Below are 288,358 nucleotides of genomic sequence, written 5' to 3' on the forward strand. Positions count from 1 at the left end.
GTCAAACAGGAACCAGCAGGACCAGGACTGGACCCCAGGTTTGGCTGACATCACTATCTCCCTTATTGCAAGGAGGCAGAGGCCCCTTGAAGATGTCCTTTTGCACAAGCTCCAAAGTATCTACTAAATGTGGGTCATTATGGCTGAAAATGCATTTTTCCCCTTGTCCTTGCAGCTGCTCTGTAAGTTTGGGCTGTAGCCTGATGTTCATCTGCCCCAGCCCTAGCCAACTGCTGGCTAACAGATCACAGGGTTGTGACCCTTGGAATTAGAAGCCATTCTACACACAGTGTCTCTTCTAGATGCTTTTTCTCATCAAGCATTAAACCACAAACAGGCCAAGTGACAAAGCACTCAGTTCCTTCACACGGTCATTCCTTCCCCCTCTTGCTTCACCTGATGCAGAAGAATTTGTCAGTCAAACTTGAGCATTACAAGAATATGCAACAGAAAGAATTAGAGAACTCAGTAATCCAAAAGCTGCTAAATGAGGGGTTTCTGCATTTTGGGGGGTAATGTAAAGCAGTTCCAAGAAAAGTGAAGTCACAGATTCTGCAGCTTAATTTCAGCTCTTAGAAAAGAACCAGTGTCGAAGGGAAAGCGGCTCTGCCCCAGCACACAGACTCCATGGTCTGGCGGGGGGTGTTTGCTGATAAACCAGCTTGGATTTGGCACCAGAAACCAAATTTCTGAGATGTGTTATTGCTCAGGCCACTGTGTCAGCCCAACCAGCATTTTTCAATGGACACTACTTACCAGAAGTTGGGGGAGGACAAATGGGGCAGGATATGGTGCAGGTGGTTTTTGGCAGCTTGGGTCTGCTTTCTGGCATACAAGCAGGTTTCGCCACAGTAGGGCAGACTTCAGGTTAAGATCTTGGGAGTCTACCACACATCCAGCTCAGGGGCTACTACCAGGTGCCCTATAATAATTTTGTAAATAAAGTTTGCCTTTTATTATTATTATTTTTGAGACAGAATCTGGCTTAATCTTCCAGGCTGGGGTACGGTCGCACGATCTCAGCTCACTGAAACTTCCACCTCCTGAGTTCAAGAAATTCTCATGCCTCAGCCTCCAGAGTAGCTGAGATTACAGATGTGTGCCACCATGCCTGGTAAACTTTTTTCTATTTTTAGTAGAGACAGGAGTCTCACTATGTTGCCCAGGCTGGTCTCAAACTCCTGGCCTCCAGTGATCAGTCCGCCTCGACCTCCCAAAGTGTTGAGATGACAGATATGAGCCACTGCACCCAGCCATTGTGACTAAATTTTAACCTAAGAATTCTGTAACAGAGATCTCATTGTCTGCACCAAAACATAATTTCAATGTAATCAAAAGAAACTCATCGAGTGACCCAGCCAGGGAGAGTGCCTAAGGAGAAATGATGATGAAATGGAATGCAGTGCCCCGGATGGGACATTGGAACAGGAAAGGACATTAGGAATAACCCCAAGAAATCTGAATGAAATAGAGACTTGGGTTAATAAAAGCATCTCAATATTTGTTCATGAATTTCAACAAATGCACTGTACTAATGTAAGATGTTAATAATAGGGAAGCTGAGTACAGGTACATGAGAACTCTCTGTATGATCTCTGCAATTTCTGTCCCTCTCTCTCTGTCTCTCTCTGTCTCCCTGTCTCTCTCTCTCTCGCTCTCGCTCTTGCTCTCTCTCTCTCTGTGTGTGTGTGTGTGTATAGACAAGCAAGAATGTACTGATACTCCCAGCAATAATGATTTGGTACCTACCAAGTGTCACATACCGTGTAAAATTAATCTACACATATCTTCATTTATTCCTCACACTAGTGCTATGAGCTGGACATAATCTGCATTTTACAGATAAAGAAACTGAAGAACAGAGATGCTAGGTACCTTGCTCATAGTCACATGGCAAGGTTAGTGGCAGATAAAGGGTTCAAATTCAGGTTGACAGGACAGCTCAGCAATATTGCCTCAAATATTCCAAACTGTGAACGTAAAAGAGTTTAAAACAAGCTTCATGAGAGCCATGAAAACAAGGCACACTTTCCAATGTACCCCACATTAAAAAGAAAAGAGTTTAAAAGCAGAGCACAGGCCAGGCACAGTGGCTCATGCCTGTAATCCCAGCACTTTGGGAGGCCAAGGCAGCCGGATCACGAGGTCAGGAGATTGAGACCATCCTGGCCAACATGGTGAAAGTCTGTGTCTACTAAAAATACTTTTTGAAAAAATTAGCTGGGTGTGGTGGTATGTGCTTGTAGTCCCAGCTACTTGGGATGTTGAGGCAGGAGAATCGCTTGAACCCGGGAGGCAGAGGTTGCAGTTAGACAAGATCATGCCACTGCACTCCAGCCTGGCAACAGAGTAAGCTTCTGTCTCAAAAAAACAAGCAAACAAAATGCACAGCACACCTAAGACACAACACTCAATGCTGGAGAGGATGTCCTTAAGTCTACCAATTTCACCATACATTCTGTGCAATCAAGAAATTTACTTGGATGGGGGGGGGGCGGTGGGCTCCCGTGTGTAATTCCAGCACTTTGGGAGGCCAACACTGGTGGATTACCTGAGGTCAGGGGTCTGAGAACAGCCTGGTCAACATGGTGAAATCTCATTTTTATCAAAAATACAAAACTTAGCCTGGCGTAGTGTCACACCTATGAGTGAGAACATGCAGTGTTTCATTTTCTGTTCTTGTGTCACTTTGCTGAGATGATGGTTTCCAGATTCATCCATGTTTCTAAAAAGGACACGAACTCATCATTTTTTATGGCTGCATAGTATTCCATGGTGTATATGTGCCACATTTTCCCTGTCCAATCTATCATCAATGGCCATTTGGGTTGGTTTCAAGTCTTTGACAGTGCCACAATGAACATTCGTGTGCATTTGTCCTTACAGTAGAATGATTTATAATCCTTGGGATATATACCCAGTAATGAGATTGCTGGGTCAAATGGAATTTCTATTTCTAGATCCTTGAGGAATCACCACACTGTCTTCCACAATAGTTGAACTAATTTACACTCTCAACAACAGTGTAAAAATGTTCCTATTTCTCCACATCCTCTCCAGCATCTGTTGTCTCTGGATTTTTTAATGATTGCCATTCTAACTGGCATGAGATGGCATCTCAATGTAGTTTTGATTTGCATTTCTCTAATGATCAGTGATGATGAGCATTTTTTCATATGTTTGTTGGCCTCATATATGTCTTCTTCTGCAAAGTGTCTGTTCATATCCTTCACCCACTTTTGAATGGGCTTGTTTGTTTGTTTTTTGAGACGAAGTTTTGCTCGTTACCCAGGCTGGAGTGCAATGGCACCATATTGGCTCACCGCAACCTCCGCCTCCTGGGTTCAAGCAATTCTCCTGCCTTAGCGTCCCGAATAGCTGGGGCTACAGGTGTGCACCACTGTACCCAGCTAATTTTTTTTTGTACTTTTAGTAGAGACGGGGTTTCACCATGTTGACCAGGATGGTCTCGATCTCTTGACCTCATGATCCACCCACCTCGGCCTCCCAAAGTGCTGGGATTATAGGCGTGAGCCACTGTGCCCGGCCTTGTTTGTTTTTTTCTTGTAAATCTGTTTTAGTTCTTTGTAGATTTTGGATATTAGCCCTTTGTCAGATGGGTAGATTGCAAAAATTTTTTCCAATTCTATTGGTTGCCAATTCACTCTTTTTTATTCTAGCTTCTTTCTAGCCTTCTTCTAACTTGCCTTACACTTGAATCCTGCCCTTCTTTCTCTGAGGCTCAAATGAACAGGGGTCAGAGAAGCACTATAGTAAACCATCAGTCATTCTTTAAACTTGAAGCAGAGGCCAGGCATGGTGGCTCATGCCTGTAATCCCAGCACTTTGGGAGGCTGAAGTGGGTGGATTACAAGGTCAAGAGATTGATACTATCCTGGCCAACACGGTGAAAACCTATCTCTACTAAAAGTATAAAAATTAGCTGGGTGTGGTGTTGCATGCCTGTAGTCCCAGCTACTTGGGAAGCTGAGGCAGAATAATTGCTTGAACCCAGAAGGCGGAGTTTGCAGTGAGCCAAGACTGTGCCACTGCTCCAGCCTGGCAATAGAGCGAGACTCCATCCCCCCCACCAAAAAGACAAAAACAAAAACAAAAACAAAACAAAAACCAAAATCAACCAAACAAAAAAACTTTAATCAGTCTCGGTCCTTCCCTAGAGAGCCTAAAAATAGTCTATTATTATTTTCTTTCTACATAAAACATGTAAATAATTTTTTAAAAAGGAAATACAGCCAAGAAAAAGAATAAAAATGAAGTATGTGGAATCTACTACTTAGAAAACCACAACTGTACTTTAGAATATTTATTTCCAGTGTGTTGCTATGCATATAAAAAAACTTTTAAACAAAAATTAAAAATATTGAATCATAATGTACATAGTTTTGTAACCTCTTGCCTTTTTACTTAATCATTATTTAAATTTTCTCATGTCATTCAAAATTCTATGACTTTCTTTTCATTTCAAATTTACAAACATTTCTTAGAGCCACAACACTCAGCCCTATGATGATTAGATAACAGGGACCAGAGAGAACCAGACAAGGACAGCTCTGTTCACAAACATGAAACAAGTAAGTGCAAGTCAAGTGATTGTAAGAAAGGGCTTAGTAAGGGAGTCGTAGAAACAAACACTCAGGATATTAACTTTGACCAGAAGTTGGGAAGGTCTCCTAAGGAAGTGACTTTACCCAGTGATAAGAAGGCAGGTATTTCAGTGTATAGATGCATCTATAGACATCTGCTTCTAGGTGAGGTCTCCTCACCTAGATAGGTCTACTAGGTGTTCTGTGATAAAGATGAAATGTATAGAAAAACAGTAAATGCACTTCTCCGGTCTGGACACTGCTTCAGAACTGCCTGCATGATACACTGCAGGTACATTGCCCCTGGATTCAAACTCCAGTTCTAAAGAGACACTGGGGAAAATCTCTTTACCTCTCTAAGCTCCTTTCCTCACCTGTAAAATGAAACCAATCATCCCACTTCATGAATATAAGGATCAAATTTAAAAATGCATGCAGAAGGCCAGGCGCAGTGGCTCATATCTGTAATCCCAACACTTTGGGATGCTGAGGCGGAGGACTGCTTGAGCCCAGGAGTTTGAGACTAGCCTGGGTAACACAGTGAAAACCTATCTCTGTGAAAATAATAATAATAATAATAATAATAATAATAATAATTTTAGCCCAGATGTGGTGGCAGCATGTGCCTGTAGTCCCAGCATGTAGGAGGCTGAGACAGGAGGATGGACTGAACCTGAGAGGTTGAGGCTTCAGTAAACCATGATCACACCACTGTACTCCAGCCTGGGTGACACAGCGAGACCCTATCTCAATAAATAAAAATAAGAAATAAATAATGGGGGGGGTAGAAAATACATGTGATGACTGGCTTAAACTTAGCATTATTATTACTAATGTTAGTCATCCATTTAGCTGAAAATAGTGGCAAAAGAGAGGAGTAGAAACCTGGCATCTCATACAACTTCTCTATATTCCTAAGTGACCAGTGATTTCTATCACCAAGATGGCTTCCAGATTGTTTGGAGCAGCTCTGGAACATGGGTTCCTCTGCCACCATCTACATAGGCCACAGGGCATCTACCCAGCCAGGCTGCAGACCACTCCACTGCCTGAAAGGCTTCCCAGCTTTCTGCTCTGCTCTGGATAACCAGTGCTTCAGACTACTGCCTCTCCTCTCTACAAAGTTTGAACTCAGTCTTTTCAATAAATACCCTGATTAGAGACATTTCTATTCCACCCCAGCCAGACACCTCAGGATAAAAGCAGCAAATATTCTTGACATCAAGGAAGCCTCAGAATTTCTTCCCCAAACCAAGTCCTTTGAGCTATACCTCCTCTTTGCTCCCTCTCTCTTCTGCCTGCTGAAGAGAAACCCATAATCTCTCTTCCTCATTTTTGTTTTGTTTCGGGGACTTTATTTTTTTATTTTATTTTTTTGGAGAACTTTATTTTCTCTGACTAAATTTAGAAGTCAGATGCCCCTGAGATTTTTTTCTTTCCTGTGTACCACATTTTCACCTCTAATTTTGTATTTAGAGAGAAAGAATAGAATAAGAAAAACAGAAATAAGTAATACCCAATTCAGGATAACGTTCTGGGCCCCAAATTATATAGGGTGTCCCCAATCAAATATTTGAGTCAACAGATCTCTCTCTACAAAAAAGAATATACTCTGCTACTGTAATTCTTAGAGTAAATATGTTCTTGCTTCTATATGGAGACTTGGGAAAGCAGAAAAGTAGTTTTTAAAGAATATATTTTCTTGAGCAGTGAGAAACGTGGGATTTAGAGTGTGAAGTCTCGTCTTCTGATCACTGGTGGTGTGAGCATTTCTGAGAGTGGAATCCTAATTTCAGAGTCTCTGAGCCTTCCTTTCCTTATCTAATAATGGATCAAATAATACCTACCAATATCACAGAAGTGATGTGAGGATCACACGGTATTAAAGTGATATGCAAATGTTGAAAGCTTGTAAAGTTAATTGTTCCTTTTTTCAAATGTTACTGCTCTTTCTTAGGTATAATATGTTAATTAGCCCACGAAGAAAATGTCATGAATTTCCCTCCAAGTCACTTCACAAATATTTAGGTAATAAAAATATTTCTTTTTTTATTACCTAAATATTTGTGAAGTGAGTTGGAGGGAAAATAAGATTTTTTTTTCCCATGGTCAATTATTCTTCATTTTAACACTCATGATTTTATTTCATACAGGTAGCTAAGAATGGGGTATATTTGACACTTTGATTTCATCAATTAAAGAGAATTGTTCTTTAATTTTTTAAAGCCTTTTAAGCTCTATATAACATTAGCCATTAGCACTTCCTGATGTATCTTTACCGATTCAAGGCTGGGCACAGGAAGCAGATGGCAGGTACATTTGCTGAGAGTTGCAATCTGGTCTCAGCAAAAGTGGTATCACAAGGACATAATTCACTTACACTGACCTGCAGGTGCTTTTGTGACAACACTGTAGTGTAGCAGAAAGAGCATGGGCTTTGGAATCACGCTGACCGAGATTCAAGTCTGAGATGAGTTCTCACTTCAGTTTTCTTTAAGTTGTAGGTAACTCCCACTTCGCAGCGTGATTTGAGGACTAAATAAGGAAAATAATAGTAAGTTCTATAGCAATCCTGGAACATAGACATTGAAAGTATGTCCTTTCTTCTTCTGCGGTCCTTCCTTTAAGCACCCCTTCCCCTCTTTCACCCTCAAGGCTGATGCTCTCATACCTCCAGCTGAGTTTCCAGCCATCTTGCTCCAGCACCTTGAAGGTCAAGTTGACAGCAAACTCAACTCACATGCTGCAAGTCTTCCATTTGGGAGGGTCCTGCCCTATAAGACTACTTCCTAGACACGATGCTAATTACTTGGTCATATGGTACATAAAAACGTTAACTCAAATCTGTGTCTTGATGAATGCCTGTTCATTCACTGTGTGCCTATTTATCACAGAATGGCAATGACATCTTTTCCCAGAAGGAAATTTTTCTGATTTACATATATGTGGCTGATGCATGAAGTGGATTTTATAAATCACTATGTCACTGCTACCAAAAAATGTCCTCTAGCATTATTAAAAAGAGCCTGTGACAAGGGCCCTATCGAATTGAATGGAAAGGCCATAAAACCATCAGTTCATTTGACATAAAACTGATATATTATGTGATAATGCTTCAAGTAGAACCCAAGACCCCATTTATCACACAGGCTGCTCCACAGCAAGGTTCTGAGCTGTGTGTTAATGAAACCTTCATGCTCGACTCACACTGCAGATTGTAGTCTCCAGTCAGCACTGGGGACCCACACACCAGCATATGTTCCCATTGAAAATACATTTCATTTACTCATGAACTTTCTTGGGAGAAAGTTACATCAGGACGAAGGTTGTACACCCTTTTGGGTATAGTGTTCTCACGTGTAAAAGGTCAGACTAAATCCATGGTTTTTCCTAAGAGAAGTGCATAAGGCTTTTCTAACTGGCCTATAAAGGAGGTGCGGATGCTGGGGCCCCATCTCAGGGGAAGATCTAGGAATCCTCAGCTTTAAAAAGATCCCCAGGTGATTATGATGCTCCTTATGGGTTAGCTTTTCCACCCAAAGTGTCTTTCCAGGATCAACGGCATCAGCATCAGCCGGGAGCTTATTAAAATGCAGAATCTCAGACTTCAGCCCAGACTCACTGAATCAGAATCTGAGTTTTAACAAGATCTCCAATGAGTTAACGCACGTTAAGACTTGAGCAGCATTAGAACAGTGTTTCACAGCCTACTAGGCCCTATTTTAACATCTCCTGGGAAGCTTTTGAACATCACAATATCTAATTGTGTCCATCAACTCAATTAAATCAAGATCTCTGAACGTGGAACCCAAGCATCAGGTTTTCTGGGTTGCTGTGTGGCTTTTTAATCTCCTCAGGTGATTCTAATGTGTAGCCAAGCTTGAGACACACTCGCTTAGAACCTTATTTACAGTTTACACCTGAGGCTTCAGCTGGAGTTCTGACAGCATGATAATGGGAGTTCGTACAATCGGTGGCTTAAGGGGAGCACTTTGAACAGAAGCACAGAGTCAATCATTCCTACTGTGTTCCTTCCTCATGCCTGATATTCTGCTTCAGTCTTTCATATGTATCTTGAAGACAATCCTTTCAGGTAGGAATTGTTAAATACTTCTAAAATGAGAAAACAGGCTCAGGGAGGTGGAGTGACTTACCCAAGATTATGTAGCTTGCAAGTGGTGTTCATCAAGTCCAAAGCCAATGTTCTATTACATTACACTCCCCTCTATATGAACAACTGCCCCTCTCAATTTGTGCCTCCCTGGAGTTAATATATTTTATTAAGTGGGAGCAGAATTTCAGCAATGATAGAAATAGGGTGATTGCCATTTCTAGGGTCAGTCTATGAACACTGATAGAACAGAATGTGGTGAAGACCCAAATTTAAGGCTTCTTTAGGGGATAAGATGAGTAGCAAACTAGAGGGGCCCAGATCCCACCAGCTGGATGGTAGTTCTGGATGGGAATTTGTACTAGTATCTGCTCCATTTGAGTAATACTACCTTAGGATGAAATAATCATGCTATGTGAAATTCAGTGCTCACTTTTCTTAGCAACTTGAGGTATAATTGACATACAGTAAACCGCACATATTTAAAGTGTATAATTTGATAAGTGTTGACATATCTATACACTCATGAAATCATCACAACTAAGATAATGAACACATCTGTCATCTCCACCCCAATTTTTCTTTGTGCTTTTTTGTAATAATGCTGTCCTGTACTTCCCTGTACCCTACCTGTTCCCAGGGAACCATCAGTTTGCTTTCTGTCAATACAGATAAGTTTGCTTTTTCTAGAATTTTATACAAATGAAGTCATACAATATATACTTTTCTAAGGCTGGCTTCTTTCAATCAACACAGTTATCTTGAAATTTATCCAAATTGTTTTATGTATCAAATGTTCATTTTTACCATTTTTGCACTCACGATATTTAGGTTATTTCCAGTTTAGGGGTCATACAAATAATGCTTTCATGAATATTCATATGCAAGACTTTTATGAACTTCATTTCTCTGGGATAAATACCTAAGAGAGTAATGTCTGGGTAGTATGTAAGGTATATGTTAAACTTTATAAGAAAACTCAATTATTTTCAACAGTGGCATTTTATATTTCCAAAAGCAGTATAAGAGAGTTCCTTATGCTCCACAATATACATCAACAATTGTTATGTTCAGTCTTTTTAATTTTAGACATTCCAATAAATGTATAGTGGTATCTCATTGTGGTTTTTAAGTTGCATTTTCCTGATAATGCTGAAGATCCTTTCATGTACTTACTTGGAATCTTTGGTAAAGTGTCCTAGGTTTTTGTTCATTTTTCATTGAGTTGTTTCCCTTTTATTACATGAAAGTTCTCTAGACAAACTGGATAAATATAATTTGACTTTCGAATATTTTCTCTCGGTCTATGGTTTTTCTTTTAATTATCTTAACATTGCCTTTAGAGGAGAACAAGTTCTTACTCTGAATGAAGTCCAATATGTAAATATCTCCTTTTGTGGATTGTACTTTGGATATTGTCTCTAAAAACACTTTGCCTAACCCAAGTTCACAATAATCTTCTGCTATGTTTACTTCTAAAATTATGATAGTTTTTTTATTTTTTGAATTTTAAAACATGTGGGAGTTTTATTTTTATTTTTATCATCTTAACTATTTTTAAACGTGTAGCTCAACAATGTTAAGTATATTCATGTTGTTGTATAATGTAGTTTTTTAAAAATGGAATTTAATTTATCAATGAACATAGCCTTTCCAAAGCACTGTCTTCACATTTATTCTACCTTATTGTTTTCTCTCCAGAACATGTATCGATTTGAGGGCACTAGGTTTTCAGACATTCCTCAATTTATAGATCATCAGTATACAACAATACAGGCCATCACTAAGAAATCGGGTGTAGTTCTGAATCCTATTTCTAAGGTAAGCGCACATATACATTTTTCTATGTTTGTTTTAAAAGAATTCTTGGTGAGTTAACATTTCCAACAGTAAATAAAGTTCTTAGATTATTTGCTGGTAGTTCAGAAAAAAAGAAAGTTTTGTTTTTGTTTTTCTGGCTTTTGTTACAAATACAATTGAAACATGAAATTTCTTTTATTAGGATGGGCTGCTTTCTTATTCAGTATTTGCTGGTATAGAAATGGCCTGTTTTTTTTTTTTTTTTCTTTCTAGTTTTGCTTCAAAGACTTGAGGCTTTTCTTCACTTTATAAGGCTCAGACTTTGAAAGGTTCAGGTTATAAAAGATTCTAAGTTGTAGAAGGCAAAGAAAATGTCCAGCAATTAGGAATAAATTAGGGTTTTAGTTTGGGATGTTACATTTGCAATGTATTACAAGATATTGGAACTAACTTGACTACTCTTCACAGAAGCAGTAAATCAGAACTTGTCTACGTGGAGCCAGGTAGTTGGATAAGAGATTGTCTTAGTTCATTTTTACCTCTAAGGTCTTTTACAGAAAACACTACTTTCATGTGCTTTAAGAAATTTGTTCAATAGGAAATGGGTATGTGGAAGATTTGTTTTTAAAGGTAAAATCTTTGGGACTTAAACCAAAGTGGAACAACGGAGCTGACTTAGTTTCTGAGCACTTTTGATGTTTCAGGTGTTGGGCTGGTATTGGCAAGAGCTCTTTCCTTTAAGGGCTGTATAATATAAAGAACAGTGCAGAAATAGGAAAGCCATACAACTTGGTAGATTAATATTTGTTGATATTACTTTTATACACTTAAATATTGCTTTTAATTTGAAGTAAGTGCCAGTTCCAAGAATGCTAGTTCATGGTCCAGATTTAGCGATTTGGAAATTTAAAAAACAATTATCTTATTTTCCATTGTTAGTCTGGGAAATAATGTCTATATATGTACTTTTATTATATTATGAAATCTTCACTGAGAGGATGACCTTTAATATTTCTCTCACAGAAGATTCTGACAGTTGTTTGTTAAACATTCTAATTCTCTGGCTAAGGAACAGGCTCTTGAACAGTTTATATATATATATATATATATATATATATATATATATATATATACACACACACACACACATATATGTATTTGCTTTAGAAAAAATGTGACAACCTATTTCAGAATGAAGAATAATTTTTACAGTTTTTGGTAATTAAGGGTAGAAAATGAATAGAAAAACATTAACAAAGAACAAGCCAATTTCATAATTCTACAGTATGAGTTTGTGGAAAAAGCATGTGATGAGGCATCAGGACCCTCAAGTACTGGGACTGGCCTAGCCACTAGCTGGCCATATGATATTGGGCAAAACATACCTGTAAAATAAGATAATGAATTACATGTCACTAAGGACCCAATGAACTTTGGCATTCTATTATTCTAAAACAATCCTGGCATTTTATAAGTCTATATGACTGTCTTCTTGGATATTTTCCTTCCCCTTTTCCTAACCTTTCTCAGAAGAAAAAGTTTAAGCCCAATTAAACAGAAAGATACATTTGAAGTAGAGATTTCAGAATATGCTTACAATGAAATATGCAGTTAAAACAGTTGTTCAATTAAGAAACATTTATTCTTTTCTAAATAAAAGTAAAATTGGAGTTGTAAATATGAACTAAGAAATGTTGGTTTTATAAGGTAACTAGCTATACAACCATGATCTTGAAGTGTGATATGGCTTGCTCTGTGTATCTACCCAAATGTCATCTTGTAGCTACCATAATTCCGTGTTGTGGGAGGGACCTGGTGGGAAATAACTGAATCATGGTGGGTCTTTCCCATGTTGTTCTTGTGATAGTAAGTGAGTCTCACAAGATCTGATGGTTTCGTTTTTTTGGTCTTTTTTTTTTTTACTTTTTTGGACAGAATCTTCCTCTGTCACCCAGGCTGGAGTGCAGCAGCACAATCTTGGCTCACTGCAACCTCTGCCTCCTCCCAGGTTCAAGCAATTCTCCTGCCTCAGCCTCCCAACTAGCTGGGACTACAGGTGTGTGCCACCATGCCCAACTAATTTTTGTATTGTTAATAGAGATGGGGTTTCACCATATTAGTCAGGCTAGTCTTGAACTCCTGAACTCATGATCCACCTGCCTTGGCCTCCCAAAGTGCTGGGATTATAGGGAAGAGCCACCACACCTAGCCTGATCTGACGGTTTTAAAAATGGGAGCTTCCCTGCACAAGCACTCTTTCCTTGTCTGCTGCCATCCATGTAAGATGTGACTTGCTCCTTTTTGCCTTCCACCATGATTGTGAGGCCTTCCCAGTCATGTGAACTGTTAAGTCCATCAAACCTCTTTTGTAAATTGCCCAGTCTCAGGTACATTTTTATTAGCAGCATGAAAACGGACTAATACAAGGTGCTAGACAAGGTGGGGCTCTATAAATTCTAAATTCTGCAATTCTAAGACATTCTTGGTATTTTAAATCTCTAGATGACTGCTATCATTTTCTGATATTTTTCCCTTACATGTTCTGGTCTATTCTTATTACAGAAGAATATGTTTAACATACAATTACAGAAGCAGAGGTTTCAAACAGAGATTTAAAGTACCTTCAAAATATATTTGGACTGAAATATACAGGTAAAATTGTTTTTGAGTCAGGAAATATTTATTCTTCCCCATAAATTAAATGAAACTGTGAATACAAACCAAAGAACATTGATCTCACAAGGTAACTGAATTCTTTTAATTCTGAAACCAGAGATATGTACAACACTTACAGAATTCACACAACACTATTTTCAAAATAGACTTTTTACCCCTAAAAATGAAAATTCTTAGTGACAAGCTTTAGATATGCAACTTATCCCAGTGCGTATTAACTTTGTCACAAAAAGCAACCACAAATAGTTTTCCCTTTTCTGACATAAGAAAGTGAAATTATAGACTTTTAAAGCAGAAAAAAAATTTCTCCAAAATGCAAATGATTAAAGTACAAGGAACAAATGAACAGAAGAGCTCAATTATTCAACTGAGTGAATCATTCAGTTTGCATATTAACTCCTTTTCTTACCACTTCCTGATTTCCGATTCTGATAAAATTTATCCTGTATCTACTAGGCAAGACACTGGGAACACAAAGAAGTTTTAGACAAGGTCTACTGGTGTGCTGGTAAAGGTTTAACAACTAGCTCTTGAGGGAAAGGTAGGTCTTCACTTACAGCGTTTTCCAATTCCTACGGTATAAATACTCCCAACTGTGGCAGATTTCAAGCCACCAACAATTTCACAACTGTCTCACAAAACTCCTCAAACTAATGATTCCTGCTCATAAGCCATTATAAGCCAGCTCTGACACACCACTGTATGCTCTCTACCTTCAAGTAGCTCATAATCTCTTCGTGTGTACCTATTTAAGAGGATATAAAAGAATACAGATATTGAGATAAAACTTAAGTCAATTATATTTTTAAGAAGGTTTTAAAAGTTAGAAGGGGCTGGGCACAGTGACTCATGTCTGTAATCCCAGCACTTGGGGAGGCTGAGGCAGGCGGATCACCTGAGGTCAGAAATTCAAGACCAGCTGAACAATATGATGAAGCCCTGTCTCTACTAAAAATACAGGGCATGATGGCATGTGCCTGTGATCCCAGCTACTTGGGAGGCTGAGATGAGAGAACTGCTTGAACCTGGGAGGTGGAGGTTGCAGTGAGCCAAGATCCTGCCATTGCACTCCAGCCTGGGCAATAAGAGCAAAACTCTTGTCTCAAAAAAAAAAAAAAAAAGTTAGAAGGAATGAGAATTTCTGTGTGATTTTCCTACTTCTTTACTATTTCCCTTTTCTTCTTGCTTAAATTTATTTCAGGAAATTATAGTGTAGAATACTTGAGGAGTGAGTAACGGATGAGTAAAATAAGAATTTTAAAAAGACAAGAAAAAACATCAAAACATCCTAAGAAATATACTAACAGTTAGCATGTTTCCATTACAAGAAAAAACCTACTAAGATAAGAGCAAATATAGTGTAACTATTAAAATTCCATCTGCTTCAAGCCCCTTCAGTTCAGCTCACAAGTCCTGAAGATTTGTCCTGACTTCTTTGGCTGCTGTTTTGATAAGATTAGCCAGCTTCTTTAACACTGTATTGAAGAGCACACAGCTTTACACCACTTACACAAGCAGCTCATAATAAAAGGCAGACCTAAATTTTGGAGTCTGAAAACTGAGCTTCCCCTGCATAGGCACCCCCCACCTTATATCAGATCTTGGGCAACTGCCGGCTAGGATGACCAGGGAATTCTTCCGGTAGCAAAACGTGGAGTCTGCAGGTTGGACATGTCCCCTGTTGCATCAACCATGGTCTAATGCACTAAGGAGCAAAGAGATTTATGTCAGTCTCTCAAATTTAGCCTAGCAAAAGCAGTTGTCACTTCTTCTGGTGGATCTTTAAAGCCTTATCCTATGGATTGTCAAGCCAATTACTGCAAACATGGCCCTTCCTATGGTTTGCTGAGCAAAATAGGTGGTAAATGCACAATACCTTTTAGCCAGTTTATTCTATTAGAAATTATTTCTCCAACCTCCATTTTCAAGATGACTAGCAATTCCTCCTGACAAGGAAATTAGAGAAACTTGCTATATTCTTTCTCTGGTTTATTACATACTGTTCTCATTTATAATCCAGAAAAAGTCATAACTAATCTATAAAAGTCACTAGTACCTGGTATGAAATGCTTATGGTGTTTGTAGTTAAAATCCCTAAATGACAAATATACTTCTCAGATTGTTTTCTTTGGTGATAATGACAATAATTTTTGACCATGAACTATCTGTTAAGTCATTTGCTTGAATACTGACTCTCCAAAAACAAATCATTTTTACCCATATAAATAATGGAGGAGCAGGTCAGATGAGAGAGGATTAATATTAAGTACTATATATAATAGGCCCACTAACTATAGTCATAAAAAATAATACAAATGAATTATGTGCTTTCTACTCATGGGCAATGGCAGAGTAAATTAAGTTTTGTTGAACATGTATTTTCTAAATTATAGGACCTTATAAACTTCAAAGAGGAAAGTCAACGGCTAAGTATCTTTCCTGGAGAACTTTTGGGATTAGGCATTTTGTGGATTTCTCTTCATATCAAAGCAAATGCAAAATATAATTCTGTACCAGGTACCACATATCATATCTTTGAAATGATGTCTTAAAAACATGGGTTGACTGAACTGGCTATTACTCACTTCCCTGAAAAGCCTTTCTTTTGTATGATTATCTTTTCCTGTGTCAAATTACATATCTGCAGCAGAGGACTTGGATCATAAATTATACATCAATAGTAACTGCGTGGCAGTAACACCAGAAGTTAATCTATATAAATGCCAAGAATCAACAAAAGACATGCCAACCTCACATTTTTCTAACATTAAACCTCAAGCCTGAGCATCTTTCAAAAGCAAATATAGGAGCCTGAACAGACTGCTAAGTCTTATGCTTTATGATAGGGGACTGTCATTAATTATGGGCAAAGGACACTATATGGTATTTATAACATGTCAATTTCATGGTACTGTTGCTAGTTCTGCCACTAAACTACCACGCCAATTCACATTTGTACCAGTTCTATTCAAAGGAACTGCCTACTGTGTACTATTTGAATATCCACATTGTCCCCTTATTCTGTAGGGTGGATGGAGATCTGAGAAAGCACAGTGCAATCCACGGCTATGTATGGGAAAGGCATGTTTCTGTGTGGCACCCAAAACATCAGAGTTATACTCAGTGGAACTCCTGAGACAACAATAAATAGTGATGCATGTATATGATAGTAAGTAAGGCATATAAATATCACTTAGCTGATCAATGGGAAAATTTTAAGGGTTACCTGAGCATGGAATTTGTGAGCACAAGGCAAAACTGAAAGGTTTTCTGGAGACAGATTCTCATGACAGATCACACAAGGCTCTTCTTCCTCCTCTTCCTCATCCTAGGGAAAATATAGAATATGTTAAATTTAGCTCATTTTTTTCTCCCAAATCTAAATGTGTACAGAATCAACAATTTCAGTCTCACTGGCTTATTGGCTCCTTCCCATGTGGCAGAATTTTGTGAAGTGAGGGGCCGCCAGGCTGGTTTTGGGGGCTGGGCAGCATTAGGCTGTGATGGAGAATGACTAGGTGAAACACAATTACCATTTGACACTGATTTTCCTTGACTCTGAAAATAAGAATATAATGTTTATTTTTTCAGAATTATCCTAAAATAGTAAGAACTGACACATTAGCACAGAATGGGGCATAGTGAGAACTAGCAAAAGGCTAAACAATCAGAATCATGAGAAATCTTGAACAAAATTATGGCAATACTTATAAACTTAGAGCTAGGTAAAAACAAAAATAATTATATTTTAATTAAAATAAATCTTTCAAGAAAATTAGAAAATATCTCCCTCTTTAGACTCATTCAAAGTAACTAGAGCAAATTTCAAAGACGTCAGTTTTATTCTAGAATGATTAGGTGATAGGTATTTCAAAAAGACTTCTGATATCATTTGTTAAGCTGAACTTGTTATTTACTGCTAATAGATGATTTAATATGATTACAAGATGCTGATTTTCTGAACAGATTATGGAGATATTTAAAACAGCTAACTACCAGAGATAAGGGCAGAGAGATACAGGGTTTTTGGGTTGTTTTTGCATTTTACCTGAGATTTTTTGGGGTCAATAAACTGGGAAATCTTGCAAACAATTTCATCAAATGTCAGTCCAGACAAGGACTTCCCATGAGCATCCTTCAATTTTCGTAAGAAATCTGTAAGTTCCTTTCTGGAAGAGATCAAGGGAAGGAAAGAGCAGTAATGATTTTCCTTAGTACCTTGAGGATGTGCCCACTAAAAGAGATATAAAATCCTAGCATATGATTCATACGTAGCATACAGAAAGGACTCTTTAGGTCTTTGATCCAAAAAGTGATCACAGGTCCATCTGCATTTATCTTAAACCAAAATGAAAACTCCTAATTGTGTTCATTAATGATACCTAACATTTTCATGAGTGATAAAGTTGAATACTACCTTTCTTTCCAAAAAGAGATTTTGTTTTTGAGAACTCACAAGGTGAAAATTAAGTTTATCCACCTATTTATGCACTGGGCTCTTTATACCATCTCTTTATACCATCTCTCTCAAGTGGTCTCTTCCTCAGGATAACATATTCATTTTTAACTATGTTGCTATTGGGTTCTCTCTTCTTTATCAGTGTTAATAGCTGTACTTTTGTAAAACTCAGAAAACAAAGATTAAACAGAACAGGAGGCCAGGCACAGTGGCTCATGCCTGTAATCCCAGCATTTTGGGAGGCTGAGGCAGGTAGATCACCTGAGGTTGGGAGTTCAATACTAGCCTGACCAACATAAATAAACCTTGTCTCTATTAAAAATACAAAAAAATTAGCTGGGCATGGTGGCGCATGTAATCCCAGCTACTTGGGAAGCTGAGGCAGGGGAATCGCTTGAACCCAGGAGGCAGAGGTTGTAGTGAGCTGAGATCATGCCACTGCACTCCAGGATGGGCAACAAGAGCAAAACTGTTTCAAAAAACAACAACAAAACAACAACAACAACAAACAGAACAAGAAAGCAAAAGTTAAAAATCACATTAATTATATAATGAAAGAACCCACAATTATATTATTTTAATTGATATGTTCCTTTTCAATTGACCCAAAGCCTGCATCAAAATTTTTGATGGGACAAAGTAGAATAAAATATTTTTCTTTCCCAAATGAAGTGTCATGTCATCAGCCTTATGCAACTACCTTTGATTTATAACATATTCTTTTTAAACATTTTTATAACAACTATACTAGAGTTCTATTTTTAGTATCTATTCACTATTATGAAATTTATAAAACTATAATAATGAAGTATGCCAGTATGTGTATTAAATGTATTCAAATAAAAATACTTGTGAAAACTAGAATTATTTCCTTAGATGTAAGTTGAGATAAAATAAACTTCATTTGTGTAGGGGTAGAATTATATATCTTTCTACTAAAGATAGACTGTGAAAAACACAGTGAAGTCATGATTTCTTGCATTTTTACTATGTTCTCTAACAAACTGTAAGGATCCTCAAAACAAAGAACATTAGGAAACTAAATCCTGAAGATGTTTGGGCTTATATAGCATACAATCAACTTAAAATTCACTTTGGAGATAGGTTAAGATAATTATGGCAGTTAATACCATTAAAATTGGGTAAGTTTATATCTAGTTGTACTTTCAGTAAATGAGCAAACCTAAATTTAAAGTTATTCTCTCATGATTTGAGACTAGTAACTTTTTAATGAAGAAGTTCGGCATTGAACACTGCCCATTCTTGGTAAATTTCTTTTTTCCCTACCAAGGTCAATGTATGGAAACAACTGTATATTTTTTGTTTTTTTAAAGTTTCTCTAAAACACCTCATTGCCACAATTAAGGCTATGAAAGTTGGATATGAGAATATGATCTGAACCCACCAGTAAATAAAAACTAAGGTACCTGGTCTGTTGTGGAAAGGCAGTTTTCAGCCTGTCTGTAATTCTCTCCCAATTCATCATGGAGGGATCACTCCCCAGACCTGCACTGGGGGGCACAGCGTCTCCTACAGGCACTGGCAGAGTCCAGGCTATGCCAGTCATCTGTAAGGGGCAGAGAGTTATAGCCCATCAGGTTTAATTATTAAGAAGTGACATTCCTGTATTTCAGAAAATGGGTAGAATGAAGTAGTACTGGCATACACATTCTCTTTTTAGAGTTTTTCTCTTAACAAATATTTCTAATTGTTCATAACTGTTTTCAACTTAATTTAAAAATAGGACAAAGAAAATGGGTAGAATGAAGAATACTGGCATACACATTCCCTTTTAGGGTTTTCCTTTTAACTAATACAAACAATATTTCTAATTGTTTATAATATTTAAACTTATTTTTAAAATAGATATGCTTCAGTAATTACACACAGGTACAGAAAAACACGAAGGCTGTTTACTGCTATTTTTTTTAACAGTGAAAATTGAAAACAACCTGAGGTCTATAAATATAGGAATGAGTAAATAAATTATGGCACATCTAATCAAGTTAATAGATTTATATGTCTGGGCATAAGAGATGTCCATGAATTATGATTTTTTAAAAAGTCTGTGGCATATGATTTATGATACGACTTCCTTTTACATTAAAATTTTTTAAATGCAAATGTATACACATAGAAAGGTCTGTAAATTACAGTGTGTAAGAAGTGATTATTTTTTACGAATTCAACTGCACAGTAACTTTGTTTCCTAATGTGCTTACATTTCTATATTATTTGCATTTTGTGATTAGCATACATATCTTTATGACAAGAAGGTAAAGTTAAAATTTCAAACCACCAAATAAAGACAGGAATACCACTAGAATTGCTCTCCTAATGTCTCATCAATGTAGACGACGATGGTGTAGAAGCTGTAGTGACACTTAGCTATGAAACTACCAGTTTTCCCCACATTTTATTGTAGTTCCTTCTTAAGATTCTAATTAAATAATATAATAAGTGAATATTTTTGGAGTGTCCATCTGATTACTAAGATAATTATGAACGATGCACCTTCTATGTAAGGCTCTAATGAGTTATTTTCAAATATTAGGTTATTATTTGTTAAAAACTAGCAACTAGTAGCAGTCATTGGAATAATTTGTACAAAGCCTAGTTAAGTGAGAAGCAGAATATTGCTTCTCAGAAATCTGGATTTGTTTCAATGTCAAGCTTTACCCCAGGAATCAGAAAGTAGTCTTATTAGGAGGTTAACATATTTTAATGTTTTCAATAAAAATTTATCTGAGTTCCTTATAGAATGGTGAGAAACCAAACTGCAAGAGTTAATACTATAATATCATCATAATAAAAAGATGTGTTACTTATTTAACATGTTAAAGACTATATACATATTTGTTTCTAGACAGGTAGTCTCGACAATAATAAGCAGAGTCCATCTGACTATATATTTCAAAAGGAAACTGTTAACAATATATGGGGACCAGAAAAGAAAAGAAACAATTAAGTGCACCTAAATATACTTATAAGAAATTCAAGATTAAAGAATTTTCATTAATTATATCTAACATCGTTCTTTTGGAAAACTTTTCTTTAATAAAAGCAGCTTACCTTTGCCAAGATTACAACTGATAATTCTGGTAATTTTAAATGTATTTGTTCCTTCTTCAAGTTTAGATAAAGTTTATCTGGCTATTTGTAGCTGGGAAGATTTATAACTTTACAGTATATGTTCCAAGAGGATGCTATTCATATCATCTGTTTATATATACAGTTGATACACTGTCATACTATGTGTGTGTATGTGTATGGAAATAAAATTTTCTTTAGCTTTGTGCTATAACTTAATTTGTTGTGACTTGGCTTCTTTGCTTTTCAATCTTCCCAACAACCATGCCCAAAAATTCTATTAAAAATATCAATTTGGCCGGGCACAGTGGCTCAAGCCTGTAATCCCAGCACTTCGGGAGGCCGAGGCGGGTGGATCACGAGGTCGAGAGATCGAGACCATCCTGGTCAACATGGTGAAACCCCGTCTCTACTAAAAATACAAAAAAACTAGCTGGGCGTGGTGGTGCGTGCCTGTAATCCCAGCTACTCAGGAGGCTGAGGCAGGAGAATTGCCTGAGCCCAGGAGGCGGAGGTTGCGGTGAGCCGAGATCGCGCCATTGCACTCCAGCCTGGGTAACAAGAGCGAAACTCCGTTTCAAAAAAAAAAAAAAAAAAAAAAAATCAATTTACCCTGCATTGTTGCCTGTTCAGAAGCAATGCTATAATTTTAAGGACTCTCTAGTATAAAAACACATTTATTTTTGTATCCCAAAATTAAGCTATTATCAGTTAAATAATATATGTAACACCATGAGCACCATGCTTTACAGGAAGTATTCTATTCAGTTATCACCACCACCGCCACCACCGCAGCCGCCACCATTATCATATTGGATAAAGGAACAAAGGGCTACTCATTCAGGAAGCCCACTATAGTGATAAAAACACTAATTAACATCTATTCCACCAAGAAAGCTTTTACCAGGGGGGCTCTAGGTTGGCCAGTTGCAGAGATGACTCCTGGGCAAACTGCAGGCATTTGGGGAACAGTAAGTATGGGTCTAAAGAAAGATTCTTTCACAAGGGGTCTTCCTAAGAACTGCTGCATCTAAAACAGAAAACATAAACAATAATAACAAACAAAAAAATCCACATATATTTATGTATTTATATATGCAACCATCTAAATTCATACAGCAATAATGAGGGGGAACACTCATTAACTCAAGATGGAAAGCACGTTAGAAACAATGCATGGCAGGAAATTAAATATATGAATATCCAAAAAACAAAGGGCAATGAGATATACTGAAAACAGCATTAAGCAATAGAGAAAAGAAATAGATTCTAGCCATATTTCTCTCTATCTAGCTGAATAACCTTGGAAATCAATTTTCTAATCTATAAAGTGAGAGGGTCTGATAAGGTAATGTTTAAGGTTCCTTCCCAACTGTAATCACATAAGACTATGCAAAGGAGATTCTCAAGAAGTGTTATCCATGTTGGTGGACAATAATGATAATGAGAAATTTCACAAAACAACCCAAAGTTATCCACAGACAATATTTCTTTCTTCATTTATTGGAGGTAATACTTGATGAAATTCTGACTTAATGTTTAGCTCCAAGTAGAGCTGGAAGAGGAAGTAAGATGGGCCTGGGAGATAAACTCTGCTATAGTGACTTGCAGATATGCTTGTTGGTATTATCATACTTCCCAGGGGGTTGTGGAAATCTAGACTTTCTTAGCAGCTATCTGTGGAAAAGATACCTTGTTGGCTGGAATAGAGTAAGGGGTAGATTTATTGAATATGTACTATATTCCAGGCCCAGTACTGGCATAAAGCATAAAACAGGAGTTCAATAACAATTTGTTATTGAAGTTAAAAAATGAGCAACAGCAACATAGCTCTAAGTAATGGTCCTAAAACTAGCACTTGAAAAATTAATGGAGAACTTTACAATGGATAGGCTGGATTGGCATTTGATTCTTAATGTCTGAAAAGAAAGAACATTATATGCCTGCTAGGTAAGAAAAGGAGATTTTTGAAACAACTGGGGAAATATAAATTCTAACTGGGTATTTAAAACTATAATTTTCTTAGGTAAGACAATGGTGTTATGATTACATCCAGTAGGAGTTCCTCATCTTTTAAGATATATCCTTAAGTATAAATAGATAAATTGTATGATATCTGAGGTTTGCTTTAAAGTATTCCAGTGGAGAGAAAAAAGAGAATGACATAAAACAAGGCTGAAAATACGTTGATAATGTTGAAGCTGGCTCCGGGGTTTGAAGAGGTTCATTATACTATTTTTTTACATATGTATCAATTTTTTTTTTTTTGAGATGGAATCTTGCTCTGTAACCAGGCTGGAGTGCAGTGGCACAATCTCAGCTCACTGCAACCTCCACCTCCCGGGTTCAAGTGATTCTCCTGCCTCAGGCCCCCAAGTAGCTGGGACTACAGGCGTGTGCCACCATGCCCAGCTAATTTTTGTATTTTTTAGTAGATCTGGGGTTTGACTATGTTGGCCAGGATGGTCTCGATCTCTTGACCTCGTGATCCGCCCACCTTGGCCTCCCAAAGATGTATCAATTTTTTTTACATGTGAAGTCTTAAAAAAATGAATTAATGGTGGGTACTGAGTCAACAGTCCTGCTCTGTTTGAGAGCCACTATTACCTAACACTTTATTTTATCTTCAATTGACATATAATTGTACATATTTGTGGGGTACAATGTGATGTTCTAATACATGTATATACTGCGTAATAATCAAAGGGTAATTGGCATATCCATTATCTCATTTGTCATTTCTTTGTGGTTGTAATATTCAAAATACTATCTTCTGGCCATTTTGAGATATACAATGCCTTACTGTTAACTATAATCATCTTACTAATAAAACATCAGAACTTATCCTTCCTTTCTAATTGTATTCATTGACCAACCAACCTCTCACTATGCTCCCTTTCCTTCTACCCTCCGTAGTCTCTGACAACCACTGTTTTATTCATTAATTCTATGAAACCAACTCTTTTAGATTCCACATGTGTGTGATCAGGCAGTATTTGTCTTTCTGTATCTGGCTTATTTAACATAATACCCTCCAGGTTCATCCATATTGTCACAAATGACAGGATAGCCTTCTTTTTTATGACTAAATAATATTTCACTGTTCATATATACATTTTCTTTATCCATTCAACCTTTATGGACACTTAAATTGATGCTGTATCTTAGCAATTGTAAATAATGCTGCAATGAACATGGGAGTGCAAATGTCTCTTCAGGATACTTGACTTCATTTCCTTTCCCACTATAGCCAGTAGGATGGTTGAAACATATGGTAGTTCTATTTTTATTTTTTTTAGGAACTTTGACACTGTTTTCCATAATAGCTGTGCTAATTTACATTACTACTAACAGTGTGTAAGGGTTATCTTTTCTCCACATCCTGGCCAACATTTGATATCTTTTGTCTTTTTGATAATAGCTATTCTAACTAAAGCAAGGTGATATCTTGTAATTTTGATTTGCATTTCCCTGAATTCTTCTTATCTATCAATATGACATATCTTTCCATTTCTTTGTGTCCTCAATTTCTTTCATCAATGTTTCCTTAATTGTACTTTAGGTTCTGGGGTACATGTGTAGACCATGCAGGATTGTTACATAGGTACACACATGGCAATGTGGTTTGCTGCCTCCATGCCCCCATCACCTACATCTGGCATTTCTCCCCACATTATCCCTCCCCAACCTCATCAACTCCCCAGTGTCCCTCCCTTGCCCCCCCAACAGACCCCAGTGTGTGATGCTCCCCTCCCTGTGTCCATGTGTTCTCATTCCTCAACACCCGCCTATGAATGAGAACATGCAGTGTTTTTCTGTTCTTGTGTCAGTTTGCTGAGAATGATGGTTTCCAGATTCATCCATGTCCCTACAAAAGACACGAACTCATCATTTTTATGGCTGCATAATATTCCACAGTGTATATGTGCCAAATTTTCCTTGTCCAGTCTATCGCTGATGGGCATCTGGGTTGGCTCCAGGTCTTTGCTATTGTAAACAGTGCTGCTATGAACATACGTGTGTATGTGTATTTATAATAGAGTGATTTATAATCCTTTCGGTATATACCCAGTAATGGGATTGCTGGGTCATATGGAATTTCTATTTCTAGGTCCTTGAGGAAGTGAAACACTGTCTTCTACAATAGTTGAACTAGTTTACACTCCCACCAACAGTGTAAAAGTGTTCCTATTTCTTTTCATACTCTCCAGCATCTGTTGTCTCCAGATTTTTTAATGATCACTATTCTAACTAGCGTGAGATGATATCTCAATGCAGTTTTGATTTGCATTTCTCTAGTGACCAGTGATGATGAGCATTTTTTCATATGTTTGTTGGCTTCATATATGTCTTCTTTTGAAAGGTCTGTTCATATCCTTTGCCCACTTTTTGATGGGCTTGTTTGCTTTTCCCTTGTCAATCTGTTTTAGTCCTTTGTAGATTCTGGATATTAACTCTTAAATGGGTAGACTGCAAAAATTTTTTCCCATTCTGTTGGTTGCCAGTTCACAAATGATTGTTTATTTTGCTGTACAGAAGCTCTGGAGTTTAATTAGGTCCCCTTTGTCTATTTTGGCTTTTGTTGACAATGCTTTTGGTGTTTTAGTCATGAAATCCTTCCCTATGCCTATGTCCTGAATGGTTTTGCCTAGGTTTTCTCCTAGGGTTTTTATGGTATTAGGTCTTATGTTTAAGTCTTTAATCCATCTGGACTTAATTTTAGTGTAAGGTGTTAGGAAGGGGTCCAGTTTCTGCTTTCTGCACACTGCTAGCCAGTTTTCCCAACACCATTTATTAAACACGTAATCCTTTCCCCATTGCTTGTTTTTGTCAGGTTTGTCAAGGATCAGATGGTTGCAGATGTGTGGCATTGCCTCCAAGGCCTCTGTTCTGTTCCATTGGTCTGTATCTCTGTTTTGGTACCAGTACCATGCTGTTTTCAACAATGTTTTATAGTTTTCAGTGATCTTTCTCCTCTTTTGATTAAATTTATTTCTAGGTATCTTTGTTTTTTATAGCTATTGTAAATGGGATTTTCTTGATTTCTTTTTCAGATTGTTCACTATTAGTATACAGAAATGTTTTGATCCTTGCATGTTGATTTTGTATCCTAAATTTTTACCAAAATCGTTTGTTAGTTCTAGGTGTTTTTAAGTGGAGTTTGGGATTTTCTATATATAAGATCATTTGTCTACAAAAAGGGACAGTCTGACTCCCTTCCTTCTAATTTGGATGTCTTTTATTCCTTTCTCTTGCCTAACTGCTCTGGCTAGGACTTCTAGTACTATTTTTAATAGAAATAGTGAAAGTGTCTTGTCTTGTTTTAGATCTCAGAAGAAATACTTTTAAACCTCTTTCCATTTAGTATAATGGTAGCTGTGGGTTTCTCATATATGGCCTTTGTTGTGTTGAGGTATGTACCTCCTATACCTAGTTTTTTGAGAGTTTTTATCATAAAGTATGTTGAATTTTATCAAATGCTTTTTCTGCATCTATTGAAATGGTCATGTGGTTTTTGTCCTTCTTTCTATTGATATGATATATCCTACTTACTGATTTGTGTATTTTAAATAACCGTTCCATGATCTTTTTAATGGTACACTTCTTTGAGGACTGTGATCCCATCACTTTGGGAGGCTGACGCGGGCAGATCTTAAGGTCAGGAGATCAAGACCATCCTGGCTAACACGGTGAAATCCCATCTCTACTAAAAATATAAAAAATTAGCTGCCGTGGTGGCATGTGCCTGTAGTCCCAGCTACGCGAGAGGCTGAGGCAGGACAATCACTTGAACCCAGGAGGCAGAGGTTGTAGTGAGCAGAGATTGTGCCACTACACTTCAGCCTGGGTGACAGAGTGAGACTCCTTCTCTAAACAAACAAACAATGAAACACATGGAATTACTGGGTAAAACTGGGAACAATCCACACTTTCAAAGAATTCTTTAGTTAGACTACTATGTAAGTCTGGTAACCACTCCTTATAACACTAGAATCCCAGAGATAGATGGAACAGAGTGATCAGATCATCCAGTACCATTTCCTAATTCATTGATGGGAAAGCAAAAGTCGAGAACAGCTGATTTTCCCAAGATCAGCACAGCTCTTCACAAAGTTAGGATCTGAACCCAGACATCATTAGTGTACTTCAGTTGTATATACCATCTCAATTTATAGCAAATAGCACTGTAACGTTTCTAGCTGCTGTTCTCCCAAACTCTCTCCTCTGATGCTCAGTTGTCAACAATGCTTGTACATTAACACAACTGTTAGCTTAATCAAGCACAGTAGTGACCCTAATTAGAAAGCAAAAAAGATACATGTGAACCCCTCAAAATGTTAGCAAAGGATGCCTATGAATTACCACACAGCCTAACTGCTAGTGGGATTTTATACTTAATTAAACTAAATCTGGGTAAGACACATCACATGTCAGATCTAGAAAAAAGATCTAGAGGGTATGGAGGTCAAGGTTTGAGTATGTTTGTCAGCTATAGAGTATCACTTGTATCAGACAGCCAAGGCTTACACTGGTCTGGTTCCAGGAAACACCAAAGAACAACTCTGTATCTAGCTTCATAGTCTCTGGAGCCATTTTATAGTTAGAGGCATGGAAGAGTTCCATGGAACAACCATGGAACTACAATCTAAGGGCAGTATTTTGAATATGGGCAAAGAGAACAGTGTTTTAGATATCCTACAAAAAAAAAAAATACATGTTACTGCAGGGAATCTTTGGAATTTCTATGGAACACATTCCTTATCAGAGTAGTTGGGTATGATGATGATCCAAGCCTAGAATAATAATGTTCATAATCCAGTGTTCCTAAAGAAAGTGAATTGACCAAAAATATAAAAGGCAATACTATCATTCCAAACTAAAGCCCATGATGTATATCACATAATTCTTTTAGCTATAGATCCTGCTTCTGAAACAGTGTAACTCCATACAAATGATATAACTTTTTTTTAGGGAAACAATGTATTTATTCCATGCATTCTGTTCTGGCAAGGCAGATCTACTGTTGAGATCCACAGCCTAGAGAATCTGACACAGGTAGATACAGAGAACAGTTATAATTTTTCACTGTTTACATGCAAACTGGCATATGCACTACGCTACAGAATTCCCATCGAAGACACCAATTAACAAAATGAATTAATTACTCACTATATGTCACTCAAACAGAACAAAGATGAAGTAATCAGGAGAGAAGTCAGAGTTATCCAGTAAAAAGTAATCGGAGGTGTGTTTACATGAATAAAGATATCTTTCAATAAGAAAAAGTAGATTAGCAAAGCTAAATCCCGCATTTCTTTTTTTATTTTTATTTTTTATTGCATTTGTACTCTGGGGTATATGTGCACATCATGCATCCTGCAGGATTGTTCCATAGGTACATACATGCCATGGTGGTTTGCTATCTCCATCCCTCACCCCCCCGTTGCCTACATGAGGCATTTCTCCTGGTGTTCTCCCTCCCCCTCCTCTCCAACCACTCCACGCTGTCCCCCCGCTCCTCTCTCCTCCACCCTCTCACCTAGCCCTGTGAGTGTTGTTCCCTCCCCTGTGCCCAATTGTCCTCATTGTTCATCATCCGCCTATGAGTGAAAACATGTGGTGTTTGGTTTTCTGTTCTTGCGTCAGTTTGCTGAGAATGATGGTTGCTGGTTCATCAATGTCTCAAAAAGGACAGGAACTCATCGTTTTTTATGGCTGCATAGTATTCCATGGTATATAATTTTTAAGTTCTTTGTTATACTCAACCGTGAAGAGAAATAGCATTTTCAGATTTCTATTATAAGCAGGATTGGTGATACCAAAGTCATCTGACCCCAAATATCTTACACATTTCCTCTCTTCCTACCCCCAGATCCCTAAGGATAAAAAAAATTATCATCTAATGACACCCTTATAAAATGTCTTTTGGAAAGCTGTGTGAATTTACTGGGTTTGGGTACTATGTTTCCCAGAAATACAGCACAGGGATTAGTTTATCTGATCAAGATCCACTGGCCCCTAATAACAAGGAGAGAAGGGGCAAAAGTGGAAGCTGTCCTTGCTGTTGAAGGTAGAATAGAATATAAACCTTCACAAAAAGAAAGTCTAAAGCAGAAATGCAGAGGTGAGGTCCAGTCATCCAGTGTATTACACTGAGATTTCAGTCATCTAGTGCAGTGGTCTCCCCAACCTTTTTGACACCAGGGACTGGCTTCCTGGAAGACAATTTTTTCATGAACCTGGGAGCAGAGATGGTTTCAGAAGAATTAAGGCCCATTACATTTATTGTGCACTTTATTTCTATTATTATTACATTGTAACATATAATAAAATAATTATACAACTCACTATAACATAGAATTAGTGGTAGCCCCAAGCTTGTTTTTCTGCAACTAGGTGGTCCTATCTGAAGGTGATGGGAGACATGACAGATCATCAGGTATTAGATTCTCACAAGGAGCACACAATCTAGATCCTTCACAAGCACAGTTCACAATACAGTTTGCACTCCTGTGAGAATCTAGTGCCACAGCTGATCTGACAGGAGGCAAAGCTCAGGTGGTAATATGAGCAATGGGGAGCAGCTGTATATAGATAAAGTTTCACTTGCTCACCCACCGCTCACCTCCTGCTGTGCACTCCCCCATGGCCCAGGGGTTGGGGACCTCTGATCTAGTTGGAAATATGAGGGCACTGGGAATTCTGAGTATTCATCATTTAGCTCCCACAAGGTAGGTGAAACAGAATGAATGAGAAAATAATACTCTATGTATATATAAAATGCTTCACAAAAATCCAGTGATACAACCTATTGTATAGGCCTCAGCCATCTAATTATATCATCTGGTGACTAGAAGGTATGGTCATAATTACAACTGCTACTCACAATATGTGACTATTCCATTTTGAACACACGTTAAACATGCTGTATATTCAGTATTTCACAGCCCTTACCATTTTGTCAAAATGAAAAGGGCAATTACTCAAAATGTTCTATTTCTTACCAGTATCTCAGGACTGGGTGGTGGAGGAGGAAGCTGGACTGGAGGCAAGGTACTCAAGGCAAATCCTTGCTTTACTTTGTTTATTTGTTCATTGTACTGTGTCTGGTAGGAGAAGAGTAAAAATACTTCAGAGTGCAACCAACTTTAAAGAAACAGAATATGGGAATACTTGATGTAGTTTTGAATAATACAACATAGAAGATGGGTTCTCAACTTGTCAGAAATAATATAAAAACAGGTTCTGACTGAAAAGGAAAATTCTACAGACCATCCCCACATGTAAACAGTTGTATTTTTAGGAGTGGTTATTGGTTAATAAGAAACAGAGACACAGATAATTCAGAGATCCTTGTGATAATTCCTTAGTGTTTCCATAATTTTCAGCTCTAAAATAGGAAACACTGATATTAAGCACAAAAAGAGATTAAAGATTCAAGAAGCTATAAATATTATACTGGCAAAAAACAGGAAAAAAACGTATTTGTAACAAAGAGTTAAACTACTTGCAAATGTTCATTTTAAAAACTGAAGGAAAAATTATAGAGATTACTTATTAAATTCTACACTGTGTTTATCTCAACAACTCTAACTCTAGCTTGCTCCAGGTCCATATATATTTTATTCTCTTGGATTTTGCCAAAAATGAGACTCCAACCTGGAAGTTTAACAACACACTTTCAACATTTTTTGGCATTGTCCCCACTTTTGCTTACCATATTATTTTGTAAAGAGATGGAAAAGAAAGTCTTATAAAACAAAACGTTTAGAAACTTCTGCACAGAGGACATGTGCTCTGAAGGGCAGGTCTTGTGAGGCCAAAATTTTGAATAAATCCAACAGAAATGCTAAGCATCACTAAAGATTGAGTAAGAAAGGGCCGGGCACGGTGGCTCAAGCCTGTAATCCCAGCATTTTGGGAGGCCGAGGCGGGTGGATCACAGGGTCAAGAGATCGAGACCATCCTGGTCAACATGGTGAAACCCCATCTCTACTAAAAACACAAAAAAGCAGCTGGGCATGGTGGCACATGCCTGTAATCCGAGCTATTCAGGAGGCTGAGGCAGGAGAATTGCCTGAACCCAGGAGGCGGAGGTTGCGGTGAGCCGAGATCGTGCCATTGCACTCCAGCCTGGGTAACAAGAGCGAAACTCCGTCTCAACAACAACAACAACAACAACAACAACAACAAAAAAGATCGAGTAAGAAAGAGTTTAGAAACAGTGAAAACCCCCAAAGGAGCAGGACAAATATACAGTCCACTTGGCATTTCACAATTTAATGACAATGCTTTTTTTTTTTTCTGATAGTGTTGTGAAATCACAAAACAATCAACATTATATATCCACCTTTATATATATATGTGTGTGTGTGTGTGTGTGTGTGTGTGTTCTAAAACAAAATTAATTAACATTCAGTGGATTATCTTTTGTAGCATTGTTCTACCAGTACTTAGGAATTTACTCTTTTGCATTGTAGAATAATTACATAAAAAGTTAGAGTGAAAACTAATACAGACCTACTTGATTTTCCTTTTAATTCTGTAAACACATTATTACTCAGAATACACGAAAACATTCAGTTTTTAATTCCAATTTCTGTTTTAGAGACAGTTCACTCTGCTGTCCAAGCTGTAGTACAGTGAGATGATCATAGTGCACCATAACCTGAGCATCTGGCTCAAGTGATCCTCTCACCTCAGCTCCCAAAATTCTGGGATTATATGCATGAGCCACTGTGCCCACCCAAAACATTTATGTTTGACTGGGGCATTATTAGGTTTGAAATTCAAGGAAAGCTAGGTGTGAGGGCACAATTTTTTAGTTTATTATTTTCTTGACTAAGGATACAAAAGACTACATGTGTGACTCAAGAATGTTACCTACAACCAACCACATAGAAGTAATATCAAACTGAAGGCATAAACTTTTATAACTAAAATGGAAAAATATATTCTTCCTTAAATTTTTCTACTAATATGTTTTCTAGCTTTACACTACCTATAACATTAAGCCAATTTACTCTAAATATATTTCAGGACTTACCCTGAGGAATGCAATCTTGTTTCTAACATCTGCCACTATGGCATTCCAACTGTCTACCGCAGCTTTTAATTGAAGTGATTCTAGGTTGCTGTTGTAGAAAACGAGACACAAAAGAAAGCTCTTTCTTTTTATAACACTTCAGTTTTCCAAATATTTCTATCATGCTTTCTAGCATATATGTCAACAAAAAACAAAATTACCCCCATCACAACAACAATTACCTCAAATGCACATAAAGATGTATGGACAGGTCTGTTACTAAAACTAAATACAAAAACCAGTAATAAAAAAATTAACTTTTCAAGAGCAAATATAATTTATGCTTCCAGAACAAGTTTTCTTCTATCTTGATGATGTATTTTTAGTACATATTATAAAACCTTTATAAGGTATCTTTCCAGTGAAGCAGGAAAACCTTAGTCATCTAATACAGCACTGTTCTCAAAAATGTTAACTCATGTTGGAAGCAAGTTTTGGACTATCTTCATATTAACTATGAAATCCAAAAGCAATGGTTGGCCTACATGGCTCCTTTCAAATTAGAAAAAGATACTGTCTATGGAAGGATAAATTAGAAATACCTTCTCTATCAGGATGAATGAGGTTGCTGCCTTTATACAGTATATAAATTGCACAAACAATAGTTTTATCAACACATGCGTATCAAATGAGTTAACAAAAGTAGAAACAACTTTGAAGTTGTTAGGGTCTATTATCTCTAGAAAACAAATTTCATATGGCCTTTTAAAAGGTTCTATCCATTATAACATCCCACGCCAGTACAACCCAGCCCAACAATTTTATAAGAGTTGAACAAGTTATCACTAGGATCATCTCATATAAAGAAGCTTCATAATATCCTAATGTACAGAGCACTCTCTCTCCTTCTAACAAGCAAAGATAGACTGACCATTTACAACAGTACTTTTCTGACTTGAACGCACAACAGTGTATCCTGATAATCTTGCTCATCAGACTCTGATTCTTTAGAATTAAAGAACAATGCTGATTATTAAAATGATAATCATTTAAAAATAATGATGCCTGGGTCCCAGAGATTCTAATTTAATTAATTCTTTAAGTTTGAAGGTATATCCCATAAGATTATAAATTTAAAGAGAATTTCACGCAATCTGTTCAATATTTGAAAATTACTCTATAATTACTATAAAAGCATAGCAGAAAACTACCTTTAACATATGATTTATGTGTTAATATTGATGTTTCCCTCAACATATTCCCTAGGTATTCAAAATCAGGCATTACAAAGGAAAACCATTAGAAAAAAAGTCTTCCAATTAGAATCCACCTTGTTTCATAAGTATCTGGTGTTTATATATGTCTCTGACTGAGAGACTTTTGATCTACTTCACTACGGAGGAAGGGAAAAATCTTTCAGCAGCTATTATTGTACATAGTACTCAGTGGACTTCTCAGTGCTTCAGCAGAAGCAGCCAAGTTACAAGCATCAAAGTAACCAAATGACTTTTGAGGTTTAAAAACAAAAACAACAAGAACTTCTGGTAAAAGGAATTTCACAGGGAAAAAAAATGAAAAAACAAACAAACAAACAAACAAACAAAAAAACAAACCCACAAAACCCCTAAGAGCTTCTTTAAGAACTCTGATGTCACATATGTAAAATACATCACAGATTACATTCAACTGTGGAGACAATTGCTAACATCTCTAAGATTAAGATGCATTAAGGAAGAGGGAAAGGTTACCTTGCTGCCATGTGAGTCACCCTGGCAAGTTGATTGAGACATTCCTTTTCAGTCTGCTCTAGATGAAGCAAACCAAAATCCCTACGACACTGTAAGAAATACACCTACAGGTTTTTGAGAGAAAGATAAAGAAGTTGAAGGTGTGCTTGTAAAAGAACGTTCTTTTCTCAATCATCTCAAGTAAATTTAAAGCTATTTCTCACTTTCTTCCAATAGCATCTGGGTTCCTTGACCATTCACGATACATTACAAAAGCTTTTAAATCAATGCCACCTCTGCAATTCTTTTTTTTTTTTTTTTGAGACGGAGTTTCACTCTTGTTACCCAGGCTGGAGCGCAATGGCGCAATCTCGGCTCACCGCAACCTCCGCCTCCTGGGTTCAGGCAATTCTCCTGCCTCAGCCTCCTGAGTAGCTGGGATTACAGGCACGTGCCACCATGCCCAGCTAATTTTTTGTATTTTTAGTAGAGACGGGGTTTCACCATGTTGACCAGAATGGTCTCGATCTTTTGACCTCATGATCCACCCGCCTCGGCCTCCCAAAGTGCTGGGATTACAGGCTTGAGCCACCGCGCCCGGCCTCACCTCTGCAATTCTAATTTCCTTATTTAATGGTTAATAGGTTGGTAAACATTCTAGAATGTATCTTTTCAACTTGGTACTCATACTGGAATCATCTCAGAAACTTTCAAAAATAGTGCCTTGGTCCCAGATATTCTAATTTGATTGATACTAGGTATAGCTTGGGCATTGGCATTTTTTAAAACTCTCTGGTAATTCTAACATGCATTAAAGTTTGAGAACACTCCTCCTATCTATTTTTTTCTCACTGATGAAGAGGTAAGAAAATAATCAGACCATACAGAAAGATATGGGTTTGGAGATTACATGGTCCAGTGTCTCTCCCATAGCAGGAAACCAGAAAAGTGTCACTACTTGCACAGTCATTTAGCTTCTGTTTTTCACTACTAATCACTCAGTATTCACTAAAATACACTGTTGGGCAGCATTAAGTATTAGAAAGTTCTTCCTTTTTAAAATTAACAATACAAGCACAGAGAAATTTACTGATTAAAAACAATAAAAAAACACTGTATACACTTGAGCTTTTAAAGTAATCTGAACTTTTTCCTTTGTTAAAGCTAGTATCTCAACAATATTCTTCATGAATTCTTGGTTCAGATATTACTTCTTGGTTGCTGACTTTCAGGATCCCAAGTTCTCTGCTGGAGAACAGAGTTTAACCCATGACAGAGGTGGAAGGTTTGTAATGTTTTTAATGTCAGGAAGCTCTCTAAAAATGTGAGTCTTATTGTATATCAAGTTTGGTTATGTACAAATGAAAATTACATACACATATACAATCATATTTATTTGGAGAGACCCTAGCTGTGGTATTCTAAGCTAACTTAGAAAAATTCGGGTAAATTTATGGTAGTCTGAAAAGCAAGTTGGTTTTTTACATTCAGGTGTATGATGTGTCTGTATTTTTTGTAAGATCTATATAGGAAGTGGCAGACAAATAAGATATTGTGGCAGTAGTAAAATGTTATTATTAGAAGTTTGGCTTAGTGACTTGGCTTCATGAGAATTTCCCAAGATGTCTGTATTTGCTATACACACTTCAACAGACTGATTTCTTCGAGTCACTGGGGGAGAACAACACAGGATCATCAAAACTGAAATATTCATACATGATAAGCCAATGAGTCAAAAAAGCACAAGACTTTGAGCTGTATTTTCCTGGCTGATCCTAAGATGTTTTATTTCTGTTTATACAAAAAATAGTCTTTTAAAAATTCTTTAGTATATGGTATACAAGTAAAACTTTCCCCCAACATTCCAATACCCCTGCCCTCGTTTTTTTGTTTTGTTTTGTTTTTACCTCGGCTGTTAAAGCTCTGCTAGTTTCTGTATTCAGTTTGCTCACATATGTTTTCATTGTGCTTTCCAGATTATGCTTTTCCATTTCCCACTGAGATCTGAAATATATGATCATTAAAGACTCAGCAATATTACATCAAGCACAGCCTTTTTCATCTTATTCAGGAGGAAAAAAGTTATACAATCAGTAGGAAGTTATTTCTTGGAAAAGTGTATAGCACATAGAAACAAGAGAAGATATTGTTCTGCTGTTATCCTTTACTATCAATAATATAGAAGTTTTAAAGCTATCAGGGTATAGGTTATGATTCAAAACTTGGCTCTGAAATCAAGTTGTCTGAGGATGAATCTCAGCTCCACAGCTTACCAAATGTTAAAACCCCTCAGCAAGTACAATGAACTGAATGTTTGTGTCCCCCCAAAATGCATATGTTGAAATCTTAACCCCCAAGGTGACAGTATTAGGAGGTGGTGCCTTTGGTAGATGATCAGTCATGAGGGTGCAACTCTAATGAATGGAATTAATGCCCTTTAAAAGAGGCCTGAGAGAGCTCCCTTGGCTGCCTTCTGCTATGTGAAGTCACAGCAAAAGACGACTGTCTATGAGGAAAGAGGTCCTCACCAGACACCAAATAGGCTGCCACTTCGATCTTGGACTTCCGAGCTTTCAGAACTGTGAGAGATACAACTCTATTTTTATAAGTTACCCACTCAGTGGTATCTTGATATACCAGTTCAACCTAAGACAGCAAGCTACTTAATTTCTCTATACCTCAGCTTAGAGGAAGAAATAGTACTACCTACCTTAAAGAGCTATTGTGAAAATTAATTCTGATAATACAAGGCACTTCGTGTTTAGCACATAATAAGCCCTAAATAAATGTTAGCTAGTATCATGATTAATATGTTCTACATGAAATTTTTATAAGCTTTTTTGTATCCCAACAACAGCAACCACATAGGTTTTTATTATTCCTGTCATTAAGTGAAGTCACTGCATTAAAATATTTTGATTGGTTATTTCAGTGTTCATAGTCAATGTTTTTGACAGAAAGCACACCCTATAGTTTGAAAGGGAAGGAGGGAGATGATGGTAAAGACATTGTTTACCGTCATCCCAAGGACATTAGGGAAGTGGTTACCTTTAAGGTTTCTTTTTTTATTCTCATCTCAGTTTCTTACACTTGACTCCAAGAATTCTATATACAAATCAAATTCTAAATGTAATGAAAACAATTAATTGAAAATATAGCATTATAATAGAGACAGTCACAAAGGCCATCCTCAATGTTTTATTATTAGAAACACTTGGAGCTGGGCGCAGTGGCTCAAGCCTGTAATCCCAGCACTTTGGGAGGCTGAGGCGGGTGGATCACGAGGTCAGGAGATCGAGACCATCCTGGTCAACACGGTGAAACCCCGTCTCTACTAAAAATACAAAAAATTAGCTGGGCATGGTGGCGCGTGCCTGTAATCCCAGCTACTCAGGAGGCTGAGGCAGGAGAATTGCCTGAACCCAGGAGGCGGAGGTTGCGGTGAGCCGAGATTGCGCCATTGCACTCCAGCCTGGGTAACAAGAACGAAACTCCGTCTAAAAAAAAAAAAAAAGAAACACTTGGATACTTGAGGACCTAACAAACATTGATGAGAAACTTGGTAACAATATCATCACTCTCCCTTCCATAATTTGTACACCTTTCAAAGAGTGTCTGCTCTTAAGATGACTGCTAGCGGCTTCTTAGAACTGTATTTATTTATTTTTTAATAGTCCTCACAATGTGCCAGGTGCTGTTTTTGGTGATTAACACAGATTTTTTTTTTTCTTTTTTATTATACTTTAAGTTCTGTGGTACATGTGCAGATCATGCAGGATTGTTACATAGGTTTAATTATATCATTAAATATCATGTGAAATTTGCCTATAGGAAAAAATAAAAAATTGGACTTTATCAAATTAAGTTTTTTAAATGACATCAAGAAAATGAAAAAGCAACCCACAGGATGAGAGAAATATTTGGAAATCATGTATCTGACAAGGGACTTGTATCTGATCAGGGACAAGAACTCTTAAAACTCAACAATAAAAAGACAATCTAATTTTTTAAATAGGCAAAGGACTTGAATAGACATTTCTCTAAGAAGATATATAATTGGCCAATAAGCACATGAAAAGATGCTCAACATAATTAATCAGTGGGAAAATGTAAATCAAAATCACAGTGATATACTACTTCACGCATAATATAACGGGTAAAATAAAGATGCAATTTTAACAAGTGTACCAAATGTTGATCAGAATGTGGAGAAACTGAAACTCTCATACACTGTTAGTGGGATTATAAAATGGTACAGCTACTTGGAAAACAGTTTGGCAATTCCTCAAAAAGTTACACTTAAAGTTTACTCAACACCCAGCAATTCTACTCCTTGCTACAAACCAAGAAATACAAAAACATGTTCACAAATCTGTATATAAGTAACAATAACAGTATTCATGATGACCAAAAAAATGGAAACAAGCCAAATGTCCATCAACTGATGAAAAATAAAATAAGGTATATCCAAGGAATGAAATATTATTTATCCATAAAAAGGAATGAGTAATGATACATCCTACAACATGGATGAATTTTGAAAATATGTTAAGTAAAAAATGTTATAAGAGGCTACATATTACATAATTGCATTTATATAAAATGTCCAGAATAGGCAAATCCATAGAAGTAGATTAGTGGTTGCCAGAAGTGGGAGGACGGGAGAATAGAAAATGATATCTAATGAGTTCCTTTTTTGAGGTGATTAAAATGTTCTGGAAATAGATGGTGGTGATGACTGTAATCCTCTGTGAATACACTAAAAACAAATCAATACATTATATATTTTAACAGAGATAACTTTATGCTATATGAAATAGATTTCAAAAAGGTGTTATTAAAAAAATTACCCACAGGCAAAATAGATGAATAAGAATGAAACTTGGCTAATTTCATAAAGCAGTCACACCTAATAGTACTGATTTGGGTAACTCTTAAGCTCTAGTCTCTGGAAGTAGTTTGCTGTGGGACTATAACACTGCTGATACAGATTCTTCTGGCAGTTTTCTAGAGTCAGAGCTAAAGTGACCATATCTTCCTATTTGCCTAAGATACTCCGAGTTTACGCCTTTTGTCTCAATGTATTATTAATACTGTTCAATAGCAGCCTCAAAAGTACCCCAGTTGGAATGATAAATTACATTCATATGCCAGCCAGAAAGCGTTGAGTGAAATACACAGAGAGAGTGCACCCAAAGAAAAAGCTAAGTTTGTTACCTTTTCATGGAAAGTTGTTCTTTAAGGTTCTTGATTTCATTATCTTTAGTATGGATTTGACGCTGTAATCTAAGCAAGCAAACAAAGTCAAAAAATGTTAGAAAATATTTCTCATTAACACAATCAGAACAGCTCTAGCTACAGCTGTGCAGGAGCCCAAGTATGTCCATTTGGGGCCACAAATCTTGAGCCTGAATACAACTGAACTCCTATACCTGATCCTTTTGAAATATATATTGTTTCTGATGTCTGATTTACTTCCTAAAGAAAAGGGAACTAAGTTCTAATTCAGTAAATTAGACAGCAAATCTTGTATCCTCAGCTCAATGACGTGGAAAAATGTCTTTAGCTCTTCATGCTTCAGCTTACTTATTAGAAAACAGAGATGGTATCTTCTGATTTTCTAAGACTGTTGTGAGATTGAGAACTTTAAGTTCCTTAAAGTGGTATTATATCAAGTCACACAAATTAGAAAGACTGATCTGAAGGAAATCAGACCTTAAATACTGAAGCGACAAGGGTGTGTACAAATACTAATTTTAATTAAAACTATGACTTAGCACCCGGGGGTCACTCATATGATCTTATCATGGAAAGAATGGGTAAAAATTTTGTATAAATCAAAATCTATATAGCCTGTTATCGGCTTCAAAATTAGTATGTAAGAAACTAAGAGAAATATGTTTTTGCTTGACATATATTCACATGCCATTAAAAAAAATTTTTTTTAAATTGCATTTTAGGTTTTGGGGTACATGTGAAGAACATGCAAGATTGTTGCATAGGTACACACATGGCAGTGTGATTTGCTGCCTTCCTCCCCCTCACCTATATCTGTCATTTCTCCCCATGCTATCTCTCCCCACCTCCCCACCCCCGTCCCTCCCCCATTTCCCCCCAACGGACCCCAGTGTGTAGTGCTCCCCTCCCAGTGTCCATGTGTTCTCTTTGTTCAACACCCGCCTATGAGTGAGAACATGCGGTGTTTGATTTTCTCTTCTTGTGTCAGTTTGCTGAGAATGATGGTTTCCAGGTTCATCCACATCCCTACAAAGGACATGAACTCATCTATGATAGACTGGATAGGGAAAATGTGGTACATATACACCATGGAATATTACGATGGGCATTTGGGTTGGTTCCAGGTCTCTGCTATTGTAAACAGTGCTGCAATGAACATTCGTGTGCATCACATGCCATTTTTGATGTTCCTCCCTTATGCCACTGTATTTCTTTTCACAACCAAGCTTTTACATAAACCTAGTAATTAACTTAAATATTAAGAGATTTATAATAAAAGCACATTGCCCTTTAAGTCTCTAATCTGTTTAAACTCTTGGAATACATAGAAGAGTTTGGTTAATATAAAGTATTGGAATAATAAGTCCTTGAAATGACAACTTTAATGTTGGATGGATTGCTCACTACTTAGATGTCAGAGACTAGCCATTCACCTTTACTGTAAACTTCTCAGAAGACTTAGAGATTTACAGTTAATGTTCTGTTGGTCTGAGAATGCAGTGAAAAGAAACCAGGTCTCTTTCTGTACAAAAGAGGTCATGTTCTCAAGTGAAATATTAAGAAATATAAGCTTCATTACTGTGACACATAGGAATATGTTGACAGAGTTGAAAAAGCAGTAATTTGTAAGACTGACATCTTGTTCTCCTTTGTATACTTCCATTACTTCAATATTCTATCTAGCTCTAGTTTGCAGTGGGCAATAAGAGTAGACATAACTAGTGGGGAATTCAGAACACCTAGATTCTTAAATAATAGAGGATAAGGTAGGCATAGTTCTTATTATCCAGCTCAGATAAGAGCCAGCTACATATGTTCAGGTAGTTTTTTTCTCATGTTTAATATGACAGGATGAAATTATTATATTTTCTTTTCTAAAAAATCTATAAAGTTCTCAAGTTAACTCCGGATATCGAGTTTTATTACAGACTTTATTGACAGCAGTTTCTTGATATTTATTAAGTGCTTACTGTAGTTTATGCAAAGTAAGTCACTTGCATAAAATTTTCTTTTTAACACTTTATCATCAACAAATGTTTGCCAAACATTTACTGCACACATCAAACTGAATTAGAAAAAAAACAAAAAAACAAAACATGATTTTTTGCTTTCTAATCTCCATATTCTAGGATGAAAGAAGCCAGCATTTACAATTAAGGAATATTTATATTTTATCACTTACTCTTGGGCAATGATTGGATGAATTAAACAAAGAAAACATTGAAAAGCTTATATGAGAACACAGATGAGTCATTATGTCCATTCTGCCTTGATGCCCTGTCTTTTCTTCCATCTCATCCCACCTAACCTTCAATGCCGAGGTTCAGTACTATGTCTTTAATAAAGTTCTTCACTGAAGGAAGTTCCTTATCACAACAATCAAAAGTATTCTATCTACTCTACAAAATTTCCATTAAGTATATCCTTGCTTGACAGTTTTTTATTACGTACTTTTAAAAATAGTCAAACTTTTTATTTAGAGAGAATTGTAAATTCATATGCAGGTATAAGACATAATATACAAAGATCCCATGTATCCTTTTCCCAGTTTCTCCTAATGGTAACATCTTGCAAAATTATAGTATAATACCATAACCAGAATATTGATGGTGATACAGTCAAGATACTGCACAGTTCTATCATCACAGGGATCCTTCATTTTGCCCTTTTAAAGCCACGCCCACTTCCCTTCCACTCCCATTCCCTTCTTATAACATTGGAACCACTAATCTATTTTCCGTTTTTATAATTTTGTCATTTCATGAATGTTCAAGAAATGGAAACATATAGTATATAAGCTTTTGGAACTTTTTTCCATTCAGCATAATTCTCTGATGTCTGCAATGTTTGTAGTATTTGCAGTGATATCACTATTTTATTCTGGATGGTAGTAATTTATGTCTTTTCTCTTATGTTGTCAGTCTTGCTAGAGGTCTGTCAATTTTATTGACCTTTTCAAAGATACAGTCTTTTGTTTCACAGATGTTCTCTACTATTTTTCTTTTTCCAACTCATTCTTTCTTAGTTTCTTGTTTTTGAGATGGGGCCTCACTATGTTGCCCATGCTGAACTGTAACTCCTGGGTTCAAGCAATCCTCCCATCTCAGCCACTCAAGTAGCTGGGACTACAGGTGTACACCACTGCATCCTGCCTCCATTATTTCTAATCTTTATAATTTCTTTCCTCCTGCTTGCTTTAAGTCTATTTTGGTTTTCTTTTTCTGGGATCTTGAAGTAACAGCTTGGATTACCCACTGAAGACTTTTCTCTTTTTCTAATGTGTCTGTCTGTTTAGTGTTATCATCTTCTCAGCACTGCCTCAGCTGTGTGGCACAAATTTTGATATATTGTATTTTCATGTAAATTCAATGTATTTTGTTTATCTTGAGATCTCTTCTTCGACCCATGGATTATTTAGACATGGGTTGCATGGTTTCCAAGCCTTTGGAGGTTTCTTGGTATCCCCATGCTACTGATGTCTAATATGACTCCATCGTGACCTGAGAACATGCTTTGTATGATTTCAACTCTTAAATTTGTTGTTGAGGTTTTACGGCCCAGGATATTGTCTTTCTTGGTAGACACATCCTGTGGTCACTTGAAAGCATGTGTATTCTACTGTGGTCTGGTGGGTTATTTTATAAATATCAATTAAGTCCTGTTGGTTGATGGTGGTTATTGAGGTCTTCTATATCCTTGCTGATTTTCTGTTTAGTAATATTATAAATCGAGAGTGGGGTTTGAAGTATTCAATTATAATGGTAAACTTCTCTATTTTTCCTTTCAGTTCTATCAGGTTTTACTTTATGTGTTTTGAGGATGTTTTTGGACATATACCTTAAGATTCCTGTGGATTGATCCTTTTATCATTATGTAATGTCCCTCTTTGTGTACAGCAGTCTTCTTTCCTCTGAAGTCCACTTAATCTAATTTTAATATAGCCACTCTTACTTTCTTTTTTATAAACCTCTGCATGGTATATCCTTAGCTTTATTCTTATTTAGGTCCCTTTACCCTCCTCACTTTTTGAATATATTGCGTTTCTTCTACGTACATTGAATTCCATGAGATGGTGTTAAACTTTTTGCTTCAACCATCAAATACGATTTAAGAAATTAATAAACAGTAGAACAATCTCTTATTATTTATCATACTCTTTACTCATTCTGATGGTCTTCTTTCCTTTCTGAAGTTTCAAGCTTCTATTGTATATCTATTTTTAATGTTTAGAGACCTTTCTATAGTCATTCTTTAAAGGTAGGCTATATGAATTTACTAGCAATAAATTCTTATAATTTTCCCTTGTCTGCGACTATCTTTATTTTCCTCTATTCCTAAAGAATATTTGTGCTAAATATGGGATTCATGGTTCTGCTTTTTTCTTTCAGTAACTATTTCATTCTGGTCTTCATGGTTTCAAATGAACAAAATCTGTTGTCATTCAAATTACTGTTTCATAAGTAATTTTTTTCTCTGCTCTTTTTCAAGACTTTTTTTTGTCTTTTATTTTCAGAAGTTATGATGTGTCTTAGCATGGATCTTGGAGTTTTTGCTATTTGGGGTTTATTTAGTTTGGGGTTCACTTAGTTTCTGAATTTGTAAATTTATACATTTCATCAAATTTGGGAAATTTTCAGTATTTCTTCAAATAATTTTTCAGTCTCCCTCTCATTCTGCTCTCCTTCTGAAATTCCAGTGACAAGTACTTTAGCTCTTTTGTTACTGTCCCACAGGTCCCTTAACACTCTGTCTTTTTCATATTTTTCTCTCAGTCTATTTTCTCTTTGTTCTTCAGATTGAGTTCATTCTATTCAGCTGTCCCCATGTTCACTGATTGAATCCTTTCCTTTGTCATCTCTACTCTACTAGTGAGTATATCCAGCAACTTTTAATTTTAATCACTGTATTTTCTAGTTATATAAATCCCACTCTTTATTATAACTTATTATTTCCTTACTGAGATTTTCTATGTTTTCATTTATATCAAAATTATTCAGTTTTGTTGAAGCATTTTTATGATGGTGGCTTTAAAATCCTTGTTAGATAATTCCAATATCTGAATAATATTGTGATTTGCTGGTCTTTTATCCTTCTTGTCTGAGTTTCCTGGTTCTTGGTATAGTCTATGTTTTCTACTCCACCCTAGATATTTTGAATATTATGAGACTCTGGGTTCTATTTAATCTTCCTATTTTTAACAAGCAGTCTCCTATTGAGGTATAATGTAAAAGCCAAGGAAGGTGGGTATGCATGGCTTTGCACTGTGCTCTACGAAAAGCACCCCAGGAAAAGTGGGCACTGACTCGCACTGCCTCAATGCAGATGAGAGGTGTACAAGTTCAGCTCCCCTCCCAGTCCCACTGATACCTTCCTATGAAAGCGGAGCACCAAGTCACACTGCCTTCTTGCCGCCAAGTGGAATATAAGATCAGCTCTTTGCTGGACCCTGCTGACATTAGGAAAGAAGAAAGCAAAGGACTGACTCACAGTACTTTGTCGCTGCAGGGTGGAGGCAGTTCAGCTCCCCGTTGTGCCCTTCTAGCACCAGCTGAGGGAAGGGAGTAAAGGGAATGCCAACTAGCCCCATGGGTGAAGATTTAATTCTCAGTAAGAGGGAGTACGGATGAAGCCTAGTATTGACTAGTTTTGCCTCAGACTGGCTTGTTAAGTAATATTGGTGCTGAGTAGCGGGAAAGTTCAGCTTTCAGCTGACTGACACATCCTGCAGAGGAATTAAAGTACTGTCTCCTTCTCCCCAGTGGAACATGGAAGTCGGCTGCCTGGTTAATACTGCCAACACTATCCTAACAGAAAAACAGGATTCCTGCTACCTACTTATGTTAGATGGGAGAATTGGTGTGTACTGCCTACTTCCAAGGGGTGGCATGGGACCACTTGTGTGTGGCTTCAGTAGGGTGGGTATTGCCAAAAAGCCTTTCTATTATTATAATTTCCTTTTACTGATCCTTTGGCTAGAAGAAACAGGCTTTTTTAGAGTTTTTTTTCCCCTCTGCTTTTTAGCAATTCCAGGTTAAAGGCTTTCGCAGTGCCCCGAGATATATGGGAGGCAATCGGAAAATTTATTGCCAGCTCATTCCTTAAGTCTCAATGTCTTTAGACAGCATGCTTTCTTATTCCACCTTCTAGAGTGTTACTATGCTTTTCTGTTGTGTTATAGCTAGGGTGTTTAAGTTTTTAAGAAGAAACAGCTGTGAGAAATGGGGCTATACATCTTAGTGGACCTGAAGTCTCTGTTTTATGTAATTTTATCCTTACATGTTAATCTACATTCTCCATTGGATCATAATGAATGTCTCACACATTTGGTATCTTCTACATGTGCCTTCTGTAAGTTTTCTAACATAGTAGGCCCCTGATAAATGTTTGGTGAATGCCCAACACTAAATGCTCATTTTGTGAAGGCATATGCATCCCCTAAAGTGGACTGCTTATAGCCTCAAGCATGTAAGAGTACATGGGCCACCTGTCAGGAGTTGAGGAGGAATATCTTCAGATGGAAGAAAGTCAGCTCATCTGTACTGATGGCATTGCTTTTCTAGTCTCTGATATGATATGACATATTTCTAGATTAGTCATCCTCTTTAGGCTAAAAGATGAAGTTTTGAATTCTGAAGTACAGTTTTTTTTTTTTTTTTTGAGACGGAGTTTCGCTCTTGTTACCCAGGCTGGAGTGCAATGGTGCGATCTCGGCTCAACGCAACCTCCGCCTCCTGGGTTCAGGCAATTCTCCTGCCTCAGCCTCCTGAGTAGCTGGGATTACAGGCACGTACCACCATGCCCAGCTAATTTTTTGTATTTTTAGTAGAGATGGGGTTTCATCATGTTGACCAAGGATGGTCTTGATCTCTTGACCTCATGATCCACCCGCCTCAGCCTCCCAAAGTGCTGGGATTACAGGCTTGAGCCACCGCGCCCGGCTGAAGTACAGTTTTTTAAATGATTGCAGCCAGCTTCGTTTGTCTAAGCTTTCTTAAGTCCCACAATCTTCTAAACTTGAATGATCTCTCTAACTCTAGTAAGGATCAGTCTGACGATGCTAGTGAATGAAATTATGGTGTCAGAACTACGGCATCTAGTTCTTGCTAATAACTCCTTCATGCGGCAGATACAATATGTGAGAGAAAACTTAGACCTAAATCTCTGGCAAATATTTCCCCAATTTTATAAGAAACAGCTTGGACTCCCCACTCTAAGACATTCCCAGCACTTGTCTATTCTCCCTATCAGCATTCTAGGAACTGAATTGTATTTTAAACTAGACTTTTTGGATGGCTGGTGTCTTACGGTATTAGTTTGTTAAAATAATTTGGTTGAAACTAAGCTACTATTTAAATCAATACAGGTTGGAAGCAGTGATTAGCACAGAAAGAACAAACAAGGTTACTAATTTTTCCCTAAGTCAGTCAGAATTTTTGGTCAGGATACATAAAGTGTATCCTAAACTTTAGGTTTAGGAGAAAAGAGATTGGGGTAAGGTGGGAAAGAGTCAATCAATCAAACAAACAAAGAGATTTGTTTTCAATCTCACAGGCTTAGAACACAAATGCTCTGAGAGACCAACGTAAAAATGCACTCAACTGATTCTCTGGTGTCTTTGAGGAATGTATTCATATACTATAAAGAAACAGCCAATCATTGGTCACATTTTTACAAATTAGAGTCACGACCTGAAAGTTAATTATCTTTCTCATGTAATTCTATTATATTCACACTTGTTCGCCAATACATGAAAAGCTTGATACATAGTGTGAGCAGCTGCTTATTTCTCAATCCAGTTGGCAAGACAAAAATATGGTTGGTTTTTAAACAAGTGTAGCCTTGTGGTTGGAGTTCCCAATGTGTAGTCACAGTGCCACCTAGTGGTTATGCAGGGATTAAGTATTAAGGATACTGTTTATTATGGGGCAAATCCAGAATTTTCCTTTTATTAAAAGATTTACACTTACTTGGAAACCTTATTGATTCCAAAAGCCACTTGTTGATTAAGAGATGAAATAATTTTGTCTTTCTTTTTAATCTGCATTTGGTTTTCTTGCCACCGAAAAGTCACTGTTCTCAACTGTCTTTTGAAATCCTGATCAATAAAAATATTATTTCAGATAATTCTGTTCAAATCACCAGAAATTGAAAGAAAAATGCAAACAAACTAAGTTTTTTCAAACAGAAAGCACCTGTAAGTTTAATATTTGAAATACTTCTCACTTCCCTCGGATCTAATGGCAAAAATACTTACTTCACACTGATAGTGCAATTTATAAAGCTGCCTTTGACGAGCAAGCCTTTCCTTTTCAGTTTCTCCATAGTCTGTAGTTACCTTGCCAGCTGAGCCCTATTGAGCAAAGGAAATATGCATGTCTTACTTTCCTCTAAAAAACACTAATTTTTAGTTATTTGAAAGGGATTTAAAGTTGCCATCTAACTCCTGTTCATGTTTTTTGTCTCAAGTAAAACACCCAGCTTAGATAAACTCACCATTAGATAAACCCACTACCCTCAATTACAGCATTTAATAAAGAGTACCAGTTACTTGCCTGTTGCTGCTACTGCTGGATACCACTAACTGCATGCTTACCATTTCTTAAGCATTTTCTTTGTAAGAGTAATGCTTTTATTGTCATAAGAACCATATGATGTAGACAGTCATTATTTCCATTTTAGAGATGATAAAATAGTGAGTAACTTGCCCAAAATCACATAGTAAGTGGAGGAGCCTGCATTCTAACTCAGGCAGTCTTAATTGCCCAAGCACTTTATTACACTGCATCATCTGAGTTTAATGTTCAACTTATCCACTAGATTGTAAACATTGTAACAGAGACTCTGTCTTAGCATAGCTCTTGACAAAATGCAGGTGAATGTATCATTTCAGTTAAAATGTACATATTCTAATTAGGAGAAGAAAAAGGTATGACAATTATATGAATGTTGTACTATCAGCCAAGGAATCATTTGTACTACTGTACCCTTAGACAGTGAGTATTCCTACATATTATATACCACTATATTTAAACAGCAGAGCAGGTTATCACTGAATTCACACTAGCAGGTAAAAAAAATTGTTTTTTAAAAAAATTCTTTCATTTGCTGTTGAGCACTTAAATCATGTTCACATGCCTCTTCACATATAGGTACATCATTCCAAGCAGTGTCTACTACCAGGAATGGAGTCAGAAAAAAAAAATGGTTATACGTAGCCATTTTTGTAGCCATTTCATGGTAAAAATCATATTTAATTTTAAAAAATCAAAGCAGCTTTATATTACAAAACTATTTTTCTCATGACCGTAATCCAGTGGTATTATGCTAGTTTTTTTTTTTCCTTGTGGTATTCAAAAAATGTTTGCAACAAAAGCATCTGTAATCAACTTTGCCCTATATTTAAAGCCAGGAAATGTTTGAGGGCTAAGGTGAAGTTTCCTGAAGTTTCCAGCTTCTAGGGGTTCTTTATTTTTTATTCCATTTTCCTTCATATAGCCTTCCTTATCTCCTTTTCTGTTTTTCTCTTTCTCTTCACAAACAGTATAAATCACTTGGATTTTCAAAGGGTTATGCTGTTCAAACAGTCACAGGAAAAACCAGGTAACAACTGAATCTGAGAGAAGGCAGGCACCCTCTCCAATCAAGCTTACCTGCTCTATCATGTCCAAAATATGCAATTCATCCAGGCTATAAAACTTATCTTCTGTTGCAGAATCCTCTTGAACATCACTTGCATCATCTTTTATAAATCTACTGACTGAGTGTGGATTTGCTTCTTCTTTCTTCAACTGCTCTTCCTTTTCTACCATATATGGGCTATAGTGGCAACATAATCAATGTGAGCCTTTACAATTGTACAGTGATTTTCACCTAAGCTACGGCTTCCCAAATTATTATTGTACTGGTTTCATGAGATGCTCAGCATTAGAAGGGTTCATGGTCAAAGAAAGTTTGGATAGTGCTCATGAGTCTTTTGAAGATTCACAATGAACATTAGCATATTTAAAGTAGCACTCAATCAAGGTACCTATTTAATTCTGTTCATGCCACTGTTTTCAAAAATTATGACACTACAGAGTTCACTTTACAAATTATAACTAGTAATATCAGCTGCTTTGGAAAACAGTATTTCAGAAATACTGGCAAGCATTTCTGCATCTATTATTTTACCATTATAACATCCTTTGTTCTGCCATAATTTCTTTGACAAGTAGGTTGGTTTAAGCAACTTCAGTGATTAGGTCCAATGTACTTTTAAACAGAAGGTCAAAAACAGCAACATAAAACAGACTATAAAATGGAGGTTTCTTTTGTAACAAGACTTTTAAAAAAGAACTACAGTAATAACATGGATTTCAGTAACTTAACTACTAACAGAGACCACTTTTAAATAATGAAAATACTATATACAAATGATAGCAATTAACTAATTTCTATTCTTTTTTCTAAAATTTAATTGCCTGGTACTGTCCTTTCACTTGGCCTGCTACTTACTAGCTACAAATTTCCTTCCTAATCTCTTTGAATGGCAACAAGAAATAGTATTTTTACTTAAGACTGTAATATAAATGACTTGATTTAGCTAGTGAACAGAAACTCCAGGATACATTATTACTTTTTAGAACACTGAGATCTAGAAAAAATGAAATCTAATGCTTGTGGAATAATTCATAAAATACTATATAAGCAGTAATTAGGTATTACTGAGGTATTCTAGAGTGATCCAAACATTCTGAAAAGTTTGATGAAATCAACTGCTTGTGTAGAACACTGAGTCTCAAACATAATTACGTTTCTAAATTATCTGAAGAGCTTTTAAAAATTACATGTTTCTAAACATCCCTACAACTGTAAAAATACAGATAAATTTCTATTTTTGAAAAGTTCACCGAGGTTATTCCTAAATTTTTTAAAGTATACTCAGGCATTGCCTAACAACAAGGACAATTTCTGCAAAATGTGTCATTAAGCGTTTTTGTCATAACATAATATCATAGAGTATTATTATACAAAACTAGATGGTATAGCCTACTACACACCTAGGCTATATAGCATAACCTATTCCTCCTAGGCTATAAACCTGTTACGGCATTTTACTATACTGAATATGATAGGCAATTGTGATAAGTATTTGTGAATATAAACATATCTAAACATAGAAAAATTACAGTCAAAATGTAATATAAAACATAAAAAATTGTACACCTGTATAGGGCATGTATCATGAATGGAGATTAAAGGACTGAATGGTGCTCTGGGTGAGTCAGTGAATGAGTAGTGAGTACCACATACTACTATAGACTTTAAAATAAACATGGTAAACTTAGGTTACATTAAATTTATTAAAAAATAAAGTAATATCACTACAATGTTATGACAGCTACACCACTACTAGACAATTGGAATTTTTCAGCTTCATTTTAGTTTTATGGGACCACCATCATACCTGAGGTCTGTCCTTGACCAAAATGCTGTTAAGCAGTACAAGACTGTACTATAACAGCATTGAGACAATATAAAAAATGTTCATATTTCTAAGATATAAACTGAAGAATGAAGGGGTGAAAGTAAAAGGATGTTTGGGATTGAAAACACTTCAGTAAAGAACAAAATGTCAAAGGAAGTATGAAACAAATGTGAAAAACAGAATAATTGTTGAATCAAAGTGATAGGTATATATGTTATTGTATATATATTATTCTCTTTACTTTTGTGTATATTTGAAATTTTCCATTTAAAGACAAAGCTCCTTGGATGTTCTGATCATCATCCAGATTTGGATCCACTGTGTAAGCAAAATGACTGTCGACATTGTTTCATCTTTATTAAACTATATTTATGGCATTAGACACAGCCTAAAAAACAAACAAAAACTATCGTTCCAGTGACTCAACCTGTTGCCAAAGAAAGTGAAAACACATCTTAAATGATGAACTATTTTATATACCAAGTGGATCACATCAATTGAAAATATCAACTACAAGTGACAGACTGAAAGTTAACAAAGTATGTTCCTCTTGCTGCTGTTTTGAAGATACTTTATGTCCTCAGAGTTCTCTGAAGTAACTACTATTCAATTAAACATTTTGGTAGAAATTATGATCTCTTCATTAGGCTGTCTCCACCCCTTCCTTCATATGCTACACTGTTGTTAATAATACAAGCTACATGCAAAATACAGTGACTTTTTGGCCATTAAAATGTTTCCATTAAAGGTTCAAAATTCACTGTGAATAACTGGATTTAAAAAAACAGGTTAAATCTTAAAAACAAAGCCAAACTTTTTGGTAAAAGGGGTGACTGGGACATAACGATGCATCCTTTAAAATCAGGTCTTAGTCTAGGTTTGGTCTAGACTACAATGTCTAGACTAAAATGCAGTCTAACTATCATGTAGACTATATTTTAAAATGACTCAAGTAGCCTTACAGAAAAATGATAAGAGGTTGTATTCTTCCAAAGCAAATAATAATGTTAAATGATAATTTAGCTTTTTGTTACTTTCTATAAAAAAGCAGCAACTTATTAATTACTAAGACAAGAAACTATTCTTCTCTTGGGACGTTTTCTCAAGGAAAATGAGTCCTGATATGACACATCTTCCTTCTTTGGCGAAGTTTTCCTTGAGAAAACTTATAATAAAATGTTTTTATTATTTTCAAGGAAAACCTCGCCAAAGAAGGAAGACTGTGTCATATTAGAAAAGTATGCCTTAAAAATACTAAGAAAAACTTAAAAATTAAATAAAGTAATACTTACACTTGCTCTTCATTTGAGTCTGTATTCTGAAAAATAAAGTAAGAATCAGTTATCTATATCAACTATATCAAAACAACATAATAGTAATATGATTGCATATAGGTCAGTTTTTCTCAAAAAATTTTTGATCATAACTAAAGTAAGAAATATATTTCATCATGTCATATGTACTTATACATATATTTTTACACATAAGTATAAAACTGAAATAAGAGTTCCATGAAATAAAACTTACTCATATTGTAGTGATGAACTCTAGTATTTTATTATTTCTATTTATTCTATTTTCTTTTCTTAAAATGGCAGTTGTGAGCTACTAAACTGGTCTTATAATCTATTACTGAGTCTTAAAACATGACTTGAAAATCACTGATTCCGATGATAGAAATGAGTATTGCAGCTGTGTTTGTACTGATTACTATGCCTTTGGACACAATGTATGTAATTCCAGTATATTCTTACACTAACTACAAATGTTCCTGAAAACTTACACATGAGAAATCAGACTGATACATTAAGAATCTCACAGAAAAAGAAGTGTTAAGAAGAACAAAATTTGAAAAAAAACCTTAAAAGCCTAAAACTTTGTTTATTAAAAGAAAACTATAAAGGCAACATACCAAATAAAGGTAATATCAATGACATTTAACACATATTAAACTAAGAGTATTACAGTATTAATTTCTACCTCCTCTTGCATACAAGAAACTTCAGGGTCTCCTTCTCCACAGATACAATGCTGTACGTACAAATTTGTTTACTTTCTTGTCTGTATATTAAGATTTTTGTGTTTCAGTGTCTGACCTTATGCTTAATATACAGTGCCAATTTGATTCTATGATTTAGAATTATTGACTCCTGTCTTTGCTCCAGTGTACTTGAATACCTGAGTTGAAAAGACTTTAGGTTGTTTACAATAAACACATCTAGCATAATGGATTATTTCTCAAATTCCTTTTGGCTCTTCCCATGACAACTTTATGCCAATGAATATATCAGCCACACGAAACCACCCAATTTGATAGGCTCAATTTATTTCCTGTCATGTTTCCTTTTTCCCAAAGCTTCATCACAAAAGTGTTCTATTCTTTTGCCCTACTTAACCCTAAGTGGAGGATGGGAGGATCTAATTAACCCCCAAAAGAGTTATTTACAATTTGGGTACATTAGAAGCCAAATACTAAATACTTAACTGAAGAAAGGGAACATACAGAGTAGCTACAAAGTTCCCATACCTTCTAGTTAGAAGTCATCTGTACTGTCCCCTCTATTTGCTATACAAATTTTACTTTTCCTTCATATTCTTTCAGAGAGTCCCTGATAAGTCCTTTCAGGATGTCGGATAGACATGTTATATAATAAAATAAGTAACAGAGGACAGAATTTCTTGCATGGAGCCTTTGTCAGCATTGTATAACACAAGCAAATTTCTGTATGCTATAATTTTTCATGAGAACTTCTGATTAGAGAATTTGGTTTATGTTATTTTATTTTTTTGAAATGGAGTCTCCCTCTGGTTGACTTCACTTTTTATAACTGGTTGCTTTGCGCTACAACTAGACAATTTTTTATGCCTATAATAACAGTAATTATTTAAATAAGACTATTCCACATGAAATAATAACATGGATAAATTTTAGCATTTTTATGTCCTAGGACCTTTTTTTTAGGTCCCACTTTAAAACTTAGGTAAAAGATATGATACAAGATCTCTCTTCTAATGTTCAAATTTTATCTTGATAAAATAATCTTACTTTCAAAAAGTATTTTGATTTAATAATATAAATTGAAGAAAACCTTAGGATATTAAAGAAACAAAAGTTCCTAGCTGGTTGTTGACATTTAATTAAAAAATTACTAGTCATGAATTTCTGAGTGGTATATTTACAATAATATTATTTCTAGTTGTGTTTGTTCCCTTTTTAATTTCAATTTGATAAAGAAATGGGATTTTCATTTAACTAAAATTTGAGAATTTGAGCATTACCATATTTTAATTTTATGGCAGTAAAAACAAGACACATTATATGTCCTCGCAACTTAGTTTGGTGGTTTGATAGCTGTGAATTTACTTGGCCAGTTTTATGTAGTATTAGACCCTCTACTAATCAATACTTTGACAAAAATTAAAAATATCATCAAAATAAAAAACTAGTTTGTTTTATCTGATAAGAACTGTCTAAAAGTAAGAAAAATATCTCCATACTCACATTTTTAAAATAAAATTTAATTTTCATAACTTTTAAAATAAGTTATAAGTGATTGTTAAATATAACAATGATAATGATATTTTACTTATCAGATTTGAACATAAATTATCTTTTTTAAAATCTTGACTTCATAAGTATTTTACAAAATCATCTTCATTATCTTAAGTTTCATTAATGATTACAATTTGGTTACACTTTCAAATGACTAACAACATGGGGTCACAAGATTGCAGCTGGGCAAATATTCTCATTCAGTTTATAATACACAGAATATATCAAGGTTTTAAATATATTTTTCAGGCTAGAAAATCATTTTTTCACCACAAAGTTGCATAACATGGTGGTTAGCTATACGCTTGATTAAAAAAAGATACGTGGCTTTCCCTTACAGTTTTCCAAGCAATTAAGGGGCTCGCAGCTAAAACTGTGCTAGATACTGACTTGTTCATTTTGCAATAGACAAAAATCAAAGCAGCAGCAATGCAAGAAGTTTGTATTTGTACCTTTTTGTGAACATTATTGCATTTTGGCATAGTCTCAGATATAAAGAAAAAAATCAAGATTTCTCAAAGTTTTGAAAGCTGCTTCTAAACATATCAATTAAGATATGACAAAAATAAGCTGTTCTTAAAACAATGAGTATGCATTTTAAAAATAAGTGGTATGTAGAAATTAATGAAATTTCCATGTGACTAATTCAGTCTATATTTATATATGATGCAAATGCATAAATTACAATTTACGGAAGTGAAGTACAAAATACCATTTCATACTTCAAAATCATTTAAAAATCATTCAGGATATAACAAATGTAGACTTCTCTATAATCATTTATTAAGTAAGCTATTGAATCATTTGAGCCATATGTCTACTTGAACTAATTTAAGTTCTAACAATGTATTCCTGTATTTAACTCCAGTGTTCATTACCAGTATTATAATGCTAGTACAGTCTCTTACCTTTTTATTCTTAGTTTTTTTCTTTTTCCTTTGTTTACTCTTAACCTAGTAGGTAAAAAATTATTTATTAAATATATAATTCAAACTGCACAAAGGGTTATTTTGCAAAATATATTTCCTCTAACCACTGAGAACTTTTGTTTTCTAATATTATAAATATTTCTTTCTAGATTCTATGGAAACAGTTATTTTTGTTTTTATCATTTTTATTTTAATCCTACTCTTTTGTCCTTACATAATCACTGATGTATAAACATAATGTCAGTAAGTGGGTTACTGATAAAAGTTCACAGATGCTCACTTACACACATGGATATGAGTAACAAAAGAGAAGGGCACTTTTTAAAAGCAACATATTCATGCCCATGAGATTTGAAAAAAGGTCTAAGAAGAATTTAATGACTATATTATAACAGTTACCACTTATTTGTAAAGAAACATGGAGATTCCATTTTGAAGAATTTTCATTCTACCTCGGCAAATGGTGTTGAAATATGCCACTTTTCCTTTCTATTTTACACTATACTTCCTTCTACTTTCCAATACCTTCCCACATCCACTTCGATCGGGATTAAAACAAACGTATTATAATCTAGAATAATGCCTGCCATGTAAGTGTTTAATAAATGGTCGCAAAATAAATGGTTATGGCAGGAAAGATTATGGAAGGAAGTACTGAGGAAAGGACCATTCCAATTCAAGCTCTGTATAAACACTATGATAAATATAAACTAAAATTATCTGGGATGCTTTAAATATAGCACATGCAACAAATTAAAGGCCCAGAATAAGTTCTTCTAATTCAAATATTAATGAGAGCTTATACTTCCTGGAGATCTTTAAGAGATTCTGTTGAAGATTCACTGGGTATTGAGGCCCCATCTTTATTAATTTCTGCAAACTGTATTTCAGGGTTTGATTTCACATTTATATTGTATTCCATGATAGGTGGACTTAATTCTTCTTCCTCATTCTGTAACTCTTCTATTTCAATACCTAAATATTAAAGATAAAATTCTCAAAATCTAGATGAAATAATTTCAGCTTCTTATCAATAGTATAAATAACATTTGCCCAAAAAAGCAACATTCCCAAAATAGAAATAAAAGATATCTTACTCTTTTCAATTACTCAATGAAAACGTGATGTTCATTTATCAATTACCAAATTACCAAACAGCCTGGAACCTAAATGCCATGTTACCTACTGGTATCTTAAGTAGACTCTAGATATGCGATACTCTAGAACTTAAGTAGACTCTAAATACTAATTTTTGCATGTTCTGACCTTGGTCCTATTGATACTGCAACTAGTATTATTTTAGCACATATATCTGAAATATAAAGAAGAAGCTAGAAGATCTATTTTTTCTTTTTTCTTTATTTTTCATAAGAGGGAAGTGAGCCCCCTATTATGTAACCTTTTCTTTGACACATTGCTCCTTGATATTGCCCCAGATACTCAGTCTCAAAACTTGTAGACTTTGTCTGACTGGTCTCAGATAGTCTAACAACGTTTTACCCCCAAAAAATATGTGGTGCTTTTTCTTAAGTATAATTTTAATCGAAGGATATTAATTACACTTAAAAAAAACAATAGCACAAAAATGGAAATAAAAAATTTACAACATCACCTGGCAAAAAAGTATATAGCTATAAACAATAGACAGACTAAATAAAATTATACATGCTAAATGTCAAACAGATAGAGAAAACGGGAAGGTATTTTTTCCTGCTGAAGTTTCTGTGAGTAAAACAGGAGAACATCCTTTTTGGGGAAACCCTAGAGCAAATGCACTAAGGCCAGGGCAGAATAAAGATCTTTCTCCATTCAGCAGACCAGTAGTAGTGACTTGACCACATAATTTTCCAAATTCTTTTTTTTTTTTTTTTAAGACGGCGTTTCACCATGTTGGTCAGGCTGGTCTTGAACTCCCGACCTCAGGTGATCCACCCGCCTTGGCCTCCAAAGTGCTTGAATTACAGGCATGAGCCACCACACCTGGTCTCCAAATTCTTAACAGTTATAGTTTATCTGATCAAATAAAAATTCCACAGGTACCGCTTGTTAAAAAGTCACCTACATATTTTATTTTCAAATATACTTACACTGACTGCCCGTTATTGACTGTAGAGCAATTCCTATAACACATAAAAAAAATTTTAGATGTACAATTGCAAATGCAACAAATGAATGTCTGGCTAGGATGAAGAAAAGGCAGAATATTTTTATATTGCACCAATTTATTCTGTAAGCAGCTGGAAAAATAACCAGTTTTACTCATCAATTCAGTTTGGACAAGGCACAATCTTTAGATTATTATATAAAGGTTATAAACCCATGATTAGAGAAAAAAAAAAAAAGAGTAAAGAAACAAAAATGTGGTATCACAGATAAAGCCTAGAACACAAGCACTTTAAACCAAGCAGCAGATACTTATGTTTACAGTCCTACACCATGAAATAATAGTTAATTATACAGCAAACCTCCATTGAAAGTTGGGGCCTTTTTAGAAATCTGATTTATCCAGATCAGCACTTGTTCTCTTTGCCTATTAATATTTATTGAGCACCTACAGTCTATATCAGGCTGTGTTAAGATCCAGAGATTGAATGTTGACGAAAAAAAGACAATCTTCATGGAGATTTAGTGAGATTATGGATGTTAATCAAATTACCACATATCCAAATGAAAAGCAACTATAATAGTTAAGGAAAGAATATAAGATGCTAAGAAAGCCTCTATTAAAGACCAATAAGCTCTTCAGACTACTTGAGTAAAAGCTGCTTAAAATGCTTTGCATTGAATGAGTACTCAAAACTCTTTCTCAAATAATTACTCTATTGTCATAAATTTTTGTTATTTAAAATCCTAATAGAGTATTTTTTTAAACCCAAATTTGTAAGTCAAAGATTCTTGCCTGACTTTCTTATATAACAAACTGTGTCCTTTTCTTTCATGCTTATCTTATGCAAGAAAACAAAGGTATTCCAGAGCCTTAGTAAATTTACCAGGACTAAATTTGGACATAATAATTATCTCTGAAGAAAATCTGGACCAGATCACTATAAACTTGTAAAGTTGTATGTTTACCAGGAAGTTCCCTGAATAGCACAGCAAGGGTTTCAGTGATGTTGACATGCCTTGAACTCTGCTTTCTAAGAGAATAGCTGAGAAAGAATCCTCAGATATGGGAGAGGAAGTCAGAAGTCTTTTCCATATCAACAGACAAGTTGGGGAATGGCCATTGCTGAATACAGACACTTGCATCAATGTTATCTGATTTTTAAAATTACCTACAGCCAATGAATAGCTGCTAAAATTGTAAACTAAACAAGGTTCTGCTAGAAAGGAGAAAAAACATATATCCACTGTATCTAAAAGGACATCTTTGAAACCACATAGTACCTATATGTCATGGTTTTAGACTTTACTAATTTTGGAGAAGTAATAAAATGCCACTTAAAGTGATAAAACTCTACTTAAAAGTCTTCAATGATTTCTTTCGGAAAAATGCAAACTCCTCAATGTGACTAAAAAATCCTCTTGAATGTACTCTATGAACTCTTTCCTACTTTAATCTCAATAATGCCAACCTTTTTTACTTTGCTCCAGTATATTTTTGTTTCTATACCTTTATTTTCATTTCTCTCTGAAACATCCTTCTCCTTCGTCTTCACTTGGCTAACTTCTGCATGCCATTAATAATTCTTCAACTATTATATTCTCCAGAAAGCTTTTTTGGACTCCTTTAGCCTAGGATTTCCCATGGTATTCTGGAAACATCTCTAGCACTATAATTTCCATTACCTTCCTAATGCATCTATTCTCTCAAAAATGTGAGCTCAGTGACTCTCTTGCCCTTTGCACTGTGCCTGGCCCAGAGCAGACATTCAATGGAAGTTTACTTGCTCAAGTAAATAATCATTTAGTACCTTGTTGATAGCAGGATAACATCCTCTGTATGATTTCTGGTACGGGTATGCCTAGGTAGATGGATAGCTGATGGTAATCAAGGGAGATATTCTCAATGGGATTCTCCTTCACTTTATCAATATCTTCTTGCTTCATCCCAAGGCGCAGAAGAATATCTGAAACTTTTTTCCAAATTGAATTGAATTGTGACTCAGTGAGACCATTCATCAAAATCTCACTAAGGAGGATATCCCTGTATTTGCACAGTCTCAGGATGTCTGCAGATTTAGAGATGTCAGAAGATGGCGGTTCCATATTCCATCCTTTTTTGGGTGCAGGGAACACATTCAAATGTTTTATGAGAGCTAACAGGAGGCATAAGTCAAACTGTTTGGATTGTGGTAACTCCTTGTTTGGAGGATAAAGCAGATGCCATGATCCACCCAAAGGATGATTGGTCCAGAGATGGTTGTAGTAAGATTCCAGCACATTCTTGTGTATAAGAAGCTCTTTTCTCAAAAGAGGGGGTGGCATAGCCTCATCAAATATTTGCCGCACAATGTCAGTACCAGAAATAATAATTATATGAAGCAGATGATAGAAATAATTATAATCAAGCTTGAAGATAGGCATTTCATCTGAAAATAAATTTTGGGAAGTCAAGACATTCCACATTAATGCTCTTTTTCTATTTGGTCTCTCGTATTTTATCCTTAGCTCCCGTAGGATAAAAACTGTTCCAAAAGAATGAAGCACAGTACACTGCTTTGCCACAACCAGTGCTCAATAAGCATGCTGCTTTCTCTCTGTCAAAAAATCTACACAGAAATATGTTCCCAAGCAAAAGTAATCAAAGACTAATCACCACAGAAGTCTTTCAACCATCCAAGGTTTTGTTCAAGTCAATGATCTTTGGCAACAAAATAGCATCAAAGTATTAGATCTTTAAAAATTCTGAAATTTGCCAAGACTGCTAATTGTCAATGTTTAATTATGCTTTACTTGAACAATTATACTTTATCCTAATCAGCACTGTCCAACAGAATGTGGTGTGATAAAATGTTTTATATTTGCACTAATACTCGTTGAATACTGGAAATACTGCTTGGGTGACTAAGAAACTGAATTTTAAATTTAATTTTAATTAACTTAGTAGCCACATATACCTAGGGACTACCATACTAGATAGCTCAGATCTGTATCAACAAATGTAAAAAGATCTAGTTCCTTGCTACTCAGAGGGTAGCCCAGAGACCAGCAGCATCAGCATCCACCTGAGAGCCTGTTATAAAAGCACAGTCTCAGGCCCCACTGCAGACCTACTGAACTGAAACCTGCATTGTAACAAAATCACCAGATATATCAAATATAATGTTTGAGAAACCCTGACTTAATAAACATCATCTTCTTACCCCTTCAAAAAAAGATAATAAAGTAGATATTTCATCAATAACATGGAATAAGGCATGAAACTGAACTATTTGGTATTTTCCTGTTTTAATAGTGATTTCAAAGGAGAAAAGTAGGCTGAGGTGAATTAAAAAGTACTAATAATTTGATATATGACGGCATTTGTGGCTTTTGTATGTATATCAAAATATGCATCTGTCACATAATACAGCTTTATTATTTTATCCTTCAAGATTCTATGTTTCAAGAGATTTTTTAAATTAGCATTTTTGCTTGAAATACTTGATCTACACTGTGGGGGCAAAGTTAAAAAGCAAATGACACAGGGAGCTTCCTTTGGGTTGCCAAATAAGAAGTTGGCTGGACTGTCACCAAACTATTCTTCCATGAGCCCAGGGTACCTTAATTAAGGTCTTCAGGTTCTGGGCAGGAAATGTACTAGCACGCTCCTAAACAGCTGGCAGCTAAGTTTAGAGCAGTTGGTCTCAAACTCAAAATGTTCACTCCTTTCATGTAAGGGTACTCTAATGCTTGCTCTATTAAGAAGGAATGCAGCAAGGGAAGAAGGGTTGGTAGAAAACCTCTGCTAGGACACAATCCCACAGTATAATTAGAGCTACGCACCAGAACTAGCATGTCTCTCTATAGAATGCCAAGGTAATGTGAGGTCCATACATCTGCTGATCTTCCTGTCTGTGATTTCCAGCCTACACCAAGTGCTGCTTGCTGGTATAAACCCAAGTTCAGTGAATGACAAACGCAGTGAAGATGTGGTAGTTAATGGCATGAAAGTTAACAACGAAGTAAAAAAATTGAACACAGTTTTCAATGGAAAGCATATAAAAATAAAATAATACCTTTTGTGTTAAATTTTAAACTGATCTTCGGTCTTATATCAGTATCAGCTATTTTCAGAGAAACCAAGTTTTTGTAACTGCAAATGGAAAAAAATTAAGTTACAGTGGGAATAAAATAATGCCAAAGTCAGTCAAGATTTCTAGTATAAGCATGGCTGAGTATTTTCATCTTCTACTCCTAGAAATAATTCGAAAAGGAGACAAATAATTGAACAAAAAAAGCCCACCAACAATGACAACCCTACATTGTCACTTTCATTGGAATTATCAAGTAAGCAGTAGTGCCAGATTTCATATTAAAATAATCACATTACAAACTTCCTTGCAAAAAGGCTGTATGGTAGCAGAAAACAAAGAAAGAAAGCTTTGCATTGTAAAATAAAACAAGCAAGCAAGCAAGCAAACAAAAAATAGCAAATTTGTAAGTCTTCCCTGGCCCTCTCTTCACCACATAATTTTTTTGGCAATAACTATTCCAAGAAAACCCAACTCATTTAACACCGAGTGATTAAAAACAATAAAGATGCTAAAACAATAAAAATAATTAGAAAAATGAAGTAGTAAAATGTATTAACCAGACTAAGCACTAGGAAATGCTGCCATTAAACAGATAGCTTCACTTTGAAATGAACTACAGAAAACAAAACAAAAAAATATTGGACAACACTACAATGTAAGCTTAATGAGGAAAGGGATTTTGGTGGTGGTTGTTATTTTTAACTGATTTTATCTCCAGTACCACTATAACGCTGTTAGTTACACATCACACTGAAAAAAATGTAAAACTCTAACAATGTGAAGTTATTGGCAAAGATACTGAGTAAAAGGTATCTCCTGTACGGCTTGTGGGGAGCGTACATTTGTAAAACCACTCTGGAAAACAATTCGGCAAAAGCGAGTAAAGTTACAGATACACACAGGTGGCCTAGAAATTCTACTTTTAGGTATACATTCTGGAAATTTTTCTGCTCATATAGACCTAGAGACATGTACAAGAGAGTTCACTGCAAAACTATGGTTATAGCCAGGAACTAGAAATAAATATCTGTCAATGGTAGAATGATTACATTAGTGAAGAAATAATCTAAAGTTAGAGCAATAAAATGAAAACACTAAAGAATGACAGTAAGAATGGACTCATACCAAACATGATTTTAAAATGCATAAAAACAAATGTTTCCAAATATCATGTTCAAAACAAAAAAATTAAACTACACTTATAAGTAACGATAATTTATAAACTAAGTAGAAATAAAACATGAAAACAATAGCACAAAAAAAGGGAAGAAATGGAAATCTATTATTGCAAGGTTCTTACACTATACATGCTATAGTATAGTATTATTTAAAAATAGACTTTGGTAAGTTAAAAATATGTATTGTAAGTCCTCAAGCAATACATAATATCCTCAAAAAAGGGTAAAACTCATAAAACAAACCAGGAAATAAACAATAAAGACAGATAAAGAAAACTGAAAACAAGAAGGAAGACAGTAGATTTCCAACCATATAAATTAGTAAACAAAATTCATATGAAATAAAAAACCCAATTTAAAGGCAGAGATTGTCATTTTGGATATACAAAATAAGAAAGTCCTATGCCACCTAAAAAGATATATATAGGTTGAAGCAAATGGATGCAAAATACTAAACTAGATATACTTCAATGCATTAATCAAAACAAAGCTGGAGTAGCTATATTAATATCAGACAAAAAACACTTAAGGCAAGAATATTATCAGGGTTAAAGAGAGATGTTAAATAAGAATAAAAGGGTCAAATTGTCAAGAAAAAAGGTAACAATCCTAGCTGTGTGTGTAGCATTTAATAAAAAAGTTTCTAGATTACAATCAGTAGACAAAAAATATAAATAGTAGACTTCAACATTCCCTGTGTAATTGATAGAAAAAGTAAATAATAAAAAACGACATAGAATGCTGAAACAGAGCTGTAAACAAATTTTATCTAATTTTATTTAAGAGCAGAAGACAGATTCTTTAGAAATGCAAGTGTAACATTCACCAAGATATATAGTAATATGATCATAAAATAAATCACTGCAAGGGAATTAAACTGAAAGTCAGTATCTGGAAAGATAGCTGAAATATTCCCAAATATTTGGCAATTAAACAAATACTCCTAAAGAGCCCATGGTTAAAACATACACACACATATGAAACTAGAAAACATTTTAAATGTAATTGAAAATAGTAATAATAAATTTCTACATATCAAAATATATGAGAACACAGCTAAAGCAATGCTTAATGTAAGTTTATAAAGAACAAAGGTCTTGTATCAATGATCAAAACTTTCACCTTAAAAAAAAACTAAAAACAAAGCAAATTAAACTCAAAGTAGCAAAAGCAAGGAAATTACCAAGATCAAACATCAATAAAATTTTAACAAAAATATTATAGAAAAATCAAAATTAAAAGCTGATTATTTGAACAGATCAACAAAATTGATAAACTTCTATCCAGAATGATCAAGAAAAAAAACAAAGACACAAATTGCCAACATCAGAAATGAGAAAGGTGACATTGCTACAGAGAAAAGGTCTCTTTGGCTGAAGGAACCAGAAAACTGAAATGGAATCATGACCAATAAAAGAATGGGGTAATCCTAGAAGAAAAAGCAGTCAGAAAAGAGATCCTCAAATTCTTTCTCACAACGTCTTTGAACGCTGAACCACGTGTATGGAACAGACTAATAGCAGCTCAACTAAAGCCAAAAGATCTGGACTGAGACTGGATGCTCCACCCAAGAAAGAGTTCAAAGTTCACATCTAGCCAAGTTAGTGGCCTGTCAAAGTAAAAGTAAGATTACCCACTAGAGAATAATGGAATCCAGAATCTCTACAACCACTTTGTATTTATTGTGGTCTAGCTATGTGCCAGGTATTACACTACATCCTAGTGTAGTGGGAACATCTAGAAAACAAGATAAAGTTCTTGTACTCATGGAGGTTACACTCAAATGGAGAAGATAGCCAAGAAAGTATAACAAAAGCTAATAAATGTTTTGATAGGAGACATAGAAGAAATACATCATAGAACATCTACTGTAATCCAAGTAAAAGTTTTAACTAGGCAAAGTCAAAGGAGCAGTGTATTCCAGGCAAAGCTTGGAGGTCAAATACTAAACCAGATATACTTCAGTGCAAAAACTGGGAAGGTTTCTTGACATAGCACACTGAAGAAACCAAAAGAAGCTCTGTATAGTTGGTACATATATGGTTAAGACTAAAGTGTCAAGGGATGACAATAATGAGTTCAGCTGTGTACAAGGTTAAGTCAAGAGTCAAACTAAAGAATCTGAACTTAATTTTAAAAGCAATGAGAAACGTCTCAAAGATCTTCATGCACAAAGTGATATATTCTAATTTTTATGTTAGAAAAGTCCTATTGATGGTTATGAAAACAACAGACTGAATAAAGGAAAGGCTAAAGACAGACACATTAAGAAGCTGTTTGAGAATTCCAAATCAGAAATAATGATAACCTGATTTCATTTAGTGAAGTAGTAGAGATAGGGCAGAAATAAGAATAAATTCATATTTTAAAAACTAAATTGATAGTACTTTTTTAAAAGTTACAAAGCAGTGGTGGAAAGAAAGATAATGAGTCCAGTTTTGAACATGCTGAATTATAAATATTTTTGAAAAATAAAAATGGAGATATTCCGTATGGAGATAGGTATACAACGTAAAGCTTTTAGGAGAGAGATATGTGCTAGAGATCAAGATTTGGGCTTCATTAACTAATAAGAGAAAACTGATGCCTTAGATGTCAATGAAATGTCCCTACTAGATTGAAAAATGGCATTTACACTTCAGACAGAAGAAAAAGAGAATCAATAGATTAGGAGAACTTTTATACTGAAACTTCTAACTTCAGTAGCAAGACTCTATAATACCTCTATTAATTCCAGTCTTATCAAATATATTATTCTGCAATACAGTTTTCTCATCTAAGAAACAGGAAGATTCTAATTGTAAGATAAACTTAGTGGTTTGGATAAGTTTTGAAAGATAGAAAAGTCTTTATTTCATAACAAACTAACTTTAAGAAAAATGTTTTATCTTTAGAAAAGGATTATTTTCACAATTAATAGGAAAGTATCCACATAATTTCTCCATATCTGTTTTAGAATGTCTAAAATAAGTGGGGATAGAGAGGGAAACAAATGGAATTAAATATAATTTTTTTCATATACCTAATACTACCTTAAAATTTAATGGAGCTCCATTAGGTGACAGAAACACAGAAGAATTACACAACCAAAAAAATATACACAGATTCCAAAAAAGGTAACAGAGTAGTTTATTTTAAACTTACCTTGCTCCTAAATTTTCAATGGTTATATATTCATCCTTTCTCACAACTTCAAACTGCAAGTTATGGGGAAAAAGTTAGCCCTAAAGTACTTCAATTTTCAAAATTTTTAATGTTATTTCTTAGCCTTAACATTTGAAAAATACAATGAGAGTGAAGCTAAAGTGAATATAAAACAAACAAAACAGAAATAACAAGTAATAAACAATCCTGATCAAAAAAACAAACTAGAGTTGACCTTAAAAAAGCAGTTCTACTTTACATCACTATACGATTTAAATGCCAAATCTGAAATACTAAAATAGCATATTTAAAAATAAAGAAAGAAATAAGATACATTTCTATTCATAATTTTGGTCTGTTTAGTTATAAACTAAAAATTCAACAAGATATTTCATTAATTAAAACATAAAATGGATATCATCTGACTGCATTTTATGTAACAGGTACTACATGTGATGTTCTATAGATATTTTCATAGGAGGATATTTACAGACTAAAAGAGGTTCAGAAAGTCTAAAATTATTTTGAAACTTGGGTGTCAAAGAATTAGATAAATGATCATTCTTAGTTCATAATACTTTATTTGTATACTTATGGCATGTTTTGTCTTTGTTTCTCTTTTTGTGTGTCTTTGTCTTTATTTTTGAATTTTTCTTGTTCTTAAGGACACTTAAATATTACTTTGCATAAATCATAGCAATAAAAAGGTCAAAGAGCCCAGTCACTATCAAAGAGAATATGGCTAGAATCCAATTACGATGATCCCCAAGTCTGTTTCAAGTCAAAAATACTTTTCCAATGAAGCAAAGCAAAAAAAAAGATGAAATAAGACACTCACCAAAATTTTAACAATTCCAGGTACATCACATTGCAGCATCCTTGCCATGTCACCTGTACATCCTTCCTTCAAACATTTCTTCGCAATAAAACTCTAAAGTTATTAATAGAAACAAATCACTGATGTGCAAATCTGATTATATTTTTTAAAATGTTGTTAGAAACAAATGTTGCTAGACAGTAAATGGAGTATGTGAATAAATGTTTGAGAGGTAGCTGTTCAAAGATGGTCCATTTCATAAATCAATGGATATCCTATTTAAATGGATTTCACTCTACATCAAAATTGTCAAGAAGCAGTATTACAGACTAAAATGCATTTGCTGCTCCAGAGAAAGCAACTTCAAATAAAATGTACTAATTAAGTGAGTGTAAACAGGATTACTGAATTTCTATCAGGGAAAAGGAAGGAATAAAAATGTTACATCCTTTTTCTAGTTCTGGCCTGTGATTTCTTCTGGTTAAGCCACTCACTTTTATTTTACTTCTCTTTCTAAAATTCAGCAATATTAATTGGCCCCCAAATCAAGGAAATTGTAAAGTATTCATATACCACTTAAAATTGATTAAGTAAATATTTATAAAGTTGTTTTTTCAGTTTATAATGTGAGTTCATCTGTTTTACCTGTTTTATCACAAAAACCCTATGAAATAGGTTTATCTTATCCTTACTTTAGAACTTAAAAAAATTAGTCTTTGAGCAATTACCAGTCTAATATAATAAAACTAGTAAGTGGCTCAGTCTGGACTTTAACCCAAATCTCCCAACTCCATATTCTGTGCACTTTCTACTACAGCACAATTGCTTTAAAGGGGTTTTCTATTGTTTGCAGAATGTAAACACTACAGAACCAAACATTATAGACCCAACTTATGGTCATCAGCTCACTAAAGAGAAATTAATACAGAGCTGGGCTTAGTATTTTCACTTTAATATTAGAGGCAAATAACTCTATTATATGTTATATATTGTAATAGTTAAAAATTATAACAATTTTATGTTATATATAATAGTCATAACTATTATATAACTATGTTATGTTATATAATTATATTATCTATAACTATATATAATATGTAACTATTATAACTACAGATGTTAAAAGTTCCAAATATATTTTTCAAGACTATGAAATGTGTCCTTGTTCTTCACCTCTTAAATAGAAATCCTTAAAATTGTATAATTATCCTTTGTATGTTTATTAAGAAATTCTATTCTATGATCCTACATGCATAGATGCAACAATGTATACTTAAGAGTATACATTTCTAAAACGAAGGAAATAAATGGACAGAAACCACTAAGCAAACCAACTAGTAGTGTATCATCTACAAAGAACTGTTTAATAAATGATGATGATGAATGAAAAGTGGTAGGGAGATAAGCATCAGAGAGAACTGGGAAAGAACAAAGAAGATAGTAAAAGAAAAAGAAAAAAGAAGTAAAAAGGAGGGAAGTTGTGAATAGGAAGAAATGATAGGGAAGAGAACAAAAGAGGAAAGGGTAGAGGAAGAAATATTATTGTAGTTTTACGAATGAATATAGTACCTGATCATTTTCACCTGGATATTTTAAATTCTTGAACCTTTTCCAGCAGATTTTGTGGAAATAAACACAGCAATTTTTACTGCACATTAACTGAAAAAATCCCTGGAAAAATATAAAAGTAAGTGTCAGTTAAGGACATAGCGATTCTTATATATACATAAAAAATTATACTAAATCATTTTTAAAACTGTTCTACAATTAGATTTTACAAGGTATTCAAAATTTATCCACAGAAATCAGAGATAACCAAATAACTTTACAAGTCATTTTTATATCACTAAAGACAGGAAAACTAAGACAGTAAAAAATACGAATAATTTGAAAATGTTAATATAATATTTTCCATATGCTCCGTACAACAAAACATCAGAAACGCACTGAGTAATGTCTATAGAGGAACATGCAATCTACCCATCTTCAACTCCATTTTTACATTTCTCTTTTCCACCAACCCCAGCTCCATACCATTACTGCCTCAATCTCCTCTGTTACCAATCCTAAGAACTCAGATTTGCTGCCTTGGTGATAGCTCCTGAGCTACTGCATTATCTGAGGGTATAGATTGCTTGTCCTTTCCGTTGCACCCTCCCTGGAAACTACAGCCTTACTTTTTAAAATTTTTGTTTTGATGACAAAAATTAAATTGTTTGCTCAGGTATTGTTGCTGCTACATGCTGTTCATTTGATTAGAACCCTAAAGCATTCTTGGGAAACCTCAGGACTATATCACCATGTCACCTAAAGCAATACTGAACAAGCCTGACCATGAGCACTGCATCTACCAGGCTCATTTTTCAATCCCTATCTTATTCTATTGAATAGATCTTGATCTTCTCCTTTTCCCCACCTACTGCACTGGCTGTACACATCATGCCTTGAAATTGAGATTTCAGTTATTTTTTAGAAGTATTATCTGATTTGCATATCATCTCATCCTATCTTCTGATTTCACCAAGTCTTGTTCTGATAGATCCAGAGAGATCTACCAGAAGTATTCTGATAGCTAAATTTCTTCAAATCAAGGCTGATTACATTCTCCCCCTGTCAAGGCCCACAGAAGAGATAATGATCACTTATACAGTAGCATCATTCCTGAGGAGTGACAGCCTTTCTCCTTAGTCAAATGCTACCATTCTCAACCTCTAACATTTCTAACTATAAAGTAAAGCATTTTTAGATCATTTTCACTGTATGGTTGACTGTGGGAATAATACTTACAACTTCAGATGCACGTGAATGTTACAAAAACCTTAGCAAAATCAATTTATTCTTTTATTAACTCATGAAATATAAATAATTCCTGATCGCTCTGAATCTTAAGTTCTCAGAGATAACTTTTCAACTGCTTTTCCATTGTAATTAAACTAAATGCTATTTAAAAATAATTTATGCATAATTTTTGTAATTTAATTTTATATAGTTATACGTAATTTTTCAATTACGTTTTTTAAAAACTGTTAATGACAATCACAGTACCTTATAACTGGTGTTCTTCAAAATGTCAGCTTCACAAGATCGTTCACAATCTAGGTAACTACAAATGGTCTGCTTCATTATATTACTTTCAGTTGTCTTGATAAAATTATTAAGAAGATCCTAGATTTTAAAAACAGAAATAATTCTCATGAATTATTAATAAAAAATTAACACCACAATTAAGACTACCCATGTTTTACCTTGGTAATATGTCCATATCATATTCCTTTTTAAAGTACTTGTAAGGTAACATGTTCCTTATAGAATATGTTCATTATCAGTCCAAGCCTGAGTCTCACCCATCTTATATTTTGGTAGGCTAATAATGGTAACAAGTAACATTTTTTTCCATAAAGCTTCTTATGTATGTTCTAGAAGCATAAGTTCTTAAATTTAAATGAAAATATTGATGATCTATCATTATGTTATTTAAATAAAATCTTTATGCAAATCAAAAAAAAATAAAGTACTTGTAAATATGTATTTTTTTAATAGTAATAAAACTTTTCCCTAATTCAAAGTAAACAATGTACAGGAAGGTACTAAATTAGAAGTACTGGATTCCTCAATGAATGATATAAACATGGAGAATGGAGAGAAGTGTATTTTGAAGCTATACTTCTCTTTATCATCTAATCCATAGCATAACACCTGGCATGCTCCTATCAAGAATTATTTGCTCCGGCCAGGTGTAGTTGCTCACACCTGTAATCCCAGCACTTTGGGAACCTGAGGCGGGTGGATCACAAGGTCGGGAGTTCAAGACCAGCATGACCAACATGGTGAAGCCCCGTCTCTACTAAAAATACAAAAATTAGCCAGGCGTGGTGGCACATACTTGTAATTCCAGCTACTCTGGAGGCTGAGGCAGGAGAATCGCTTGAACTCAGGAGGTGGAGGTTGCAGTGAGCTGAGATCATAACACTGCACTCCATCCTGGTCAACAGAGTGAGACTCTGTCTCCAAAAAATAAAAAATAAAATAAATTGCTGGTATCCAGGAGAATCTTGATCAGAACCAACCCCTAGGTCACTGCGTTGGCAGTGGAACAACTGTGGTAGTACAATATGACATTCACTGCCACAATGGACCAAAGTACAGTAGAGAAATATGTTTTTAATGTCTATAGTTACAAATCAGAATATAATCTCTCATTTTAAAATGCTGATTTAATGGCCAGAAGTGGTAGTTCATGGCTGTAATCACAGTGTTTTGGGAGGTCAATGCAGGAAGACTGCTTGAGCCCAGGAGTTCAAAGCTGCAGTGAGCTGTGGTAGCACCATTTCACTATAGTCTGGGTGACAGAATGAGACTCCATCTCTAAAAAACAGTATAAAACATATAACGAATAAATGAAATGCTGATTAAATGCAGGTGAATCATGTTACCAGGTCTAAGTTAAATGATTAGATAAGATCCTTCATATTTATCCTTTAGAGGGAGAGTGTTACAAAATTTCAAATAGTATTACTGCTAATATACTGAAGGTATATGATAAGATAAGTCTCTAGAAATTATTTCACAAATATCAGCTCTATGCAGGAGGATGAAATTGAGAAAATTTCCTGGAAAGTAGAAAAATAATTGGGAAATAAAAAAATTAAAGACTCAGTCTAGTATGAAAGGCCTCTGGATAATAAATATTTCACAAAGAAAAAGAGAAAATTAAGAAGATACATCAATATATAAAACAAGAAAATGTTCTAGAAGCAAAAAACAAGTTCAGAACACTGGGGACACAGAAAATATCCTTAACAATTCCCAGAAAGAAAAAAATAAAACAGGTCAAATACAAAAGTTTAAAAATCAGAATAAAATCAAGTTTCTTAAAAGTAGTATTAGAAGTTAAAAGATAACAGAAAAATATACAAGAGGCCAAAGTGGAAGGATTGCTTGAGCCCAGGAGTTTGAGACCAGCTTGGGCAACATAGTAAGACCTTGTCTTTACTTGAAAAAAGAATTTTTTTTAAATTAGCCAAGTGCAGTGGCATGTGCCTGCAGTCTCAGCTACTTGGGAGGCTGAAGCTAGAGAACTGCTTAAGCACAGGAAGTTGAGGCTGCAGTGAACTATGATCATGCCACTGCACTCCACTCTGCGTGACAGAGTGAGACCCTGTCTCTAAAAAGAAAAATTACTTTCAACCCACAATTCTACACTCAAGCAAGATATGAATAGAGCATACAAAGGATAAATTATTTTGATACTTGAAAGGTCTCAAAAAATTTACCTTCCATGCAAGCTCTCTTTTATGGGAAGCTACTAGAGGCTACAGGAGTTGCACCACCAAAAGAAGGGAGCAACCCTAGGAAGGAAAACTTGAATTCCCAGAAACAGAGGATTCCACATAGAAGAAAGGTGAAGAAAACTCCCAGGATGAGAATGAACAGAGACCCTGAGGCCAGCTTAATAAAAACTTACAGCTACTAGTAGGGTAGGATAGGGGAGAGAGGGAGGGAGGGAGGGAGGGAGGGAGGGAGGGAGAGAGAGAGAGAGAGAGAGAGAGAGAGAGAGAGAGAGAGAATGCGTGTGTGTGTGTGTGTGTGTGTGTGTGTGTTACATATAAGCAAGCTAAAGTCTCATCTTTCACAGTGAAAAAATCAAAAGAGAATGTTTTAAATAGTATTTTTTTGAAAAATAAATATCAAAGCAAGATGTCTAGAAAGTTGGAAGAATGCCTTAAGAAGCAGAATTTCAGTTAGAAATGACAAAACAGGAACTCTTATTTTAAGTCTTTAAATATTATTTGACAAACTGAGTAAGTATATTACTGTGCATAAAATAAAAATTCACTTAAAAAGTTAGATAACAAAGAAAGCAAAATCTTTTTAAAAGAAGAAGAAAAGGAGTAAAACAACCAACTAAGAGACTGCTTTACGTAGGGATGAAAATTTAGTATTTTAAAAATGCATAAAATTATTATTTTAGCAAGTCAAAATTAAAAGTTATATGATTATCTTGACAGTGCCAAAAGCTGTCTGCATGTTCTATTGATTACTGAGAGAGGTATATCAAAATATTCCATTGTGATTGGGGATTTAAAAATATTTCAATTTTTGACCCATATATTTCGAAGCTGTCTTATTTTCAATTTTGTCAATTTTTGTCCAATATATTTTGAAGCTATATCACTAGGTATATACAAATTTGAGTAGTTGTATTTTCCAAGATAATTGAATTTTGTATTTTTATAAAGTGTCTCTCTTTATTTTGAGTAATGCTTTTGGCCTTAAAGTCAGGTAAAACATAAAGATCAATAAATATTTAAAGTTTCTTTACGGTTTTGAAAAAGATATGTCATTCAAACATTAACCAAGAGAAACCTGGTATAGCCATGTTCATATTCAACAAAATAAAAAGAGACCCAAATGGCTTATCAGGTGGATTAAAAATTACCCAAAAGGTAAAGGATACCCAGAAGGTATGGGAAAATGAAAAGTCTCACACTATTTGAAGAATATGCAGTGGTACAATCTTTCTGAGAGGAAATTTGGAGACATATAACAACTTTACAATTGTGTGAATACTGCTCCACAATTCCACCTTTGAAATTTATTCTAATGAATTTATTAGCAATTTATTCTAATGAAATGATGTAAGAAATATGCAAAGATTACTTTATGTAAGAAGGAAAAACTGGAAATGTCTAGAATAAACTAGCAGGGAACTAATTAAGCAAATTAAAGCAAATTATACAATGGCTTATACCAAAATCCCAATGTATAATAGTCTTTATTACTGAGAAATAAAAACTACTATATATTTCCAGACTATAAATAAATAACTGTGCACAACATCATACCAATTTAGGAAAAATAAAGGCTATGAGTGTTTATACGTGTGTGTGTGTGTGTGTGTCTGGAAAGCTATAAATGAAAATGCTAACAATGGTTTCTCCATTTGAAGAAAAAATATAGATAAATTTCATCTTTATCTTTGGGCATTTTTATATTTTCCATGTTTTCTAAACTAAGCATTTAGTACTTTGTAATTTAAATCAACAGTAAAATAGTGATAAAGATATCAGGAAAAAAGTTAACTGCTACATTTTACTCTAATCATGCAGGGTACTAGCCTAATATGGTTATTAACATTCTTGTTATTTGAAAATGCTAACACTGCCACCTCACTTCTTCCTCCTTGTTGAATCATACATTCTGCACTAGGTAACCCAATAAAGGTTGTTTCTTATATAAAAAGTTGTGTGTCAATAAAACAATGTGCTTGCTGTAAGAATATGACATAGTTGGTTCACACTTTATCAAAGATGATTTTGATTAGTTACAAATAAAATGTTACTCTTAAATAATTTCTTACTTTAAAAGTTGTAGGTAAATCTTCATTTTCTGTAGGATCTATGTCAAACCAATGGTCATTTATATCTCCAATTTCTTGTAAGCCCTTATGAAATTCTAGCAGTCCCCCATTATATCTGCAAGGCATTTGAAAATAAGGTTAGTTTGAAATGGGAGTGTGCAGATGGATGGTTTACAATGAGACAACAAGTAACCCACATTTTGTGGCAAATAGGGTGGTGATAACCTCTGGCATGCCATAGAAATAAAATTCTAGGATTCTTGCCTGTGGCAGATTGGGATGAAATACAGGTGGAAGGGGAGGCACTAGATTGTGTAGTAGCTCAAGCTTGAACAGTATGGAGGCCATGGTAATTAAAGGGACTGTACAGTTGGTTGGTTTTTGTTAAATGTCTTGGAGGCCTTGAAGAAAAAGAATGACAGTCACAGGTCAGCCAACTATTAACTCAGGATACACTGTGAAAGCTAGACGGCCTCTATGGTGGCAATTTAAAGAGACTCTCATCTCCTATGGCCATAATCTGTGCTGAAAATAAGGCCCATATTTAATCATAAAGTGAAACGAACTGCAAATGATATTGAATACACTGCCTCAACAAGACTAATACAATCAACTCAGGACATTGTGAAAACTAGAAGGCCTCTATGGTAACATCTAAAGATCCTCCTCTAGACATAAGGCAGACTATGCTGAAAATGAAGCTCAGGATTTAACCATAAGGGCAGAACAGCTGCAAAAGAAACCCGAAGCACAGCCTCAACAGATCTACACTAAAATTAGGACTTTGATATGCAACGGGTAGACCCTGGGATCTAAAATGGGGATATTTAGGTGAATATGCTTAGAAACACTGAATCCTTAAATTCCCCCATGAACCTTCTTGACTGGCAAACACCTCTTTCTTACCACAGGAGACCAGCCTACCTTTATTTAGAGACCATACAAAAACATCAGCTAAGATGCATGTCTCAAAAGATGATGCCCTTCCTTCTTAAGATCTTCCCTACCTCATTGCCTTCAGACAATAAATCTAAGGTCAGGTGGAGAGCCCAAGTGAAAAAACAGAGCCCTTGCCCAGGAAGAAAAAGCTTATTAATCTTAAGAATTGCAGAATCCCACTAGAATGTACTGGCAGGAACATGAGTGGGAGTGGATCTTTAAAGTGCTGAACTAAGGGTAAACATAAGGCTGGATAGGGAAGTATAAACTGATATGGAAAAACTCTTCCATAATTCAAGATTTACTTTCCTAGAAAGGATACCTGAATCCAGTCCTAATAGGGTGCTCTGAGAAGGCTCCTTGAAACACGGACACGATGGTCTATAGTAAATGAAGTAAAAATGCTAAAAATTTCTTGGAGGAATATTAAAGCAGTCAGGAGGTTCAAGGAAGTGTCAATGTTAGAATGGACTTACTACATAAAAATACAGAACCCACCAATTCAGTGTTCCTAGGAAGGCTCAAAGGATACTCTATTCATTAATACAATAAGAAATACAGAATAAGAAGGGCACATGTGTCTTTGAAGAGCTCAAGAACTCAATGGTGGTTGTCCTCTAAAGGCCAGGGATGAAAGTAATGATGCTGCCATACAACTGGACTTTCTAGTGTCAATTACGTGGAAAGTGAATTATCTCCAATGTTCATCAGTAAAGAGAATATAAAACAGTTTTCACATCTGGGGAAGGACAGCAGGATAGATTCTTTATTCTTGTCTCGGGCTATGTTAATTCTCTTACTTTGTCACAGCATAGACTGAAGGGATTTGGATCATCCTGACATTCTGCAAACCATCACACTAGCCCCACTATATTGATGGCACATGTTGCTCAGACCCAGGGAACAAGAAGTGGGATGTCTTGTGGATACCCTAGCGAAAAAACACCAAGCCAGAGAATAGGAAATCAGCCTTACAAAGAATCCAGGAACTACCACAGAGGTGACACTTTTAGGGATCCAATGGTTTGGCCGAGCAGTAATCCTTCATAAGAGGTTGCCCAAGTAAACTTCTCCTAATTCATCCCTCAGATCTTAGCCAAACATTGTTTCCTCAGGGAGACTTCTGACTCCCAGAACAGGCCTCCAGGAAAGACTTTATTCACTGTATTTTCCTTCATATCTCTTTATCCTATTTCATATATGAGTATTTTATGACTGATTATTTGATTAAGATCTGTATCTTTCACTGTATTTTCAGTTACATGAAGATAGGAACTGTATTTTGTAAACCACTGTAACCTCAACAGTTTCTGGAATATAATGGATACTTAGTAAATAAAATGAATGAATGATGCTACTAATGGTTATGGATCTCCATATAGGAGGTAAAGAGATAATCTATATAGTCTCATCCATACAATTTCACTTTCTTAAAATAAGTAGAAGCCAATACTCCAAAAAATCAGCATTTGGACCCTTTCAACTCTTTATAAGCTCATTTATACTTTTAAAAACTATTCCAAGTTAGTGGTGATAATACTAGTAACTCCAACTATCATTGATTTATTAAGTACAGCATTTTTGTATCCCAGGCACTGAGTTAATCATCTGCAACATCCTTATGAGATGAACCATAAACTATTATTAGTTCTATTTTAGAGGTACGAAAAAAATATAAGGCTTAACAACATTAAGTTTCTTAGGGTTAAGTGATAGAAAATGCAGCTGATCTCAGGTCTATCAGACTCCAAAGCCTATGCTCTTAATGTTAATGCTAGACTGCCTCTTAATGCCATAGCCTGTTAAGTTTGATATTTAATATTCTCAACTATAATAAAGAAATTGTCTATACAAAAAAGCAAAGAAGACAAGGATAAAGCAGTAGAGCACAAATGTCACAATGCCTGGTATATTGTGCACATTAATTCCATTTCACAATGCTGAGACTTCATAGGGAAGATCTACCTATTAATTAAAATCCTTACCTCTTCTGAGCACATCGCAGTAAACCACGTCCAAAATAAACTAAAGACATAAAGTTTTCACAAATTTCATTCTCTTGGATCACCATCTTCATCACGAGAAATTTATTCTCAGCTTCCGTATAATCCTGTAGCAACATAAAACTAGGTTTGGCTGATGTAAAAAGCATTTTTTTTTCTTTTACAATAAACAATTATTTCTCAAACTGGAGAAATTAGGGCAGCTTTAAAAATAATCCAATCATCTGGCCATTTATTTACATTTTGAATCCTGGCATCTCTGTATGTGATTACAAAGATCATGTAGTCAGTATTTAAAATATTTATTTATGCATAAATTTAAGACCTTCTTTAACCAGTATTTCAAAGTAAATATTAAGATGGTAACAACAATTTGTGTATCTAAAACTGGCATCTAGGTATGGTGGCACGTACCGATAGTGCCAGCTCCGTAGGAGGCTGAAGCAGGAGGATTGCTTGAGCCCAGGAGTTCAAGTCCAGCTTGGGCAACATAGTGAGACCACCATCTTTTATATACATATATATGTATATATATACATATATATATATATATATATATATACACACACACACACATACATAACTGACACGCATTACTAGCCAAAATAGGGGCTTTTCTGATAACTGTTAGAGCACAATTCTTTATCATTTTCCTAACTGGAGCACAATTCTTCACAATTTTTCAAATAGAAAGTGACTCTTTGACCATAGATATAGACTCTTTTGGGGTATCACCATCTTAATCATAAACAATATAGCTCTAGAAGTAAATATCACGATCTGTTATAATAGATGGTTCAGTAAAACAGGCATAATAGCCTCAGTCTCCCTAGGAAAAAAAAAAAGCTAGGAAAATATTGCATGGCCCTACTTTAAAATATTTTCTAGTACATCACACTAAATAATTAGCACTACATAAAATTATTTAAAATAGAAATGTTCCTGGCTAACATGGTGAAACCCCATCTCTACTAAAAACACAAAAATTAGCCAAGCATGGTGGCGTGCTCCTGCAGTCCCAGCTATTCAGGAGCCTGAGGGAGGAGAATCGCTAGAAACTGGGAAGTGGAGGTAGCCGTGAGCCAAAATCGCGCCACTAACATTCCAGCCTGGTCACAGAGTGAGATTCTGTCTCAAAATAAATAAATAAAATAAAAATAAAATAGAAATGTTTTCAGTTTGGATGCTTATCACTTCTACTTCATCTAAATAACAATTCATACTTATATATTTAATTTATGATGTCAAATAAAAATACAAATTTGGGAAGAAAAAATAAGAGAAATATCAAGGCTATGAAGAAAATATGAGAAATCATTAAAAAATCAGAAAAAGAAAGGAAATGTTAAATTCAACAGAACCCTTAGAAATTATCTAGTTAATTCCCAGATTTTTACTTATTTGAACTTAAGTTTGGCAAAGAATTTGAGGCATGTTTTACCAAAGGGGAAGGTTAAAAACCACAGGGATTAAGCTACACTAGAAAATGGATTAAAATGTATCATACAAGTGAAAGAAGCTAAATAATTTTTTATTTTACACGAATAGTATGCATTTAAAAGATAAAAGAAACGAAGTTATAAGCTAATATTAAGTTTCCTTTTTAAATATATTTAGTTTCATATTATGATTTTTGACCTGATTATTTTAAGATGTAAAAAGATTTATAAAGGGCAAATACTGTGTTACATACCTCTTTCTTTCCTCTTTCAGTGAGTGCTACTCCATATAAAAACAGTAATGTCAAATAATAACCAATATTAATCTGGTGTGCCTAAAGAAAAAAAAATATTAATTGGTTATTTTGACTAAGCTACTTTTCATTAAAAACTTAATTAAATATCCTAAGCTTAATTAATAATTATTAAAATGAGTAAAAATTATCATTACATTATCAGTTATCTAATAATAATTATAGATAATATATTTTAGATATATTCGATAATTGGACCCAGGAAGAAGAAAAAGGATAGTCAATAATCTCAAAATAAAACATTAAAATTTAATTAATGAAAAGCATATGGAACAAAGATGGCCAAACAGAAGCTGCCAACAATCGTCCCAACACAGGAACACCAAACTGAACAACTACCCCCCAGAGAAGCCCCTTCATAAGAAACAAAAATCAGGTGAGTCATCACAGTACCTGGTTTGAACATCATATTAATGAAATAGGCACTGAAGAGGGTAGGAAAGACAGTCTTAAATCGCCTACACCATGCCTTCCTCTATCCCCTGACAACAGCTATGTGGCATGGAGAGAGAATCTGTGTGCTTGGGGAAAGGAAAGCACAGTGACTGTGGGACTTTGCATTGGAACTCTGCTGCCCTGTCATATCCAAAAGCCACCCTGAGTGAGCCACTCTGAGATCAATGAATTCAGTTAGTGATCATGGAGGAAGCATTTAGACAAGTGTTAGCCAGAAGCCAAAAGCCCAACCCAGCAGTCAGAGCTTGAGTTCCAGCAAGCCCTGCCAGAGTGAGCCAAAGTGCTCTAGGGTCCTAAATAAAAGGCAGTCCAGGCCACAAGGACTCCATTCCTGGCCATGTCCTGGTGCTGTGCTGGGATTGGAGCCAATGGATTTGTGGTGTACACAATCTAGTAAGATACCAGCTGGAGCAGACAAGGAAGTGATTATGTCACCCTTCCAACTCCAGGGAAAACAACTCACAGGTCTGGGAGAGACACCTTCCCTCTGCTTGAGCAGAGGAGAGAGAAGAGTTAAGACAATTTTGTCTTGTAACTTGAATAACAGCTCAGCCATGGTAGAATCCTGAGGCTCTAGCTGCGAGACAATATTTCTAGACACACCCTGGGGCAGAAAAGAACTTACTGCCTTGAAGGTAAGAACCCAATCCTGGCAGGATTCATTACCTGATGACTAAAGGGCCCTTGGTCCCTGAATAATCAACAGTAGTAGCAGTACTCACCATAGGGTGAGACTCAGAGCCATGCTGGCTTCAGGTGTGACCCAACATATGCCCAGCTGTGATGGCTATGGTGAGAGATGGCTTTCTGCTTGAGAAAAGCAGAAGGAAAAGTAAAAGAGGACTTTGTCTTACAGCTTGGGTGTCACCTCATCCACAGTGGGATAGAGCACTAACTGGGCTTCTGGGGGTCCCAATTCCAGACGCTGGGTTCTGTCTGGCACTTCTGGACTTGCCCTGGGCCAGAGAGAAAGGCACTGCTCTGAAAGGAGAGACTCAATATAGGTAGCAAGGCAGTGGTCACCACAGAGTTTGAGCAAGACCAGTGCTGTGCTGGCGTCACATCTGAACTAGCACAGTCCCAGTGATCGTGGCCACAGGAATGCTTGTGTCACCCCTCTCCCAGCTCCAGGCATCTTGGCACGAGAGAGAGAGACTCTGTTTGTTTGGGATAAAGGAAGAGAAGAGAAGAGGAGTCTCTGCCTGGTAACCCAAGGAGTTCTTCCAGATCTTACCCAAGACTACCAAATGGTACTGCGTGAACCACAGTTTTACTGGGGTTAGAGTGTCCCCTAATGCAGATATGGCAGCAGTTAACAAAGACTTAGATCACAATACCCAATCCCTTTGAATACCTGGAAAGCCTTTCACAAGAAGGGCAGGTACAAAAAAAAGGCCATACAGTGGAGACTATAGTAAATACCTAACTCTCCAATGCCCAGACATTGATGGACATACATAAGCATCAAGACCATCTAGGAAAACATGACTTTACCAAACTAATAAAGGCACCAGTTGCCAATTCCAGAGAGACAGACATGTGACATTTCAGACACAAAATCCTAAACAGAAAAAAAATTCAGAATACTATCAGATAAATTTAACAAAGAGATTGAAAACAATTTTAAAAAATCAAGTATGAATTCTAGAGTTTAAAAAAGCAATTGACATGCTGAAGAATTTACCACAGTCTCTTAACAGCAGAATTTATCAAGCAGATGAAAGTAGTGAGTCTGAAGACAGGCTGTTTGAAAATACACAAAGGAGACCCCAAAAATAATTTTAAAAATGAAGTATACCTAAAAGATCTAGAAAATAGCCTTAAAAGGGCAAATCTAAGATCTAGTAGCCTTAAAGAGGTGGCAGAGAGAAAGATAAGGATGGAAGTTTATTCAAAGGGATAATAACAGAGAACTTTCCAAATCTAGAGAAAGATATGAACACTCAAGTACAAGAGGGTTATAGAACACCAAGTAAACTTAACCCAAATTAAGACTATCTCAAGACATTTAATAATTGAACTCCAAAAGGTCAAGATTAAAGAAAGGATCCTAAAAGCAGTAACCAAAAGGAAACAAGTAACATACAATGGAGCTTCTATACGCTGGCAGCAGACTTTTCAGTGGAAACCTTACAGGCCAGTAGAGAGTAGCATGACATTAAGTGCTGAAGGAAAAAAAACCTAGAAAAAAAATACTATTCTAGAATAGTGTATCCAGCAAAAATATTCCTCAAACATGAAGGAGAACTAAAGACTTTCCCAGACAAACAAAAACTGAGCGATTTCATCAACACCATACCTGTCCCACAATAAATGCAAAAGGAAGTTCTTCAATCTGAAAGAAAAGGACGTTAATGAGCAGTAAGAAATCATCTAAAGGTACAAAACTCACTGGTAATAGTAGGCACACAAAAAAATGCAGAATATTGTAACACTGTAATTGTGGTGTATAAACTACTCATGTATTCAGCAGGAAGACTGAAAGATGAACTGGTCAAAACTACTTGATGGTTTCAATGCTGAATTTTACCAAACATTTAAAGAAAAATTAACACCAACCTTACTCAACCTATTCTGAAAAACAGAGGAAATAATACCTCCAAACTCATTCTGTGAGACCAGTATTACTTTCATACCAAAACCAAAGATACGTCAAAAAATATATACATATATTGGCCAACTTATCTGATAAACATTGGTGCAAAAATCCTCAACAAAATACTACCAAAACAAATTCAACAATACATTAAACATATCATTAATCATGACCAAGTGGGATTTATCCCAGGATGCAAGGATGGTTCAACACAGGCAAAATAATCAATGTGATACATTATATCAACAGAATGAAGAATGAAAATCTTGTCCTTCATGGTATGATCATGGTATAATCATTTCAATTGATGCTGAAAAAGCATTTGATGAAATTCAACATCACTTCATGAAAAAACATGATAAAAAACTGGGTAGCAAAGGAACACACCTCAACCTGATAAAACATACATGACAGGCTCACAGCTAGTATCATATTGAATGGGGGAAAACTAAAATTCTTTCATCTAAGAGCTTGAATATGACAAGAACACCCATTTTCACCACTATTATTCAACATAGTACTGGAAGTCCTAACTAGAGTAATCTGACAAGAGAAAGAAATAAAGGGCATCTAAATTGGAAAGGAAGAAGTCGAATTATCCTTATTTGCAGATAATATGATCTTATATTCAGAAAAACCTACAGATTCCAGGAAGAAACTATTGCAACTGAAAAAATTCAGTAAAGCTGCATGACATAAAATAAACAAACAAAAATCAGTAGCATTTCTACATGCCGACAACAAACCTAAAAAAGAAATCCGGAAAGTAATCCCATTTACAATTGCTGCACAGAAAATAAAATACCTAGAAATTAATTTAACCAAAGAAGTGAAAGACCTCTACAATGAAAACTCCAAAACACTGATACAAGAAATTAAAGATTAAAAAAAGGGTGGGAAGAAGATATTCCATGTTCATGGATTAGAACAATCAACAGTTAAAATGTTCATACTACCCAAAGCAATTTACACATTCAATGTAATTCCTATCAAAATACCAATGACATTCTTCACAGAAATTTTTTAAAAATCCTAATATTTGTATGGAACCACAAAAGACCCAGAATAGCCAAAGCAATCCTTGAATAAAAAAAAACAAAACTGAAGGAATCACATTATCTGACTTCAAATTATACTACAGAATTATAGTAAACAAACAAGCATAGTAATGGCATAAAAGAAAAAGACACATAGACTAATGAAACAGAATAGAAAACCCCAAAACAAATCGATACATCGACAGTGAACTCATTTTTGACAAAGGTTCCAAGAACATACATTGGGGAAAGAATGGTCTCTTCAATAAATGGTGCTGGGAAAACTAGATATCCATATGCAGAAATGCAGAAGAATAAAATTAGACTTTTATCTCTCACCATATTCAAAAATCAAATCAAAATGGATTAAAGACTTAAATCTAAGTCCTCGAGCTATAAAACTACTAAAATAAAACACTGGGGAAGCTCTCCAGGATATTGGATTGGGCAACCAAAGCAAAAATGGGCCTATGGGATCTTATCAAGTCAAAAAACCTGCATAGCAAGGGAAACAATCAACAAAATGAAGAGATAATCCATAGAATAGGAGAAAATATTAGCAAACTACCCATCTAACAAGGAATTATTAATAATAACCAGAATATATAAGGAGTTCAAACAACTCTATAGGGAAAAATTTCTAATAATCTGATTTTGAGAATCTAAATAGACATGTCTCAGAAGAAGACATACAAATGGTAAAGAAATCCACAAAAAGGTGCTCAACATCATTCATTATGAAAGAAATGCAAATAGAAATTACAGGAAGATATCATCTCATCCAAGTTAAAATGGCTTATGTACAAAATACAGGAAATAACAAATGCTGGTGATGATGTGGAGAAAAGAGAACCCTCTTACACTGTTGGTGGGAATGTAAGTTACTAAAACCACTATGGAGAGCAGTTGGAGGTTCCTCAAAAAGCTAAAAATAAACCTACTACATGATCCAGCAATCTCACTGCTGGGATATAACCAAAAGAAAGAAAATCACTGTACCAAAGAAATATTTCATTCTCATGTTTATTGCAGCACTATTCACGATAGCCAAGATTAGGAAGCAACCTAAGTGTCCATTTAGATGAATAAATAAAGGAAATGCGGTACACATACACAGGAAAGCACTATTCAGACATTTAAAAAAAGAATGAGATTCCCCCAAGCACTTTGAGAGGCTGAGGCGGGAGGATCACTTGAGCCCAGGAGGTCAAGACCAGACTGGGCAACAGTGTGAGACCTCATTTTTATTAAAAAAAAAAAATTAAAAGAATGAGATCCTGTGACTTGAAACAACATGAATGGAACTGGAGGTCATTATGTGAAGTGAAATAAAACAGATAAAGACAAACTTTGTATGTTCTCAGTCATTTGCGGGAGCTAAAAATTAAAACAAGTGAACTCATAAAAGCAGATAGTAGAATGATGGTTACCAGAGGCTGGGAAGAGTAGGTGGGGGTTGGGGAGAGAGGTAATGTTTAATGGGAACAAAATATAGAAGATACAATGAATGAGATTTAGTATTGATAGCACAACAGGCTAAGTACAGTAAACAATAATTTGTTGTACATTTTAAAATAAGAAAGAGAGTATAAATGAAGTGTTGTAACACAAAGGATAAATGCTTGAGGTAATGGATACCCCATTTACACTGATGTGATTATTACACATGGTATGCCTGCATCAAAGTATCTCATGTACTTCATTAAAATATACACCTATGTACCCACACAAATTAAAAATAAAAATTTTAAAAATTGTATGTATGTATTTAAAAAATAGTACTGCCGGGCGCTGTGGCTCAAGCCTGTAATCCCAGCACTTTGGGAGGCCAAGGCGGGTGGATCACGAGGTCAAGAGATCGAGACCATCCTGGTCAACATGGTGAAACCCCGTCTCTACTAAAAATACTAAAAATTAGCTGGGCATGGTGGCGTGTGCCTGTAATCCCAGCTACTCAGGAGGCTGAGGCAGGAGAATTGCCTGAACCCAGGAGGCGGAGGTTGCGGTGAGCCGAGATCGCGCCATTGCACTCCAGCCTGGGCAACAAGAGCGAAACTCCGTCTCAAATTTAAACCATGTGGTATTTTCTTCATATAAAAATGGTCTATGCAAAATTACTGAGATGAGATGGACTAGGGATCAGCGAATTGTAGAGGGAGAGAGGTGGGTGTGACCATAAAGGTAGCATAAGAAATATTTTTGTGGTGGTGGAATAGTTATTTTATCTTGATTGCAGTAATAGTTACACAAATGTACATTTTTATAAAATGGCACAGAACTATACAAGTCTGGGCATTTAAAAGCTAACATAACTGGCCTGAGGATGCTATCCTTATTAAGGCTGCCTGCAAAGTTGATCTTTGGCTCATGCCTGGAAACTTGAATTTTGGCAGTGTTTCCTAACTGATAAAGGTGCCTTGTTTTATCTAGACTATTTGTGCAAACAATGTGATTTATGCTGACCATCAAGGAGTTTCTTCTGGAAGTCTGGAATTTTGATACATGCCATGCAGCAGCTACCTAGATGACCAACACCCAATAAAAATGTTGATCACTGAGTCTCTTATGGGTTTCCCTGGGCAGAAACATTGTAGATGTTGCTACATTTTCATTTGTGGAGGTGGCCATATACGCCATGTGACTTGTCATAGGAGGGACAAAATAAAGGGGAACCTGTAGATGGCTTTCCCAGACTTCACCTGTGTCTTTTCCCCACATGATTTACCATACATCCTTACTACATCACCATAATAAATCTTAGATGTTAGTATAACCATAAGGGGAGTCCAGTCCTTCTAGCAAATCTCTGAACATGAGGGTGGTCTTGGAGACCCCAGACACAAAGCCCCATGAACGAACAACAATTTCCTATTTTTCATATGTACTGGAGTCATGTAATAATGTAACTATTGAGGGCAACAGTTTGAGTTGTACACCAATAACTCCCTGTACATTGTATTTGTGGTAGTTAGGATCATGTATCAACTTGACTGGCCACAGGGTGCCCAGATTACTGTTGCTGGGTATGTCTCTGAGGGTGTTTCCAGATTAAATTTGCCTTTGAAATGGCAGACTGGGTATAACAGGTTTCCCTCTCCAAGGTAGGTGGGCATCATCCAATCCATTAAGGCCTGAATAGAACAAAAAGTAGAGGAAGGAAGAATTCATCCTTTTTTTGCTTCCAGCCTATTTGCTGGGGCTGGGACATCTCATCTCTGCTTCTGCCCTCATCCTTGGATTTATATCATTAGCTTCTTAGCCTTCAGAACTGGGATGAATTATACCACCAGCATTCCTGGGTCTCTAGATTACAGAGAGCAGATCATGGGACTTACTGAGCCTCCATAATCACATGAGCAAATTCCTCATAATAAATCACATATATATTCCTTATAATCCTGTATACACACATGTGTGTATAAGTATTTGTGTGTATGTTTTATACATATAAAACAGAACACACATACACACAAACACACACACACACACACACACACACACACACACACACACACAGCAAAACAGTTTGGTTTCTCTGGAGAACCCTGGACTCCAATGCTCTTAAGCTCTGTATTGACTGAAGATTATAACCCTATCTTTTGTCACATTCCCCTTTTTCATCGAGATTACCCTGTATAATAAACAAGGTTTTTTAAATACGTAGAACAATAAATAGCCATAGGATATAACCTTTCTTTTTACAGTGATCTAACGTATTCTCTCACCTTATAATGACTAACAGTATAAAATGAAGAGATAAATGATTGGGGTTAAAATTTGACTTCAAACTGATCTCAGTGGAGATAGACATATGTGTTTGTTCCTGATAGACTAAGTGAGTTTATTAATATAAACTCCCGATAACATCTAAGTGGTTACCACCCTAAAATTCCCATCCCTGAAGAGGCAGTAAAATGTTGTAGTTCAGACCATAGACTACATGGATTATATCCTGAATAGAGCCAAGATTACATGGACTGCATCCTGACTCCACTACTTATTACCTAGTTAAGTTAGCAAGTTATTTAACCTCTGTGCCTTGGTTTCCTCATCTACAAAATGGGAATAGTAAGATGGGGTAGTTTTGAACAGTGAAAGAGTTAATTCTTACAAAGTGCTTAGAACAGTGGCTGTCATAAACACTAAATAAGTGTGAGCTATTATTTTGCAATGAAAAGAAAACAGCTTCATGAATAACACAACAGAGACTAGCTAAATACAATTCTAAATAAAACATTTCTAAGAACAAGATAAGATGTAGGATTGTGGTAATGCTGTAATTAGAAGAAGAAAAACTCTGGAATTTAAAGATGCAAGTGGTACATTTCTAACCTAAACCCCTGTCCTTTTATCCCACCTTACCCCCATCAGCAAAGATTATTCCAAGAACTAGAAAAAAATGAATATGGAAATGCTATTGGCAAATGCACCTCCATAATACATAATCCACTGTTGCCTCCTACAAGATTGTCTTATCCCTTTTTGGTTGCCTTAAAGGACAGGGAGAGTAATTTGGATATAGCAGTAGACTGCTTTGATCATGACAATGCCACTGCTCACAAGTACTACCAAGAGCTACCAAGAGAGAAACTCTTCCATTTCCTAGTGCAAGACTCATCTTTGAAGTAATGTCTGAGTAAAGAAGGCTAAGCAATGGGTACCTGCTAAGGCTGATTTACATTGATTTGTTTCACTCAAGGGCAATCTGGTCAGTAGGAGAAATAGCAAGTCTGCTACATCCCCAAAGTTCTGAGCATTACAAAATGTAAACCCCCCATTTTCTTTGTTTCCTCATTGGAATCCAACTAGAATCTCCTTTTGAATGGTGTATCTAATTAGGAATTAGGGGAAGAACCCTAATTCCTAGAATACTAAATAAGAATTATTTTTCCATCTTTTTGTACATCATCATGATATGGGATTTGATGTCTTAGCTCTCTTTTCTGGTCTCTGGGTAGTCCTTTTTTGAAGATAAATCTATTTATTTCTAAAGTATCATTTGGTCTTAAACACATAAATACATTTTGTTAATTTTACCTATAATAGAAATTCCAACTTTTGCAAACATAGAAATCTCAGAAGAAAGAGAAGCTGAGTATGGTTTAAAGACAGAATTTTTTTCTTTTTTTAAATTGATAAATAAAAATTGTATATATATATCATATACAACCTGATATTATAAAATATGTATACACTGTGAAATGACTAACTCAAGCTAATTAATGTGTATAACCTCACATATTTATCATTTTTGTGGTGAAAATACTTAAAATTTACTCAGCAATTTTCAAAATTATAATACATTGTTATTAACTATAGTCACTATGTTCTACAATAGGTCTCTTGAACTTATTCCTTATATCTAACTGAAATTTTGTATCTTTTGACTAACATCTTCTCAGCCTATACTCCTGACCTCTATCACTGTATTCTCTGCTTCTGTGAGTCAACTCCTAGATTCCACATTCAAATGACATGCAGTATTTGTCCTTCTATACCTGGCTTATTTATTTTAACTTTATGATTCTCTATTTCTAATTGGGAAAGTCAGTTTCTATTAGTTCAAGTTTATCTTAAGATGAAGAATTTTGTGGTAGGTAAGGGAACTAGAATAGGCTTATTATAGAGCTTATTACAATCACATAAGAAAGTACAAGACATATAAGTCATCTACAAGTCATATAAGAAAGTACTAGACACAGGAAGGCAATAAATTTTATATGTACCCTTTTCTAGAGGTAAAAGAGAAAAATAAAAATAGGCCCACACCTTAAAATAAGCATGCATTAGCTGTTTTCTCACTGAGAAATACTGACCCAGTCCATTATTTTACATTTTCAAAAACCAAACACTTACAGTATAATTAGTAGCTTGAATGTTCCTGAGTGCTGCTTCCAGTTGTGTTATCAAGAAACGTAAAGTCAAAGCAGGAACAATTTCCTCACCATTCTGGCTGTTAGCTGCAACTTCTCTCTGTGAAAAATAGTTCAGTTAAAAAAGTCTTTAAGTCTGAACAAATATATACATACGTTTACATTATACAAATAATTCATGCTCATTGGAGAAAATTTGAAAAATACAATGAAAATGGCTTTAAAAAAAATCCATACCATCTAGATACACTGTTCTCATGTTTGTTAAGTAGTTTTTAAGTCACCTAATGAATGCCGTTTGTAACTATTTCCTTAAAACATTTTTTTAAAAGGCATTCCCTTACTTGTCAAGGGGTTAGCAGCATCCACACCTACTTCAGAGGAAAGTGGTAATCCCACTTCACTCTCATACATTCTATTGTGTGATATAGCTAAAATCTTCCAGCTCTGAACCTGTCTGTGGTAAACAGGAATGCTGGCATTAATACCAATAAAGGGGTATTGCAGCATTTTATGCTGCAATCTGATTGCAGCTGAGCTAATGCATGCTTTATTATGTACTATAGTTTATTTACATGGTTGAAATGAAAGGTAGGACTGTGTCTTTGTGTCCATTCCCCAATTGCTTTCTACCCGACAAGTGCTTGCTTTAAATTATATTACCTGTTTAATGATGTATAATCTGCATGGAAATTTAATCTACATTTCCGTAACTTGGTTTCCATATATAATATTTTCCTGTTTCTTTCCTAGCTGACTAGATACTTTATTTCAGTCTCCCTAGCCATCAATTGAATGAGCCTCTTCTCTATCAATACATATTCTCTAGATAAAGTACTCCACTGTCATGATTTTAAATAGTGTCTACACACTGACAGATTCCAAATTTTCATTTCTGGCCAAGAACTATCACCTGTATTCCAGGCTCACAGCCAACTCAGCAATATCTCTTGAATTTGAATAGAAATATAAAACATAATACTGAAGTTCCACCTCTGTCAAACAGTCTAGGTGGTTTCAAATCAATCTCCCCAGTGAGAATAACTAAAACTGCTGGACAAAACATAAAAACTAATCTGAGAGCAATGGAATTCTACCAAGACAATGAAAATGAACACCTCTGAAAGGTAACCTCTGGGAAGCTGACTTTTGGAGCTAATTTTCTCATTAATGTAATTGCTACATTCAGTTGTGGCACAGCCTTCAGCAGATTTGCAAGGCCGGGGGGGAAAACTGGAGTGCATAGCCTGTAAGGAAGGGTAGCCCTGATAAACAGCTCATTCTTTTGATTGAGGCCCTGTTTTAGTTACAATGGAAGTGGACCAGAATTCAAGGATTTCAATGGAAATAGTTTATTTGGGAAGAACAGAGACAATGGTAGAATAGTGGAAAAGTAATAAAGTAAAGGAAAAGTAGGCTTTAAGTTAAAGGATGTGTTATTAAGCTAGTTACCCATGGTGGGCCACTGCAGTTATTACAACTGGGAAATTCTGGAAAACTCAAAATTACAAATCAGTATTAACCAACTCAACAGAGAAGATGCAACTGGGATATTCATATAACTTCCAAGACCTACTGACTGAGTGCTTTCTGGGGTAATGGGGAAATATTAATTCCTTGGATTTTCTGAACTGCCATGAGAAGTAGCTTTCTCCTGTTTTAGAAAAAAAAAAAATCCCTGAGACATAGAGATATAGATAGGAAAACTACAATTGTCCAGGGCATACTGAAAATATTGGTAGGATCCAATTGGTATGGGAAGAGCACTGACAGAGTCTGCTACAAAAAGTAGAGAAACTGACCCTTCTTCAAAGAACTCAGTAAAGATTGGAATCATCTCTACCCCAGATTGAATTAAATAATTTACTAGAAAAGCAAAAATAAAAATTACTAGAAAAAATTTTGTCCAGTTTTCTCAGTTCTTCACAGAGGAACATTGCTATGAGACAAACCAGGCAGCTACTCCAAGAAGCAGAATTATCTTTATTATCTTCAATAACTACAGTATTTGTATTTATGTTTTCATGTTCATTCATGATTTTGGATATTTTTGCTTCCTTTTTTGGACATAACTTATTAAGCATTTGTCAATTTTATTGTTCTTTTCAAAAAAGCAAGTTTTGGATTTATTGATCTTTCCTATTTTATGCTTTAAATAGATTTCATTAGTTTGAAATCTATCACTTCCTTTTTGAGTGCTTTTAGTTTGCTGTTTTTCCATTAACCTCTTGAATGTATGCTTAGATAAATGATATTCAGTCTTGCTTTTTTTCTAATATTTACATCACATTGCAAGTTATAAATTTTCCTTGAAGCACAGCTTTATCTAATAACACAAGATTTGATGTTATTTTTATTCAGTTCAAAAATGTATTTAACTTCTGTTGTGATTTCTTCTTTGACCAGTTGGTTACCTAGATTAGAGGTATATCTCTTATGAACATATAGTTTTCTAGATACCGCTTTTATTGATTTCTAGATTAACTGAACGTTAGAGAACATACTCTGTTATGTTTTGATACTTTAAAATTTGATGGGGCTTGCTTTGTGACCTAGTATATGGTCAATTTTTGTAAATGTTCGGTGTGCACTTAAAAAGGATGCATATTCTGCCACTGTTGGGTGTAGTGTTTATACATGTGTCTCAGGTAGACCGAGTCTGCTATAGCTCTACTAATTTTGTGTCCATGTTCTCTCAGTTATTAACAGAAGTATGTTAAAATATCCCATTGAGATTGATTTGTCTGTTTCCTTTCGTATTATCTATTTTTATCATATTATCATTCATGAAAGTTCTGTAGATATTTGGGTCTACTTCTGGGAACTTATCTTCTATTTTCTAGACATGTCTATGGTATAAAGAACAAGTAACACAATCTTTTAGCTATTAAAGCTTCATAATAACTTTTAATGTTTAAGTAGGCAAATTCCCAGCCCTACTCCCTTATACTTTTCTTAATTTTCTTGGCTATTTTTCCTTTATTTCTCATGTGAACTTTAGACTTGGCATTTAGGGACACTAACTAAAAAAATCCTATTATTTTAGTGGCGTTATGTGATATTTGTGGATTTTAATTTGTGGAAAATTGAAAGCTTTAACATACTGTGTCTTCCTACATACACTATTCCATTCATGTGGTCATTTCTTACACTTTCAATAGAATTTTAGAAAGTTTTATTTATTGTTTTAATAAGGAGTACTGACTTCTAAACTTAATGTGACTAAAATCAGTGCTTGGGTACTTGCTAAAATGCAGACTCCCAGATCTATCCCCAGAGATTTTGATTCTTTAGAATTGATACAGGGTCAGATATTCTCATGTGGTTTAGAACAAGCTTAAGGAAATACCAGTTTATCTTGTACATTCCTTAAGTGTTTTACTCAGTATTTTACTTTTGTTATTATTATAAATAAGTATAGTTCACCCTCCATATCACAGGTTCTGCCTCCATGGATTCAACCCACCATGGACTGAAAATATTTGAAAAATAAATAAATAAATAGCAAGAATACAATAATTTAAAAAACTGAAAAGACAATATAGTATAAGAGCTATTTATATAGCATTTACATTGTATTAGGTATTATAAGTATTCTAGGGATGATATAATGTATACAGAAGAAGGTGTACAGGTTGTATGCAAATACTATGTCGTTTTACATAAGAGACTTGGGCATTCTTGATTTTTGTACTGGGGGGTGTTCTGGAACTAGCATCTCACAGATGCTGTACTGATCTTCTATTTTTACATTCTAGTTGGTATTTTTTACACATCTGAAGGCTACTGATTTCTGTCTTGTTTCTAAGTGATTTCCAAAACTAAGAGGGAAATGATGGCATTATTCTATCAATTACAAGCCAGAATTCCCTTATACTGTGGTAAATTATCTCAGTTAATGTTATAATTGTACATAAGTCTTTGGAATATCTTCAGAGTTTGTTAGAATTTTTAATCATAATAGTATTAATGTGTTTCATGGAAATAATTACATATTCTTTCATAGAAATACAAATGTAGCCTTCTAAAGACAATTGTGGTGTTTTGCCCTTCTCTTCCCTAGTTCATTGCCACAAAGAAAAGAGTATATAATTTTCTTTAACTTCAGGAAACTCTATTAATTTAAGAAATGGTACCCTTTTTATGCTAAAAATTACCACAAATTATACAGAAAAACTACTTTCTAGATGGAAATCTACAATATATCCTCTGGAATATTATATGAATAATTCCAAAAGTTTGGATATGATTTTTGAAAATAAATTTTTGACAAATGTGTAACTTTTTTTTTTTTTTGAGACACAGTCTTGCTTTGTCTCCCAGGCTGGAGTTCAGTGGCATGATCTCAGCTCACTGCACCTCCGTCTCCTGAGTTCAAGTGATTCTCCTGCCTCAGCCTCCCAAGTAGCTAGGATCACAGGCATGTGCCACCATGTCCGGCTAATTTTTGTATTTTTAGTAGAGATGAAATTTCACCATGTTGTTTTAACTCCTGACCTCAGTGATCCACCCACCTCGGCCTCCCAAAGTGCTGGGATTACAGGCGTGAGCCACCATGCCCAGCCAAATGTGTTAACATTTTGAGTTAGGAGACTAAAAGCAGTCCCATGTCACAGACTGGCACGGTATAGGTTGGAATAAACACTAGACCTTGTAGTCAACAGCTTACAAGCTACCAACCCACATTCCTACCATTATTCTTAAAAGGCTAGCACCACATGACTCTATTTGCTCAATGTTTTAAAAGTCTACAGTCAAGGTTGTACCAAAGCCCTTTACAACAGATAAAATGGAGATTTTTTTTCAAGACTTTGGCTACGCTTTGTGGTTAAAATTTTTTTTTTAATTAAAAAAGTCAGACAGCTGCACTTCTGCCACAAAGATCAAATTATGATGTTACCTGCATAGTTTGGAAGGAAAAATCTTCTTGTAAGAACTTCTTAATGTGAGGAAGCACACCTTTTGGTAGAGTATTAATTGCACTTAATAACTTCTTCACTTCTAATAGTAGGTTAACAGGAACAAGATCAGTAGAAACATCCTTTTCCTGTTTGTCCTAGAAGACATTATTGATTAAAAATTTACACAGTTAAGCATATTCTCATTTACTCTAATACCAAAATCAGCCAAAGCATTAAAAAAGGAACAAAGCTCCCTTTACCTTGTTCTTCTAGCTTCTATGACAGAACTATAGAAAATCTAAGGAGGAATAATATATGTTCTCTGCTTTCTAGGAACTTAAAATATTACATATATTCTCAGTAACAGGAAAATTATATCTAACTGTGCTTTTTACATTATATGACTGATGCTTCAGCTATTAAATACATAGCAATTTGAAAATGAATAGTTTGAAAGATGGCCGCCTAAGAACAGCTCAGGACTTCAGCTCCCAGTGAAGGTGCAGAGGGTGAGTGGACGCCGCATTTCCAGACGAACTCTTATTGCCCACAGACCAGGAGATACCCAGGCAGAGGGGTCGCCAGCGTCGCAGTCCCAGCCGGTGCGGCTGTTTTGGCCCCTGTGGGGCTGATTCCGCCCGCGCGGCTGCTGTGACCACGCCCTGTTGCTGCGGTTCTCCGTACAAAAGCCACTGGTCTGGGAGCCCTCTTAGCTGGCGAGCAGAGCCCTGAGACGGCAGAGTTGCCCATTCATCTGAAATAGCGAGTCAGGCCAGGAGATTCCTAGGCAAAAAATCCGCCAGGAGCCGGCGCCACAGTTCGAGCCGACTCCGTGAGTCCCAGCACGGGAGATCCCGGCGCCTTTTCAGCAGGCGAACCGAACGCGGGGTCCTTCAACTTAAAAGAAAAGACTGAGTCAGGGAGCCAGGTGATCAGGCGCGGTTGGTCCCACCCCTCCACCCCCAACAACAACGAAAACAAAAACAGTAATTGGAAACCCTCTGGGTTGAGCCTTCCAAACCAAGCACAGCTGAACCAGGACGGTCCGGCTCCGTGGGGGAGGGGCTTCCGCCATTACTGAGACTCTCCACCGCTACGGAGGCAGGCTGCCGTTGCCAAGGCAACCCGCCGTTGCCGAGGCAACCTGCCACAACAGAGAGAGTCCACCATAACAGAGGCGGGGCCACCATTGCCCAGACAGTTCTAACTAAGCCCATATAAAAAGGACTACAGGGAAGAGCTCAGGGCAGCTGGGCGGAGCCCACAGCAGCTCAGCAAAGCCCCTGCGGGCAGGCAGTGGCTAGGCGTGCTGCTAGCTGGGCAGGTCAGACCTGAAAGAAAAATCAAAAAAGGCAGTAGTGCAACGGAAACTCATAAAGCTCCAACTCCCTGGGACAGAGACACAACAGGTGGATAAACCCACAAAAATGGGAAGAAACCAGCGCAAAAAGGATGAAAACTCCCGAAACCAGAACACCTCTCCTCCTAAAAGGGATCACAACTCCTCACCAGCAAGGGAACCAGACCGGATGGAGAAGGAGGGTGATGAAATGACAGAATCAGACTTCAGAAGGTGGGTAGTAAGAAACTACAATGAGCTAAAAGAACATGTTCTAACCCAACGCAAAGAAAATAGGAACCTTGAAAAAAGATTGGACGAACTGCTGACGAGAATGGACAGCATAGAGAGGAGTATAAGTGAATTGATGGAGCTGAAAAATGCAACACGAGAACTTCGTGAAGCATGCACAAGCTTCAACAGTCGAATTGACCAAGCAGAAGAAAGGATATCAGAGGTCGAAGATCAACTCAATGAAATAAAAAGAGAAGGCAAGAACAGAGAAAAAAGCACAAAAAGGAATGAACAAAATCTTCAAGAAATGTGGGACTATGTGAAAAGACCTAATCTACGTCTGATAGGTGTACCTGAATGTGATGAAGAGAATGAATCCAAGCTGGAAAATACTCTTCAGGATATTATCCAGGAAAACTTCCCCAACCTAGCAAGGCAGACCAATATTCAAATCCAGGAAATACAGAGAACACCACAAAGATATTCCTCAAGAAGAGCAACCCCAAGGCACATAATCGTCAGATTCACCAGGGTTGAAATGAAAGAGAAAATGCTAAGGGCAGCCAGAGAGAAAGGTCGGGTTACCCACAAAGGGAAGCCCATTAGACTCACAGCAGATCTCTCAGCAGAAACCCTACAAGCCAGAAGAGATTGGGGGCCAATATTCAACATCCTTAAAGAAAAGAACTTTCAACCCAGAATCTCCTATCCAGCCAAACTAAGCTTCATAAGTGAAGGAAAAATAAAATCCTTTGTGAACAAGCAAGCACTCAGAGATTTCATCACCACCAAACCTGCTCTACAAGAACTCCTGAAAGAGGCTCTACACATATAAAGGAACAACCAGTACCAGCCACTCCAAAAACATACCAAATGGTAAAAGAGCATCAACACAATCAAGAATCTGCATCAACTAACCAACAAAACAGCCAGGTAGCATCAAAATGACAGCATCAAATTCACACATAACAATACTATCCCTAAATGTCAATGGACTAAATGCCCCAATCAAAAGACACAGACTGGCAAATTGGATAAAAAGCCAAAACCCATCAGTGTGCTGTATCCAGGAAACCCATTTTACATGCAAGGATACACAAAGGCTCAAAATAAAGGGATGGAGGAAGATCTACCAAGCAAATGGAGAGCAAAAAAAGGCAGGAGTTGCAATTCTCATCTCTGATAAAATAGACTTTAAAGCAACAAAGATCAAAAGAGACAAAGAAGGACATTACATAATGGTAAAAGGATTACTGCAACAAGAAGAGCTAACGATCCTAAATATATACGCACCCAATACAGGAGCACCCAGATACATAAGGCAAGTTCTTAATGACTTACAAAGAGACTTAGACTCCCACACAATAATAGTGGGACACTTTAACACCCCATTGTCAATATTAGACAGATCATCCAGACAGAAAATCAACAAGGATATCCAGGACCTGAATACAGACCTGGAACAAGCAAACCTAATAGACATTTACAGAACTCTCCACCCCAAATCCACAGAATATACATTCTTCTCAGCACCACATCACACCTACTCTAAAATTGACCACATAATTGGCAATAAATCACTCCTCAGCAAATGCAAAAGAACAGAAATCATAACAAACAGTCTCTCAGACCACAGTGCAATCGAGTTAGAACTCAGAATGCAGAAACTAACTCAGAACCGCACAGCTTCATGGAAACTGAACAACTTGCTCTTGAATGTTGACTGGATAAACAATGAAATGAAGGCAGAAATAAAGATGTTCTTCGAAACCAATGAGAACGAAGACACAACATACCAGAATCTCTGGGACACATTTAAAGCAGTCTCTAGAGGAAAATATATAGCAATGAATGCCCACATGAGAAGAAAGGAGAGATCGAAAATTGACACCCTATCATCAAAATTGAAAGAGCTAGAGGAGCAAGATCAAAAAAACTCAAAACCTAGCAGAAGACAGGAAATAACTAAGATCAGAGCAGAACTGAAGGAAATAGAGACACAAAAAACTCTTCAAAAAATCAATAAATCCAGGAGCTGGTTCTTTGAAAAGATCAACAAAATAGACAGACCACTAGCCAGATTAATAAAAAAGAAAAGAGAAAATAAGCAAATTGATGCAATAAAAAACGATAAAGGGGATATCACCACAGATTCCACAGAAATCCAAACCATCACCAGAGATTATTACAAACAACTCTATGCACATAAACTAGTAAACCTGGAAGAAATGGATAAATTCCTGGACACCTGCATCCTCCCAAGCCTAAACCTGGAAGAAGCCGAAACCCTGAATAGACCAATAATATGGTCTGAAGTCGAGGCAGCAATAAAGAGCCTACCACCCAAAAAAAGCCCAGGTCCAGATGGGTTCACAGCTGAATTCTAACAGACATACAAAGAGGAGCTGATACCATTCCTTCTGAAACTATTCCAGACAATCCAAAAAGAGGGAATCCTTCCCAAATCATTTTACGAGACAAACATCATCCTGATACCAAAACCCGGCAGAGACTCAACAAGAAAAGAAAATTTCAGGCCAATAACCATGATGAACATAGATGCAAAAATCTTCAATAAAATACTGGCAAACCGATTGCAACAGCATATCAAAAAGCTCATCCACCATGATCAAGTAGGATTCATCCCGGGGATGCAAGGCTGGTTCAACATACGCAAGTCCATAAACGTAATTCACCACATAAACAGAACCAAAGACAAAAACCACATGATTATCTCAATTGATGCAGAGAAGGCTTTTGACAAAATTCAACAACGCTTTATGCTAAAAACCCTCAATAAACTAGGTATTGACGGAATGTATCTCAAAACAATAAAAGCTATTTACGACAAACCAACAGCCAATATCATACTGAACGGGCAAAAACTGGAAGCATTCCCTTTGAAATCTGGCACTAGACAAGGATGCCCTCTCTCACCACTCCTACTCAATATAGTACTGGAAGTTCTAGCCAGAGCAATCAGGCAAGAAAAAGAAATAAAGGGTATCCAAATTGGAAAGGAGGAAATCCAATTGTCTCTATTTGCAGATGACATGATTGTATATCTGGAAGACCCCATCATCTCAGCCCAAAATCTCCTGAAACTGATAAACAACTTCAGCAAAGTCTCAGGATACAAAATCAACGTGCAAAAATCACAAGCATTCCTATACACCAGTAATAGACTTCAAGAGAGCCAAATCAAGAACGAACTGCCATTCACAATTGCTACAAAGAGAATAAAGTACCTAGGAATACAACTAACAAGGAACGTAAAGGACCTCTTCAAGGAGAACTACAAGCATTGCTCAACGAAATAAGAGAGGATACAAACAGATGGAGAAACATTCCATGTTCATGGTTAGGAAGAATCAACATCGTGAAAATGGCCATACTGCCCAAAGTAATTTACAGCTTCAACGCTATTCCCATCAAGCTACCAATGACCTTCTTCACAGAACTGGAAAAAAACACCTTAAACTTCATATGGAACCAAAAGAGAGCCCGCATAGCCAAGTCAATTCTAAGCAAAAAGAACAAAGCAGGAGGCATCACACTACCGGACTTCAAACTATACTACAAGGCTACAGTAATCAAAACAGCATGGTACTGGTACCAAAACAGAGATATAGACCAATGGAACAGAACAGAGGTCTCAGAGGAAATACAACATACCCACAACCATCTGATCTTCGACAAACCTGACAAAAACAAGCAATGGGGAAAGGACTCCCTGTTTAATAAATGGTGTTGGGAAAACTGGCTAGCCATGTGCAGAAAGCAGAAACAGGACCCCTTCCTGACACCTTACTCCAAAATTAACTCCAGATGGATTAAAGACTTAAACATCAGACCTAATACCATAAAAACCTTAGAAGAAAATCTAGGCAAAACCATTCACGACATAGGTGTAGGCAAGGACTTCATGACCAAAACGCCAAAAGCAATGGCAACAAAAGCCAAAATAGACAAATGGGACCTAATCAAACTCCACAGCTTCTGCAGGGCAAAAGAAACAGTCAGTAGAGTGAATCGGCAACCAACAGAATGGGAAAAAATTTTTGCAGCCTACCCATCTGACAAGGGGCTGATATCCAGAATTTACAAAGAACTAAAGCAGATCTACAAGAAAAAAACAAACAAGCCTATTCAAAAATGGGCGAAGGATATGAACAGATACTTTACAAAAGAAGACATACAGGAGGCCGACAAACATAGGAAAAAATGCTCATCATCACTGGTCATCAGAGAAATGCAAATCAAAACCACATTGAGATACCATCTCACACCAATTAGAATGGCGATCATTAAAAAATCGGGAAACAACAGATGCTGGAGAGGATGTGGAGAAATAGGAACACTTTTACACTGTTGGTGGGAATGTAAATTAATTCAACCATTGTGGAAGACAGTGTGGCGATTCCTCAAGGACCTAAAAATAGAAATCCCATTTGACCCAGCAATCCCATTACTGGGTATATATCCAAAGGATTATAAATCATTCTACTACAAGGACACGTGCACACGAATGTTCATTGCAGCACTGTTTACAATAGCAAAGACCTGGAACCAACCCAAATGCCCAACGATGATAGACTGGATAGGGAAAATGTGGTACATATACACCATGGAATATTACGCAGCCATCAAAAACGATGAGTTCACGTCCTTTGTAGGGACATGGATGAACCTGGAAACCATCATTCTCAGCAAACTGACACAAGAGCAGAAAATCAAACACCGTATATTCTCACTCATAGGTGGGTGTTGAACAATGAGAACACATGGACACAGGGAGGGGAGCACTACACACTGGGGTCCATTGGGGGGAAATGGGGGAGGGGCAGGGGGGGTGGGGAGGTGGGAAGAGATAGCATGGGGAGAAATGACAGATACAGGTGAGGGGACGGAAGGCAGCAAACCACACTGCTAAGTGTGTACCTATGCAACAATCTTGCATGTTCATCACATGTACCCCAAAACCTAAAATGCAATAAAAAAAAAAGAAAAGAAAATGAATAGTTTAACAGTTTAAAAGTGTGAACAAAGTAGTAAAGTAGAATGACATCTCAATTCAGTCAGAGCTCTATAAATAGAGCTATAAATATTTACAAATAGTAATAATTTTCTATTATTATTAATATAGGTATATATTAATATATATAAATTAATATAGTAAGTATTAATAATTACTATAAATAATACAAATAGTAATAATTTTCAAGAATTTATTCTTCCAGAATTAATAAAGGCGTTAGTAATTTGATAACTACACAATCAAGTCCTGCTGGAATATCTATTAACATTAGTTGTGAAGAACTAGTGGACAACAGAGATAAATGTCCTACAACAGATGGATGATGGCCTTCCTTCAAACCTTAAGAAACCAGAGGTCTTATACTCTGCTGAAACTTCTAGGAATATGATTATGTTGCTGTTGATCTCTGAAAATAGGAACTTCTTATTGTAGAAGCCGAATAGAGCCTGAGATGCTGAAAATGCCCTGGTATGGGGTAATTCTTTCACTTTCAGTTCTCTAATAGATCTGTAAATAACTAGCAATGAATAAAGTCCATTGCAGGACTATCTGCCTAATCTAACTATGATGTTTTATCCTTCTCTTCTCTAGTTAGTTGCCACAAAGAAAAGAGTTTGCAAGGTTATCCAGTCACTTAACAGGGGAAAATATATAAACATAAAATAACCTTGGTATGCGGTATTCACCTGTATAAGGTTTTCACTGTAAAAAATGAGTTTGAATGCTACATTAAGATTCCTCCATCCCCATCTATATTCAACAAATGTACCTTAGATTTTATAGCATTTCATAAGATTATGTATGTAGAAAAATGTTAACAGTTTACTGTCTATGAAGGATGTTCATTGTATTACCATTCATTTTACAATCCTTGCAATCTTTCTATAGGTTTGAAATTTTTCAGTAAGTTAAAAAAAATTTCTACCAAGTAACTAGAAAAACCCCTTATAAAGAATGACCAATATCATTGGTGCACATAATTCAAACTAAAGGCCAATTCTAGTCAAAAGTAACTGTAGAATCATCTGATACTAATTAAAAAATTTATACAAAGGCAAGATTATAGCATGACAAACCATTTTTCAACAGGAAATACTATAAACTTCATGCCTACAGGGTCTTGCTTTGTCACATAGGCTGGAGTGCAGTGGCATGAACACAGTTCACTGCAGCCTTGGCCTCCCAAGCACAAGTGATCCTCCCACCTCAGCCCCTCAAGTAGCTGGAAATACAGGTACGCACCACCACACCCGGCTAATTTTGGTATTTTTAGTAGAGACGATGTTCACCATATTGTATAGGCTGGTCTCAAATTCTTGAGCTTAAGCAGTCAATCTGCCTGCTTAAGTCAATCTCCCTAAGTGTTGGGATTACAGGCATGAGCCACCATGCCTGGTCCATAATTTTAATTTTTTAAGTTAGCTGTCAAAATACTTGATGCTTAATCCACTTTGACAAAATTGATTTAATATCTAAACAAAATTCAGGTCAAAGTGTCCACCTTTCTTGCTTTTTGTATTCCTAATTCTATACATAGAAATGCCTTTTCTGGATCTAGTCCCCTGGTTCTTGCCTTTGCTCAACTGTACAACTCTACATACATTTGCATGTAATGTACTTCCTCTGCAACACTATTTACAGTGATAACCTCATGCAGGTGAATGCCATGGTTATTTTATGTTTATGTATTTTCCCTTCCTCAGTTACTGGATAACCTCTGCAAATTTTCCTGCCTATGTTCCTGCTAACATGTTTCTACCCAAGTCTCATGTTGAATTGTAACTCCTAGTGTTAGAGGAGGCACCTGGTAGGAAGAGATTGGATCACGGAGGTGGTTTCTAATAGTTTAGCATCATCTCCCTAGTGTTGTCTCATGATATAGTTCTTACAAGATGTGGTTGTTTGAAAGTGTATGGCACCTTCCCCTTTGCTCTCTCTCTCTCTCTCTCTCCTGCTGCCATGTGAAGATACGCTTGCTTCCCTTTGCCTTCTCTCATGATTCTAAGTTTCCTGAGGACTACCCAGCCATGCCGCCTCCTGTCCAGCCTGAGAAAGTGTGATTCAATTAAACCTCTTTTCTTCATAAAATTACTCAGTCTCAGGTAGTTCTTTATAGCAGTATAAGACCAGACTGATATACTTATTAACAAGTGGATTCAATAATTACATAAAACTATATGAAAGATAAAAGTTATACTAATGAGCTCTTCATCAACCTTTCACAAAATATATGAACATATGATGTTCATACAACTATTTTTAACTACCACAAAAGCATACTACTGGTACTAAAAGCCTTTTCTGTATAATGAAGAGTTATTCTCTTTCATTTAGACCTAGAAGTTCTAACCATAAAGATAAAAATAAATAATAAACTTAACTTCAAAAATGACTCAAACTGCTTACTAAATAAAATTCTGATGTATATATGTGTGTTTTCTTTATATGTGCGTAGTTTTATCGTTGTCTTGCTTGAATGTTCCCTAAAAAAAAAAATGAGGGATTTCTTAAAATTGATTGTTGGGCTATTTATGGATAACTCAATTCATTTGTTTCCTAATTTTTAGTTATGGTGAGGAATGGTGTTTAGAATGACAACCCTGAGACACAGTATCAATCATCAAAGCAAGATTCAACTGGACCATTTTACTAATGAAGGCAGGAAAGTAGACCCACTCAAAAGATTTTAACACATAATTAAACTAGCTAAATTTATCACGGCATTTGCATATATAATTAGTTATTATCAATTAAATAAAAGTTAATGAAAATTAAACTTCGTCTTACCAGTTGAACAGATGATGATTTTTCTGGCTTATTCTCAGTTTCTTCCTTCCTCTGATCCTCCACACGGGGATGCCTATTTTAAATGAAAATAAGGTGCATTAAGAACGTCTCCTCACAAAGAACACAAATTACAGTAAAGAATCTAACAACTGAATTATTGTCTGAAAGTGCAACCAAAGCATATCAAAGACTGGTTAATAGTGGTAGGTGCCATATCTCTTTAGGGACTCAAGTTAAGGAAGACAAATTAGGTCATGCCCTTACTGGATGGTGGTAGAGAAAACAGCAAGCTGATTATGAAAAACACTACATCCTTAATAGATACGCAGTAGACCAAAAAAAATGGGAAGAAAAACTTATAGCACTGTTTCAAGGTAAAGGAAAAAAGGTCTTAAAAGGGTTGAGATTTTGTGTTTGTTTATGAAGATATTACAGGTTAGGGAGACATCTATCTTAAATAGATCATTTTATTTTTTGTTTGGAGTTCCTAAACTTCTAATTGTCCAGTTTTCCAAAATATTTTTAATTGAGGAAAAATGTCATATTTAGAAATTATTAACTATTTGGGTAATAAGGAATCACTTGATAGGTTTTGCTTTTAACTTTAGCTCAAAATGTGAACATATTGCAGTATTACACACTGAAGAGAAAATTTTATTTATAGTATTGCTTTTGCCTGCATACAGAATCATTGCATAGGACTATAGGGTAATATATGGTATTACCTAATATATAGGGTAATAATTACATAATATAGGGTCATATATGATTTATTTAATATTAACTTTGGACTCCAGAAGAGATAACACTGAGGTGAGAAATTTATTTGACTGATTTATACAGAATCGTACTTTATAAATATTATCTTATTTGACTTTACATTTATGTATTCATTTGACAACCATTTATCATCTAATATATGCTAACTTATTTTGTTGGGGTAAACTGGGACAGATAAATAAAATGTTATTATCCATTTTCAAACTTCTAGTGGAAGTTTCTACCAAAGATGATATACACATGCAAACATTTCACAATATGATTTTCAGTGCTCTTTAACTTACCATGGTAAAAAGAAACCTATTAACTGCCTTTTCCTCCACATCCAAGTGGGGCCCCACTTGCCCCACAAAAAATAAAGCAAAACACAAATTATATCCGTGTGTTACCAAGGAATGAAAAATACTGCAGCAGTATTCTGAAGTCTTTCAAGGCTTGAGAAAGAGTATAAAATGTTCTCAAATGTATATTCTACCAGCAAACTCAATTTTATGATCATTCTCTCCTTAACCCAATACTTCTCAATCCCAGATGCATCTTAAAATCAACTGTGAAGCTTTTGAAACATCCAGATGCCCAAAACCTACTTCATGTCTTCTGAATCAAAAGTGTCATGTTAGGCTGCTATATTTTCTATAGGCTCCATTACAAATTTTGATGTGTAACCCCAACTTATCCTCACTTGCTCCTCTGTACAAAATAAAACTAAATCTCTTAGCAGCACTGTCACAATACTCTCCAAGAATTTTTCTTAAGTACTTTTTCTTGCTATTTCCTCACCTAAGCCAAATGACCTCTCATCCTACCTTGCTTCTAAACCCATCACAAGGTTTCTCATCCTTTAAAGATCAGTTCAAATGTTACTTTGTGGAACCTCACTCAGTCATCAGCCAATAATTATTTTTAATTCCTACAGACAGCCATAGTATCTCTAATAGTTATGCAATTTTCCTAAAGGTATAATTACCTTTTGTATATCTTCCCATTATTATTATAAGCTACCTCTAGGTATACAAACATTGTCTAGTCTTTATTCCTAAGCACCAAGGAATCAGTACATGCTTTTGTAAAATAAATAGGTCATGCTACTTATTATATGAGATAGTTCAAGCCTGGAGGGAGATCTCCAATATGAACCTGTTTAGCATTATATGAGGTACAGGTGGACTGAACTTGCCCTGCTTAGAGAAAAGATAATGTCATTTGGCCTTGGCCCACTGAACTACTCAGTAAGGTCTTCTGCATTATGCTTAAATTACCCTTTAGAAAATGGGGATAATAAGAGCACTCACTTCCTAGAGTTGTTATGAGGTTTTTGAGTAAAACATAACGTAAAAATAACAATGTTGACATAATAAGTCTATGTAAGCACCTGCTAAATGTTAAGCACCTGCTAAATGTTTGATGAGAATGACTGACAGTAAGGTATGGCATATTTTTCAATTCTTAGCTCTTAAGTGAGGATATAATCCCTAGTGAACTTTTGTAAAATTAGATTTCATCCAGTCTACATCACCCACAATCAAACTTGCTATAATGTCTTGAGGCATAAGGGTCTCCTGTTCACACTAGAGTCCCAAGGTTATGTGGAAAAAACAAATATTATGTCTTTTGGAATACAACAAAGGCAGTTCATTTCTGTCAACCTATCTCCTTTACCTCTGGGGTCCCAGGCCCCAGGCCACAGACAGGTACAGGTACATGGCCTGTTAAGAAGTAGGCTGCACAGCAAGCAGGAAGTAAGCAGTGGGTAAGCATTACCACCTGAGCTCCACCTTCTGTCAGATCAGCAGCACCATGAGATTCTCATAGAAGTGCAAACTATTGTGAACTGCCTATTCCAGGGACCTAAGTTGCCCACTCCTTATGAGAATCCAATGCCTGATGATCTAAAGTGGAACAGTTTCATCCCAAAACCATTCTCCCCACCCCCACCATCTGCGGAAAATTTGTTTTCCACGAAACCAGTTCCTGGTGCCAACCAGTTCCTGGGGACTACTGCCTTACCTCATAAAAAATTCTTCTGGTAGAGAATCCATGCTGCACAAGGTTTCTTTACAAAAGTCTTACTCCACTGCTTGCAAACTGATTTTAAATACTGCCCTTTAGTGCTGAAAGGAAAATAGTATTTTTATAAAGGTAGGAAAGTTACACTGTCCCCACTATGAAAACAGAACATGACCATCTGAAAAAAATTTGAAACATCTCTAAAAGAAGAAAATAAATCACATAGTTTCACCACCTAAACACAATCACTACTTATCCTTTAATATGCTTATTTTTTACCAAGCATAGGTATATTTTACCAATTTGTAATCATATTAAATAGAAGATGTTCTACCCAACCTTTTTCAATACTGAGTGTTATAGCAAAAGAATCCTTCATGTTATTTTACCCTCCTAGTAAACATTGTTAATGGCTATATAATAGCTGGTTGACTGGGATTTCCTTGGCCATTTCCTTATAGTTGGACATTTAATTTCCCATTTTTTCTATTATAAATAGTTCCATGATAAACTCCACTGTCCACAAAGCTTTTTCCATATTTATGATTATTTCTTTATAATAAATTCTCAAGAGTAAAATTAATATATCAAAAGACATAAACATTTCATTGTTAAATGGTTTCCCAAAAGGTTTATACTAATTTATTTCCCACAGAGGTATACATGACTTCCTGCTTAACACAATCTTTTATGACAGCACTGTTTTGTTTTCTTTTAGTCTACAAATAAGATGTCGTTACTTTTTCCCGCAAATCATGATTGTACGTCTCCATAAAATAGGAGACACAGGGTGTAAAGAACACTTGCACAATATCTCATTCAAATGTCAACCAATGTTGTAGATATTTCCTGAAAGAAAAATAACGCTGAGGCAATACAAATGAAAACAAAGGGACTAGAGTATCATAAGTATATATATTTATTTATATAGCTATATATTCCAAGAACAACTCTTCTAAAACTGGTCCCATTTAATCTCCTTACTGAGAGTTCAAGCCTGTAGACTCCAGTGCTTTGTGCTAGGCTGGCTTCCTTTTCTGATCCTACCCTAAGCTCATAAAGTGTTAAATCACATGTAAAACTATTGTTATGTGCTCTGGGCAAAAGAAGAAATAGAGGAAATAGAAAAGAAAGTGGCAGCAATAGCATAAATAAACAGACATGGATTGCCTTGGTGCCAAGCACAAGACTGGATGAAGTTTCTCATTTATTGTTTCTGAACTGCTTATTTATCTCAGTAATTGAGTAGTCATTTTAGTAACAGTATATTTAATACAATTCCATAAATTAGATTGGTACAGCTTTTCTAGGCCCATTACTAAAAGGTAATTCAGCATAGGGTAATGCCCAAATCAATAAAATATATTCCACAAGATCACTATAAGTCATCTATTAAGAATTCAGATTGTATTTACTCAAATAAACATTGTTTTAATGATATCCTGTTCCTCCCCCCCACCCCCCAAAAAAAGCAATTTACCGTAGACAGTAAGAAGTAACTGCAGGACCTGAATCTATCTAATAAACCTTGAAGTCTGTATATCTTTTCAGTAAGCTTAGAACAAGGGAGGGGGCAACTCAGCCCTTTTATGAGGGCTAAAACAAGTTCTGTGGAGATCATCTGTAAGACAAGCATTCCTAATTATGGTACTACATACCAATATTCTACATTTGACTCACACCAACTCTAACACAGGAAGTCTTGGAGAGACAAGAATAATTCTCCAACAATTTGCTACTGATATCTTAATCAAAACACAAAATTACACATACACACATACACACACACACACACACACAGAGAGAGGAGAGAGAGACAGAGAGACAGAGAGAGAGAGAGAGAGAGAGAGAGAGAGAATTTCCTTCCAAATTTCATTTAAAAGAGAGTTTTCTTATAGTAGCTCTTAATTTATTGCCTGTCCCCAACAAAAACACTTCACTGCTGTCAGTATTACAACTTGCCTACATAGAATGAAGAGTTCTCCTAGATAATTATTTTATTTTATAGTTTTATTCTCATTTCAAAAATTCAGTAAGTCATATTTTAATTTGTATTGTCTGTTCAAATACTGATGAAAGACACAAACTGCAGCTAATAACGAAGCACAGAGGTTGAATAAACCTTGTCATTCACACTAGATCAGATCTGCTTCATCTCGTTAATAAAGCTGTATAGAAAAGGACATAGCTTTGAGGATTTTAGGACTGTGATCAAGCTATTTTTATAGTTCGGTTTCTATAAATCTCCCTGTTATTTTAATAAAAAGTAACAACAGTTAAGGCATTATTTCATAGCTAGAGAATACAAATGTATGCCTTTTCCGGAAAAAACAATCCCCTCATGTCCAGAATTTATAAAAGCTCAGACTTGGAGACCTTTCCCTCTGCTAAGCTCTTCTTTGGCCAGTAGCTGTTTGCATAGATCACAGCAAGGATGAAAAGAAGGGAGGAAAATCCTCTGGATACAAGGTAGAGAGAAGGCCTCTGCTAAGCTGTTCAGTGTTCAAATTGAAAAAGAAATGGGTGGAAAATTAATAAATCAAAAAGATATCTGGATCCTGAATTAACAGAGTTAAGAAAGGCTAATGGCTTTTTCAGCCTGCTCAAAGTACAACCTGAGATGAATCTCTGTGATGAAAGGTTTTCCAGAATCATCAATCTCATCATTTCCCAGGAGGTAAGCAGGTATGCATGGCAAACACTACCGGCAATAGCAACAGCAGTAGCACTTGACAGCCTCTGTTGGGGAGAAAGGCGAAGTGCCTAGCAACCGAAAGGAAGTAGCCAGCCTAAAACGTTACCACTGTGCTGCTAAAATAATCCAAAGGTTTTTACCATTCTAGAAGAGGCTGGAGGAAACCTTTTAAGTCAGGGTTAACAAGGTGGCCAGGGAAGGGGTGGGCGATGGGGAGGTAAATCTAGTTTCCCCTAGTGTATTCATTTCAACAGACTTTCCCTGTCAGCAGGAAACAAAATTTACTCTTACTGCCTGGGATTAAGAGACTGCTTTTCTGCAGGAATCTAGGTCCCTGTTGGTTGATCTGAGGTAAAGTTCAACATCAATTTATAGCACACCTTTATCCACTAACCAAGATGATCTTATTTGTAGGCTGTGTTTCACTGACTGAAAAATAAGGTATTGCCATCCATATCTTGATAAACAATAATATGCCTTTCTTACTGTTCCTTCTACCTAAGCTCTCACCTTCTACTTTCTTGCACACTTACTGAAATTTTAACAATTTTTTTTAGTTGTAAAGGTATTTTCTGTTTCAATTTTTAAAGCTGTGTATATTCACATCAAAGCAGGCACAGCTTTTATTTATAATTTTTAAATAATCTACTTAAACATTTAACTTGTGCTACTGTCACCTTCCTAACCTGTATATAGTCACATTTTTATTAAAATCCACTCAAACATTCATCCTGACTAAAATGTTACCAAAATACCAAGGGTTCAGTCTAGATCCTACTGCTGGCCGCCCGGAAAGCTAATAACTGAAACAACACGTTTTGCCAAGGAAGAAGGCTTTAGTTGGAGAGATGTGAGCTCAGTCTCAAATTCATTGCCCTGACTGACTAAAACTAGGGGTTAATATAGCAGGGAAAAAATGTAACGATGTGACACAAAAACAATAACTAGGAAGGGGAAAGGAGGCATCTGGTACAGTGATTTGGTACGTTTCAGTTCTTGGATATTTTTTTGAGAGGCCCGACGATCCTTTCCTGAAGAAGGAACTCAAATAGATAAAAGTTTCAAGCTTTAACAAAGGAAAGATCAATTTCTATGTATATCCAAAAACAATTGTCTATAGCACTACTGGATTGATTTCAAAAATACCTAACCAAGATAGAGACTCTAATATACCAACAAGTTCACATTTCAACGTGTGGGTGGATGTCTCATTAATTTTCCTCCTTTGTCAACTCTAGCACTTACAGACTACCCAATGACAGGAGGAAAAAAAAAAGAATATTGGTGTGGAAAACAACAAAAATAAAGTTCAATGCTTTTCTCCATGCTACTAATTTAACACAAAGTAATATATTTTGTATTTTTCAGGAAAGGAATTCAGTTATTAAGAACTTTTCCTCTGCCCACTAAATCAGTGTCTCTCAATTTTGGAACTACTGACATTCAGGTTTGGATAATCCTGTTATGGGAAGTTGTTGTATGCATTTTTTAGGACATTTCACAGCACCCCCTAGCCTTTGTCCACCAGATGCCAGAGGCAGCTCCCTGCCAATACACACACTCCAACACATCCACACACATCAGCCCCATTGTGGCAATCATCAATATCTCCAGATATTGTCAAATATCCCTTGGGGCATAAAATTACTCTCCATTGAGAACCATTCAGTTAGATGAATGAGTTAAGATTAAGAAGCTTAATTAAGTGGACATAGAATGTTTTGAGGAAGAAAAATAAGACCATGCTGACATTATACATGTACAAACACAAACTTATGTATACATAAGAAAGCAAAATGACATAAAGTATCTATATTTCCATTAATGTCAACATTAAGTTGAGAGACTGCATAGTAGTTTAAGAGCACAGAAACCCTGTATCACTCTGTAAGGGTTTCATTTGACACACACACTGCTTTGACACACACTAGCTAGCTGTGTGATTTTATGTGAAATTAATAAACATTCTCTGTGCCTCAGTTTGCTTATCTAAAACATAGGAATGACAGTACCTCCTCTTTCATAGAGTTGTGAAGATTAAATGCTTAAAACACAGAATAGAATAGTACCTGGCACTTAGTAAGCAGAAGTGTTCCTATCATCACCATTTTCATAATCACAATCATCATCATTTAACTGTTTAGGTTTGCAGCAAAATTAATTAACTTGTCTGTGAAGGAGAAATGCTATTGATGAAAAGGAATGTTAATGAGATTTAAGAAATGGGATAAGAAAAATTATTTTTCAAATATATCACACATGACACCATGACACAAAAGACAGCATAATGTGTGCATACTATTCAGTACCTTCCATTTTTCACACCACCACATATACATCTACTTTAGTCTTTAAACTGCATAATAGGCCAAAGTACGAATGTATCATTTTACCAGTGTATTATCATGTCATTTTACCAGACCATTGATAAAAACTTCAGCTGTCTCTGGGTTTGACTTTTTTTGTTGTTATTACAAACAATGCTGCAATACCACCACCTTGAACATGCAACTTGGTTAAAATTTTGAGAGCTATTTTGAAAAGCTGGATTTCCTACCTCAATATTGAATTAAATGTACTCCAGAAGATCATAGGTCTGTTAACAAGCAGACTCTGATATTGCTAGTTATCATTTCTGCTAAATCTTACCAGAAGAACTCCAAAAAACTCCCTAAAGTTGAGATGTAAGATGCTTTGGTCACTTCAAGCCTTAAAAGAAACTGAAGAAAACACTTTCAAGAATGTGGCAGGACATTTTGTGATAGGAATTCCTTGGAATCAGAATTTTAACTATTGTTGATCTGGGTATGTGTGCTAATTAGCAGGGACCTAATTTATCTCCCAAAGGCCCCACCTCCTCATACTATCACATACGGGGTTAGGTTTCAACACTGAACAAGGGAGAACACATTCAGTCCAACTGAGCAGTTGTTCTGAGTTTACAGAACTAGGAAAGTCTTTATTTCTCATGTTAGTGAACTCTGTGTAGACAAAAATGGCTGAGGCCATTAGGTTAGACCCAAAGAATAACAAGTTGCACCATTATTTTGTATTAGCAGTAATCAGAATAAACAAAATATACAGATTACTTGGTTTTATAATTTACTATTAATTTCTCCAGTTTTGAATTTGTTTAACTTCTTGGTAAAGCTACAAAATAAAAACATCTAGACACAAGTAGCTAAAATATTATTTGCCCCAAATAATAAATATACAGTTTGCTTAGTCAAACTCCCAAACTGCTGGACGGTAGTGGAAAAATCTTTGCAAAAGTTACCAGAAACTGGAAGATATTTTCTGTCCCAAAAGATCACTGTTCATCTTAGGTCTTGCCACTTTGCAAAGATCATTGTTAGCAATATGCCTGCTTAAACCAGGAAACAAGATCCTTGTAACGTATATGCACCACCTCTTGTTTCAAATAAGCCAACATAGGAAACACCTTTTCCTAAAGCAAAATTAACATCTTGTCTTAAGCAGGTTTTAAATTCTATTCAGATCTATTCAGTTAGTTACTTGTGGACTTACACAGGTAAACCTACAGTATATACATATTGCTTTGAATAGTTGGAATGTAGCTACAATGAATATGCACAGGTTAGGATTTACCTGAAAAACCATCCAGATACTAAACAAGCCATCCATTTCAAGTATTTATAGATAGCACTGCTAAAATCACACTCTTCAGAAATGTAGCTAGAAACCACTGGAAGAAGCATATGCTACCCTTAAGCATATACACCAAAGGTAGAATATTTTCAGCAATTTAAAAATATTGTATTGTCATTACAGTTGTTAAGACAATAATGAGAAAAGAAGGGAAAATCCTGAGACATAACACACGCAGATATGGAGATCAACTAGGGAATACAGAATACTACTTTCATGTACTTGGCTCTACCACCACCAATGAAAGCCTGCCCTATCCACCTCCAACTTGCTCCACACATGTAAGAAAACTGGCAGCTCACTGTTATCTCAGAAAGGCATACATATGTAGGAAGGGTATAGGTAAGAAGACACAGCAAGCTTTTGGAAAATTAACTGAGTGTATTACCTAAGGTTGCATTGAAAATAAACTTAATTTTCATCAGCTCCTATGTGCCATGCTCCAAGCTATGTACACTGAATAAACATTTGATCTTTACACAACTCTGGAAGATAAACATTAATCAGTTTCAAAAATTAAGAAACTGAGGCTTAGAGAGTTCTCATAAGTAATAAATCAGTAAGAGCAGAAATTCATGCCCAAATTTTAGCAACTGCAATTCCATTTTCTTCCATGTCCCATTACTTCTTGTGCAATATTTAATTTTGTATCAGCTTGATGTACAATTATGAGCTGGACTAGATAATATGCACATACATATACTCAGAAACAAAACCATTTACACATCTTATTAGTCAATAAATAATACTGTAAAAGTTACCATGCCACCTTAGTATTTCATAGTCACTAGTCACATTAGTTTGTACTAAGAGTTTTTCTATTCAACAAAACAATTCAGATACTATACATGGTACTGAAATAAACAATGAAATGGACAATAGATCATGCTTGACTAAGTGATCTCTCAAAGTTAAAGATTTTTAAAAATGAAGTCTCTAAACTTTTTTGATCACGTATCCCTAAAACGGTAAAAGATCTGAGAATATGCTGAAAATATAAGAAAATCAATTCACTTATAAATTATATGTGGGCCTAATTATTATAACATAAAAAAGAATGAGATAAAAGCCAGCGAAAAAAGCTTTAATATTTGTTCCCACATTTCAATAGACAGTTTCACATATCTCCTGAGGTGTGCATACTATACTTTGGACACCACTGTCTTGGAAAACAGCTTCACATTTTAATTCAGGAAATAGCTATCCATCCATTTCATAAGCCTAATAGTATTTATTTTCTGAAAGACTAGAAATTTATAAGTGAGATAAGTAAAGACCCATGCTCTGCATCAAAGAGATAGGTCTTCAAGAAATAGTAGTTACCAGGATTACTGTACCTTCACTTAAAAGTATACCACTGTCATCTTTACTTATACTCAACACTGGATTCAGAAACAATGGATAGTACTTGTGTTTAAAAAAAAAAAAGACAAGGCAACATTCTTATTCTGGGATAGATGTGATTAGATGTGTGAGATGTGGGATAAGATGTGAAAATGGGGGGAAAATATATATCCAAATTATTCAAACCTTGTACTCTTAACCTAAAGTTGAATGCTGTGAAATATATAGAAAGAAAAATCAGAAAGTGTTTGAAAAGTGAAAGTTAACTTTATGGTTTCACAAATCATTTAGAGTTTAGCTGAACTGTAATACTTGATACTTGTGAAAGAAAATAGGAAGAGTAATTGCGAAAAGAGAATTAATTTTTTTTTTAAAGATTTTATGGCTTTGTGATAAAGGTAACATTTCTGAAAAATGGGAGTTGACACCAACATACACTTAGTTTCCTGACTCTGCATGAGGGGTACAATCATATTAATATTAGTATTAGATTTATTTTAGCTATATGGGGTACATGGTTATCTAAATGACCCCATGCCTAGACTCTGCCAATTTTCTATGCAGCATTTCTCTAACTTCTTGCTTTGGAAACTGAGTCAATGAAACTTTTGTTCCACCAGCTGTTTATGTCTACTGAATAAACCCCTGGTTTTAGATTTGGCTTGATGTCCCCACTAGAATGTAAGCCTCATGAAATTAGGAAAACTTTGTTTTCATTCCTCGGTGCCTCGAATAGCACCTGGCACACATTAAGCACTCAATATTGCTTTTAAAAATGAAGTCACTCACCCTTCTGGACACCTCAAGGCCTCTGAAGGCAGATGTAAAGAGGGAGCCTATGTGTACAGGCTCCCTGTACATTGTAACAGCCTACTCAGCCAACCTAAAGTTCGCATTAGAAATCAAGAGGCAGCTCATATGCTACAATAAAACTGGTTCCTGTAGATAATCATGGGGTCAAGATAAAAGCTGTGTCTTCTTGCAGTTACTTCTGTCTCCTTTGCCAGTTTCTCCACATTTCTCCAATTTCTAAATACTTAACTATCTTGAAGTTTAGTCCTAAAATGTCTTTTTTATCCATACTCACTCCTATTATCATTTAGTCTCAAGGCTTTAAATTTCTATCTCCAACCTTGACCTCTCCTTTAACTACCAATAATCCAATAGCCTAGGCAACCTCTCTTGGATCTCTGACATCACAACATAACCTAAATAGAAATCCAGATATCTGCCCCTAACCACAAAAAGGCAGAAGCAGAGCCACCTAGTCAGATAAGGCCTGGATCAGACAAACTGCCATCAACCACAAATCTGTAGGCAAGAAATAAATGCTCATGGTCTTAACCACTGTGTTTTGAGGTGAATTGTTATTTGGGAAATATCAATTAGCACTCCACCCTATCTAAAATTTTAATACCTTATCCTGACTTTGATAATTCCTATTCCTCTTCCTTTTTTTCATTCCCTAACACTTACTACTATCATTCATGTAATTTTACTTATATGTTTTATTGTCTATATCCCCCATTACAAGAAAACAACTTGGGCAGAAATTGTTTATTTGATTCATTGCTGTATCCCCCAAACTAGAAATGGACCTAGCATCAAGTCATCACTAAATATTCAGGAGATGAATGAATGAACAATGAGCCCTGTGTTCACATCCCTGGTATAATTCCCATGTTACAATACTTGGCATTCCGTAAACTCTGCAGTTCTGTTAAAACTATAATTCAAGTCTTCATTAAGTCTAATTCTTCTACTATTACTTAAACTCTGGTTACTAGAGATTAAATATTCAGGACAGAAGACAGTATGTTCTTTCTAGATTTTTCCAGAAGAAATAAAGGAGCTAGACAGCCCTAAATTTGAGTTACAAGATCCCGAGCAAGTGTTACTTACTTCCATTAGGAGTGTTTTTGAAACTATAAATTATGGAAAACATCTATGCAAAATCTAAAGGACAGACAGTAATACAAATTTACAGGTGGATGTGGTGGCTCATGCCCGTAATTCCAGCACTTTGGAAGGCTGAGGCAGGACAGCTTGAGGCTAGGAGTTTGAGTTTAGCCTGGGCAACACAGTGAGACCCTGTCTCTACAAAAAATTTAAAAATTAGGCAGGTATGGTTTTGCATGCCTGTAGTCCCAGCTACTCAGAGGCTAAAGTGAGGATTGCTTGAGCCCAGGAGCTGGAGGCGGCAATAAACTATTAATCATGCCACTGCACTCCAGTCTGGGCAACGAAGTGAAATGCTGTCTCCCCTTCACCTCCCCCCTCCGCACACACAAAAAATCACAAAGAGGAATTTTATGCCAATCTTTGAAGAATGAAGGAACTATATACTTAATATTTTACCCTAAAAAATATAATGTATTCCCACAGTATTCTATTTCTCTTAATAGTACTTATTCTGGTTTGTCTGTTTCACCAACAGAATCTAACCTTTTTGAAAAAGAACTGGCATTCAATAAACATTTGATGAATACACGACTGTTAGCATTTAAAAAATGTATTTACCTGACTGGTTAAAATTATTATACATATTTTAAGTAAAATGCAGATGTTAACTTTAGCTATTGACTTTTTAAAGTTTTTGAAATATTAGCCTTTACTTTCTGCTGTGAAGAAAAAGACACAAAACCAAACCACAATATAAAATATGTGACATAAAATAAATAATTTTGATTTAAAAATATAGTAAAGAATGCAGCCATAAAAAATGAAACCATGGCCTTTTCAGGAACATGCATGGAATTGAAGGTCATTATCCTTAGGAAGTTAATGCAAGAAAATAAAATACTGCATGTTCTCACTCATAAATGGGAGCTAAATGATAAGAACACATGAACACATACAGGGGAACAACACACACTGAGCACTATCGGAGGGCAGAGGGTAGGAACAAGGAGAGAAACGGGAAAAGTAACTAATAGTTACTAGGCTTAAAACCTGGGTGATGCAATAATCTGTACAACAACCCCCCCCGACACAAGTTTACCTATATAACAAAGCTGCACATGTACCCCGAAACCCCTGGAAAGCCAAACTAAGAAAAAAATATAGATAACATTAAAATGAAAATGGAAATTTAAAATTACTATGAGATTAAGAGAATTACTGGAATACTGAATGCAACTTTTTATCAGTAAATTTTTAATCTAGAGAAACAATTGTTTATACTAAAAACCTTCTATGTCTAAAATTAAGGAAAGATAGAATAAATGATCAGATCTGTAACTATATTAGAAACTCAAGGTCAGGCATGCTGGCTCATTCCTATAATCCTAGCAGTTTAAGAAGCTGAGGCAGGCGGATCACTTGAGACCAGGAGTTAGAGAGCAGCCTGGGAAACATGGTAAAACCACATCTGTACAGAAAATATAAAAATTAGCCAGGCATGGTGGGGCATGCCTGTGGTCCCAGGGAGGATGAGGTGGGACAATAAACTGAGCCCAGGGAGGTCAAGGCTGCAATGAACCATGATCACACCACTGTACTCTATTCTGGGCAATAAAGTGAAACCCCATCTCAAAAACAAAAAAAACTAAATAAATAAACAAAAATAAAAACACCAAGAAAAATTCAAATATTTTCTAAATTTCTACCATCCACCACTAAATAAGCTACCAAGCTTAATGATTTTACAGGCAAATTGTGTACAGCCTACAAGGATCAGATAATTTCTATGATTCTTATTATCCCATAGGATAAAAAAAGATGGAACACTTCCAATTTTTTTTTTTTTCCAAAGGAAACATATAACCCAAATTTGATGTGAGGATAAAGAAAAACATTACTGAAAATGTTCACTTATGAACAGGTATATTTATAATAAAATCCTGAATAAAAATACCAGCAAATCAAAACCTGAAGCATACAAAACATAAGATTGTTACTACTGTCTTTGTGACCTTGGGCAAATTACTTCCCCCTCTTCTGTCTTAAGTTTTTCAACTGTAGAATGGAGATCATAATAATATTTACAGCATAGGGTTATAATAAAGATTAGATAGGTAAGTAGAAAGTTCTTAGAACGGTGCTTGGCACATGGCAAATGCTCAGTAAGTACAAACTATTCTTATCCCAAGAATCAAAAGGCAACATAATCCACTGTGTCATAATTTTAAAGTGAAAAATAAAATATATAAATGTGAAAACTGGATAATTTTTGGCAGACATTTTTTAGAATGAAACAGATATAAAGGCCAAGCTCTTAAACATGACGAGTATCAAAAGCCAATAGCACAAATTATACTAAGTTTAAAACAGTTTTCATTCTGTTAAATTAAGTAATATGACAAAGCTGTTCAAAGTTAACATGATTTTCCATATTTTGGAGCTTACACTAATGCAATAATGTAAAACAACAAATACTGGAAGAGATAAAGTAATTATTTGCAGATGATATACAGGTAGAAAGTCTAAGTAAACCAATCTCTATTAGAATAAACGTAATGAGAAGCAAACATAATGACAATGGAACAAGGTAGTATGACAAACTATATAAAATTTCATTGAAAATAAAATATACCCTGACTACTTTCTTACTTTTTTTTTTGAGACAGGGTCTCCCTCCTGCTGCCCATGTTGCCCAGGCTGGAGTGCAGTGGGGCAAACATGGCTCACTGCAGCCTTGCCTTCCCAGGTTCAAGTGTTCCTCTCACGACAGCCTCCTGAGTAGCTGGGACTACAGGCATGCACCTCCCACACCCGGCTAACTTTTTGTAGAGATGGGGTTTCACCATATTGCCCAAGCTGGTCTTGAACTCCTGAGTTCAAGAGATCCTCCTTACTTAGCCTTCCAAAGTGCTGGGATAACAGGCATGAGCCACCATGCCTGGCATACCTTTAATACTTTCTATTAACTAATTCAGTAGTAACTGTATCTTCTCATTCATACAACCTAAAAACTTAGAATATCTGCTAGACTCATCCCTCTCTTCACTCCTCACATCCACTATCAGTCATCAAATCCTACCTATTTTACCTCATATATATTTCTCAAATTTGTCACCTCTTTTCCATCTCCACCTTAATTATCCTGGTTATCCTTTAGAAGGCTCCAGAAAATGAGTCTCCCTCTTTCCAGTCTTATCCTTCCCAAAATTACAGTTCATTCAGCTGCCAGAGTAATCAAGCTAAAAACAAACCTGATTAGACCAGGTGCCAGTTTAAAACCAGAGATTGTCACTGACTTCAGAATGGAGTCCAAGTTTAAGGCTAATAATGCCTTTGATCATCTGGACCCCGACTCATTTCTGTTTTTTTTTTGGACAGGGTCTCACTCTGCCACCCAGGCTATAGTGCAATGGCACAATCGCCGCTCACTGTAGCCTCAAGAGACTCCCTCCACCTCAGCCTCCAGAGTAGCCAGGACTACAAGTGAGCACCAGCAGGCCCAGCTAATTTTTTCATTTTTTTGTAGGGATAGGGTTTCATTGAGTATGTTGCCGTGGCTGGTCTCCAACTCCAAGGTTCAAGTTCCTCCTGCCTCAGCCTCCTAAAAAGCTGGAAATGAAAGACGTGAGCCACTGCTCCTGGCCTCCTCTTCCTTTTCTTCCCCCTTTTTGAAGTCTAAAAGTATGGATTGGCGTTTCTCAAATTAGGATATGCAGTACCTCTCATTAAAAACATCAAGACTTAACCACAGCTGGAAACGATACATCTTACCAAACTTACAACATCAATTTTGGTGAAGATTTTTTAAGAAAGACACTTGATATTAAATACAGAAGAGAATGCAAAATTTGTTTGACTGCTTAAGTTAAAATCCAACAAAGATGGCACTAATAGCAGGCAGCTTTGAACGTTACCTTGGGGCTCTGAATGGGAATGATGCTGACACACTTGTCATTACAGATGAAAAGTCTGTTAGACTTTTAGTTTGATACTGTTAGTATCAAACTCTGATTATTTCATTTGCTAATGCGCCACTGACTGTAACACTGAGAACTTAATTACGCCAGATGACAGCTGACACTTTACATTGATTACTTCATCTTTTAACCATCTCCCAAAACCATATAGGACCTCATCTCTACTCCTCATTCTTTCTACATTAGCCACATTGTATCCTTGTTCCTGGCACACGGTAACCCACTTTAGGGTCTTGATTTGCCATTTCCTCTAAGAACCTTTCCCCTTAAAATATGGCTCCCTTTCTCAACTCCTTGAAGCACTTCCCCAAACGCTGCCTTCTTAATGAGGTCTATTCTGACCTTCCCGTTTCCTTATCAATTACCAACATGATTCTAGAGAGTAATAACGTCTGATTGTCTCTTTATATCATTTTACTTAATGTGTTTACTTGGTTCCCTACCGGAATGTAAGTTGCATGCCAGTAGTGTTTTTGTTTATTCAGTGAGTCTACTGTGTCTAGAAAAGTGCTTAGCGCATTGTAGACTCTCACTGAATTACTTATTGAACAGTCCTATGAAACAGGTATTTCTCTTGGCCAGATTTTACCTTATGATGATTCTGAAGCAGTGATGAGAACCTTCCTAGAGTCATCGTCAAGAATCTACAAGCAGCCTGGCTCTCTACTCTTTACCATTACTGCGTGGTGCCTCTCATTTATGTAGTGAATTTCTAAAGTACTATCCATTTTGTATGTTTCCCTTACTAGACAGTTACCTCGCAGCAGGGGATACTTCCTCATCTCTGTTCCGTGATTGGCAATTTCTAACCCAAGTTACATGCTCTACAGTTGTTTAAGGAATGAATGAAAGCATGAGTGAACACATAAGCTGCCCAAAGATTTTTTACATTAATCTTCCAACTGGTTAAATTATTTTAATCTTTCAGATTGTTTTAAACTTTTATAAAAACAAAAACCAAACACCAAGCCTGTCTTCAAAAAAATTTTTTGAAGTGAAAAAACATGATTCCTGATAAATGACTTAATTAAATGGAAATGTACGCTATTCTTAAAATTTCCGCACCCTGGTTTTCAAAGCTTTTTCGACATTAGGAAATATTAAAAAAAAAGCTCCAAAACCAGTTGCTGACACTTCATTATATATACATGCAACCATATTAAGCCATCTCCTATTAAAAAGAAACGTAAATAAAAGTGCCACTTTCGTAGACATCGAACATTATAAAACAATCATGCCGGAGAGAAACAGACACCTTCACTTACAAAAACTGATGCTAACGAGAACAACTTCCGGAGCAATACCTGGCCCAGGGTCAGCAGGAGGTGGCCTTCTCGAATAAACGTGATAAGTACTATGGTCAGAGCATGACTAACTTGCCACAGAATGCCAATGTCCATGGGTTGGATCTCTGAGCAACGACCGTCCCCGGCAGAAGGGGCGGGTGTAGGAGAGATTGAAAAACTAGGCCCCTCCCAGGCCGCCTCGAAACTAGGGCCCAAAGATTCTTATCCTCAGAGCGCCTCACCGTGTCTAGACTAGGGGCAAGCGACCATTTCTCAGGAAAAGGATGACGCACAAAGGAAAAACTGGCCATCCAACACGAAGGCTGAGGAAGCGCACTAAAACGGGGCGCGCGGCTGAAGTGGGAATACCGGCGCCTAACCGATTCCTCTCCCGAGAAATCGCGAGATTTCTCGCCGTCACGGGATCTCAGGCTGAAACCTCGCGGCCTCTCAGACGAGTAGGGGTTAGCAGGGGCACCTCCCAAGCCCCCTCCCGGATCCACACGCCACCCCGCCCCCGGCCCACCGCGGCCCACCCCGGCCGTCGCGGAGAACTGTCACCCAAGGCGCCTAGGGACTTCCGGAGCCCGACCGGATCCGGAAGCTCCTGGGAGCGAGGGGGTGGGGCCGAAAAAAAAATCAAAAAAAGCGCGGCGAAAGCTGAAGGCAGGCGCAGGCTGGGTGGTGGTGGTCCCACGGCGGGCCCGCTGCCAGTGCAATGGACTCCACGGCCTGCTTGAAGTCATTGCTTCTGACTGTCAGCCAGTACAAAGCCGTGAAGTCAGAGGCGAACGCCGCTCAGCTTCTGCGGCACTTGGAGGTGAGAGGCTCCGGGGTGGAGGACAGATGGGGCTCCCTCTAGTACTTGTCAGTTCACAGTGAGGCGGGGGAGTGGCAGCCCCAGCCTAGGAAAGAGAGGACAGTCCTTCGCTCCCTCTGTTGTCTTTTTGTCTAGTAAAGGCGAGTGAATGTCGGGGTTCCTCTGGTCGCAGCGAGAGGCCGGAGCGCCCAATGAAGGCTCCAGGAAAAGCGGGAGTGGGACCAAAGTTTGGGAAATTTAGGCTGTTTTGGGTAGGTAACGGACAAAGCTCGCAGCTTTTTTCCCCCCTTTGCTTCTAGTTTTATTTTTTTTCCCCACGAAACCAAGCCCTCAATACATAACGATTCTCAATGACAGAGTCATGATTAAAACTTGGCTTTGCCCATCGGTAATCTGTAATTGAATTTGTTGCTTACCGCTTTTATTTCAAGTCGGGTTGGAATCAGACTTGAAAAACATTATTTCAGCCTTATTTAAGGAGCAGTCCGCCTTCCTAGTAAGCGTAATTCTTTTTCTTTACCAAAATACATTGCTCAGTTTTTTAATCCTGAAATGCTGAATTGCTTTCATTTTTTCTGTTAGTTCTAGTGATGTGTGTCCAGACTATTCCATTTGTTTTAGGATCTTAATCTCCTGCTGTCATTTGTTATGCATTTATGGAATTCAAACTAACATTGACCTCAGTTTTTTTTTTTTTTAAGCTCAATTAAGGCTCATTTTAACTCTCTTTGTCACAGCTGTCCTCTGTTAAGATAGAATGGTACATAATTTAAAAATATGTTGTATTTATTATATTAACCCTGTGATAGAAGACTAATGTGTCAACGATTTGTAAAACCTACAAGAAAAAAAATGATTTCAAGTAGTACAGAAACAACAGCCATTAGTGAAGCTGCTGTTGTATTAAATGTGTCTGTCTTTTCTTGAGCTTCAGAGGGGTGGTCCTCTTCCAAGTACATTTGTTTTCTCTTTTTCATCCATTACTTGAAGGAGTACCCGTAAACCTAATAATTAAGGTGTTACCTGTTAAATGCTTAAGGCTTTGCTTCTGAATCAGTATAGACTCCAGAAGATGCAAAAAAAGCCAGGCCGTCAGTTTAATTTAAAAATTGGGAGTTAAGCATTTTATATGCTATTTTGAAACATTACTTTTCTTTGTGAATAAAGAGTTTGTGAATTCAAAGAGGCTTAAGGCCAGGCCCAGTGGCTCATGCCTGTAATCCCAGCACTCTTGTGTCTTGCCTTTTCCACTCAATATAATCTGAAATTCATGTTGCACATGTATCACTACATTTTTTTTAAATTGCTGTGCAGAATTCTATTTTATAAGTGTACCACAGTTTACATATACTTTCCTGTTCATAGGCATTTGGGTGGTTTACATTTCTGAGTGAAATTATAAATAAAGCTGTCGTAGACGTTTTATACATTTTTTTGTGGATATATGCACGCATTTATATACTTAGGAGTAGAATGTTAGAGCACTGGGTAGGCATATGTTTCATTTTAGTTGAAACTGCCAAACAATTTTCTGAAATATTATGTCATTTTACCCTCCCACTAGCAATATGTGAAATTTTCCATCACTCATCCACACCAACCCTTGATGTTTTCATATTTCTTAGTTTTAACCATTTTGGTTGACAATATTTGTATTTTTAATGGTGAATGTCTTTATGTAGACTTCATAAGAGCAAGATCTAAGGATGCAAAGAGAGGTAGGTATCATGTGAAAGGAGATGATTCATTCTTCTGTACTTCTCCCACCCTTTTTTTGTGGCCCCATGCAGAACCTAGGCTTTGAATGTTTGATCCCTGGCAAAGCTGAGCTAATCCAATTTTTCATGATGGTATTTCATAGCACTAGTTTTGTGTAGTGACTAAAAGCGTGAATTCATGAACCAAGCTGCCTGGATATGGTGTGAATTCCATTTGTGCTTCTTTGCTAACAGTGTGTACCTCAGTTTACTCAGCTGCAAAACAAAATAGTGGCACCTACGTTATAGAGTTATTATGAAGATGAAAGAACAGTTAACATATGTAAAGTGCCTAGATCGATGCCTAGGCCAGAATGCTATATCAAGTATTAGTTATTATTAAAATATTTTTGTATTAAAACATTCAATATATATGCGTGAAGGGGAACATTTGTAAAGCAATTTTTATTTTACCTGGTACATGTAATTATTACATGTTAGACAATTTATGTTATTGAGATACAGGTCCAGTCCTGTGGAGAATCCTTTTTAAAACAGAAAATGTCTTATTCTGAAGAGCTAGATTTATAAATAGGCAACAGGGTAATAATGCCCAGAGGATTTTCTACCCCAGAATATCTATTACTGTTGTCTATACTGTTATATTTGGACTTTTTTTTCTCTTACAGACTTTTACTTTAGTAATGTTAAATGTGAAATTCTTATCAGCAAAGCTTTAGAAGAAAAACTGACGTGGATGAGAGAATAAAGGAAGGATACAGAAAGGAAAGATTAGAGGGATACTATAGCAGCCTGCTCAGGCTTGATCTTATAAAAATAATTATTCTGGATAGATATAGTCTTATTCTAAAGCAACTAATGGTTTTTTCCATCTTTGTAGAAAATATGTGCTTTATAATAAATACATCTGTAAAGCATGTTGAAAATTCATACTTTTTGACAACTGCTTTTGGTCTTCAATTCCAGCTTTATTTCCTTTCTTCTCTCTCTCTCACTCTCTCTGTGTGTGTGTGTGTGTGTGTGTGGCTTATAGATTATAAGAAAGAAGTAAAAAAAAAAAAAAAGGAATAATCAGAAATAAAAATTTTCAGTGCCTTGCCTGGCTGCTTAAAAAAAGATTCGTTTTTCACTTCCTTCTTTGTAATCCCATAACTTTTTTTTTTTTTTTTTTTGAGACGGAGTTTTGCTGTTGTTGCTCAGGCTGGAGTGCAAAGGTACAATCTCAGCTCACAGCAACCTCAGCCTCCCAGGTTCAAGTGATTCTCCTGCCTCAGCCTTCCAAGTAGCTGAGATTACAGGCATGTGCCACCATGCCCAGCTAGGTAATTGTTTAACTTCTAAAATCACCTATTATCTTTGAGAAGAAGCAGAAGGAATAATCCCAGAGCTACCCTCTGGGCTTTCTTTTTCATCCTCCTCCCTCAAAGTAGGTAGAATGTACTAGAATTTATTAGCAAACTAAATATATTGGTAGCAGAGTGCAGATTTGTAGTCTGTGCCTTCATCGAGTGTTCAATGTAGTGTGAAGGAGAAATATTGCTAGATACTTAAAAGTTTGCTAATTTAGGGCATAGAAATATAATGTACTATAGGATGATATAATAGGCAGACCTAACCTAGATAGCCTAAGAAGCTTAGGGAAAGCTTCCTGGTGGAAATGACATCCAGTCAAAAATGATTACAAGTAAGGGATTAGGTAATCTAGGCAGGGGTGAATTTTTCACAGCATGTGTGAAGTTTTTAAATTGGGAGGGTAGCAATGGCACTTTGAAGGAACTGAGTTTTTAATTTGAAATAGAGAAGAGATGAAAATTGCCATTTCTTAACTAACGCATTTTGATTACTATTTTATAGGTAATTTCTGGACAGAAACTCACACAACTGTTTACATCAAATCATATATTAACAAGTGAATGCTTGAGCTGTCTTGTAGAGCTACTTGAAGACCCAAACATAAGTGCTTCACTGATATTAAGTATTATCAGTTTGCTATCTAAACTAGGTAATGCATTTAATTTCTCTTTTTTTTGTTTTTGGAAGATGTATGAACAATATTTTAAAGTGCCAACTTAGTCTTTTAAAGAATGATTCACCTTCAAAGATTTCTCAATCTAATGTGCGTTATGAATCTTCTGAAAGAGGGAAATATTTTATGCAGCATTTCTTAAAATTATTGGACTGAGGAATCAGAGCATGTGCAAGTTTCAGCGTTCTACAGAAAAGAATGCACTTTGGGAAATGCTGGACACTTTTGAATTAGAAAACAAAAACCCAGACATAATGTCAGTATTAAGTATACCACCAGAAAGTCTAGGTACTGATCAAAGAATCATCCTTCTGTAATAAATTACACTGAATTTAGAACTAAAGGTAAAAGTGCTATTGTTGCTTTTTCTATCTTTTTCCCCATAGCTTTAGCTTTTAAATGTTCATTTACTGATCACTTTACCCCAATTTAGGACATGGTGGTGGGGATATTTCTTTGTGTGATTATAATAATATATGCATAGTTTAAAAAATTCTAGTGATCCAGAAGTATTAACACAAAGTAGTATTGTCCAACAGTACTTTCTTCAGTGACAGAATTGTTTTAGAACTGTGTTACCCAATATAGTAGCCCCTAGACACATGGATCTATTAAGCACTTGAAGTGTGGGTAGTGGACTAAGAAACTGAATCTTTGATTTTAATTAATCTAAATTTAAATAGCCACATGAAGGCTAGTGGCTATCAAATTAGCCTAGATATAGAGTAAAACGCAATGAGTCCGTACCGATTACCACCAGCCCTCATTTGTTCACTTTTGGGGATATAATCTCATTTAATGGTTTGATATGTTTCTTTGCATATATTTTTCTTTGCTGTCACAGAACAATAATTTTGGATCTTTAATTGGTTGTTTTTAACATAAATGGTGTTGCAGAGCACCAGATGTTTCTTTCCATATCAGTATCTTTAATAGCTGCCTAGTGCCATAATTACAGGGTATTATAATTTATTCAACAGTTTCCCTAATAGTGGGCACTCATTGTTCGTTAAGTTTTTGCTATTGGAATCAAGAGTGCGGTGAACAGTCTGTGTAATTTTGCTCAGATATTAGTGTGTTTCTATTAGATAAATTCCTGTAGAATTTGTAGATCATTTGAAAATTTGATAACCATTACTAAATTGCTTTCCGAAAAGATTCTTCCACTTCTGACATCCACCAACAATTTGAATGAGAATACCAGTCACTTTGAACATTTATACTTTAGAAGCATTTGGGGTTTACAGAAAAATTGAAATGATAATCTTTTTAAATTAATTATTTCAGATATGTAATATTGTTACAAAGTTTGAGGTACATGCGGTATTTTGTTAACTGCATATAGTATGTGGCAATCAATACATGGTATTTAGGATATCCATCAGAAAAGAGGATTTATCATTTCTATGTATTTAGAACATTGTCCTCCCTTGTTACTATTTTGAAACGTACAATGCATTGTTAACTATGGTCACCTTACTCTACTATGAAACACTAGAACTTACTCCATCTGATAGTGTGTTTATATCCATTAACCAACCTGTCTTCATTTCCCCGCTAACAGCTCCCCCTCACACCCTACACCACCACACACTCCCATATTCTTCCCAGCCTCTCGTAACTGTCATTCTCTACCTCCATGAGATCACCTTTTTTTTTTTTTTTAGCTCCTACACATGAATGAGGACATGCAATATTTTTCTTTCTGTCTCTGGCGTATTTCACTTAACATAATGGCCTCCAGTTCTATCCATGTTGCTGCAAATGACATGCATTCTTTTGTATGGCCAAATCGTATTCCATTGTGTAAATATACCATAAAATGATAATCTTGTAATATTCAAATCAAAAGATTTTAATTTGATACTAAAATAGTATCAAAGAAAAAACTTTCTACAAATATGTAAACAAGCTTTTTATTTTACATAGAGAAATCTTTAGAATTTCTGAATTGTGTTTTGGCAGATAAAATAGCCATATTATACCACTTTAAATGATAATTCATATGAAATAAATTATCCATGAAAACCTTACAGGAAAATGATATATTTTGTGCTATTTTATTTTAACTTACAGCTGTAGACAGTGAAACCAGAGATTGTCTTCAGAATACATACAATCTGAATAGTGTGCTAGCAGGAGTGATTTGTCGGAGCAGCCACACTGATTCGGTGTTTTTGCAGGTATATACACCCACACAGCATATCCTTTCCTTATTGTCAGATCAAAATTGATAGTATCTGTCATAAACTGCTGACTTACAGTGTATATGCCATATAATAAATACTACATGTTTAGGCACAGCTCTTCACATTAAAATTTGGTTGCATGCATGATACAATTTAAATGTTTCTGGGAAAGAGAAGCTTATCCATATCTAGCACTATTATTGAAGAGAAACAAATCTACATTGTAACTGCTTTGACTTATAAACACAGATGTCTGTGTTTTTTGAGACATAAGCTATTTATATTAAAATTGTAATGTGGGTTGGCATCTAGTCTCAATCTGTGGAGGAAACATTCTTTAAAAATTAAAGCTGTAGATATAGTCTATTTAATATAGATTCAAAGCTCTTCATTCATAATTCATTGACTCTGAAATGTCATCAATTGTAAGAAAGAAAAACATCACAAACTAAATTGGCTTGCAGTTTTAGAGATGGTAAAATGTGAAAAAGGGTGTCTTCTAATTGATGGGCTATATGTGTGTGTTTCAACCTGCATTCAAGTTAAAGATGACTAAGTGAATGAGGTTGATAACCATGCTCTAAGACAGAATGCATAGAAATATGTGAATTGAGAGAAGAGCCCTAAGGTTCTTGTATTTATACGTTTTTTTTTTTTTTTTTCAATGTTTTAGGAAATGGAAAAGGACGTGCTCAGAATATGTCTGGTAGTCCATTATTTTAAGCAGGCAATGTTTTTATTTGTTTATATTTATGACTATTTTCTTATTCTCAGTGCATTCAACTTCTGCAGAAGTTAACATATAATGTCAAAATTTTCTATTCTGGTGCCAATATAGATGAATTAATTATGCTCCTGATAAATCACATGTGAGTATGCATTCAAACATAAAACCAAATACTCTATTTTTTTATTTTTAAACTACAACCATGTGGTAGATCAATTTTTCTCAGATAACATTTTCTAACTGTGTAAACTGAGTAAGACTTCAATTCTTACTTGTTCTGCCCAGATGATTTTAAGGATTGAAAGTTGTAAAGTATGTAACCTCATTCCTTGGTGAAAAAAATGTAAAAAGGAAAAAAGTTGTAAAGCAGCTTTAATTTTCATAACAAAAATTTATGGACTGAATTGACTTGGCCAGAAAAAAATTGCTGAAACTGAAAATTGTTTGGTTATTCTTATAGGAAAATATACTGATTAAACAGTGTATGTTCCACCCTGGCAGCTATTTTCATGTTTTCATGATGGAATTGAATTGGGTAATTTTGTTTCAAAACATAAGATAAATGGTCAAAACTATTCAGAGCTTCTCTGGCTTTCCATGTTAACTAGATTTTTTTTTTTTGCATATAAAAAGGAATTGAAATGTATAAAATTAACTGTATCATTTTGACTTAGAATGACATTAATGCTTTTTTTTCTTTTAAACAAAACACCAATGTTAAAAAATAAACAGTCAATCTTCTGAAGATGAGTTAAAAATGCCTTGTCTAGGATTATTGGCAAATCTTTGTCGGCACAATCTTTCTGTTCAAACACACGTAAAGACATTGGTAAGAAGTTTTTTTTATTTTTAATGTTTCTTATTTTATGATAGATTATGTTTGTAAAGAAAATTTTATCTTTTTCTTTAAAACAAATTTGAACAAGTATTATTGTGTCTTATCAGCTGACCCATCAAAATTAATGAAGAGTCAGATTGACATATAAATAACTTGAAGCAGTTCAGCCTTCATGTATGTTGCACTGAAGACTGTGTAAAGGGTTAATGCAAATACTTATTTCTAAAAGTTTTCCTTAGCATGGCATCCCATTGCTTATCACATTGAGTAGTACAAGAATTACTAAATTATTTTGTGCTCTTAGAAGAGAGACACATCACTGGCAGTTCCGTTTATCTCAGTCTTGTGTTTCCACAAAATCAATGCAACTCCACCAGAAAGATTCATGAGTTAAGTGCTCAGTATGAACCAACAGTACTTGTGATTAGTGAAGACACAGAAATGAATTTAACTGAATCACTTTTAGAAGTATATTAAATCAAGCAAGTCACTGATTGTTTAAGGTGCTTTGAGAACAATTTCCCTGCTATGCTATTCAGCATTACCTGTTTGATTTTAAATTTAGTATCTCACTTGTTCAAGTGCTACATTTTTCTGACCTGGTCTTGCTTTGGAGGTGGAGTTACTCTGTGTGTTGTGTATGTGTGTGTGTAGTGTGTATGTGTTTTTCAATTTCTGAATTGGAAAAAAAAAAAGTTCATATTTAGGAAACAAATATAAGGAAGAATAAACATATGCTCATAGTTCCATGTGTAGAAACTGCTATTCACCAAGGTTGTGTCTGTCTATGTGACTGTCAGTAATATATGAAAGTACCCATCTCACTCACACCTGCAATGATCTCTTAAATCTAAATGATAATCAGCAAATATGGCAAAGTTAATTGCTGCTCCACAGTGTGTAATGGAAAACAAATTCTTGATTTGCTGAATATTTTTTTGCTTCTACTGCAGTTATGAGAGTTCCTCATTATAGTACTTTTGTTAACACATATGCTTAACAACTTTTCCTAGGTATTTAAGGTAGCTCTTTTGTTTCCACTCTGCCTGTGTCCCTTTATTAGCATTGACACCCTGATTTACCATCATTGAATTATTTCTTCTAAGGTGACAGAACTTTGCAAAAATTTATCTCCCACTCATTTGCACATATTCACCAAATTATTTTTTTCTCTAGATACTCTGTTTATAACAATTTGAATTTAAAATTATCTCTGATCTAAATTTCTTTTGTAGAACATTTGTCTTTTAAATGTGACAGTCGTTTAATAGAGTTGACAGTGATGTTTAATGAAAGTTGGCCCACCCTGTGCAGGATATACTTTTTAAACCAAAATATAAAATTCATAATTCTAATTTATCTTTTAACTTTTGTTCCCTCAGAGTAATGTGAAATCTTTTTATCGAACTCTGATTACCTTGTTGGCCCATAGTAGTTTAACTGTGGTTGTGTTTGCACTTTCAATATTATACAGCTTGACATTAAACGAAGAGGTGGGGGAAAAGGTAAGTACAATTTTCACATTTATTCTGAAGTTTATAGTCTGATATTTTAAAAGTCATTGAGACATTTTTATTTTTACCTTTTAGGATGGTGTCAACTTAATTTTTTTGTATAATATGCCTTTTCTAATTTGTCCTTAAGCTGTTCCATGCTCGAAACATTCATCAGACTTTTCAACTAATATTTAATATTCTCATAAACGGTGATGGCACTCTAACTAGAAAGTATTCAGTTGACCTACTGATGGATCTCCTTAAGAATCCTAAAATTGCTGATTATCTTACCAGGTATGACTCACTTCAGTCCATTTTAGACCTTTTTTTTTTAAACCAAGATGTGTTTGTTATAAATGGAATTGTCTTCTTAAAATACAATAAACTTGGATTCTACTTATTTACAGTAGACTAAAATGAAATGTTTTGATGTGCTATACTCCCACTCCTTTTTCTTTCCTGAACTGAAATGTAAAGTATAACAAGGTCATTGTGTATGTGTGTATTTGAGTCTGCTTTAGATCAATAGGGTTGTACCATTCTCCAAAATATAGACATTTTGGCTAATTTTAAAACTTAAGCAGCATTATGATTATTTGAAATAATATCTTCATTATAGGCACAATACAAATAAATATTTTTACATAAATTATAAATAAATGCAACATTTATAATCTTGAACATTGAAGCCCTTATGTTTGTGTCTTTTTTAAAATTTTTTGTATAAAAATTGGTAATATTTCCTTTGGTGTGTGCCTCTTTTGTTATAAGTGAAATTGGAACACATGTTCATATGTCTTTCTGTCTCTGTATTTCAGGGGATCATTTACGTTTTGAGATCAAGTAGTAATTGTTTTCCAACGAGCTTGTAGCCTTTTTGCTTTCTAATTAAATTTTGCTGGGGCATAAACTGCTTTGTGATCCTGAATTAGGAAATAATTGAAATTGTTTCAAAGAGCTTCATATACAAGAAACATTTATTGAGCCCCACCTATGGTCAGGCACTTAGCCTCAATAGGATGTGAAGACACAGTCCCTGATGTTTAAGAAACATAGAATCAAAAAGTTTTATTTTAATAAAAGCTAAGCACTAGGACAAACTTGACCACTGTTCATTCGGCTCAGCTGATATTTTGTGAAACCAAGAAGCATTCACTTTAGCATTTCACTGTTTCTTCTCTTAAGAATCTCTAGATAAGTGAGATTTTTTTCTTTCAGAGTGCCTTCCCATGACCTGCCTTCTCTTCATCTGTTATAATATTCTCCCAATATCCATGTATATCTATTCTGGCCACCAGAAAGTGCTTATTCAGCAGCTTCATAGTAAACAAAAATTCTTTTGAATAAACCTCTTCTGGAAGACTGAAAGATAATCTGGTTTAGCATTAGTGAGGGGTTGCTTAATCATTTCTTCCGTAAGTCTCTCAGTTCTATTATCTATTTTTATACTCTATCCATCCTGAACCCCAGAATGACCTCTGGCAACTCCTCTTGTTTATCTGGTATGCCATTGAACAGTAACCCAATCCCGAATAAATCTCTTCCAAAGTCTAACTTAATGCATGGTTACTAATTAGAGCATGAGAAAATCATACAACTGTATCTGGGCCGGACTTCTTATATTTATTCATCAGCTTACTTTCTCATTTCCTACAATGGATCTTTCAAATTTATTTATTTAAAGACAGAGCCTTGCTCTGTTGCCCTGGCTGGAGTGGTGCGATCTGGCTCACTGCAACCTCCACTTCCTGGGTTCAAGTGATTCTCGTGCCTCAGCCTCCCAAATAGGTGGGATTATAGGTGCATGTCACCACGCCCAGCTAATTTTTATATTTTTAATAGAGAAGGAGTTTTGCCATGTTGGCCATACTGGTCTTGAACTCCTGACCCCAAGAGATCCACCTGCCTTGGCCTCCCAAAGTGCGGGATTACAGATGTGAGCTTCTGGCTTGACTGGTCTTTCAAATTTATTTTTCTCTTGCTTCCTTTTATGCAAATGACCTTATCTCTGTTTCACAGAAAAAAAAAATCTAAATGGAACCTCATTTGAATGGAGCTGTCTTAAATCCTTGCCCCTGGACAAACTTATCTATGTTTATACCAAATTCTTACTTAGTTTCATCTTGTTTCACTCATAAGTATGTTCATTACTCTATGCATTGTCTCATTTTGACTTTCTGAAGCAGTTGCTCCTCTCTCTTAAGGCCCTTCCATTCAGTTGACCTTTCCTGTTTAACTTATAAATATACTCAAAACTTTTTCTTCCAACCACATGTCCCTTTTAAAATCTTTGACCTACCATTACATTCAAGGTAAATATCCACATTCTCAGTACAGCCCTTCAAAATCTGATCCCTGACAACCTCTCAACCTTATTTCTTCACACATTTTGTTTTTTGGTCTAATCATATTAGACAATAAATAGAACTTCCACCTTACTAGAAATACCCTTTCATGTATCCATGTGCTGTTCTCTCTAGGGTATTCCCTCTAGAAGACTAGAATACTTTCTCTTTAACATGTCTAACTTCTATTTCTGTTTTTTAAGACTCAAGTCTGGGTTTAATGCCGAGACAATATTCTTTGTTCCATAGTGTCCCATACATTCCTTCATTATAGCATTATATTTTATATTACCTTGTATTATCTCTTTCTGTCCTTCTCCTTCATCTTTAGACTGTGAGCTCCCTGTCAGTGCACCATCTCCCAAATCTAGGAGATACATCAGTCATATAGAATATAATGCTAGGGGTACCTCTGATACCTCTTGGAGTTGTGTAACACAGGTTGCTGCCCCTTACTTCTTTATTTGCAGAGACTTATTTAATGCCTGGCAATTTTAGGTGCCTCAGATAAATAAGCAGCTGTATAATTTGTTAGGATATTCCTCTATCCTTTGAATTTTTACAAACTGAACACAATCTTAAAAAAATAGAGCAATTGAGGCACTGAAATTTTTAATGATTTATTTATTGCCACATGAATCACAATGTTTTAATAAATGACAGGGCCAATTTATATATATCATAATGATAAGACATATGACAAGTTTTAAGTATAAACTTTAGAAGAGTGTGTTCTATATTAGAAGCCCAAATAAATAAATAGATGAAAGAAGATACACACAAATTTTATATTTATCTTGTAAATCCCTTTTGATATATCAATTTTATCATTGGATATATATTTTTATTTTAAACCTAGATATGAGCACTTTTCTTCATGTCTTAATCAAGTATTAGTTCTTCTTAATGGAAAGGATCCTGATTCCTCTTCAAAGGTATGTAAAACGTGACTTTTTGTTTAAACTTTTAAAAAACTGTAAAATGCAGAAAAATCTAAATGCACAGCTCTCTGTATTTTTACAATAGGGATACAATTATGTAGCCAGTGTCTAGATCAGAATGTAGAATGTTACCAGTATTCTAGAACCCTTCTTGTGCTTCCTTGTAGTCAGTACCTATCCCTTCCCATTCCTTATCTTGACCAAGGATAACTGCTATAACCACTATACTGACTTCTAACAGCGTATATAGAGAGAGGTTTTTTTTATTTAGAAACTTAATGTAAATAAAAGCGTATAATAAATAGGTTTTCAGTCTAGACTTTTTTTGGTTCAACATAATGTTAATGTGATGAGATTCATTCATATTTCATATAGTTGTAGATTGTTAGATTGGTTCTTTTTTTAGACAAAGTATGATTTATTGATGAGCATGAGTAAGGGGGCATTACAGTGAAAGCCCTTATGAATGTAGTGCTCACCACTTGTCAGGGAGCCTCATTTGGGAATGTATTTGACCTCACAGCCATCTGGAATGAGCCACTTCTCAGCTGCCGTGTCTTCAAATTTATTGACATTTAACTTGGTAAAGCCCCACTTTGAGATGGATCTTCTGGCAGCTAGGGACCTTGAACTTGGCCCAGCATGTGCGGCCTTAGTCGCATGCTTTTTATTTTTGCAGATTCATGTGAATGGACATGATGACTTGGCCAGTGTGAACCCTGGTCACTATGCCCTGGGGGCTTTCCGGACGCACCTTGCATACCTCTCAGAAGCCTAGCTGAGGGACAGCAGGAGGTCAGAGACATGAATGTACATTGGAAAGGGCTGTTTCTAAGGTTTCTTAGTGCAACCCATACAAGCAACAGGCTGCATATGTTACCGAGGAAGCAGCTATTTGCAGCCATTGCACACTGGGCCCCCAGGAGGAAAGGAGCACAGTTGGTGTTCTTTTGTTTATGAATATCAGTTACGAAGAAACCTCCATTTACGATTTTCTGCATGTCTTTTGGTGAGCTTATGGGCATGCTTGTCTTAGCTTTATACCTCTGAGTGGAATCACTATGTCATAGGATATACGTATGTTCAGTAGGCACTATGAAACAGTTTTCCAAAAATATTAGTTGGACCAGTGTATGAAGATTTGGTCAGTCTGCATTCATGTCAGCCCTTGATATTTTTCACTTTTTCATTTTAGCCAGTCTAATAGTAGTATTGCATTATAATTTAAATTAATATTTTATTAATAAAAGTTAACATCATTTTACTTATTCATTGGCCATTTATACATTCTTTGACATGCCTGTTTATGTCTCTTGCTCATTTGTTTAATGTATTATCTTTTCTTTCTCTCACTTACATGTAGGAGGATTTATTTTGGAGTCTTTTGATGGGTATATGACATGCAAATATTTTCTTCCATTCTGTGAGTTGCCTTTTTACTCACCTAATGGTGCCTTGATTTTAACATGGATCAGTTTAGTGTTTTTTGTGTTCCATTTAGGAACTCTTGGCCTATTTCAAAGTCACAAAGATGGACTCCATTGTTTTCCTCTAAAAGCTTTCTAGTTTTTTTAACTTTCCCATATAGATCTGTAATCTTCCTACAATTGACTTTTGTGTCTGGTGTGAGGTAGGACTTTTTCAGGTCAGCTTTTACCTTATAAGTTTTTATAGAAGAAAAAAATTAGAATGACTTTAAACTAATCATTTGCAACAGTGATATAAAAGATGGTAGAAAGGTTGAAATAGTACAAAGTTTATTACTTAACTATATTTTCTTTTTACTTTGAACACTAGAAGTTCTACATTCCTTTCTCCTATGCAATGTGATACCTATTCCTAGTTAGTATCTAAATGGATCTTAATACAGTGACTAGGAATCTCTAATATAGGTGCTAAATAAGGATTCTTGGAATAGAAGAGCCACTCAGCAAGGGAAAAATCTAGTAATTGAATCTAAAGGTATTAAACCATCTCAGGGAATTTAGGAGGTCAGGTAGCTCAGGGGAGTAGAAACATTCTATGGATATCAGAAAACCTGGAAGAGAATGAAAAAGTGAAAAAATAAGAATTTAAAACTTAGTTTTTATTTTAAAGTAAAAAATAATTCTTGTTATGATAGAAGTGGGGAGCAGTGAAAGCAAAATACATCTTGGTGGGGAAGAAATAGTTGAGTGTCTTTTTTAATAGATTAGAGTACAGTGTGTTTTATTATAAGGCCAGTATAACCTTGATAGCAAAACCTGACAAGGATACTACAACAAATGAAAATTTTGTCTTTTGTGAACATATCACAAAAATCCTAAACAAAATAGTAGCAAATCAAAATCAGTGACACATAAAAAGGCTCATGTCTTATTACCAAATGAGGTTTATTGCAGGAATGCAAAGATGGTTTAACATTTGGAAATTAATGTAATTTCCTACATTACCAAAAAAGCAGAAAACCTATATTGTCTTATTAAAGGGAGAACAGCATTTGATAAAATTTAATACCTCTTCATGATAAAGATTAGTACATTGGGAATAAAGAGAAACTTCCTTTCCCTGATCGAGTAATTACCAAAAATCTACTGCATCATCTTTTTTAATGCAAATTATTGAAAGCTTTCCTCAAGATTAGGAATAAGAAAACAATGCTCATTATCACCAGTAATGTTCAGCATAGTATTGGTGGTCCCAATAGCCCAGCCCAATAAGGCAAGAGAAATTAAAAAGGTATAGAGATTGGAAAGGAAGAAATAAAACTCACTATTCAGATGACCTGAGAATATAGAAAATCTAAAATCTATGGAAATCATTATTAAAATTAAGGGAATCTATTTAATAAGTTGGCTGGATACAAGATCAGTAAATATGTATTTTATATTCTCTTGACAAATAGAACTTTATGCTATTTACTGATTTTTTAAAATGTCAGGTGCTTAGGGGATTAGTCTAAAGACTGCAGTATTTTGTCATAATGATAGATAGCCCAATGGAACGGAATGGAGCAGAACCAAACCCACAGCATATGGTCTCCTGATTGACAACAGGAGAGTCTTAAAGGTATGGTCATTTCAGTAAATGACACTGGGTCAATTGAATATGCATATGGAAAAAACTGAATCTTGACCCCCTCCCCAATCCCCACCTGATGCCAAATGCAAAACTCAGTATAAGATAGGTAGATTTAAATGTGAAAAGTAAAAATAATGAAGATTTTAGAAGAAACACTTAACAGAGTATCTTTATGGCATTGGGGTAGACAATGATTTTCTTAAACAGGAAACAAAAGCACTAACTCTACAAGGAAAAAGTTGATAAGTTGGGCTACATTAAAATTAAGTTTCTATTCGTGATAAGACCACTAATAAAAGAAAGAAAAGTCAAAGAATGGGAATAGATATCTACAATGTATATATCTAACAAAGAACTCTTATCCAAAATATATTATTTTTCTACATTGTACATATGTATCAGAAAAAAACACAGAGCCCAGAAGATAACCTGAGCAAAAAAGTTGAATTGGTCAATAAACATGAAGTGATTGTAACACTTTATCAATCTTCAGGGAAATGCAAATTTAAATGGTAGTATGATACCATCTGTCACCCATCAGTTGATTAAAATGGAAAATAGCAAACATACCTTAACTCTCATTTAGTACTCCCAGTACAACCAATTATGAAAACTGGTGTCTATTAATACTGGGCCTATGTGTAAACTGTGACCTAGAAATCTCACTTGTAGGTATTTTTCACAAAGAATTGTACACATTTGTACAGAATGTAGCAGTACTGTTCGAAATAACTAACAATGATAACCTAAATGCCATCAGCAGTGGAAAATGCTCATTTTGGGAAAGTCATCCAGCTCTGCACTAGTGATTTAATTTTTTTACTTTTATATATGTACATTAAAAGAAAACTAACGTACATGTGGAAAGCTGTCTTGTGTGTTCATAATGGACATCTTATAAGATACACAAGCAACTGGTAACATTGCTTGCCTCCAGGGTTTGTCTTTTGAACCATGTAAATTTATTACCTTTTCAAAAATAAGTATAGTCATACGTTACATAATGACATTTTAGTCAATGACAGACACAAACTTCTTATTGCCTATGACATCATGAACATTCTAACATGGTAGTGCAATGTATTACGTGTGTTTGTGATGATGCTGGTGTAAACAAACCTACTGAGCTGCCAGTTTTATAAAAGTATAGCACGTATTAATAAGATTATGTACATAATGTTTTGATAAAGGTGTTACCGCTTATTCTTTATTAATTTAGAGTGTACTTCTACTTATAAAAAGTCAACTGTAAAACGGCCAGGCAGGTCCTTCAGGAGGTATTCCAGAAGAAGGTATTGTTGTTATTAGAGATGACAGTTTCCTGTGCCCCTGAAGACCTTCCAGTGGGACAAGATATGGAGGTGGAAGTGATATTGATTACCCTGGCCCAGCATAGACCTGGGCTAATGTATGTGTTTATGTCTTTGTTTTTAACAAAAAAAGTTTAAAAAGAAAAACAAACCCAGCATTTTAAAAATAGAAAAAACTGATGGAATATGGATATAAATAAAATATTTTTGTATAGCTATATAGTGTGTTTCTCTTACTACAAAAGAGTCAAAAACTTTAAAAATTGACACGCTTATGAAGTTAAAAAGTTATGTTAAACTAAGGTTAATTTATTAAAGAAATTTTAAAACATAATATAGCTTAAGCATACAGTCTTTATGAAGTCTAGAGCAATATACAGTAATGTCCTAGGCCTTTACATTCACTCACAACTCACTCAGAGCAACTTCCAGTCCTGCAAGTTTCATTTATGGTAAGGTTCTATGTGGACGGGTATACCATTTTTAATCTTTTATACTGTATTCTATGTCTAAATACACAAGTACTTACAATTGTGTTATAGTTGCCTATAGTATTTAGTACAGTAGTATTCTGTACAGGCTTGTAGCCCACAGGCAATAAAGGTGTACAGTAGGCTCTACCATCTAGGTTTGTGTAAGTACACTCTTATGATCACACAACAAAATTACTTAATGATGCATTGAGCAACATACCATCACTAAGTGCCACATGACTGTGCTACAGTTTATATTTATTGAAGATTATTTGTTACAGCAAATGCTAATGGACTGGATTCTCTTAAATACAGATACTATCAAGTTGATTAAAACACTAATCTCAATTTATATCATTTGTAAGAATCAGACTTAAAAAGTTGGAAATAAGAGAGGCAAGGAGATCTTACGAAAAAAATTTTTTTTTTTAGTGATTGGTAGTGTATGAAATGAGGTGGAATTTAGCTTAACATCTAATATACAGATTGATGGGGAATGTTATGTAATGTAGAAGGTTCATTTATTAAATAGAGAAGAAATGGGGTACAGTAGGAGAGCTAAGGGTCATAATGCCAACAGTGCAAACAATGTGGAAATAACCATCCTGAAGGTTTAATAGTCTATGCTACAGTATTCTTTATAGCAGTTATTGAATTTTAGGATCATAACAAGTATTGTTCATTCTAATTTTATTTTTTAGGGTTTTTTTGGTCATTTATAAACAAAACATGTTTATGTTTAAAAATAAGCACTGTGGAAGGGGTGGGAGGAGTGTAACGTTAGTTGAAGTTGACCTTGCCTCTGAGGTTCTCACAGTTCTGCTTATCTGGAGTAAGCACCAGGAGTAAGCACCATTAATAAATTTATTTGTAACCTTCTGGAACCCATTCACACATTTGAAAAGTAATATTGAAAGAAAAATTAGAAGCAACTTTTAAATTTTGTTTTAGAATGTTTTCTTTAAAAATACATGGCATTTTCAGCTTCATCATACACTTGCTTTGTATATTAAAATCTAATGAAATTGACGTTTAATGAAGACTTTCTATTGCACAGGTTTTAGAATTACTTCTTGCCTTCTGTTCAGTGACTCAGCTGCGCCATGTGCTCACTCAGATGATGTTTGAACAGTCTCCATCTGGCAACGCCACTCTAGGAAGCCATCCTAAATGTTTAGAACCTACTGTGGCTCTACTGCGCTGGTTAAACCAACCTTTGGACGGATCAGAAAACTGTTCTGTTTTAGCATTGGAGTTGTTCAAGGAAATATTTGAGGTAATAGGATGAATGACAGATTGACTTTTCTACTTCTGTGACTCTCAGCAATTTGTCTTCAAAAACATTCTTAGTAAACTTCCAGTTCATACACTTGAGGAAAACTTGTCAATTACTAACAGTCAGCCACTACACTCCCTAAGTTTTTTTCTGCCCCTTATATATATTAGTATTTTCCTTTTTTTTCACTGAATAGCTTATATATGTAGTGCTTATTTCAGTGTAATAAGTAAAGATACTAAGGTTTATATGATTTGTTGCATGACTAGTTGGAATAGTCACATTGTCTCTCCATTCCAAGTTTATTAGGCCATTGAGTGGATAATATAGGAATATTGAATTCAGTCAGTGAAATGGAGTTGAGCATGCCACACAATGTGCTAGGCACTTAAGATACAGACAAAACTGCATTATGGTAGATCTTACTAACTGGGCAGTTTAGTATTCTCTACTATTCTCCCCGTTTTTAAATTCATTCTGCCTGACCCAATATCTTCTGAAAGCATTTCTTGTCTCATAACTTGATCTTATACACAAATATGTGTATGAAGTGATTAAATATGTTCATTAAGAATTATGCACAAAATTTTCTATTTTTTCTTGTTCATGATTGTTTAACAATCAGTTTTAACATTTAAAAAACCCTTTGAGGGTCTTGATGGAAATTATTTGTGGTTATAAACTATTGAGACCAAGGTCTATTATTATAATTACTTTTAGCAGATATTTGTTTTCAATAAGTACTTTTAGTTTAGAATCATTTTTAAATCACAAAGTCTGTTTTAAAAACTCTTATTTTAAAAAGTTTGACCTTACTGTCTAATTTGAGAAAAAAGCGAAAGCCCTCAAAACTGGATAAAGGTGTAAATTATAAATAAAAACTTCAATATTAATAGGAGACTTAGGTCAATGGCGTACTGCAGGAAATATAAAAAATTTAAAGAGAGTGTTACAGCTCAGTGATGACTATTTCCATATCATATATTCTATCTTTGTTTTTAATCATTTGTGATGGGTAATTCTCCAGGATGTCATAGATGCTGCTAACTGTTCTTCAGCTGATCGTTTTGTGACCCTTCTGCTACCTACAATCCTTGATCAACTTCAGTTCATGGAACAAAATCTAGATGAGGCTTTAATAAGAAAAAAATGTGAAAGGGTGGCCAAGGCCATTGAAGTTTTGTTAAATATCCTTTACTGTCATCGATGTGAAAACTATATAAATAACCAGTTTTTTCTAGTATTGCATTCACTGCATTTTGTCTTTGTAGTTTTTCACTTTTTGCTCATATTTATCTAGGATTATTGAACTAAAATTTAAACTATAGAAAAAATTCTCAATGAGTCTGAAAAAGATCCAAGGTTTTTTTTTCGTTGTTTTTCTGTTTGAAACTTTTAAGCGAAGATAACGTTTTTTAAAATGCTGTTTAAGCTTGATTTTTACATTTGTATCACAGTTTGATATTTGGTAGTATATTCTAAAATGACTGTTCTGTTATTCCTTGTTACTCTTTTCTGCTTGTTGCTAATTATTGCCCCTGGATGATTAGTAGTACCATATTTTGGTGGTATATATTTGTGGGTAAAGAAATACTGATGGAGTTATCATGATTTTAGCCCAGTTGTTTTAGTTTATGTTTTAAAAATAAAAGCCTTCATAATTGCCTTAATAATGGTTATAAGAAAAGGCAAGTATATCAACACAAATTAATTCATTTAAAAAGAAACCTTGAACAATTAGTTTCACTGCTTAACTTCTGTGTACTGATTTTCTAGGTCTTCCTTGTGTTCACTTTTTCCTAGATCAAATAATTCTGAGTTGCGAAGAAGTCCAAGTCCCGATTTTAAAACATTTCATTAATACTTTTTTACCGTGAGCAAAGAGCCACTGTATCTCAACCTGATCTCTTAAATTGATCTAGTCAGGTTTCCTTGTATCTCAGAGCAAAAAGAAAATGTTCTACTCTGTCCTAGAGCAAATTCCTTGGTTTAATATCCTCTTCTAAGGTACTGCTCCTTAATTTTCTTCTTCCTTTAAAGTAGTGACTCTCAGTGCTCATTTCCTACCTAGAATCACCTGGAGAACATTTAAAAAAAAAAAAATTGATGCTAGAACCTTACTTCCAGATATTCTAATTTAGTTGGAGTAATGTGAAACCCTGAAATCACTGGGTAATGTGTGTTTGCGTGTTGGCTTTTTTGTGATTGTTTAAACTATGCAGGTGATTCTAACATGCAGTCCTTGAGAATCACTGCAGTAGGGACACATGATTGCTTGACCTTAGAGATATATATAATTAATAAAGCGGGTCCTTCTCATTGAATTGGACCACAACTTGGCCCTTTTAAAAATAATAGCTATTTACATTAATTTATAATATCTAAATATGACTAAACAACTTTTCTTTATTCAATAAATATTTATTGAACCATTGAGATTCTTGCTAACAAAAAACAGATATCCAATGGAGAAATAGCCTCAGTTTCTTAACCTTTGAGTCAGAAACTTTTGGTACCAGTCCATCTCTTACCACTTATTAGCCACTTAAATTATTTGAGTTGCAGTTTCCTTATCTGTCATTGAGTTAATTTAGCAATAATTATACTGGACAACAGTAATGATATAATTGGTATGAAATCATTCTGAATGTTATATTTTATACATAAAGTAATTTGAGAATTTTTTGTTATGTATCTTAACAAAACTTACCTCTCTGTGGAGATGATACAATGAAAATGCATATTGCAAAAATCCTGACAACTGTCAAGTGTACCACTCTGATAGAACAACAGTTTACATATGGCAAGATTGACCTGGGATTTGGAACAAAGATTGCGGATTCTGAATTATCGTGAGTATATGAAATCTAATGACAAAATGGCAAGGTAGTAAAACATCAAAAGATACAGTGATTCTCATCCTTTTGGAGGACCATCCTTTTATAACTTAAGATATAACAGATTAACAAACATATTTTCATAGTAACTTTTTTGTAAATTCAATTTGTAGATTTTGTGCTTTTGAAGAAAGATATTAACATGTTTTTTATTGTTTAGGTTTCTTTCGTCTTGTTTTACTATAATTATCTAAGGGTTCTGAACATTTCCGGAGCTCCTTCTTTGACATTGCCTCAGTAATTTATTTTTTTAATTTTCCTTTTTTTTTTTTTTTTTCCGAGATGGAGTCTTGCTCTTTTTGCCAGGCTGGATTGCAGTGGTACAATCTTGGCTCACTGCAACCTCCATCTCCCGAAGTCAAGCGATTCCCCTGCCTCAGCCTCCTGAATAGGTGGGACTACAGGCGTTTGCCACCATGCCTAGCTAATTTTTTGTATTTTAATAGAGACAGGGTTTCACCATGGCCAGGCTGGTCTCGATCTCCTGACCTCATGATCCACCTGCCCCAGCCTCCCAAAGTGCTCATTACAGGCATGATCCACCCGCCTCACCCTCCCAAAGTGCTCATTACAGGCATGAGCCACTGCGCCTGGCCTTAATTTTACTTTTTTAAATGAAAAGCCTGAAAAAACAGAAGGGTAGTTTTATTACAAGGAAATCAGTCACTGCTGAAGATTTTTTAATAAGAGCTCTCCTTCCTTAGCATGTCAGGAATTATGGTTAAAGATGGATTTTCACTGGATGGTAGTAAAATACTCTTTTATACCCTATCCTTCCTCATGAATTAAGTTTATCTAATAAATCTTCATTGAAAACCTGCTAAGTGCTAGACACTTACTTATTTGTTTCTATTTCCGTAAATGTCACAGTTGTCAGTAATTGTGTACCTTTAGAATAAGAATTATCTGTTTTTTTATTTTTATACTCTTCCAGGTAGAAAATTCAGAACATGACCTAATATAATTCATTTATTACATGTTAGATATTCTGTATTGCCTAAGGTTACCCTCTGTTGATATTCTAATGACAAAGCTAAGAATTAAATGGACCATGTTTCAAAACTACTACTTACTTGAAACAGAAAGTTGAAGCATGTTGGTAGTAAAAGAAATGCTGTCTAAGGCTATTAATGCCGGTTTGTTTTCTTTGGATCTCGAGTTATAATGTTGATTGCTTTGTATTTTTACTTCTCAGTAGAAACAGTATGTTATCATCTTGAATCTTAAAAACACAAGTTTTTTCTTTCCTTTTTTTTTTTTTAAATCAGTTTCTTTAGAATTTTGGACAGAAACAAGCTCTAAGAAATTTTTCAGTTGTCTAATTTAAATGTGATTTATCTTTAAAGCAAACTTGCTGCTGATGTAATTTTGAAAACTCTTGATTTGATTAACAAACTTAAACCATTGGTTCCTGGTATGGAAGTAAGCTTCTACAAAATCCTTCAGGTGAGTTTAAACTCTTGAAACATTGAAGTTTATTCATACATAAATGGTCCTAATATAAGTTTCTGTTTTAATATTCTGTTTTAATATTTAATAATCTTTAGAAGATGTTTCTCTTAGAATTGGCCATGAGAAGAAAATTTAAAGTTCTTGTCGTAAGTGGTTATAATAGTCTCACTGCACAGTTATTTTATATACTTTTATAGGAATTGAACATAAGTGCTCACCACCTTTACGTAGAGAATGTTCACAATAGTGCTGCTTCCTTAGCCCTTTCCTTTCTTGTGTTGTACTTGTAAATTTCTTCATTTGTTTCTGTTGGCATTGGAGGAAGAATGGTATTTGTTTTAGGGTTTTTGTTTTTGGTTAGGGTTGATGTAGGGTATTAAGGGGATAGGGAGACAGCTGGAAGTAAAGGACTTGATTGTGATAATTAGAAGGGCCATGAAGAAAATAGTAACTCACAGATTTCAATGACAATAAGTAGCTGAATAAGATCTCTAGATGTTTTCAAAAGATAAAGTACAACAAATTTAGTTCAAAGTTCTAACTGGCTTTTATTTGCGATTCTAAAATTTGACAGCGTCATTCTATAAAACAGAATGAATCATTCCCCTGGGCTAAGCAGAGGAGGTCAACTTTATAGACAGGAAAGGGCTGAAGAAAGCACAAATAGGGAACTAAAAGCAGATTGGTCATTTCAAAGTTAATTTGCTTATAGAGTTGTAATAAAGGGGACTTCCTTATAATACTGACTCAGGTTGACTGAAATCTCCTGGTTTCTTGGAAAACTAGCCCATTTCAAAATGCAGTTTGATTACATGGCACTCATCCGAGTGACTCCTTTCTGGTTTGGTTTGGTCTGCTAAAGGCTAGTGTAGGATTCTAGTCCAAAACAGTGGCCTCTTAAAACTTTGTGTAATAAAATTTACCTTGGTATCTACAACACTTACCTTACAACAGATGTTTAACAAAAATATGTGGATTAGGTTACTACAGTAGCTTAACAGAGATGGCTCTAGTGACTATATAGACAGTATAGAAGCCAAAACTGAAACCTTAGGCAGGGACCACTGGTATGTTTTGAGAGCATGTTTAAGGGACTGAGTTCAAATGTTGACTCTACTAGTTCTTAGTACAGTTTTGAGTAATTTATTTCACCTCTCTCAACTTCAGGGTCCTTGACTACTAACTGAAAATAGCAAGGCTTCCCATTGAGAGTTTTGGAGATAAAGCCCTGCTCTTACACAGTTCTATGACATTGGATTATACTCGAATACCTACAAGATACTCAACATTTTAATTATAAGGGATTTATATTTTAATATTGTCTTCACTAGTAACTTAGTGTATTTTTTAAAGGAGTCAAACTGATGTTAATGTCAATTATTTAAGATATATTTTTTATAATACAGGTTGAGCATCCCTAATTTGAAAATCTGAAATGCTCTAAAAACCAAAATGTCTTAAGTACCAACATGAGGCTCAAAGGAAGTGCTCACTGAAGCATTTTGGATTTTTGGATTAGGGTTGTCCAACTAGTAAGTATATGTAAATGTTCTAAAATGTGCAAACATCAGAAATATATAACACTTCCAGTCCCAGACATTTTAGATAAGGAATACTCAACCTGTTGATGATTTGGGGCTTACACGTACTAATGGAAAATATTTACTGACATGAATGATTGAAGTAAGTATAAAATGTTCTAATTTAATTTGAATTTTACTTTTCATTTTAGCCTTAATTTGGAAGTGATTGGCTGTTTTTAAGTTTTTCTTTTAAATGATAGCTTGGAAAAAAACAGTAATTCTATACATCAGTCAGTTGTGGATTTTTAAGCCATGAAAATATATAAGGCATAAATTTTATAGGCATATTTGAAAGCATTCAAAACCTTTGCCAGATTTTTTAAAACTAGTGTTTATATTGATTGCATAGCAGTGTAAACAGCCATAACAAGGTATAATATATTCAAGCTATATTATGATAGAGACTATAACATATTCAGACATTAGAAACATTTTATAATTTGCCTAGAATTAAGATTTAGATATATTTACTCACCTCAACTCTAAAATAGCTAACATTGTTTATTCTTTCTGCTTCTTCCTTTTTGGTTTCTGATTTATTTAGGATCCACGTTTGATTACTCCTTTGGCTTTTGCTTTAACGTCAGATAATAGAGAACAAGTACAGTCTGGACTGAGAATATTATTGGAAGCTGCTCCACTGCCAGATTTCCCTGCTTTAGTGTGAGTTGTAATCATTTACAGTCTATCTCTTGTGATGTTGGAATATCCTGCTATGTTTCTTTAGTCCTTAATATAGACAAGCATATTAGTGAATTGAAGACTTCATTGTAATAGTAATTTTTCAAATGATTTCTAAAAATGTTTGATTCTTTTAAATGAAAAGTCCAGATGTATATTCACTCAGGGAAAAGCTAGATTCTGGTGGTTAAATGTTTTTCATTTACTATTCCTCTATGTCTCTAGCCACTTCTTTTTAATGATAACTTCTGGACACTCTAAACTTATATCTTCCCGGTTTAGTTCCCTTCCCAACTGTTTAAGGAAAAGGTCTAAGCATTAGTTGTTGACCAGATCTGGGTCAGCCATGAGAACAATGTAGACTAAAAGTTAGTTGGAATAGGAGAATGGGAGCGTTCCTAAAGAAAAAAAATTGCTGCTTTTATCAGAAGTGGAAAAATGATGATCAGGCAAAGTTTTCTACTAGTTAATTTCAAGCAATAATAATATTTACAATTATGTTTGAAAAAAATTAAGGTTACAGGGCTTTCTGAACTTAATGGCTATTAGGAGTCTGGTTAAAAATTTTTTTTTCATTTAAGCCATTTATATGTATGAATTTGTAAAACTGATTTGAATAATTTGAAGCAGTTGATAAACAGGAAAGATATTCCCTTTATTCAAGGGGTCAGCAAACTGGCCAGTGGACAGGCACCTGTTTTTGTAAATAGTTTTATTGGAATATGGTCACACCCACTCATTTTTATACTCTGTCTATGTTGCTTTCACTCTATAAAAGCAGAATTGGGTAATTGTGACAGAGACCAGATAGGCCCTTGAGTCTAAGATACTTACTATTTTGACCTATAAGAAAAAGTGTGCTGGTCCATGCTATCTGCTATTCACTGATCTAGCAATTCCCACTTTTCAGAATTAGCAATTTAGGTCATCATACCTTAAGAGTTAAGGAATGGGATGCAAGGCCTAGAGACCATATAACCAAAATTCACTTAATTTTATAATATATATTTTTTAACAGCAACAACAAAAATACATAGGACGTTTTTCAAGTAACAAGTTAAAAGTGGTCTGTAAAGTTGCTTTTTTATTTTGTGGTGGCCTGCTTGTCTAAACTGGTAATCTGACATGAAACAAAATGTCAGATTTTGTTTGAAATGAAACAAAACCTCAAAGCTTCAGAGGGGAAATCTGCAGTCTCACTGAACATGGGAGTCTTAGCCTCTGCCTCTGTATGTGAGGCCTTCCCAGTATTTTCACTTTATCTTGGCATTCCCTGTCTTATTTGTGTTGCAGATAATTTTCTTTTTGAGCATTTTCTCTGGTATCCATTTTATGCTTACTATTTAATGCCCTTATTTGACATTATCTTGAGCAGTTTAATAAGCTGAATGTATATTATGGATATAATATACATTGGTAGGTAGCATTTTTTATGTTTGTATTCATTTGTTTGTTTTCAAGACAGGGTCTCAGTCTATCACCCAGTCTGGGGTGCAGTGGTGTGATCATGACTCAATGCAACTTCGACCTCTGGGGCTCAAGTGATATTCCCTACTCAACCCCCTGAAGAGCTGGGACTACAGGCGTGTGCCACCATAATTTATTTATTTTTTGTAGTGGTAGGATCTTACAATGTTGCCCAGGCTGGTCTCGAACTTCCTGGACTCAAGCGATCCTCCCAAAGTGCTGGTGTTACAGGTGTGAGCCACTGTGCCCAGCCTATAGTAAATTAGACTGAGTGTCTGCCGTCATACAGTTTGCACTTTAGTTAGAATATAAGTGAAAAAAAATAATTTTCATATTGTGCACATCACTATGGAGAAGATGAGTTGTTAATAATAGTATTATATACGGCATTAGTGAAGGCCTCTCTGAAAAGGTGAATTTGAACGGAGACCTGATGATAAGAAGGAGCCAACCCTATGCAGATCTGGTAGGAATCGTGTTCCAGATAAAGGAATAGCTCATGTGAAAGCCTGGGGTGGAAGAAAGATAGGATTTTAAAGGGATAAAATGGAAGTCAGGTTGGTGAAATGTATGTACCGAGTAAGAAAGGAAAAGGAATAAGGACATAAAGGCCAGATGATACCACCCATGATAAGAATATTATTCTGACCAGTACCATTAACTTTGTATTTATAACAGATAATTCACACTCGTAAACTAGTCTTAGAATGCCTCCAAACCAATGGTGAAGCTCATTATAAAGGGTTAGAAACAGAAAAGTGGGTGCTCTGGAAAATTTGGAGTATTTCCCAACTTCATTTCATCATGGTCTCAGGATTATTTGAAGACTTCTATTCCAAAAAAGGACCGACTCTTAAAAATTCCCTAATTCTGCACTCAGTCTGCCTTTTTTTCTATTTTCATATAGTTTTTATTTTCCTTTCTTTGACTCTCATTCAGACTTGGAGAAAGTATAGCAGCAAATAATGCCTATAGACAACAGGAAACAGAACATATACCCAGAAAAATGCCTTGGCAATTATTAAATCACAGTTTTCCAGCATCAGTAAAGTGTTCAACACCTCCTCATTTGAAAGATGGCATTCCTGGATTGAATATTGAAGAATTAATAGAGAAACTTCAGTCTGGAATGGTGGTGAGTGAAAAATAGCTATTATAACCTGGTACATTACCAGCTGTATGTCAGCCCTGATTATAACATTTATCCAAACACCGTTAGGTACAGATTTCATCATTGAAAACTTATTTTTTAATATAAGACATAAGAATATCCTGGAACATTTGGAAATATAGGAAGAAAAATAAGTCATAAAATTTCAACATTTTGCTGGGTGCAGTGGCTTATGCCTGTAACCCCAGCATTCTGGGAGCCTGAGGCAGAGAGATCCCCTGAGCTCATGAGTTCAAGACCAGCCTGGGCAACATGGCAAATCCCTCTCTACCAAAAATACAAAAAATTAGCTGGGTGTGGTGGCATAAGCCTGTGGTCTTAGCTACTCAGGTGGTTGAGGCAGGAGAATCACTTGAACTCAGGAAGCAGAAGTTGCAGTGAGCCAAGATCACACCACTGCACTCCAAACTGGGTGACAGAGTGAGACCTGTCTCAAAAAATTTTTTTTTAAAAAAAGGAAATATTTGTGACCTATCTGATGTAGCATTTGTTTTTATTTTGTTACTCATCATTAAATTTTAATGATTTAGTTTTGAAGTAGGCATTTATTTCGTCATTGTGTCAAAATATTTTAATAAAATTTTCTGATTTTTTTTTACTCTTAAAATGTAGGTAAAAGATCAGATTTGTGATGTGAGAATATCTGACATAATGGATATATATGAGATGAAACTATCCACATTAGCTGTGAGTATAAGCTTATTTTAACGATGTGTAATAAGCTTTCATGGATGTATTCCTAAAATGAAAATTAATGATATGTTTTCTTGTAGTCCAAAGAAAGCAGGCTACAAGATCTTTTGGAAACAAAAGCTCTAGCTCTTGCACAGGCTGATAGACTGATTGCTCAACATCGCTGCCAAAGAACTCAAGCGGAAACAGAGGTGTGTAGAATATAAAGACACATCTGATTAGTAGAAAAATTAACAAATGAAGTAAAACATGCAAAATATTAGTTACGTATTTGTTACTTTAATTGAAGTGAATTCTCTTTAACATTTGACATGCCTACTTCCTTCATCCTGAAATTCTGCCCTCTTTAATTTTGGTTACATCGTTATCCTCTGATTTTTTTTTTTCTACCTAATATCATTTTCCTATATTGTTTATGTTGTACCTTTAAGTGTTGGGGACTCTTGGGATTATGTTCTAAACCTTTGTCCTTTAGTTACGTGTTCCTTGGTTTCAATGTTTACCAAAATATTAATGTTCCCAATTTTATATGTCAAGCGTAGATCATTTTCCTGAGCACTAAGTGCCTATTTGCTCCATTTAAATATACAGGAAATACTTCAAACTCAGCATAACCTATAATGAACTAATTGCTCTTCCCTTTTTAAAAATTTACTCTTATGCAGTCCCTCTACTGTTTTTAGTGTTCTACAAATAGAAAACCTGGAAATCACACAGTTTGCCTTCTAGAGTTATTTACTAAGTCCAGTTGATTCTGCCTTGTAAATATTACTCTTTTCTGCCCTATTTCTGTTTCTACCACTATTTGCTATAGGCTGGATCCTTTTCATTTTTTGTATGAATCATAGCAGAGCCTCTAATTAGTCTTCCTACCTTTAGTCTAGTACTCTCTTCTCAGCTACTCTACAGCCAGTCATCCTTCCTTCACCTAGCCCTTCCCTCAGGGATCTCTAAGGCAGTAAAATGATCCTGTCCCTCTTGTGCTGAGTATCTTTCATAGTTGCTGCTATTGCTTTAAGAATATCATCAAAATTCCTTAGTTTGGCATATAAGGATTCTAACTACAAGGTTCTCAATCCACATCTTTCATTTCTGTGCATTCTTTGCAGTCAACCACATTAGGCTACTTTGCTTTTTCTGGAACTTGACATATTTTGGTTGTTTCTTTGTCACAGCACTTGACTTTCTATGTCTGGAACACCTTTTCCTCTCTTCTGCCTAACTCACAATTCTTCAGATTTCAGTTAAAATACCCACATTACCCAGAAGCCTACTCTGGTCTCCTCCTTCCCATGCATATGTTTGACAATCCTTCCTCTTTGTATCAAATCTATGCTTACCTCTCTATAACATTTTTCAAACCACGTGGAAATGCTATTATCCCCCACCCATGGTATCAGAGACTGCTTCTATAGCTCCAAGCCCTAGCATAGCACTTGGCACATTGTAGGTGCTCAGTAAATTTGGCATTGTACTATGTACATATATAATGTATACCTTATGAGGGTGACCTTACTGCAGTAACATGAAATTCCCAGCAGATACAAATGGAATTATACAACTTGATATTATTTACAATGAATGAATTATAATACAGTGTTCCTGGCTTTTGAAAGAGGCATCAAAGTGAGTGACAAGTAAAATCCCTCTTAAGTCTTTTCAGAATAAAGGTATTCTAAATAATATAAAGAAATATAGCTGTATTTATTTATTTCTTATTTTTACATGGTTTCATTTGACTGGTACGTTGAATCTGTCACAAATTACAAGGAAGAATTATTAGTAATATTAAAATAATTTTTCCCTCTCATAGCACATTTTTATATTCTCTGTCTATTGGACATGTCTTATATTTTATTAGAGAGTTTAATATTTTATCCCTGTTACTGGCAAAGCTTCTTAGAAAAAATAGCACAAAATAACTTGATGTAACTTCTTCACAGTTAAAGTCATAAAAACAGAGAAGGGCTTAGGGTTTTGTCTAGGATTTTAAAATAAAGTCCAAAGGGCTGGGGGGAACTGACTTTTTATTCTAGTGACTTTTCTGCTTTTTTTAGAGTTTCATGTCACATAATACATACATACAGGTTATGGTATAGGTTATATTCCTTGATTATGCTAGATCAATTTTAAGTGTTTGATTTAGCATCTGTGATGTAGTTAAGATTTTGTTCTTAATTCTCACCAGAAATGAGAATGCTGATGGTGTGCACACTTAGCAGTTTAGTGTTAATGACTACCCCTGAGGACCATATTCTTTTAATTGAATACTGTATGTAGCACTATCTTCATATTGCTGCAGTTGTATTCATTTCCATTAATTTGATCATGAGATTGTTTTTAATCAGATAATCTGTTAAATAAAAAACTATACTTGTTAGAAGTAAATTTATAAGTATATATGACTAATTACTACAGCTTTGCATGACCCAACAGATACCAGCTTATTAGATACTTAGTAAACCTTTTAAATTGTAGGAATTTGTTGAGCATGTTGTATAGATGATAGTAGAAAAGTCTGTGTTCTTTTTGTTGTTGTTGTTTGTTTAAGGCACGGACACTTGCTAGTATGTTGAGAGAAGTTGAGAGAAAAAATGAAGAGCTTAGTGTGTTGCTGAAGGCACAGCAAGTGGAATCAGAAAGAGTCCAGAGTGATATTGAGCATCTCTTTCAACATAATAGGAAGTTAGAGTCTGTGGCTGAAGAGCATGAAATACTGACAAAATCCTACATGGAACTTCTTCAGAGGTAAATAAAGTAAAATCTTCTGTGTAAGGTTAGAACCTAAAATGAACATGCAGCATTTCTTTTCTGTGACCCGAAAATCCTTCTGTAAGCATTTCATATGTTCTGATAACACATAAGTAATTAGAAACTTAAGTCACCGTGAAATGAAGTATTGCTTCCTCAAACTCAGTGTCAATGTTGGAAACAACATAGAGATCTTTCCAGTTGACTTCTTTTATGTATTCATACAGTCACCAGTCATTTGGGAGATAAACTCGACAAGGACAAATGTCCTCGTCTGTTTTGATCACTGACAAATCCCTAGGAACTTCAGGAGTGCTTGCTGCATAGTTAGGCCCTTCATTAATAATTTTTAAATAGACTTAGTCAAATTAGTATTAGGTTGAATAGTCATTCTGCCGATCAAAAGTAGTTGAATATTGGCAATTTCTTATCATTCATCCTAATAGAATGGAAATTTAGATGTGTTTAACTCATCTCTTAATGTCATTGATTATAGTTTACTTATATGTGTGATTATATCTGTAGAATAAGTTCTTATAGGTGAATTGCTAAGTTAATGGGTTTGTATATTTAAAATTTTGATAGATATTTCTAAGTTTTCCTCCAATATATGACAAGTTGAATATCCTTTTTGAACACAATGGTAGCAGTCAAAAAGTTTACGATTTGGGAGCACTTCTGATTTTGCACTGATTTTGGATTTTCAAATTAGTGATGCTCAACCTGTACCAATTTGTGTCCCTACTAACAAAGTTTGGTTTTTCCTCCCTTATAAACTCTTTTATCTTTGTAGGCTAGTTTTAAAACTTCTGAATTACAGGGAAGACCAGTAATTCAGACCAATTCTACATTTTCTACCAATCTATAGAAGTAAAAACACTCTGGAGGAAGTTGTTTATTGCTTTATATTTTAAGATTGTTCCATGCTGTTAATACAGAGATAAAGAAATTTTTAGCTTGGTATAGTACATATGCTTATTTGTCCATCAATAATAATGAATGGTAAGAGATGAATAGTATCTAGAAAATGATGATGAAGTGATTTTTTAACAGGATATTTTCCCCAGCAACATCTTACAAAGTCTGATTGTTTGAGGCACCACTGATAAAGTGTGGCATTAGCGATAAGTCAGGCTGAGAACTTCAGCAGTGAAGAAAATAAGTTATAGAACTGAAATAGGGTCTGCTTGCTCAATATAGAAAACCCCGTCTCTACTAAAAATACAAAAAAGTAGCTGGGCATGGTGGCACATGCCTGTAATCCAAGCTACTCAGGAGGCTGAGGCAGGAGAATTGCCTGAACCCAGGAGGCGGAGGTTGCGGTGAGCCGAGATTAAGCCATTGCACTCCAGCCTGGGTAACAAGAGCGAAACTCCGTCTCAAAAAAAAAAAAAAAAAAAAAAAGAAAGAAAGAAAGAAAACCAGGTATCTGCACCAAGGTTTGCAGTGAAAGAAAAAAAGGTTTTTATTGCAGGGTGCCAAGTAAAGAGGACCAGGCAGCAAAATGCTGAAATTGTGAACTCCCCAATAGCTTGCAAGCAAGGATTTTTAAAGGTAGGGGTAAATTTCAGAAAAGTGGAAGTTACAGCAAAAATCATAAATCGATAGTTAAAGGTTACACATTGGTTTAAGCGTAAAGGACAGGATATTGTGAAGCAGGGGCTTATAGATCATAGGTAGACTCAGAGATTTTTTGATTTGCAGTTTGTTAAAGTAGAGCAGCTTTGTTTAAAAATTTGGGATCAGTAGAAAAGTGTTAACTAGCTAGGGAGAGTGACTTTCTTCAAGACCCTGAGAAAGAAACTTAGAACCAAGAACAATGGTTACAATTCAGCCTTCATTTCCCCCTTATCTGAGGTCTACTTGCCAATGGATCTGGTCAGTGGGGTTTCCCAGTGAGGGTCCAGGTCTCAGAAATACAACTCAGGGACATAAGTTAAGTTGTTTTCTTTAAGCTCTGTAAGGAATCAAACCTCTCTGGTACTCTTAAGTTTGTTAACTATTGATTTAAGCTATTATTACCTTCCTCTTTAACAAGTTACTTATTTACTTAGTGGGACTGCTAGATGCTTGGAATTTCCCTTGAATGAACTCAGGATTTTCCTTTATTTCCAAGCTTGAGGTCCTCAGGCCTCCAAAAAAGGGGATCCCTGCTATGTCTCACATAGAGAACCTAAGAGAATGTAGGTAGGATCCAAGAAAGGTATGTGGTTTCTAAGACCTGCTTATGTTCCAGCTAGCGATTTAGGGGCCAAAAGTTGAAATTCCTTGAATGGACAAATGTGTAACATAAATGAAGCTGGCTAGGGAAAAGGTCATTTGTAATGGTCAGGACTGTCTAAAGGTACTCAAACTCAGATTGTTAAAAATCCTATATGGATTGCATACGAAAACTGCTAGCCAAATTTGGCTGTCGGTTTTGTTTGTTTGTTGGTTTGGCTTGTTTGGTTGGCTTTTTAAAAATCTTGGTACTTAGTGAAATAAAAGTGACATTTTATGCTTATGGTAGTTGAGTATCAAAGTATGACTTTAGAAAGGATTTTTTCTGTGTTTACTTTGCAGATAAAATAAGACTATTAGATGCAGAGTGTTAAGGAGACAAATATAGAAACCTAAACTTATTTAGAGCAAATTATTTAATGCAATATCATCTGTAAAATAAAGCTTTATATCCATAAATATGAGGATAATGTTGCACACATTTCTATTTCATTGTAATTTTTATCACATTAGTCAACCAAAACATAGTTAAAACATGTATTTACAGCCTGTTAGAGTTGATCAAATTCTATTTATGTCTTGTCTGTTCATAACATTCCTTCTCTTTCAGCATACGTAATTTGGTTAGAAGAAATAGTAAAGAAAACACTGCGAGTTTCTTTTCTCCTTCATATATTTTCCTCCATAATGGTGGCAACTCATTTTCTTGTCTTTTCAGAAATGAAAGTACTGAAAAGAAGAATAAAGATTTACAGATCACATGTGATTCTCTGAATAAACAAATTGAGACAGTGAAAAAGTTGAATGAGTCACTTAAGGAACAAAATGAAAAGTAAAATCTCTAGTCTTATATTCTGAATATGTGGGGTTCTTCAAAAATAAAATGATTCTCTTTCTATATAGAACATTGTTTTTTATTGATAAAATTAAGAGAATTATCAGTTGTTTTAGATATAAGATACACTTTTGGTGGAATTTGCAGGCAATTGCTGTTCATAGAAATTTTGTTTTAAAGGCCGGGTATGGTGGCTCACACCTATAATCCACCACTTTGGGAGGCCAGGGTGGGTTGATCATCTGAGGTCAGGAGTTTGAGACTAGCCTGGCCAACATGGCCAAACTCCATCTCTACTAAAAATACGAAAATTAGCTGGGCATTTTGGTGGGCGTCTGTAATCTCAGCTACCCAGGAGGCTGAGGCAGAAGAATTGCTTTGAGTCCAGGAGGCAGAGGGTGCAGTGAGGGCAAGATCATTCCACTGTACTCCAGCCTGGGTTACTGAGTGAGACTGTCTTAAAAAAAAAAAGAAAAGGCCAGGCGTGGTGGCTCACGCCTGTAATCCCAGCACTTTGGGAGGCCGAGGAGGGTGGATCACGAGGTCAAGAGATAGAGACCATCCTGGTCAACATGGTGAAACCCCGTCTCTACTAAAAATACAAAAAATTAGCTGGGCATGGTGGTGCGTGCCTGTAATCCCAGCTACTCAAGAAGCTGAGGCAGGAGAATTGCCTGAATACGGGAGGCGGAGGTTGCGGTGAGCCGAGATCGTGCCATTGCACTCCAGCCTGGGTAACGAGAACGAAACTCCGCCTCAAAAAAAAAAAAAAAAAAAAAGAAATTTTGTTTTAAAATACTTGTTAGGGAGAAAAAGTCACAAATGACATATGGTCTTTAATGTTTTCTTTTTTATATAACTTCAGGAGTATTGCTCAATTAATAGAGAAAGAAGAACAAAGAAAAGAGTTACAGAATCAGCTAATAGACAGAGAATATAAGCTAGCAAGTAAGTGGCTTCTTATTTAATACATTGTCTATTTTTAATGTATTTCTGTTGGAAGCATGAGTGGTTTTATTTGTTTTTTATTTTCTACTTCCCTTATTGTTTTAAACCTTAATCACATTAGAAATGGCTTCTTCCCTTTTCTTGCCATAGTATTTCACAAAAGCATTTCAGTTTGATGAAGCTGAAAAAGCAGTACATGTTTTTGAAATTTAGGAGCTGTAAGAAATTGGCCAGGCACAGTGTCTCACGCCTGTAATCCCAACACTTTGGGAGATGAAGGTGGGCAAATTGCTTGAGTTCAGGAGTTTGAGACCAGCCTAGGCTACATGGTAAAACCCCATCTCTACAAAAAAATACAAAAATCTAGCCAGGTGGTGGGCACTCATAGTTACAGCTACTCAGGAGGTTAAAATGGGAGAATCACTTGAACCTGTGATGTCAAGGCTGCAGTGAGCTGTGTTTGCTGCACCGCGCTCCAGCCTCAGTGACAAAGTAAGACTCTGTCTCAAAAAAAAAAAAAGAAATGATTGCACATTTAATTTAATTTTTTATAATTTCAACTTTTAGAATCGGGAGCATGTGTTCAGGTCTGTAACATTAGGTATATTGCCTGATGTGGAGGTTTGAGGTATGGATCTCATCACCCAGGTAGTGAGCATAGTACCAAATAGGTAGCAATAAGTAATTTTCAACCCCCACCCCACCACAACTCTAGTCTGCAGTTTCTGTTGGTTCCATTTTTATATCTATGTGTACTTAGTGTTTAGTTCCCACTTACAAGTGAAAAGTTGGAGTATTTAGTTTTCTATTTCTTCATTAAATCGCTTAGAATTATGGATTCACTTTTCAAAATAATAAAATGTTAAAGGAACGTAACAGCAGGTGGCAGTATTAGGTAACTTTTGCTTACTAGCCTCTTAATGGTATATTAGAAATGATCCAGGAAAACAGTTTTGTTCTCACTTGCCCTAAAGTGCAGGCACCTACCTATACAATTTTTCATAGTTGGAGGTCTCCCTTTTCTTACCCTTATGCTCTAAGATTGTCCTTCTAAATATAATACCTATAAAGCATATTATATTTAGAACAGAAGATGGAGGAAAGACACGGAGATTTGGTATTTTCTATAGAATACTGTGATAAGTTTCTCTTCATTGTTCTAGTTATTTTTCTTTTGCTCTTATAGTAACTACTAAACCTTTTCAGAGTAGTCAGTGTAATACCTCGGAGTATATAGCTGACTGATTATTATTATTATTTTTTTTAAGATTTTCATCAAAAAACAAAAGCACAAGAAGAAAAGATTAAAACCATACAAAAAGAAAAGGAAGATATGGAAGAAACCATTGATATCCTTAGAAAAGAATTAAGCAGAACAGAACAGATAAGAAAAGAGTTGAGCATTAATGTAAGAATCTCTTCCATTTCTCATTTTCAGTAAAATGAAAAAGTCTGTTGTGAAAAGGGTGAATATGGATAAATGAATGTTCTATTTCTTTAGCAAATTTTTAAAAAGATATTAGGATCTCAGAGCCGCTTGAGTATCATTTGTTAAACGAGGTTTTCACAACGTATTTCCTAAAATAAACCATTATTAAACAGATACTTTGTGTCAGCACTTACTACTTTCAAGTGTGCAAAGGATACAGAAAGGGGTTTCCAGTTCTTGATGTCATATATAGATAGCTGTGTAATTTTCACTTTAACAAGTATTATATAATATGTAAATATTAATAAATATTTTCAACTTACAGCTGAAGAGACTGGGTCTGAGGTTACTTACTAAAGTCACACAGCTAATAAGTGAATCAATAGATAACTTATTCTGAATACGAGTCCAGGGTTCTTTCTACATTACCATGGATGCATACCTTGAGTGGTAGCTATGAATTGTACTTTCTGGCCCATTTACTACCAGGAAGATGAGAACAGACTAGGATTAAAAGACTGATCTAGTACAGAGCATGAGTAACAGAAGCATAAAATTTAGTACTGCATTTACAATTTTTCTGGTTCCTCTTTAATGTGATGATCTTATTAGTAATTTTAATATGTAGTATGTAGCATTTTCTGCAAAATTTCAGCTGCTGGCATTAACTTAAGTTGAAAGTGTATTCTCAATTTGTATTACATTGTTCAATGATCATTCATTTTAAACTTACCATATAATTGAATTAACTAAAGTAAAATATAGTGTGTCTTGAAATGGTTATTGTACAAATAAAAAATAAAAGCATCTTAAAATATCTGTACAGAGAAAACATTAAAGTTGTTTTTCTTCTCAATTCTTCCTCCTCCTCCAACCCTAATTCCTTAGGCTTCCTCCCTAGAGGTTCAAAAGGCACAATTAGAAGGTTGTTTGGAAGAGAAAGAGTCCTTGGTGAAACTTCAGCAAGAGGAATTGAACAAACAGTCCCACATGATAGCAATGATCCACAGTTTAAGTGGTGGCAAAATAAATCCGGAAACTGTGAATCTCAGCATATAGACATTATGGCGTTTTGGAATTTGTAATCTAATGATATTTTTGATGTATTTATCTACTGGAGCTGGGTGGGTAGGGAATTTGTGACTTCACAACAATAAAATATTATCTAATTTAGTAAAGAACCTGATCTGATACATGTTTTTTATTTTTTTGAATTAGAAATTTAATTTTTTAAGTTTTACTTTTTGTTTCTGGCTTTTATTGCTTAAGGCTTTCTTTGGTTCTTACATTAGAAAATCCTTTTTAGCCTCTATTATCATTTTTCTCAGGTTCTTTCCTTTTTCTTAGTTGCTTTCTATTCTGTTTTACCTATGTTAATTCTCATTTGTGATTATTTAGATCTTTAAGACCAAACTTTCTTGATATAACAATGCTAAGATTATAAATTTAAAATATAATTATTAGTAAAAAGAGAGAAGGTATAATACTGCTAGACAAGTTTTTCTCTAAAGAAGCACAAAAGAAAATATTAGTGTATTTAAAATAATTTTTATTACTGCATGACGACGTAATTTCTAAATTTGAAAAAAATGCAGTGGTAATCAAATGTATAAAAACTAGAAAACTTATTGTGTTACACTATTACATTTAAATTATTACATTTAACACCATAGTTGTCTCATAAAAAATCTAATAGCTTGTAGAATTATTTGTATGGTATCTTTAGTTTTTTTCTCTTTTTTTAAAATGTTGCATAGTGGTCCATATCATCTATAATTAAAGTTTCTCATGATTTACATAAGGATAATTTGGATTCTACTCTTGCTACATATTCAGAAAAATTTATTTACTGTTAATTCTGATATGAATTGCATTTAATATGTTGTCTTAAATAGTTTTTAATTCGTTCATTTAATCTTAAGGAATAGAGTAAATATCTTTGTGGGGTTTTTTAAAGTACAAGAGTCCTTCTCTACTTTTCATTTGAATCATATGCTCTAACTACTCTGTGTAAGAAAAGTTTTTACATTAATATTTTGATTGAATCTGTTGCTCTACCATTACAGTCATTAATTTTACTTGGTTTTCTTCACCATATATCTCTTTAACCGAATTTAGTTTTTTTGTACAGTTCTGGAAATTTTTAACAAGTATTATGCAGAGTAAAACATTTTGAATACTACTTGTTCTAAAGAGGAGGTACATTCTATTTCTGTTTTGAAATGGCATTTTTGACCAAATATAAAAAAGTTTAAGTGGGTAGATACAGAGGTTCTATAAAATAAAAGGGACAAAAAGTTAAAGAAATAAATGAATGAACCAAAAACTCTAGGGAAAGTCAGTCTGTCTTTACAATTTAGACATCTTGAGGCAGCCTATCCTAGTGCTGCCCCGTACAATTTTCTGTGATGATGGCAATGTTCTATCCTGTCCAGTGCCATAGCCAGTGGCTACAGGTGGCCATTGAGCACTTGAAATGTGGCCTGTGCAACTGAAAAAAATAAATTTTTAATATTATTTCATCTTAATTTTCATAATTACCCTATTGGAAAATACAGATCTATTTTATTCTCATAAGTATGTGTTTATTTAAAGAACTCAATTTGCCTTTTCTTAAAGATCTACATAAATACTCCATATATATATATTAGTAGCCCTTTTTAAATATACTTTTAACCTGTTTATTCTAATCTTTTCTCCCTAAAGAGGAAAGTCCGTACTGCAGCTTTGAAGGTGAGTACCAATTATCATCCTTTACCACTTTCTCTTGTAGTACCTTTCATATTGTTTCTGTTGTTTTTCTTAATACCTTTACTGTATTGGTTACTTTTTTTTCTTTTTGGACTGTACCTCATATTAAAAAAAAACAAAAGTGTGTGTAAATTTTTTTTTTTCTAAAAAATAATTTTAATCAAATTTGAACCGCCACCATATCAGGGTTTTCCATGTGTGTATGCATGCCCATTTCCTAATGGAAAAAACAAAACTTAGGAAGTGCATCATTACATTAGGATTACTCACATCCTTATAAAATTTTACTGGGGAGAGTTTGTCTCCAAAGTATACATTAACACAGTTCCTTTTGCTATTTACACTGGCCAGTTGAACAAATAGACACTTCTCATAAAATTTGGTTGATTGAAGTTTATACTAAATTGGTCATAAATTTAATGTCAGTATAAAAATAAATGAAACTATATGCTGTGTCTTAGGAAGTGATCAGGTCAATGTCTTTTAGGATCTATTTACTTATTCTTTTCCTCCCTTCGGATAGTTATGAACTATATTTACAACTTTGCTATTGGCATATATATCATTGTACCAAACATGTGTCCTGTTTGTGACTTAATCCTTTGCAAGAGTTAGCAGACATTTTCTGTAAAGGGCCAGATAGTAAATATTTTAGGCTTTTTAGACATAGTTTCCTGTCATAGCAACTCAACCCTGCTATTGTAGCACAAAAGCAGACAATACATAAATTAATAGTCATGGCTGTGTTCAATAAAACTTATTAACAAAACTAGTCTAAATTTTGCTGTTAGATGTTACATTTACTTATTAAGAAATGTCTTTTTATGCCTGGCAATCTTTATCTTAAAGTCTATTTTATTTGATAATAATACAGCCACTTAATCCTTTTCATGTTTTCTGTTGTCCTGATACATCTTTTTCTTTTAGTCTACTTCTATGTTATGTTTATATGTAAAATTCATGACTTATTTAAAAAAATATATAGTTAGGTCTTGCTTTTTAAATCAATTTTGACAAAATCTATTGCAGTCCTGTTAGAGTTAATGTTGTACCACTTAACGTAAAAATGTGAATACCTTGCAACTATATAGGTCCATCTCTCCTCCTCTCATCCTGCATACTGTAGTCGACATGTGTATTACCTCTGCTTATGGAGCTAACCCCCAAACAATATGATAATTTTTTGCTTTAAGTAGTCATATGGAAAAACTCTGTCAGCATCAGTATATTCACCTATTTGCATGCACCAATATAAAGTTTCTTCCGTGTAATATTCCTATTTTTCTTTTTGGAAATAATAAGTAATTTGTGGGCAGATGCTTCCATATATGTTGTTTCTTTTCCACCTTGCATCCGCTAGTTTTAATATTGTTGCTAATTCTTACTTGAATCAGTTCTTAATTTGATGGTTGGTTGCCAAGTGCTTATTTTCTTACTTTTTAAAGGTAGAAAATTGAACATTTTGGTAATGTTATAATGTGCTGAAAATAGTAGTCTACATGAAATGACTTATATCATTCACAAAATTAAAATATAGTACTTATAGTTTTACAGTTAATACAGCATATACTTTTCATGCATATTCTTACAAGCAAAGCATGTGAGATCTGCTTTCTATACTTTAAGAAAATAAATATATATGTTAAGCATATTGATATTTTTTTTTAACTGCAAGACCCTTTGGATATTATTTTTCTACCCCAACCTTCTAAATTGAGAATCGCTTATTTAAATCATGAGATTCGATTCATTTGGGTCCTCACTTTACCTTGGCTCTCAGCGATCACCAATGAATATTAAATGTTTATTACTCATAATAAAGTATTTTGGATAAGAAAATAATTGTACATTTCCAGGCTTCACTGAGTTTACATTCTAGATAATTAACTTTTAAAAATTAATTAAAACTTGGTTACTACTTATGCCTGTATTCCCATAATTTTGGGAGCCTAGGCAGGCAGATCGTTTGAGGCGGGGGTTCCAGACTGGCCTGGTCAACAAAGTGACACCCTCGTCTCTACAAAAAATAAAAAAAAATTAACTGGGTGTGGTGACATGTCCCTCAAGCTGCAGTGCAGTGAGCAGTGATTGCACCATTGCACCCCGGACTTCATATGTGTGTATATAAAATATGGCATTTTCTAAAAAGGCAGATGTTTCATTGATTTTTTAATAGTGTGAATAATAAGCCTGATAAATACTTGAAAGTGTATGCCTGTGTACTCCATAAATTGAGAGGAAACATTGTGAACTCATAAACTCATGGTTTATTTTGAACATGCAAATCATTTTGAAACCTTAAACAGTCTCACTTAGTTAAGCATTTTGTAGTGAATTTACTTTCTTTCTGTCGTTAGATGCCTCTGTGAGGCCTGTTTCATTTATGCTTGTGTTCATTTAAACATTTCAAAACTACCCCAGTGAAAACTTATCACTTAACCATGAATAAGAGGTATCATAACTCTTAAAACTCAGCTTTTTTGCACATTGAGCTACAGGAATCCCTTCATAAATGCAAGAAGGAGTAAGCCTCTTTCTTTCCAACTAAACAGTATTTTAGTTACCTACTTCCCTAAGGACCCAGTATATTTTCTCAATACCTCAAAATATGATGGATAATCCCGGGATACATAGCAAAGGACTTTTTACATGATGTCCACTACTGCATTAGAGAGAGACATTTTCAAAGTCAACAGAGTGGATTGGCTTTCACTTTCATTATGTTATTAAAAACTAATTTATTTCCACTAAGTAGCTGAGCATTTGGCAGGGATTTAGTAGTGAACATGATTTTGCCTCTCCATTAAATTATCTTCACTGTTATTCTAAGTATTATATTTCATCTCACTTATCTCAAAGAGCCAAAAGATATAATGTGTTAGAGTAGCCTTATGCTTTTCTCAAACTTCAAATAAAAAGGCTTATGATTAGCCCTAGCAAAAGACAACACTGTTTATCTTCAATTAGGCAGGGTTTTCGTTTTACTTCAAAGTAAATGCTACTATCAACTACTACATATTAATTTGTGTAATACCCACAGTTAATCAGCATGTTAAAGCTGAGAGAATTCTGAAAGAACAGTGAGCCCAAGCCCATTGTGTGAAAAAAGATTCATTCTCAGAAAAGAGGTCCCATAATTCAAACACAAACTGATGTGACTTTTAAATAAGTATGTGTCGTTATGAAACACACAGAAGTTTCACTTCTGGCAATATATCTGAAAGAAATAAGGTTGTACACTAAGATTTATGTACAGTGATAAGGCACAAAATTGGAAACAATTTATGTATGCAATAATAGATTAGTTAATGAGTATAAGGTGCAGTCATGTAAAATATGCATTCTTTTTGAAAAGTTACTGAAATATAAGTATTTGGGAAGAGATTTTTGGTGTGTTAAGTGAAAAAAAGTAAACGAAACTATTTGTAAACAATGATTCAGATATCTGAATATCTTTAAGATTTTTTTTACGTGTGTGTGTGTGTGTGTGTGTGTGTGTGTGTGTGTTGTGTGTGTTAGAAACCGTGAGCAGTGGTAACCTCTGCCTAATTAAATTATAATTGACTTCTTTCGTTTCTAAAATTATGTTATTACGTTAACTTTTTAAAACTATGTTTTAAAACATTGAATTGGTAACCACATCTGGATTTGACTTCTGGCTCTACCTAAGGAAAGTTTTTATTTAATCTGTTTTATTCTTTTGTAAAATGAGGATAATACATACTTACTAGAAAAAGTTGAAAAAAATACAAATAACGCTCATGGCTTTTAGTAGATTTTCAGTAATGGTTTGTCTCTCTTTTGGAGAAGGAATGAAAAAGTTTTATGTTCTTTGTCCTTGGTAGCTTTCTCTTCATCAAACGTGTAGCCAATTGAGAAAGTAAAATTAACAATAAAGATTCTTTGTTACTTTTGCAAATAGTGGAAGATGGAGAGATTAGGAGTGAAATCTTTAAATTACTGTCTACACTGAGAGTAACAATTTTATTGACTAGACTAGTCTGGGTAATTTATTTCTATTAGGTATGAATTATAAGCAGTGTTAAATTATCTCTTCTTGAAAGAAGCATTTTTCATACTTCAAATGAGCCTTCTCTTGGATGTCATAGTATTTTCTAATGACTGTACCTGCAAAATTCATTGTGAGGTTGTACATTGTTATTTCTTTAATTTCCTGGAAGAGATTAGGAGGAAAAGATGTACTTGAGAAAAGTTTGCCAAATTTTAGTAGTAAAACAACATGTGTAAGACTTGGATCCCATTATATTCCCAGCTCTTTCGACAGATTTAAAAGTTTTCCTAATCTATGTTAGTATTTCTATTTAGAAATATCATTTTTGTAGTAGCCTCTTAAAAGTCCAAAAACATTTGGTGTTATCTACCTCAGAGTAAAGATGTATGTGTTATGTTTACAGAGATAATGAAAATACCTTTAATTGTAATATCAAGGAATGGTTACAAGAATCTTAGGAATTTGTATAGAATCCAGAGGAGAGAGAATTTTATAGCAGATGTGTGAAGTTGGCTGTGTAAAAACAGAGAGAACAGTAATCAAGATCACCCTGAACCATTTAGTCTGAATGATGTTTCATGCAAATATCCTTCAGATAAGACTGACTGAAGCCATGACTTGAATTGCTGCTATCCTTGAGCTACTAAATAAGACACTTAGATTATTGATGTAGGTTGATGCAAGGAACATAGTACTTTGTTTGCCATGTTGCCTGGGTAGATGTGAGATGTGATCCACCCAACTTATGATCATACTGCTAATTCCAGAGTCTGTGTTTCTTTGTAGGATTAGTTCTGTGATCATTACATACTAATCATATTTATTTCTTTATGCCTCTTTTAAATCTTCTCCCATTCTACAAACAATAGTATCACCTTAATTTTACCAACTATAAGTGTGATTCTCTATTTAGGAAAGTGGGGAGCCAGAGGAAAGTAAGAGCACATGGCACAAAATTCAAAAATTAAAAGATACATGGACTTTCTGTTTTAACATGCAAAGAACTTGTCTCTCACTCTCACAAGAAAAAAGCTGAACAAACTGAAAAATCAGTGGCTTATTTTAGATCCATCATGGAATTGAAGTTACAGGAAAAATCATCATTCTGAGCACTGTAGAGAATACAGTTGAGTATGGATCAACTTACCTGAACCTCTGGTAGGAACACTTAAACTGTAATTTTGACAAATTACTAGAGGCTATGTGAACTAGCTTGGGAATTTAAAACTCGAGAGCCCTTCCAGTCAACCGTTTTCCTTCAAAGAAGGACCACATGCAGCGATGGCACCCTGTCAGAATGGCATGATCCTGATGTCTCAGTTCCACAAGGAGTGGCCAGTGGCTGTTGACAATCAGGTGACCCAAAAGATGCACAGATACAAGGCCCAGCAAGCAAAAGCACACTACTATTGCGTATCACCCTGCATCTGGACCCATCCAGCCCATAGTAATACGTGTCACAGGGAGGTATCACACCAAAGTATGAGCTAGCAGAGGCTTCACCTTAGATGGGTTATGTGGCCAGCATCCATACGGTGACCCCCGACCTTTGGTATCTGGGGATCCAAGGAGACATTAGAACAGGTCTGTTGAGTCCTTAAAGGCCAGCAACTCCAGTTGAAGGAGTACTACTACAAGCTCCTCTTCTTCCCCAGGAAGCCCTTGGATCCGATGAAGCAAGACAACTCTGCTGAACTCAAATTGGCCACTCAGTTGACAGGACCGGTAATGTGCGTGTCAGTGTCTACAAGGAGAAAGCCAGGTTGGTCTCAAACTCCTCACCTCAGGGGATCCACCCACTTCGGCCTCCCAAAGTGCTGGGATTGCAGAGGTGAGCTGCCTGGCCCATCCTAAATGTGTGACTATTTTTCTAATGCAATTTGTTCAGCAACAAAAACAACAAAGGGAATGTCAGTATGCATATAAATAACCCTTACCAACTATTCTGAATTGGGAGTTAGGGGATATCTTGGTTAGCAGATACTCATGTCAGATTTGGATGTGTGCGTGGTTTTTGTTTGTTTTGTTTTCTGGGGGTGGCCTGTTTTATTAACTATAAGAGGACCAAATAACAAGTCAAAATAGTTAATATTATTTCTCAATAAACATACCTTAGTGTACAAACCTCCCCCCTCAAAAAAGTACTCTATAGCTTTTTACTAGGCTCTCACATTGTTAGAATCTCCTCAGTGGTTCTCAAATTTGAGTATATATTAAAATCACCTGGAGGTCTTGTTAAACTACAGATTACTGGCACCCAGCAGACGTACTTTTACAGACTGAATGTTTGCATTCCCACAAGATTGATGTGCTGAATCCTAACTCCAAATGTGATGATATTTGTTGGTAGGGACTTTGGGAAGAAATTAGATCCTGAGAGTGGAGCCCTCATAAATGGGATTAGTGCCCTTATAAAAGAGGCTCAGGAGAGACCTATGCCCCCACTACCACATGAGGACACAGTGAGATTTCATCTATGAAGCAAAAAGCAGACCCTCATCAGACACCAAATCTGCTGGTGCCTTGATCTCAGACTTCTCAGCATCCAAAACTGTGAGAAATAAATTTCTGTTGTTTATGAGACACCCAGTCCATGGTATTTTGCTATAGCAGCCCAGATGGAACTAAGACACCCATCCTCAGAGTTTCTAATTTAGTAGGTCTGGGACAGCTCAAGAATTTGCATTTCTAACAAGTTCCCAGGCAATGTTAATGGCTCTGATCTTGGAACCATGTTTTGAAATTTGCTGTCTTACAATACCAGTGCGGTGTTGTCTTCTTCCACACCTATTTTGAGATAATAGACCCCAGTTGGTGTTGGATGCCATGAGGAGCTGTGTATTACGTTAAATTTCCACAAAGTGGGAATACAGAAGTAACTGAAATACCAAGCACATCATCAAAAGTTGCCTTCTCAGAAGCAGTGAAGGTTTATTTTCATACTGGTTTATCTGTCACCCTAGCTAGAGTGTAATGGTGTGATCACGACTCACTGCAGCTTCAACCCCATGGGCTCAAATGATCCTCTTGCCCTCAGTCTCACAAGTAGCTGGGACTACAGGTGTATGCCACTATGCCAAGCTAATTTAAAAAAAATTGTAGAGATGGGATCCTGCTATGTTACCCAGACTGGTCTTGAACTCCTGGCCTCAAATGATCCTCCAACTCTGATCTCCCAAAGCGCTGAGATTACAGGCATGAACCACTAAACCTGACCTAATGATTTCTTGTGTCATTTTTCTTAAGCTTCAGAAACAACTTGTAAAGAAGACAATTATGAGACTATTTTTACTGTACAACTTTGTGATAAAAATTAAGACAAAAACCAGTTTCTGGTTTAGTGATAATTGAATACTTCATTTTTTTGAACTTATGAAAGACCAAATAGTTTTAATTTAGCTTTAAATGCCATTGGTTTGCTAAAACATTCGTCAGACATCCTTCTAAGGATAAAAGTATTAGAAGAAAATATTCTATCAAATAGACTGGTCTAATTTTCTATTTTCAAGGAAAAAATTAATATGGCTGACGTGTTTTATTATAATATGCAATTGGAGTTTTCTGATGTGAGTCTTAGTGATTACTATCTTTTGGCTTTCTTTAAAAACCTAGGCATCTCATCAGAATTCTGCTACTGAGCAGTGCAATCATTTGTGCAGCAGCTGGAGAAGGATCATGTATTTCACGGGACTCCTTAGGTTAACGACAAGAAATGCCTGGTAGTGACCCATGAATGGAAAGCAGGAACCTTTCAAAAAAGCTCTTCAAACGTATAAGCCAATCTTTTTTAGAGTAAGTATTTTTTTAAAATGATTATGGTAAAGATCTACTTGGTGATACATTGTTTCCCTTCATCTATAGATTCAGTCTCAATATTCTGAGGTCAGTCCTGGCTTTTATCTGGAGATATTTAACCCCCACTGCAGGAGAAGGCAGGATGGCAGTTTCACCTTGTTGAACTTGCTGTCTAGCCAGTTGTCGTTGTATGTCCAGATTCCATTACCTAGGCTTTTGTCTTTTAACGAAATCCTAAATTAAAACCAGGTCCTAATAAATGGATTCCTGTCCTGCCACATGTATTCTGGTTTCCTTTACAGAACTCCAATTCCTCCATGATTAGGGCCTTGTGTAGTCCCCAAGTCTTTCCAGATATATAGTCCCAACTCCATTTTTACAGTCTGGCATCCTACCCAGTTCTTTGAAATCTTTTGCTTGCCCATTGGAGATTCCAGTGTATCTCTCCCTGGTTGATCATCATAACTAATATTTGTGTAGGACTCTGCCTTTAACAAACCACTTTAATCTTTTTATACATTCTCTTGTTTGATCATCAGAAATTATCAGGTGAGTATGGTGATCATGTTTCCATTTAATAATTTAATTACAGGCAATCTAAGGCTCAGTAGGATTAAGTAAACTGCCCAGGATCTTAGAGCTAGTAAATAATAGATACTTAGGGGAGATCAGGTCTTCTGAGCATAAGTTCGGTATTTTTCTTGTCTTCCTTTGTGCCAGACTTCCCTGAAATTCTGGCATGCACTTCTGCCTAAACTTGTTTCTACTCCATTCTGTTGGGACCTTCTCAAGGACAGTCTGCTCTTCAAAGGAAACTTGGTCTCACGCATTTTGCCTATCCTCCTGCCGGTACTCCTGAAAAGAAGAAAAAAGGTTTATTATTTTAAAAAATATTTATATCTGAATCAAATGAAAGTACAGTCCAAAAAATACATAACTTGAGACTAGAAACAACAAATTTATCTCATAAACAAGGATCCTGGTGCATGGAAAAATTTATTTTATTTAATTCTATCATCATAATCACCACCATCATGTTTCAACCCTGAATACATTACAGTTACCAGTTGTTGAAACAATGGTAAAGTGGAACTACAGGCTCAGTAGCCAATATGGTGGTTTGACAGTATACTTATTCATGATGAGTTCATCATTCAGATAAGCATGACCTTGATGGTATTCTCTGGTACACCTCTGACTTTTAATTTTACTGCCCTCTTTTAAACAATAAGGGTTGTCTACCCTTGATCTTAAAGAAATACTATATAGTTCTTTGAACTATTGATTTAGGAAGTACTATATAGTTCTTCCTAGATTGCATACCCTTGATCTTAAAGAGCTATATAGTACTTCCTAAATCAATAGTAGGAAAGTCTTTCTGAGATGACATATTAGTCAAGTTTCCAGAGAATTAGAACCAACAAGGGTGTATTGTATGTGTGTACAGAGAGAGCAGGAATGAGAGAGTTATTGTAAGAAACTGGCTCACGTGATTATGAAGGCTGGGAAGTCCCAATATCTTCAGTTGGCAAGATGTAAATACAAGAGGGCCAATGTGTAGCTTCAGTGTGAGAACCAGTAGATCTGACCGTGTAAGTTCCAGTTTGAAAGCCGGAAGAATAGAGACTCAAGAATAGCCAATGTTTTAGTCAGAGTCCAAAGACCAGAAAAGATTAATGTCCCAGCTCTAAGGAGTCAGGCAGGATGAGTTCCTTCTTCTCAGGAGGTCAGCCTTACGTCCTATTCAGATGTTTTGATTGGATAAGGTCTGCCCATATTAGTGAGGCCAATCTGCTTTGCTCAGTCTACCAATTTCTATCTTCTTTCTCTCTTACTTTTCTTGAGAAAAGTTCATTGGTAGACTGAGCAAAGCAGATTGGCCTCATCCAAAAACACCATCACAGATATAGTGAAAATAATGTTTGGCCAAGTATTTGAGTACCCTGTGGCCTGCTCAAGTTAAGACAAAAATTTAACCTTCACAAGTGGCAACATTTAGGATCTCTATACAGGGAAAATGTTCTATTTTAATTTCCATATCCTTTCTCTTTTACCTTTCTTAAGAAAACTTCACCTACTTTCTCCCCACGCTCCCCTCCCTGTCATTGCTTCCCTAAAAATTATTTATTCTAAGATGAGAGTGGGAGCTCTCCCACACACCTGACAGTTGTTTTTCAGTTTTTACCTCTTTCAGTTTCTGCTCTAATATCGTACCCTTAGGATAATTACTTAACCTCTCTAAGTGTCAAGTTTTAATTTTTCAAATGGCAAGACCTGTTGCTAATAGGCATTCTTAGTAACAAAATATTTATATTTTACTTTTATAACATTTTAAAAATATTCTCCCTTTCCTACATTATTTCAGCATGTCAGAGGCTATTTACTTTGGAGACCTGCTGCAAATATGGGTACGGCCCAGCTTGAGGTTTACACCCTCTCCCCCAGATTTTCAAGAGCTAGCGAGAGCTTACCAGATGCTGCAGGAACCATGACACTTTCCAACACACAGGCCACTATCTTGGGATGAACCCATTCTAGCACACCCTGCCCTTCACAAAGGAAAGAAAACTCTCCCTGGGGCTCCCGCCAGCTTCTCTGGGATCATTCATGTTATCATACATATTGATTTTAAAAATAAGATCTTTCTTTGTATTCCCACTGGTTTTAGGTTAAAATTTCTCATTTCTCTGTTGTATTAAGGTTACCACATGCCCGAAATCATTGGTCTCATTCTCTCCATCAGTTCTGTTCTGCATCCTACTACCCATTCAATCTTCTTAAAATACCAAAACTTTTAAGCCAAATTTTGCTGAAAAGCCTTCAGTATTGAGTTTCCAATAATTCTTAATTTCTTACAGCAATAATTCTCAAGTCATGCTTCACTGAATCCCATGATATTGCTCATCTTGAGGTCAACACTTCTTGAGCCAGAACAGCTATTCCATGCTCTACTTATCATTGGTCTCATTCAGTATTTCCTGTGGTTCCTTGAATATATGAAATACAGTTATAATAACTATTGCAATGTTTTTATCTACTCATCCCATCTGTGTCATTTCTAGGTTCATTTTTATTGGATTTTTCTTCTCATTTAAGCTGTATTTTTCTGCTTCTTCGAATGCCTGCTAATTTCTTAAAGTATTCTTTAGAGCAGTTTTAGGTTCACAGCAAAATTGAGAGGAAAGTACAGTGATTTTCCATATACCTCCTGCCCCTACACATACATAGCTTCACCCATTATCAACATCCCACCAGAATGGTAATGCTTGTTATAACTGCTGAACCTATGTTGACACCTTATTATTACGCAAAGTCCATAGTCCACATTAGGGTTCACTCTTGGTATTGTACATCCTATGGATATGGACAAATATATTCACCATTATAGTGTTGTTCAGAAAAGCTTCACTGCCCTAAAAAATCCTCTGTCCTCCACCTATTTCTCCCTCTTCACAACTCCCTGGAAATCACTGATATTTTCACTGTCTCCATGTTTTGCCTTTCAAGAATGTCATACAGTTGAAGTCATGTAGTATATAGCCTTTTCTGCCTGGTAATTTTTAATTAGGTGCCAGACATTGTGAATTCTAGCTTGTTGGGTGGTAGATATATTTGTATTCCTATAAATATCCTTGAGCTTTCTTCTGAGGTATAATTAAGTTACTTGGAAACTGATTCCTTTCATTTGGATTTTTAAGCTTTGCTGGAAAGGACAAGCACAGTGTTTAGTCTGGGTCTAATCGCCACTATTTATATGAAACCCTTGTGAATACAATTCCTGATTCCTCATGAAGTATGAAGTTTCCCACTCTGATTGCAGGCACAAAATCTATTTCTAACGGGCTCCAAGGATTTTTCTTCTAATTTATTTGAGTAGTCCTTTCCTCATAAAGATGCACAGATCACTGCTCTACTGATGACTAGATAAGGATGCTCTGCGGTTCCCCAGAGCTCTCTCTGAGCAGCTCTCTCCTATCCAGTACTCTTCTCTGTCAACTGTAACCATCGTGGCCACTGCAGACTGCTATCTTCATCTCCTTAACTCAAAGAGGTTGCTGGTCATGGTCTGAAAATTCCCTGTGCTATATCCTGGAAACTCTCCAAGCTGAGGCAGTCATGGGGCTCATCTTGTTTGCTCCCCTCTTTCAGGGATCATTGTCCTTTTTGTTTATTAATCAATTCCTTAAACCCATTGTATCATGTTCTCTGCTTTTTTAAAAGTAGATAAACCCCTGTCCACACCTTGTTGTAAGCAAATGTCTCAGTCAAAAGACCGATATTGGACTTGTTTGAAAAATGTGTTTTGCCCTAAAAGAATGTGTTGAAATCTAGAATAAAGTTTAAACTCCGTAGCGAGGCAGCCAAAGCCTTCCACAGCATGCTCTCACTCTGAATTTTGAAATTATTTCCCTGTTCCAAGCACAATGACTAAATATATCTTGCATGTTTCTACCTCTTTATTCACAGATTTCCCATGCTGTCAACACGATGTTGCCTTCCTGGCTATGGTTCTCCCATCTGATCCTTGATTTAGGTCATTCCTACTTCTTATGATCATTTTACTTGTATTACCACATCTTAGCAAAAAGATCATATGCTCTTTTAGGATAAAAACTATGTCTAATATCTTTATTTTTTTCCTGAAAGGCTTAGCAAAAACACTGGGCAGTGAGTGGACTCCCAACATATGTTTGTAATTTGTCTAACAGAATGCTGAATAGCCTGACAGTAGGCGCCTAGAGTTTTATTCTTGCTAGTCTTAATCAGCAGCATGCCAATTACTATATGATAGCATAAAAATAGGCCATGATGTAATTGCCGAGTGATCATTAGATGACATAAATGTAGTCAGCCTGCTTTTTAAAAATACAGACAGATGGTAAAACACTTTATGTGATTTCATTCTGTGTGCTCTTGTGTCCAGTCCACAACATACAACTTCTCACTCCCCTTTTCTCAGACACCAAGGGTCATGGTGCTGAAATTTTCCACCACATTTTTCCTCTGTATTTAGTGGGACAGAGTGTGACATGTCACCTTCTCTATTTTTGCTGATACCAAAGTTGCCTGAATTCTAATTTACTAAGGGTAGTTTTCTCTGGGACCAACCCCAAGGCAAAAAGTCAGAATAGTTAAAAGCATAGTCTATAGTGTCAGACTGGATGAGTTTGAGTACAGGTTCTGCTGAGTATTCATTAGCACTCTGACCTTGTGAAGTCATCTCTCCTTTCCAAACCTCAATTCCTCACCTACAAACAGAAGACAATAATAGTACCCAGCACATAGAGCCCTGTGTGAACACAAGAACTTAGATCATCTTTCTGCACACTCAGTGGGAGTTTACTGCTTCTGGATTGAATTGAGATACATGCTCATAGAACTAAATTAAGTCATTGCTTTTAAAAACAAAATTCCTTATCAAACTATTTAAAATCCATGGCAGAATGCAGAAAAACCCAACCATCATCCAGATTTTAGTGTGTCTGTAATCTCAACTGTTTTACCAGGTAAACTATTGCAAGAAGTTTAAGATCCAGAGAAATCCATCATACCTTATGCCTGCCTATTAGTCTTCCCATGATATGGCCATTCTTTATTATTAAGAAACTGGATCAAATTCTACTCAGATACTCCCAATATAATTATAGTTCTTTTGTAATAATTGTTTTTTTCTCTTTATTAAATACCTTCTCTGTTCTGGGTACTCTTCTGAATATTTTACGGATATTATTTTATTTAAAATGAAAACCTTATGAAGTAGACTGCTATGGTTTGAATATGTGCCCCTTCAAAACTCATGTTGAAATTTAATTGCCATTGTTACAGTATTAAGGGGTAAACTTTTAAGAAAGAGGTGATTAGGTCATGAGGGCTTCTGCCTCATTAATGGATTAATACTATTATAAGAAAGTGGATTCTTATAAAAAGTTGCATTCCCCCTCCCCCTTGCTCTCCGTCCCCCACCAAGGGATGATTTTGCAAGAAGGCCCTCACTAGATACAGACTCCTTAGCCTTGAACTTCCTAGTTTCCAAAACTGTAAGAAATAAATTTTTGTTTTCTATAAATTATTCGGTCTGTGGTATTTTGCTACAAAAGCACAAAACAGACCAATATGAAGGCATACTGTGGATGAGAAAACTATATCCCAGAAAGAATAAAGAATTACTCAGTGACACCTAGTTAGGCAAGAACAGGGTTATGATTCACACTCAGTCTGACTTCAGAGCCAACTCTTAACCTCTAAACTTCTTGATAAGCGGTAAGATTTTGTCTATGGTGACTTATTTTTCAAACCCACAATTGATCTGACTAGTGTATATACTGAGAAATTCAGAGACATGGTCAACACAAAGTAGGAGTCATGGAAATGCATTGCAGATAACTTCTTAGGGGTGAGGTAGGAGACAAGTTTTAAAAGAAAGAATTAAACTCTATTAGAATAACATAAATTGTCTCATAAAACGTATGACTATCTGCAGCTGGGAGTCCTTTAAAATGAGAGGTGGTAAAGGATGTTTTCAGGCAGACCTGTACTAGGGCAAGGTGCATAGGAGGAGCAAGATTTGCCTCTCTTGGACTATGGAGAAGGGCTGGGGTATGTTAGTGTTGAGGTCACCAGAGAAAGGCTAATTGAGGCTGCTCCATAGGGCTGGCTGGGTAGGCAGATCTGATGAGAATTCAGTAACCCCTGGCAGCTAAACAGAATTCTCCTGCTTGCTTACTGTGGTAGAAAATTTCTCCAGTCTAGCACAGTAGTTCTCAAAGTGAGATCCCCCAGACAAGTAGCATCAACAGGGAGCTTGTTCATACGCAACTTCTCAGGCCCCATCTCAGATCTACTGAATCAGAAACTCTGGAAGTGGCACACGGCAATCTGTGTTTTAACAAACCACCTAAATAATTCTGATACATACTAAATTTTAAGAACAACTGTAAGCAGAAAACTTTTTGAGCTCCACAACTAGAAATAAGAATATTAAAATGTGAGAACATAGTTGAGAGCTCTTAAAAGTGGTTTAGTTATAGATAAATGTAAATAAATTTTTATTCACTGCATTTGATCTGTTTTCCAATTCTTTTTGATGGAAATAAGTCAACCAAAACATCAGTCCTCACTCTTCTCAGCCACGTACAGGACTCATGTTCATTAAACTCAAGGCTTAGTAAGGCTTGCAGCGTCGATCAGATGGGCTGCAGTTTATGACCAAGTTTCAACCAGACCCTTCCACTGGAGAAAACATATGTGAGTGATATCAAGTACTAAGTGTTAATGGACAGATATTTAAAAATCTGTTCTAATTTATACTTTTTAAAATGAAAATCACTGGAAAACATCAGAGTGCAATTATTATTGGCTGTTTCAAGTAACTGCCAGGGGTCTTAACACAGGTCTGACTTCTGCTCTAGAGTGCCAGCTCCCTGAGGGCAGGGACCTTCTTTATTTACCAGTGCCCACTCTGTGACTGGCTCAATGAACAGATCGTGAGCTGAACTGACTGGAAACCTGTGAACAGATCAGAGAGCATTACCCTCACAAGTGAGAAAACAGAAATAGAAAAAGGAAGCAAACAGGGACAATACATTTTAGAATTGACAACTCTATCTTCTTTAGTTTAGTGACGACTAATAGAAGCTCTATGTGGAAGTATATGCCTCACAGCTGCAAAATTAGGTATGCTCTAATTTGCATAAGTTGTTATTTTAATGTACTTGTTGGTGGCATGAACTGATTAATAAAGTGCTGCATGGTGAGTTTATTTATCGAAGCATCACTGTGTAAGAGTCTAGCTTTATTGGCCCATTTGACACATTTGAGTTGAGTTTCAATCATGAGGGAAGAAGTTGTTCTGCTGAATGACAGACCCGGGAGTTTTCACAGATATTGGAATTGTAAATGAGTAGCTCAGAACCGGATATTTCTTCCCTTTTCTTTTTTTTTTTTCCTCATATTACTACTAGATCTGATCAAAGAATAAAATCAAAAGATGTTTGTTTGCCTACTATATGCCCTTAATTCTAATTCCAGACCATTTATTTAGTAATATAGATATATTGTTTCAAAATTAGAGATCTGATTTCATCAAAAAGTCTGCATTATTTTAAATATATAGCAGACATCAGTGAAATAGATTTTGAAATTTATTGCTCAGGTCCAAACAGCAGACAGATAACAACCCATGTTATAAGCCATGGCATCTGCTTTGCCTCCATCTTTACCAGTTAAAGATAAAATTTATTACATTTTTTTCAATGTGTAACCTTATTAAATATGGGCTAGACATGACAGCATCCGATACTCCTTTGAATACAGCCACTCATTAAAAAAACCCCCAGTAGCATTAATCCTTCTAGCTGGAAAGTGTTTTTGGTCCAGTTGATTCTTTCACTTATCATTTTACCAGGTTCATGAGGGAAGTTTCTAAATTGCTAAGACCATCAGATGTGTGAGATAAGCAATTAATGAAACTGAGCAATGCAGTGTGCTGGGTCATTCTGGCTGACAGAAATTTTTCAAATAAGTAGACATTATCTGCTAAAACATCTGTACCCATGTAGCTACAGAAGATGATTACTGGAGAGTGATTGTGTTGGAAGAGAGAGGTTAAGGTAAATAAATGAGCTCTAGAAAAATATCAAAAGTGAGTTCATTCATTTGTCATTATTTATCTGTTTTATTTAGAATAGCATAGCATCTTTACAAAATCATTTTATCCCAAATCACTAGTTTTAAAATATGTCAGCTAATTACTCTTTTGAAGTAATTGCAGTGACCAATAGCCATTTTTTCCCATCTTCTAAAGACTGGAACCCCTATTCTTTAGCTGAAATCAGGACAACTTCATAGACTTTCTACAATAGTGGCCAGGTAAACATAAGCATCCTTTGCAACTAGGTGTAACTGTGTAGTTAAGTTCTTGATAATGTGATGTGAATGGAAATGGCAGACAATGTTTGGGAAAAATCCTTAAAGGACATGGCTCTTCTTTTCTTTTCTTTTCTTTTTTTTTTCCTAGACGGAGTTTGGCTCTTGTTACCCAGGCTGGAGTGCAATGGCGCGATCTTGGCTCACCGCAACCTCTGCCTCCTGGGTTCAGGCAATTCTCCTGCCTCAGCCTCCTGAGTAGCTGGGATTACAGGCACGTGCCACCATGCCCAGCTAATTTTTTTTTGTATTTTTAGTAGAGACGGGGTTTCACCTTGTTGACGAGGATGGTCTTGATCTCTTGACCTCGTGATCCACCCGTCTCGGCCTCCCAAAGTGCTGGGATTACAGGCTTGAGCCACCGCGCCCAACCTGGCTCTTCTTTTCTTCTTCTTTCTTTCCAAGTGGAAATAAACAAAATGGCTGGGTCTCTGTCAGAATGTTGAATCATGCCCTGACCTAGGGAATAAAAGCCATGAACCCCAATCAAGACAGAGGAAACCTGCTCTCTTACATTGGGATATATGTAGGAGCCCTGGATTAACTCCTTCCAGACTTCATGAGAGAAATAAACTTTGGCTGTATTTAAGTCATCGTTATTTTGAGGTTTTTCTGTTTTTAACTTCTCTACTTGCAAAGGGCAATTTTGTTATTGTTGTTGTTACCCTTGGCAACTAATACTAGGACTACCAAGAAATACTGACTAAATATAACCATTTATAATCCTCCAAAGCTGGACCAAAAAAAAAAAAATGCCAAGTTATAAAAAGAAAAGATAGGCGTATTTAACTGTATAAAAATGTAAGACAAAAGTTACCATAAGTGAATTCAGAAGAAAAATGATAAATTTGGTAAATTAAATTAATAATAAAAGACAAGATTAGTACATGAAATGTACAAAGAACTATTGCAAATTGAAAAGAAAAAGCAAATACCTCCATAGAAAAGTAGACAAATAAGCAGGCAGAACAAACAACTCAGACAAGAACTAATCCAAATGAATATTTGAAAAGGTGTTCAAATTATTTAATAAAGAAATGAAATTAAACTAACAATGAAATATTACTTTATACCTATTGGACTGTCAAAAAATTACAAAGAATGAAAAGGTCTATTACTGTCGGTAATGCAGGAAAAGCATTTTTATATATGACTGGCAAAATTGTTAATTGTCACTGCCTTTTTGGAAAACAATCTGGCATATCTATTAGAATTTTAAATGTGTATTTTCTTTGACTTAACATTCCCATCCCAGGATACTTTTGCAAATAAATGAAATCGTGAGTAATGACATATATACAAGGACGCTGATTACATTTTTATAATGGCAAAAAAAAAAAAATTCTAGAAATGTCCATGGGGAATTGCTAAATAAATAAATAAATTATGATACATAAGGTATGATATGAAATCATTAAAATCATGCATTTGAGTTGTAGCAGTTGATTTGGCCGATTTTCAATGAGGTATTATTGAGTGAGAAGAATTAGGACATAGAGGCCTGTATATAATGGTTCTTACTTTGTTAAATGACCCACAACAATATGCGATGTGTCTGAGTATTTGTTTACCTGAGCACATAAGCATGGAGAAAAATATTGAAGAGTACATCTTAAATCGTTAATCTGGATTATGTGTGGGATGAGTAAAAGCAATAGGGATACTGTGAGTGGAAGGGTTAAGAGAATCCCAGATCTAATATGGGCTATGACAGAAGGACAAAGGCAAGCCAGAAAAAAACCCCAAGCGTTATGACATGTTTAACTTCCTGATATGTAAAATTAATTATATGTTATTTATATATTTACAGGGGCATATTATATAGTATCTATATAAAAACATGTAAATAACTAATGGCTTTTGAAGTTTGATTTTATTTTTATTTGACAAATAGTAATTGTATATATTTATAAGGTACACTGTAATGTTTCAGTATGATACATATCTAATTCTGACCCTAATTTATACCCAGAAATACTGACCATCACCTTATTTTAAGATAATCTTTGTTGAACAAAAAAGATATATTTATTACAGAAAGAAAAGAGGCCAGGTGCAGTGGTTCATGCTTTAATGCCAGCACTTTGGGAGGCCAAAGTGGGGTGGATCACGAGGTCAGGAGATCGAGACCAGCCTGGCCAACATGGTGAAATGCTTTCTTTACTAAAAATACAAAAATTAGCTGGGCGTGGTAGCACATGCCTGTAGTCCCAGCTACCCGGGTGGCTGAGGCAGGAGAGTCACTTGAACCCAGGAGGCAGAGGTTGCAGTGAGCCAAGAGCACGCCACTGCACTCCAGCCTGGTGACAGAGCAAGACTCCATCTCAAAAAAAAAAAAAAAAAAAAAAAAGAGTGGAAAATATAGAGTTGCAAAATCATTTTAAAAGAATCCATAATCTCACTAGCCAGCGATAGCCAGTTTAGAACTTTTATTATGCATATAATCTTAAATATATTGTAGATACTGTTTAATAAGTCATGCTCATTTAAATATAACAAACATCTTTAATAATGAATTCTCCTCAGAAGCATATGATCTTACATTCTAACAAATATGGAACTATCATTTTATATCCACACATTAAGTCCTTTGACAAATGTTCTCATTCTCAAATCACACCAACAAAACTGGGAGAGGAGGAAGACAGGCACCTTGGAAGTGAGAGGATTTTTTTCCTTCCTTTGTAAATCTGCAGAAAATCTGCATGGAAGATGCCCTCTTTCCCTCCCTCCATCACCTAATACATTCTAACATTTTTTATTGTATCAACCCTTCTTTAGGAACAGGAAGGAATAACTGATGTTTTAAATTGTGTCTCAGAACACCATCATATGAATTATTTGGCTCTCAAATAGTTGGGTAACATTTGTGTCATAAATGCTACAAAACATTTCCTCTTTAGCAATTACATTAGAAAGGTTTCAGTTTTGACTTTTGGTTCTGTGAATTACAGTACTAGATCAACTACATGTGAAGTAGGGCAACTTGTGGTCGTCAATAGGCAAGAAATCTTCAGAGGAGCTCTATGCTGGGAATAGTTACTTTAATTTTATCATCAAGTCAGCCATCCACAGATTCTATGGGATTGAATCATTTGGATACAGCAACTGTTAACAGAGCTTAGTTCTCACTTGATGTTTTAAAAAGATACTACTTTACATTAAGACCCTTGTTTTGATCCCTACTCTCTGTTCAACCCAGAGAAGAAGTAACACTGCCTCACGTTCCTGGGGTTATAATAAATGATGCCATAGGCAAAATTTGAATCTCCAGAGTTGCCACACCTGTCTACTCTTCAGATTTGTCAACTACCAAATGCCTACTAAGCCACATCAGCATCTCCCTGATCATGCCTCACGCCCTTTCCTGGGTTTTTTTTTTTTTTGTAGACAGGACCACAATCCCCCTCTGTTTGTCCACCATCTTCACTACATACACCTCCTCTTGCTCCCCACAACCTGCCCTCAGAGTCTACTGAGGCATTTCTCCCAACCTTTCAAAAATGGAGATAGGCTTATTACTTTTAACAGCTGTCTCTCATTTCTTTCAAACTAAACTCCTCTTAAACCCAGTCTTGTTAATTTCTTCCACAATTGGACATCTTGAATCCTCAGAGCCCCTTGAAATGGAGGTTAAACTGTTTTGTTTGCTTGATCTGGACTGAATCTTTTACAATTGTCTGGACACAACACCACACCCTTTTATTCAGGCCCCAAGCACTCCATTTTCAAATGCCTTGCAGCCTCCCAAGGGCCAAGTGGGGAACTTTCATGTCCATTTCCTGTGAACAAAAAGCCAGTCAGGGTGTTGTATCTATTGCTTCATCTCATATTGCCTGGGATTTCTGTGAGGTTACTGGTGACTTCAGTTTACCTATTTACAATCGCTGGAGATTCTAATTAAAATCACATTCCTGTTAGAAGCAACAAGGATCATCTCAATTAGACTGCCATATTGACTTATTTTGGTAAAATCGACTGCGTGTAATTATAAGTACTTGATTCAGCATTTACTATTAGCCTATTTCTGCCCTCAATGCTGTTGTAATAGACTTCAGTAGAGGTGTCTCTCTACTATCTTTTATTCCTCAATGGGAAATGGCTAATAAATTGTTTCTGTAAAATCGTTATGCAGAACTGACCCATGAGTAGTGAGAACTGATTGCATAAACTATTTCCTATGCCTCAAATAGTTTGCTTTTTTAAAAATATTATTTCCCAAAAGCCATTTTTAAAATAGTGCAGAAAGTCCTTTGCTGCAGAGAGACATTTTGAGTTTTGTAAAAGGCTTATAAGTCCTAAGAAAGTAATTCAAAGTCAAAGGCCTACTGGCTAATCTCCCCGTTTATAGCAATCAGTTAGCTGTTTGCTTCACCTAGACACTCAGTAAAAGAAAATTTTCTCAATGTTGAAAGAGGCAAATAGAAATGCCCTTTTTTGGATAGACACTTGTAAAAATTACACTTTTGTGTGGGAAGAAACTGAAGAACTGTATAAGAAGTATGAGATAAAAATTGTGTATCATAATTATTACAAGAATAGATTTTGAAGCCCAACATCTAGGCTCAAATATTGTATCCCAAAATTACTAGCTTATTACCTCTGCCTTTGTTTCCACATCTTTAAAATGGGAATAATAAAATCTATCTTATCAAGTTGTTATGAGGCTTATATAAATTTACAATTGATGGGAACAATCATTTGGAACATAATACACCCTTAATAAATACTGTTTCGTAGTGTTCTTAGAATAGCCTAAATAGTAGATAACTATGATTAACTATTTTCTTGGCAATATGGAAAATGTTGAGACCCTTAACTTAATTGCTCCAAATCATTGGAGAGACAGCACTAGAGCCCAAGACTCCAAAATTCATGCCGCCCCAGAGGGTGTTGCTGCTTCTCTTATTAATATTGTCTAATCCTATTATGTAGCAAGCATTTGGAGAATGAGTTAAATTAGTCTGTGGATTTTGGTTATAGAAATGGAATCATTTTCTGGCATCTCATACCCTTGCCTCAGAGATATTTGGGGTGCCAAATCCAGATCCAAGGGTTCAACTTCTCAAAAACTAGTAGACAAATTTAGAAACAATGGCAAAATTGACTGAGGCTGTCACCATTGACCTTGACAAGAGTGTATAAAGTCTTGACTCAACCCTGGTCTGCTCATTTCTTTTGATCTTTCCAAGGTAGGTTTCTGTCTCTCCCTTTTCCACCAATACATTGAATAGCGGGTATGAAAAACAATTGGCTATTTTTACTGATAGTTTTTGCATGGGGGTTGTTATATGAAACAAAATATTTTAAGAAAAAGATGATGTATTCATAGAATAGGATAGTTGCTCTGAGGTGAGAATTTTAACAACAATTTGTTTTATTTTTACTATAATCTTTTGGAGAATGTATATCTATTATTTTACTTATCGCATTGAAAACTGTATTGACAAATCTTGGTTCCTGCTAGACTTGAATCTTGAAACAGAAGCCACGTCTTAATTATTCTGGTATCCCAAGCATTTTGATAATTCTTGGCACTTACCGGGTGTTCAAAAAATTGTTATATTTAATTGAACTAGAATACATAGTAGTCTAGTTTTATTTTTGATAAGTATATCTGAATATTATGCAAAGATGTTTACTACATTTGTACTTAGTTAAAACTGATAATTATTCTGGGTTAAGAACATTCAGAAAATAAGAAACCAATAAATTATGAAAATAATGCAATTAAAACTTTGAATCTATATATCACCTTTTAGAATCACTAAATACATTTAATGCCTATCTTTTGTGTTGAATAACAGCAGCCTCAATTCTAAACTGGTGTCACTCTATTATGCAGATCATCGGTCATTGACCCTAAGGAATATTATCACGACAATGTGATTTAAGCTAATCTTTATTCCGTGACTGTGCTATTAATGAGTATTTTATAGGAGAGTATATTTGCCTTCAGTTATGAAGCACAAAAATACAGCCCTTAATCTTAGTTTCCTTCAGTTCCTCTTCATAGATCTATCATCAGTATTTTTCCCTCAACTCTGCTCAAAACTATCCATACTTTCATCCTGTCTACTGTTATTGGTTGGTGAATGTGGATCAAGCATGTATTTTGCTTGTCCTTGCATACTCACCTGTAAATTATGAAGCACTGAGCCAGCTGATATTAAAGAACTTTTAGTTCTAAGATTCCATGGATTCAAAAATCTTGGGGCAGTACAATTCAGATGTATTGACTTACATACCTTTATTTAAAAAATAAGCTGCTTATTTAAATCTTTCCCTACCAGTTTGGTTTTCTTGATATGGTATCCCAGTTGATTTTTATCCCTGGCATACTTCTTTTGAACTGTAAATCTAAATTTTTCTCATCCAACTTAGAAATGAAGTGGTGATGGTTTTTTAGAACAAGGACATGTTGCCTGTATGGATATGTTGCATTTTGCTTAGATGCTTTTCTAATCAAGAACATCATCCCCTCCTAGGCTGGAAGCTCAGCCAGAGGAAGTATAGCATTATGCGTAAGAGCAGGGACTCAGGAGTCAGACCGATGGGTCTACTTTATTTGTTGATTCATTCCCTAAGTGTTTATGAAAGCTCTGGACTGTGCAAAGAACTAGTCTTCTCTGAGTGCTTTAGAACTAGTCCCTGCCCTCAGATTGCTTGTGTTTCATTTGGTAGATGGGCAATTATATAATAATAGGATGAAAATTATCATGATGCTAGTAGCAAAGAAATCTAAGAACACATCTAGCTGACAGAACAAACCTAGAGAATACCTTCTTGTAGAAATGTTGTCTATTGAAGACCCAAAGGATGATTAAGAATTAGCTAGAGGAGGAGGGACAGGGCTGAATGTTCCTGGCAGGGGTCACATGATGTGTGGACACCCAGAGGTCAGAGAGTTCTCCTGGCATCTATTAGCAGTGTCCCAGCCAGGTCAAGCCTGGGGATGAGACAGTAAGACAGATAGGGGTGGGAGTGTCAGCCAGGCAGTAGGATGGAGAGCTCTATAGGCTCTGTTAACATGTTGGGGTTTTATCATAGGATGCAGAATGATTTATTTTTATTTTTATTATACTTTAAGTTCTGGGTTACATTTGAAGAACATGCAGGTTTGTTACATAGGTATGTGCCATGGTGGTTTGCTGCATCCATCCCCCTATCGTCTATATAGGTATTTCTCCTAATGTTAGCCCTCCCCAATCCTCCCCACCCCTTGCTATCCCTCCTCTAGCCTCCCCACCCCCTGACAGGCCCCAGTGTGTGATGGGCCCCTCCCTGTGTCCATGTGTTCTCATTGTTCAACACCCACTTATGAGTGTGAACATGCATTGTTTTTTAAATAAGATAGTACAATAACTGTGTTTCTCTGCTTGGGGGCCTTATTCTGGATTGGCTGCTGTCAAGAGACTAAGAGAATATAGCAATAAGCCAGCAGAAAAATGATGATGGCCTCAATCCAGATGCTGGCAGGGGCGATGGACAGATGTAGATGGTTTTGAAAGATATTTAGAGTTAGCAGAGCTTGGCAACTGATTGGATGGAAAGATTAACAAAGTGGGAAACAAGAATGACTTCCATGTATCTGGATTTAAAACTAGAGACAACCCTTGCTAGTTCTCTAAGGCTCAGTGTTTTGATATAATAAAGGTTATTACATATGTCCTTCATAGAGCTATTGTAAAGCTAAGAGTTGTTACGTATAAAGCACTTAACCTAGTACCTGGGGTGTGATACACATTCAGAAATGGTAACTTTCTGATACACTCAGATTTGCTTCTATTAAATGGTATATTGGTATTGTTTCCAAAGGTATCATTTCAGGAATGTTTTGAGATTCCTTCAAGTTGTAAACTATTATTCTTAAAAATACAAATATAGGTGAGACAGTTATGCTTCCTTGACCTGTATGGCCCTGTACATTGCTCTATCCTAACACCTACCATTTATCATATTGAATTGTAGTCACTGATTTATATTTCTGTTGCCCATGCCCATTAGAGTAGGAACTTCTTGAAGTCTTATTACTTTTTTAATCCATAGATCCCAAGAGGACATACTTTAAAATGAATGCATGACAGAATTTAATTAGAAGGTGTCTGGGCATGGTGGCTCATGCCTGTAATCCCAGCACTTTGGAAGGCCAAGGTGGGTTGATCATTTGAGTTCAGGAGTTCGAGACCAGCGTGGCCAACGTGGTGAAACCCTGACTCTACTAAAAATACAAAAAGCTGTGCATGGTGGCAGGTGCCTATAATCCCAGCTACTTGAAAGGCTGAGGCCGGAGAATTACTTGAACCTGGGAGGTGGAGGTTGCAGTGAGCTGAGATCACGCCATTGCACTCCGGCCTAGGCAAAAACAGCAAAACTTTCTTTCAAAAAAAAAAAAAAGAATTCAATGGGAATTTTTTCCTCTAGATTAATAGCCAATAGCTCAGTGCAGAGATCCAGCATTTTAATTAGATATTGAGAGATAGAAAAGTGTAGGAGAAGGTAGTTCTGGAAAGGATAAAAGAGCCAGCAAACGCTGAGAGAGAGGAACTAGCGGAAGGAGGGAGCAAAAAAGAAATGTCATTGATATTCACAATTTTTACTGTGGATGGAACTTTGATTAGTAAATGAACAATTGGGAAGAGAAGAAAAAGAAGAGGGGATCCCAGAAACCAGGGACTGTCAAATGCTGCAGAGAGGGTGAGTAAGATTAGAAACTGAAAAGCACCCATTTAGGATTTGTCTTTAGGAGGAATCATTAGAAAGAAAATTTTCTGTGGTGGGATGGAAGGAAAAGCCAAATCCCAGTGGGAAAGGAGTGGGGAGCAGAGTCTAGGAGTGTAAACTGCATTGCCTGGAGACCTGTAGCTGTAATAATAATCACCCTTTGAGGCAAATGCTTTAAATAATCAATAATTTGTGCAATACTCTTGATTTGTAATTCAACCTTTTAACATTCCTCTTTGAAGATAAAACCTGCCTAAAGCCCCTGCTATTGTAGAGAGATAAACTGTATATGAACAAATAAATTGCAGATAGTGAAGCTGATAAAGGGGTGGTAGATTTGTTCCTAAAGACTAACCACATAAGATTTTCTGTGGAGGAAACCTTGCTGAGTTAAGGCACATAACATGATTATCTCAGCAGCATGAATACTAGGAAGCATCAGCATCATTTGTCTACCCAGTAGTGTCCTTAATTAGGAGCATCTTGCAGCATTTCCCCAGATTTGTGGCATTTACTGGGCCTTGTAACTCAAATGTGTTTCATTTACTGCCTTAAGACATATGTTTCAGCTTGTTTGGGATCATTTAAGTGCTTGATAATTCTCCCCTTTAGCTGTTGACATCTGGATAAATCCATTCTCATTTTCAGGCATTGTCTCCAATTTTAATAAGGGAAGAGGCTGTGTCAAACGATGCTTAGTGTTTGTTTACTCAAAGAAATATTAATATTTGTTCTTATTACTTGCATCATGGCTTCCCAGCAGTAAACGGCTTTGAAAGTAACACGCATAATAACGTATCTTGATGAAGAACTCAAGCGAATCTAATCAATTATGACAAAACCTTCTTTAAAAAGTATCAGGGCTGCTAACATGAAAAGAGTTTAACTCTTAACAATTTACTTCATAGGCATCATTTGAGTTTCTGCTTACAGTTAAGGCACTGAAATGCCAAGGAGATATGGATTTCTGCATGCCCTCATCTCCACATTTATTGTCTAGCTTTGACTGAAGGAGATGGTGCTGAGTAATAGATTTACTGTGGTCAGCCGTAAGAGGACTAGAAAGTGTGACCTTTCAGAAGCGACCACCATCCAAATAGACAATTCCCTTCTCTTATCTCCCTCTACTCAGCTAATAGCTGCCACTATGTGAATTTCCCTCTTTACTTCCCTGTGGTACTATCCTCCATTATGGTTTTGCACATCTCAGATAGACTAAGCAATTTGGAAAGCAAAGTTACTCTCTTACATATTTAGCACAGTATTCGAAGACTGCATAAATGCTTGTTGAATAGTAATAAGAACAGTTAACGTTGATTAAGGTTTTACTATGCACCAGACAATGTGCTGAGTTTTATTCACAATCTTCACATCATCTTAGGAGAGAAACTAAGAACCTCTGTTAGGACAAAGACTGAGACATAATGCATTAGTTAAGGATATTTTAAGGGCAAATAACAAATACTCACTTGAGATTATTAAAAGTTGGGAAAGAAATGAGAACGTACTGAAAGGTCATTGAGAGAGCTTATAGAAACCAAAGGCAAAAATTGAATATAGGTCTCAGGAGGTACTGTTGCCAGGAAAGCTCTTTGGGATATAGGAAATTGGTCTCTCGCTCTCTTTCTTTGGTCTGTTATTGCCACTTCTCCTCATCCTTGTGACTTCCTCTCTACTAACGCTTTTGCTGATTAGCATGTATGTGGCACCACATGACCACACTACAATGCCAACCCCAACCCTCAAGTTTGCATCACCCCATTCGAGCAAAGAGCCCAGATGGAGAGTGGCATCTCAATCTCAAATCTATACTCTAGGGGGATCCCCTGATTGTCTCTGATTATCCCAGGATCAGATACTCAAGCCTGGTTTATAAGCTGGGCCAGGACACGAGTGTCACCTTACGGATATGGCTACTTGTGGCTCATTCCTGTGGCTGAGAGCAGGCACTTCTAACAGGAGTGTGGGCTCAGCGGCCACTCCAAACTGTGTCAGCTACCAGTGGATAAAAACTGGTAATTATACAATCAATAAAACTTGAAGATAAATTGAATGTGACATGAGACAGAAGGAGCAATTAGAGATGACTCCAAGGGGTCTATCTCTGGGGACTAGGAGGATTAGGATGAGATCCTTCCATTGGAATGAGAGAGTGAAAGAGCCTGTCAAACAATGATGTGAGGAAAAGGCCTCTCATTTTAAGAAAACAACTCAGCCTAAAGTTTCCACTCAGAAGAGTGAGTTGGGAGCCATGGCCGTACAAGCTCACCTCTTCCCTTCACTTCTTCAGTCCTTCTCTGGGCTTCTTTTCTGAACTTTGCTGTATGACCAGCTCCACACCCCACCCCAAAATGTGAAAATTGCTCTCTACAGATTTGTCTAATGTGTAATAATTCAAGACAGAAGAAACTTCTACCCCCATTCAAATCTATTACTCTAAGAGGGCACAGTATTTATTCTGCCCATTATTGTACCCCTGGGCCTAACATGGGCAATTATAGATGGGCAATACATATATATTATATGAATATATTCAAATATATATTTGAAATAGACATTTTCAAAACGATGTTTACAAAATACCTGAGGAAGGAGAGGGAGATAGCCACAGAAGTATAACTAGTAGGCTGGCGCGGTGGCTCAAGCCTGTAATCCCAGCACTTTGGGAGGCCGAGGCGGGTGGATCACGAGGTCAAGAGATCGAGACCATCCTGGTCAACATGGTGAAACCCCGTCTCTACTAAAAAATACAAAAAATTAGCTGGGCATGGTGGTGGGTGCCTGTAATCCCAGCTACTCAGGAGGCTGAGGCAGGAGAATTGCCTGAACCCAGGAGGCGGAGGTTGCAGTGAGCCGAGATTGCGCCATTGCACTCCAGCCTGGGTAACAAGAGTGAAACTCCGTCTCAATAAATAAATAAATAAATAAATAAATAAATAAATAAATAAATAAAACCAGTATAAAAATAGCTAATTTCCAAAATAGAGATTGAATTCCTAAAAGAACTATAGGCACTACACTTAAAAGTACGTTGACCAACTTGTTCTAGCCTTCCTGGGACTTTTCTGGTTTTCACACTGAAAGTCTCAAGCCCTGGGAAATACCTCAGCTCTGGGCAGACAAAGGTCGTTGGTCGTCATAGCTCATGTCTGGTCTCAGCTGACAGCTACTCAAACATTTTCTACCAAGGGCAGCTAGGTCAGACCAACATGATTCTTTCTTGACCAAGGAGAAAAGCTTACACCTCAGCTCTCCCTTCCCTATAAGGACTTCCCATTCTTTGTCTTTACTTTGTTAACTGGTAACCAAGATATTCCTAGAATTGTGCCCTGTCAAGGTAAACAGAATACTGGTGGTTTATATGATGCTCAGTCTCTGTAAAGGTGAACTCTAGAACAGAGCACGATGCATTATTTTTGCTGTGTTACAAACTGCATGATGTCATGTACAGAATGATGTAATGCCTCTCTCTGAATCCAACCTTCTGATAGTGATGGCTTTGTCTCTGTGTCCTGTGGATCGTGCAGACAAGTAAATGGACTTTGCAGTTATGGAAAGGTGTACCCTCATTGTCAGTTTAGAAATTACCATTTTGAGTCATCAATTCTCATATTAGTGGATGGCCCATATGTCCCTATTTGCTTGGGACAACCTTAGATTAAGTTGTTGTCCTGATTTAAATATTAATAGCATCCCTTCTTAAAAATCCCAGTAAGCAAAAGTATGTCCAGCTTTGGGTGATAAATTATATGTGTTCTTACAAGCATAGTTATGTGGTTCCCAGAGCTTAATCACTCCAGGATGTATTGATAAATCAAGCTCCTCGACGTTCAGAGGTAGAGCTAGGTCCTAGAAGTGAGACTCACAGCGATGTGGATGCAGCCCTTCTGCCCTACCCTTTCTTCTTCTCCCAGCATTCCATTGGTACCCCCTGCTCTCCTGTCTTGTAAATATATGCAGTAGCAGATACAAGTTTATTTATGGTGGATGTCAGAATCCTCTGATAAACATGTACAAGTATACCAGTCTCGAATATAATTTCCTTTCAACATGTAGATGAACTTTTCCTTCTAAGAGAATTACTTTTAGTTCTATACTCATCTATGTTTCTCTGTCATTCACAAAATACAGCTTCCTGATTATTTTGCTGGCAAGGTTAATTTGTTTACTTCTTTTGGGCATTTGGGCTCTTTCATTTTCTATTTTAAGATGTTGCTAGGACTGGGCTGTGACAAGTGTGTTATTCTATAAAATGGTAAAGCCATATGTGCTACTGGAACCTAAAGGGACCCAGAGGTCAGTAGGACATTAGGGGGTTAATGGAGGCTGAGGGGGCCAAGGAGAAACGTGAATCACTCTCTTGGCTTCAGTTACCTATCTCCCAGTGGTTGCCAGGCCCCCCCACTTCTGGCGCTTACTGTTTCCTACTTTCCAGTGCCTGCTCCTACACATTCTGTTCCTTGTATACCTTTAAATATGTTAAACGCTCCAAACTTGGAAGGAGAGTTACACAGCTGTGCGCTCTATGTCTTGCTGTGATCTTTTCATCTCTGATGTTATAATAAGAACTACTTGTAAAAAATCTGTTAATTATGAAATATAAGCACATGGCACACACTGACAGACGAGAATGGAACGAAATGAAAGGCAGTTCTCTCCTCCTTCCCACCTCCTGTTCTCACCACTCAGATATCCATTTCTTAGGTATCTTTTCAGAAAGTTTGTACACACATATATTAATGGATATCTTTTATATTCCAATTATACTTCCTGAGCTCTACTGTCTACTGAGTGTAAGCCACTGGGAAGTCACACATACAGAGAGGAGGGGGCACAGTGCGTTCTTTCGCAAATGCAGACTCACAACTTGTCTCCCTGACTACAGCTTTTCCTTATCCCCACCTACCCAGAATATGCTGCCAGAGCCATTTTCCTAAATACCGCTTCCTCATGTCCCTGCCCAAAGAGTTAATGATGTCTCCCATCATCTATTTCTAAATTTCTCTGCCTTTCTTTCAGAGCTTTCCTTTATCTTGAGTTCTTCTACATTCAAATGTCTAATAATGTTATTGCTGCTATAATGGTTACAAAACCTGAATCTGAATGCTCGTCCACAGAAAAATCAGTTTTGTCTTTTCTGCTGAGAAATGCCACCTTCGGTCCCATCTCTGGAGGGAATTCGTATATGTTGTTTCTCTTGAGCATCTTTTTTTTCTCTCCACATCAGGAAATGTTCCTATACATTAAGACTAGTCCTTGCATTGCATAGGTGAGAAAACTACACCTACGGGGGCTGATTCCCACAAGTCACATGCCTATTTTCTGGCAAAAACAAAACTAACTCTTAGCCCGGACCACTAGTCTTTGCTTTAAACCATACCCCTTGAAACTAGATCCTAAAAGTGGTATCACTATACCTATCTAAGCCACCACGAAGAAGAGCGCAGATTAAGTGCAGTAAGATGAGTTTATTGGATGTGTTCATCGCAAGATAGAAAGTGATGACAGCTCATTCTGAAGTTCATTCTGATCTGTCCTCAAAGGCAGCATTTGACCTAAGCAAACTTGGGCAGCCCTTCTCTACCTTCTCATCTCTAAGTGGGTCTAGCAACGCTTGCCTTGCACACTTGCGTGAAGAGGAAGATCTTTTTTTTTTTTTTTGTCCAAATAGAATAGCTTCACATTTAAGATCATGAAGGCCCAGTTTCTATTTCTTCTCCTCCCTGTTATCAAATGTAAAGTGTGAAAATTAAAGGTAAACTCTGTCCACTGTTTGGTGTAGAGCGGGTGCTCAATGACTTCAGCCTTGATAATTTGCCTAGCAACTCAGTCCCTTTAAGAGTAATATTTGCCTTGCTGGAGCCAATGAACTTCATTATTTACTCCAGCCCCACTCTCAACACCCTGTCACCTGCTAGCCACCTTCAGCCTGGGTTTCCTCATCACTGCTCTTGGCCAGGCCTCCCGAATGCCCATCTGCACCTGTATTTTTGTAAATCATCTACTCCCAGACACTTATCTTTGCCAAGATACTTATCTTTTTATCCCTTTACTGTCTACTAGTGAACATTTATCTAAATCGCTTCTCTTTGTAACCATGTTCTGTCTATGATGGTCTGTCCACCTGGATGTAATTAGATATCTCGAAACTGCGTCCACTTCTAACAAAGGGCCTAGTGTCCGCAACTTGATGTTTCTCCATCTGGACCATCCCCCACCAGTCAGAACTCCATGGCCCAGGGTTGCATGGTGACTTTCACAGGCTATAAGCACTTCTGTCTTTTAAAGACCATTTTGCCATCAAAAAATATTAAAAATCAGATTTCATAAGTGTGTTGGCATAAAGATGAATATAATCCAGGCTCTGTTCACTATTTTGTATCATTCATATTATATTTTCCTTCTGATTTTAAAATAAACGTTTTCATGGGCCCCTGAAAACATCGTGGGCTTCAGGCACTGTGCCTTCTATGTCTAGTGAATAAATCAGCCCTGCTAGAGTCAGATATTCTTGAGTCCAATTTTGTCATAAATTTGAGACATAGCAAAGAGAAAGAAGGGGCACAGGTAGTTAAAGGGAAACAACACTCTTTGATCTATCTGTGTGAATGGTTGCTCATTTAGAGCTTGATGCCTCATTTCCACTTTTTTTTCTCTATACCTTTTTTTTTTTTGCAGAGTGAATCTTTTCTACTCATGTTTAGGCCTAGCCCTTTGTTGGTGGATCGCTTTAATAAGGATGGATCTGTCAGAGCTTGGAGAAGCTGCAGCCTTCCTCAGAAGAAGTGAGGCTGAGCTGCTTCTGCTACAGGCCACGGCCTTGGACGGTGAGACATGTGGTGGCTTCTGGCTTCACTTTATTTTGCTACTTCAAGGTGGCGACTAAGGTATTTGATTGGTAGAGAAGAGCCATCCGTTCTAGAGACTAACTTATTTGCTTGGGGTGTGATCAGCCTCTAGAAAGCTGAGTAATTGAGGACCTCTGAGTCTTCAGGGTAGGAATGGAAGTATCCACAGAAGAGGAGGGTGGCCGGGAGGCAGCCTAGGCCTGGGCCCTACACGCTTGGTCCTAAGACAGGTATTCTCTTCAAGGAACCACAGTTATAACATAGACACCTGCAGGAATGGCCACTGACAAAGCCTTTCCCAGAAACCTCTTAGTTATTAGTGAATGCCACAGTAGAGAGAGGGGGCTGTGATTTAGACTAGAGGGTGGGGCTTGAACACTGCGGTGAAGAAGAAAGGGAAAGGCTCTGGTAAGGCTGCAGACTTTGAAGTTGTCTCTGGCTCTCCAGCGTTTTCTGATGTTGGAGCTTTGCCCTCTGGCAGTCATCTAGGTTAGCAGGGTCACTCAGCCAACACTAAACAAAAAATAATCAGGAGACTTGCTCACCCTGATTTATAAATCCTTGGTAGTTACAGGCAAGGACACAGGTTAGTGAGGATTTAGCCTTTTTTTTTTTTTTTAAAAAAAGGCTAAGTTCTACATTGAAATCTCTAAATAAATGTTAATCTTTTTCCAGCTACCTTTACATGTCTGGCCTGAATTTCAGCTAACTGGATATTTAGAAATCAGATTCACAGTGTGATAGAGCATCAAGCTACCTACATGTCTTAATTCCAAAGTTACTCAACAGTGCAACATAAGAACTGGCTGAATGTCGTTCTTGTACTCAGAATTAGTCAACATTAGACTTTAATATAACCAATTATAATTTAAGCCAGTTATGGAGGATATTCTATTTCCATCACAGACCAGTCCTGGATCAGTTCCCAGTTTCCAGTCTTGGATTTCATGACGGTGATTGGATTTTAGGCTAATTACAATCCATCAAATCAAATACATTAACGGAACTATCCCTGAGGTCAGAACTGGTCATGCAGAGGCTTATCGCAGGTAGTTAGATAATGGAGAACAAGATAATAGCGGTGCCAGAAAGAAAATAAAAATTCTTCCTAAGCATTAGAGATAATTGGATGATGCACTTGTTAAAATCGGCACCGTAAATAATTACTTAAAACATAGCAATCTACATAATTTTCTATTAATATTTTTGGACAAAACAATCCTTCCTCATAGAAATGCACTGGCAGCAAAGAGACAAGTGTTAGCAAAAGTTGTTCATTTTCCCAGCCTAGCATACAGTGGAGTTTGTTTGGTTTTTTGGAGTCAGGTCAAATGGAAGCGGTGTGAGGACGAGTATTTCAAAGGTGGTCTTGGGTTCCAATTCCCTGTCCTTGACCATCTCTGGCTGTGTAATTGGAGCAACTACTTCACTTTATTGAGCTCTGGTTTCCTCATGTATCAAAGGAGATAATAATACGTGTCCTATCTACATCCCTCCACTGCTGTGAGGACCAAATGAGACTATAAATATGAAAATAAATATAATGCATTATTATGATATTTGAGAAGGAAAACTAGAATTCCTGGGAGTCAGGGAAGAAGTCCAGGTGTTTTCAGAGCTAAGACAAAACATTATTCCAAAGCCAAATGTAAATAATTCCTATATTAGAACATATAAGTAATCTATTTAAAATAACTATAAAACTGAACATAGTATTACCCCTGTTTTAATCAATATTCTAGAAAAAAGATTCAAAAGAAATGCTTTGAATACATAACAGTGGTTGTCTCTGAGTCGTCTGATTAGGAATGATTAAAAACATTTTCTTCATACATTACTCTTCAAGTTTTATTCAATAAGCACTTATTAGCTATATGTTGGAAAAGATATTTAATTGTCTAAAAATATGAAATTATGTAGGAAAAGGCCACTTTACAGATGAGAATACAAAGGCCAAAAGAGATGAAGTCATGGGTTTATGTCTTGTTACAAGCCAAGCCAAGGTAAAATCCTGGCTGGCTCCTCAAATCCATTGTTATCTGCATTTCCAGCTCTGCATTATTATTTATGGACACCAGGAATTAAAACTGATGGAGTTCATTTACTTCATTTTCCAAAATGTCCCTCTCAGGGTTTGGGCTCAGATAAGAAAGGATTTCTGAAAACTTTTATCCCCCAAGAAGTGTTTCCAGGGGTGGTAAAAGAGAGACTTCATCATGACGCAGGTGGTGAGCCTACTCCTGGACGGAAGAATTGGAGGAGAAAAAGCTAAGCATGTGTTAGAGGAGGCAGGCTGTAAAGCAGGAGCACTGATTCAGGAGGTGGATGATCTCATTTCTAGAGTCATCATGACAGTGACTGCCACTAATTAGCTATGTGACTATGGGCAACTCGATCTATCTCCCAAAGTTCTTCTTCTAAAAAGATAGAGAGAAAGACAAGAGGGAGAGAGTCTGTGCCAGGTGACCTTCAAGTTTCTTTCAAGTGATAATGCTCTGCATTTTAAACACACTCAAAAAAATATATGCTAAATGGATGCTTTTCAAAAGCAAGCATATTTTCATAGCTGTGACACAAAGCAAAATCAGTTTTTGCAAAAAGGGACCAAAATAATGAATACAATGCAAAGCCAGTATTTAAAACACAAACGATAAGTAGAAAGCAAATGCACAGTTAGATGGAAACATAAACTCTTCTTGCCAAGCAGTTTTAGTGGTGAATTGTTTGTAATCAGGGAAATGAAACAGGCAGCACTGAGAGCAAGAAAGTCGTGAGCAACCAAACTCTTTGCAGAAACAAGCATGGTGGAAGAAGGGGCTAATGGTACCTAACTTTAGCTTCTTCTCACACACTCCTTCCCCGGTCTTACTGCCTACCTCTGGGAAATAAGGACAACTTATTCTGCAGCAGTGAGCCCTCTCTAGCTTTTGTGACTCACATATTTAGAGGTGATGGTGGTGACTGAGTTTGCATTATCTACTAGTGCTGTGGTTATAGTGGGGTTTTTGCTTGTGTCTTCCCTAGCCATTGGCTAACATTTTCCATCTTTCAATCAAAGGCTTTCCCCATCTACCTGAGTACCTGTGAGCTGGGGACTTCTGTGAGTTTCTACTAAGGCTCATTTTTCATGTACATATATAGGTATGTTTATATATATATATATTTTCCTTTAAAAGGAAAGTATGATACACACACACACACACACACACACACCTTTTAAAGGAAAATGAGCCAGCTCCTGGGCTCAAGTGATCTTCCCCGTTGAGCCTCCTGAATTGCTAAGACTACCATCATGCACCATCATACCTGGCTAATTTCTATTTTTTATTTTTATTTTTTGAGACACAGTCTAGCTGTGTTGCCAGGCTGAAGTGCAGTGGTGTGATCTCGGCTCACTGCAACCTCCAACTCCCTGCTTCAAGGAATTCTCTTCCCTCAGCCTCTCGAGTAGCTGGGATTACAGGCACATGCCACCCCGCCTAGCTAATTTTTATATTTTATAGACATGGGGTTTCACCATGTTGGACAGGATGATCTCAATTTCCTGACCTTGTGATCTACCTGCATCAGCCTCCCAAATTGTTGGGATTACAGGCATGAGCCACCATGCCTGGCTTAATTTTTTTTTTTTTTTTTGTAGAGACAGGATGGGGAATGGAGGGTCTTGCTATGTTGCCCAGGCTGGTCTTGAACTGGGATCAAGCAATCGTCTTACCTTGATCCCAGTTCTGGAATTATGGACATGAGCTACTGCACCCAGGCCCCTAAAGTGCTGGAATTATGGACATGAGCTACTGCACCCAGGCCCCTAAAAGCATATTATTTGTCATCACTGGCTATCTGCTTCAAGTGGGAGAGAAAGAGAAGCTGCCTCAGGTGTTCACAAGACTTCTGGGTCGTTTCACCCAAGACCTCTTGTTGGTTAATCACTTTATCTATACTACTTTGCTTAGAGATGAGGTCTGGGAGTGAGGAAGCCGAAGAGAGAAAAATAACATATGGGGGGTAGATAACATGAGTTGGTTATGTTGTGTGCAAAAACAACCCGTATTCTCTCTCCTCAACCTGACCCTGCCAATTTTATCATGTAATTCACTTAGCAGACTTCCATTCCAAAATTAGAAGTAAGGTCTAAAGAAACTTGAAGAACATGACCGTTAACCTAAATTTTCACTTATTCATCCCCAAACTGAATGAGTTTTTTTGGGGGAGGGAATCTGGAAGGGGTGCAAGCACCAGGGCAACCACTGAAGTCCTGGGGTGTGAGTGGAGGTAAGTGTTGGGAGGGTCGTTAAAGTTTTGGCGGGTGTTGACAGGTAACTTTCTTGTAGCAAAATGGTCTGTGGTGCCCCCAAGGTGCTGCTTGCTGGGATGTTTCTTGTTCCTGTAGAGTCACTGTGTTAGTGACTGTATCTTCAGGATGAGCTTTTATGATTTTATCTAACTTTGCAAGTTCCTGGAGTCAACAAGCTGATTCAGCAGAAATGAGATTAGACCTATCACTGAAAATGTCCAGTGTATATTTCTATAAGTACTATAGCTATAATCTATTTTTTTTCTCTACAGGTAAGAAGAAATGCTGGATTCCTGATGGTGAGAATGCTTACATTGAGGCTGAAGTAAAAGGGAGTGAAGATGATGGAACAGTAATTGTTGAGACAACAGATGGGAAGGTAAAGGAATTTTTATTTCATTGTGGGGATAACTATGTTCTCTATTTATCAAATAACTAAATATATTCTTTCTATAATATTTTAATTAAAGACCTGGGGTAGGAGATGCTACTGACTCACTTTGAAGTCATTCATTTTAATAAGCTCCTCCTTAAGTGGACAGGCATAGTGGCTCATGCATATAATCTCAGCGCTTTGGGAGGCTGAGGCAGGCAGATGGCTTGAGCCCAGAAGTTTGAGACCACCCTGGGCAACATGGCAAAATCCTGTCTCTACAAAAAATACAAAAATAAGCCAGGCATGGTGGTGCGTGCTTGTAATCCCCAGCTATCTGGGAGGCTGAGGTAGGAGGATCACCTGAGTCTGAGGAGGTCAAGGTTGCAGTGAGCAGTGATCACACCACTGTGCTCCAGCCTGGGCAGCCAGAGTGAGACCCTGTCACAAAAAAAAGAGAAAGAAGGAAAGAAAGAAGGAAAGAAACAGAGAGAGAGAGAGAGAGAGAGAGAGAGAGAGAAAAGAAAGAAAGAAAAAGAAGGAAGGAAGGAAGGAAAGGCGGAAGAAAAGGAAGGAAGGAAGGAAAAAAAATTTTTTTTTTAAAAAAAGCTCCTTTATTTATCATCAAAGATTTAATGAAGAACAGTGAATAAATCAGAGTAAAACAATTGCCAGTGGCAAGGAGTATTGACTGGAACTCACAGCCTTCACTTTTTCATCAATGCTTCAAGTTGGTTTTTTCAAAAAGGTCTGCCGTCGGGTGAATAATGACTTAAAGACCTATGAAGCAAGCTATGTTTGTAGGATCAAGAGTGAGATGTATGATTTGAATAAAAGTGGCATAGTGTCACAGAAGCCAAGAGATGGGGGAATGGCCAGTAATGCCAAATGCTACAGAAGGAGATTAAGAGTTGGAGAGAGCCTTGGATTTCAGAATGAGGAGGTCGTCTATGACCTCCGAAAGAAAAGGTTATACCAAGTGTTGGGGTATAAGCTAGACTCTAAGGTTCACAGAGGAAATGTGTAGTGAAGCCGTAACAGCCCCCAGCCCTCCTCCCTGCCACCAAGGCATTCAGAGCAGCAGGGTCACATTGAGAAGACAGCTGACTTTCAGAACCTTTGCCTACATTTCTGACTTCACATTACCCGCCACTCCGTGGTGTAAGCTGAGCCCCATTTCTGTCCTGACTTCAATGAACATTTCCTTATAGATTTTACAGATGACTCCCTGCCAATATTCCCTTCTCTAAGCTCCTTTCAATTCTGCCTCTTCCTAAATCCATAACAAGCCACATCCTGTAACAAACAGATGTTGTTGTTATTGAGAAAGTTTGTCTTTTTAATGCTATCTTTGTTTTTAGGCAATTTATGTTCTAACGTGTTGCAATTTGATTTTTAAAATTTTGGAAGCTACTCATAAACTACCACACAGAATGCTTTCATATGTCTTCCTGACGGTCAATGTCCGTTATGAAGAAAAATCTCAAATTAGGTAGATGTTGTAGAACTCATGAAATTAGGAAAAGAACTTGGTCCTTTTCTTTTCTTTTTTTTTTTTTTTTTTGAGACGGAGTTTCGCTTTTGGTACCCAGGCTGGAGTGCAATCGTGCGTCGGCTCACTGCAACCTCCACCTCCTGGGTTCGGGCAATTCTCCAGCCTCAGCCTCCTGAGTAGCTGGGATTACAGGCACGCGCCACCATGCCCAGCTAATTTTTTTTTTTTTGTATTTTTAGTAGATACAGGGTTTCGCCATGTTGGCCAGGATGGTCTCGATCTCTTGACCTCGTGATCCACCGCCTCGGCCTCCCAAAGTGCTGGGATTACAGGCGTGAGCCACCGCACCCAGCCTGAACTTGGTCCTTTTCAACTGGAATATAAATAGGTGGACAAGGAAAAATTCAGCAAGAAATTTTCCTTAGTCCTAAATTAGTAAACTAAAAAATAGAGAGAAACTCAATCAGGATCATTTAGCCTTGGGACAATATTTTATTAAAAAAGATCCCCCCAAAGAAATCTTGTGCCCATTAGCAGTCACAACCCCTTCTTTCCTCCTGCACCAGCCCCAGGCAGTCACTGATCTGCTTTCTATCTCCATAGATTTCCCTATTCCAGCAACTTCAGATACATAAGAGCATATAATTGGTGGCCTTTTGTTTCTGCCTTCTTTCACTTAGCATAATGTTTTTGAGGTTCCTTCACAATGTCACGTGAATAAACATTTCATTCTTTTTAATGGATAAATTTATTTCATTTTATGGATATACGAGCTTGTTCATCCATCCATCGGTTGATGGTCACTGGGTTGTTTGTATGTTCTGGCTATTATGAATGATGTTTCTATGAACATACATGTGCAAATTTTTGTGGGGATACCTGTTTTCATTTCTCTTGGGTGTATATCTAGGAGTGCATTTGCTGGGTCACGTGGTAACTCTTTGTTTAGCATTTTGAGAAATTGCCAAACTTCTTTCCAAAGTGGCTACAATTTTACACTTCCACCAGCAGCATGTAAGAATTACACTTTCTCCACATCCTCACTAACACATTTTACTTTCTTTTTGATTACAGCCTTTCTAGTGGGCATGAAATAGTATTTTTATGAGATTTTTATTTGCATTTCCCCAGTGACTAATGATGTCAAGCATCTTTTCATGTACATATTGGCCATTTGTTTATCTCTTTCAGATAAATGTCTATTCAAGCTTTTTGCCCATTTTTTAATTGGGCTATTACCTCTTCATTATTCAGTTGTAAGAGTTCTTTTTACCTTCTGAATGTAACTCACCCCCCCCCCACCACCTTTTTTTTAAGGTAAAAGAACTTTTTTTTTTAAAGAAAAAAAAAGAATGAAGGAGAGGAAGAAAGAGGAAGAGGGATAGAGAACGGGAGTGTTGCTTTATTGCCCAGGCTAGAATGCAGTCTAAAAATGGGTATTGAAAACCTCTTTTATGTCAATAATTGTGCTTAATAATGGAGACAGGAAAAAAATGAGGGAAGAAAATAACAAACAAGCAGCCAACCAATATTTCATTTAAACCTATGAGTAGGTGTGATGTGGTACTGATAAGAATGTATATTTTGTGTATTTAAAGTGGAGAGTTCTATAAATGTTTATGAAGTTTACTTGTTCCGGATCTGAGTTCAAGTCCTGGATATCCTTGTTAATTTTCTGTCTCGTTGATCTGTCTAATATTGATGTTGAAGTCTCCCACTATTATTGTGTGGGAGTCTAAGTCTCTTTGTAAGTCTTATGTATCTGAGTGTTCCTGTATTGAGTGCGTATATATTTAGGATCTTTAGCTCTTCTTGTTGCATTGATCCTTTTATCATTATGTAATGTCCTTCTTTGCCTCTTTTGATCTTTGTTGCTTTAAAGTCCATTTTATCAGAGGCGAGAATTGCAACTCCTGCTTTTTATTAATTAATTTATTTTTGCTCTCAAGTTGGTTGGTAAATCTTTCTTCATCCCTTTGTTTTGAGTGTTTGTGTATCCTTGCATGTCAGATGAGTCTGGATGCAGCATACTGATGGGTTTTGATTGGGGGATTTAATCGATTTAAATTTAGGATTAATAATAATATATGTGGAACGGCCGGGCACGGTGGCTCAAGCTTGTAATCCCAGCACTTTGGGAGGCCGAGGCGGGTGGATCACGAGGTCGAGAGATCGAGACCATCCTGGTCAACATGGTGAAACCCTGTCTCTACTAAAAATACAAAAAATTAGCTGGGCATGGTGGCACGTGCCTGTAATCCCAGCTACTCAGGAGGCTGAGGCAGGAGAATTGCCTGAACCCAGGAGGCGGAGGTTGCAGTGAGCCGAGATCGTGCCATTGCACTCCAGCCTGGGTAACAAGAGTGAAACTCCGTCTCAAAAAAAAAAAATAATAATAATAATATATGTGAGTTTAATACTGCCATTTGATGTTAGTTGGCTGCTTTGCCCATTAATTGATGTAAATTCTTCATGATGTTGATGTTCTTTACTTTTTGGTATATTTTTGGAAAGGCTGATACTGGTTGTTCCTTTCTATGTGTAGTGCTTCTTTCAGAAGCTCTTGTAGAGCAGGCCTGATGTTGATGAAATCTCTGAGTACTTGCTTGTTCACAAAAGATTTTATTTTTCCTTCGCTTATGAAGCTTAGTTTGGCTGGATAGGAAATGCTGAGTTGAAAGTTCCTTTCTTTAAGGATGCTGAATATTGGCCCCCACTCTCTTCTGGCTTGTAGGGTTTCTGATGAGAGATCTGCTGTGAGTCTGATAGGCTTCCCTTTGTGGGTAACCTGACCTTTCTCTCTGGCTGCCCTTAGCATTTTCCCCTTCATTTCAACCCTGGTGAATCTGAGGATTATATGCCTTGAGATTGGTCTTCTTGAGGAATATGTTTGTGGTGTTCTCTGTATTACCTGGAGTTGAATATTTCCCTGCCTTACTAGGTTGGGAAAGTTTTCCTGAATAATATCCTGAAGCATATTTTCCAGCTTGGATTCATTCTCTTCGTCACATTCAGGTACACCTATCAAATGTAGATTAGGTCTTTTCACATAGACCCATATTTCTTGGAGACTTTGCTCATTCCTTTTTATCCTTTTTTCTCTAATCTTCTCATTTTATTTCATTAAATTGGTCTTCGACCTCTAATATCCTTTCTTCTGCTTGATCAATTCGGCTGTTAAAACTTGTGCATTTGGGTTGGTTCCAGGTCTTTGCTATTGTAAACAGTGCTGCAATGAACATTCGTGTGCATGTGTCCTTATAGTAGAATGATTTATAATCCTTTGGATATATACCCAGTAATGGGATTGCTGGGTCAATGGGATTTCTATTTTTAGGTCATTGAGGAATCACCACACTGTCTTCCACAATGGTTGAACTAATTTACACTCCCACCAACAGACCCAAATGCCCATCGATGATAGACTGGACAGGGAAAATGTGGTACATATACACCATGGAATATTATGCAGCCATCAAAAATGATGAATTCGTGTCCTTTGTAGGGACATGGATGAACCTGGAAACCATCATTCTCAGCAAACTGACACAAGAGTAGAAAATCAAACACCGCATGTTCTCACTCCTAGGCGGGTGTTGAACAATGAGAACACATGGACACAGGGAGGGGAGCACTACACACTGGGGTCCGTTGGGGGGAAATGGGGGAGGGACGGGGGGTGAGGAGTTGGGGAGAGATAGCATGGGGAGAAATGACAGATTAGGTGAGGGGAAGGAAGGTAGCAAACCACACTGCCATGTGTGTACCTATGCAACAATCTTGCATGTTCTTCACATATACCCCCAAACCTAAAATGCAATAAAAAAACAAAAACAAAAACAACTTGTGCATACTTCACGAAGTTCTCGAGTTGTGTTTCTCAGCTCCATTAATTCACTTATATTCCTCTCTAAATTGTCTATTCTTGTTAGCATTTCGTCAAACTTTTTTTCAAAGTTCTTAGTTTCTTTGCTTTGGTTTAGAACAAGTTCTTTTAACTCACAGAAGTTTCTTATCAACCACATTTTGAAGCCTACTTCTGTTAATGGAACACACTCGTTCTCCATCAGGCCTTGTTCTGTTGCTGATGAGGGACTGTGATCTCCTGTAGAGGGAGAGGTGTTCTGATCTTGGGTTTTCTCAGCTTTTTTAGGCTGGTTTCTTCCCTTCGTTATAAATTTATCCATCTGTGATCTTTATAATTACCGACTTTCTAATTAGGTTTCTGAGTGGACGTCCCACTTGTTGATTCCCAGCGCCAGAATCTGAGCAACTCACTGCGCTGGCCAACACAGCGGCGTTGAGATTCATGGTGCTTTTCTGCCCGGGAATCTCCAGTCTGGCTTCCTTCTTGAGTCCGTCCTTCAATCAGCTGAATAGGCAACTCTGCCTTCCCGGAGATCCAAACGTCGGCCAAAAGGAAACCTAGTCTCGTTTATTCTGCACCAAGAACCACTGCGCCGGCCACAAGAGTTGTGCTGGTGACCCGTGGGGCTCCTCTGCTGGGAATCTCCTGGTCCGTGAGCAAAAAAAATTCGTCTGAAAATGTGGCGTCCTCTTGTTCTCGGTGCTTTCACTCGGAGCTACAATCCTGAGCTGCTAGTGATCAGCCGTCTTGAATCTCTCTGTAAATCCCTTATCACGTGTATTGTTTGTACATATTTTCTCTCAGTCTATGCATTGTCTTTTCATTTTGTTAATGATGACCAACTAAATTTTGTTAGGCCTCCAGATGTGAGTCTTGCTCTTCTGAGCACATTCTCCAAAACCGCTGTCCCTTCAACAGTACTTAAGGTGATTTGCGATGATGTGGTTACAACCACAGGAAGAAGAGCATGAAAGCCACTAATGCAGGTAGTAAAAAAGAGTCTGAAGGTGGTTTATTTTGTCCTGCTTGTCCTTCCTTTACTTAATGAAGGTCCCGTTCCCCCAGCCTCACTCTCTCTCTGTCTCCCTGGCTCCAGGATTCCTCTTTCTGATGTTAGAAGTGACTACACTTCCTATCACCTTTGGTCTTTGTAACATTAACAAAGGCAATAAATCCAGTGGGTGTAAAGTACTACTTATTGATAAAAGTTGTTAGTGAAAAATAATAGAAAAATAGAATCAGAGAAAGGGGGAGGTTTTTGAAGATATATGAGATGGGATTACATTCCACATGGGTTTGGGGGTACATGAGGAGTCCTTGAGATACAGAAAGTGAGGAAACTCAAAAGAAGAAGGATAACTGTTAGAATAATGTTAAAGAAGACAGATGGATAGAAATTGAATTAAGAATGTAACGAGTGTAAGAGCCTTGGAAAGAAGCCACCACCAACTAGGATTAAATAGGGCAATCAGTTGACACAAATATTTATTAATTGTGGAAAAGGGCTATCAAAAGGGTGTTAGGAAACCTGCGAGAAGAATCCCAAGAAACTATTTGATAGTTTTAATCAAGATATTAATATTTATTATCTACCATATCCCAGGCATTGTGATAGGTGCTTGAATAACTATAGTTATTAAGATGACAACATCAAAAATGGACATGCATGTGCAAGCTTTTGAACTTCATTAAAGAAGAAGACAACATCAAAAATCCTTCTTAAGGTACTTATAATCTAGCCAGAAAATAGTCTAACATAGTTGATTATTAAAACATACACAAGAGTATTAATGTAAAGATAGTACAGGTGGCAAGATTTAACAAAAGAGGACAAACTGATGAACTGGAGTAGCTGGGAATGTCTGATGGAGGAGACAGGTTTTGAACTAGGTCTGGAGGGATAAGGTCTGCCTCCTTAATCCTCCACTCCAGGATTCTTCTTCTAAATCTCTAAGATATGTTGGGAAATCAAGGGCTAGGGGTTAGGGGTTAGACCATGCGTAATATGATCTATGTGCTCTCAGAGGGAATCAGGGCTAGCAAGAAGCCACAAACTTAAGGTATTGCAAGATAGAAAATCTGGATATAACAAAAATATTATGTTTGCTTCATTTTTAGGAAAGGAGAGGGCTTTTTCAGGGAGAACACCTGTTTCTTCCACAAAGGTTGGCTTAATTTCTTCTGGCCCCATCCCCTAATGAGGCATCCTTTTTTCTTTTTGAGTCTGAATATTCTTTCTAATGCATGAGAAAATGAACAACCATAGGAGACAGGGGAATATATCATATGTTTTACTTCTCTCTGCAGAGTCTGAGCATACACGAGGACAAAATCCAGCAGATGAATCCTCCGGAGTTTGAAATGATTGAAGACATGGCAATGCTGACTCACCTCAATGAGGCCTCCGTGCTGCATACCCTGAAGGGGCGCTATGGCCGGTGGATGATCTATGTGTGTAATATGCTTTCCTGCTCAGCTGTCGTGCTGGCACTCAAATTGGATGTCCCAGTCTCTCCTGGGTGATCTCTTACATTGAGTTTCAGCATGCTCACATGGGGATAGTCCTTAAGGAATTTCTACTGGGATGGGACCTTATCTTAGCATTTCCCCAATTTTATTTTGTCAACATTCATGTGCCTTCCCACAGGCCATCCTTAGTTAAAACCATGAGGCTTGAAGCCTGGCAGACTAGTCACCAGCACCGTCACTTACTAGTTACTGATTAATGAGTGAGATGATTTTTTCATCATCATTAAATTGATGATGGTTAGTTGCTCCGGTTCTTGGACTTACTCAAAAACTATGCAGCAGAAGCAGTGCTAAATAGATTAAGCTAAGATCTAGCATCCGGGACCCATTGCCATTGAAGCTGTGGCATGTAACCAGCTTGCTCCTCAGCTCTCTGATTTATCATGTAACTGTGTTAGTTTCCCTGGGATGCGGCAACAAAATTACTACAAACTGGGTGTCATAAAACAATGGAAATTATTCTCTTACAGTGCTGGAGGCCAGCAGTCCAAAATCAAATCCAATCAGCAGGGCTGTACTCCTTCTGGAGACTCTCTGGGACATCCTTCCTCATCTCTTCCAGCTTCCAGTGGCTCTGGCATTCCTTTTGTTCACAACACTCTAGTCCCTGCCTCCGTTGTCACATCACCTTCTCCTCTGTGGGTCACCTTATAAGGACATGAGTTACTGGATGTAAGACCCACCTGAATGTCATCATCTTGAGATTCTTAAATTACGTTTGCAAAGATCCCGTTTTTTCCAAATAAGATTACGTTCACAGGCTCTGGACATTAGGACATAAACATATCTATGTGGGGGCCACAATTCAACCCCTTTAGTGACTAAGTGACCCACATGAGCTATTCCTTCTCAGTGCCCTAAAAGTCAAGCCCATCTTGCTGAAGCAGAGTCGCCTCCGGCCTCAGATGCCTAATGGCTGGTTACTGAAGTCTCTGCAGGCCTGCCGTTAGGGTCTTCTCTGTCTTCAGAAGTTCCGTGAGTCGGATGTGTTAGTAATTAGCAGGCCTCCCAGGAGAGAGGTAATCCCAGGTCCTGATGTTGCTCTAACCTGGTTCTGTCTCTTCTTGTTAGAAGTCCCGTCTCTACATGATTCCAAAAGCTCTCCTCTGAGTTCCTTTATAAGTAATATTTGAGCAAATGTTACTTGACAGTGGAAGAGCTGACAGATCTAGAAGTATTTCTAATCTAGTTTCTGAAATCTTTTCTGATCTTTCCTCAGACATATTCAGGTCTTTTCTGTGTGACCATAAACCCATACAAATGGCTTCCCGTGTATCAGAAAGAAGTTGTGGCCGCCTACAAAGGGAAGAGGCGATCAGAGGCTCCCCCTCACATCTTTGCTGTCGCTGATAACGCATTTCAGGACATGCTTCACAGTGAGTAGCTGCCCTACAAAATGAAAAGTAAAAATATCTGATCTACTTTTTCTCTATGTCCCTAGGAGGTACTTAGGCATTGTGAGCGGAGCATGGCCTTTACAGTTAGCTAATCACTTGAAGGCTCTGTTTCCCTCTGGATAAAATGTGGGCAAAATAGTACCTACCTCCTAGGGTTATTGGACCGATTAGTTTGTACATCAAAGTGAGATAATGCATTTAAAGTGCTCGGTCCAGTAGCTGGCCCAGAGTAAGCCCCCTATAGATGTTAGCCTTTATTATATAAAGCATCAGCTACAGTGTCTGGCACAAAGAAGTTATTCTATAGCTATTATTATACAATGATTCTTAAAAGGCTTAAAATGGCAAGAATCTCAGCCATTAGTTGATTATCATTTGTATGTAGAGCAAAGAAATAGGCCTTGAATTTATATGTTCTTATCACTGGCATACATAGGGGCAAGAGAAAATCCATTTTACTTTGTACCATTTGGGTGGTATTTTATTCCAACTATAAATGATTCAAATCCTTTCCCTTATGTCTGATTTCAAACTGTAGCCAGGGAAATTTTGAATAAGATCATGCTAATACATAGCCTCAAACATAAGAATATTTTGACCTTTTTCTTTCTTTTGTAGATCGAGAAAATCAGACTATACTCTTCACGTAAGTGTTTGCCTTTTTTTTTCATTTTTGGCCTGAAATAAGTTCCGGTGGCAATAGACACCTCTATTTCACTGGGAATAAAACTTATATTCATCGTCTTTGAATTAATTGTCCCCTAGATGCAATACATTTGATAAGAAAAAGATATTCAGGAAATTGTGCTTTAGTCAGTGATGACTCCAAATATGGTGTCAGCTAGTCTGCCTCCCTCATTTTCAGAGATCTTTTAGAAATAGTGTACAAGCTGGTCTTAATCATCTTCTTGATGATTAAGAGAGCTCTACTGTCCCAAATGGTTATCTTCAAAGGCCTCTGGACTGGCTAAGCAGAAGGGCTGAATATCCAATATATATGACCATGGAACAGAGAGCAAGCAGTTTTGGGCAGCCAGATTGGGGCAGGTCAAAGTACAAGAAGCAGTGGGAACTAACAGACAGTGAGGTTTAAGCCAGGCTCATTGGCTCACACCTGTAATCTCAGCACTTTGGGTGGCCAAGGCAGGTGGATCGTGAGGTCAGGAGATCAAGACCATCCTGGCCAACATGGTGAAACCCCGTTTCTACTAAAATACAAAATATTAGCCTGGCATGGTGGCACATACCTGTAGTCCCAGCTACTCAGGGGGCTGAGGCGGGGGAATCACTTCAACCCAGGAGGCGGAGGTTGCAGTAAGCTGAGATTGTGCCACTGCACTCCAGCCTGGCGACAGAGTGAGACTCCGTCTCAAACAAACAAACAAAAAGATGGTTAGGTTTACAGAAATGAGAAAAGGACAGAAGGAAAGATGGCAGTGATATCTTATTATATGTCAATTTTGATGAAAAGAGCACTGGCAGGCCAGGTAAAGTGTCAGCATGGTGACGGAGATTAAAGGGGCTGTGAAGTGCTAAAGTCCTTAACCATCCCGTGCAATGATGATACTTGTGTATTGGGCTCTCCATTGGCTTCAGTTATCCCAAGAGGGATCAGAGGTCACAGAATTCTAGAGCTAGATGAACGATTGGAGTTCAGCCTTTCACAGAGAGGATAAACTATTTTCTGGGCTGGGCACAGTGGCTCACGCCTGTAATCCCAGCACTTTGAGAGGCTGAGATGGGTGGATTGCCTGAGGTCAGGAGTTCAAGACCAGCCTGGCCAACATGGTGAAACCCTGACTCTTCTAAAAATACAAAACTTACCTGGATATGATGGTGGGTGCCTGTAATCCCACCTACTTGGGAGGTTGAGGCAGGAGAATGTCTTGAGCCCAGGAGGCGGAAGTTGCAGTGAGCCAAGATTGTGCCACTGCACTCCAGCCTGGGTGGCTGAGAGAGACTCCGTCCAAAAAAACAAAACAGAACTATTTTCTGGAGTTTTGTATAGCTAAAGGCAGGCAGGCCTTGATGCTATGGTGCTTACATTGAAGAGGCTATAAATTCACCACTGTGCTCTTCCCACATTACGAAGTTTGCTGATTGTCAAGAGTAAGGTAAAGCCCGAAGCCCAACTGCCTGGTGAAGTGATTGGTAGCCTTCTTCTGAGAAGAGGGTTGGACTTGGCCATGTGGTAGCCTTTACACATGAAAATCTCTTGAACAGCTGATAGTGAGGAGACTTGACTAGTTAGGGGAGGTGCTGTCCTGCTTTTTGTTATTGGGACCACAAGAAACAGGCTACCTAATATTTACAAAAAGTTGTGATATTCCTATCTCCAGATTTTTGCTCAGGCTATTTTTCTAGCCTGAAATGCCCTTGCCCTTCTCCCAACCAAGTAAATGTCAATATATCCTCAAGTTCCATCTGCAGCTCTACTTTTATGTAAAGCTTCCCTGCTTGCCATGGCAATTTTCATTGCATTGATAATCAGAACCAGTAAACTGTGTCACTGAATTTCAAATCACAGAGGAGAATCTGGTGCTGGAAAGACTGTGAACAGCAAATGTATTATCCAGTATTTTGTCACCATAGCTGCCGTGAGTGAACCCAGGAAAAAGTCGGTAAGTGTTTATGTATCTTGGCAGAAAAGATAAGGTGACCCTATCCATGGGAGCATGGAGGCTCTGTCCTGACTACCTTTGGGAAGTAGGGAGGCAACAGGCACTGCAGGACAATTTGCAAATTATAGACAAGTACATTTTTAAATCTTTCCTTTGCTCCTTGAGAGGATTATCAAGTGCTTCAAACAACAACATGAAAACATGAATTACATAATTAATCTCACATCTGCTTAAAAGGGCATTTCTGGTCTGATCTTTGTTTGTTGGACCTGTAAGTTATGTCCTCAGCATTCAAACCATCTTACCTGAAGGCTAGGGTCATCCGTGGCTTGGATATTTCTGAATCCCTTTAGTTACTTTGAGATATCAGGTTCCCACACAGATGGACCAATAAAAGTTTGCTTCATTCATACCTAATGCCTGGATCAAATTCTAAATGCCTAATGGACATACCCTCAATGTTAATCACATACAATGTCCAGAAAAGCTTTGCCTTCCCTATTTAAAAAAAAAAAAATCCTTGTTGATTTTAGCTTAGCTTACTTTGTTTAGCTCCATTAACATGTTAATGAACGTCGTAATAACTTGAGAATAACTAAGACCATAAACATTGGTATGCAAAATAAAATTAGATAATGCTGAATAGAACTCAAAATCAATGAGTTATTACGCTGTTAGACCTCTCATTTTTACAGAAAAATGTCTGGCATGATTATTTTCCTTTTTCAATTTGATACTGGATGTTGTCAGCTGTTTTTGCAAAGTAAGAAATATATTAAAATAGCCATCTGAGCCAGGCACGGTGGCTCACGCCTGTAATCCCAGCACTTTGAGAGGCCAAAGCGGGTGGATCATGAGGTCAGGAGTTCAACACCAGCCCGGCCAACATGGTGAAACTCCGTCTCTACTAAAAATACAAAAATTAGCTGAGCATGGTGGTACGTTTCTGTAATCCCAGCTACTCGGCTGAGGAAGGAGATTGCTTGAACTGGGACCCAGGAGGTGGAGGTTGCAGTGGGCCAAGATTGCACTACTGCAGTCCAGCCTGGGCTACAGAGCAAGACTCCATGTCAAACAAAACAAAACAAAACAAAACAAAACAAAAAAACAATAGCCATCCGGCCCAATTTTTAAACTATAGAAGTTTCTTTTCTAACCATCACATTCCTGAATTCGATTATTGAATTCATTGGATATCATTTAACTCTTTTATTCACTAGGTAAAACTTTGTGTTTACAAGCATTTTAGATTTTTTGTGGGTTTTTTTTGGGTGTGCATTAAATGGTTTGGCCTAGCCATTGAGTTTCATGATAATATATAATGCAATACATAATACATAACACTTCTATGGAAATCTCTGCCCATATATACAATGTTCTCTAACTTATTTGAAGGACAATAAACTCATATTACTGAGAAGGGATATAATATTTATAAATCCATAAATTATTGAACACTGTGTACTATAAAATTACCCCCATTAATTGGGTCTTTGAGGCTGAAGAAAACAACAAAACCATGTAGATATGGTAGATACATAGACGATCTGTTTGGGCCCATCAGCCTGAGCACCCATGATTCAAATTCAAGATCATTACTATTAAAAGTCACTACATGGTGTGAACCTCCATATTGCTTAGGAAAAGAAGCAAGCAAAAGTATAGCTTCATAATACCAAGAGTCTGTTGTACCATCCTAGGATAAATTTCCAGGTGTGAAGATCAGATGGAAGATTAATAATGGGCAGAATAGATGATATAACGTTTGTCTGGAAATAAGGTCTGGTACATTTTTCTTTTTTTATTTGGTGACCATTTTCTTTTCCCACTCAGGCCAATGCCACCCAAAAAAGAAGCATTGCAAATAAATGAGCTCCCACATATTCATAGGGGTATTGTGTGCTGTCAGCCTCTCTCATCCATCTGTTTTTCTGATTCCTCATTCCAAGATAATATAACCAAATTTGGAAGCAGCTTTTGGCCGTTGGTTATGAAAGCAAGAATGAGGTTTGACCTGGGGATGGAGGGCTTGCCATATTACAGAATTCTGCTAATAGCTTCAGCAGCTGTACTTCTCTTGCATGTATCTCAGGGGCCGTTAGAAGATCAGATCATGCAAGCGAATCCTATCTTGGAAGCATTTGGAAATGCAAAAACCCTGAGAAATGACAACTCTTCTCGTTTTGTAAGTAACATGATTTGCCATAATCTCAAAGTCTTTCATTTGTAAGCAATGGTAAAACTCATATCTAAGCACATAGGTATGAAAAACATTCTAGGACACCATGGAAGGTCTTTGATTAAAGTCTGTAATGTTATTTCTCAAAAATAATTACCATCTATGTCATTAAGACAATTAAAATTTTATAAATAAATATGCATCTGAAGAGTTCCTATTTGGTCAATTCCAAGAAAAAAGCATTTATCTTAATAGTTTCAAATTCCACTCCCATTAGAGAAGCTCACCAAAAAAATTATAATAATGCTTTATATTTTATTACATTTTACGTATTTGAAATACTTTCTCCTTCATAATTTCCTAAACTCTTTATAACAAGTCAATTTAGTAGGCACTTCCTAATTCGCTTACTATAATTAACGGTTTGTACTTTTGGCTGTGGCCTCCTTGTCCCTGCATATTTTTCACTGGAAGCTTTTTCTGGGGGGTATGGAGAAAGTATTTTTAAGTAGCTTTTGCTAACTTGAAGTCCCATGATGGAGGAAGAATTTGGATTTCTAAACCTAGTTTAACAAATCCATATTATGCCAAGAATGAGTGGCAGGGAGCCACTGTATAATTTACAAGAAAATTTGCAGAAGGCATCCTGTGTGAGTCTCTGGGCATAATTAAATAATAGCCTCATGCTGATTTCGCTAGTTTCCATCCAAAGCCTTAGAGCTGCTCTGTCCACATTTAGATGTGCTTACAGTGTCTGGCTGGTCATAGCAGGTGCTAACACTAGTTCATAAAACAACTGCTAGATTTGGGATTTGTTAGAATGCCAAAGGACTTTCTGCTGAAATCTGAAAGATAGAAAGCTGGGAAAAATGCAAGGCAGGAAAAAGGAAAGAATAGAGGGATGGAAAAATAAAATTTTAAAAAAGATAAGAAGAAAGAAAGACAAGGAAAAACAAAAGGGAGAAAGGGACAAACATCAGGTAGAAAGAAAAGTAACCAGGTGTATTGGCTCAGGCCTGTAACCCTAGCACTTTGGGAGGCCGAAGTGAGTGGATCACTTGAGCCCAGAAGTCTAAGATCAGTCGGGATAACACAGTGAGACTCTGTGTTTACTAAAAATAAAAAAATAGCCTGGAGTGGTGGTGTACACCTGTTGTCCCAGTTACTTGAGTGGCTGAGGCGGGCGGATGGCTTGAACCGAGGTGTTTGAGGCTGCAATGAGCTATGATCATACAGCTGCACTCTGGCCTGGGCAACAGAGGTGGAACTTGCCTTAAACAAAAGATAAGGAGGAAAAGAAAGCAATGGAAAGAGAACAGAAAGGAGACAAAAGTTGGAAAGATGGAAGGAAAGAAGTAGAGGAGGAAAATAAACTAAAGATAGATAAATAGAAGGAAAGAAAGAAGAGAGAAGGAAAAAGAGAAAGGAGTTCAAAAACAATCAAGAAATCTGGGCTAAAATTTCCAATTAATACTGAATAGGTATGTATACATATACCTCTGTATATGTGCATGTGCACACATATATATGTACCTGCACATTTGTATTCATGTGTGTTTGTGTGTGTGACTCCTACTGTCCTACGTATTTTAACATACTAGTTGGATCCCTCTGTACAGAGCCACTCACCTCCCCTTGCCAGGCTGCTGTCCTGCCGTGATGCCTTTCTGGCACGGTCCCCCGCCACCAGGCTGCCTTCCTCCCTGTTCCAGCATCCTCATCCCACAGGCTCTAGCTGCCATCAGATGGTGCCACCTTCTCAACTGCATCTGACATTCTGACATGGGCCCTGGCACCTCTGGATGGCATTTCTGCCCCTCTAGAGCCTGCCTTCCAGGTTTTCAGTGATAAGGAAGAAAGGGTGTTCATCTATTATTTATGCCAAGGTGTGTTTTGAAACATAAATTAGATCACATCATTCCTCTGCTTAAAACCTTACAATGTCTCCCAAGCACACATAAAATAAAACCCTACTCTTTCCTGTGTTCTACGTGGCTTACATGACATGGAGTTTTGTCTACCTCTTCGACTCCATTTTATGCCCCCTTTTCTCTGACTTTGTAAGTTCCAGGACACTGGCTTTTCTTGTGAGTTTTATGTCAGAGCTATTAGCTGCTTACCCATTAGACTATAAGATTCATGTCTGTTTTTCTTGTGTGGTATCTCCAGTGCCTAGAAGGTTTCCTGGATCTTAGTAGATACTCAATGAATATTTGTTGAATGAATAAATAAATATGCTGAGGAAATATTTTTCTCATCTTTAGATCAGAACAGTGAGACCCAGAGACATTTCACAATTCACAGTGCCCACAAAAACACGCAGGTAGCAACCAGCAGATCTGGGGCTAGAAGCCAGAATAGTGTATACTTATTCTGGCTTCCTTCAGAGATTAGCTGGTGCTATCTCATCTCAAACACACATTACATTTTTCTTTCTTTATTTTTTCTTTTGGGGAAGTAGTCGTTTTGAGAGTTACATACAATGAAGCCATTGCAAGTATTTGGAAAGTTTGAATAGGAGACTGTATTCTGTGTTCACACCAGGGCAAATTCATCAGGATGCACTTTGGTGCCAGAGGAATGCTGTCATCTGTGGACATTAATATCTGTAAGTAGTCATTGAACTATCTGATTACTTTTATTCTTTCCTTCCTTCCTTCCTCCCTCCCTCCCTCCCTTCCTCCTTCCCTCCCTTCCTTCTCTCTTTCTTTCAAGGGTCTCGCTGTTGTTCAGGCTGGAGTGCAGTGGCATGATCATGGCTCACTGCAGCCTCAAACTTCTGGGCTCAAGCAATCTTCTACCTCAGCCTCTCAAGTAGCTGGGGCTACAGGCATGTGCCACCATGCCCAGCTAATTTTTAAAAATTTTCTTTGTAGAAATGGGGTCTCACTATGTTATAAATGCTGGTTTCAAATCCCTGGCCTCAAGTGATCCTCCTGCCTTGGCCTCCCAAAATGCTGGGATTACAGTTGTGAGCCACTGCACTCAGCTTGATTACTTTTCTTCTGTGGTTTGCAAGAACATCTAAGTATGAATCTTTATTCATTTCTCATCATCCAGATTTGCTTGAAAAGTCCAGGGTGATTTTCCAGCAGCCTGGAGAGAGGAACTATCACATATTCTATCAGATTCTATCTGGACAAAAAGAGCTCTGTGGTAAGTGTAAGATTCTGGAGCTTAGGGTTATTCCAAAACCAGGGAAAGAAATCATATTTGGGAAATGAAGAAGTGTTATTCAGTAAGTTTCTTAGCCTCTGTAGACCTCAGAATATCCATCCTTAAAACTTAGGGAATTGAACCAATTATAGAACTAGTGTTCTGTAATTTTACATGAACAGACAGTAAATGGCAACACTTATTTTGACATTTGGTAGCAAAAGGAAGAAGAGTGTTTGAAAGAGGGTATGATGCCCAGCAAAGGTGAGTGAGTAAGTGAGTGTGTGTATATGTACGTGTGTAAAAGCATTAATTGAAGGCCTTCGTTAGAGCTACATGGGTGGTATAGACAAGAGGCCAGGGGAGGAAGCTAGTATCATAGTGTGTGGTGGTCAATGTGAGTTTTCTCTCTTTTTTTCTTTTTCTTTTAATAGAGATGGAGTTTCACTATGTTGGCCAGGCTGGTCTCAAACTCCTGGCCTCAAGAAATCCTCCCACCTTGGCCTCCCAAAGTGCTGGGATTACAGGTGTGAACCACCGTGTCTGGCTCAGGGAGTTTTATAAAGAAGGGGAATTTAGGGTGGGATATGAAGAATGGGAAGGGGATTCAGTCAGACAGAGTGAAGAGTGGAGGCTACTTCTGGTAGGAGGAAGAGTGTACACAACGTCAGGAAAGGGAAAGCAGGAGCAGGGAACGGAGAGAGCAGCTCGACTGACGGAAATGGTTCGCATAGAGGAATATGGAGATTGTATTCTGACGGTATCTGGACTCGGGGTTGGTAGAGCCAGTGTGTCACTGTGTTGTGGGGGTGAGGCAATAGAAGGTCATGATTTACTGAGGGCAGGGTTTGGGATGATGAAGCTGGTGTGATGGGCAGGATGGTGTGGAGGCAGAGGTTTGGATGGAAGGGATTGCAAATGTCCCAGGATGAGATGACAAGTCAGCGATCTAAGATTGTGTCTGGGAATGGAAGGGTCGGGGGAAGGGATAGATGCATGGACGGATAGACAGGTCTTGGTAGTGATTGAATATAGGAATGAGGAAGAGTGATGAGTCAAAAATATCCACAAGTTTTGGAATTTGATTAAGAGGATGATAGTGCCATAAACAGAAAATGAAACAAATAATTGTGGGATAAGGGCATACATTTCACATATTTATTCAACAAATACTTATTATGGAGCTGCTATGTGTACATCAACCAGGCATTGCTTTTTAATCATGGGCAGTATAGTGGTGAACAAGATAGACCTCTGCGCTTGTGAGCTTACGGTCTCGCATGGAAGACAGGCAACAAACAAACAAAGAATATATGATCTAGGCTGGGCATGGTGGCTCATGGCTGTAATCCCAGCACTTTGGAAGACTGAGGCAGGTAGATTGCTTGAGGTCAGGAGTTTGAGACCAGCTTGGCCAACACGGTAAAACCCAGTATCTACTAAAACTATAAAACTTAGCCAGGCATGGCAGCAGGTGTCTGTAATCCTGGCTACTCAGGAGCCTGAGGCAGGAGAATCACTTGAACCCGGGAGGCGGAGGTTGCAGTGAGCCGAGAATGTAACACTGCACTCTAGCCTGGGCAACAGAGTAAGACTCTGTCTCAAAAAAGAAAAAAATATGTGATGTAATTTCTTTGTAGGTTATACAGCACATCTATAAAGAAAAATAAAATACTGTGAGGGGATAGGAAGAAAAGGAGTTTGGTAGGGTTGTGGATAGTTCTATTGCAGATGAAATTGTCAGGGAGTTTCTCCTAAAAGACAGCATTTTCACAGAAACCTCAATGAGTAAGGGAGCAAGCAGGCAAAGATTTTCAGGAATAAAATCGCAGGAGGAGGGAACAGTGAGTGCAAAGGTCCCGAGTCAGGAATGCATTTGATTTATTCTTGGAATAGCAAAATGGCCACTGTGGGTGGTAGAGTAGAGAGGGTAACAATGGGTAAAGTAGGCAGGGACCAGATCATGCAGCACATTGCAGACCATGGCAGAGAGTTTAAAGTGGCATAGGAAGTCACTGGAAATGAAGAATGACACATTGATTAGATTTCCAAGGTATTACATTTGAGGAAAGTCTTTGAAGATAACAATGCTACCACAGAAGTGGACGTAGGATAAGATTACAGATCCAGGCTAGCAAACTGATGGGAACAATTATTCCAGTCCATTATGCTTAGATTAAGTATGGTATAAATTTAGCAGTGTTTTGACTACTTGGTCTTTAATGTACCCTTACCCAAATGGGGAAAGCTCTGCAAACTAGACAGTCATTTTCGCCATAGACGTAATTGGTGTAAGCAGTGTGTATTCTCCTTCCCACCTTCTCTCCACCTCAACCTGGAACGGGACTTTTTTTGGTCTTCCATTGATTAGCCCTATCAAATCTAACACTCTTGGCATGTGTTTCTGCCTCGTATAGGGCAATTGACACATAAGATCTAATGTGGGTACTAGCAGAGACTGCAAGATAATTTTCAGAGCCTCTCTGTTTACTAGTAGAAGCATCTGATGCCTTTGGTCTGCTATGGAAAATTCATGTTTATCCTGAATTCATTTATCTTCAATCTTTGGGGGTTGCTGAGATTGATTACCGTGCAAAGCCTGACATCTGGTGGTCCAAATTGGGTATTGTTGGTCTACCTGTTTCAGCACCCATTGTTCTTTTGAGGGACATTTTAAAAGATGATCTGGAATTCTTACCATCCGTGTTTGACAAAGAAGAGCTTCAGAGTACCTTGAGGCTTAATACAAGAAGGCTTATCTTAGCAATACGAGGATGATGTCCAAATATCCCGAAATAAGAGGATTTGTCCATACGATGAAAGAATTGGGTATAGAAATCACAGCAGAGAGGTTGGCCACGCTCTGAAGGAACCAAGGAACGAGGTGACATGTTACCTCAGAGCCAGCCCCTATTTGACCTCTGCATGGCCATGAGCACCCCTTCACCCCTTTGCTCTCAATTACATCTGACCCTTGTTTCAGACATAGCTAAGACTCACTTCTTCAATTCTTTTGGACAAGGCTCTTTCAAAATCCTTAGTTCTCACTGCCATCTATATAGCCTGGTCCTACATATATCTTCCCTTTTCTCCTCTTTTTTTTTTTAACTTTTTCTTTTTATTTATATTGTAGCTATTATTGCTATTCAACTAGTGTATAAATTCCAGGAGTGATGGTAAGTGACATAGTGGTCCTTCCATCTTGGAATCCTTGACATTTGGCCTCATACTCTGAGTATTCACTTCATAAAGTATACAACAATCATGCATCATCAAGAGAGAATCTACTGAATGAATGGGAAAAGATATTTGCAAACTGTACATCCAATAAGGGGTTAATATCTAAAATATATATAGAACTCAATTATAGCAAGAAAAAAACCAGATTAAAAAATGGTTAAAGGACCTGACAGACATTTTTCAAAAGAAGACATGCAAATGGCTAACAGGACTCAATATCAATAATCATCAGGGAAATGCAAAACAAAAACCACAGTGAGGTACTGTCTTACATCTGCTAGAATGGCTACTATCAGAAGTCAAGAGGTAACAAATGTTGGCAAGGATATGGAGAAAAGGGAGCTGTTGTTCACCTTTGAGCCAACTGTAAATTATTAAAGCCATTATGAAAAATGGTATGAAGGTTCCTCAAAAATTACAAATAGAGCTACCATATGATCCAGTCATCTCACTACATCCAAAAAAAACTGAACTCAGTATCCTGAAGAGATATCTGTACTTCCATGTTCATTGTAGCATTATTCACATTTGCCAATGTAGGGAAACAACCTGTGTGTCCATGAAGGATGAATGGGTAAAGTAAATGTGGTATATACACACAATAGAATACTACCATGCCTTAAAAAAAAAAAAAGGGAAATCTTGGCTGGGTATGGTAGCTCATGACTGTAATCCCAGCATTTAGGGAGGACCAGGAGGGAGGATTACTTTGAGCCCAGGAGTTCAAGATCAGCCTGGGCAACATGGCAAGACTCCGTTTCTTTCTTTCTTTCTTTCTTTCTTTTTTTTTTTTTTTTTGATGGGGTTTCACCATGATGGCCAGGCTGGTCTTGAACTCCTGACCTCAGGTGATCCACCCACCTTGGCCTCCCAAAGTGCTGGGATTACAGGAGTGAGCTGCTGCGCCTGGCCAAGACCCCATTTCTCCAAAAAATTAAAAAATGAGTTGAGCATGGTGGTATGCACCTGTAGTCTCAGCTACTAGGGAGGCTAAGGTGGGAGGATCAGTTGAGCCTGGGAAATTGAGGCTTCAGTGAGCTGTGATCATGCCACTGCACATTAGCCTGGGTGACAGAGTAAGACCCTGTCTCAGAAAAACAACAAAAGAAAAAAGAAGAAAGAGAAAAAAAGAAAGAAACAAAAAGAAAGGAAGGAAAGAAAATCTTGTGACTTTTGTCAAGTATGGCAACATGGATGGACCTGAAGGTCGTTAGGCTAAGTTAAATAAGGCAGGGACAGAAAGACAAATACTACGTGATCTCACTCATGTAGAATCTAAAAAAGTTGAATAAATTCAGAAGAGCTACTGTACAGCATAGTGATTATGGTTAATAACAATATATTATATACTTGAAATGGCCAACAGAGTAGATTTTAAATATTCTCACCCCCCCCCACCAAAAAGTATATGAAGTGATGGATACATTACTTAGCTGGAATAAGCTGTTCCACAATGTATACATATTTCAAAAGATCATACTGTACCCCATAAATATATACAATTTTACATTATCGATTTAAAAAATAAAAATGATTTAAAAAACAAGTACTTTAAAAATTTTAAAGGAGATTTTAATTGAAATACGTATATTCACCTTCTGCTTGATTTAAGCTAGGCCATTTTCTTTTATTTTTAAAGTTTTATAAAACAAATTTATTGAAGTACTTATCACCTAAAGTACACTGCACATATTTTAAGTATGTAACAGATAAATGTTAACATATATATGCATGTGTATGAAACCATCACCACAATCAAGATAATGCATGTGTACTTTCCAAAGTGTCCTTGAATCTTTTATAAGACCTCTACCCTGCCCCTTCTCACTCAGAGCCCTCCTCTCCCAGCCTCATTCTCTAAGCAACCGCTCATATGCTTCCTGTCACCATAGGTTAGTTTGCATTTTCTAGGATGTTTAAAGACAAAATCGTAAAGTACACATTCTTCTTGTCGGACTTGTTTCACCCAGCATAATTATTTAAAAATTCTTCCATTTCCAGCATGTATTCATAGTTCATTCCTTCGTTTGCTGAATAGCAATCCACTGCATGGATATACAACAGTTTGTTAACCCATTCAACTGCAGATGGACATTTGACTTGTTTTCTGACAAAGCTACTATGAACATTTGTGTAGCCCAATTTCTTCATTTCTGAAATATGGGGTTCAAGATAACCAATTTTCACTTCACTAAGCAATAAATAGAAAAATAAGATCAGCTCAAAAAAACTTCATTGGGAGCAAGTGTTGAGCAGTGAGAGGTTAATGTGATTCTGCCAAGTCAGTTGATGATGTGCGGCTGACAGCCTGCCTCTGCTTCAGCCTGCATTATGTTTCCTGACTAAGTGAATCATGTCAGGACTCTTAGACATATCAGGGTGCCGCACTGAACACAGCAGCTGATTTATGGATCCCTTGAAAGACAGACTCAGCTCCGTAATAGCAAGGATGTGATGTGACAGGGTTGCCCTGCTAATGATCCCTGAGCGCTGACCCCAGCGTCTGGCTGCTTCCTAGCTTTCGAAGCTCAGGTCCGTTCTACTTGTAATTTTACAAAATACTTTTGTCCTCCAGCCCTTAGTCATAAATCTAGGCCAAATTCCTGTTTTCAAAGTTTTCCCAACACACATTATCTGGTTTTGTTTTTGTTTGTTTGTTTTTATTTTTTTTGCACCAATTGAAACTGCTGCAATTGAATCTGCTTTTGGATTTTGCCAGCCTGTCGTCTCTTGGGAGGCATTAATACATGACTGACAAGTTAATAGAGGGCAAACATTGACTGTAGACGTTTGGGTCTAAAATACGGATTTTATTTTGGTTTGTTTACAAGTACGATATAAGCTGTAAGAGTAAACTGTGAATATTGTTCAATTATTTTCTAAGGCCTTGAGGATTTCTTTAAGCTGTTTAATGAATGGTTTTCCCGCTGTAGACATGCTCCTGGTGTCTGCAGACCCCTCAGACTTTCACTTTTGCTCCTGTGGAGTAGTTGCTGTGGAGAGCCTGGATGATGCTGAAGAATTGCTGGCCACAGAAGTAAGGCTTGTTAATTGTCAAAGCAAAATCTGGTAATGGCAATGAGAAATGAAAGACAGCATTTTACAGTTCTGTTCTTTGGGGATCCGGAGAAACGACTTTGCTTCCGCTAGGGGTGTAGGGCTCCTTCTGTCCAAAGTTTGCTTATTTATGAGAAAACTCCACATTGCCAATATAGTAACTTGGAAGTTATAAAAAAGAAGAAAGATATTTTAACTCAATGGCAAACATCTCTTTTATTTTATGTATATCTTTATAGTCTTTATTCTGTTTGTATCTATTTGCAGCTGCTTTTGTATGGTCATGTTAGTGTTTTTTGTTTTCTTATCGAAGACTGCAATTATGCTGCATATACATTTGGCATATAGAATTTGCTTTCTCAGTTTAATCGTTTAAGCGTTTCAAGTATCATTAGGAACTCTTTGAAAACATTTAAGTGGAAACTCAAGACTCCCATAGGTCCTGTTGTTTATTGAGCTATTCTCCTAGTGTTAGACTCAAGTTTTTTGGTTTGTTTTATCACCCCCACTGAGGTGAATATCTTTGTAGCTAAAGACTTTTTCTGTATACTAGATTCCCCTTATGCTAAATTCCTAGATGTGAAAATACTAAGGATTATGAATTTTTTATAGTCTCTTGGTACACATTCTAACTTAACCTCAGAAAGATGGTACCAATTTCTTCCCTCCTGAAGAGTATGAGAATGCACATCTTGTGCAGCGGATTCTTAGGCTGCAGTTTTATGGGGAGGTGGCTTTTCTTAAACATCTCCTTTCACCAGTCTTTGAAATGTGTCTGCTCTGGAATAAAGTCAGAAGAACATGTGGGACCACAGAAATAAGCAACCCAGCAGATATGGTGCTTTCTGCCATAACCACGAAAGGCAAAATAATTGACCTCATATAGCCAGTAAGTGATCTGTTGTGGGAAGGAACAAGAGAGGGGCAGGGCATTGAAGGAGAGTTATAAAACTACTGGGAACTAAACAAGCCTAGTCTTGTGCCTTCCTAATTCTCTTTTAAAGGAATGAGCAATCTGTGGGTGACCAAGTGCCAGCAGGGCTGATTTGCATTGCTTTGAACAAAGCTGTCTGTCTCCTTCCCTTCAGCCCACAGCCTGAGGTGTAACACAGTGGGGGTGAGGTGCACACTGCAGCCATTAGGCAAATGAAGACAGGGCCATCTGTTTCCCTTTTTACAGCAAGCCATGGACATCTTGGGCTTTCTTCCTGATGAGAAGTATGGATGCTATAAACTCACTGGGGCCATCATGCACTTTGGAAACATGAAATTTAAACAGAAACCTGGAGAAGAGCAACTGCAAGCAGATGGCACAGAAAGTAAGAATTACTTTGAAGGCATGGCATATACTTCAAATCCCTGGCCCCAGGCCTGCTCCCCTTTTCCTTGCATTTAACCTCACCTCTTACTTGAAAATTAATCAATAGTGTCTCCTTTGATTGCTGTTCTTCAAAAATGGTTCTGTCAACTACCATTCTTTTTTTTTTTTTTTTTTTTTGGAGATGGAGTTTTGCTCTTGTTAGCCAGGCTGGAGTGCAATGGCGCGATCTTGGCTCACCGCAACCTCCGCCTCCTAACTACCATTCTAATGTAGAATCATTCTATCACAGAATGAGAAGCACTCCTCAATAATTATTGATGATAGAGTCAATTTGCTAAACTTGGGTGAAAGATAATTGATTAAGACATAGTCCGCCATTAGCACATAGATTATTGAGAAAAATGAGAGAAAGGAACAAATTATGGCTGGACCTTGTGGCTCACACTTGTAATCCCAGCACTTTGGGAGGCCAAGGCAGATGGATCACTTGAGGCCAGGAGTTCAAGACCAGCCTGGCCAATATAGCAAAACCCTGTCTCTACTAAAAATACAAAAAATTAGCCAGGTGTGGTGGTGCACACCTATAATCCTATCTACTCAGGAGGCCGTGAGAATTGCTGGAACCAGGGAGGCGGGGGTTGCAGTGAGCCTAGATTGCATCACTGCACTCCAGCCTTGGTGACAGAGTGAGATTCAATCTCTAAAAATAAAAAATAAAAATTAAAAAAAACAAGCAAATTATGATAAAGCATATTAAGTGACATAATGGAAATATGAACTAAGGCCCTTGGAATTTCAGCAGTAAGTAACTAACTCACAGGGGTGAGACCAGGAGGCTTTATTTCCCCTTGTTTTTCCTTCTCATTTAACAAATCTATATTGTTATCTGCTTACCAGAAAGATGTGAGGCACCTTGCAATGAAGGATCTGTCTAGAATGATCCTTAAAAGAAATCCCCACAATTATGAAAAGAAGAAAGCAGTTATTACGTTTAATATTAAAATTCCTTACAACTGTAACAAAAAGAGAAAACACATTCATTCAATTCTTTCAGCAAATAATCTTAATTTTATATTTTTAATGTGTAAAATATACATAACATACAATTTCCAATTTTAGCCATGTTTATGTGTACAGCTCAGTGACATGAAGAACATTCACATTGTTGTGTAATTAGCAATGTTTTCCATTGCCAGAACTTTTTCATCATGTCAGCCTGAATAAACTATATACTCACTAAACCCAAACTCGCCATTATCCCTTTCCTGTACTCCTGGTAACCACTATTTTACTTTCTGACTCTAGGCACCTTATATAAGTATAATCATGTAATATTTGACCTTTTGTAACTGGCTTATTTTACTTAGCATAAGATCTTCAAGGTTCATCAATGTTGTAACAGAATTTCATTCTTTTTTAAGGCTAAATAATATTCCAGTGTATGCATATAACATGCTTATCTTTTCATCAATCTGTGGACACTTGATTGCTTCTATTCTTTGGCTATTGTGAGTAATGGTGCTATGAATGTTGGTAAATTAGTATCTGTTTGAGTCTCTGCTTTCAATTCATTTGTGTATATACATAGAAGTGGAATTGCTAGAATAAATGGTAATTCTATTTTTTAGGAACCATCATATTGTTTTCCACAGTGGCTGTATCTCTTTCTATTTTCACCAGCAATGCACAAAGTTTCCAATGTCTTCATATCTATGACAACATTTGTTGTTTTCTGTTTCGTTTTTTTAATTATTATTATCCATTAAGTTCTAGGGTACATGGGCAGATCATGCAGGTTTGTTTCATAGGTAAACACATGCCATGGTGGTTTGCTTCATCCATCACCTTGTCATCTACATTAGGTATTTTTCCTAATGCTATCCCCCACTGGCCCCCCCACCCCTCTGTTATCCCTCCCCTAGCCCCTCACCTTCCAACAGGCCCTGGTGTGTGATGTTCCCCTTCCTGTGTCCATGTGTTCTCATTGTTCAACACCCACTTATGAGTGAGAACATATGGTGTTTGGTTTTCTGTTCTTGTGTCAGTTTGCTGAGGATGATGGTTTCCAGCTTCATCCATGTCCCTGCAAAGGACATGAACGCATCCTTTTTTATGGCTGCATAGTATTCTGTGGTGTGTATGTGCCAGATTTTCTTTATCCAGCCTATCCTTGATTGGCATTTGGTTCCAAGTCTTTGCTATTTTTAAAAATTTATTTATTATACTTTAAGTTCTGGGGTACATGTGCAGATCATGCAGGTTTGTTACATAGGTATACAGGTGCCATGGTGGTGGTTTGCTGCCTCCATCGCCCCGTCATCTACATTAGTATTTCTCCTAATGCTATCCCTCCCCAATCCCCCCACCCTCTGCTATTCCTCCCCTAGCCTCCCACCCCCCAGACCCCAGTGTGTGATGTTCCCCTCCCTATGTCTGTGTGTTCTTATTGTTCAATGCCCACTTATGGGTGAGAACATGCGGTGTTTGGTTTTCTGTTCTTGTGTCAGACTGCTGAGAATGATGGTTTCCAGTTTCACCTATGTCCCTGCAAACAACATGAATTCATTCTCTTTTTATGGCTGCATCGTATTCCATTGTGTATATGTGCCACATTTTCTTTATCCAGTCTATCATTGATGGGCATTTGGGTTGGCATTCCAAGCTACTGTGAACAGTGCTGCAATAAACATACGTGTGCATATGTCTTTATAATATAATTATTTATAATCCTTTAGGTATATACCCAGTAATGGGATTGCTGGGTCAGATGGTATTTCTATTTCTAGATCCTTGAGGAGTCACCACACTGTCTTCCACAATGGTTGAACTAATTTACACTCCCACCAGTGGTGTAAAAGTGTTCCTATTTCTCCACATCCTCTCCAGCATCTGTTGTCTCCTGATTTTTTAATGATCACATTCTAACTGGCATGAGATGATATCTCTTTGTGGTTTTGATATGCATTTCTCTAATGACCAGTGATGATGAACTTTTTTTCATATGTTTGTTGGCTGCATAAATGTCTTCTTTTGGGAAGTGTCTGTTTATATCCTTCATCCACTTTTTGATGGAGTTGTTTTTTTCTTGTATATTTGTTTAAGTTCCTTGTATATTCTGACTATTAGCCCTTTGTCAGATAAGTAGTTTGCAAAAAATTTTCCCTGTATATTGGTTGCCAGTTCACTCTAATGGTGGTTTCTTTTGCAGTGCAGAAGCTCTTTACTTTAATTAGATCCCATTTGTCAATTTTGGCTTTTGTTGCCGTTACTTTTGGTGCTTTAGTCAGGAAATCTTTGCCCATGCTTATGTCCCAAATGGTATTGCCTAGGTTTTCTTCTAGCGTTTTTGTAATGTTAGATCTTACATTTAAATCTTTAATCAATCTTGAATTAATTTTTGTATAATGTGTAAGGAAAGGATCCAGTTTCAGCTTTCTGCTTATGGCTAGCCAGTTTTCCCAACACCATTTGTTAAATAGGGAATCCTTTTCCCATTGCTTGTTTTTGTCAGGTTTGTTAAAGATCAGATGGTTGTAGATGTGTGGCATTATTTATGAGGCCTCTGTTCTGTTCCAGTGGTCTATATATCTCTGTTTTGGTACCAGTACCATGCTGTTTTGATTACGGTAGCCTTGTAGTATATCATAGTTTGAAGTAAGGTAGTGTGATGCTACCAGTTTTTGTTTTGTTTTGTTTTGCTTTGGATTGTCTTTGCTATGCTGCCTGTTTTTTGGTTCCATATGAAATGTAAGGTGTATTTTTTCCAGTTCTGTGAAGAAAGTCAATAGTAGCTTGATGGGGATAGCATTGATTACTTTTGGGCAGTATGGCCATTTTCAAGATACTGATTCTTCCTAACGATGAGCATGGAATATTTTTCTATCTGTTTGTGTCCTCTCTTATTTCCTTGAGCAGTGGTTTGTAGTTCTCCTTGAAGAGGTCCTTCACATCCCCTGTTAGTTGTATTCTTAGGTATTTTATTCTCTTTGTAGCAATTGTGAATGGGAGTTCACTCATGATTTGGCTCTCTGTTTGTCTGTTATTGATGTATAGGAATACTTGTGATTTTTGCAGATTGATTTTGTATTCTAAGACTTTGCTGAAGTTGCTTATTAGCTTAAGGAGATTTTGGGCTGAGACAATGGGGTCTTCTAAATATACAATCATATCATCTGCAAATAGAGACAATTTGACTTCCTCTTTTCCTATTTGAATACCCTTTACTTCTTTTTCTTGCCTGATTGCCCTGGCCAGAACTTTCAATACTATGCTGAATAGGAGTGGTGAGAGAGGGCATCCTTGTCTTGTGCTGATTTTCAAAGGCAATGCTTCCAGTTTTTGCTCATTTAGTATGATATTGGTTGTGTGTTTGTCATAAATAGCTCTTATTATTTTGAGATATGTTCCATTGACACCTAGTTTATTGAGAGATTTTAGCATAAAGAGCTGCTGAATTTTTTCGAAGGCCTTCTCTGCATCTATTGAGATAATCATTTGGTTTTTGTCATTGGTTCTGTTTATGTGATGTATTATATTTATTGATTTGTGTATGTTGAACCAGCCTTGCATCCCAGGGATGAAGCCAACTTGGTTGTGATTGATAAGCTTTTTGATATGCTGCTGAATTCAGTTTGCCAGTATTTTATTGAGGATTTTCATATTGATGTTCATCATGGATATTGGCCTGAAATTTTCTTTTTTTGTTGCATCTCTGCCAGGTTTTGGTATCACGACGTTTTTGGTCTCATAAAATGAGCTAGGGAGGATTCCCTCTCTTTTAATTGTTTGGAATAGTTTCAAATGGTACCAGCTCCTCTTTGTACCTCTGGTAGAATTCGGCTGTGACCCATCTGGTCCTGGACTTGTTTTGGTTGGTAGGCTATTAATTGCTGCCTCAATTTCAGACCTTGTTATTCGTATATTCAGGGATTTGACTTCTTCCTGGTTTACTCTTTGGAGGGTGTAAGTGTCCGGAAATTTATCTATTTCTTCTAGATTATCTGGTTTATTTGCATAGAGTTGTTTATAGTATTCTTTGATGGTAGTTTGTATTTCTGTGGGATAGCTGGTGATATCCCCTTCATCATTTTTTATTGTATCTATTTGATCCTTTTCTCTTTTCTTCTTTATTAGTCTGGCTAGCAGTGTATCTGTTTTGTTGATCTTTTAAAAAAACCAGCTCCTGAATTCATTGATTTTTTGAAGGGTTTTTTGTGTCTCTGTTTCCTTGAGTTCTGCTTTGATCTTAGTTATTTCTTGTCTTCTGCTACCTTTTCAATTTGTTTGTTCTTGCTCTTCTAGTTCTTTTAATCGTGACATTAGGGTGTCGATTTTAGATCTTTCCTCCTTTCTCTTGTGGGCATATGGTGCTATAAATTTCTGTCTACTCACTGCTTTAAATGTGTCCCAGATATTCTGGTACATTGTGTATTCATTCTCATTAGTTTTGAAAAAATCTTTATTTCTGCCTTCATTTCATTATTTATTTAGTGGTCACTCAGGAACAGGTTGTTCAGTTTCCATGTAGTTGTGCAGTTTTGAGTGAGTTTCTTAATCCTGAGTTCTAATTTGATTGTACTGTGGTCTGAGAGACTGTTACGATTTTTGCTCTTTTGCATTCACTGAGAAGTGTTTTACTTCCAATTATGTGGTCAATTTTAGAATAATTGCAATGTGGTGCTGAGAAGAACATATATTCTGTGGATTTGGGGTGGAGAGTTCTATAGATGACTATCAGGTCCACTTGGTCCAGATCTGAGTTCAAGTCCTGGATATCCTGTTAATTTTTTGTCTTGTTGCTCTGTCTAATATTGACAGTGGGGTGTTACAGTTTCCCACTATTATTGTGTGGGAGTCTAAGTCTCTTTATAGGTCTTGAAGAGCTTGCTTTACGTATCTGGGTGCTCCTGTATTGGGAGCATATATATTTAGGATAGTTAGCTCTTCTTGTTGCATAGATCCCTTTACCATTATATAATGCCCTTCTTTGTCTCTTTTGATCTTTGTTGGTTTAAAGTCTGTTTTATTAGAGACTACAATTGCAACCCCTGCTTTTTTTTTGCTTTCTGTTTGCTTGGCAAATATTCCTCCATCCCTTTATTTTGAGCCTACATATGTCTTTGAACATGACATGGGTCTCCTGAACACAGCACACCAATGGGTCTTGACTCTTTATCCAGTTTGCCAGTCTGTGTCTTTTAAATTGGGACATTTAGCCCATTTACCTTTAAAGTTAGTATTGTAATGTGTGAACTTTAACATGACATTATGATGTTAGCTGATTGTTTTGTCTGTTAATTGATGCAGTTTCTTCATAGCATTGATGGTCTTTACAATTTGGTATGTTTTTGGAGTGGCTGGTACTGGTTGTTCCTTTTCATGTTTAGTGCTTCCTTCAGGAGCTCTTGTAAGGCAGGCCTGGTGGTGACAAAAATCTCTCAGCAGTTGCTTGTCCATAGAAGATTATATTTCTGCTTCACTTATGAAGCTTAGTTTGGCTAGATATGAAATTCTGGGGTAAAAATTACTTTCTTTAAGGATGTTGAATATTGGCCCCCACTCTCTTCTGGCTTGTAGGGTTTCTGCTGAGAGATCTGCTGTGAGTCTGATGGGCTTCCCTTTGTCGGTAGTGTTTTTTTCCTTTGTTTCAACTCTGGTGAATCTGACAATTATGTGTCTTGGGGTTGCTCTTCTTGAGGAATATCTTTGTGGTATTCTCTGTATTTCCTGAATTTGAATGTTGGCCTGTCTTGCTAGGTTGAGGAGGATTAAGTTCTCCTGGATAATGTTCTGAAGAGTGTTTTCCAACTTGATTTTATTCTCCCCTTCACTTTCAGGTACACTGATGAAAGGTTGATTTTTTTTTTTTTCTCATAATCCCATATTTCTTGGAGGCTTTGTTCATATCTTTTCACTCTTTTTCCTCTAATCTTATCTTCTCACTTTATTTTATTGAGCTGATCTTCAATCTCTGATATTCTTTCTTCCACCTGATCATTTCGGCTATTGAAATTTGTATGCTTTACAAAGTTCTTGTGCTATGTTTTTCAGCTCCATCCAGTCATTTATGTTCTTCTCTATGCTGGTTATTTTAGTTAGCATTTCGTCTAAACTTTTTTCAAGGTTCTTAGTTTCCTTGCATTGGTTTAGAACATGCTCCTTTAGCTCAGAGAAGTCTGTTATTACTCACCTTCTGAAGCCTACTTCTGTCAATTTGTCAAACTCATTCTCCATCCAGTTTTGTTCCCTTGCTGGTGAGGAGTTGTGATTCCTTGGAGGAGAAGATGTGTTCTGCGTTTTGGAATTTTCAGCCTTTTTGTGCTGACTTCTTTCCATCTTTGTGGATTTATCTACCCTTGGTCTTTGAAGTTGTTGACTTTTGGATGGGGTCTCTGAGTGGACATCCTTTGTTGATGTTGAAACTATTTCCTTCTATTTGTTAGTTTTCCTTCTAACAGTCAGGTTCCTCTGCTGCAGGTCTGCTGGAGTTTGCTAGAGGTCCACTCCAGATCCTGCTTGCCTAGGACTCACCAGCAGTAGCTGCAGAACAGCAAAGATTGCTGCCTGTTCCTTCCTCTGGTAGCTTCATCCCAGAAGGGTACCTGCCAAATGCCAGCCAGAGCTTTCCTGTATGAGGCGTCTGTTGGCCTCTGCTGGGAGGTATCTCCCAGTCAGGATACATGGGGTTCAGGGAGCCACTTGAGGAAGCAGTCTGTTCCTTATCAGAGCTTCAATACTGTGCTGGGAAATCTGCTGTTCTCTTCAGAGCTGCCAGGCAAGGATGTTTAAGTCTGCTGAAGCAGTACCCATAACCGCCCCTTGTTGCAGGTGCTCTGTCCCAGGAAGGTGGGGGCTTTATTTATAATTCCCTGACAGGCTGCTGCCTTTTTTCAGAGATGCCCTGCCCAGTAAGGAGGGAGTCTAGTGACACAGTCTGCCTGCAGAGGCCTTGCTGAGCTGATGTGGGCTCCACCCAGTTGCTGTGTAAACTTCCCAGTGACTTTGTTTACACAGGTGAGATTAAAATCACCTACTCGAGTCTCAGAAATGGTTTACACAGGTGAGATTAAAATCACCTATTCGAGTCTCAGAAATGGTGGACAACCCTCCCTTCACCAAGCTCAAAAGTCCCAGTTTGAGCTCAGACTGCTGTGGTGGCTGTGAGAATTTCAAGCCAGTGGATCTTAGCTTGCTGGTCTTCGTGGGGGTGGGACCTGCTGTGCCAAATCACTTGGCTCCCTAGCATCAGCCCCCTTTTTTAGGGGAGTGAACAGTTCTGTCTCACTGGCATTCCAGATGCCACTCAGTTGGAAATGCAGAGATCACCCACCTTCTTTCTGTGTTGCTCTTGCTGGGGGCTGTGCACTGGAGCTGTTCCTATTTGGCCATCTTGCCAGCAATCACCGAGATGTTTTTTTGGTTTTGTTTTTTATAATGGCCATCTTTATGGGTATAAAGTAGTATCTCTTTGTGGTTTTAATTTGCATTTCCCTAGTGGTTGGTGATGTTGAACATCTTTTTATGTGCTTATTGGCCATTTGTATATCTTTTGAGAAATGTCTATTTAAGTCCTTTGCCCATTTAAAAAATTGGGTTATTTGTTTTTTTGTTGCTCAACAAATATATATATATATATTTTAGACAGAGTCTTGCTCTGTGGCTTAGGCTGGAGTACAGGGGTCACTGCAACCTCTACTTTCCAGGTTCAGTGGTTCTTGTGCCTCAGCCTCACAAGTAGCTGGGATTATAGGTGCACCACTATGCTGAGCTAATTTTTACATTTTTAGTAGAGATCGGGTTTCACCATATTGGCCAGGCTGGTCTCAAACTTCTGATCTTAAGTGATCCATCCACCTTGGCCTCCCAAAGTGCTGGGATTACAGGCGTGAACCACCATGCCCGGCCTGTTGTGCAACAAATTATTTTTGAGGCTAGTCTGTGCCGGGGACTATTCTTGATGCTAGGGATACATCTGTGAACAAGATATTGTCCCTGTCTTGACTAGTGTGGGAGTTAGACAATAAATACACAAATATATAAGAAGTTCCATACAAAAAGAAAGTAAAGCAGAGTTAAAAAAAATAAAGAATAATAGGATACAGGGGTTGTTGTAGATTGGATGGTCAGAAATTCCCTCAGAGAAGACACAGCACAGATGTGAATGAAGGGAGGGAATGTGAAATGAAGATCTTATAAACATCTTACATAGTAACATATTCATACATGCTTTTATGGCATCTAATTTTACTTTTGCCACCCTGTTTGCTTTTTCCATGTTTTAAAATAAAGGTTGTTCTTAAAGAATTATTTTTATTACAAAACAAGGCATACTTATTAATAAATCAGAAAACACAGATGAGCAAATAAAATACATGATCTCATTAGCTGTCCCTTTTTACTCTTTCTCACATTCTTAGATGGAGCTTCCACATCTTCCCTACTGCTAACTGCTCTAGGGCTGCTCTGGGCACAACTCTTGAATCTTTTCTCTTCCCTTTCTATACTCATTTCTTTGGTGACCATCTCAAACTCAACATAAATACAACCGAACTCTTCATCCCACCCTGCCTTTACTACCAGCTCTTCGTTACTTGGTCTTCATAAATGCCAACTAGGTTCTCCCAGTTGCCCTGACTCAAATCTCAGAATCATCTTGGATTCCTCTCTTTTTCATCGTCTCTACCTTTCAAATATATCCAAAAGCTCACGACTTATCGCCATGGTCACGTCCACTGCCACCACCTAGCCTGAACCAACATTTCTACCAGATTATTGCCACAGCCTTTTTCTTGATCTCCCTGCCTGCACCCTTGCTATGATGGATAGATGGATAGCTCTGCACCCAGAAACCAGTGTCAGTCCTTTCACAGTGTCACTCAGCCCTTGTCCTGCCATGTCCTGCCTCTGCTCTAAACTCAACAATGGCTCCCTTACTCCAAATAAAACCCCACGTCCCTGTCACAGTTTCCTTAACCTTTATGATAATAGATTGGTGCAAACGTAATTGCAGCTTTTGTCATTACTTTTTTTTTTTTTTTTTTTGAGATGGAGTTTCGCTCTTGTTACCCAGGCTGGAGTGCAATGGCGCGATCTCGGCTCACCGCAACCTCCACCTCCTGAGTTCAGGCAATTCTCCTGCCTCAGCCTCCTGAGTAGCTGGGATTACAAGCACGTGCCACCATGCCCAGCTAATTTTTTTGTTTGCTTGTTTGTATTTTTAGTAGAGACGGGGTTTCACCATGTTGACCAGCATGGTCTCGATCTCTTGACCTTGTGATCCACCCGCCTCGGCCTCCCAAAGTGCTGGGATTGCAGGCTTGAGCCACCGCGCCCGGCCCATTGTCATTACTTTTAATGGCAGAAACCACAATTACGTTTGCACCAACCGATACTTCTCTCTCTCTCTCTAATCCCTACCGTTGGTAGTGAAATCTGCCATTTTCTCTTCTCTGGTTCCCCTCCATGGGTATGTCCTGGCTCTTGGTTGTTTTTGGAGCATGTAAGCCCTCCTATTGCAGGACTGTTTTCATTAGCTCCTCCTGCCTGGAACTTTTCGCCTGTCCTCATGCCTTACTCCCTCACTTATTAAAGTAACTTCTCAGATGTTACCTTATTAGAAAAGCCTTCTTTAGTTACCTCCACCACTATCCCCCTACCCTAAATATTTTTCCTCATGTTATTTATACTGCTAGTTTTTACTGAATGTCCTAGCCTCCACCCCTCAATCTCTGCCAGATGTACGCTTTGTAAGAACGGGGACCTCATATAGTGTGTTCATTGCTATATGTCCCGGTTATAAAATGTGCCTGCCACATAGTAATGGATAATAATTTGTTCTGTGAATCCTGCCTACTCAGGGACAATCACTGTGAATACCAAAGGACATATTTTTAATGGAATTTTCTAGTTGAATATGGAATAGAACTTTTTAAAATAAAAATATATGATCATATACATGTTGTTTTATAATAGTTTTTTTAACCAAATTGTATGTGTCTTTTGTTTTTTCTGTAATACCTTTTTAGATGGCTACAGTGTATTCCATGGTATGAATGTACCATAATTAACTTAAGCATCTTACTGGATACTAAGTTTTTTTCAGTATGCTTCTACCTCTAGCTCACTTTAAAAATGGAGGTGTTGAATTTTTCTTTAATTCTAAGGGTTCTTAATATATTAAGCTTTGGGAAATTTCTCCCAGTTAATTAGGAAGGAATTGAAGGAGCTGGACAGATGGAGAAGAGGTTGGAAGGAGGAAGGGCGCCTAAACCCAAAGGGGCAGCTTAGCTTTTGCCTCTTTCTTGAGTTCCAACTCCACATTATCGACCCTCACCTGTATATTTTCTAGTATCCTAAACTCTGCATGGCTAAAAGCCCATCATCTTCTTTCCCCAGTGATGTCTTCCTATTGGCATTTCTATTCATATTTAGAGTATTCTTTTCTCTACTTCTCAGACTGGAAACATCCTAGTCATGTTTCTCAGTCTCTCTTTTCCCTTCCTCATTACCAGTTTGGAGCTTCAGCATCTCACACTTTGGCATTCTGCAATGAGTTCACTCTCTGTACTTTTAAACTCTTCCTACTCTTGTCTGTCTTGCACATTTCAAAAATTAGGCATTCGAAAGCATGACTCTAATTATGCCATTTCTCTGCTTACAGCTCCTTTAGCATTTCTCCATTCTTTAATAAATTATAGGGGCATTAGATGCCTTTTACAACCAGAAATCACCCACTTTTCTCAGTTTATCACTCACTCCCCGGCATCGTAGTACAGTCCGTCTGGGTTATAACCTCTTCTTTGACCATAGCTTGTATTCTTCAATGCCTGTGGCTTCAAGTCATGTTGTTCATTGCTATGGAAAATCTTGTGCTTCCATATTTGCTTACAAAAACTCTTGTCATCCTTCAAGGCTCAGATTGAATGTTGTTTCTTTTTTTTAATCCTTCCCCAGTCAGGCAGTCCAGAAGTCCCTACTTCACATTTTTGTGACACTTGATTCTGTGTCTCGTACGCAGTTGTTTTACTGACATACTGTTTTTTTTTCCCCTGTATTTTGTTTACTCTCAGATATTATAATTTCTTGATGCCAGGGATTTTTGCCTTGTTTGTTTATCGTCTTATTACATTATCTAGCATCAGGGCTTACATATAGCAAATGCCCAGTAAACATTGTTTAATAAATCAGTGAAATATGAACAGCTCAAAATTGTATTATAAGCTTCCATAAAAGAGGTTAATATCATTATCATAACCGCTGTAGTCTAACAAAACTGGGTTTTGTTTCATTCTTTTATATCTGGTTATTTGCAGATGGGACTGAACTAGGATAGAATTTTAAATTTGGAAAAGATTGCTTTTTGGATTTCTCTACCTTTTTGCCTATTTTCAGGTGAAGTCATACTTTGTTCTTTCCATCTTCCTGATTTCAAAATGAATTTACCAAATCTGGTTACTATTCTCTAGACAGTAGTTTGCAAACTTGACTGCTCACCAGAATCACTGGGAGCTTTTACAGTCCTGAAGCTTAGGTCTAACCGAAGCCAGATAAGCCAGATTTCTGTGGGTGAATTTTAGGCATCAGTATTCGTTTTTACAACTTGCTAGGGACCTCAGTGTGCAGTCAAAGTTGTGAACTACCGCAATAATGACTTTGTTCTCAAACTTTTATGTGTATCAGAATCACCTGGGTAACATGATAAAACTAGAGAGGCCCAGCCCTAACCTGCTTCAGGGAGCCTGTTGTTTAATCTTTGATTAGCTCTCCAGGCTATTCCAAAACACACTGATGCTTGAGAACCACCGCTCTAGCTAAATGTTACCTCTCCCAGGTAAGATCATGCAGCCTAATTAAAATCCATGGGTTCATTCACAAGGTCCTGAAGGAACTCATGCTTATTGGTGGGAATTTCATAAAGCCTATTTGGGAATATGATTAAAAAATATTTATACACATTGCTGTCTTTACAATAGTAGCTCCTGAATGTCAGATGGGCATTTATTCTTAGATTTATGTTATTGTCATCTTGGTTGTAAGCTGTAAATGTTTAGCGCAAATGAAGTAATTTACTTTTTGGAACATGATGACCTCTATTGTTTCCTCTGCTCTGGCCCAAAACACAAACTAAATAGAGAGCATATGTGAGGCATAATGTAAATCTCTGGAGCAAATCCAGGGCACACTAGTTCAGTCTGTAGATACACAACTATCTCTGGAGTAAGTGAAAAAATAATCCTGTAATGTTAGATGCTATTTCTGTTAAGCTTAAGGTGGGATACTCCTGAGAGAATTTGAGTTTCTTTTGTTCATGGATAAAAATATACTCAAAGGACTGCGCTTAACACTGTAAAAAGGATATATGTAGGCTCTTGGCATGGGAAACTATACTTTGAGACCATTATTACCTGTATTAGCCCTCTGTGTGCTTCCAAAGCTTAGAAAAAACAAATGTTTTTCTTTTTTTTTTTTTTTAAAAAAAAACCTGGACAGATACTGGAAAATTGTTTTTCACATTGTTGGTTACTGTTCATCTCCACTTGAATTAACCAGGCACATTGTATTTCTTCCCATCTTTGAAATATTTTCAAAATGGATTAAATACTCTATGAAGTCTCTTCTAGTTCCAAAAGTCTATGATCCGACATACTGGATTCTCAACTTGGAATTATCAAGCTTTTGCCTCCAGACCTGGTACTCTTAGCAGGCACATCTCAGCATAGGATGGGCATGTCTGTTCTACCTTTGATTTTCATTTATTTTTCCAAATAGGCTTCGTGTTTTGAAAGGTTTCATAGCAACTGAGTACTCAGGCTATTATCACTGCAAATAAACTAACTTAAAGTAGATATGTAGCTTGCAGCAATGTATGTATAATATATATTGATTTTAGTTTATAAGCGAATCAAACGTTTCAAACATTTTAAGCCTCTGTAAACATTTTAAAGGCTGTGAAAAGGAAATTGATATTGCTAATGCAGACGAGATAGAGCTCTCTATTTTGTTTTTACTTTATTTTCTGTTTGTGATTATTACTCAGGAAAAATTGCATTTTTTTCTTTAGTGAGTTAAAGAAAGGCTGCATTATCTTCTATTATAAAACATTATTCAATAGAAGGATGTCAGACATAGTAGCATATCTCCAAATTCATTTATAATAGAAAATGGAGGTTTCGGATGAGTGAAGTATTTATTTTGTTTGGTAACTGAAATAATCTACAACTTGAAATATGTTTATAAATTTTTGCCTGTGTCATTATTTTGCGTCATTTTTCCTTCTGATAATACTTTTCCTTCTGCTAATACTTATTCTCCACTTTAGGAAACGGAAGTGTTTTAGAAAACAATTTTGTGGGGTGTAAGTATTATTGTTGGACAGCAGAGGGCACTACAGAGTAAACAGAGACTGCAGGGAAAGGGAGGGTGTTTTACACATAACTGGCGAGTGTCCTGGCTTCTGTTGATTGGTGCTTGTCTGTAATTATCAGATTACATGGCCCAAGTCTGTGTTTTGTGGAAAGAATCCACAAGTACATACAGAGAAGGAGAAAACAGACAAATAATAAAGATGGCATTTTCCATGTCCTTCAGACAAATTACATCTGAATTTTTAAAATAATCTATTTTTTGTTACTAGTCCTCTTGTGGAAGATTCACATACCATAATATTCACTTTTTAAAACTGTATAGTTATTGGGTTTTAGTATTTTCTCAAGGTCGTGCAATCACCACTATCTAATTACAGAATATTTTACCAAGAAAATAAACCTTAAAATTTTTTTTTTTTCTTTTTTAATTGAAACAGAGTCTTGTACTGTCACCAAAGCTGGAATTCAGTGGCCTGATCTTGGCTCACTGCAACTTCTCCCTCCCAGGTTCAAGCAATTCTCCTGTCTCAGCCTCCCAAGTAGCTGGGACTAAAGGTGCACACCACCACGCCGGCTAATTTTTGTATTTTTAGTAGAGACAGGATTTCACCATATTGATCAGGCTGGTCTCGAACTCCTGACCTCAGGTGACCCACTCACCTCGGCCTCCCAAAGTGCTATGATTACAGGCATGAGCCACCATGCCTGGCCAAAAGAAACTCTTAGTAACAACTATTAGTAGTTACTTTGATTTCTGCTTCTTCTCAGCCTGTGGCAAGCAAAATCGACTTTCTGTCATTATGATTTGCCTGTTCTGAACAGTTCATAGAGATAGAATCCTACAATATGTGGCTTTTTGTGTCTGACTCCTTTCACTCAGCATAATGTTTTCAAGTTTCAGTCATGTTGCAGCACACGTCAATACTTCATTTTGTAAAATGACTGAGTAATATCCTATTATATGAGTATACCATATTTTATTTATCCATTCATCAGTGATGGATATTTCACTTTTTTCCACCTTTTGACTATTGTGAATAATGCTGCTAGAAACATCTGTGTACAATTTTTTTTGTGTGAACATGTGTTTTCATTTCTCTCCGTGTGTACCTAAGAGTCCAGTTGCTGGGTTCTATAGGAACTCTATGCTTAAGTTCAGAGTAACTGCCAAACTGTTTCTTACAGCAACTGCACACCATTGTGCATTCCCACCCACAATGCATGAGGGTTCAGATTTTTCTACATCCTTGCCAACACTTGTTATTGTCTGCCTTTTTGATTATAGTCATTCTAGTGGGTGTGAAGTGACATTATATTTTCTTTTTCATTAATGCCAACGAACTGATGAAGTGGCATTTCAATGTTACTTTGACTTGCATTTCCAAGAAATAGATTCCTTTAAACTTTTAGGATTCAGGCATTTATTTGAAAACTACAATCTACCTTGCTACACCGATCTAAACACACCATGTTTCTGTCCTCTGTGTAGTTAGTTTGGCTATAATGGAATGAATTTTTACAGTGTTTACCTCTCTTTTTTCTTATATTTCTGATGACCAGATGCTGACAAAGCTGCTTTTCTCATGGGCATTAACTCCTCTGAGTTGATAAAGGGCTTGATCCATCCTAGAATCAAAGTTGGTAATGAATATGTTACCAGAAGTCAAACTATAGAACAGGTAAGGTGATATTTAAAGAGCATTATTATTCTATGATTTTCCAGTAATTGTATATATATTGTACTTGTACATTTTTCAATACGAAGAATGTCTGAAATAATAGAAGCTTCTATTAAAAAAAAAAGCTACTGGGATGTGTATTCCAAACATGTTTACTTGTGACGCACAGCACAGTAAATGCTCTTGTCTGAAACATACATTTTGAAAGTGTTCCCTTAGGTAGTAAGTATCTTTACGGGTGAAGGCAAACCCTTCACTTGTGATTAACATCTTTGTTATCCAGCGAGGAAACTTTCAACGCTGTTCGTTCCTAACGTGGATAAAATTGGCAAATTGGCATGCCTTATGTATTTGGCATATTGATTCCTTTGGCATACAAGACACATGCAACATGTTAGTTAAGAAATGGTTTTAGGACATATGCTAAAAACCAGTATTTGAAGGGAAGTGGGTATTGAAAACAGAAATGAGAGGTGGATGGTCATGTAGGTTTTCTTTAGCATCTGGGAGAATGTTATAGTGGAGAAGTTTATAGCAATAGAATAACAAATTCTCTGAGGCTTTGCCTTAAGGTAGTAAATGTTCCCAGGGCCACTGGATAATGAGACCAGCTAAGTATGCTAGTATGTTTCAAAAATAATAATTTATATCTGTAATGTGTAGGGGTCAATATGAGATAAGCTGTGCTGCAGTAATGCATACACACTCAAATCTCAGTACAACAAAATATTTTTTTCATCAAGCCCAATACAGAGTATATAGCCTTCCCCATTTTGCAGTTCTATGTAGTTCTTTTGTAGTTCTGTGTAGTTCTATGCCATCTGGGACACATGGCCCCCAAAGTGACTGCACAAGGAGAAAAAATAATTTGTAGAGAAAGTACAACCACCTTTAACTGCTTGGGCTAGAAGTAATATCACTTTCACTAACATTCCATTGATAAGAATTAGTCAAATAATACCCTTAGCTATGAAAGGGGGCTGAGAAATGTAGCCTTTCCGGAAAGAGCAAATGATGTCATATATAGTATGGATAAAGCATTCACAGGTATTATTGCCTTCTATTCTTATAGTAATACTCAGAGCTAAGTGGGGCAGAAATGCATACTTTACATTTTTTTCTAGTTGAGGAAACCGAGGCTAAGGGAATGTTAACTAACATTCCAAAGGATATATAGCTAGTACTCAGGTGATACTGATTATCTTATTCAGCATATGCCCTAACTTTGAAGATAGACAAATGTACAAATTCATGATTTAAGACAGTCATCTTATATGTGATGACTAGATGTGTTTCCCTCACTATATTAAGGTAACTGATGTGTCTATGTTATTTACAACACTTAAGTGACTAATCAAAATCAATTTATTAATTTAGCGTACTCTATAAATGGATAATTCTATCTCTACTATAATACTAACTATACTATATTGAAGTAATCTGCTTTCATTTTTGTCTTCTAACCTCTTTGAGGCATGGGCTATATCTACTTCACCTTAGTACCCCAAGCATCTAAAACAATGCCCTGTAAGCAGTAAGTGCTCCACACGTGTTAAAATAGACTACATTGAGCTAAACTTGAATCATGATCAGCACGACACATAATTGAGCTATTTCTCGGCAGTGGGGTTAGAGTTGTTCGGCAGCTTCAGCCTTCTTAGACATTCACCACAACATGCATGCATGACATGCTATGATTTTAGAACAGGGTTTTCCTCTGTATAAAACTAACGAGGCTGAATAGTAGAAGAGCAGATTTTGAATGTTTCTAAGATAAAGAAATGATCAATGTTTGAGGTATAGATGTACTGATAACCCCGATTTGATCATTACCACATTGTATACATGTAAAAATATACTATACCTCATAAATATATGTAATTGTCAATTAAAATAATAAAAACAGAAACATATATAATAAAACTAATGAACCCAGAGGAGGGCTGAGATCAAGGCTTCGGCTCTCTAATATTGTGTTCTGAGGGACTGAGAACACAGTATTCTGGTAAGGACTTCAACCTTTACTATAATAGGACCAGTGAAACAAGCTAATCTATTATTATTGAACATTAAAATTAAAAAATTCTCCTCTTTGTCTCTCTCCTGGAGACACAGTAAGAAAGCACACTCTAAGGCTTTTTTTTTTCCCCTTGGGAGTTTTACTGATTTCGTAGAGACAATTGCCACTGCTAAAAATAGAGACATGTATGCTCTGTTGATGACAATTGCAAAAGATGGGAAAAATTTTTGCCGTGTTAACATTCTATACAAAATTTAGTTCTAGTTATAATGCTACCTGACTCTGATACCGTGGTTAATTATCTTCATCTCTCTGAGCCCCCCAGGGAAGTGGTTGAACAACTTTGTTCCTCCATGGTAATTGGCATTTATGATGGGACAATTCTTTATGGATGAGAGTGTCCTGCACATTGTAGATGTTTGGGATTCCTGGCCCCCAGGTAACTAAATGCCAGTTGTATTCTTAGTCACAGTGACAACCAGAAAATGCCACTTGCATCTCCAAATGCATTCCTCCTTTGGGGAGATATCATCCCAAGGTGAAAACCACTCTATATGACTAATGACTACCAAGAACTAAGGGTCTTCAGGTCTAGTGTTTTATGATTTTATGATATTTCTAACTATTTCAACTAGAAATAAGTTACTTTATGATTAATAATAACCAAACAATAATAATAATATCCACCGAGTCTAACTATAGGTGAACTACTAAGTGCTTTGTATGGGTTATCTCATTTAATTTAATAACAAGCCTGTGAAGTAGATCTTACTATTTCCATTTTACAGCTAAAGATAATGACCCTTAGAAAGATTAACCACTCAAGGTGACACATCTAGTAAGTAAATACTGGGGTAAGGATGAGGAAGTGATAAAAGCAGAAAAGGAGTGGGAAAGGGAGGATTTACATTGATTGGATACTAAGTGTCAAATGTGCTCTATTGGTTTGCATCCTCTGTCTCACTGGATATCTCACAACAACCCTGAGCTATGCAGATTTCATTATTCTTATTTTACAGATGAGAAAGGCAGGGATCAATATAGTTAAAAATTTTGGCTGGGCACAGTGGCTGATGCCTGTAATCTCAGCACTTCGGGAGGCCGAGGCAGGTAGATCACCTGAGGTCAGGAGTTCGAGACCAGCCTGGGCAACATGGTGAAACCTCATTTCTACTAAAAATACCAAAAATTAGCCAGGTGTAGTGTGCCTGTAATCCCAGCTACTTAGGAGGCTGAGGCAGGAGAATCACTTGAACCTGGGAGGTGGAGGTTGCAGTGAGCCAAGATCACACCATTGTACTACAGCCTGGAGTGCAACAGAGCAACGCTCTGTCTTAAAAAAAATAAATAATAATAACTATTTGACTTTGTTTTTTTCTGTTGTTGTTTTCTATCATGCACTATTACCCCCAGTAACCAAAGTCTTCTGTGAGGTTATTTTAAAAAGAGCTAAGAAATGGATCCATTTAACCCCTGAGAAGTGGAAGTATAGATTTAGCCACCTTATTCCCTCTTCATTGGACAGAAAATGATGAAAATGACTAATTAGTGAGTAACATATTGATCTGTTTCATTAATTCATTCCACAGACCTTTCCCATCCATTTCTCCTTCTGCCTACATCTCCAGGCTTTCTTCCTGTGTTTCCCCACCACTTGCTACACCTGACCTAACAATGTCTCTCCCACTCCCACTTGTCAAGTATTTAGGGAATTAAAAGGGGGTGAGCAAGTTAGTCATGTTCTTTTTAAAGTTTCAAAGTGACTGCTGTAGACAGAGTGATTTCTTCGGTGTTAAAGAGGATGAAAATCATTCTTGATGCTTTATTTGTACGTGTGTCCTCCTGATGCTGATAATAAAAAACTGTGATGCCATCCGGCTTATGGATTACTGTGGAAATGACTCAAGATAACTGATCAGGGAGTGGGTGACTCATAACTAAATCACCACCAGACACCAACTGGCTCCTGCTGCTTGCCCTCTCCTGGGCAGAAGGATGGATGTGATAGGCCTGTTTTAAATGTTAAGTGGTTGGAGCACGTTCTGTTTCCAGGTTTGGAGAATGGCCAGCTAAAATTCTGTCCTCCTTAGAGTATGTCAGAAACCTGCTACTGCAGCAGCGCTTTAGAGTTATGGAAGCAGGATCTGCAGTCATATAGCATCATCCAGGCACAAAGATTGGAGCTCTCCCCAGTAGGTTACTTTAGAACTTTTGCCACACCCCTCCAGGGGAGGAAAAGGCAGCCTCAGTTTTACAGTAGGAGAATCTGAGTCAGCATAATGCACCGAATGGCTATTCTCTGTCCAGGTTGTTGAAAGCAACACTGGGAACTAATGTAATAAAGATTTGGAAGCCAAGGCTAGGAAGACCCTTTAAGAGTGTTTTTCAGATGAAAATGCTGCTTTCTAGAAAGGTTAGGTCACTTGCCAAAGGTTGCACAACTCATTAGCAGCTACAGCAGTGGCAGAACAAAGGTTAGGGATTATAAATTGCTAGTATACGATACCAGTACTTTTTAAACTATTGTGCATAGTATTGAAAATATTTTGAAACTTGTTAAAATGGTAAGGAAGACTTTATTCAGGACTGCTGCAATATATACATCGCAACAGGGGAGAGAGATTGTGCTCAGTTGCAAATACAACCAGGATAAGTGGGGATTTATAATGCAAGACCAGAGGGAGGGGATCCGTGGTTGGAAAATTACTAACGCCAGGGGGTAGGAGGATTTTTTTTTTTTAAACTGACCTAACAGGATTCTTGCTAAGGCAGGTCAAGAACATATACATCAAAGGTGAGGGATAAGGAACTTAATCAGAGATGAAGGATGAGGGGATTTCAATGGAGAAATTTAGCAGACTTCTTCCCGCAGCTGGGCTAGTCTGGCTAAAGGCAGGTCGGAGGAGCCTCACTAAAGTTTGGTCGAGGAGAGAGTCTTTGTCAATAGGAAATGTGGGGGATTCTGTTAGCTGACAGATTCTGATTCAGTAGGTGTGGGACTGGGCCTGAGAGTTTGCATTCTTAATAAACTCCCAGGCAATGCTGCTGCTGCTGGTCTTAGGATCACACTTTGAATAGCAAGGCTTTGGAACACATCTCCACACCATACCCTGGGCTAGTTAGCCCTTTAATAATAGGAACCTGATCCCTCTCATCTGTGTTTTCATAAGGTGGCACCAGGCTAGCTTAGCCCTTTCTCCTACCCATCTCCGTTTCTCCTTTCCCTCCTTCCCTACTTTTTTCCTCTCTTTTCCTTCCTTTTTTCCTCCCTCTCTTTCTTCCTTCCTCCCTTCCTTCCTTCCCTTCCTCCCTCCCTCTCTTCCTTCCTTCTCTTTCTTTCTTTTTTCTCTCTCTCTTCTTTCTTTTCTTTTCTTTCCCTCTCCGTCTTTCTCTCTCTCCCTCCCTTTCTTTCTTATCTTTTTTCTTTTCTTTCTCTTTTTCTTTCTCTGTCCCTCCCTCCTTCCCTCTCTTCCTTCCTTCCTTCCTTCTCTTCCTCTTTCTTTTTTCTCTTTCTTTCTTTCTTCTTTCTTTCCTTTTCTTTCCTTTCCTTTCCCCCTCTCTCTTTCTCTCTCTCCCCTCCCTCTCTTTCTTTTTATCTTTCTTTTTTCTCTCTTTCTTTCTCCCTCCCTCCTTCTTTCTCTCTCTTTCTTTCCCCCTCTTTCCCTCCCTCCCTCTCTCTTTCTTTTTCTTTTCTTTCTCTCTCTCTCTTTTTCTCCCTCCCTCCTTCCTTCCTTCCCTTTCTCATTGTATTCAGCAGAATGCTAGAACCACAGAAGGTCAATAACGACATCCTGATTTGACTAGAAGGTGGTCGCTGATAGAGAATGCCCAAGATTGAAATGAACACTCCTGTCAGATGAAGGAGTGTTTTCAATGTGATTTCTAGGTAACCTGTGCTGTGGGTGCCCTGTCCAAGTCACTGTATGAAAGGATGTTTAAGTGGCTGGCGGCACGGATCAACAGGGCCCTGGATGCCCAGCTGTCAAGGCAGTTCTTCATTGGCATTCTTGACATCACTGGTTTTGAAATCCTTGAGGTAAGTGCATCTGATAAGAAGGAGGTCAATGCATATGTATAAGAAGATTAGAAAATGTCACTTGAAGATGGGAAAGTATGGTCAAAGCATGAGAACAATTCTGTGCAAATCTTAAGGGCTATCCTAGTTGGAAAAAAGCTATAATTATTAATTATAATTATTGTTATAATTAATGATAGTGTTTATTGATTTCTTAATTCTGGCTCACATAAAGGCAAATAGAGTTAAAGGAATTATGATTTCAAATTTAATACCATTAAGTGTTATTTATTGTAATCTTTAGAAAATTGAGCTTAATGATATTACAATTCAAAATTACAATTAATTGAGTTAATTGAGCATTTCTTACTTGTTGGGTCTACTTGGCATCATATAATAATGGTTATGTTTTTTTGTTTACTGGACATTCTTGAAAGTGGACCTCAATTTTATTTTTATCTCTTCTTTTCACCTATTCATATCCTTGCAGTATAATAGCCTTGAGCAACTTTGCATTAATTTTACCAATGAAAAGTTACAACAGTTCTTCAACCGGCACATGTTTGTTCTGGAGCAAGAGGAATATAGGAAAGAAAGCATTGAATGGGTATCTATTGACTTTGGTCTGGATTTGCAAGCTTGCATAGATCTCATTGAGAAGGTAATATATGTTTTCTCCTTGTCCATTTTCATTTCGGGAGAATTGTCCCTGCCTGCTGCGTTGATCCGTGTCAGGACTCAGGCTCTGTCAGGGGATGGGAAATGGGGGCAGAAAGCCCTGCACATTTTACCTTAATGGTGTTTGTGTGCACGACCCGTGCCATCCGAACGAAACGCTCTCGTCAGTTGCCCCACTCCATCACCTCTAACGCAGGCTTTCACTGCACATTTGCTGCTAATGCGTGGCCTCCACTGAGAATGTACGAGGAAACTTGTCGAGATTAAAAATGGTCATGCTCTTGACTGGAAAAACACAGCGCTGAAAATATGAGCACTGTAGGGCCTGACTGATTAACACAAGGTGAATGAGTAGACCCAGAGCAGCTTAACGAAATTTGGCAAATTAGCATGCAAACAAACAACTGCCATCAATCCTCAAGGCCACTACCTTGCAGGATGTAGTTTGTTCATTTAATTGGACAAGTACCAGTTAGTTTAAGTAATTTATGACAATACTTCATGGCTTATTAGTAAATTAGCTACAGTGTACGGTTCCTGAATTTGGTGATGTCCCAATACTCTGAAATCTTTCTGCTTGTTCTGGGAAAGATGAGTGAGGTTTGCTGGGGAATTCTGTATGATTCTTTCTGTGGCTTTCTCCGCGGCAGCAAGCATGGCGGCATGTGAGTAGTTACAGGCCCCTTGTGCGTTGCCATAAGCGTGGATTGCGGTGAATCTTGAAGATAGATCTGGGCAGCCTGAAGCCTTTAATTTCCTGAAAACTCTAGCTATGCTGTCACATTTGATTCTCAGAAATCCTGCTAGGAAGGAGCTAGGGTGACTGACCTCTCCATGTCCTTTGCAAGCCTCATGTTTTATCAATCTGTGTCTGATCAATTTCATTTATTAGGCTTTAGATCTTCTTGAAAATCACTATTATTTCCAACAGGGAGTGGATACGCCATTGATTTTATTTATTTTTTAACCAGTGAAATTCCTGGGGGAAAGACAGACTGATTAAAAAATAATAATAATGAATTAACTATGAGCTGATTACAAATAGTAATAAAGATGAACCAACTCTGATCTGGTAAATGTATTCTGGCCTTATAAAGCTGTAGTTTTCTCATTAGAAATGAAACAAAAGAACTGGAGGTCCTCAGAGGGACAGATTAAGCTTCTGGCAGTTGCCATCTATACTACATACTGACTTTGATGATGACAAGATGCTGTTTGTAGACAGGAAGGTGGGACATAGACATTGTTCAGATCCTGACAAGTTCTGTGAATGTTACTGATTTTTAGTTGAGCTGAGAAGTCTGTTGCCTCATTTATGCCAGTCTTGGTTATTCCAAATAACACACTAGCATCATGTAATTTCCTGTTGTATTTTCTACTGATACGATAAGATGAGAAAAAAATTACTGACCAGATGATAAAAGGGAAAGCTAAGTCTTTAGTTTTCTATGAACAATTTTAGCAGGATCCAGGTCAGGCAAATGAGAATAACAAAACCTTCCTTGAAAAGATTATAAATTTTGAAAAGACCCATTATGTTAGCTGGGGGCTATGTGAAGAAGATTTGTAGCAAATATTAATAATCAAACTCACTCCTTGAAATAAAATGAGTCATGGGTTATTTTTAAAATTCAAAAGAACTAAAACACATCAACATGTATAAAATGTCATATAGCAGGCATTTCTATATACATATAAGAAAAAAGGATTTTCATATATAAAAGTTTCATATTTGTAAGTTTATTTTAAAAAGTTTATATTAGCTGGGCTCAGTGGCTTATTCCTGTAATCCCAGCACTTTGGGATGCCAAGGTGAGCAAATGACTCAAGGTCAGGAGTTTGAGACCAGCCTGGCCAACATGGTCAAACCCTGTCTCTACTCAAAATACAACAATTAGCTGAACATGGTGGTACATGCCTGTAGTCCTAGCTACTAGGGAGGCTGAGGCAGGAAAAGTAGCTTGAACCTGGGAGGTGGAGATTGCAGTGAGCAGAGATCATGCCCCTGCATGCCAGCCTGGATGACAGAGTGAGATTCCATCTCAAAAAAAAAAAGTTTATATAAACTAAAACAAAAAATGTATTCTAATACAAACTTTGTTAATTTGGTCTTCGAGTTTATAGTGACCTCCTTTCACATTTATGCTGTGAACAAATCTATTATAGAATTAGCTCACACTTGTTTCATTACTTGAAATATTCTAGTTTGTTTAGAACTTGGGCATCAAAAATTTACATATTAAAGTATTAATATATGACTACAAATTTATGGTTGTACATAAGGCATTGATAAAGAGGTTTTCCCTATTATTTCTTAACAAATACTCTGCAAATTGTACATTTTAAAACTTGCTATTCATTTGGTGTAAACACCCTGGAAGGCAACATACTTATTCCAGTGATTTAGCTCTTTGGAAAATTTCTCAGAAGATTGGGTAGATTTTAGAATTTTACCAGCCTCAAGAGAAAATTTGCTTCAATACTTTCATTCACTGGTTTTTGAATCCAAACTACATTACCTAAATTGATCACATTATTTGCTTTATTGGCCTGACTTGACCTGAATAATTTTTACTGTTTCTATATAATGATATACCATCAGACAATAGGAATTTTTCATGCATCAGTAGTCAATAGTAGCAGATATCCCAAAGAAAGGGCTAAAATATTTTAAATCCTAGCAACATCTTGGCATTATGTAAGTGTTATCATCTCCCTAGAGGAGCTTTTCAGATGTGTTAATTCTTGTGTTTTTAATAAAAAATGAACCACATTAATATCTAGTTGTATCTTATATGCACATGAATATTTTCTTTAAACACATAACTCCATGCTTTTTTGGTTGGAAAACTCTTAAATATTTTGTTTGATAATTAATCACGGCAGAGCAGTCAAGTTCCCAGAACTCAAACCTGTATGTCTCAGGGTTCACCTGTCAATTAATTACTTGGCAGAAATGTGCTAAGGGCCTACATGTTAGTTACCTCGGAACTTGCTATGATAAGGGTTATGAAGTGCAAACCCCGGAAGGCATCATCCTGGCACTCCAGGGACTTCTAGTATTATTGGAAATAGCCTTAAAACAAAGGCTTTTATTTTTTATTAAACCACCAAGTTAATCTGTTTTTCAACAATTTGTTGTAGGGCACTAGCCCCACATCACACCCGTGGGTACCCCGAGTTCGGTGGCAACAAAAGAAAGAGAAAAAGACAGATTAAGAGAGAAAGTGGGACCGGGGGGCATCACTCATTACTGGAGGAGACAGTGATCATCCACACTATTTATTGGTTACGATCACTTTGATCCATAGGGTAGGGGTGGAGTGATGGTGGGAAGAGGGTGACGTGATGGTAGAGTGAATCGGTGAGCTGGAACTGGTATGTCATTCTAAAGATTGATAACAGTGGCAGTTTGGGAGTGTCACAAAACAAGAACATGTGGTTATCTTTACCTTATTATGCGCAGCTGGTGGAATGTGGGCCTTACAAGGAGCCTACAAGTCTGTCTATGTCATAGTGCTACAAAGGGGTTCTACGTCCTTGAGCACAATGTTTATGGTAACAGAGCTGAGGTCACCCTGCAGCGGAACATGAGGCATGGAGCATTTTGCCTCCCCAGAGGCCTCCTGCAGTTTGCCGTAATTTGTTGTTCCCAGTTTATATGTTATTCATAACCAGTTTATGCAGGCACTCTGTAAGTCCTTTCTCCTTTGCTGCTTCTCCAACATTTGTTTTGATTGCTTTCTCTTAACTCCATTGCTGAGAGATGGAATCCCACCCTAGGTTTATGGCAAAGGCTGAACATATGACATCTAACACTAGATGAGACCAGCATTTTATTACTCACAAATGCTCACAGCCTGCAACGGGGAGACCCTGAACCATGAAGGGCCACAAGAGGGTTGTGCTGAGAATAGAGTGAACAAGCAGGGCCTGTGGGAGGCAGACTTTGTCGTAATTACAGGTGACGTGACAATAGGATCCTACAGGAGGATGTCATAGGCTTGTTTGAATAATTTCATGGGCTGATAGAGAAATTAAACCCATTATTCAGAGATAAGCGGGAACTATGTCTGGTCCCTGCCGTAAGGAGTGTGTTTGGCTAAGGAACTTAATGTGGAAGCACAATAGAAAGGGAACTTTCGAGCCCCTCCTGGTTATTCCCACATGTCAAGACACACAGAATGTTGGGCCTTAATTTTAGCCCTTTTACTGTACTACTGTATGTAACACTCTGCGTAAATGCTGTAGAAAAATGTAAGCATTTCTTATAAATAGCTTTTGCCTTCAGGAAATTTGCAGTCAAGCAAAGGATTTGGAAGTCTAATAAATGTAAAAATACATTTAAAAAATTATGTGCAGTATAAATGCAATAAAATTTTCCTACACACCACATTCTCTCCATCAGCGAGTTGGCACCGAGTTCTAAATTCAATGCATATTTAATTTCTAATGACTTCTCATAAGCTCCAACACTACCAGTATGCTAGACCAAGGGTCAGCAAACAGATTTTGTGGACCCAATCTAGGCTGCAGCCTGTTTATGTAAATCAAGTTTTATGGGAGCGTGGCCACACTCATTTTGTTTACATGTTGTTGCATGCTGCTTCCAGTGCTTCAATAACTAAGTTGATGGCAAAGGTATGACAGAGACTATAAGGTTCTTTAGAGAAAAATTGTGCTAAAGGAGGTCATGAGATTTGTAGTAACATATTGTGATTGTTTTTTGAGATGGATCCTCTCTCTGTTGTCAAGGCTGGAGGGCAGTGGCACAATCTTGGCTCATTGCAACCTCTGCCTCCTGGGTTCAAGCAATTCTTCTGCATCAGCCTCACAAATAATAGAGATTACAGGCATGCACCACCATTCCCAGCTAATATTTGTATTTTTAGTAGAGACAGGGTTTCACCATGTTAGCCAGGCTGGTCTCGAACTCCTGACCTTAGGTGATCCACCCGCCTCAGCCTCCCCAAAATGCTGGGATTATAGGTATGAGCCACCTCACCCAACCTGCTTGCTTTTTAAAACCCTTTACAAACGTAGAAGCCATTCTTAGCTTACTGGCTTTCCAATACAGACCGAAGGCAGGACTGAGCCCATGAGCCCTACTTTCTAAACCAATGATCCTCTTTAAGCGTAAATCAAATCACAGCGCTTCATTTAAAAAGTCCCCAAAGGCTTCCTATTACACTTAAAATAAAAGCCACTTGTCTTACTACAGACTGTAAGGCCTTTGAGATCCAGCTGCTACTTACCTCTTTGACATTATCTATTACCATTTGCTCCATCAAGCTAGCTTTGTTCTGCTTACACTGACCTCTGGTAGGACCTCAGACTTGCTGAGTAGGCTCTGGCCTCGGGGCCTTTGCATTCTTCATTTTTCTGCCTGGAATACTTGTGCACAGATCTTCTCAGGTTGTTGTTCTCATTTAGGAGAGGTGTCTTGTCTGATGACTCTATCTAAAAGAGCTCCCTTTCTAAAAGAGATCACCTCCTGTCATTCTCAATTTCTTTACTTGGAATGTTTTCTTCAGAGCACTTCTATAAACTAAGTCATTTTTTTTAAAGTTATTTCTTTGTTTACTTTCCTATTGTCTGCCACTCCATTAGAATGCATGCACCCTGAGGACAGGCACTTAGTGTATGTGGCTCACATACATGTAACATCAATCACCAGTGGCTACATGTATCGGTATTAAGTAGCAGATATTTAATTAATATTAGTTGAATGGATGATTGCTAGTTCTATGCAGTGAATATTCTTTCCTTTGTCAATTGATTAGGTTCCTGGGAAAGAATTTATACTGACCCCCTACTGAAAGTGCAGATTTTCTTTTTTTTTTTTTTTAATCTGCTGCTCTTATGCCTCTTCAACAGCCGATGGGCATCCTTTCCATCCTTGAAGAAGAGTGTATGTTTCCTAAGGCTACAGACCTGACTTTCAAGACCAAACTCTTCGACAACCATTTTGGAAAGTCGGTTCATCTCCAGAAGCCCAAGCCTGATAAGAAGAGATGTGAAGCTCATTTTGAACTTGTCCATTACGCAGGCGTGGTGAGTTACCTCTGGACCCCCGGGCTTAAGTTTTCCTGACTTTGTTTCAAGTGCACTCAGCCAAAGTCCTTAGATAATATTTAAGTAATGTTTAGATGAAATGAAGAGAAGAACAAAATACATCTTAGTTCCACAACAAAAAAGGTAGTGTTGCTTTTTAGCACTCAGGAAATGAAATGGCCAACTACAATAGCCTTCCATGTGCACAGAGGTCAGAAATCTCCAAATGGACTCTGTCACCTCAACTCAAAGCAAGGCAGCTTCAGAAAGGGATGGAGACAATCAAAGTCATGGTTTCCCCCCATTTGTCCTTCCTTTTAACTGAACGTTGTGTGAATGGGTGATTTCAATTGATCTTTTTATTGAAGATTTTTTTTTTCTCCCATAAAGAAATAGTCAATGTGAAGTAATGGTCTCCAAACTATGGCCAAAAAAAGTTTCTAATGAAGCTCGCTGCCTCTCCTCATTTCCTCGCCAGTGTATATACCCCTGTTTCTGCATTTCTACTTTTGGCGGATGATTCTGGGTGGAGCAAAAAGAGAACTTATAAAGGATAATATAATACTTCAACCTAAAAATGACCTGCCAGCTGTGCACAGCTATGTTTACAGTTCTCTTCTTTGATATACTGGCATATTAATTATAATGATATATACAGTAAAATAGCATTATAATCGCTTGCTTTCTTTTGAGTGTTCACTGTGTGTCAGAGACAGTCACTGCAGCATTCTTGCCTTTGAGGACCAGCCACGTGAAATTCCATTCAGTCCTTCCTTCTTCTCTGTTGCTCTCCCCCTTCTTTTCCCTCCTTCTTTCTTCTACTTCTTCCCCTAGCTCTCTCCCTTCTCCTCTTCCTGTCTGTTCCTTTCTATTGACAATGTTAATGGTAAGAATCTTGAGAATCTTTCTGAACTGCACAATGGACTTTTGGAGTATTTTTCAGTACTGTTACATGAAACCGATTTAAAGGGAAAGGACCCACACAATTTGTAATTTTTTTTCAAAGTAATACACAGGCTGGGCATGGTGGCTCCTTGTAATCCCAGCACTTTGGGAGGCTGAGGTTGGTGGATTGCTTGAGCCCTAGGAGTTTGAGACCAAACTGAGCAACATGTCGAAACCCTATCTACACACATACAAAATAAATAAAAATACAAAAAAAAAAAATGAGCCAGGCATGGTGGCATGTGGCTATAGTCCCAGCTACTCTGGAGGCTGAGGTGGAACAATGAACTGAGACCAAGAGGTTGAGGCTAGAGTGAGCTGTGACCATGCCACTGCATTCCAGCCTGGATAACAGAAAAAGACCCTGTCTCAAAAAAAAAAAAAAAAAAAAAGAAAGAAAGAAAGAAAAGAAAAAAAAGAAAAAGAAAAGTAATGTGGTCTTCTATATGAACTTATGCAATTTTTTTCTTTTTGTCACCCGAAATGCATGCCTTTCCAAAGGTACCTTATAACATCAGTGGTTGGCTTGAAAAGAACAAAGATCTCCTTAATGAAACAGTGGTAGCTGTATTTCAGAAGTCTTCCAACAGACTCCTGGCGAGGCTTTTTGAAAATTACATGAGTACTGACAGTGGTGAGTCATACAAACTTCCTTGATTTTTCAGCCTCAGAATGGAACCCATGGCTGCCTCAGCTTTTTCAAAAATTCTTGCTTCTTTCCTGTGATATGTTTCTGTTCCCTGCGGTCTGGGTCATCCCCTCTTATTAGTCTTTTTGTCCTTGGGCTGGGGGTTCTTCAGGGAGATGGTACTAATGCTCTGAGATAGATTCAAGAAATCTGTTCCTGGCCTGCTTTTGTCTTCTACTTCACCTAGCTGCAAAGGGAGAACAAAAAACATATTTTCATGAATAATTTGGGTGCAATATCTATCTATCTATCTATCTATCTATCTATCTATCTATCTATCTATGTAGACTGAAGTATCTTGGAATATTCTCTTTCATAGCACTCTGCGCACTTAGGGTTATTAGAAGCTTCATGACGGCAGGGATCATGTCTGACTTGTCCAACTGTAGCCTCTAGCATGCAGCAAATGCCTGTTTAGCAGGCATTCTCTTCTGACAACTAATCTTGTTTAGTAGTTTGTAATTTACAAAGTACTGTTAGATACATTATCTTAGTCAATTCTTACTATGACACTTTAAGATATATACAGAGTGTTTCTATGTTTACCAGTGTTCCTATTTTACCGCTTACCATGACACTTTAAGATATATGCAGAGTGTCTCGTCTTTCTACCTAGGCTTTGCCATGTAGTAGATTTGTAAAATCTATACAGGAATAAGGATAGAGATGTTAAGTAGCATCCCTGATTTTACAAATCTACTATATGGCAAAGGCTAGGTAGAAAGAAGGACTTCTGTTTTCTAGTTTAGTGCCTATCCCACTCACTGTCTCCCAGGAATAAATAAAACAGAAACTTCTGCACCATCATATGATGGATTTGGAGATACTAAGCCAAAGTTGCTAACACCAGCCTCACTGAATTAAATGCTAACTACATACAGAGGGAAGCTCTCCACTACTTACAGCAAAAGTCACAGATTGACAGCCTTTGAGCAGAAACTGGCCTTCAAACACGTTTTGTTTGGTCCACAAAAGCTAAAAAATCAGATTTCACATACACATTTGAGTTTCCATTTTCTTTTGAAAAAATGGAAATTCTGGGGAAATAGATAATCTAGCCAGCCTGGGTTCTGATTTCCCCATGACAACAGTGTGGCAGAGTACACCAACTGTTCTTTAAATGGGGTGTGTACTCTCACTTTGGATCATGCTTACCCTGCTGTTATCTTACACCCAGCTGCATGTTAACTCCCGGCCCTTCTCAGGCTGATTGGTTCTTCCATCTGACATAGGGAATGGTGAGAGAATTTAGCACTTCCTGGCTTCATCAGCACATGATAACATAATTCTAGAACATGCCTGAAATCCTCTGGGCCAGCCTCAAGAAGAGATGGAAGCTATTGCGTCTGGACCCGGCTAATCTTCATGCAGTACATTTCCCTGATTCTAATAGCTGCTAAAGTACCTCTGAGAAGTCTGTTTGATAGTAGCCATATAAGCTTATGACTCCCAGTTGAGTAATGCTCTGATCATAAGAGATCAGAGAATGGTTTGGGCAGAGAATTAGAGGAGAAATCGTCTTCTAACTCTTCAGGGTATGTTCTGTGTTCTTTGGAACTACAAGACAAGATTTGTCCAGAAAGGCTTTTTTTTTTTTTTTTTTTTTTTTTTTGTAATTCGTTAAGCACTCTTTGAAAATACTTGCCTCCACATTTCTGACGGATCCAAACATTAAATTGCTTGTAATACTATACTTTCTCCTGGGGAATCCCAATAATTTAAACCAGGGTTAAATTCTTTATAAAAAATTAATGAAAGATAGTGTTATTCCCTTTTCATGGACGGAGAAACTGAAGTACAAAGAAGTCAAGTGTTTCACTTAGAGACTTGGGGTGTTTCAAAAGAACATTTGTGATTAAACTTCATGACATCTGCCACCGCACAGTTGCTACTCAGGCACAGAGAATGTTTTATTAGTTTTCCCTATTGACAGCTAGCCCATTCTCTCCAACTTGACTATGGATTTTGTTGCTGTTGCGTGGCACATCTTAGTGAGTTAGCCTATTCAAATGTTTGTAAAGCTGGTTGGCTTAGAACAGGTTTTTTTGCTTTAAGAAAATGGAAGTAGATTTTTTAAAATAAATCATGGAAATAAATACATGAATGTTGCTAAAAAACAGAGACAACATAGAAAAACTGAAAAAAGAACATGAAAATGATCTGTAATCCCATATAGACTAACAAATGGTTAACATTTTGGTATTTATGCCTCACAACATTTTTCATGTTCATAGTCACCCATAACACAACTGCACTTAAAAACATGTATACACACTTAGGACCATCAAATATAAAATTTAGGCTTTGTAAAGTAACTTTTTCTTTCCAAATATCCTAGAAATCCTTCCATAGAAGTTATACGGATCCATGTCATCATTTTAAAAGCTGTTTCACTGTATGCATATTCTCTCATAAATTAATCTCCTATAATGTGCATTTGTTGATTAATTTTATTTTTGCTTGTTTTGCAATGACTAAATAATACTTCAATGAGTATGCACAATCGCCTGATTATATCCTTAAGGAAAAGCAGTAAAAATACACATTTTGTGATTAAAAGGCATAAATATTTTGAAGCTTTTGGTAGATATTGCCATATTGTTCTAGAACTCTGGTAAACTTATGCTTCCATCAGTGGGGTATGATAATGTGACAAAAATGAGCTTTTTACATGTTTTCATCTTTGTTTTTTGTTTGTTTGTTTTTTTGCTAGCTGTACCATTTGGGGAGAAGAAACGAAAGGAAGGAGCTTCATTCCAAACGATTGCATCTCTGCATAAAGTAATTTTTAATTGCATCTATTCATATATTAATTGCTTCACAATCCGCATGTGTTATTATTGATGTGACATTTCACATCTTCAAATAAGGATAAAATATTGGGAGTTGGCAAGTTGGAAAAGTTGAAGTTTATGTTGTTATTATCAAGGGCTTTAGAGGACACCGTTGGTTCCCACCTACATCCCCTTTATCGTCCCTGCACCCATCTTCCAGCTGATGTGCATATTGGCTCATAACAACTCTCGAGTTGTCAGAACTGGACTTCGCCAAAGAGAAGCTATGCTGCCTCTCTGCCCTCCTCTCCAGACTTTAGCCTCTCCCTTGCTTCAAGGGGGCACCACCTATGGTGAAACTGGTGCATTTGTGTTTTCAGCTCTTGCTTGTAAGGATCAGACTAAAGCTGAGTCTGATTAAATGCTTTTTTCTTCCTCTGTTTTTCCAAGCTTTCTTCACTCCCTAAATAAATCTCTTGAACCAGAATTTCCATCTCAGGTTTGGCTTCTAGAGAATCTGACCTAATACAAATGTTTTCCACGGAGAGAGAACTTGAGAAACAATTTCTTTTTTCGAGTCATTTTATTGTCCCGCCATAAGTTATTGCTATCAAATTCAAAATAGGTAGAGATGATTCATGATGTAACTATGTCTGTCAGGTAAATATTGACTTGCCATAGGAAAGAAGTAATGTGCATTTGGTAGGCAGGAAAGAATATTGAATTCATTATTTTACTGTTAGAATACGTCTTGGCTGTGAGATTAAGTTGATAGATTTGGAGACATTTGTGAAGCGGATTAGGGTTTTTAGTGATTTGCAAAGTGATTTTGTGTTTATTATGGTCTCCATTTTAGGAAAACCTGAATAAATTGATGACTAATCTGAAATCAACAACACCTCATTTCGTGAGATGCATAAATCCCAATGTGAACAAAATGCCAGGTAAGAACTAGATTTCTTTGTAATTCATGCTAGGAAATAGATTTGATTTTATCTATATTGAATATCTTTTTAAGAAATATTTATTGGTGCCTTTTATATAGGGCTAGAATTTAGTATAGAAAAATGAAAATATGTTAAAAATGAGGTCTTTGGAACCTCCTCAAGATTGCCTTGTAAATGAAAGTACAGAAGAATTTCACAAAGCAGGCTCAATTGGACATTAGAATGTTTGCTATTACTATTTAAATTCCTCCTTGAATTTATGCTCAACATGGATCAGCTCCCATGCCATTGTCTACAAGGGCAAACTATAAAAAAAAAGAATTGAATAATCAGTTAGGGAATTAAGGTAGATATTTCAACATAAGGGAAGTTATTTGGTCTGAGTTATCTAAATTGACCATAAAGACAGTTCCTAAATCCATTTCTAATTGTGATAACACCCTCTAGTCCTCCTTGCCAATGCCAGCGTCTTCTTCCCTCTGTCTAATAGCATCCATTTTTTTTAGTTATATAATTCTGGGCAGTGGATATCTTTTGAGCAGTGAATGGTGGTAGGGGGATGATGTGATAGGTAAATGATGGTGATTTTTTAAAAAAATGTTTTCAGTTCCCCAAACAAAGGTTTTACCAAAATTAACTACATAGATTACCTTCCTTACTTCATGAGCTTGAAGATTCCCAGACATCTCTTTGGAATTATAGGCCTCTCTGGAGCTTTGTTTGGAGGCTGTCAGCCTCCAAGGAGTGCATATGACAAGCCCTATGTCTTCAGAGCACTAACCACCCTTGTAATACGTAGCCAGATGTTGCTGGTTCTGATTTCTGAGGTTCTATAGTGTGTTGCGTTTTTATTAACCTCCTGTAATTAGGACTCCAATGCTGACAGTCGATGGCCTATTTTGGGCAAGTGGCTGTGATACAAAACAATGATGCTGCAGTTTGAGTTTTTGCAATACAAACACTTCATGTTCATTCATGGCTGTATGTTTTTGCCTCATTGTTTCCTATCAGCTGGGTTTCTGGATGTGTCTAGGGACACTGCTTCCATCTAGCAAGGAATCTAATTAGCTGCATTCTATTTTGGAGCAATTCTGTTACCTATTAGAGTTGCTTCCCATCGAGTCAACTTGGATTTCAGCAGGTTTGGTTTTTTTCTTAAAGTCATAAGACAAAGTCATAAGAAAAGCTTCATGATCTAATCCAGGCATCCCCAGACTTTTTACACAGGGGGCCAGTTCACTGTCCCTCAGACCGTTGGAGGGCCGCCACATACTGTGCTCCTCTCACTGACCACCAATGAAAGAGGTGCCCCTTCCTGAAGTGTGGCGGGGGGCCAGATAAATGGCCTCAGGGGGCCGTAGTTTGGGGATGCCTGAAATCAGAACAGTTATTCCGATACACTTAAAGAGAATGAGTTTGATGTTAAGGTGTCATAGGATTCTACTACTTGTACCCCCCTTTTTTTTAAAAAAAAAAATAACACTTTTAGACAGAGTCTTGCTTTGTCACTGAGGCTAGAGTGCAGTGGCTGGAGTGCAGTGGTATGATCTCGGCTCACCACAACCTCTGCCTCCTGGGTTCAAGCAATTCTTGTGCCTCAGCCCCCTGAGTAGCTGGGACTACAGGTATGTACCATCATGCCTGGCTAAGTTTTGTATTTTTAGTAGAGACAGGGTTTCACCATGTTGGTCAGTCTGGTCTCGAACTCCTGGCCTCAAGTGACCTGCCCACCTCAACCTCCCAAAGTCCTGTGATTACTGTAATGAGCTGCTGTGCCTGGCCAACTTGTCGCTTCTTATAGATTATCTGTTTCTGTCTGTGAATGGAATTCGAGTATAGACATATAGGTATATGGTTTAAGTTTATTACTGTGACCTTGGGCATAGAGTCCTTTCTGTTTTTTTGTTTTTTCGTTTTTTTTTTTTTCATTTTTCATGTAATACCTTAGTAGGAATTTGTGTTAGGAGATGTGGTCCTTGGCTTCTTTCAGAAGACTCACTGAGGGCAGGGACAGTGGCTTCTTGGATGATTTTTCAAAGGCTCCTATTGGAGATTGCAGCTGACAGCTGCAGGAGAGCTTCTTTTGATGAATGAGAAGGTGACAGAAGGATGCTTTATACTACAGAATAGAACTTAGACCCTCTCACGAAAATAAGGGGAGAATGAAGTCTGGGATGTGGACAAGTCCTTCCTAAGCAAAATTGTAAACAGAATGTGTGGTTATGTCCATCTTCCCTTCTTTCTTATCCCATTCCCCTCCCTGCACGGAGATGACAGTTCTCTTTTGTGTTCTTACCACCCTTTCTAAGCTGGTTTTGGTTGGAAAATGAATATGAGACCAGCCATTTACATTCTAGCAAAAAAAAATGTAATCTTTTTGCCTTCCAAAAATATTTGCTTATAAACGTCTCATCTAACTGTGAATTAAGGAGCTTGTTCCATGGTAAAGGAATTTTAGGCAAATCATTTTTGGAGATGCCTACATAATAGGATGATTACCGTGAGTATTATCAGGCCATAAGTGAGTAAACTCCTCTGACCTATCATGTAGAAAATATCCAGTTCAGACTATTTCTTTTTAACTCAAGATGCAGCAATTGGTACAAAATCTGGGCTAATAATTTTTTTAGGCACAGATCCACCATGACCCATTTTTTCCAGGTGTACTGGACCCTTACTTGGTTCTGCAGCAGTTGCGCTGTAATGGCGTCTTGGAAGGGATTAGGATATGCCGTGAAGGTTTTCCAAACCGACTGCCGTATGCTGATTTTAAACAAAGGTAAACATTCATTCCAGGATCCCAGAAGCCAGAGGCTGCTCATTTTGTTTTCCTCCCCTTCCGCATGTTTAGGCATGCATTATTTGTTTGGTTGATGTCCTCCAGACTAGAAATCGATGTGTTTTGGTGGTGGTAAGATATATAATGACAGAGTTCCATTATTTTTTCCCTTAAATCCAACATCCATGTAACTGTAATATCCTTAAATCTCTATTAACAGATAATAGACCCACATATAGAAGAAATATATACAGAAGAAACATATGGAAGCTGAATTGAGTCTCTGAAATGTTGTGTATACTTAATCGTAGCTGCCATCCAAACAGGCTGTGGCTTTATTAGCAAGCCCCTGAAAGGATGCAAGCCTGCAGGTATATGGCAGGAGGCAGGAGCAGCATCTTTTCTATTTCCTGGATTCTAGAAGTTTAAATTGTAGGTCATCAAGTCAATCTGAGCAAAGTCTGGTGGAGTAAAAAGGGACATATTTCTTACTTTAGAATTAAGAGGCATATTTCTTGTTTTCCACCAACTCACCAACAGGGTCAAAGAATCCTGGAAAAGACATTTAATGACTCTGCTTTTCCATTTCCTTATCCATACAGTGGAGATACTTATGCTTTCCCCCTCCCTCTCTTTCCTCTTCCAATCCCCCCTACTCCTGCCACCACCTAAATTGAGCAATCAGTCAAATGAGGTTGCCTTTTCAACAGTATGAAAAGTACAAACTATTATACCAATGCAAGAGATTATTGCTTGTACCCTCATTATTGTTACTAAGAATCTTGTGAAAATTGAACATATTAGGAACAGATAAAAATCTATATCTCCTTTCACCTCATTTGTCTAAGATTCGTCTTTACTTGAATAATAGGATTTTCCAACCCCAGGATTTTTTCTTTGTTTTAAATTAGGTACTGCATCCTGAATCCGAGGACCTTTCCAAAGCGCAAGTTTATGAGCAGCAGAAAAGCAGCCGAAGAGTTACTTGGCTCCTTGGAGATAGACCACTCCCAGTACCGATTTGGAATCACTAAGGTAACCAGAAAACTGCAAAGAATGCATTTAGAGATGAATGTGTGTATCTTAAAATACCTGCGAACATTCAATTAATAAAGCATTCTTCAGCGCTCATGACCACAAATATCACAAATAGATCTCAGCTGAAGGTGAAAACTTCAGTGCTGTTTGAGAAAAAAAATTCAATGTTTTTTAAACCTCAGTTTTGACTACATTTAAATTTAAATAATTAGTCATCTAAGCAAATTTCTGCCAAGATATAAAATACTGAATCAACTTGATGGTATGAGAAGACATGTATATATCAGAGGTAGAAAAAGGTAAATCAACTTGCTGGAGCTAATGGCTTGTCTGTGTGTGAACTGATTCATCCACAGTATCCTTTTAGGGACTAATTACTAGAAGACTATTTGAGTAATTTAAAACTTCAGTGTTAACCCACTATCAAACAATTAATCCAAAACCAACTTCCTTAAATGTAATTTCTTAAATTCTACTTCATCTTAGATGATCTTGGCATGACCCACATATTTTGAGAAACTTCTAACTAATTAATAGGTTTGGTCTTATCTGGCAGTCAGTATCAGTTTGTTCCTAATGACATCCATATAAGAAACAAATTATTTGAACGAGAGTTGGAAAATTTAGGATAAAGAACTCATAGAATTAGAACTCTGTAGGATATGGTTATAAAATGGTGACTCCCATATTTTGAGTAACTTGAGAGTCAGTTTCTGTTGTTTATTGTTTCTGCTGATTTTCACTGACAATGCCTTCCTGGTGTGTTTAGTTATTTTTGCTGTATACTATTCATCTGGGCCAAGATTGACATGAGGCAAGTGAAGCTCCTAAGGCACAAATTTCAAGGAGGCTCTTATTCTCAGGGTTGAGCAAGTGAGGCGGAGAGGCACACACTCTCAGGACACTCTCACACTGGGTGTCTCCATAAAATGTGTGCCTTAGGCACCTCACTCATTTCACCTTGTTTCTTAGTAATTATTCTTGAAAAAATACTTTTGTGGATTATTTGATGCCCAGACAAAAGTGCCTTACTCTAGAACAGAGGTCAGCAAACTATGGCCCAAGAGCCATATCTATGGACTATTTTTTTTTAAATGGCCTACTAGCCAAAAATGGCTTTACATGGTTCATGTTTGTTTAAACAGCAAGAATATCCTACAGAGATTGTATGTAGCCCTTGAAGCCTAAAAATATTTGCTATCCGATCCTTTGCAGAAAATGTTTGCAGAACCATACCTGGTACTTTGGAGCGCTGCATGCCTGATCCCATCTTAAAACTTAAGCCAGGTCCCCTGAGCAATCAAGACAAAAGGGAAAGAAATAAGCAGAAAAATAGTTTAAGTTCTTAAGCAAACAGTAGAACCACAATTTAATAAAAAGTCTTTTGTACATTTTAGATTTGTAAAATCAAACTTTCTAGGAAGTAGATTTTACACATTAAATAAATTTAACAAGAAATAGAATTGATATATTTATCCCTAGGAACACAAAAGTTGTTCACAGGATCAATAGACCTTTGCTGAATACCCATTATGAGTGGAGCTAACATCTGACTTTTCTTTTAGGTATTTTTTAAAGCTGGGTTTCTGGGCCAACTGGAAGCAATGAGAGATGAAAGACTGGCTAAAGTCTTCACATTGTTCCAAGCCAGAGCACAGGGCAAACTGATGCGAATCAAATTCCAGAAGATTCTAGAAGAAAGGTATTATATGCCCACCCTGCACCCCCACTGCTAGGGTAATAGTGTGCTTCAACCAGTACAACCTAATCTCATTTCCTTATAGCAGGCAAGAGCTGCTTCCTCTGCTTAGGCTGGGTCTTAAACATATTGATTGATTGATTGATTAATTGAGACAGAGTTTCGCTCTGTTGCCCAGGCTGGAGGGAGGTGACAAACTCTTGGCTCACTGCAACCTCCGACTCCCAGGTTCAAGCAATTCTCTGCCTCAGGTTCCTGAGTAGAGTAGCTGGGATTATAGGCACCCATCACCATACCTGGCTAATTTTTTGTATTTTTAGCAGAGATGAGGTTTAGCCATGTTGGCCAGGCTGGTCTTGAATTCCTGACTTCGTGATCCACCCACGTCAGCCCCGCAAAGTGCTGGGATTAAAGGTGTGAGCCACCAGCCTGGCCAAACATTTTTAAATCATGATATAACAAAAAGAGTGCAAAGGGATTTTATTGCCCTATTTAACCAAGTATAAGCATAATTCAGATATTTCTTGCCGTGCTTTCAGGCTTTCCTTTGGGAGGATCTTTGTATTTTGAGAAGTCTGGATCTCTGACAGTGGTGTGACTCACAATTTATATCAGAAGCCGACCTGGAAAGGTTTGCATATATCCCATAGCCAACTCTGAAAGGAAGTATGCTTCAAAGACCAAGGTGTTCTGACTCCTTTATTACCTCCCCTGGGTCAGAAACTGTGGCTCTTGTTGACATGTAATCATAACTTTCTTACTTTATTTCAGGCAGGTTCACTAGGGACATTTATCACCATGCTTGGACATTCTTAGGCATTGATTTTGTCTATTCTTTTTTTTTTTAATTGCATTTTAGGTTTTGGGGTACATGTGAAGAACATGCAAGATTGTTGCATAGGTACACACATGGCAGTGTGATTTGCTGCCTTCCTCCCCATCACCTATATCTGGCATTTCTCCCCATGCTATCTCTCCCCAATTCCCCACCCCTCGTCCCTCCCCTATTTCCCCCCTACAGACCTCAGTGTGTGATGCTCCCCTCTCTGTGTCCATGTGTTCTCATTGTTCAACACCCGCCTATGAGTGAGAACATGTGTCTGATTTTCTGTTCTTGTCAATTTGCTGAGGATGATGGTTTCCAGGTTCATCCATGTCCCTACAAAGGACATGAACTCATCATTTTTGATGGCTGCATAATATTCCATGGTGCATATGTGCCACATTTTCCCTGTCCAGTCTATCATCGATGGGCATTTGGGTTGGTTCCAGGTCTTTGCTGTTGTAAACAGTGCTGCAATGAACATTTGTGTGCATGTGTCCTTATAGTAGAACGATTTATAATCCTTTGGATGTATACCCAGTAATGGGATTGCTGGGTCATATGGAATTTCTATTTCTAGGTCCTTGAGGAATCGCCACACTGTCTTCCGCAATGGTTGAACTAATTTACACTCCCACCAATAGTGTAAAAGTGTTCCTATTTCTCCACATCCTCTCCAGCATCTGTTGTCTCCAGATTTTCTAATGATTGCCATTCTAACTGGCATGAGATGGTATCTCAATGTGGTTTTGATTTGCATTTCTCTAATGACCAGTGATGATGAGCATTTTTTCATATGTTTATCTATTCTTTAATAGAATCATGGAAAGCAAGCTAGGAAAATCTCTAAACAATGGGAGATGAAGATGCTGAAGTGAACCAAGGGATGCTGAAGTTGTATTTACTTTTTCCTTAGCATATGTTATCTTCTGAAGAGAGATCTGCAGATCTCGGTATAACTTGTTTAATTGACAGTTTGTTAATTCTGTTTCTTCCTGAGAGAAAATGCTTATTTTATCGTGATGTTAAAGATATTAGAGAGATGACTGTTCAGGGTCTTCTCTGACTCTCAATGTGGTATGGGGGTCTGGAGATCAGGGAACATGGCTTCTAGGACTAGTTGTGTAAAGTAGGGTAAGATTCTTAATTTCTCCATCGTTTACTTTCTTCATGTCTAAAGTGAAGACTTTATGATCCGTTCTGTCTAAATCGTGACTTTAGAGATTATTCTGAAAGATCTCCAGCAAATAAAAATACAGAAAATATTATAATGCATACTCATGGAGCCATCATGAAAGCATATCAATTATTAACATTATTATTATTACTCTTTTTTTTTTTTGTAGAAACAGGGTCTCCCTATGTTGTCCAGGCTGATCTCAAACTCCTGGCTCAAGAAAACCTCTTGCCTCAGCCTCCCAAAACGCAAAGATGATAGGCATGGGCCATGGCACCCAGCGAACTCTTAACAATTTTTTTTCTGTCATTGCTAACAACATTAAAAAAATAAACATACATAGTTGAAGCCCCCATATAGTTCCGCTGTAATCCAAGTCTTACCTTTGTCTTCTCAGATCCTGACTTTGTGTTTCTCATTCCATGTCTTCTATATAAATCATATAAAAGTATGTTTTTATACCTTTACTTACTTGATATGCAGATATCCTTAAAATGTGACATGATTTTACATGTGCTTAGTCTTCACGTAAATAATATTCTGTATATATTGTCCTGAAGTTTGTCTTTTATATTCAGTATTATTCTTTGGAATGTATCATTGTTAATAAATCTAGGGCTAGATTATTGATTTTAACTACTCTATAGTATTCTGTTAAATGAATATATCATAATTTATCCATTTCCCAGCTTAAGTAAATTTGTTATTTCCTTTTTTCTTTTTTTCTTTTTTGTTTTTTTGCTACCAACTTTTGCAGTGACATTTTTATAAATGTCTTCCCATGCATATTTGTAAGAGTTTCTTGAGGCCATCATTACTCACAATACTCCATTTTCTGGTAACAGTTTGTGGACAGCAGTTGGTCTGAGGCACACATTTTGAGAGGAGTTTCTCTAGAGGATGAATTAATAATAGGTTCTAGGTCAGACACAACTTCAGCTTTGCAAGATGTTGCCAAGTTGGTTTCCAATATACCATACTCTCCACCAGTAATGTGTGAGAGTCCCCCTGTCCCATGTTCTCACCACTTGAGGTATATCAGCCTTTAAAAACTTTTCCCAAATGTCTTCATATTTCTGACTTTGAGGAAAGTTATCATTTCTCTTTGAAGAATGATGTTTTCTGTAGATTTTTTTTTGTAGATGTGACTTATTGTATGAAGGACATTGCTTCTATTTTGTTTTGCTAAGCATTTTTATCAGGAAATGACTTCATCATTTATCTACATCTATTGAAACAATCACCTAGTTTTTCTTAATTAATCTATAAATGTGTGGAAATGTATTAACAGATTTTTTAAAATGTTAGACTTACTTTGCTTGAGAAGTATTTTCATACATTGATGGGTTTGATTGTAATATTACCATGAGATTTTTACATCAATATTCATGAATAAGATTGTCCTGTAATTTTCTTTTCATCTGCTATGTTATCTGAACTTGAATCAAGGTTATCCTACCCTCATAAAACAGTTGAAGAATGTTTAGTCTCTTCAAAACATGAACCAGTTTATAACCGTATATTTGAATCTTTAGTGGGCATGGCCTATAAAATCATCTGGATCTGGTGGTTCTTTTGTGATAGGTTTTATAATTTTGATTCCATTTATTTATTGGTTACATGTCTAATGAGGTATTTTCTTCTTGAATTAGTGCAGGAAAGCTTTATTAAAAAAGAAAATTTACATTCTTGTGAGTTTTTCAATTTGATAGAGTTTTAATTTAATTTAATTTAATTTTTGAGACAGAGTCTCTCTCTATCGCCTAGGCTAGAGAGCAGTGGCATGATACCAGGTCACTGCAACCTCCACCTCCCTGGTTGAAATGATTCTTGTGTCTCAGCCTCTTGAGTAGCTGGGATTACAGGCATGTGCCTCCATACCCAGCTAATTGTTGTATTTTTAGTAGAGATAATGTTTCACCATTCTGGTCAGGCTGCTTTGGAACTCTTGGCCTCAAGTGATCTGCCTGCCTTGGCCTCCTAAAGTGTTGGGATTACAGATGTGAGCCACCACACCTGGCCTTATTATTTTTAAATTTCTACTGTATCTATAATTCTATTCCTAGTGCATAATCCTAAATTATTTATATTTCTAGAGTGTTATCACTCCTAGTATTTTTTTCTTGTGCCTTCTCTCCTTTTTCTGGACCATTCATGCCACATGTTTATTTACTGGATTTAACAAACCACTTAAAATTTTTTTCTAGATCATTAATTTCTGATCTTATTTTTATTCTTTCCTTTCTTCTACTTTCTTTGTGTTTATTCTTCTTCCCTTTTCAACTTTATTCAGTTATAATTGACAAAAGCTGTATGTATTTATGGTGTATATCTGATGTTTTGATAGATGTATGTATTGTGAAATGATTACCATGATCAAGCTAATTATCACCTCACAAAATTATCTGTCATGTGTGTATGTGTGTTTGTGTGTGTGTGTGTGCGTGCATGCCCGCGCACATGTGGTGAGAACACTTAAGAGCTACTCTCTTAGCAGATTTCCAGTATACGATACAGTATTAGTAACATACTGTATATTAGATCCTCAGAACTTACTCATCCTGCATAACTGAAGTGTTATGTCCTTTGAACAACAGCTCCTCATTTTCCCCATGCCCTGGCTTCTGGTAACCACTATTCTACTCTCTATCTCTGTGAGTTTGGCTTTTTTAATATCCCATGTATGAGTGAGATCATGCTGTATTTGTCTTTCTGTGCCTGGCTTATTATACTTAGCATAATGTCCTCCAGGTTAACCCATATTGTCACAAATGACAATGTTTTCTTTTTTAAGGTTGAATAATATTCCATTGTATACAGATGCCACATTTCATTTATTTATTTGTCAATAAATACTTAAGTTGATTCCACATCTTGGCTATTGTGAATAATAGTACAATGAACATGGTAATGCAGATATCTCTTCAAAATAATAATTTCATTAGTATTTTATTAAGCATTTTTCTTCAAACTGTTTTCCATAATGGCTATACCAATTTACATTTCCATCAACAGTGTACAAGGGCTCCATTTTTTCCACATACTTGCCAACACTTATCTTTTGTCTTTATTAGTAGCTATTCTAACAGGTGTAAGGTGATATCTCATTATGGTTTTGATTGGTATTTCCCTGATAATTAGTGATGTTGAACATTTTTTTCATATATCATTGGCCATTTGTAGTCTTTCAAGAAATGTCTATCAGGTTCATTGCTGATTTTTAATGGGGTTATTTGTTTTCATGCTATAGAGTTGAATTCCTTATATATTTTGAATATTACCCCTTTATTGCATGTATAGTTTGCAAATATTTTCTCCCATTTCACAGGTTGTCTTCTCCTTGTTGATTGTTTCCTTTGCTGTGCAAAGTTTGATGTAATCCTATTGCCTATTTTCACTTGTGTTGCCTTTGATTTTGGGGTCACATTTTTAAAAAATTGCCAAAACCAATGTCAAGAAGCTTTTTCTCCAAGTTTTCTTCTGGTAATTTTACAGTTTCAGATCTTACATTTAAGTCTTTAGTTCATTTTGAGCTTCTATTTGTGTATGGTATGAGATGAAGATTCACTTATTCTTCTGCATGTGGATATCTAATTTACTAACACCATTTGTTGAAGAGACTGCCCTTTCCATATTGTGTGTTTCAGCAACTTTATTGAAGGTCAATTGACCGTAATGCATAGATTAATTTCTGGGTTATCTGCCCTGTTCCATTGGTCTGTATGTTTGTTTTTATGCTAATACCATGCTGTTTTGATTGCTATAGCTTTATAGCATATTTTGAAATTAGGTAATATGGTTCTTCCAGCTTTGTTTCTTCTGTTTAGGCTATTTGTGGTCTTTTGTGGTTCCATACAAATTTTAGGAATATTTTCCTAGTTCCGTAAAAAATGCCACTGTACTTTTGAAAGGGGTTGCATTGAATCTGTAGATCACTTTGGGGACTATGAACTTTTAACCAAAAATATCCTGTGTTCTTCCAATTCATGAACACAGGGTATTTTTGCATTTGTTTGTGTCTTCAATTTCTTTCATCAATGTTTTATAGTTTTCAACATGCAGATCTTTTACCTCCTATTTAAGGGTTATTCCCATGTATTTTATTTTATTTTATTTTTTGATGCTATTATAAATTGACTTCTTTTTTGGCTAGTCCATTGTTAGTATGTAGAAATGTTACTAACTTTTTATGTTGATTTTTTTGTCCTGTAACCTTACAAATGTATGAATTCCATTTTTTTGGTAGTCTTTAGGGCTTTCTGTATGAGATAGTTTAAATTATTTGTTTCTGAGTTTAATGGCTTTAGTTTCCTCTTTTTGCTAATTACTCTGGCTAGGACTTTCAGTACTATATTGAAAAAAAGTTTTGAGAGTGGTCATTCTTGTCTTGTTCCTGACCTTGGAAGAAAACCTTTCAGTTTTTCACCATTAAGTATGCTGTTAGCTGTGGGCTTGTCATATATGGCTTTTATTATGTTGAGGTGCCTCTTTTCTATACCTACATTGTTGAAAATTTTTATAATGGATGGATGTTAAATCTTGTCAAATATAGAGATATTTATATCATCTTGATGAATTGACCCATTTGTCATTATGTAATAACTTTCTTTATCTCTTGATACAGTTTTTGACTTATATCTATTTCGTCTGATATAACTATAGCTATCCCTGATCTTTTTCAGTTTCCATTTGCCTGGAATACCTTTTTCCATTTCTTCACTTTTAATCTGTGTATGTTCTCAAAGCTAAAGTATGTCTCTTGTTGGCAGTGTGTAGTTGGGTTTGGTTTTTCTATTCATTCAGCCTCTCTGTCTTTTGATTGGGGAACTTATTTCATTTATATTTAAAGTAAATGTTAATAGATAAGGACTTACTGCCATTTTTAAATTGTTTTCTGACTTTTTAAAATTGTTTCTTTCTGATTTCCTTTGTGATGTGATAATAGTTTGTAATGCTAGGTATTTATTTCTTTCTCTTAATCTTTTGTGTATTTACTAGAAGATTTTTCTTTGTGGTTACCATGAGGCTTACATAAAACATCTTGTAGTTACATGTTTGTCTTAAGCTGACACCTTATTTTAAGCTGGCAATAGTTTAACTTCAACTACATATAAAAACTCTCAACTTTAACTTCTCTTGTCCCCATATTTTATGTTATTTATGTCACTCTTTAATATTTTTAATATTGTGTGTCTATTAATCAGTTATTGCAGTTATAGTAATTTTAAATAATTTTGTACATTAGCTTTTATTTTAAAATAAAGGTGGTTTATGCCCCATTATTACAGTATCATTCTGAATTTGACTATATTCTTTTCAGTGAGTTCTACACTTTTATATATTTTCATGTAATTAGTTAGCCTCCTTTTGTTTCAACTTGAAGAACCCCCTTTAGCATTCCTTGTAAGGCAGGTAGTAATGATAAACTCCCACAGCTTATGTTTGTGTGGCAGTCTTTATCTCTCCATTTCTGAAGGATAGCCTTGCTGGATACAGTATTTCTGATTGGTGGTTCTTGGTTTTATTTTCTTTTAGCACTTTGATTATATCATACCACTGTCTCCTGGTCTGCAAGGTTTTTGGCTAAGAAATCTGTTCATGGTCTCATGAGGGTTTCATTATATGTGACAAGGTGCTTTTGTTTTGCTTCATTCAAAATTCTGTCTTTGACTTTTGAGGGTTTCATTATAATGTGCACTGGTGAAGCTCTCTTTATATTTGATCTACTTGGGTTTCTTTGGGCATGATGAATCTAGATGTTTGTTTTCCTCTCCATATTTAAAAGTTCTTTCTCTGCTCCTTTTTTGACTCATGTAAGGTGTATACCAGTAAGCTTCATGATATCCTATAAATACTGCAGGCATTCTTCACTCTTTTCATTTGTTTTTCCTTTTTGTTCCTCTAAATGAGTAATTTCAAAGACCTGCCCTTGAGCTCACTGATTCTTCCTGTTGATTGCATTTATACTTTACATGGAACTTTTCAATCCAGTCATTGTTTTCTTAAATTCCAGAATTTCTTTGTCATTCTTTTTAATGGTTTTTATTTCCTTGTTGAAATTCCCCTTTTGTTCGTATATTATTTTTCTGACTTTGTCTAGTTTTTTTCTAGTAGTTCACTAAGTTTTTTTTTTTTTTTTTTTAAAGTTCATTGTTTTGAATTCTTTGTCAGCAATTCGTAGATCTCCACTTAGGATTGGTTATTAGAGATTTATTTCATTCTTTTTATTTTGTTCTGTGTTCCTGATTTTTCATGTTTATTGTAGCTTTGCATATGTGTCTGTACATTTGAAGAAACAGCAGCCACCCTCCTCCATATTTATGAACTGGCTTTGACTGGAAAAGACCTTCTCCAGACAACCTGGCTAGACATTGTAGGGCTTTGTTTCTAACTGCTCCAGATGTCCATTTTGATTGTGTATTTGTTTCAGAAAACTGTAATTTATTACTTCTCCAGTGCCTGATTTTGTTACTTTGTAGAGCTCCATTTTTTAAGGAGTGTGTCATATTTTTTTCCCTTTGGTGGCATCATTTTAAAATTATTATTCATGATCCTTGTGGCGTTACATTAGTGTTTGTGCATTTGAAATACTACGTCTTTCAGTTTTTATAGGCTGGCTTCAACAGGAAAAGCTCTTCTTCAGTAAGCTTGGTCAGAGATTCTTGGCTGTTCAGCTGGTAGGGTCCACTGGTGAGTCTTGGGGCATGATGGCCTGGTTGTGTGACTGGATTGCAGACAATGGGCTTAGTTTTTCCCTAGTGGGCTGTTTTCTTCCAGGCCCTTGGTCCTTCACTCAAGAATAGGGGAGAGGACCCCGCCAGGCATAGTGAGTGATTAAGTAAATATTGAACTCCAAAGAGTTTTACAGAAAGTGATTTATTTAGGCAGAGAGAGAGAGAAAAAAAAAAAAGGAGACAGAAATAGAGAGAGAGTGAGTTTCCATGCTGTCATGGAAGGGGGTCCAGTAATGGAGTCTGCCCAGATGATAGAGAAGGGGACTTTTAACCTGGGAGATATTCCCACCCTATTCAAGTTTTCTGTCCTATAAAAGTTCGTTTAAACATCTGCTGGAGTGACTGATCTTTGCTTATCACCCTGCACATGCGAAAGTTAAACAAAGACCTTTAATCTCCGAGATGGAGATGTGGGTGGAGGTATGGTGCTGGGAAGTTCTTGCCTTTGAAACTATGCCCCCTTGTGGACATGGGGAGAGAATACATCCCTTCCGTGGCAGTTTCAGTCCTGGGTCCATGAAGATTATCCTGGAGGCTGTATACACCAGAGCTTGGACCCACATGGGCAGGCCTTGGCGTCTAAGTCTATGGTAGTGGACCTAGTCAGAGTATGTCTGGATCCTAGGGCCATGAGATTTATGTCTTTGGTTAGCATCTACTGGAACACCCTTATTAACTGGGTCCATGGAGACAAGTCTGAAGCCTGGTCTGTGGGGACTGAACTGATTAATGGGATGGTCCTGAAGCCTGGATCATTGGGGTTAGGCTTGCAGTCTGAGGCTGCATGTCTGGCCTGGCACTGGGGCAGGCCTGGAACCTGAGGTTGTAAGGGCCATCCTGGAGTCTGGAGCTGTGGGAGCTTATTCTTTCCTTAATTCACTAGTTTGTTTTTTTTCCAGTGTGTCTAATAACCTGCTTAATTTTTCCACTGAGTATTTGATTTCAATTGTTATTTTTTTAGTTTTAGACATTTTATTTGGTCTTCTTTCAAGTCGGTGTGTCCTTTTATCATATGGTTCATTGTTTCTAAAGTTCTTTCCTTTATACTTTAATAATTTTTAACATAATTATTTGATAGTCTCCAGATAATTAAATTATCTGAAAATCTCGAGGATTTCATCAAACTTTTTATTATATGTGCTCAACTTCATTGATGATCAATTTTTTCTGTATGTGTTTTGTAACTTTGGATTGTAAGCCCTCTTCAGGGGCCCTTATCTAGGAGAATTTCTGGTGCTTGGTTTTAAGATATATTTTTTTCAATGTAATTTTGTATTTTCCTACCCTAAGGATCCAAAAGGTATTTATTATTAGTGTAAAAAAAATCACTGTGCTCATTTCTTGTATACTTCTGTACCATTCAGGCAGTATAATTTAAACCTTAAATACTTCAGTGGTACTGGACCATTAAAAAATCTGAAGTAGGATTTGTCTTCACTCATACCGAATCAGATGTACTTTAATTTGATATCTCTCTTTGCTGGTGGGGTTGTTTTTTCATTCCTCCTTTTATTATGGGCAAGATTCTTTGAAGGTTTCTGCCTTACCTTTTTATTCATGTGAATATGAAAATACAAACTCTTACAATACCAAGACTGGTTCCCTCCTTCCATAAAGACGGCCAAGCTATGCATGTATTCACTTATTGTTCAAGTTTTTCTTGCTTTCTATATGTCTTACTCTCTTTAGCCTCAGCTCTAATTCAAAGAATGTTTGTGGTGGGAACATTTTTAAGATATCTAGTCCATAATATTGGTAACCCCAGATATCCCTTGGAGGGTTTTGTCAGAATCAAATGACAATCTAGATATAAAAGTGCTTTGAAGACTGGTAAGAATGTTTTATGACTCCTAAAAAAGATGTGTTTATTGAGAATCTTAACTTGGGAACTAATTCTCCTATAGTCTAGGCTAACTTGCTTTTCTTTCTTCTCTCTTGATTTAGGGATGCACTTACTTTGATCCAGTGGAACATAAGAGCTTTCATGGCTGTGAAGAACTGGCCCTGGATGAGGCTATTCTTCAAGATCAAGCCTCTTATTAAATCTTCAGAAGTAGGAGAAGAAATAACTAGACTGAAGGAAGAGTCTGCACAATTGCAGAAAGCCTTGGAGAAATCAGAGTTTCAGAAGGAGGAACTGAAAGCAAAGCAAGTCTCCCTCACTCAGGAAAAAAATGACCTGATTCTTCAGCTTCAGGCTGTGAGTAGCCCCACCATTTGTTCTTTAAATCAAGTTTTTAATTAGACTCCCTTGTTAAGCAGGCCGTGTTGATGTGGAAAAAGAAAAATAGATGTGCGTGCTTTACAAATACCAAAGGATTTTATAAAACCAAAGACAATGAAACAAAGAGACACCCTGTTTCACAGTGAAGTGATTTCACTGGCAAGATGTCTTTTAAAAAGGGACAAATTATCAGATGAATTTTTACAATATAATAGCACAGCATGGAGGCCAGAAAGCTCTGGGACTTAATTTAGAGTTTGTATGTAGCCCATGATCCGTTAGCAAATCAGCAGACAGGATTTTGGTAGGTCCCAAGAAAAGTTTGATTGGGATCTTCAGAAATGTTGCATGTGCTTCTAGTCGGGTATCCTGATTTTCCTCTCCCTACTTTCCCTTCCTGGGTCCAGATCAACAAGACCAATGAGGTGAGTTCTTAAAACAGTTCTTAACCTTGGCTTTGTATCAAATTTATTTGTGAAATGTTAAAAATAAAAATAAATATGCCTAGACCCCACTCTCAGATATTTTGATTAAGCAGACTCTGTGTGGGTCCAAATAATCTGTATGGGTGACTCTGATATCCAGTCTGGATTAAGAACCATTGTCTTTAAAAAAGCATCATGTTGGTTCCCTGGTGAGCAACCCTCAGATTATATAATATGTACATTTTAGACTCCAAACCCCTGGTTTGGGCATTCAAGCTTCTGTCTACATTCTGATACTACTATGTCATTACTTACTCTCTTTCATGTTACTCCTCCCTAGCCACCGGGACTCCTGTGATCCCAAAACAGCCCAAAGGGCCAGGAAGAAATTTTAACCACCTTTGTAATGCTTTCCTCTCTACTTAGCACAGTGTTAAGTTGAAAAAATGCTGGGTTCAAATATAATTTTTCTTGTTTTTTTTTTTTTTTAAACAAGAAACAACAGTTTTTCTTATTTTAAAATTTCACCAAAAACAGAGAAAATTTAGTACTTTCAGACTGATGCAAGTTATTCTTTTATTATTATTACTCTTTAATATTTTGGAGCTGTATTATCTGCCAGCATGCCAACAGATTGTATTTTACGTAAGACTTTACATCTGAACCTGCATTTCTGATCATATTTAACATAGCAGTGGTTCTAGAACTTCAATGTATACCAGTGTTACCTGGTATGCTTATTAAAAATACAAAGTCCTGGACCCCATTTCAAAGTGACTGTAAGAACTGTAAGAATCACAATTTGTAAAATATTTTGGCTCAGGGAAGAGGTAACTTTGGTTGAGACCTGGCCTCCCAGTTTCCATCATTCTTCCTATTGATGGAAAATAGCCAGTTTTACCTGGGGTGATGTAGGAGCTAGAAAGGGACCCAACTTGTGTAGGGCATGGTAAGCAAAAGCTTGGGATGCAGGTGAAAGATCATCGCAGGGAGCATGGGAAGCACATGGACGCAAACTCCAGAGCAAACCCAAGAAGGCTGAAATGAGTTCAGATTATAACTGCGATGAAGAAGTTGACAGAACTATCATTATATATTATTGTATATAATATATGATATATATTTTTATATATGATATACAGGTATTGATCGACTTACGACCTATGCAACTTACGACCATTTGACTTTACGACCACAATCGCTAGCCACGACTCCTCCGCGTCTGGCAGCGCAAACGTTGCCCAGCTGGGCATATGACAGTGCGGACCAGCTTCTGGCAGCACTACCATCTATGCCTGCACCATTCCAACTGTACATATAGCCTACTCAGCTTACGACCAAATCGTGTTACGACTGTTCCGCAGTCCCGACCATGGTCGTAAGTCGAGCACTACCTGTATATTATTGTGTCATATATTATATATAATATGTGTATATATCATATATTATGTTATATATGTATATATAACATAATATATGATATCATATATTATATTAGATATGTATATATAATATATGATATCATATATTATATGTATTATATGTATTATACATATATATCATATATCATACATTATATCTAATATATGATATCATATATAATGTATACATTATATCTATTTTATTATTTTAAGAGACAAAGCTAAACACAAAAGAATCCAAAAAAAAAGAAAAAAAGAAATATTTGAAATCCTTCTTTGCTTAGTCAAAATTCCACCAGAACTGAGTGACCCCATTCCAATTAATATTGGTGAGTACGTCAGAGAGTAGCTGCCACTGGGGAAAGACTCTTCCTACGGCCAAGCTGCCACACCGTTGCTCAGCCGGCCCCCAAATCCTGCTGTCATGTTTAATGAAGAGATCAATGATGGTCGATTGGACTTTCCTCTTTGTTCAGTGATGGTGACAGGTCTTGTATACAGGCGGAATGGAATACAGCAAATAACTGTTCTGCTTGTCACCCTGGGGGGAACTAAGATAAAATGTCCCCATTCTTTTCTGTGCATTGGAAGCTTCTCTTATTTGCATTGAACCTTTCTAAATGTCCTGGTACTTTTTTTTATTTAGCCTCTGTTTTGGGGTCTTCAGTGAAGTTGTAGATTTGTTATTCTATAGCTCTCTCCATCTGTGCCTCTTTGAGCCCCGTTTGCTGGGTAGGCAGCCATTCTCCAGCCAGGAGCTACTCAGAGGCCAATAGCCTGGATTTTTACCTCCCCCCAGTCCCTGACTCTTGATCTAATTAGCAGACACAAGTTAAGTGAGGCAAATGGATCATTACTACATTGTCCAACTGGCATATTGTGAAGGATGTATGAGGTCTAGAGACGGAAGATGAAAATGTATGTGAAGTTATAACAAGATCTCCAACAATTAAGAACTTGCTTATGAAGAGGTTTTATTTAGCCTATAAAAAAGATAAATTAGAGGGGTTTACAGTTATGAAACGTGCTCTGTAGCAAAAAGCCCCTGTATTTTTTACTTGACCCATAACACAGGAGCAATGGGTCACCCAGTAAGAGCTGGAGGCGGTGCCTGTGAAAGGATGAAGAGTACTGTATGCTCTTCGTGTAACTTTGTGCTGGCAGAATCATTGAGGCAAAAATTTTAGTTGGAAATAACAGTGAAATCTAGTTAATGACTTGCAAATAACCTTATGAATTCTAAGTTTAGCCAACAAATTTAAAAAACACGTAACTCAGCTCAATTCATTAGAAGAGAGGTATATTAAATAACTACATCCATGCACTTATGATAGCTATAGTGCAATATTCTGAGGGAACTCTGCTTTTTAAAAGATGATTTTATAAGCAGTTATCAACCTCAAACTCTGTGCCCATATGGATGTTTCCAGAAGCTGTGATTTAAGCAGCACACCACTGATTTTTGGAGGCACGCTAGCTCCTTTAGGCCACCAGGATTCTATTAAGTGCTTTAGAAGAGGTAATCTAATCCACTGAATTGGCCTGAGAGATTGAAAGCACCTCCAAACAGAAGCAACTTCTCCACTTCTTAGTGATCAGATCAGGGACCTGGGAATATTATTGCAGCTGTTTAGGAAAGGTAGGTGAAAGAGCTGAACAGAGGGCAGGCAATTATCTCTTTGCTATGTGTTAGCAGCATTTTCGCCTAGCTGATAAATTACTTCCAGCTGTTGGCAACAATTTTCTCCTCATCATGGCAGGAGCAGGAGACACGGGCAAATGTTGAAGAGCAGTGCGAGTCGCTGATTAAATCCAAGATCCAGCTGGAGGCCAGAGTAAAGGAGCTGTCGGAGAGGGTGGAGGAAGAAGAGGAGATAAATTCTGAGCTGACTGCCAGGGGGCGGAAACTTGAAGATGAATGCTCTGAGTTGAAGAAAGAAATCGATGACCTGGAAACAATATTGGCGAAGTCAGAGAAGGAGAAGCGTGCTACAGAGCACAAGGTACTTTTTCCATAATGTTAGTTAAGAAGGCCTAGCAGCCAGAATTCCACTCTCAAATCAGGTTTTGGTATCCGACTTGCTCTATTTAAGTTAATTAAAACAGCGGTCTGCAATTTTATAGCATTGAGAGTCAGAACTGGCACAAAATATAGGGTCTGATAAACTGCTGTCCCGATTCAAATTTCCAATTTGAACTTATGGACCCTTATTTAATCTCCCAAATGAAACATTTTCATTTGTTCCAATCCTATTGCATCTGAACTCTATAATAGAATAAAATGGTTTCATCGGGCCTGTAAGAAACCTTGTTTTTTGGAAGGAGAGTGAGCATGATATGGTTTGCTAAAAGATAATTTGGGGTGTGCCTGAGTCCCCTGCTGTATCATTGATTTAGAGCAGGCGTCCCCAAACTATGGCCCTCGGGCCGCATGCGGCCCCCCGAGGCCATTTAGCCAGCCCCCCCACCCCCGCACTTCAGGAAGGGGCACCTCTTTCATTGGTGGTCAGTGAGAGGAGCACAGTATGTGGCGGCCCTCCAACGGTCTGAGGGACAGTGAACTGGCCCCCTGTGTAAAAAGTTTGGGGACGCCTGATTTAGAGTTTGACCTTGAAGATGTCAGTTAATTCTAGTTAAGGACTTTCGTGTTTTGTTTGTTTGGGCTGAGGGTTTGGTTGAGGGTTAACTCGTGCATCTACGTGTGGATTGAGGACAGTGAGGAGTCCGCATCAAGCCTCAGATAAACACAGTCTCCACAGTGACATTGTAATGTTGGCAGACTATTAAATAGCACTTTTATTTTTATATTCTCTTCCATAAAAAGCACATGGGGCTGATATAGTCAATGTCCGTGTTTGCATATTTTATCAGCTGGAACCTTTCTTTAACTGCCACTTTCTTGGGATACTGAGGCATAACACAATCAGTACATGCCATGACACCTCAAAAGAAAGCGCCCTTGCCTTTAGTGTTGTTACTGATATATAATACTGTGAATTAAATTGGCCATCCAATTTATTTCATATTGAGAATGTTAATGAATAAATAATGTTAATTATTTATCCATATTAATGTTTAAACAGAATACTTCATTTCCTGACCATCACAGCTAACAGATCACTTTTGTGGGAGAAAAGCTAAATTTAGTTTTAGACAATGTTTCAGGAATTTGGCTAAAAGCAGCTCCTGATGACACTGGATACCTCATGGGTTGTTCTGGACTATGAAAGAGAGATGACCCTCAGTGTTATGCCCAGCGTTCCAGCAGAGGCTTTAATGAAGCTGTCTTCTTCTTCCCACAGGTCAAGAACCTGACTGAGGAAGTAGAGTTTCTAAATGAGGATATCAGCAAACTTAACAGAGCAGCCAAGGTTGTGCAGGAGGCCCATCAGCAGACTCTGGATGACCTGCACATGGAGGAGGAGAAGCTCAGCAGCCTGAGCAAAGCGAATCTGAAGCTGGAACAGCAAGTTGATGAGGTCAGTAGCGGCGTATCTGGTTAGTTAGTGATCTGTCTACTACATATACATGTAACTCCAGTTTTTACTTCATTAATTTATCTTGACAGTTTCTGGAAAACTTAGTAGCAGAGTTTGTTTTCCTGGTGATTGAGAATGAAAGTGTTCTTTTTCTTATACACTAAACCCCAACAGTATAAGAGAGGTCTCCACACATAATCTGTTGGTTTTTAAAAGCAACTTTCACTTGATCCTGGGCAATGGGAAACGAACATTAAGATGAATGGTAAAGGGCTGTCACTTTAGGTGACTGGCTTTTCCTCGTATCTCCCACAGACACAGATATGCTGGTACTCTATTCGACACTGGTGTTGAAAAATTAGTTTTAAAGGCCATGTGTGTTTCCAGTGGTGTGCTGAGATTTATTTATTGTTGAAAGATATGTGAACACAAGCTGTGTTCTACCTACACCACTGGAAAATGCTTTTAATATTCTGGAGATGATTCCCATTTTGCCTCTAAATGCCCTGTGAAGTAAAGCTGTTTCACACCAGTCTCAATGTGTGGGTTCATAATTCTTCCTTTTTCCCACCCCAGCTGACACAGTGTATGCATTCATGCTCTCAGTAGTCACCAAAGTGTAGCCTTTAAAAATTGTTGACAAGGGTGTTAGGATTTTTTCCCTCATCTACTGCTTTTTCTTCCTGCCTCTATATAAATTTCTTCTACTACCTATTAGTTGTATTAGATTTCTTCCTACTTCCACTGATTACATATCTCACAAAGCCTCAGCAGAAGGATTTTTTGGCATTTATATGTGTGCGTGTATATGCACATCACACACATGCACACACTTATTCTCTCCTGATGTCTTCGTCCATTCAGGCTGCTGCAATAAAATACCATAAACTGGGTGGCAAACAAATAGCAGTTTGTTTCCTACAGTTCTGGAGGCTGGAAAGTCCGTAAGCAAAGTGCCAGCAGACTTGGTGTCTAGCGAGATCACATTTCCTGGTTTACAGAGGGTGACTTCTCCGTGTGTCCTCACATGGCAGAAGGAACAAGGGAGCTCTACAGGGTCTCTTTTATAAGGACTAATACCATTCATGGGGGCTCCACCCTCAGGACCTCATCACTTCCTAAAGGCCCCACCTCCCAACACCATCACATTGGGGGTTAGGATTTTAAGCATGAATTTGGCAGGGACACAGACTCCAGTGCACAGCACTCGCTGTTCATCTGCTTTCAGATTTTTACATATATCCTTTCCAGAATTTCTCCCCGCCTCCCAATTTGAATTTCATCTCTTTGGTTGGTTACAGAGCATATCTTCCATTGTTAGAAAGTAAACATATCAATAAACAAAAAGCCGTACCGTGGCGGTTACTTAGTTTCCTGGAAAACTAACCTCTATATCATCCTTGGCAATATTAATCCATGCAAAACTGGAATGTTCTGATGGGGAACATTTAGTGAGGAACCAGAATATGGCATGATGTTATGAACTAGAAGAGGGTACCAAGGTGGTGACAAGGCTTGGAAATCATGCCATGGGAGAATGTGTTTGAATGGGCCAGTGATGCCTAGGGGTTCTTCCAAATTATTAAGGATGATCATGCGGAAACTGATTTGCTTGGTGTTGCTCCAGGGAGCAGAGCTTGTACTTGTGGATAGAATTTACAGGGAATATTTTGGCTTCTTATGAAGAAGCACTACCCAGTAAATGGACTTATCCATTCGTGAAATGAGCTGCCATGTGAAGAAGTGAGCTTCCTATCATTGGAAAGCAATCAATCAAGGGCTCACTGGCCATTTCTTGTTGGTTCCTTCCCTAAGACAGAACTTCTGTTCTGTAATTTCTCAAGTTTTCTTTTATCCCTGTGATTTCTGGATTCTTTTGTTAACCTATTGACATATGCAGTATTTATTTGGAAATCTCTATGTTACTGGGGATCATTTATAGAATTTATGCTTGTGTCTTTCTTTTTTTTCCAGAAGGTAAGTGGTTAATGAACACATCTAGTGAAGTATAAACTCTACCTATTGGTTTGGCTAAATAATATCTCCTTTTTCAGCTTGAGGGTGCCCTGGAGCAGGAGAGAAAAGCAAGAATGAACTGTGAAAGGGAGCTGCATAAACTGGAGGGCGATTTAAAGCTGAACCAGGAAAGTCTGGAGAACCTGGAGAGCAGCCAGCGACACCTGGCAGAAGAGCTGAGGAAGTAAGCCACCTTTCTGTTGACATGAGATTCTTGGAGACCTTATATTAGAAGGAACAGCTTTCTCATTTCATTTATCCTTAGCACTCCAGGGCCAGATAGCTCAAGACCCAAGGCAAGGATCACAGGCTTAGGAAATGACTTTTTTTTTCTTTGCTGTGCTTTATTTTATAGTTGTAAAAAGAGAGTAAATGCAATATCTAGAAGGATGTAACTGAGAAAGTATCTGACTAGCAGATGAGAAAGAATAATATAAGGTATATAAGATGTAAATTATTGGGAACCTTCAGCTGTAAGTAAAAAAAATAAAAATGTCTCTCTCCTTTTACTCATGATGAAACGAATGTCATGATATGTAAAAAAAAAAAAAAAAAAAAAAATGGATCCTGATGCGAAGACTGATATACTCTCTGGTTACTAAAATAATATATGTTTGCCAAACATAATTAACATTTATATAGGAATTTTGATCAAATAATTTACTATATAAATATTAAACCTTTAAATCTAAAACAACCCATGAAGAAGATTAAAATTGAGGAAATTTTCCATTCATGTGGATTCCTTATACCCCAAGGAACTCAGAGCAAGATGGCTTTCTCAGTTTAGTTCTCCTACTCAGTGACATGGATTTTCTCACATTCTCCCTTTTCTCATCTTCCTCTATTTAGACTTTTTTTTTTCTTTTAACCATTAGGGATTTTCCATTTACTTAGATTATACCAAATAAGAGAGGAAAACAGTGAGGATGAAGAGTAAGGCAGGCCAGGTTAAAGATCGTAGTGTTTCAGTGGTTGAGGCCCACAGTAAAAGAGGGAAGAGTCCAGTGACCAGCCATGAGTGTCTGACTTTCTTGATGGTATATACAGATGCTATTATATATGCTCTTGGTGAGGCTTAACTCATATTCTGCTAACGAGTTACCGGGCTTACTAGGTGTTTAGAAATGATGAAACAAATGACCTTATGAATGGAATGGAATAATGTAAAGCAATATGATTATAGAATTCCCTTAGCATTCAATTTTGAAGATCCTGTTTCAGTGCAAATTATAACCAGCAAAGTGTAAATGATACTCTATGTTGTGTAGGCCACAGGTAAAGAGTTTTAGCATTTTAGAAATTCATAGTTTTAAAAAGTTGTAACTTAATCATAAAACTTTTTCCCTAGGTAGACCTATGTGTATTTGAAACAAGACATGATAAAGGTGGCATTTCAAATTAGTGATGACAAGATACTTAGTAAATGGTACTGGAATTATTAGCTATTCATTTCCCGAAGTAAGAGACATTCCTACCTCATACAATTTATACACACAAACTTCAGTTGCACTGATGAACTTAATGTCAAAACAAAGCCATAAAACCACTAGAAGATGCAACATCATTCACAATAGCCAATACATAGAAACAATCTAAATATCCTTTGATACATGAATGGATAAAGAAAATGTGGGAGGTGTGTGTGTGTGTGTGTGTGTGTGTGTGTGTGTGTGTGTGTGTATATGTATATACACATATACACAAAAACCTATTGAAATAAATGAATTAAAATTTTAAAAATGAAAGAAACCCCAAACACACATACATACATTCATACAAATATCTGTATACATACAGATATATAATACAAATACACAAACAATGGACTGTTACTCAGCCTTGAAAAGAAACCCTGCCATGTGCAACAACTTGGATGAGTTTGGAGGACATTATACGAAATGAAATAAGCCAATTGCAAAAAGGATAAAGACTACATGATTCCACTGACAGAAGTATCAAAAATAATCAAATTCATAGAAACAAATTCATAGAAAAGTGGTTGTCAAGGGCTGGGAGGAGAGAGAAATAATGGAGAGTTTTTGTTCAATGAGTATAAAGTTGGTTATGCAAGATGATTAAGTTCTAGAGATCTGCTTTTCAACATTGGACCTATAGTTAAGAATACTATATTTTGTTCTTAAAAATTTAAGAGGGTAGAGCTCATGTTAAGTGTTCTTACCACAATTTAAAAAAAATTTTTTTTAAATATAATCAATAAGTCTTAAGAGATTGACAGGTTAAATCTTCTTCAACAAGTCACAAAAAGCCAAAGACAAAAGGAAGATATTGATATATTTGACATCAAAATTTTTAAACATGTGACAAATGCTAACATAAATAGAATGGAAAAAAAGATATAAAGTGAGAGAAAAATTTGTAACAAATATAAAAAATATCAAGAATCAAAGGAAAATCTCTAATTAGATGAACAACCTAATAGAAAAATGGTCAAAGGACACAAACAGTTCTTTTGATTTATTTGTAATTTAAAAATACAAATAGCCGACAGGATATAGTCATTACTAGTAATTGAGAGCATTCAAAAAGAAAAATGAAATATTATTCTATTGTCTAAGAAAACTTTGGGAGTATATTATTAAGAATAAATGTACAGAAACAGTGATCCCACAGTATTAGTGGAGATTAAAAGAGAGGGCTATCATGTTTTTTAGCACTTACATTACCCAACAATTTCCTGCTCAGTATCCACTCTAGAGAAACATGTATACAAGGGGCATGATTATGAACAGTGTGATTTGTAAAAGCAAAATATTAAGGAAGCCTAAGTGCTTATTAATTGGAAAATTCACAAACTAAGGAATGTCTAAATCTTAAAATGCCATGTCATAGTTAATTTTTAAATGCAGTACTCTGTGTAGGCCTGAGTAGGAAAAATAATGGATTAATAATATATTATTAATATAATAATTAGCTTAAAATATAATAGCTTAAGATTTTTAAGCTTAATGTATTGTTAAGAATAACATTCTCAATTCAATAATATATTCAATTAAGTTCAATATATTATTGAACTTTATAACATTTAAAATATTAAAGATACCAATATTTAATGTTAATTATATTGTAAATGTTATTCTTATATCTTAATGTAATAATCTATTAATATGGATCAGGTTATTAATCTATAAATGCAAATGTACATGATATTCTATCATTTTAAAGAAAATGAAACTCTATAGCTACATATGTACATGTAAGCACAAACATATGTCAGTAGTTAAATTTCTGGAAGGATTTATACTAAATGGATAATGGTGGTTCCCTCTAGTGGGAAAGTAGGGATTGGGTATTATATTAGTTTGTTTCCACGTTGCTGATAAAGACATACCTGAGACTGGCTAATTTCTAAAGGAAAAAGGGTTTAATGGACTTAACAGTTCTGCCTTGCTTGGGAGGCCTTACAATCATGGCAGAAGACAAGGACGAGCAAGTCAGATCTCATAGGGATGGCGGCAGGCAAAAAGAGAGAGAGAATTTGTGCAGGAGAAAGCCTCTTTATCAAACCATCAGATCTCGTGAGACTAATTCACTATCATGAGAACAGCACAGCAAAGACTAGCCCCCATGATTCAATTATCTCCCACAGAGTCCCTCTCACAATACATGGAAATTCAAGATGAGATTTGGGTGAGGACACAGCCAAACCATATCATTCTGCCCTTGGCCTCTCCCAAATCTCATGTCCTCATATTTCAAAACCAATCATGCCTTCCCAACAGTCCCCCAAAGTGTTAGCTCATTTCAGCTTTAATTTAAAAGTCCACAGTCCAAAGTCTTATCTGAGACAAGGCAAGTCACTTCTGCCTATAAGCCTGTAAATTCAAAAGCAAGTTACTTCTTTCCTAGTCACAATGGGGGTACAGGCATTGGGTAAATACAGCCATTCCAAATAGGAGAAATTTGCCAAAACAAAGGAGCTACAGGCCCCATGCAAATCTGAAATCCAGCTGAGCAATCAAATCCAAAAGCTCCAAAATGATCCCCATGTCTCACATCCAGGGTACACTGATACAAGAGATGAGTTCCCATGATCTTGGGTGGCTCCTTCCCTGTGGCTTCGCAGGGTACAGGCTCCCTCCTGGCTGCCGTCATGTGCTGCTGGTATGTCTGCGGCTTTTGCAGGTATGCGGTGCAAGTTGTCAGTGGATATACCATTCTGGTGTCTGGAGGACAGTGACCCTCTTCTCATAGTTCCACTTGGAACTGCCCCAGTAGGGACTCTGTGTGGGGGCCCTGACCTCACTTTCCTCTTCTGCACTGCTCTAGCAGAGCTTCTCCATGAGGGCCCCACAGCAAACTTCTGCATGGGCATCCAGGCGTGTCCATACATCTTCTGAAATCTAGGTGGAGGTTCCCAAACTCCGATTCTTGCCTTCTGTGTACTTGCAGGCTCCACACCAGGTGGACGTTGCCAGGGCTTGGGGCTTGCACCCTCTGAAGCTATGACCCAAGCTCTATGTTAATCCCTTTTGGCCATGGCTGGAGCAGCTGAGATGCAGGGCACCAAGTCCCTAGGCTGCACACCACGCAGGGACCTTTGGCCTAGCCCAGGAAACCCTTTTTCCTCCTAGGCCTCTATGCCTGTGTTGGGAGGGGCTGCAGTGAAGATCTCTGACATGCCCTGCTGTCTTGGGGATTAATTTTCAGCTCCTTGTTACTTATGTAAATTTCTGCAGCTGGCTTGAATGTTTTCTCAGAAGAAGGGATTTTCTTTTCTATCGCATTGTCAACCTGCAAATTTTCCGAACTTTTATGTTCTGCTTTCCTTATAAAATGAATGCAGGCCAGGCGCAGTGGCTCACGCCTGTAATCCTAGCAATTTGGGAGGCCAAGGCAGTCAGATTGCCTTTGCTCAGGAGTTTAAGACCAGCCTGGGCAACATGGTGAAACCCTGTCTCTGCTAAATACAAAAAAATTAGCTGGGCATGATGGCATGTCCCTATAGTTTCAGCTACTCAGGAGGCTGAGGCAGAACAATTACTTGAACCCGGGACGTGGAGGTTGCAGTGAGCCAAGTTCACACCACTGCAATCCAGCCTGGCGTGAATGAGAGCAAGACTCAGTCTTCAAAACAACAATAACAAGAAACAAACAAACAAAAAACCGAATGCATTTAATAGCACCCAAGTTACCTCTTGAATGCTTTGCTGCTTAGAAATTCCACCAGATACCCTAAATCATCTCTCTCAAATTCAAAGTTCCACCAATCTCAAGGGCAGGGGCAAAATGCCGCCAATCTCTTTGCTAAAACATAAGAGTCACCTTGGCTTCGGTTCCCAGTAAGTTCCTTATCTCTATCTGAGACCACCTTATCCAGGATTTCATTGTCCATTTCATTATCAGCATTTTGGTCAAAGCTATTCAACAAATCTCTAGGGCAGGCATGCGGCCCCCTGAGGCCATTTATCTGGCCCCCCCGCTGCACTTCAGGAAGGGGCACCTCTTTCATTGGTGGTCAGTGAGAGGAGCACAGTATGTGGCGGCCGTCCAACGGTCTGAGGGACAGTGAACTGGCCCCCTGTGTAAAAAGTCTGGGGACGCCTGCTCTAGGGAGTTCCAAACTTTCCCCCATTTTTCATTCTTCTTCTGAGCCCTCCAAACTGTTCCAACCTCTGCCTGTTACCCAGTTCCAAAGTTGCTTCCACATTTTCGGGTAGCTTTTCAACAGCACCCCACTATACTAGTAACAATTTACTATACTATTCCATTTTCACACTGCTGATAAAGATTTACCCAAAGGCCGGGCGCGGTGGCTCAAGCCTGTAATCCCAGCACTTTGGGAGGCTGAGGCGGGTGGATCACGAGGTCGAGAGATCGAGACCATCTCGGTCAACATAGTGAAACCCCGTCACTACTAAAAATACAAAAAATTAGCTGGGCATGGTGGCATGTGCCTGTAATCCCAGCTACTCGGGAGGCTGAGGCAGGAGAATTGCCTGAACCCAGGAGGCGGAGGTTGCAGTGAGCCGAGATCGCGCCATTGCACTCCAGCCTGGGTAACAAGAGCGAAACTCCGTCTCAAAAAAAAAAAAAAAATTTACCCAAGACTGGGTAATTTATACAGGAAAAAGGGTTTAATGGACTTCCAGTTCCATATGGCTAGCAGGCCTCATAATCTTGGTGGAAGGCAGGGAGGAGGAAGTCACATCTAACATGGATGGTGTCACATCTAACATGGATGGTGGCAGACGAAAAGAGAGAACTTGTGCAGGAGAGCTCCTCTTTATAAAATCATTAGATCTCGTGAGACTTATTCACTACCATGAGAATAACACAGGAAAGACTCGCCCCAGTGAGTCAGTTACCTCCCATTGGCCCCTCCCACAACATGTGGAAATTCAAGATGAGATTCAGGTGGGGATACAGCCAAGCCATATCAGGTATCATAGCTAAGAAAACTTCAGATGTAGGTATAATCATTGAAGTTTTCAAATGAGAATAAATTATTGTATTATATCTGTAATTTTAAAAATATTTAAACAAAATGGTATTCTCATTTTTTGGTCAAAGCATGTTTTTTTTATTGATATATAATAATTGTACATATTTTTGGAGTACACGTGCTATTTTGATACCTGTATACAATGTGCAAAGATTCAGTTGGGGTAATTGGGATATCTATCACATCAAACATTTATCTTTTCTTTGTGTTAGGAATATTACAATTCTAACTACTTTAAACAAAATGTTATTGTTCTGAACAATTGTATTTGTTATATTTTTCTAAACAGAAAAGAATTAGAAGTGAGTCAGATGCATTCAAAAGCGGAGAATGAGAAAGGCCTGGTAGCTCAGCTTCAGAAGATGGTTAAAGAGCTTCAGGTAATCAATTATCAAATATGCCTGTATACTTGTATTTAGATCCATGGGTGATGACTGGCAGTTCAATGACAAATTTTCTGCCAAGGTATTCATACCCTTAGCCAACCACAGACAGAGGCAGAAAAGAACAGTGGTTAAGAAGGGAAATGGTGACATTCCACAGATAGAGTTAAGCTTAAATTTCCTTATGAGAATAATAAAAGTGAATAGCTAAGTTGTTGAATGTTTGCTGTGAACGAGGCATTGTGCTAAAATCCAAAACTTGTTTTTTCACTCATGAATCCTTCTGGCAACCATTGAGCTAATATTATTAAACACAACAATATATTTAAGTAATAAGCACAGTGCCTGACCCATGGTATGCATTCAGTGTTAGCAATTTAATTTTTATAATGATTATTCTTTGTGATTAGAAGGTGACTGACTGAAAATCAGTAAGTTCTATAGGTACTTGTAGCCTCAAAACATTATGTGATAATAAATAGCTATTTATAAGTTTTAGACTGCGTGAGTTTCATAGCGTAGGACTATGTTATAAAGTAATTTTACACACAAATGCACACATACATTCAGATGGATAATTTCCCTTTGGTACTAAATAAATATCTTAGTAATATAACTATGGCTCAAAATACTTTTGGAACCTCTTTCTGATATTTATCTTCTGAAATATTTTGAGCCAAATAAGAAAACCAGTCTCAATATTTTGTGAACATATTTTAGTTTCAGACATGCTATTAACCTCCAAGTGGTTATGCTATTCATTGGGCTTGACTTCAAATGACTCTTGATTTTATCCAAAATTAAAAAAAAAAATTCAATATATCCAAAAGGCAAATTTCCTTACCTTAATGACTTCAGAAAGTTCTGTGAAAATTATTTCTGACAAAATATTTCAGAAATGTTTGGTTCAATGGTGGTATGATTTGGGATAAATGTTGTTTTGGAACCCATGCTAACCAGTTGGAAGAGGATCATGGTTACTTGAATGTGAAGATCATACTTTTTTTTAAGCACCTTTTCTGTCATACCTCATCTATAGAACTGAGAGACTACTTATTTGGTGTAATCTAGAAGTTAGTTTTTTTCTAAGCCACAGTACTCTTATTTAATGGAAAGGAACACATATTCTAAAACAGTTTCTATCTTGTTTTCTCCCCTATCCTAACCTATGCCTAATTATTTAAAGTGATGATAATAACATCAGTGGCTTCATTGTACTGTAATACACTGATGCTATCAGGATTTACAGACCTATTTGACCTGTGCTAAAAGGGCTTGGGGCGCCGCGGGTTGTTAGCACTTCTTTTTCCAATAATCTTGCCTCTGATGATATTGTATCACTTCTCACTTTATCCACGTTCCTTCACCAACTCCCCTTTGTTATTTTGGATCTCTTACTTGAAATCTCCTGCAGACTAGAAAACCAAGTAACCAAGTTTTTTAGAATTATGTGTAAAATTAAACTGATATTGTTTAAGTAAATTGCTTGAATTTGAAGATGTTCATTTTATAAGATGATCAGAATTTTGCCCAAGTCCCAGATAGCTGAGATCAATGAATTTCAGATAAGGAAGATTTTTGTATATAAAATTTATTATTCCAATTTTCATAAATGCTCTTAAACAC

General features: G+C 36.8%; 3 protein-coding genes and 1 non-coding gene across 10 annotated transcripts in view; 2 read left to right on the plus strand and 2 right to left on the minus strand.

The window, feature by feature from the left end:
• Positions 1-6,714: 6,714 nt before the first annotated feature.
• Positions 6,715-120,562, minus strand: DZIP3 (DAZ interacting zinc finger protein 3). 7 transcript variants are annotated; one of them, XM_074404407.1, is made up of 33 exons: positions 119,954-120,436; positions 105,102-105,205; positions 102,315-102,387; positions 92,916-93,071; positions 87,999-88,115; positions 77,994-78,074; positions 76,283-76,407; positions 73,359-73,473; positions 69,044-69,163; positions 67,568-67,669; positions 66,020-66,112; positions 65,182-65,234; positions 60,842-60,918; positions 58,595-59,212; positions 56,768-56,800; positions 55,486-55,655; positions 54,660-54,704; positions 51,491-51,516; positions 48,382-48,547; positions 46,986-47,081; positions 46,699-46,826; positions 38,711-38,779; positions 35,401-35,497; positions 33,515-33,618; positions 31,788-31,875; positions 29,746-29,847; positions 21,645-21,770; positions 19,078-19,217; positions 17,240-17,360; positions 16,606-16,749; positions 16,418-16,519; positions 14,780-14,896; positions 6,715-7,139 (listed from the first exon to the last, which is right to left on the minus strand). In XM_074404407.1, the coding sequence occupies exons 2-32, from the start codon at positions 105,131-105,133 to the stop codon at positions 14,786-14,788; spliced, it is 3,630 nt and encodes a 1,209-aa protein (XP_074260508.1). In that variant the 5' UTR covers positions 105,134-105,205; positions 119,954-120,436; the 3' UTR covers positions 6,715-7,139; positions 14,780-14,785. The 7 variants fall into 7 exon arrangements, with proteins under 7 accessions (XP_074260508.1, XP_074260511.1, XP_074260509.1 ...); XM_074404410.1 differs by lacking the exons at positions 6,715-7,139; positions 119,954-120,436 and adding an exon at positions 120,511-120,562 and having other exon boundaries at positions 13,174-14,896; XM_074404408.1 differs by lacking the exon at positions 6,715-7,139 and having other exon boundaries at positions 13,174-14,896; positions 120,217-120,436.
• Positions 120,499-159,795, plus strand: CIP2A (cellular inhibitor of PP2A). Its single transcript, XM_003939396.3, has 21 exons — positions 120,499-120,794; positions 124,367-124,514; positions 126,615-126,721; positions 127,502-127,596; positions 128,187-128,283; positions 129,675-129,797; positions 129,937-130,082; positions 132,993-133,068; positions 138,975-139,193; positions 140,221-140,380; positions 141,904-142,045; positions 143,437-143,536; positions 145,670-145,788; positions 148,213-148,408; positions 149,057-149,131; positions 149,218-149,328; positions 151,689-151,885; positions 154,827-154,940; positions 155,809-155,891; positions 157,160-157,299; positions 158,209-159,795. Exons 1-21 carry the CDS (start codon positions 120,693-120,695, stop codon positions 158,377-158,379), a joined length of 2,721 nt encoding a protein of 906 aa, XP_003939445.1. The 5' UTR covers positions 120,499-120,692; the 3' UTR covers positions 158,380-159,795.
• On the minus strand, positions 133,898-134,032 carry LOC120367256 (small nucleolar RNA SNORA70). The gene has a single exon (XR_005581674.1). It is a non-coding gene; the product is annotated as a small nucleolar RNA SNORA70 (small nucleolar RNA).
• Positions 159,796-192,218: 32,423 nt separating the features above from the next.
• Positions 192,219-288,358, plus strand: part of MYH15 (myosin heavy chain 15) — a 150,872-nt gene continuing 54,732 nt past the window's right edge. Inside the window, exons 1-26 of the mRNA XM_074404414.1 lie at positions 192,219-192,354; positions 196,942-197,048; positions 204,713-204,856; positions 206,154-206,310; positions 206,950-206,977; positions 208,859-208,958; positions 211,045-211,137; positions 213,676-213,739; positions 214,192-214,287; positions 220,461-220,564; positions 221,765-221,903; positions 237,829-237,947; positions 243,854-244,003; positions 244,473-244,643; positions 250,538-250,714; positions 252,161-252,293; positions 255,061-255,128; positions 255,978-256,065; positions 258,730-258,847; positions 259,759-259,882; positions 261,451-261,587; positions 272,263-272,518; positions 276,149-276,391; positions 277,691-277,867; positions 279,922-280,067; positions 286,639-286,729. Of these exons, the coding sequence (XP_074260515.1) occupies positions 192,267-192,354; positions 196,942-197,048; positions 204,713-204,856; positions 206,154-206,310; positions 206,950-206,977; positions 208,859-208,958; positions 211,045-211,137; positions 213,676-213,739; positions 214,192-214,287; positions 220,461-220,564; positions 221,765-221,903; positions 237,829-237,947; positions 243,854-244,003; positions 244,473-244,643; positions 250,538-250,714; positions 252,161-252,293; positions 255,061-255,128; positions 255,978-256,065; positions 258,730-258,847; positions 259,759-259,882; positions 261,451-261,587; positions 272,263-272,518; positions 276,149-276,391; positions 277,691-277,867; positions 279,922-280,067; positions 286,639-286,729 (3,318 nt within the window). The 5' untranslated portion in view covers positions 192,219-192,266. The remainder of the gene's footprint in view (positions 192,355-196,941; positions 197,049-204,712; positions 204,857-206,153; positions 206,311-206,949; positions 206,978-208,858; positions 208,959-211,044; positions 211,138-213,675; positions 213,740-214,191; positions 214,288-220,460; positions 220,565-221,764; positions 221,904-237,828; positions 237,948-243,853; positions 244,004-244,472; positions 244,644-250,537; positions 250,715-252,160; positions 252,294-255,060; positions 255,129-255,977; positions 256,066-258,729; positions 258,848-259,758; positions 259,883-261,450; positions 261,588-272,262; positions 272,519-276,148; positions 276,392-277,690; positions 277,868-279,921; positions 280,068-286,638; positions 286,730-288,358) is intronic.

The sequence above is a fragment of the Saimiri boliviensis genome, chromosome 8, assembly GCF_048565385.1.
Source record: "Saimiri boliviensis isolate mSaiBol1 chromosome 8, mSaiBol1.pri, whole genome shotgun sequence".
Taxonomy (NCBI): Eukaryota; Metazoa; Chordata; class Mammalia; order Primates; family Cebidae; genus Saimiri; species Saimiri boliviensis.

What these genes read in the sequence shown, in the direction of transcription:
- CIP2A (XM_003939396.3), top strand. Translation starts at nt 120,693, where the DNA reads ATGGACTCCACGGCCTGCTTGAAGTCATTGCTTCTGACTGTCAGCCAG. An exon ending in TGTTCAAGGAAATATTTGAG is followed by an intron (nt 139,194 to 140,220) that starts GTAATAGGATGA and finishes GTAATTCTCCAG; the next exon opens with GATGTCATAGATGCTGCTAA. An exon ending in CAGAGAATATAAGCTAGCAA is followed by an intron (nt 155,892 to 157,159) that starts GTAAGTGGCTTC and finishes ATTTTTTTTAAG; the next exon opens with ATTTTCATCAAAAAACAAAA.
- DZIP3 (XM_074404407.1), bottom strand. Translation starts at nt 105,133, where the DNA reads ATGGATTCTCTACCAGAAGAATTTTTTATGAG. An exon ending in GGAATCAATAAGGTTTCCAA is followed by an intron (nt 38,780 to 46,698) that starts GTAAGTGTAAAT and finishes TTGCTTGCTTAG; the next exon opens with ATTACAGCGTCAAATCCATA. An exon ending in GCCAACCTAGAGCCCCCCTG is followed by an intron (nt 19,218 to 21,644) that starts GTAAAAGCTTTC and finishes TGCCCCTTACAG; the next exon opens with ATGACTGGCATAGCCTGGAC.